General features: G+C 46.0%; 2 protein-coding genes across 3 annotated transcripts; one reads left to right on the plus strand and one right to left on the minus strand.

The window, feature by feature from the left end:
• Positions 1–18,535: 18,535 nt before the first annotated feature.
• Positions 18,536–173,850, plus strand: LOC119437483 (nuclear factor NF-kappa-B p100 subunit-like). Of its 2 annotated transcripts, none has more exons than XM_037704495.2 (20): positions 18,536–19,392; positions 56,539–56,752; positions 62,187–62,320; positions 62,793–62,947; positions 65,761–65,852; positions 68,809–68,958; positions 78,693–78,788; positions 91,617–91,714; positions 98,785–98,926; positions 105,059–105,226; positions 130,509–130,538; positions 132,691–132,810; positions 136,235–136,616; positions 140,180–140,294; positions 144,313–144,511; positions 155,782–155,951; positions 166,267–166,383; positions 168,339–168,402; positions 170,604–170,791; positions 173,719–173,850. In XM_037704495.2, exons 1-20 carry the CDS (start codon positions 19,306–19,308, stop codon positions 173,779–173,781), a joined length of 2,784 nt encoding a protein of 927 aa, XP_037560423.1. In that variant the 5' UTR covers positions 18,536–19,305; the 3' UTR covers positions 173,782–173,850. The 2 variants fall into 2 exon arrangements, with proteins under 2 accessions (XP_037560423.1, XP_037560424.1); XM_037704496.2 differs by lacking the exon at positions 18,536–19,392 and adding an exon at positions 55,740–56,142.
• Positions 173,851–184,367: 10,517 nt separating this feature from the next.
• Positions 184,368–219,276, minus strand: LOC125942437 (uncharacterized). Its single transcript, XM_049660607.1, has 2 exons — positions 219,091–219,276; positions 184,368–184,834 (listed from the first exon to the last, which is right to left on the minus strand). Exons 1-2 carry the CDS (start codon positions 219,250–219,252, stop codon positions 184,400–184,402), a joined length of 597 nt encoding a protein of 198 aa, XP_049516564.1. The 5' UTR covers positions 219,253–219,276; the 3' UTR covers positions 184,368–184,399.
• Between the last annotated feature and the right edge of the window lie 69,082 nt (positions 219,277–288,358).

Genomic DNA, 288,358 nt, shown 5'->3' on the forward strand with positions numbered 1-288,358 from the left:
ACCGGCCGCTCTACTATCACAAATCTCGCAAGCTTCATGACACATATCTCCGCGCCGGTACTTCAAAGGGGGCAAGTAGACACCATATATTGCGACCTCAGTAAAGCTTTTGATGTGGTAAGCCACTCACTGCTTCTCATCAAGCTTACGCACTTTGGTGTTGACTCGTCAATTGTAAATCTATTGCGGAGTTATCTTCTTGATAGATCGTGTTTTGTTAACGTCAACGGCCAAACGTCTTCATCGTACATGGTAACCAGTGGCGTTCCTCAAGGATCAGTGTTAGGACCACTCCTTTTTTAATTTTTATTAATGACGTTGTTTCCGCCATTCGGCATTCTTCATTCCTCATATATGCCGATGACATAAAGATTTTTAAGGCAATTCACACTGTTGATGACTGTCGCATCCTGCAGTCTGACCTGCTTTCTTTTTCTAAATGGTGCACAGATAATAACCTCACCTTGAATGCGGCTAAGACCAAAGTCATGACTTTCACCCGCAAAACAGCAAGCATCTCTTTTTCTTATTCAGTAGATTCTGTACCATTGTGTAAGGTCCGTGAGATCAATGATCTTGGTGTACTTTTTGATACAGCCTTACACTTTTCAGCTCACACTAAACGCGTCGCAATGCGGGGCATGCGCACTCTTGGCTCTGTTGGCAGACTGTCGAGAGAATTCAATTCCCCTACACCGTTCCGCAAGTTGTACACAACAATCTGTCTTCCTCAACTCGTATACGCGTCGGTCGTCTGGAATGGCATTTCTAGATTCAACAGTGACATTATAGATCGGGTCCAGAAAAAGTTTCTAAGCATATATCATCACCGCTTTGCTAACACGGACTCTGGGCCCTGCTCTAGCACTGTTGGATTATTGCCATTGCCCTTACTTCGCTGCCGACGTAATCGTGCTGACCTGCTTTTCCTTTTCAAACTCGTTCACGGTATCCTCATGTGCCCCGAACTCCTCAGTTGTATCACATTTCGTATTCCGCGCAAAATCACCAGAGAACACAGACCTTTCCATGTTGCTGCCTGTCACCACCAACACTCAACCGTCCATAGAATACAGAGTCTCTATAACGCCCACTTTCATGACCTTGATATTTTTCACAACTCTTTGTCTTTGTTCTGCTCTCAGCTTTCCGTTGTTGTGTCTTAGTTTCACATATTGTTCAACTTCCCTTCTCCTCCTTTTTATTATGTATGCATTTTGCGCCTTCGGTTGCATGTATGTACACTTTTCTTTTCAAGATTGTTAATTTTTTATTCATTGTTTTTTTTTACTGATATTCCCCTGTTGTATTTGCTGATATTGTCCCCTGCTGATATTTTTCTCAACTCTATGTCTTTGTTCTGCTCTGAGCTTTCCGTTGTTGTTTCTTAGTTTCACATATTGTTCAACTTCCCTTCTCCATTTTATTTATGTATGCATTTTGCGCCTTCGGTTACATGTATGTACACTTTTCAAGATTGTTATTTTTTATTCATTGTTTTTTTTTTCACTGATACTCCCCTGCTATATTTCTTTTTCTATGTATACGTGCGCCAGCACCCAGACCTCACGGTTGTTCCTGGGCACGATAAATAAATGATTGATTGATTGATTCATTCATTTATTGATTGATTGATTGATTGATTGATTGATTGATTGATTGATTGATTGATTGATTGATTATTATTAGGCAGTCGGTGGCGAAGTAGTCACCGAATACTCATCGCCGCGTTTATTGTCTTGGCAGGTGAGCCATTAATTTAAAGAGCATAGTCGTTTGCCAGTGCTGCCGACTGCTGTCTAGTTATGTTGAACCTTGTGCTAATGTTATAAGTATATTGCGTTTTTTGTGTTGAACATTGTGCTGATGTGATAGGTAATTAGCGAACAGTATATTCAGCCTTGTCAATTTTTTTTCTGTGTGTGTGACCATGCCTCACCGAACCAAATGTCAATCGTGCTCGGAGAAGCTGGCTAGTGATGGCAGATTCCTGACGTGTTTGGATTGCAAGTTAGGCTGTCACCTTGGCAAAAACTGTTCGGGTGTGGCTGAAAATACGTTTGGATCAATGGGCGTGGCAAAAAGAGAGGCCTGGATATGCTAGCAATACAGAACACCTGCAAGTGATAACAGCCTATTGACAGCCCATAATCCTGAAGGAACGGCAGTGGCCGGGGATCCTGGCTCTTTCGCAAAGGAAATAAACGCTCTCAGAGAAAAACTCAGGGGTATTAAGGACATGATGGTTGTTCTTCTGCCTCTCCAAGAAAATCTCGACGAGCTCTTAGCTCTAAAACCAAAAATAGATCAAGTGCTATTTGTGAAAGAGACTGTAGTTGAACTGCAAAACTCTGTTCAGTTTCTGTCATCAGCCTTTGACACTGTTGTGATACAAACAAAAGAGTCTGACTCGGCCTTGAAAAGCTTAGAAACGCAAGTGGTGTCGCTGACGGAAACTGTGAATACCCAATCCACTGAGATTCTTCAGTTGCGGGCTGATATTAATGGTTGTGAGCAGTATAACAGACTGTCGAACCTGGAGCTACACGGGCTTCCATTTTCACCGGGAGAAAACTTGCGAATGGCTATCGCGGATCTGGCACAGAAACTAGAAATAATAGATTTTGAACCCCGTGACGTAGTTGTGATCCACCGTCTGCCTGCCAGGAATGATAAAACGCCTATCGTGCTCATTAGATTTTCGTCCCCGTTTTTGCGGGACTCTTGGCTGGCGGCACAGAAAGAAAACGTACCTGCTATGTATCTCAATGAAAACCTGACCCAAGCTACTTAAGAACTTTTTGGAAAACTTGATCTAAAGGCAAAGAATACAAATATAAGTTTGTCTGGGTAAGGAATGCAAAGATCTTTGCACAAAAGGAAGACGGAGGCCCTGTCATCAGGATTGCATCCGTCACTGACATCGATAAGATGCTTTAAACTCATGGCGATAAACTATGTTTCTCTATCGGACTTCGGTTCATTGCGATCTATTTTCAAAAACTGTGATAAGTCTTCTTTTTCAGTCGTTCACATAAACATAAGAAGCATAAGAAAATACTGGGATCAGTTCCTTGTCGATGTTGCTGACGTCTTGGCCTTAGTGGATGCATTTATTTTGTCGGAGATAAATGTTCAAGATGATATGTTGTTGCAGTTTCGTTTACCGAATTACCAAGAACACTTTTTTTACGAGAACGGCCAGGAGAGGTGGTGGAATAGCAGTATTCATCAAATCTAAATGGGTTACTACAATTACGACGTTTACTTTTACTGGGGTGGAAAGCCTCGCCTTCGGCTTGGAATATTCTAACGTGGTTTTGTTCTTAGCTGCGATTTATCGTCCCCCCTCCGAACATGTGCAAACATTTTTGAATGAACTAAAACAAAATCTCAGTTATCTACCTCCTAGTTCGAACGTTTTTCTCATTATAGACATTAACATAGACATTTTAAACGCAGAGAAAGCCATGGTTACCAATAACTTGAACATCTTTGCTGACTATGGCATTCAGTCAGTTGTTAACGAGGCTACACGAGAGGAGTTTCTTTAGTCTCGTGTTGTGACTTCCTGTATCGACCATGTGATGGTCCGTTCAATATATTTTTCAATTATCAATTCCGTCCGAGTGCCAAAAAATCTGGCTGACCACTATTTTATAGGATGCCAGCTGCCATTCCCAAGTTCCCAGCCATCCCAAAGTAAAGAATCCCAATACATTGAAATATTTCATTGCATTAAATTTGACCGACTAGTTTCCCACTATGACTGGAACGCAATGGTAACATATAGCTGTCCGAACAGTTTATATAGTAATTTTATAGCAGTGATATTCGATTTAAAGAAGGCATGAATGAAAACACTCTTGGTACAAAAACGAAGACCACACATATACTGGCTGAGCAATCGCATAATAAAAGCTACTGAAGAAAAGGAAAACTTGTGGAAACGCTGTTGACAGCACCCTGATGATGAAACATTAAAATGCCGCTATTGAGAAGCCCGGAACAAGGTTACAGCACTGGTGCGCTGTTCTAAGAGGAACTACTATCGCAATAATTTTTTTTCCTCGCGTTATAAGCCCGCTAAAATGTGGTCCCTGGTAAATGAGCTTAGAGGCTCTTATCCAGGTACGTATTTGGACCCGATAACAAAAAGTTTCGGATTTATCAATCAAAATGTGGCGGACAGTTTCAATGATTTCTTCGGTTTGCGCTGATAATGATGGACCCACTGATCCTGTTGGTCTCAACGGTGGTCTTGGTTCAATAATAGATTCGGCATTTCTTCCACCAATAACTAAAGAAGACTTATATCTATTGTTGCATCGATCTAGAAAATGCCGTGCTGTCGGACTTGATGGCATATCAGCAGAAGACATATGCCGCAACGTCAGAGTCCTGGCTGATCCGCTCCTTTTTATCTTTAATAGAATCCTCGATACTTGTATAATACCAGATACACTAAAGAGAGCACGCGTGATAGCAATATTTAAAGGCGGAGATGCATCGAAGCTAGAGAACTATAGCCCCATATCTGTTCTTCCTTTCTTAGCGCGATTGTTGGAAAGACACGTGCTTGAAACGATTGAGGGGTTCGTTTTAAAACATAACATCTTATCTTCTTTCAGTATGGTTCGTATCTGGTAGAAGCACGCATGCGCTTTTTGAAGAACTGTCAGATCTTCTATATCAAACATTTGAACTTAACCAATCTGAGGCTTTCGATTCGGTAAGCCGCAGTATTCTGCGTGCTAAACTACACAATTACGGGATTAGGGGACATTTCCATGCATTTATAGAAAACTACCTGGTAAATTGGTCTCAGATTGTGTGTTTTGGCGACCAAAAGATTTATTTGCGGTTTCTTAACGCAGGGATTCCACAAGGTTCTGTTTTGTCTCCGCTTCTTTTTAATTTGTACGTTTGTGACTTGGCACAGGCAACTACTTCATGTACGATTTTCCAGTATGCAGATGATACGTTGCTTGTTTCTAAGCACATGCAGTACGAAGCAGCTGTCGCTTTATTTCAAAGGAATATAAAAAAATGTGATGAACTGGTTTCGAAAAAACCATATAAAAGTCAGTGCTCTGAAAATTCAATTAGTATGCTTCAGAAATCCATTAAAGGCTTTTGTGACAAGTCAACATGTCTTCGTTCACGGTTCTGATTGTTTAGACTGTGTTTGTGCCCCACTACAATATGCGGATAGTGTCAAGTACCTTCGAGTATACTTTGAGACTGACTTGTCTTGGAATATTCAAATGGCTCGAATTTGTGCGCGATTACGTAATGTTGCATGTGTCCTTTACCGTATAAGGTGTTATGCACCTACCAAGATTTTAAAAAATGATAGTGCATGCTCTACGTTATTCACATATAAGGTACAGAATTTGCTGGTTTTTTTTTATTTCAGCGGATTTTGAAAACATAAAGTTGACAGCCTATTAAAAAGCATACTAAAAAGTGTTGCGTACAACCAAACCACAGATAACTTATTTCGATATTTAGAAATGCCTGATTTTGAGTCCTTGTTTCGTTCGACAATTGTGATGCGTTATTTCTGGAATAATGATTTCCGAGAACCTGTGCATAAAAGTGTTGCTTTGCGTCGACATCCCAGATATGTAGTTCCTCGGACAAGAAGTCGTTGTGGAAAAGGACAAAAAAGGTACTATATCCCCCACCTGTTTAATAACCTACCCAGTGCCGTACTGGATCAGATAAATGTGTCAGGATTAAAAAAGGCCCTCAAATCAATGATAGAATAGTTTTCACAAGTATAAAGTCTATTTTGTTGTAGTGTGATTTTTGCCTAAATGAATGTAAGACTGTTATTCACGCTGCTTTCACGATTTTTTTTCTCGATAGGTTGTAACGTTGTTTACATCTTGCGCCATGTTTACTCAGTTTTTATGGTTGTTGTGTGCTACGTGTTTTCATTTGAACATTAAGTATTGTTTACTTGGCATGTTTACCTGAGAAATCTGTGATACGTTTTCTCCTTTTTTTTAATTTGACATTTAGTTAGTAATAAGGTTACATAATAAGGTTACTCGCAAGTTTCATGACACAGATCTCCACGCCGGTACTTCAAAGGGGGCAAGTTGACACCATTTATTGTGATCTCAGCAAGGATTTTGATGTAGTCAGCCACTCGCTGCTTCTGATGAAGCTTACGCACTTTGATGTTGACTCGTCAGTTGTGAACCTCTTGCGCAGTTATCTTCTTGATAGATCGTGTTATGTTAACGTCAATGGTAAAACGTCTTCTTCTTACATGGCAACTAGCGGCGTCCCTCAAGGGTCAGTATTAGGACCACTCCTTTTTTTAATTTTTATTAATGACGTTCTTTCTGTTATTCGGAACTCTTCTTTCCTTCTATATGCCGATGACAGCAAGATTTTTAAGAAAATTCACACTGTTGATGCCTGTCGCGCCCTGCAGTCTGACCTGTTTTCCTTTTCTAAATGGTGCAAGGATAATAAGCTTACCTTGAATGCTGCTAAAACCAAAGTCATGACTTTCACACGCAAAACAGTAAGTATTTCTTTTTCTTATTCTGTAGTTCTGTGCCGTTGTGTAAGGTCAGCGAGATCAATGATTTGGTGTACTTTTTGATGCAACCTTACACTTTTCAGCTCACACTAAACGTGTTGCAATGCGGGGTATGCGCTCTCCTGGTTCTGTATGCAGACTATCGAGGGAATTCAAGTCTCCTACACCGTTCCGCAAATTATACACAACCATCTGCCTTCCTCAACTCGAATATGCGTCGGTCGTCTGGAATGGCTCTTCTAGATCCAACAGTGACATTAAAGATCGTGTCCAGAAAAAGTTTCTAAGCATATATAATCACCGCTTTGCAAACTTGGACATTGCACCCTGTACTAGCACTGTTGGATTGTCATTGCCTTCGCTTCGCGACCGACGTAATCGCGCTGACCTTCTGTTTCTCTTTAAACTCCTTCACGGTAACCTCACATGTCCCGAACTTCTCAGCTGTGTCATGTTCCGCATCCCACGCAAGATCACCAGAGAACATAGACCTTTCCATGTGCCTGCCTGTCATCACGAACACTCAACTGTCCACAGAATACAGAATCTTTATAACGCTTACTTTCGTGAACTTGATATCTTTCATAACTCCTTGTCATCGTTCTTGTCCGAGCTTTGCCTTGTATTATAATATCATGTATTGTTCAAGTGTCCTTCTCCTCCTTTTTCTTTTGTATTTACTTTGCGCTTTGTTGTCCGTACTCTCTTCTTTTCACAATTTTTATTTTTATTCATTTATTTTTTAATGATTTTTCCCTGAGTGTCTTGTTTTTGGCTTGTAATGTATGCGTGCGCCAGCACTCAGACCTTAGGGTTGTTCCTGGGCACGTTAAATAAACATGATTGATTGATTGATTGATTATTATTATTATTATTATTATTATTATTATTATTATTATTATTATTATTATTATTATTATTATTATTATTATTATTATTATTATTATTATTATTATTATTATTATCGATATAGAAAGTGTACGGGAGTCGATATGGCTAGATGTCAGCCTAGCCCGATGTGAAAAATTGTTGATTGGATCGTTCTATGTACAGCCGAATATTTCCCCTGTTTTGTATGATGAGGTCATCTCTTCCATTGAAAGTGTAATATCCTCCCATAGTAAGCACAAGGTAATTCTTCTTGGTGATTTTAATACTCCAGGTATTGATTGGAACACACTTAGATAATCTCATTACAATCGTTACACAGAGAAAAAATGCAGCCTGTTGTTGGACTTTCTGTCTTTCTGTTCCCTTCAACGGCATAACTTAATCGCCAGTTCCTGTGGCAACGTCTTAGATCTTTGCATCTCGAATGCTCAGGTTTTAGATGTCTTTCGTTCCGAAATTTTCCTTGTGCGTACCGATAAGTTTCATCCGCCACTAAAGATAACTGCCTCTGTGTCAGCACTGAGGCAGAGCTCCTCCAGCGGCGTAAATGAATCCCCACGCTTCGCTTTCAAGCGTGGTGATTATCTTGGTTTGGAATTATAATTCCTTGTCCACCACCGACTGGTCACTGGTTAAAGACAAAAGCAATGTTAATCACCAAGTAGATCAGTTTACAGAGCTTGTTTTGAGCAGTATGCGGAAATACATTCCCCAGTACAGGCCTACACGCTCTAGATATCCCCACTGGTTTTCGTCTGAACCTAAAGCATAAAGATCACACACACCGAAAATCCAGAATTCCGTTGCCTAATGAGTACAGAGAAGAATTCCGCTTTTTCGGGCTCTCTCTAAACGTCTCTATAAGCGGGATCAAGATTCATATATGGCATTCTTAGAAAATAGCGCCTCCGACCGGCCGGCGGAATCTTGGAAGTATATCCGTAAGCGCTCCAATAAACATGGAGAGGGTTTTCGCTTGCTTTGACTCTAGAGGGGCAGAAGTCCAAGCAGTCGCGAATTGTTTTGCAACCCATTTCTCTTCCTTATATAAAGATGCAGGTTTCAACGCTGGTGTCAGTCAGCAGCACACGACGGTTCCTACATCTAGTGCGGTGTTGTTCGATGAAAAGCTTGTCCACGAATGCCTTAAGCGCTTGAAGCCTTCCCTATCCTGCGGCCCTGATGGCATCCCCTCCGCAATTCTAAAAGCTTACGGCAGTATATTTGCTCCAGTATTGACATCTATATTGAATAACTCTTTGACTACTTCCACTTTCCCTGACATGTGGAAAACTGCTCGTGTTTTTTCCTGTATTTAAGTCTGGATGTAAATCAGATGTCTCGAATTATTGCCCAATTTCTCTTCTCTGTGCTACGTCCAAGATTTTTGAGCTTGCTCTTCACAACATATTGTCTTTTACTGTGAAGAACTCGCTCATTCCGAATCAGCATGGATTTCTCACCGGCCGCTCCACTATCACAAATCTCGCAAGTTTCATGACACAGATCTCCACGCCGGTACTTCAAAGGGGGCAAGTTGACACCAATTACTGTGATCTCAGCAAGGCTTTTGATGTAGTCAGCCACTCGCTGCTTCTGATCAAGCTTACGCACTTTGATGTTGACTCGTCAGTTGTGAATCTCTTGCGCAGTTATCTTCTTGATAGATCGTGTTATATTAACGTCACTGGCCAAACCTCTTCTTCTTACTTGGCAACTAGCGGCGTCCCTCAAGGATCAGCATTAGGACCACTCCTTTTCTTAATTTTTATTAATGGCGTTCTTTCTGTTATTCCGAACTCTTCTTTCCTTCTATATGCCGATGACATCAAGACTTTAAAGAAAATTCACACTTTTGATGACTGTCGCGCCCTGCAGTCTGACCTGTTTTCCTTTTCTAAAGGTGCAAAGATAATAACCTTACCTTGAATGCTGCTAAGACCAAAGTCATGACTTTCACACGCAAAACAGCAAGTATTTCTGTTTGTTATTCTGTAGATTCTGTGCCGTTGTGTAAGGTCTGCGAGATCAATGATTTTGGTGTACTTTTTGATGCAACCTTACACTTTTCGGCTCACACTAGACGTGTTGCAATGTGGGGTATGCGCTCTCTTGGTTCTGTATGCAGACTATCGAGGGAATTCAAGTCTCCTACACCGTTCCGCAAATTATACACAACCATCTGTCTTCCTCAACTCGAATATGCGTCGGTCGTCTGGAATGGCTCTTCTAGATCCAACAGTGACATTATAGATCGTGTCCAGAAAAAGTTTCTAAGCATATATAATCACCGCTTTTCAAACCTGGACATTTCACCCTGTACTAGCACTGTTGGGTTGTTGTCGTTGCCCTCACTTCGCGACCGACGTAATCGTGCAGACCTTCTGTTTCTCTTCAAACTCCTTCACGGTAACCTCACGTGTCCTGAACTTCTCAGCTGTGTCATGTTTCGTATCCCACGCAAGATCGCCAGAGAACATAGACCTTTCCTTGTTCCTGCCTGTCATTACGAACACTCAACTGTCCACAGAATACAGAGTCTTTATAACGCTTACTTTAGTGATCTTGATATCTTTCATAACTCCTTGTCATCGTTCTTTCCCGAGCTTTGCCTTGTGTTATAATTTCATGCATTGTTCAAGTGCCCTTCTCCTCTTTTTTCTTTTGTATTTGCTTTGCGCTCTGTTGTCGGTATTCTCTTCTTTTCACAATTTTAATTTTTATTCATTTATTTTTTAATGATTTTTCCCTGAGTGTTTTGTTTTTGGTTTGTATGTATGCGTGCGCCAGCACTCACACCTTAGGGTTGTTCCTGCGCACGTTAAATAAATATGATTGATTATTATTATTATTATTATTATTATTATTATTATTATTATTATTATTATTATAAGTATTATTATTATTCATTCAGAGCCAGTCTAATAAAGTAAGGAGGAAGATACGCTAGGAATACGTCCTTTTATAAAAGAACTTGTCGCAAATTTTTAACGGCGCGGTTGATAGCTTATTTCCCTCATTTAGATATACTTCAGTCATTTTCACATGAATACCCAAGCCTGCGCTTAGACGCAAGGAATGTAATTAAAGTCAGCCGAGTAAAGACATACTCCTTGTTCTAGATCTTGTCCCAATCCTAAGTCAATGTTTTCTCATGTGTGCGTAATTGTCCTCTTCAACAAACGAACTGGGCAGCCACTTAGAGCCCGATGTATTTTCGGCTACCGACGAGTGCCCTAGAAATCAGTTGGCAATATATTTCGAGGTATGGAGCAACTAAGTCCAAAACTGGCGCCTTGAGTCATCGGCGTATCCGGATTCTCACGGGCGATTGACCTGGATCCTTGACCGGGTTCAACGTTCCGAACGCGCTGAGTTCTTGGAAACTTAAATTTAGCTATTTTTGGTGCACCCACCACGTAACACGTGTGGTGCCCCGAGAATCCTGTGGAATATGAGAGCGTGGAGGTGATACGCTATTCCTCGCTGGTTAACCTTTGCTCCTTCGGTTAATAGAGAGTAGGTTGAAGGTATGTTATTTTTATATTGCTATTTTCTGCTTTCTGTGCCGCATACCGTTCACGCATCACGCCTTTGTAATATAACTGTACATGGCGTTGTCATGCTAGAAGCGCAACTCTGGCGCACCGTTATTGATTGGTTGGTTGATTGATTCTTTAACTTATGCGTCAGCGCCCCTAATTTGTTTATTTATTTCAGCGCAATACTTGTAAGCAAAGGATACAACAAGAATTTTAGCAGGGCTTTCAGCCTACCAGCTCCCATAGTTCTTTAATCATCTAATGTATTCCTAGGTATAGTTTCTCCAGCAGGGAAACCACCCCTCAAATACCGGTCTCTGGTTTCTAAAAGAACGGAATGTTTCTTGAAGCTTGTCTTTTCTTTTTTTTAACGAGCATGAAACAGACTAACGTCAAGTACGGTTTCGGAGAAAGTGAGGAGAAAGATGTGTCGGCAGCACGTATCGCTTGCTTACCTTTCGTGTATGACTATCGCCCCCCCCCCCCCTTCTTTTTTCATAATAAACCCTAGCGCAAACAGGACGACACAAGAAGGAGACAGGACAAGGTGCTAAAGGCACTCCTTCGTGTGTCGTCCTGTTTGCGCTAAGGTTTATTAGGGATACGCAAAAAAAAAAAAAAAAAACTCGCCTGTGAGTGCATCGTGCTGATGCACTGCTTGTTTTGTTTTTTCTGCTTTGAAATCTCTCCTTTTTTACAAAGCAGGTCCTAAATGCTTAGTAGCTGCGTGAGTGAAAACTATTAATGTATAGCATCTGTAATGAACATACACACGCACACGGGTCCAGATTGAAGGGTGCTGCGACCATAGTGATCACTTTAGAATAGCGTTCGCAAACAAACCTAAAAGCCTTATGTACGTAAAAAGAGATTCTGGCAGAACCCATATCACGATCAGTGTCGACGTCAATGCGATTCGCATTGAATCCATACAGCGACACACCGTATACTGCCAAATTCTTCGCTTCTGTGTAGCCGACTCCCTTCAGTGTTCTGTTACCGACATCTTCCACGTATTTGAACGCTCCTCGCTCAATGCACGCTCTGTAGTCCCACACTGTTCCCGCCACTTCTTTCTCCACACTCGGCTGCTTTTGATGCCGACATCTCCCCTTCTCTGTAGCTGACTTCTTCGAATTTTTTGCGGCCAGCTTGAACCGCAGGACATTAAAAAAAAAAAGAAAAGAAAACCTACCGTGACTGTGATTAATACCAAGACCAAGTTATGCACTATACTACAAAGACTAAGCTATACAGTGTGTTTTTTTCTTACTGCGAACCCTTTAAGTAAAAAACCCTCAAGTATTACTCCAATCACGTCATTTCAAATTAATTATGTGCCCAGGCGCAGACCATTCCCCCAAAAAAACCAAACCAATCAATTGACTACTTGCACTAATTATAATAATTAGCTTCATAGCTACAAATATTAAGGCACACGTTTATGTTGGAAAGTGGAATGGGTATGGTAAAGCTTTATTGAAAGAGGGGTGGCTCATCGGCCTATTAAGGGTCATGCAGTTGGGGGAATTTGGGGATGAGGACATGTGGAATGGTTCCCCGTATGGTTACACCGCGCGGAGAATGCCCGATTTTGCAGCAAATGCGAACAGCGCTCGCAGGGCACTGTCGGCCTCCGCTGAGGGACGGATCCACTCCTCGAAGCTGGCCACTTGCCCCCGGTGCTTTCGTTGCATAATTTGGGCACTCTCACAGCAAGTGCCTGATGGTTGGCGCAGCCGCCGTTTTTCACGCTGGGCAACTTGTCTGTATAGATGGCAGCTTTTCCGCCGTGTTGCCCGGAAGGCGTCTTCTTTCCTTGTTAGCATGCCAGCGTGCAGGTACACATCCGGCGTCAGTGCAGTACCGGTGCGGGCCTTGTGCACGAGGGCATGACACGCGCGCGACAAGCCTGCAGGCAGTTGATCTTGCTTCCGCATATGTTGTTGTAGCTTTCACGGAGCTGTCGTCGCCTCTGTCGTTGTTCTAGGAACGGTGTAGCTTCATTCCCGTCATTTTGCAGGGGCCCAATAGTTGCTACGTCGCTGCGGCGGTTTAGGGTTAGTATCGCGCTCGCAGCGGCATGAGCCCCTTGGTTCCCTGGTACTCCACTGTGGCCGGAAACCCACCACACCCGAGTTTCGACTGCGTGCACCGTGCGCAGCCTCCTGCTTGCATGTGCAATCTTCCTTGCGATGGGGTCAATGTGGGCACGCGCGTAATACGCGCACCGCCGCCTGACTGTCGGTATATTTTGTCATTTGTGAAGCAGCTGGAGGTTCTTCGATAGCTTCGTGCAGTGCATCACGGACAGCCAGCATTTCAACCATGAGTATGTCTGGTGGTTGTTGATTACCAAATACGTACTCTTGGGCGCGCGTGGTTCCAGCGTCGAGGTGGTGTATTCCAACTGCGGCTCGCGTACCGTCGAGCGCCGTGCGTCGTCTGTCAGGGAGCTTGAAAGTGGAATAAAATCATCATAAATGCATAGTGCCGTGTTTGTACATTTCAAAACTGTCATGTGAACTGAAATAATTGGCCTCGAATTATTTGTTTAATTTACCGGATCACGCACGCAGCACTGCGAAGCGCAACTCGCGGTGCAAGCCTACTTTGACGGAACAAGGTGGCGTAAAATGAAGATGGGTATTAGCCGCGAGATCGGGCGAGATATGTGGCAGCACCGTATCCGCGTTAGTGTGGATGGGCGGTCGGCGGCAAGCATTGAAATGCACATGGCGGCGCTTTGCTGGGAGCGATTTGGGTCGATTGTTTGCTAATGAAACACGTTGACTGCAGTGTAATGAGGATATATTGCCCTCCAATGCCACATTTCTGCACGAAATGCTCTGAATATTCCTACTATACGTGAAAGGAGCAGAAAGCCCAGCTTCTGTTCCGGTACTTGTATGGTGCTTTTTGTTCGTGTTCGGCTTGCGTTCAGCCTATCTTGTTGGAGCTGCTGTTGTTCCCCTCAACTTTCTGCTATTCTTGCACTGGTTATAAAAATGTCTGTATTCCTGCACAGCGAAGTTAAAGCAGCAGCTGGTTATTGTGACTCTACTGTACTGCTTGCCCGCATACGTCAGTACCTTTTACTTCTTTTTCGACTCTCTGTCAAATACAAGATAGTTAATAATCTCAGTTAAACAAGTTACGCCACTATGTGCGGCAGCGCAGGACAGGATCACTATGTGGCTTCACACACGTTTCTGTTTGTTTGTTTGTTTTTTGCTTGTTTGTTTGTTTTTTCGCGGTAACACTAAAAACGTAGCATTTTAGCACAAGGATATTTCTGCATGAATACCTGAATCACAATGGTGCGAATAATTTTCAAATATCTTAAGAGCCAGCCTTATTACGTTGTTGTCTTTATTTGTGAAAATAATGGCCTTCCGTTAAGCTAACAACACCACGCTGAATAGCGCATATATTAGCCGCCGGCAACTCAGCTTTACGACGTACTGTGGCGCCGACTGAAATGTTACACGTAATATTCTTGTAAAATTCTTGTAATATTCAATTCCCGCTTTGCTTTGGTAGCAGATAATCAAAGTACGAAAGTTCGAAAATTATTTCTGCGTAGTGAGATATCCACATAATGGCGGGCACCTCAGGATGGCCGCGTAACCACTAAGCGACCATTAAGCACTAAGTGCATTATGTCGCCATTTCATCATGGACCGAATGAACAATTATATAGTCACTGACATAAGACTTCATCACCAAGAAATAGAGAAATAACACTACATAGCGTATTAATATATACCTGGCCATTGCGATATCTACGGGAATGAGCGTGCACATGAGACCGCCCGATCTGCTCATGATGGTCTCCAGTGTGTAGCTATACCGTTTTCCAGAACAGACGCAGCTACAGGGCTTCATTCGCTCACACGTGAACTTACACTTGCACAGTGGTACTCGACGGAATTTACCAACGCTCGTCTCCACAACTTAGATCCGAATCTGCAGCTCCGTCTTCCGTCGGGCTTATCTAGAGCTGAGGAGACGCTTCTGTGCCGCTTGTGGCTTGGCGTGGCCTTCACAAATGCTTTCTCATTTCGGATCGGAATGGCCGACAGCACCACATGCAATATCTGAAGCTGCGAGGAAACAATCGCCCACCTCTGTGTGAGTGTCCCCGCTTCAGTGCGCCCAGGAAAGAACTTATATATTCTTATATTTTTCAAAAGCACAGTGAACAGCGGAGGCTGGATCAGCCTCACGTCATTGTGAGGCTTACAAGGAAAACTTGTGCGTGCGTGTGTGTGTGTGTGTGTGTGTGTGTGTGTGTGTGTGTGTGTGTGTGTGTGTGTGTGTGTGTGTGTGTGTGTGTGTGTGTGTGTGTGTGTGTGTGTGTGTGTGTGTGTGTGTGTGTGTGTGTGTGTGTGTGTGTGTGTGTGTGTGTGTGTGTGTGTGTGTGTGTGTGTGTGTGTGTGTGCGTGTGCGTGTGCGTGTGCGTGTGTTGCCTGAGTTTCAGACACCATTGTATGTGCTGTTTGCCATTAGACGGCCGCATTTGCTAATATGTCCATCAGGGTCACGAATTTTCTCTCACGCACAATTCTAGCGTAAGCACGTTTTTGTGAACACGGGCCCTGATTCGCAGCTAAAGACATGACAAAGGATAGTTTCCGAAATTTGTTCATTCGTTTTGTACATTGACAATGACTCACTTTTGCGTCTTTCGCAGCGATTCAGGCCATTAAACAACAGCCAAAATTCAATGTTTCAAGACCTCATATAAAGCTTTGTCGACGGTAACTGTGTGAAAGTCCTGAAGTTCGTAATATCTCCTTGTAATCTCATGCTCGGCAGACCCCCCTCAGGCACTATTCATCACATAGTCTGGTTCCCAGCACACATGGGACCAGACGTATTAACGGGTCACCTGAACCCCAATGAGATAGCCCACGACCGTGCGCGAGGTTTCATATGCCGCGACGTGACAGTGTCTCGGGTGAATTCGGGAGAGCTCTTCCACAGTGATCCTCTGGTTACTTTTCACGAAATCACATCACATTAGAGAGGGGATAGGCAGAGTTTTCCCTTCCCCCATCATAAGCTCCAGACGGGCTCCTACCCCTCTAGGGGCTTTCTGAACAAGCTTCACCCCGACATTGATCCATTCTGCCCAGATTGTGGCACTGAATTTTGCTCATTAGATCACATGCTCTGGCAGTGCCCTGTGTTACAGGATTTTAACCAAGAAGAAGACTGGACGAAGGCCATCACAGATCCCAGACAAGACGTCCAACTCCTGGCTGTCCAGAGGGCCCGTGAACGAGCGGTGAGGCACGGCCTCTCTGTTCCGACATGGACTAGCCAACGGCTAGCAGGCCCCCCTGCCTATCCCTTCAGGACCTAAATAAAGTGTTTACTACAACTACTACCTCATGCTCAAGACGCATATAGTGTCTCGGGTGAAACGAAGACAATCGCCTTATATTGCAGGGGCCAAACACCCGCCGTGGTTGTTCAGTGGCTATGGTGTTGGGCTGCTGAGCACGAGGTCGCGGGATCGAATCCCGGCCACGGCGGCCGCATTTCGACGGGGGCAAAATAAGAAAACACCCGTGTAATTAAATTTTAGGTGAACGTTAAAGAACCCCAGGTGGTCCAAATTTCTGGAGTCCCCCACTACGGCGTGTCTCACAATCAGGTCGTGGTTATGGAACGTAAAACCCCGTAATTTAATTTTATTCCAGGGGCCAAATTCACATTTGTTCGCAAGTGCTCTTGCCATTGGCGGGTCGACTTCACTAATATGTCCAGCATAAGGATTGGCTAGAATTTGGTCTTACAAACAATAATAGCGTAAGAGCTTTTTGTGAATACAGGCCCACTTCTGCAGTTCAGTATTATGAAGTCCTTCTGCATGCACGCCCCTTTTTCTATGCTGCTCGTCTTTGCCGCGTCCGACTTCGGAATCGGTGTGCGAGTCGTACGTGTGAACTGGCAGCCGTGCGCCGGAAATGTTTACTCTACCTGCAGGTGGTTACGGCACAAAATTAGAAAAAAGAAACCCCGCATATAAAAAGGGGCATTCTGGCCTGACCTCACTTTCGACATCCCGTTCTGCCTCGGTTTCTATTGCCAGGTCGGACGTCCCACGCTTTTGTTGTTATCGGTGAAGCGGTACGCTTTGCCAGAAGGAGAGCCACGCGCGCTCCGATCAGGATCTCTTCGGATTTCCCTTATCAAAGTGCTAACCTTCCCTCGGGAGGTTAGATGACGGAGACATTGGGCGAGGGGGGCCACACGGAGCTGCGATTAATGAGAAATCGCTGCCAAGATGACGGTGCCGCTAGCTGGAACAGAAAAAAACAAGCCTCCCACCGCCACCACCACCGCGTACACACCGACAGAAGGCGTCGCGTTGCTTCCGCTCTGGAAAAGCCTGTCCGTGTCCCCAAAAGGCTCGATGACACAGAGCCATCTAAGAGAGAGCGAGGTCCTAGAACGGCGGCACATTCGAAAGCGGGCCAACCAGATGGCGTGCCCGTTTCCGCGACGGGGCTTTCCACCAGAAGTCGTCCACGCGCCGCACGCGCGCCCGTCTTCTGTGCCAGACAGTATAGGTGCTGATCCAGAGCGAAGAAGGAACTATGCGAGCTTTAATTGGCGGCGAGGGGAGAGGCCCGCTTTGCCCCAAGCCGCGTCCCGGTTCGACACACTACACTGATTCCACGGGTCTCGTCAGTGAGCCACGTAGCGGCACCCCTCACCTCTCCGGCGTCCCACGCCTCGTTTCCCAACGCCGTCAATCGGACGCGCTGACCGCGGCGGGCGCGACGGCAACACACATAGGCGCGGCAGCTACGTAGCGCTGACATCACGCAGCGTCGACGTCGTCGACGCCACAACGGAGGAGGGAGATGGAAGCGGGCGTAACACTTTGGCAGCGCGTAAAAACCCCATTTCGTATCCGAGCCAAGTTCGAGGGCATATAGTGTGGAGGGGGGGGGGGGGGGATATTTAGCGCTACGTCACCGACGGAGCGCGAGAGGCAGCGGCGGCGCGCGCCGAGAGAGCGAACGCATGCCCAGAAGAGAGTCAACAGAAAGGGTGAAAACCTAGGATAAACCGGTTCCGGAGACGCCTGCTGGTGCACCGGTGCATTCGAAACCGTTGCGCGCCGCAGCGGCGAAGCCGACCTGCACGACTTTCGTTCGTTCGTTCGCGCGTGCGTGCCCTCCCGAGAAAGAACTCTCACCGCGTTAGCGGCCAACGGAGAGAGAAGGTGCAAGGAGCGCCGGCGGCAAATTGCATCCGATTAAAGAAAGAAGGGAGGCGAGGGCTTCGCGAGTGTGACTCAATCGGACCCAAGAAGCGGTGGCGAGAGAACAGGCAACTCTGGTTCATTCACGGATATTCCTGCGTCGACGCGGTTTCTGGAAAAAACAGACACGCGCGGGGGCTCGGTTCACACGCGGCGAGAAAGAGGCGGTGGAGGGGGGGAGTGCAGTGTCCAGGCGATGTCCACTGCTCGATCCCCTTTCCTGGCCAGTCTCTGCGTAAAGGTCCGACGATAACGCGTTGACACAAGCACACACACACACAGAGAGAGAGAGAACGCTCGTAACCACGTGCGACGCGGCGCGTCCAACAATCCCCCGCAGCGGGACGGCGATCGACGGCGCGGCATTGCGCGTCATGACCTCAGCGTCGTCGACGACGCGTCGTCTTCCAGGACTGGCCCAGCATCCTCGCCGCCGGCTTCCGCAAAGACTTCGAGGCAGGCGTCGGCGCCTCGCGGCTCTTCAGAGTTACTCGGTCGATCGCGCTCACACGACGTCGGCGCGACTCCCGTTCCCAGCGCTTTGACCTGTCGTGTCCCATCTCGTACAGCACCGGCCACCCGCTTTGGGCCCAGGAAGACGGCTCTTTTCGTCTGACCCCACCCCCTTCCGAACTTCTCGGCGCCAAGAGAGAAGAAGCTGGCGCCGGTCGCCACCGCCTCTTCGACGCCAGGTCTGGACTCGCGTGGTGCAATCGCGCCGACGACCTCTTCCTCGGGAATCTCGGCGCCGGCCCGTCGGCGGCCGCTGCTAGTTCGTGCCTCGTCGTCGTCATCGTCGGCGCCACTAGGAGGGCTCGCCGGGGCAGGTGACCCTCGTGTCCGCGTGGGTGTCTCGCAGGAGGACCGCGCCAAACCGATCCGCGGACCCGGAGGACGTCGCCGTGCGAAACCCACCTCGCAAAGTCTTGACAGCTCACGCGCGCAGCGCTACCGCTACTCGAGTCAGACGTGGTCGTCGGTTCCGGACCGCAGGTGCGCCTTCGGATCTGCCCGTCGAGCCTGGAATGTCTCTTCTGGTGGATTACGGCTGGATCTCATCCTCACTCTGCGGAGCGGCGACGGCAGCGATGGACGACTGGTCGTACTACGAGGTAGGCACGCGCGATACCGGCGACGGCGCGCGCTGGGTTGTGCGTCGCGCACGCTCAAGCACTCGCCCGCTGGGCACGCGCGCACTGCTGGCCGTTAAGCTGCTCGCTCCCTGGCGCTGGCGAATATATCCTGTTTCTAAAAGATGGACACGGTTCCCCGCTGCCCACCCTATACCGAGGGGAATTTCGGGCCAGCAAGAGAAACGTGGCTCCCTTGGTTGACGGATTGCCTGCGCGCATCGCGCACTGTGCATCTCTCGGGTGAGCTTTCTGATCGCGCTGACGTCTCTCCGGAAGTCCCCTTCCTTTACGAAACGCGGGGGCTCTCTTTTGTGCGCGCGGGAATTCGTGGAACTTACGCTGGAAACGGCGACAGAGTGGTTCTCGCGCGCTGAGCGCCCTTCAGCTGTCAAATGGCTATCCGCACGTATATATGCACGCGCACGAGCACGATCGAACGCCTGCACTCAGAGTACGCATTCGGGGACGTGGCTGGCGTATTATTTATGTCCTTAAGCACGTTACGGCGAGCGGATGGTTTGGAGTAAGAGGCATGCTGCAATCACGCTTCTTGCTTCAACGTCGAGCTGTTTGATCATCCACAACGAAACACTGCATGATCCCATTTTAATTCAGAAGTGTTTTCTCCTTGGTTTTTAATGTTCACGAATTACAGTTTCGCTTTGCAAAATTACGTAACGTTGTCCGTTCGCGGAGTGTCAAAATTTTGCTCATCCATGTTTACGAACCCCGCAAATGCGCACACATATGCGTCGTATACCCACGGTTTGGTAGCTAGGCCTCGTTCGTAGTCCAACCTGCTCGTATAGACTTAGGCCTTTTCCGAGTAAATTCCAGTGGTCGCCAGCAAAGAAAAAAAAAGTCAGAGGTACAGAAGACGTTAATGCAAAGCAGTTGGCACGTTACAATGAAATCGGAGGAGTGGAAATCATACGCGTCGGCCATCAAATGATTTGAAATCAAATTGGCTAGCTATCGACGAGCTCGACAAGCGAAGCGTCGTTCTTGCTAGTGCATTTCGCGAGTTGGAAATTCCCGTACGATTATGAATGCGTCTACACATTTATAGCACAACTCAAAATTAATTAAGATTAGAATATGGGGTTTCACGTGCCGCAAACTACGATATATTTATGCGGTGCGCCGTAGTGGGGGACTCCAGATTAATGTTGACCGGGCACCTGGGGTTCTTTAACGTGTACCAAATGCACGGTTTACGGGCGTTTTTGCATTTCACCCCCATTGAAATGCGGCCACCGTGGCCTATACCTAAAAATTCAAACACGAGCATCGGCACGGTGTATGCTTATATGTTGCCCGGCTTTCTTTTTTCTTTCCTTTCCTTTTCTTTTACTTTTTCTTTTTTTTTTCTTTTGCCTGAGAACAGTAAGTAAATTCACATCTTATTGTTATAATTTCTGTGGCGACAATTAATTTAGTAAATGTAGAAATTTTATCACAATCCGAAATGTTTTCACCTGTGTAGAATTTTTCCTTGCTGTTGTACCGACCTCGAATTCGATAGTGATACGTGTTATTCGACTTAGCACGTGCATATACTTTAGAGAGAGAAAATTAAAAAGAACGTTGAGACCGGTATGGGCGTAGATTTATTTCATTATTGAGAAGGAATACAATGGAACACCCCTTTTTCCATTGGTATAATGAAGAAAATTGTATATGTTGTTAGAGGCTAGACGAGATTTATGATGTGTACATTTCGAACGAACAGAAATATTGGATATAACGCTCAAGGTATTTGAAGCATATGCTTGTAACAAAAGGTGCCACGGTGACAAAGCTAAGTTCCTTGTTTTTCATTCAGGAAAAACAAAACTTGTTTTGTGAAGTTCATAACCAGGCATGCCATGATTTGCAGCTATGAACCTACACCAAGGTGGCACAAGTACAGTGTTTGAAAATAATCGCCGGAATAAACTCGCAACATAAATAGGGTATACCCCAGCAGAGCCTCAGGTCTGATAACATTTGGTGCCCTGAATCATGCACGAATTCCACAGGTCGGCGTTTCATTTCTTTTTTTTTATTATTATTACATCAAGACTAGAATGCAAAGTTTTTTTTTTTTTTTCAGAAAACCGCAGGTCGATGCACGGAAACTAAAATACAACGTCCTATTTGCACTAGAATCAGTAAAAACAAAATATACACTGTCCTTAGCAAGATAAATAAAAAACGACAAAACTGCTGACTAAGTGGAACAAACTAGAGATAATTCAGCACGGCCTGAAAGTTGTACTACTCGCTGGAAAAGGTTCCGACACCCGGCTGGTTGTTATTGCATCTTATAGTGCATGGGACCACGCTAGAAACAAGGACTCGCTCTATCTCCAATACAAGACGTCTCTCTGCTTCACACGGAATTAAATTGAATATGGCTGTAGCGGATGTTTAGCATGCTTAGGTCAACTGTAGATACTCTATTGCAATAATGAAGAGATGCGCCTGTCCAAGGAAATCTTATTGATGTTAGTCTCCGTGTTTTTCGAGCGATGAGGACTCAACATTGATGTTGATGAACTAAAACAGAGTAACGCTTTAACGACATTTACGCTGCTCGAGCATTCCTACATACACTCGAACATAACGGCGCCTATACGCAAAGATTGGGTATACATCACGACAAAGTTTAAATCGACAACCCGTCACATACCTCGAGCCCAATAACTCTGGGTGCCGAATTCACAAAGCGTTTGTTTCATCAGTGTCTTTTTTGCCATTTATCGACCGCATTCGCTAATAGTATGTCCAACGTCACCACTGGCTGGCGTATTCTGTTACAAACAGTTTCAGTGTAAGAGAACATTTCAGCCAGTCCTAATGCTGGGAATATCATTAGCGACGTCTGGTGACTAATGGCGAAGAGCACTTACGAAAGAAAAGCTTTGCGAATTCAGCCTCTATACGTATTTCTGTCCCGATTTGAATCTCAACGTTCGGTTTTCATCATTTCTAAGTTTTCAGGATATTTTTTTTAATCACCTGTTGCAGGTAACATAGTTCTATACTCCTTGAGCTGGATTATTTAGAGAGGTGGACATTGTACTATAAATCAAAACACATATTCGACTAATTAAAAATTAATAAGTAACTTCTAAATAATTAATTTATGGCACATAATGAAATTTACGAATTGCAGCCGGTGAGTTTTCAAGGCGTATCCACTCGAAACGAATTTCCAGAATGACACCAGCTTGGAGATATGCGCCATGAAACACGCCATAAAAATGCGCTGTCGTTCCACTTACTTTTTTTTAACAAAACGCTCTTTCATGCATTGAAGCACAAAAGTAACTGGAACGCGCATGTATCCCACACTTTCGGAAATAATATCTCGAAAGTGGTGTCATCCTGGAGATTCATTTCAAGTGGATACGTCTTGCAAACTCATTGGCTACAATTCGTAAGTTACAATATGTGCCGTAAATTAATTAATTAAGAAATTACTTTGTGAATTTTGGTTAATAAGTTTAATATGTGCCTCGATTTTTCGTACCAGCAGTGTCCGCCTCTTTGAATAATCCAGCTCAAGGCAAATGCTATCTGCCGCAGGCGATTTTTCCAAATTCTGGAAAACTTAAAAATTATATCACCCCATTGCATGCGTTGAAATCGAACCAAATTATCTTTGAGGCGACCTATAGGAATTTCAGAAAGGGTAACAATAAAAACAACATTCTTGTTTGCCGCGCCGCGGTCGGAAAACCAAAAGCCGCAAATGCGGTATCAAACCCGACAAATTTTCCCATGACGTCCTCGCGAATCCCCGACCCGCGATGCAAAACGCTGCAGCCCACTCTCGCACGTGCGGGACTTATCTCGATACACGCTCTGACGTCACGGAGACAGCTGGATGGCTCGGCATATCCTACTGCTTTTTCCTTTCACACTTTGTAAACCGTTCCAAGACGCATCGCCGAGAGCGCTCGTCTTTCAATAAGCACACACTGGACGTGAAAAAGAAGTAAAGCAACGAAGGCGGGAAAGGTATTGGCAACTTGCAGTGGGGTGGCAGCGATCCGTTTGTTTGTTGGAGCAATTCTGGGACCGTGGCCACAAAAATACAGTGCGGGCAGCGTTGGCGGTGCCCATCTCTGTTTTATCGTGTTTCGTCTTACTCTAGATAGTTTTATATGCGTGGCTTTGGCATGCCTAAGGACTTGGTCACGCTAAATTGTTTTTTTTTTCAACTCCTCTTAGCTGAGCGGATAATACACTGTGGCGCAGAGTACGTCTATCTGCACGCTAGCTTTATTTATTTATTTATTTATTTATTTATTTATTTATTTATTTATTTATTTATTTATTTATTTATTTATTTATTTATTTATTTATTTATTTATTTATTTATTTATTTATTTATTATGCCAGAAATTCGAGCATGAGGCACAGTCACGGCGAAGGCTACAGGGGCTCTGGCTGAGTGCAAAATTTTGTCGTGAAGTAGTTCAAATTTCGCAAGAATACATGAAGAGAGCAGTGATAAAATGATATTCACCCGCTGCGATGTGGCTCAAGACATGGCCATATCGCGTCCTGGTGCTGAGACCGCTGGTTCGATCCCCGACTGCGGCGATTTGCATTGCGACTGGCGCCGAATGCAACAATTAGCGCTCGTGTACCAAGCTTCGGGTGCACTTTAATGAAGTTTCCAATTTAAATACGGACCCCTTCGCCATATACGGCGTCTCTCGTGGCCGGGTCGTGAAGCTCCACGACTGCAATGATTTAGTCACACCAAAGGAGCCGTATACGTACAGAGCTTGCCCTGATTGACGCGTGTTGATTGAAGTATTGCTCGAAGTTCGCTCGAGCGTCAGTTGATCAGATGGGTGCAGCAATGCGTGCGTCGAGAGAGTGCCACTTTCCTGAGCGTTTCTCAATCTGCGTGCTGGACCGCGCAGATAGTGTGTTTGTGCCTCATGCGCTGCATGTCCCTTGTTCCAAAGAAAAGCATGCTCGTTTAGCGCTAGCGTTGGTCCTATAGTAACTGCACGAGCTCGTGAATGGTGACGACTGCTGCGCGTTCACTATTACAACTGCATGAACAAACTATTTCTTGGCTTTCTGAAAAAGAAAAAAAAAGCGGCCTCCAAATAATGTTTATATCGGGTGAGAAGTTTCTTTCATTAATGTACCGTTTCAGTGTTAGTAAATTGGTGGTATATAGGTATACCAATCGTAGTTAATCCTCTTAACATGTCGCAGATGACGCATGACGTCGTATATATACACATGCAAATAAAGTAGGGCTCCTCTTTGTCAAAGCATTCGTGACGCGAACGCTCAAGAATGCGGTCGAGCGCGCCGCGCATTTTCTCGGGCATTGCACTTAATCGCGCTCGTTGAAAACGGGAGCGTTCCGCTCCATCCTGGAAAACGAAGCCAACGAAATGTAACTGCCAGTGATCGCAACCATCCCTGAGGCGAATTCTACGAACGCGACGTCATTTATGCACGACTAACATGACCCGCCGATGAGGCTGAGAGGCGTTGTGGTACGCTTTGTTGCTGAACGCGAGGGAGCGAATATGTGCAAAGCGCTTCGTTTCGTAAGTGATATTTGCCAATCGTCGGCCGCGTTCGCTTATATTATGTCCAGTATCAGGATTTGGTGTGATTTGATCTAACGAACAATGAATACGGGCCAAGGAATATCTGGGATTCGTTTCGCGGCCGCACCAATGTACTACATCGTACTTGAGCGAAATGCGAAAGCACGAAATGAAACAATAACGCAATTTGCGTTTCGCTGTATGCTCGACTACCGAACGTGGCATCGATGCGTAACCAGCTACTCATTGAACGTCGTCAGGCGCACGATCTTCCACGTCGAAACACAAACCGCACCATTTGTTCGCTTGGGCGGACGTTGCTCCGCATGAAGTATTTACCTTTTCCGGTCTGGTTGTACCGTCTGTGCAGCGGGGCGTGCAGAACTAAAAGATGGTCTAGTATTATATATATATATATATATATATATATATATATATATATATAATGAGCTCCGGATGCTATGAGCTGGGGGTATCTTACTCCTTTCGCTCGAAGTTACATGCACAGCATGAGGCAAACAGCTTCTCGGCCAGGCAAATTATCTAGTTTTACCACAGAGGGAAGGCACACCGTGCGCAATGTTTTCGCATTTGTATACTACAGGGCTCCGGACATTTTCGCCGCAGGTATCCTATAGCCCAATGTACCGGCAACGACAAAAATTGATGGGCTTGCTCAAGCGGTTGTATTTTAAGTGTGTGCTGCCTCGTAGACCAGTGTGACTCGATGGCTGCAGTTCTCATGGCGTTATCGTGTTGTCCTCACCGCTCAAAAGATGGGTCTATGTTCACACACAAAAAAAAGCTCTCCCGTTATATAGAATTGTTCGTAAGAGAAAACTTCAGCCAATTCCGATGCTCGAGATATTATTAGCGAAGACGGCTAGCGAATGCCAAAGGGCACTTATACGAACGAAAAACTTTGTGAATTCGGCCCCTCTGGTTAGTATACAGGATTCTTCCAAAAGGTCATGTAACAAAGGGCGCGACAGACAGCTATGCAGGAGCTCGGCACTCGGAAAGCGCCAGGCACCCGAGGGAAAGCTCATCTCACCGTGTACATAGATAGTGAGCATTTATGAGCCCATGGCGCTGCAGGGGCTCTCCGAAGATCCGCCAATGTCCCTGGGTATATAGTGCTACATGGCGCGCTCTTTCTCGTTCACGCTTACCAAACCAAACCGTCAAAATCATGCGAGCAGCGATCGCGGCTGCAGGCTTATCAACCTTTAACTGATTTGGTGAGCGAAAAGCGTCCAACCGCGCCATTATGTGGCATGCATACTACGCAACACCCGTCAGTGCTGTCTGGAGCGCAGGAGCTGCATGTGTACGTCTGTATATACCGCAGGCGCCGTTGCATCTATATAGGCAGAGTAATTCTGCTGATTATGAGAATGAGGTACCAATTAAGCCCTATACCGCTACTCGCGCGTGGCGCTTTTCTTTACCTTTGCGTAGATCATAGAGACTTATAGCTCTTTTTTGAGCCCACCCTGCACCAACGTCAATCGCCTTATCGTGAAAGGAAGACCCTCTTATCGGAGCGCGTGCCCTTTCGTTCAAGTCTTTATGGTTGCATGGCGATAAGCCCAAGTATCGATAGGGTGCTCATTCGGTCGCGCAATCTCGAGAGAGAAGCTGTGTCGAAAGCAGCCAGAAGACGCGAACACACCAAGCCGCTCTCGCGTTCAAGACATCAGGGACTGGGAGCGGGCTATCGTATCCGAAAGTTTACGGGCCGTTGAACAACGGCCGTCTCCTCACGCCGCATCGATCTCCTCGGGTGACAAAAGGTTGGTGCACAGGATTTCGCCTGTTACAAAAGAGGTGTATGGGATCGTCGGACGTCTTCTGTGTGGGATGTTAAGGCATTTCGAGCAGCTATGTCAGAGGCTTCACTTCCAGTTACACCACCGCAAGAAGGCACCAGTTGCTATACTATACATTAGGTTGCATCGATCTTTCAGTGAACTGAAAAAGATGCCACAAGAGCCTTGCACCGTTCGGCATGTAGACCAAACAGAAGCTTCTGCGGGGCCTGACTGGAATTTCTCAACACCGGGACCTCCAATGTAACAACCTTCCTCGACAAATTGCTCCGTCATTTGATTCTCAAACGCCGGCAGTAAGCTGCAAGCTCTGCTACACAGCTGGCGAACACTGCTGCGAGGCTGATCCCAGCTGTTAGATAGTGCCCAGCCATCCGACGATACAATTACGCGTAGCGCGTGATGACAAAAGAAGAAAAGAAGGCTGGTTCCTTTCACTCGATTCCATATCATGCACTGACTGGCCGATATGGGTGATAGCGCAGACGAGACGGCGCTCGGACCATTGACTAAGCGCGATAAGGAAAAGAATTGGAATAGAGACAGTACATTATGCCGGCCCTGATCTGCCTCTGTGCTTCCTGAAGTTCTCCTAACCGGCGATACAGCAAGTGCGTGCGCGTTAATCCAATCGGCAAACATCGTTGACCTGCCGTTGTGGTTTAGTGGCTATAGTGTTACGCTGCTAAGCACGAGGTCGCGGGCTCTAATCCTGGCCGCGGCGGCCGCATTTCGATGGGGGAGAAATGCAAGAACACCCTCTACTGTGCAATGGGTGCATGTTAAAGAACCCCAGGTGGTCAAAATTAATCCGGAGCCCCCCAGTACGGCGTACCTCATAAACAGGTCGTAGTTTTGGCACGTGAAACCCCAGAATTAAGTTTTTTAGACATTGTCGCGCGCAGTCAATTTCTTCCCGAACGGAAGTCTACACGGCCGGCGGTTGCCGCAGGACCACTGGAACTCATGGGCCGTATTCTCAGTCAATCAATTTCGAAGATACTTTGACTTTTTGCGTGACATGACGTCTGACACGAGGCCTCAACGGAGAAACGGGCTTTCTGGCCTCTGGCTTAGCCAATCAGCTTTCACTGAAAGTGATAAGTCGCGAAAGTGATCGACCATACTATAGCGATGCCATTTCATAGCTTTTTCCCTTTCTCTGTTCCTCATTGGTCCGAGTGGCGCTCCGCCTATGCACGTTAGCACCAGGCTCACGCGGTCGTGAATGGTTGGTGACGGGAAAGGAATAGAATCTACCGAAAGCAACCGTTGCATTATTCCGTCCCTGTCTTGTCCTCGGTTGCCGACTTCCGCAGCTGCCTAAAGGCAGGCAGAACCACAGGGCTGCTTTTCTGGTTGCTGCAACTACTAAGATATGTACTTCTAAGATATTTAACCCTTCCTCATCTAATAAGAGAATCACGATGCTTCACCATAAACTTCTGACGCAGACAAACGCAAAAGTGAAATACGCAATGTAAGAATTTCACAGTTTTAACAACTATATTTGCATAATTGAACATGGTGCCACGTATAATAGGTTCTCTCTCTCTCTCCCAATTGCCTACACGTTGCATGCAGCTCGTTAAGATCAGATTTATATGCGGGTGCTTCCTAATTCGTGCTACATGCTCTAACAGCAAACAAATGCTATTCGAATAGCTTGTGGTCGTTCTTTACACTCCTGTGATGGTGAGTTTAGAAACTTGAAATGCCATAAGCTCCCTGCAATCTGAAGAATTCATGACAGAAGGCTCTGATGTATCGCTAAGAACTTCAGTGGTATTTTTTTTTCTTGTTCAATGGCCCAAATCTCAGCTGTTTTTTATTCCGAAGTTAAAATCCAGATCATAAATTGCTAAAGAAGTGGCTGATGTTAAAGAGAGAGAGAGAAGATGCATAGAAAGGCAGGGAGGTTGTAGAGGGCGCGAGTGCTAAGCCGATTATGAGGCGCCCTCTATAGGATGTAGCATATAAAGGCTGTGCTGTGAATAAACGGGGGCACTTCTGCTGGGGACTCGGAGCGTGTGTCTTTACTCCGCGGCCCTCGGGCTTCAGCCTGCCTCCTCGGCCGCCTCGGCTCGAACCCTCCCACCACATGGTGTCAGAAGTGGGATCCGTGGTTCCCGCGACTTGCCATGGCTAACAAAGACGCTCCAGTTCCTGCTCTCGCTGCCGCCAGTCTCCGGAGTCCCGCTCCGTTCCCCTTCGACGATGTCGGCGAGTGGCTGCCCTGGTTACGGCAATTTGAGGACTATGCCTTCGCCACCGGCATGCACGCAGCCCCGGACGAGACGAGGGTTAGGACTCTCCTCTACTGTATGGGCCCCCGTGCACGCATTGTCCTCAGTTCTCTCATGTCCGATGAAGAAGCGTACAAGTCCTACGCGGAAGTCACCCGGCGGCTCACAAGCTACTTCGTGCACCCCGTAAACGAGGTGTACGAGAGCTCTCGGTTCCACAAGCGGACGCAAGAGCCAGGCGAAACCGTCGACAGTTTCTTCACGGCCCTTCGGAACATGGTACGCAAGTGTAACTACCCGTCACCTGCCGTTGAAGAGCGTCTTGTTCGCGACCGTTTCGTCGTGGGTTTGGCGGATTCTCGCCTTTCAGACAAGCTGTGCCGCACTCCGAGCCTTTCCCTGGACGACGCACTCGTGCAAGCTCGTCAGCACGAAGACGCCGAACGCGAAAGACAACGCCTGTCCCTCACCGCTGGGCAACCGCTTACGGCAGCTCACGTGGACGCGGCGACTTCGCGTAAACCCGCGCAGCGCGCACGCGGACGACGCAATAGACGGGACTCTGGCAACTTTGCTGACTTTGCGTCACGTGACCGACCCGACGGTTCGCACTCGAGCAACAGAGCTGGCGAGGCTTTGAAATGCGGCCTAGGCCTAAGTAGGCAATGCGGATTTTGCGGTCACGAGTTTCACCGACGGTCTGACTGTCCAGCGGCCAAAGCGGTCTGTAACCACTGCAAGAAGCGAGGCCACTTCGCGGCGGTATGTCGCTCAGGGAAGCGCCTCGGATCCGTCGAGCTCCACTCCGTCGCGGCGGTGGCCCGCAACGGGCGGTACGTTGAGGTGCGTGTCAACGGGAACCCTCTCGTCTTCAAAGTGGACTCTGGAGCCGACGTCTCGGTGGTTCCGCGCACGTTTCCCGGCTGCCCAGCCGTCCTCGATAAGCCGCGAGGCGAAGAACTTTTCGGACCCGGGAAACAAGCCCTGAAGCTTCTCGGCACCTTCGACGCGGCGCTGTCTTGGAGAGGCAGGCAAGTCAACGAGCGCCTCTACGTCGTTGCGGGACAAGAGCAGCCACTTCTCGGCTATCCCGCTATCGTTGCCCTTGGGGTCGTCAAGTTTGTCGGCGCCGTCGCACCAGCTCTGCCGGACGCACCACCTCGTGAAGTCCCTCCAGCCCTTTTCACCGGCCTGGGCACGTTTCCGGAAGAGTACACGATACGTATCAAGCCTGACGCGGTACCGTATGCCCTCAGCACAGCCCGGCGTATCCCGATACCGCTACGAGACGTAGTCAAAAAGGAGCTCGACAAGATGGAGCAGGAGGGCGTGATCCGGTGCGTCGACGAACCGACGGACTGGTGCGCGGGACTTGTTGTCGTCCCGAAGCCAGCGGGGGGTTACCGCCTGTGCGTTGATTTGACCAAACTCAACCAAGTCGTTCTGCGTGAACGCCACGTACTCCCGACCGTCGACCAAACCCTCGGACTTCTCGGTGACGCACGCGTTTTTCTCGAAGTTGGACGCAACTTCAGGCTTCCACCAAGTACGCCTGGCGCGCGACTCCCAGAAGTACACGACTTTCATCACTCCGTTTGGCAGGTATTGCTACTGCCGCCTCCCATTCGGCATAACATCGGCCCCGGAATACTTCCAGCGTCAGATGTCTCGCCTGCTGGAAGGGTTGGCTGGTGTTGTTAACCTTATGGACGACATCCTTGTGTTTGGCCGCACCACAGAAGAACACGACCAACGCCTCCAGGCAGTCCTTGGTCGCCTCCAACAAGCGGGGGTCACCCTCAACGCTGCCAAGTGCACTTTCGGCGTGTCCAGCGTGCGGTTCCTTGGCGTTGTCGTCGGTGCCAATGGCATCACTCCGGATCCAGAGAAAGTGGCCGCCATTCAGCGCATGCCAGCTCCTCAGGACGTTCATGGTGTCCAACGTTTTCTCGGTATGCTCAACCATGTCGGTCGCTTCCTCCCGGGCCTCTCTCAAACGACTGCGCCAATCAGAAGTCTCCTGAACAAGCTTGCAGCCTGGACATGGGGACCAGCGCAGGCTTCAGCATTTGAAAAGCTCAAGAGCATGCTGTCGTCGGACATCTGCCTCGCAAGGTACAACCCTGCACTGTTGACGACAGTCTCCGCAGATGCCAGTTCCTTCGGGTTGGGTGCTGTCCTCCTTCAAGACCAGCCATCAGGGGAGCGCCGACCAGTTGCATACGCCTCTCGAGCGCTGACTGAAACGGAACGGAGGTACAGCCAGATCGAAAAGGAGGCACTGGCTGCCACCTGGGCCATCAACCGATTCGACGAGTTTCTTCGGGGTCTTCGTTTCACCCTCGAGACCGACCATAAGCCGTTAGTACAGCTCCTAGGAACCGCGGATCTCGATCTCATGCCACCACGAATCCAGCGCTTCCGCATCCGCCTTCTCCAGTACCAGTTTGATGTCAAGTACGTTCCTGGGAAACAGCTGGCCACCGCAGATGCACTCTCAAGGGACCCAGTCGTCCAGCTGCCAGCGACTCCAGCTGTTGACAAGGTGGAGCTGTACGTTCAAGAAGCACTCCGTGCTATCCCTCCTACATTTGCAGTCCTCCTCGACGACTTCCGAGCTCACCAGGCTGCAGATGGGGAGTGCGCGCAGCTCAAGTTGTACTGTGAGCAAGGGTGGCCTAGGAAAGAGAATCTGCCTCTCAGCATGGCTCAGTTCTGGGCTCATCGGGCCGAGTTCAGTATTGGTGACGGCCTTCTCCTCTGCGGTGGACGCCTGCTGGTGCCCGCTTCTCTGCGGAAGCACGTCCTCTCCCTCATCCATGACGGACACCTCGGAGTGAACCGTTGCCGCGCCATCGCCAGGGGAGCTGTCTGGTGGCCGACCATGGGGAGTCAGATCAAGACAATGGTGGAGAACTGTCCCAACTGTGCTACCACGCGGGTCCAGCGAGCAGAGCCACTGCTGCCTACCGTGACGCCTAGCCGTCCCTGGGAGCGAGTCGGGGTGGACATATTCATCACGAAGAAGCCGACTACCTTCTCCTCGTAGATTACTACTCGAGGTACCCTGAAGTGCTGTCCCTTCGCTCGACGACGTCTACAGCGGTGATCTCCATCATCAAAAGTGTCTTCGCAAGGCATGGGATCCCAGAGACCCTCGTCAGCGATAATGGGCCTCAATTTTCGTCGGCAGAATTCCGCGTCTTCGCCCAGAGCTACGGATTCTCCCACGTCACCAGCAGTCCCAGGTACCCGCAGTCTAATGGGGAAGTCGAGCGTATGGTGCGGACGGTTAAGGAACTCTTCAAGAAGTCTCCGGACTGGCCTTTGGCCCTCTTGGCATACCGCAACGCACCTGGCGTGACCGGGTACAGCCCTGCTCAGCTGCTCATGGGGCGCAGCCTCAGGACTCGCCTTCCGGTCCCCATGGCCGCGTTGCTTCCAGAACCACCTAACGCTGCCGACTTCCACCGGCGTGACACTACCCAACGACGTCGCCAGCGTCAAGATTTTGACCGTCGACATGCTGCACAAGATTTGCGGCCCCTGGAGGAGGGAGAGAGAGTGTGGATTCGCGACACAGATTGTGCTGGCACTGTTCTTAGCCCAGCGCAGCGTCCACGCTCCTACGTGGTCCAGACGGATGCAGGTGCTCTCGTCCGCAACCGGAGACATCTGGTTCCGCAGCAGTCTCCGTCATCAGGTGGTCTAGACCTCGGCAGCTCCAGTCCACGGACACGAGGATCTGAAAGCCTGCCACAGACTCCAACTCGCCCAGAGCCTGTGTGCAGCAGTCCAACTCCCAGGGCACTTACTCCTCTACCAGTTGCATCGCCACCGGTTGCCCCGGCTACTCCCTCAAGACCGCCTGGGTCAGTTGTACGCACTCGGTCTGGACGTTGTGTTAGGCCGCCGGTGCGGCTGAACTTGTAGAACGTGCCATGAGACATTTGTCATTACGTTGTATACCTGAGAGCAAGGGGTTGCTTTCTGTTACTTTCCCAAAAGGGGGGATGTAGAGGGCGCGAGTGCTAAGCCGATTATGAGGCGCCCTCTATAGGATGTAGCATATAAAGGCTGTGCTGTGAATAAACGGGGGCACTTCTGCTGGGGACTCGGAGCGTGTGTCTTTACTCCGCGGCCCTCGGGCTTCAGCCTGCCTCCTCGGCCGCCTCGGCTCGAACCCTCCCACCACACTTCTAAGATATTTAACCCTTCCTCATCTAATAAGAGAATCACGATGCTTCACCATAAACTTCTGACGCAGACAAACGCAAAAGTGAAATACGCAATGTAAGAATTTCACAGTTTTAACAACTATATTTGCATAATTGAACATGGTGCCACGTATAATAGGTTCTCTCTCTCTCTCCCAATTGCCTACACGTTGCATGCAGCTCGTTAAGATCAGATTTATATGCGGGTGCTTCCTAATTCGTGCTACATGCTCTAACAGCAAACAAATGCTATTCGAATAGCTTGTGGTCGTTCTTTACACTCCTGTGATGGTGAGTTTAGAAACTTGAAATGCCATAAGCTCCCTGCAATCTGAAGAATTCATGACAGAAGGCTCTGATGTATCGCTAAGAACTTCAGTGGTATTTTTTTTTCTTGTTCAATGGCCCAAATCTCAGCTGTTTTTTATTCCGAAGTTAAAATCCAGATCATAAATTGCTAAAGAAGTGGCTGATGTTAAAGAGAGAGAGAGAAGATGCATAGAAAGGCAGGGAGGTTAATCACAGGTAGTTCCAGTTGGCTACACTGCACGGGGGGAAGGGGCTATAGGGAGATAACAAAAGAGCAGAAGAAGAGAGAGAGAAAGACGAGCACAAACAAAGCATTAAGACCCATAGACCGCAGGAACCTGAGTAGCGCGAATAAAGCCTTCTGCGTTGAGTTGCTTTGGGAGCACTGGCTTTTACAGCTTCCAGTTCTGATAGTAGACGATTGTCCAATTGGTCCATCACTCTGCACCTCACTTGCCTCTCAGCACTAATAGCGCGGGCACACACAGATGGTGTTTGCGAGCGTCTCATCACAGCTGCATGTGTTGCACGTGGTGCGGTTGTTCGTTCCAATAAGGAAGGCATAAGAGTTTGTAAATGCGACGCCTAGCCACGAATGCTACAACATGATCGGTTCACGTCACGGTCACTCAGGCGGTACATGTATCTGTATATATACGGAAACAATGAACGTGAGCGACACATGGGGAAAATGTTCGAGTCCCACAGTGGCAATGTACACATTCACGGGACATTGATAGCAGCCCCAACGTCAGTTCGCGAAAGCGGAATCAAAACACGTGGACCGCTTTCATGTGCAGACCGTGCTGCTTCATCGGCGGGGTCATTCCCGTTGATATTGCAGTATCCCGGAAGCCATTGAAAGATTATGTCATGTCCTGTGTCATGGCGGCGATGACGGGTCTGTCGAACTTCCGAGGCCAGTAGTTCATTGGGTCCGTGGCGCGTTGCGTTTTGTATGCTTTGAATGGCTGCCTCCGAATCATAGAAAACTGTCCATTGTTTCGGTGGCTCATGAATCAGATGCAGGGCAATCAGATACAGGGCAATCAGGGCAATCAGATGCAGCACGTAGTGTAGCAAGCTCTGCAGCCGTCGATGGGTTCATACAAGATGTTTTAAACTCGATTTCTTCAGATTTTGCCGAGATTAGTACTGCAGCCGCCGAGCCGTTGAGTTTTACTGAACCACCTATGTTGACATGTTGCCTGATTCTGTGCATGCTGTATAGGGTTCCAAGGTTTTTGCTTTACCTTGCGGCCGGTGCAGAAACCATAATGGTGCTGAGAGTCACGTAGCAGGCGTGAATTGTGTCGGCAAGTAGTACTGATGTCTTGCAATAATTTTGGCAAATGTTGAAAGCGACCTCTCTGCTGGCAGGCAAGCAAGATTGTGTGAAGGAAACCGAGTCAGGTGCCGAATATGTGCTCTGAGGACATTGTATCATTGTGGACCTGTATCAATATGGACTGCAGTAGGATAACCTTTGGCAATGGCCACTGTCGCAATTGAAGATGCGTCTCTTGAGAAACGAAGACAGAATTCGAGTGCTTGAGCTTACATACTCTGAAGACTCCGAATATTTGTCGCGCAAGTATTTCCCAGATAAGCCGGCGTGCGGCGGCGTGCTCGGTATGATCCATACCTGCCAACTCTCCCGAATTTTTCGTAAAGCTTCCAAATTCGGTTTGTTTTACCGTGTTTACGAATAGTTGCTCGTCAATCTTGGAACCTTCCGTTGGAAGTCTTCTGATGTTAAATAAAACAATAGGGGTACCTGATTTGAGCAAGCTCATTGAGCCATGTTGCGGAAGCAGGCAAAATAAGCAACAGATGAAAAGTCATTGTGCACTAAGAATAACGTGTTGCTTGTCAGACTTTGCTGTTTTAAGTCTGCTGCGGCCTGTAAGTCCCGGGCTAGCTTTAAAGGAATGCATGCTATCTCGTTCCCCTCCCTCCTTCCTGCCGCTTTCGCGTCCGCCTCGTACAGCCTCCCCTCACGGTGTTGGGTCCGCGGGATTTTACTGATTTTAAAGTTCAAAGGTTTGCAGGTATGGGTATCAGCCATGCAGCAACGCAACCTGCGTCAAAGTCCCAAATTTGTTGCTTTGAAAGGTAATTATCAATGCTCATAAAAATGAGAGTTACCTTGTGTATACGTTACTCGAATGGACAGCAAATTTCTGTGCGTTTTCTTTTTTTCTTTCTTTTTAGGGAGTAATCCGTGGTTTTCGTTTCTCGCGTTACTTTTTACCGGCTCCCGCTCAGCCGCTGTGCATGTCAATTGTCTGAGCGGAACGGGTAGCAGACGTCGAGCTAACGTTATGTAATATCACTCGACACTGGCACCATTTTGAGACGCCTGATATAGCTGCCGGGACGCTGTTCCTTCTGCCCGAATAGTTACAACACCGTCCGATCGAGGAGTTGGAGCGCAACGCCGAACCTTGCTATCGCTGCCAATGCTTCACCACCCAAATTCTTTTTTTTAATCACATCAAATGCGAACGCATACGACCTCGTTTTTTGCTCCCAACTGATTAGTGCTAAAGAATGCCGAAAGATTTAGACCAGTCGAAAACTTCAGCCTCCGCGGGTTGCAGTATTTGCCTTTCGCTGATCAAAACCGCCAAAAAATCAAATAGTGCGAAGCCCGCGAGAAGAAATGTCACCAACACCTGGGCTTTTTCGCTCGCTTGCTTCTTTGTTTCCTTGGTTGCGTCTTATTCGTAGCGTTAACTGGGGAGACATGCGCTTCTTTACCGGCGAGGGCGAGCTTACGTCTTGCAAGCGGCGACGTCGACATGCTTGTCACTCATTTCGCAGCATTACATACATCGCATAGAACTCGCATAACGTTAACTTTATCACGTACCTGAGCCCGTGTATTCACACAAAAGACTTACACTAGAGATAGAGAGAAAATGATAAATGAAAGGCAGGGAGGTTAACCAGGACTGTGCCCGGTTTGCTATCCTACACTGGGGGAAGGGAAAAGGGGAGGGAAAGATTAGGAGAAGAATAGAAAGTCCACTGTGGATATTGTTGACGTTGAACAGTTTTCTGCTCTATATCACTCACGATCACTCAGTCCGGATCATAGGCGGTCACTCAGTCCTGTAGTTTTCAAAAATCGCAGCAGCGCTTTTGTGGCCTTTTGTAGCTGCGATATTCGATGCCATGGTCCCAAGATCTTGCTCAAGGTGAACGGTCTTCTATCCAGATTATTGAGAGCGGTGCAGCGGTCATGTCTCTCGTTTTGAAAGGATGGGCAGTAGCACAGTAGGTGTTCTATAGTCTCATCGACACCGCAGGCATTACACTGGGCGCCATCAGCCATTCCAATCCCACACGTATATGCATTGGAAACTAGAAATGTTCGAAAAATTAAGAGCAGATGCTAGCCAATCGTCATATTGGACATAATGTTATCATGAGCTTGGCCCTGCCAACTGCAGAAAACCACCTGCGAACGAATAGCTTGGTGAATTCTGCCTATATATGCTTTCCCACAAGCTGTGCGAGAATGGAATGAACTGAACCCGTGTGTCACCGCGCAAACAACGTTTTCCAAATTTATTGAGCTTGCCGAGAAGGCAGTCCTCTCTTTTACTTATTGATATTATTTGCGTCTCTGTATGTGTTCCCACCTATCCTGTATTTTCATATATATGTCAAATTGTTCACCCACTCCTGTAATAACCCCCATGGGGTTGACAGTATGTTGAAATAAATAAATAAATAAATAAATAAATAAATAAATAAATAAATAAATAAATAAATAAATAAATAAATAAATAAATAAATAAATAAATAAATAAATAAATAAATAAATAGTCATACGCAAAACATGTTCGTTTTGTAGAGAACCAGAAACATCACGTCGAGTGTTACCTATTCGTCCTTCGATCATCGCGGTAGCGCACTATTCTATAGTGACCTAGTAGTGACGTGCTTTCATTCTATGGCGCAAGTATCGCTAAGGGAGCTTAGGTCATCGCTATGCATGAATCACACCAGCGCTGTAACGATCTACATTTCCGAGTGATGCGGATGGTGGGATCGGCAGCGCACGCGCCCCGCCATTGAGTTTGCGTTTCGGTTTGTGCCGACAGCACAATGTATGCCTTTGCCCCATGACCTTGCTGAGTTCATGTTGCCAGCGTGTTAGAAGCGAACTCATAGAATTCCTGGCAAGCGTGACAGTGAATAGCTGAAAGTTTGTACGGAGGCAGTATCGGTGGAAAACAACCGGGGACGAATACACAAATATTTCCCTTCATAACTGTTCATTGCAATTAGCCGGCCTACTTTGCTCAATCCGGCATCTGGATTGGCCGAAATTTTTTTCTTACCAAGAATCCTACCAGAAAAAAGTTTTGTGAATGCGTTCCTTGGTTTTATTCGCCGGGTTTCAACGCAACATATTTACATGTTCACACCGGGAAGAGCGACTTGCCCATCGCTGCATCGAAATGTATCGCGATTGCCGCCGTTCACGTCTGCTCGCACAGCCATCGCCACGTAAAATAAGCGTCAGCGTAAACCGCCATCATGCTCATGCGCCATCGATTGGTTCAGCAGATTTGTGACACTGGTCGCGGAGCTGAAAAAATTGAACAGTAAGCGACATGGTCTCAATACGGTCGCTTTTCGACCGAAGCGACCATATGTGGCATTTGTGACCGTCGCTTAGCGTCTAACTTGGTCGCGCGACTTCCGCAATTAGCCACGGTGTGAACGCTGTCTTACCGTGAACGGAGACTTCAGCCAGAAAGAGCGAAAAAGCGAAATGCTGGTGGAGACGCCATCTCGAGGTTCCCGCACCAGTTCACCACGACACCGTGGATTTTCACAGCCACTCCTCGGAACTTTGGTTAATTGTTTACCCACAGAGAAGGATTACGGTGCATTCCAAGGGAACCAGGGAAGCAAGTTCTGATAACTTCTTTTTCCCCGATGAACTTCCCAAGTATACGAGATGATATATAGATGACACACTAATTTACTACGCTCTAGTGCGGGCGCGATTTACATCGGCAAGAACGGCACTGATTTTCTCCTTTGGTAATTAGAGAAAGAGAGAGAAAAAGGTAAAGGAAAGACAGGGAGGTTAACCAGAGGTTATCTCCGGTTGGCTATCCTGTACCGGGGGAGGGGTAAGGGGACGCGAAAGCAGAGAGAGAAAAATAAGTGAAAATAAAGAATAAACAAAAAAGGAAGGAAAGAAAAGAAAATCACACACGCACACAAAACAGAACTGTTTCTGTGGGCACTGTAATGAAGTCCGCGAAGGCGTTCTCGTGTTGCATAGTGTGAACGTTCCGTCCTACGTAACACAATGGTAATTAATCTTCTCTATGCATAGTATAGACTTTTTAAAGAATACTTTACCAGACTAAACTGACAAGCAAGAAAGCTGCACCCTTAACGTAGACTCTCTAGCTTCGTATCAATCCTAGGGTTCGCGCCGTCGTTCGTCGTCGTAGCCGTCTTGTTGTTTACGATATATGCGCGTAATCTCTACGTGCACGGTGCGTGGAGTTTTTATTCCAAGAAACGTTTACATATACGCAGTAAAATCTACGTCCTTGGAAGAGTCAGCTTTAATTTAGAATTATCACGAATTTTACAATTACGAATTCTCATGGTTAAATGCTGTAGCCCTTTTCAAGGAAACTCAGGTATAACGCCACATTGCTCTATTAAGAATACGAAGACATGGTAGACATGCACGAGTGTCGGGTGGCACAATGTCCAGCTGCTTCACATGCCGTGGAAAAACAAAAAACAAAGAATTATCTGCGCCTTCAAATTAAGCCTCGTGAGCCAACGAACAGCGCTGCCCGTGTTTCACAAATACATACGGAGTGTCTTGTAAATGGTCCCGGATACTGAAGGGGGCTGCATTCATGTTTGGAGTTGGTCTGCACTCACCTAGGTGTCCCGCAAATTTCGCATGTGTCATGTGCTCTGCTCTTTGCTCTTTTTTTTTTATTGACCCTGCAAAAAGTCATCATTCTGCATTTGAAATATTAAGGTTGTAGAAGACAATAGTGTCAGAACGCCTCCTTCCATGATATGACCGATCTCTGACACCGCGCAAATGTCGAGTATTTTGATGGAAGATACCTCTTCCGGACAAAAACCGGCGAAATCAACGAGGTAACTCAAAAGATCTTGTTGTTTGTGAAGTTGGCTGCAGCTTGGTGATATCACTTGTATCGTAAATTAGACGCACACACACAAAAGAAGGTGCAGCACGTCGCGTTCGTGCGGCACTGTCTTCTAGGCCAGCATTCGCAAAACATTCTTACGCTATAGAATGATTCGTAACAGGGGGAACCAGCCAATCGTGATGGCGGACATACCATTGGCTAAGGCTGCCATCCAATATTACAAACAACGCTTACGAACGAAAAGTTGTGTGTTCTTGACTTCCGTCTCATTTGCTACACTTATGATGGTTTCCACGAGGAACCAACGAGGTTCGGCGGCCGTTCCCATAAAACCATGCGAGCGTCGCAGGAATCGCTCGAAATATGAAAGTTAACTTTTCCTATCTGATGTTTGGCGACCGCCGCTTGTGTCGCTCGAGGCCGCCACCACACCGCAGTGTCGAGGACCCTAAATTTAGACTATAGATACTCGGGGACAACTTTCTGATCTTTCTCTATCTTTACTTTCTTCTCACTTTATCTCCCCCTCCCCTCTTTCCCCAGCGTAGGGTAGCAAACCGGACCTTTCCCTCTGGTTAACCTCCCTGCCTTTCCCCTTTCTTCTCTCTCTCTCTCTCTGCGGCAATGAAGGAAAAGCTATACGGAGGCAAAGCGCGTACAAGCGAGATGCACGCTTCTGAGAAAAGTCCCACATTCTCTTTTTTTTTTTATTGCGATAAAGACTTGCCGTTAAGGCATAATTCTTGATGTGTATCGGTGTATTATATGTGTGCTGTGAGGCCTGTGTTGTGTATGAATTGAATCAGCTGTTTTGTGGAATCTGTTATCATGTATCCAGCGGTCATAGCTCGTTGTCACACTCTAGCGGAGGCCGGCTTGCAGTAGGAGGCGCGAGCGTTCCGATTGTAAACTAGTACATGTCCATATTAGGTGGTATATACATCTGCTTCCATCACAGGGACGGAGCAGTATGAACACGCAGCAGCACATTCTCATCCGCATTATTTTATAAGCTGGGGAAGACGTAAACCTGCCATCTTCGACAGCGAAGAAAGACAAAATGCACCACTTACTGTTAAATTTGACTTATCTCCGTGCTTTTTCTCTTCCGCGTTTGGGCAAATGCGAAACCGTCGCGCGTGCAAGCTTCAGTATCTGTTCCAAAAAAGAAACGAAAAGCGCTGTGAACGCTGCCAGGCTACTTGGCGCAGTAAGACGTGCGCAGAAGCACCGTGGCTTTTCCTTCATTGCCACAGAAAGTTGTCTACGAGCTATAAGGTCATGCAGAGCCTGCGTAAAGCTTCACTGTGAACGTTTCTGCATCGGTTGGTTTCATTACTTGGCATAGTTGTTCTTTTTCTTTTCTTTCTTCTGATCAAAACGAGGTAATGATTTAGTGGGACACCAAAAAAGGCTTGCCACACCCTCAAACTTCTATACTTCACCACATAAGAACTGTCCAGATGCGTCCCCTTACGCAAAAGTGGGAGCAGTCTGACGCCCACGCATATATCAATGCGCGAGTTGCTGTCGAAGTAAAGCCATATAAGTGCTCATCGGAGAAAATGAGAAAGAACGCATGCCGGTCATGACTCTCAACTGGCGTTTTATTGTTTGTGCCAGCAGAATTTATATGTATAGAAAGTAAACAGCAAAACAGGACCATTCAATGGTTGCGATAACGCTCTCGTTTCGATACATAATAACCGACCCATGTCAGGGACGAGAAATCAAGTTATTCTTCGCTCAGTGACATGGATACTAACGCAGTCATCGCCAACTCCTGCAATATCGTGAGCCCCGCAGTAACCTATACCGCGTCTGCCTATCCTCACCTTTGCGCATGCGGTACTTTATAACAGAAAGTTTTATAAAACGGGGTATCCAAATGGGTCAGTTTTCATTCAGAAATTTAAACTCGTCTGCTTATATTCTTGTGTACTCTTTTTGCGCATTTTTTCTTATACGCCCGGCTTATAGCGTCCCGAGAATGTGGGTCGCCTATTTCTACAACACCCTAGTGACCGAACAGTGGCTTGCATTCGCAATCATTGTAGTGCATGGCTAGATGCCCTATCGGTAATTGTTCGTAAGAGCAAATTCCAGCCAAACCTGGTGCTGGACACATCATTAGCTAAGGGCACCCGACCAATGGTATATATGGAGCCCTTACGAACGACAGTCGGGTGGGAGTTTAATCTGAGCCCGACCCCCGTTAACCTGCGGCACTATTTGTTGAAAAGTTATCCTGTCGGTCAGCAAGAACTAGAGCCGGCACTTGGGCATCAATTTATGGTTCACTATTGAGCGACAATCGGAACCTCTGTTTTTCGGCGTCCAGCTAGGGGCCGTATTCTGGAACGATCCACATCGGCGATACCAGAGTGTACTAGATTCTAGTACACTCTAGCGATACTATCGCCTCAGCGATAGTCATGTTCAGTAAATCAACCTTCTGCTTACGCGTGACGTCAACACGCACTATCAAGCCGCGCTCTCGAACGCTTCACAACATACGAAAGAACGCACCGGCCGAGTGCAGAGTGGCTCGAGTATGTTGTTTTCGAGTGTACCGGCCACAGTACGACGCAGCGGTGTTCGTTTATTCACGGGAGCACCCAACGACACCGTGACGTCAAATTGATGTAGACGGGAACGGCAAGATGGCGCTATTTATTTTCCGGTTTCGCTAAAACAGCCAATCAACGCGCCGTTGGCGGAGGCGTGGCCAAGGCGATAGTATCGCCGAAGAGGATCGTTTCAGAATACGGTGCTCAAGGCTTCTTCGACCGCATTTAAATCGATTGCGCCATTTCACAAGATTTTCACGTGAAATCGTGAGGCATCGTTACCGTACTCCGCCACCAGCTCAGCATGAATCTCCTTTGCCTTTATTCCCTCCAAATCCGGAAAGCGGATCACTGCTCGTGCTTCAGCCAACTTTCCCGGTGGACGCAGCCATTTGTGTTTTTGACGTCCTTGAGGTGTTTCGCGGGGAAAAAAATTATAATCCGTTGACCACAGAAAAACGCCCGCTAAATTTTATGCTTATCATGTATGCCTCTTCCAAGCTTAAGGTACCAATAATACTATGAATTGTATAGACACCCTTCGTACCTTTTAATGTGTTGTTTTTTTGTTTTGCAATTTTTTTTTTTTTTCGTGAGTAAATTCCGACTCGCCGTGGTTGCTCTGTGGCAATGGTGTTGGACTGCTGAGCATCCCGGCCACGGCGGCCGCATTTCGATGAGGGCGCCGTGGCCGGGGTTGCACGTCAAAGTGGCCAGGTGCACGTTAAAGAACCCCAGGTGGTCCAAATTATTCCGCGGTCTCCCACTACGGCGTGCCTCATAATCAGATCGTGGTCCTGGCACGTAAAACTCTATATTTTTTTTATAAATTCCGCCAGTATACAAAGACAGCTGTGGACAGCTAGGCGAGTTGTTTAACAGCGCGCTTATTGTCCTGTGTGTTTCCCTCTCTTGTGTCCCGCCCATCGCACTGCAAGTAAGGTGAAACAAGAAAACATCAATTTAAAGTCAGCGCCTTGTGCCGCCCACAAGAGGAAGCTCGAGATCAACTCCGATTTCGCTAATAAAATACTTGTAAAACGCAACAATGCTCTCACGAGACAGCCACTGGGACGATTTCAATTATTTTTTCCGAGAAATAATTAATTTCTTGCAAATGTAGCATGCAGAAATTTTACTTGCGACATGATACGTTTTACTAAAATTCGCGAAAATCGGTAGGCTTAAAAAAAGTTGAAGTACGAAGTTTACAAATCCGTAACACCGCACCAAAGACAGATATTGCAGTTCTCTAAACTGCATATATGTTAGATCATCTAAAGCGGACAAATTTTACCTATAGGAGTTTACATGTTACCTGAAATGTTTACTGTGCTTACAAGGTTTTAGCAAAAGTCCTTCTCACAAATTATTGGTATATTTGAGAGGTATATTGGTATTTTTGTCCGCTTTGGATATTTTAATAGTGTAGTTTGCAGAATTGTGATATCCCTATTTATTACTGAGTCACAGAGTTAAAAACTTGGCACTTTAATTTTTGAAAGCGAAGCTTCCTTGGCCTCTTCTACCCACGTTTGTGACCATTTCTAACCGCTATCGACTTGCACATGTGTACATTGACACCGAGATGGAAGCTGTCGCTTAATAACAACAACAAAGAAAGAAAGAAAGAAAGAAAGAAAGAAAGAAAGAAAGAAAATAAACGTCTGATTATTGGTCTCGCACCCGCGGTTCCCCCAGCAAAGACGCCCTATGCTCTAAGCATTATAGTCACAGACGCATGCCTCAAAAGGCGGAATAAAACACCTTTGCGAACTTCCCTCGTGTAAAACAACGCTTTGAGATGCTTGGCGCGTCGGCGATTTATAAAAAAAATGTGCGCGTGCAAAGTGTGCATCTTTTAGCTGACGATGAAGATAGAAGTTACGGGAAGGCGTTCGTCGACACGATATTCGCTGCGCATGGTATACTGTGACGCTGTGGCGTGCTTCTACAAGGTCAAGCACGTTGCGCGTTGTGATTCAACACGTTTCAATGCTGAATAAAAGTTCCACTTTTCCTGCAATGTCCACCATGGTGGCTGAGGGACGCGTTGGTCACTGAAATCGGCAGCGCGTCCCTTGACGCAATGCGCCATTTTGCCTTGCTGCAGGTCATGAAATCTTTCGTGCACTGTCGCGCTCCGTGTGAACAACGCAAAGGCGTGGGGAAAAGTGCTCGCGCGTTGTGGCTCATACTGAGTGCGGTAGTGCACTGATTCCCACAGTGCGTGAGATCGGCTTAATTGTGTGTTATTGTTTTTCAATTTTCCCATTTTCAACAACTTGCGTAGAAAATTTACAGCCTAAATAAAAAAAAAAAAAACAATCTGTTTCCTACAGTCACTACATTTTAACCTCCTTTAATGTAACAAACCTCATTATATTCGGTTCAGCGGATGCGGAGAAAAACTACTTCTGCGCTCTCGTGTATTTAGATAGGAACTTCCGGAGCTGGTGCCTAACTTTAAAAAGAATGATTTCTTCGTGCCTTCATGATGCTGCACTATATACACGTGTAAAGGTGGGTGCGTCGACCGTTCAGTGGAATGCGTTGTGAACCTCTGTGTGTTGTTCCACGTCCGCGCAGACGGTCTGTTTTCCAGCTCAGCGTAGCAGTTCACCAAGACTTTAATATAAACCGCATGCAAGCGATCTTGCGCGCGACAGCGACAAGCGACGCGATGGATCGAGATGGCTGTCGCGTTCGTTCGTCGCCTATACAAGTCGTACCGCACGCGAACGACGACTTTGAGCGACGTCTCCCTGGTGTTGCCGGTATGATGGCAGCAAATATGCGCCAAAACTGGCACGACGCGCGGTTTATTAATTTAAGTTTGTGTGTTTTACTGTAAAGAGCAGCATAAATATTTCTAAAGGTCTTGCACTAAGTTCTTATCCTTGCACCTACCAAAACTAAGTCGTTTGCTCGTTCCGTGCGACAATCGGTAGTACTTGACTGATGTACATACATCCTTTCCGGCTTCACGCTATTGGCTAGTCGCTCATAGCACTTCCGGGCGACGAGCGACGAATTCTAGATTTCCAGAGCCGAGCGATCGAGCGACAAGAACGAGCGATCTGTTCGCGCGACGGCTCGTTTCGTCGCTCAACGCCGTCGCTCGTTGATCGTCGCCGTCGCACACAAAATCGCTATCATGCGGTTTGGGCTTTAAGCTAGCCACCTCACTTCGGAAAGAGAATAAGGGCAGGTTTGCCCCCTGATACTCGCACACTATCTCACGCAATGGTCCTTCAATATTCTTTTGAACGACTCCAGCGTTAAAAAAAAATTAAAAAGGATCCCGGTTGCACGCACTCCTTTGGAATGAAAATCCAGCGATAACCTTTCACCTCCTTCCCATCGTACAGGCTCCAAACTCACGAATATCTTCGTTCGTGAGTGCTCTTTTTACAATTGGTCCGCCGCGTTGGCTAATAATATGTCCAGCATATGGATTACTGCGCAGAACAATTCTACTCTAAGATCTTTTTGAAAATATGGAACCAGATAACCAAATTACTCGCGTTTTCTTTCATTTTTTTAACCAAACCGCGCCAATATCCAGCGCCTCATTTATGTACGCCTGAAGTCATTTTTAACTATTTTTCTCTTCAACGTTTTTCCACAGTATGAGCCGCACTTGCGGCAAATCTGGGCGGATTTCTTGGACTGAAATGCCATACCCGTGTCGGAATAATTACTGCAGTGGCGATGCCATCGCTATCCCCCCAACCGAACAGCGGGTGCCCGAACGCTGTCAAATGATAAACAAAAATGCCCGAAATGCGTGAGAGAAGCTTTATTAGGCCTGTGAACTACACCGTCAAAGGGCCCTTCGTTGCCACACGTGCTTTGCATGCGCACATCGAGAGATCACCGTTTGCTGCTATATCAAAGCGTTTCACTTATACTGTTTGCACCTGTGCCGCTGTAGTATACTGCGAGTGCCGCGTTAGTATCATCACGTACATTCTACTCCGCCTTTCTGTGCCCTCTCTTATCATCGCTCGTCGTGCATTAGCGCATGGTTTCGGCAGTCGCCTATCAAACTCACCTATCTCCCAGAGTGGGAATCACGTTTGAAATTATCATCATCGTCGTCGTCGTAAAATGTCACTCACCCGGCCATGGCGTATATCCATCGTACAAGCAGTTAGAAATCCTTGATTTCTGCACCAAACGTCCTTATTTCTGCACCAAAAAGTATGTCATTTAAATAACTTAACAGGCTAGCTTAAAACTGCCTCCAGATGGCAAAATGTTTCCCTTTTTTTTCTCTCTTCATAAGCCACGGAATTTTCTTAACACGGAAAACAAATGAGGCGATTTTCCAACCCTGGTTCCCGAGATCGATCTTGGCCTAGCGACCTTGGCCTTTCTTTTAAAGCAAAGCTTTCTTCGGCTCTGCGAGTCCATATGAGATCCACTGCCAGCGTGCGTACTCTGCCATATTCTTACCTCCCCCCTCCTCTATCGTTCAGCGCAGGTTGCCTCGTACAGATCGACATATAAACTCAGCTATAAGTGGAGCAACAAACGTCTCTGACACCAATCGCCGACGCTCTCTGTGGAATATACAACACCCTTCTTTACATTTTGTCCAGCCCCCTCTCGTGTCTCTATCTTTTTCTTTAACGTAGCTTCGTTGACATTGTGCTCAGTCAGCACCGGGAATTACGGACTGCGGTGGGAGAATGCGCGTTGCATTTCTTCAGCATTATGAGCTTTTGCTCGTTGCAGTCCCTCACGTCGTTCCTCATTTTCATTCAGTCAGCGTGACTACTGGAAATACGGTGCAAACGTATCGGCTTTACGCAAGCCTGTGGTTGCGCAAGAGCTTCGGGCTCCTGGCACTGAGCACTGAGAGACCTCGCAATCGATACGCATACATTACACCACAGACCAATCGCGAAGGCACGCGCAATATCCGGACGGTATATACAAGGCTCGGGAGAATCCCTGGTAACTCTCGCCTATATGAGTGCTGCGCAGTTTATCCTCAATAAGGACGTGGCAGTCTGGGGCAGCGACATACGTCCACCACGTCCGTCGGAGAACGTGCGTATACGGACGCTCGGATGCAGTTGCTCTGTATACATGCTTATTACGCGGTGATGTTCGCGGTTGTAACAAATACCCGTCTCGGTGGCTCAGGGACTATGGCCTGATCTATTTCGGAGCATGTGGTGGCTGGCTCCATTCCGGGACGTGGCAGCAGAATTTAATTCGAAGCGAAATGCAAACATGCTCATGCATGCATACTCTAAGTATGCATGTCGCCTGGGAGCGCTGAAATAGTGGTGCTATCACCCCCTTGTTTTTGTATTTCGCGGGCTTTCTTTAAAGGCAATGACAAGACGCTCCATCAATGGTACTTAATTGCAAACACTTCAGTCAGCCTTTTTTAAATGTGGTCTACAACTTTCTTATTGGCACTTTCTTAGTGAAGCCAATATTTAAAAAGTTATGCAATTAGTTTATGCTAATTAATTGACCTTGCAAAACGAAAAAAAAAAATACCGCAGACAAGGACACGCGATCCTCAACACCACTGAGTTGGTTTGAGCCTCCTAGCACACTCCGTCGTTTTTAAAACATTGTCTACTTTTAGCTGGGACACGCTGTAAGGCTGTCCAAACAAACAACTCAACAACTCAATATAACGACAAAGCATTGCTTATACTTTGTCCTTAGCGTGAGATGTAGGGTTGCCACGTGGTCTGTTTTCCACCGGCACGGCCAGTTTTTCCATCACGGTGCCGGCTGCCGATTCGACCCCCACGCCTGCACGCCATTTGCAGGTTTTCCGGTTCTTCCTAAATACGGGTGGCAAACACACCCGCGTATACCGGGGATTGGGTGCACATTAACGAACCCCAGGTGCTCAAAATTATACCGAAGTCTCCCCGCTACGGCGTGCCTCATAATCAAATCGTAGTTTTGGCACGTAAAACCCCAGAATTAAGTTAATTAGTTTATATTCCTGGGATATGGAAACGACGCTCAGTTGGCTGTTGGCTTTACCCGCTGGTCTCTTTTCAAAGCTTTAAACGCGTACCAAATTTTATATAGAGACTTTAAAGAGATCCGGATACACCCCTAGGGCTTGGTAAATAAACATAGTCCGCGGATAGCATACGCTGCTGTGAATATCTCAGACAATTTTTGCACTCGTGGTCGGCGCGTGGATCTGACAAGCGGAGCGCGAAGTCACCTTTCTCTCAAACGCTCTTTTTTCAACAGAAGCCTGCTCCTCACTCTTTTATGGACGCTTTATTTCGTAATATAACAGATTCACATACGCGGACGCTGTTGGCCAATAGCTGACATAATTCAAGAAGGGTGTTTGGATCAGTGCGCTTCGTCCTACTGTTACTGTGCATATTTATTGACGCAGTTTAATAAACAGGCTGAAGTAAACGAAAATCTGCTTTCGAATTTCGCTATAATAATTACGCACTTCCGGAAGAAACCGAACATCGTCTGCTCACACTCGGCCGCCCGCGTAGCAATTAAAATTTGACATCGGTGTCGTAGGCGTCGGGTCTCGCTAATTTCGATTAGTTTTGAACACTCGGCTAGCCTCGAACCTCGCGACACTTAAGGTCAGACCACACGCACGCCTGACAGCGCGCGCTCACTCCTGGCCGCTCCTGGTTAGACGCCTTGGCAGACTTCGCTTCGTAATGAGCTAATGATAACGCTTCAAAATGCGCAAGTTGGATGTGGCTACTATCCGTCGGTCAAGCTGGTGCAGCACAAAGCCGGTCCACATCACGTAACAGCCAGACTGTAGCATATGAGCGCGTGCGTGCGTGCGTGTGCGCGCGTGTGTGTGCGTGTGTGTGTGTTCTCATGCGCCGTTTAATCATGGAAGACTTTGCAGACGGAGCTTACGGAACCATTTGAACAGTCGAAATGAGGGCTTAATTGTTGGTTCATAATGATGGGATTGTATCGGCAACTCCAGAATCCGCTATACTTCAGCTGGCAACACTGTCCAAATAAACAAAGATGCCTATGACATCCAGGTTCATGCGTTCACGGCGGCTCTTTCGCTCGGTGCTTGGGTCACGTTTCTTTCTGCGTCGTCGAATCGAGATGTTTCGTGGAAGTCGAAAGAGTCCTTGCTGCCGACCACCTTATTTAGATCGGTCTCAATGATTATAGTGACGAAACCGCGGAAATGGTTGCGCTGTGCGTGCAAACGTCTGGCCTGCCCAGCGAGCCGCATCAAATTTTTTTCAACGACAAAGAGCCTTTCAAGCGAGCCAGAGATTAAGAAAGGGAAGTCCTTGCGCGTAGCAGGCCACCGAAAGGTGCAAGCACTTGTTCGCGGCGTTGCTCCACTGCTACAGGTACGATGCTTCACTGTTTTCGACCTTCGTAGACAACTCCACAATGCGACTTGTGTTGGAGTATATCATATATAACACCTCACAATATACAGGCAGTATACGTCTCTCGCGCGTTTAGAGGCTATATACGGATATCCTGCACTGATAGAAGGCGGCTTAAGCTGTAAGTTACCTGGTCAGTGGGTCTTGGTATGAAAACAAATGAGAGTTCCATTTGTGAATCAGGGTTCACCTTCTTTTTATAGTTAGCTGATACATGTGATAAGGTCGTCTGCGTCCGATGACTGGCACTTGTTCGTTCTCGCAGTATGCAGTATTCGAGGTAGGGTCCGGGCTTGGGAACACAGCAGACACCTGCCGCCCGTAGAAATTCTAAAACACAGTGAAAGGTGAAAAGTGAATAGCAACCAATCGGGTCAAGTTGAGTTTCTTCCTACAGGTTTCCAAAATTTAGCGAGGGCTTTCTTTTGGCAAAGTCAGTTGTGTTAGTGTAAATGCATGACTCGGAAACGAATTGAACCCGTTGTAATGGAATTTAACTGTGTGTACAGTGTCGGAAAGCAAGCTAGCGGCGCTACATGTGCGCAGATCGAACGCTCCAACGCTGGAACGAGCGGTGTTTGCAGTTGCTTCTAAATTTCTTGCAAGCAAATAAACTGGCAACTCACCCGTGTTTAGTGAGAAAACAGCATCTTCTGCTTGTACCGCCAAACTAAAGCATGCAATGAAAACGATATGTCACTTCGCGGCATAACATGCATGTGTCATGATCAACTTCAGACCTTCCGAGGCAGTTATCAATCCTGCTACCGTGCCTATTACTCATACAAACGTACAGTAGCGAGAATATTCCTGCTGCTTAAAGAATTAGTAACACTAATGATGCATGGGGCAGAAAACTATAAACGAACAAAAATCAAATAAAGCTTAAGCGTGCATCACTATAATTTATCGAAGCGCCTGCCTGAACAAAGTGGACTCCGCGATTTGAAACGCTAGCGACATATTCAAATAAATATTAAGAAAACAATGGTCTACTCGCTGGTAATAAAGAAGTCGATCCGAGTCAAGTCAACTTTTCCCAATGCGGAAGTTTCTTATCCAAGTCGCTCTCCGATGCGCGTCGTCTGCTTCTTTCAAGAAACGATGAAATCATAAATTGCTGTCTTTCCATCGCGATGACACGCGTAATAGTACTCAACAAAAGTCTTTCAACATCCGTATTTTCTTATTTTCGGGCTTGTGCGCGGCGGCATCAAGACGATTTGAGAACTACGAGGCATTAAGCGCATGCCGAGATAGGACACCCTTTCTCGCTTGAAACCTGAACCTGGATCGGATATTTCTCGGTGCGACCGATAGGTAGCGAGCATTTACTTGGAGTCACGAAAGCGCAGAGCTTATGGCTCTGTGTGTCGTCTTGCCCTTCTTTTTATTTCGATTGAACACTCCAAGCGCATTTCTGCCGTCGCCGGGATGTTCCGTATAAAGCCCAAACACGATAACAACGTCGCCGCGTGCCGTACGCTGTATGTATACGAGTGAAAGCTTGCAAGGGTCAGCCTACGACCGCGGCTCAATCTAGCGCGCGCGCGAGGCACGGGGGGGGATCGAGGAAGAGAGGGGGGTTCTACTTCGGCGGCTGCTGCTTACGGCGCGGTCGCACGGGTGCCGTACGGGCCGTACCTTACAGGCGATGTGGTCGAAGTGCGCCGAATGCCGGTAGCTCCGCATGCGCTGTTCTTTCGACGTTTAGTTCGCGTGGAAGCGAGAGACAGCACGAAGGTCAATTCGCTCACTGCTGCTGCCGCGCTTCCCCACTCCAGCGTTTTGACAGTGAGCTTCCGCTGTCATCGAGTGAGGCGTGTTCATGTTTGCTTGTGCGCGCGTGACACCATGCTTGTTAATTTAGTTTGTAAGCGAATGTTTACAAGTTTATACGGTCGATAAAAGTATTATCCTTACTTCGTATTGCTGTCTACTAATTTGCTATCGCAATCGATGCTTCGCCTTTCGCGCGAAACTGCGGCAGTTTTTTGTGATCGTTTCCTCTGCGCTATACAACCCGATTACGGAACAAGCTTCGCAACGACGTTCAAGCGTGAACATGGGCTTGTGGTTGCATCTTGGTCATCATCTTACTTTTTATTACCTATACCGATTTATTACTCGCCAGACACCGGACAACCACCAACTGATCTCGCGTGCCAACGGCGTTGGGGATGCGCACGAGGTGGGTCCCGGAGATTTGGGCACTCGACTAAGTCGTAACCGCGGGTGGCAGCAACCTCGGGATCGCAGCCCGTCCCCAGCGTGATCCTGCTGAGAAAGCAGGGACCTTCTCCTCCTCCAACATAAAAGCAATGTGCTAGCACAAGTAACTCTTTCCGCGTCTTCGTCTTGAGTACACCTTGCTTCTGCGCAGTGTAAATTGACGTATTTACGAGACACGGATTAATCTACGAACGAAGCTGCAAACTAAATGCAGACGCCTGCTCACGTCGACAAAGCCGAGGCCGGTGTGAGGCTTGCTCTCTCGCCTCGCAACCTCCCAACCGCAGAAGACACCTCCGCGAAGCAACGAATTCGGTATACATCACGATTCACAGTCGTCAACGAAAAAAGAAAAAAAAAAATAAAGAAGAAAAGAAAACAGAAAGAATTAAAAAAAAAAAAAAAAAACAAAAAAAACACGCTGCATCTGTTCCCGGAAGAGCAGTCGGAGGCAGGGTCGAGTTTCGTGGCTCCATGCAACGGAATCGTTCGCGTAAACGCGACGCGCGAGTTTCCACGTGCGCGCCTGTCTGTCCGCACACAAACAACATTTCGGGTTCTCGCGCGCACACACAAACAAGGACGCGCACGAGCGCATCGGCGGCGCCGATCCACCGGTGACGTCTGTGCTCGCGGTGTCCTGCTGGAAAATACACGGCGGAAGCCTAGACGGCAGCTCCCTTGCTGCGCTGTGGAGGGTGAGCGCTGACTCATGACACGCACACCGGAGCTATACAGCACCTTTGGTGCGCGCGTTGTGCTTTAGCGATCCGAGAGGGGAGCGCGTGGTTGTTTTTCTCACTAGTGAAAAGAAAGAAAAAAGAAAAGCGCGAGGGACAACATTACTTAATCAATCGCTCTTTATCATCCGGATTTTACCTCTCGGCCTTGCGCATTTGTGCGCGCGTGCGAGTGGAGGGGTTCATTTGTCTGCTTGCGTGTTCTGCTATACTACAGCCAAAAAAGTAAGCCTCAGGTATGTTGTGCCAATCCATCGCTGCGACGCACATAGCCGCTGAGACAGGAAGACTTGTGCGCTATTTAACACGCTGTACACACATCTTGTCTTATTTATGTGCGTGGGCTCTTTCTTTTTTTTTTCTTTTTTTTTCTTTCTTGCTTTCATTCAGTCACCGTGCCCTCAAAGTTTTCGTTCGCAAGACCTATTTGCGATCGACTGGTGTCAGTTCTTGCGAAACGGAGTGGGCTGTGTGAAGCAGGAATCCCGGGCCCGTATTTTCAAAAAAACATCTTACCGTTAGAATTGTTCGTAAGAAAATAAGGAAATGAGCCACTCCGCATGATGTTGGTCATGTGACTAGCGAATGTGGCCGGCCACTGGCAAAGCGCACTTGCGAACGAAAAGCTTCGTAAATTCAGCCACTGGTTCCTTGGAACGTCCCGTCGCTCGTCTTCCGCATGAGTCAAACTGTCCCTCTCTTCGGCGGCGCTATCTGTAAACGGGAAGTCCCTCGTGCTTTTCTCAGTTTTTTATCCTCCCTTATCGCGGCCGTCCTCCTGTCTGGGCAAGTCGGCGCGCTTTCAGCTTTTGTCCTGCTCGTACGGCGTATACCATGCCAGCTGCTCTTCGTTTTTTTTTTTTCTCTCTCTCTGCTACTTTTATCATTTTTGCACTATATGACGTCTTATCACTCCTTCTCTCCAATCGTTATCGTCTCGAGAATATCTAAGAACGGGCACCAGAAAACGGTGCGCGTCCAGGCCCAGAACTATAAAACACACAGCGTGGAGCCCAGTACGAATTGTGAGGACCAAATGCAAAAGTAATTTTGCGAGTGGCTCCTAACTTTTCTTGTTCCTGTAGCGCCGGGGAAAATATCCGGACCATATGGTCGGTGCCCACTCCATCGAGGTTCAGACCAAGTCACCAAGCGGACTGACTGCACACGGCAATAAGGAACGAAGGTTGCAAAGCGGCATATTTCGTGACTGTCTTGTCACGTCTGCCCACAGCCGGACTGGTGCTCACAGGCGCTTGCGTATTCCAGTCCGACTGTGGTTTGCCTTATCTTGATACAGAGATATACTGCGACTGCATGTGATCGCCTGTTTGTCTGTTGGTTTTTGTTTGTTTTGCGCGTGCGTGCGTGTGCGAGTAGCTACGTATTTGCCTGCGAAAGATAAGATACCGGCTGTCGCGGCCTCTCTGTAGTTCACCCCCCTTTTCCTTCCCTTCACGTAATGCTTAAACCGGTGCATATGTGGCAGTAGCGCACCCAGGATATCTGCCAGGGGGGGGGGGGGGGGGGGGGTTGACAGTTTGCCAGTACCATCTAAACAGCACTAATTTCGATTTATTCACGGGAAATTGTCAAAAAAATGCGCTTTTTGCGAGTGTGCAGACGATTTCGCGTCTTACATCTTAGTTTCAGCACTCAAATGCGTAAGGAAAGAAAAGGGGTTAAACAAAAGGGGGGGTTAAGTCGGCCTCGGGGGGGAGGGGGGGTTACAACCCCCGAATAAATAAATAAATAAATATGCTCTCCGTGGGAAATGTATCTTGCCTTTGCTCCCGTCTTCTTGCGAGAGTGCGGTGCGTGCTGAAACAGTTATGAAGAGCGAAGCACTGCCTGCGTTTACGTGCTTTGTGGGCGTGGGATAGCAAAACTACACTGCCGCTCGCATGTAAACATACGTTTATTACTGAAAGCCCATGCAAGCGATTATTGCTGACAGCGCGTACGCAAAGGGCTTGCTATCTCACAACTTTCCGCGTTTGAAACGCGCGCGCTAATTTCATCACTGGCTCCCTTCAACATGCTACAAAAGTGATTAAGCCGCTCACTAATTTTTTTAGAGCCAATGTCGGATATCATGCTTTTGCTAATTGTACGCGGTGAAAGCAATAAGTGGTGTCCAAATGCACGACTCGTAGGGTAGCGTCCTCTAGAGTTAAAACGCGGATCTTAAAGGCTGTGCTCTTGCTGGTTGAATGTGCCGGACGCGATTTTGGTAGCTGAAAACATGTCATAGACGTCGGGTTTTGAACATCCGACCAGAAAATACGTCACAGGCACACCGTCGGCGACAACGTTTATAGATACTTAAACTTGAAAGTTGTGTTTTGGGTCAGTGAGTGTGAGTGTCGGCCAGCAACAGATACACTCAAGCAATCACGGCGCGAGTCTTCGTTGTCTTCTTCAACGTGCCACGGAAAAACACAGGAGCGCGTCTGCTTCACTAAAACTGCTACATAAGTTTTGTAGGCTTTGTTTTGACGCGCGTCAGGAGCACACACTTCCGGCGGCTCGTAACAATGCAAGTTCAAAGTTCGCGCCCATCTGCTCCGGCGATTGCAGAACCCCTGATTGGAGGCGCAAAGAGAGGTGGCACACCAACATGGCTGCACTTCCGGCTTCAAAAAAGTGACGTCAGGGCCTCTCCTGTTTTGTTTCCTTCCTCCATGGTCGGCGACAACGTTTATAGATACTTAAAATGTATCTACAAACGTTGGTCGGCGACGGCTTCCTTAGAGTTAGAAAAGCCAATCTCAAAGGCCATCTTTCGTTTACTGCAAGCACCTAAGATGATTGTAAAAGCATGTCGTAAAAAAAATCCTAATAAACGTCACTACCGCCATTTTTTTATTTAAATTTCGAGACAGTGACGTATTTATGGCTTTTCTCATAGAATTCTAAGGCTTTTCTGGCTTTATTTAGTGCTTTGGGTAAAAGAAAACATAGCCTTTGAGATCAGCATTTTTTTATTGTGAGGGAGTCGTAAGCAGTACCGTATCATCATCATTAAATTGGCGTCCCCGCTGTCTCCGCGTTTCGCCTAGCAACGAAATCAGCTAAAATGAGTGCCGAGAGAATAGAAACGCTGCTTAAAGTTTCGGATTGTTACGAGTATTGAGGTAGTTTAGAGCGTAAGGTGCACATGCATATCGTTGTGAGCGTATCGCAAACCCACCGCACTCGGCTTCACGTGCAACGAACGTCGCGAAGTACGACAGGTTGATCAGCGGATGCCCCGTATCTGGAAGAAGTTGATCCCAAAATTTCGGGTTGTAGATTGTGGGACAGCTGCTTGTGCGCCTGCCAGTTCTGTCGGTTCTTCTTGAAACTGCATGAGAGCTGACGGCTTTGCAGTTTTGTGTTGAGTTGGTGCCTCTACGGATTATTCGCGTGTTTACTTTCGCAGCGTAAGTAGTTTGTGAACACCTATTTTTCATGTGATCGCGACATTTACCGTTGCTTCGGTAGTCAACCTGCAGATTTCAAGGTGCACGTTGACTCCCGATGACGAATTTGTCTGAAATCGCTCACCGAGTATTAGCGGATTTGCTCAAAATCCAGATTACCCATGTTCACTTGAAATAGTTAACTGCGATCGCTACTTTTGCTCGTCGTATGTTGTGTCCGTTGATCGGGTTTATTTAAGACAAATCAGTGTGCATTGTTGCATTGGCATGATGTCAAGATTAGCTCTGCAGCAGCCTCGCAAGCTGTTAGACGCTACAATTGAAGCACCTGTGTGCGCGTGTTTGAACACTTGTGGTCGCTGGCATTGCTCAACCATTTGCTTCCTTTGATTGCAGGACGACCCATACAGCACGCCCCTAGGCAATGTTGCCTATCCTGTGAGTGGAGAGGAAGTTGCAGCAGCTTCATCCTCCTCTTCTGCTGAGCAGGAGCAACTTCGCTCTTTCCAAGACTTGTTGCTGCGCACTTTCCAGCCAAATCAGCCCCAGCATCAAGACATAGGCATGCCCATCTGCACTAACTATGAAGAACAAGGTCTGCACATGGCTGGTATGTTGTGACTACCCCAGTGGCGGTGTTGCATTTGCCCATAACTTCTTGGCTGCTGGGCTTTTGAGGGATTGTGGCGGTTGTCTTGAAGTTAGTTGGATCGGAAGATAGCAGCTCCTTGACACTGTTTGAGGCACATTCAAGCACTCTTCACAAACTGTATCAATTTTAATCACAGCTAACCAGATCACAACACTACTCTCTCTGTTGTTGGTAAACTATACATTTTAATCACTGCTAACCAGATCACAGCAACACTACTCTCTCTGTTGTCAGCTGCCTCTCCTTACAGACATGAATGCAGTGACTGATTCATGTGTCTGGTGTTACTTCATGACTTTGTTTTGCTGTAGTCGAACCTACAGAGTTCGACCTTGGCAAGTGTTCTGTGGAAAGTCCCGTTGTGGTGGCCTTTATCCACACTTGTGAGCATGCACTATACAACCTTGCAAGGCTAATGCAATCTGCAAAGCCTGATTGGCATTATCTGCATTTGTAGAAAACTGTCTTACGACTACTGTTTTGCTTTTTAGCATTGTTAAGTTGCAGCTGCCAAACCTCTTCAGCACCACAGTTGTTGTCCATAAGCTTTAAGTATGGTGTGGCATGGATGAAATTTGTGCACTACTCATTGGTCTGCAGCTTGCACATCTCCTTAGGTGCCAGTGCTCACATATTCTCGCATGACATTGCCTAGAACAAGCTTGATTTCAGCTGGCGAGAACTAGTCTTAACAGCTAGTTAGACTGTTGGCACTGTCATACAATGCTGTGAGCAGCTATTTCTGATAGTTTGGGGCTTGACAGCGTTTCTGTGCCATGACAATGTCTCCATGCTTGTGTGGCAGGAAGTGCTTGTCATACAACCACTGTAGGTTAAATTGCCTGATGTTTGACTTCTTTTATATTTAGTGACCTGTCCTTTTTCTTTCATACTAAAGAGTGAGTTCTTTTCAGCACTTTAAACCCTGTCAGATGAAAAAAATGTTAAATCAACCACTGTAAAATTTTTGCGAATCACCTACGCATCAAAATTTTTTACATAAATGACTTCCTCTTTTTTAACCGCGCTTTATGTCCAGAAACAGAATAAGAATTTAAGCAGCAAGGTTGATTCTTCACAGAAAGAACAACTCTTCATTTGAGAATGAATCGCATTTGCTCATACATGCATGTGTACATGTAATGTGTGATTCTGCACTTCTGCATCGATTTGCAGCATTGCCTTTTTTTGCATGCAAGGCAAATTATCACCATGTGGTTCAACCAGTTCCAATCAGCTGCTCTGAATTAGTTGCACTTTATCTGTGCTGCAAGGCCAGGGAATATAATTTGCGAAGCCTGATATTTTGCTCAACTGTTTTTTGAAACTCGGAATTATCTGCTCAAGAGTTTTTCACATATGTAGATGGCACTGTGAAAACACCAGTTATTGTGCATTTCGTATTATGGCATATTTTGGACAAGAGTAATAAGCCACCTTATAATGCAACTGAAGGAAGTACAAGAGAAACAAATTGGTTAATTGAGACGTTACTTGCATGTGTGTGTCGGTGGGAAACACCTTAGAAGAAAACAAAAAGGTGACAGAACAATGTCCTTCCTGTCCAGTCATCTTTCTGTCTTCCTCTAAGGTGTTTTCTTCTTTTTTCCTAAGCACTGGAAATGTCTCAAACATGCATGTAATTTCCAACTGGCCCAACTTTCTGCTTTCAGAAATTTAACCGGTTTTTGTAAACTGTATAACTAAATAAATATAGATTAGGGTTAATTTGTTGCGATAAACATCACATTTATTTTTTTAAAAAAAAGGAAGTGAAAGTGTGAATGACAACTTTGCCGCCGTTGGGAGCTGAACCCACAACGTCTGCATGGCACCATGTAAACTTTTCTCACTAGGCTTGTACTCTGGACATGCTTATGTCATATTCATCAAGCAGCATAAGTATATTCAGTAAAACCTCATTATAACGAAGCCAAAATGGAAGATGCACTTACTTCGTTATATTCATTACTTCATTAAAACGATTGTTTGCCCTGAAGGCCGATATTGGCCATTAGGAAAAGGTGGGGAGGTACTGTTAGTAACCGAGTAACTAACTGCTGCGTAAGCCGATGCAAAAGCCGATGCAAAAACCTGCTGTGCACTGCCGAAGGACCGCAAAGCACTTTCAGCGGCGTCTTCATTAGCGAGATGGCTGCATGCAGTAAGCCCCTTTGCAGCTCACATACAGCAGCCACGGCTGCAGTTGTGGTGCAACAGGTACCAAGACGTCCTTCTTCCACAGGGCACACCTCAGGCTCCGCTGTTTGTGTTTCATTTCGGCGTAAAATAGTGCTACACCACCTTTGACCAACACAGCATGCTGTGTTACAGATGAGTGTGGAAGTTGACGGGCACTGGTAAAGTGCGGTACGAGGCGGCAGCGGTAGAGTGCGTGCATGAATGCCAGCTTAGACGCCTACTTGGCAGCACAAATGGTAAGGCACAGCCAAATGGGCACAAAATAATCAGTAAGTTTTTATTCTGAAATAAAAAAAAGTTTGTCATATTCATTTAAGGAAATTTTTGCTTCATCAAAAAGATTGTTCTTTCGTGACACAGAGATAAGAACGTGCATGAAATTATAGAAGCACAAGCTATCAGGCAGAATGGTGAAACATGCTATAGCAGGTCTGTCAAGCAGTTCTGTCAGCCTGCTTGATAAAGAGACGGCAGTGGTGGCCACATTTTAATGGAGACTTAGGTTTAAGTGCACATTAGCCCTTTTAACCCCCAAAATAATTTAGGAAAGACATACCAAAAACATACCAAATTTCCCAATTTTTTTTATGCAGGCATGAATGTTTCTATGTCAGTCTGATTCTGAAAACATATTATTTGATCCTCAATACTTGATTACATGTTCTTGCAGACTTCTAGAGCCCTTAATGTTGAAAATTGAGCTGTAAGCCAATTATCGACTGTAATCGTCTTTGGCGTTGGGAGCAGCACAACTTCGGGCTGAACGAGCGTGACTCGTCATTGGCTATATTGGTCCAACCTCCCATGACAAGTACAGCTCTGCTCGGGATTGGTAGTTAAAGGGCAACTCCGGCGATTTTTCAAAGTCAACGGATGTCGATGAAATTCGCTGGGTCTGTTCCTCTGAATACCTCCGTCATGTCCTAAAAAAAGCAGGCTTGAGAGTTGCACAGATTTTTTACAAATGAATTTAATTTATTGCCTCCAGCACCCTACCTTACCCCCTCCTCAGTTATAGGCCACATTGTGTATGACGTCAGGAATGGTCCACGCAGAGCATGCCGGGATCATGCAGACGACAGCGACGAGAGCGTGCAGGAGTCGACGATCGTGAGCGAGCGCTTGGCGTGAGATGTTGCTGTCCCGAGAAGTTGCATTCCCTTTGGACGGGCAAGTGATGCGGGGTGGCAAGCGGTGTTGCGTTGTTGGCTGCACGAACTTCAGCCCTCGCCATCCGCAAACACAGTTTGAGCCGATGCCGATCGCGTTGAGCCGAGGTTAAGCCTATCACAGTGGCCAAGTTCGTGCGTCTGCTGCTGGCGGACCAGACCCACTGATATGAAGCTAATTAAGCTATTAGGATGAGGAAAGCTGCTTCTGTAGTTCAGTTTTGACCATACGGATTTGAAATAAACCATTCCTCATTTCGTACAGTGCACACGCAAAAAGCTAAAAGCGACAACACGACGCGCAATCAACATCCGTATACGTTGCCGTTCTCGAATGCGGCCAGTCGCACTCGCCGGCGCCTCCCTAAATCCATGGGTATTATTAATCCAATTGCGCTTCCCACACATATCCATGGGTGTATTATTACCCCTTGTTATGCTGACTCATTATTTAGCTTACGAGGTGCACTGTTTGCCTCGTAGGCAGCAAGCGGAGGCCCCTTCGATACAGCATGCGTAAACAACCGTCTCGTTCAGCTGCCAACGATGTCATACTTCATGACATCGGCGTTTCCGCGAGAAAACTATACATTCTCTAAATGAACGATCATACGCGCAATGTCCCAATCTATGTCTACTTTACGGAACACTAATTGTGTGCATGAAGAGAATACGAAGAATGATAAGCAGGCTGCACAACGCTTCCCTACTACGGTCTCCCGCTCGCTGTTTCCGAAGGTGCGTGGTCGCACGTATCAGCGCGACCCAGAGTGATGTAACGGTGCTTACATGCACAAAATCGACGTGTTTTGATATGTTCTGACATTAATTGATGTCACCGATGAGCGGCTATCTCAAGCAAACGACGTACGAGTGGTCGCTGCACCTGCCGATGTAAACAAATGCACCGGTCGGTGCTTTGGACTCAGCGGCGTTCTTGTGGGATACAAATGCGGAAAGTCGTGCTCCACATCTTACAGTGAGCATGCGAAGCGGTTCCCTGAGAGGGGTAAAACACCTAAAATAGCGAGCAGCACGTATATCAGTGGTTAGGGCTACCCTTGGTCTTCATGTCGCAGCGCGATATGTTGCGCATGGGTGCTGGCTCTAGTGGTGGAGGACGACGATTCGTGGCTGTTGAATTCTTCTGAATCATAACTGTCACTGTTTGACAGATCCGAATAGGTGGTGCAGCTTACATGCAATGTCACCCGAAGGTCCCCGAAGGTCCTGGCGCGGTCACGAATAAGCTGAGCGTCTGCTCTTCGCCGGTTTCGTTCACCCCGCGGGCGAGACCGGCATGCATTGCGCGCCTTCCACGCCTGGGATACATTCGTGACGTCACACGCAGAGGTTCGCTCGGCTGCTTGCTCAGGTTTCGGCTTCGTTTTTGCGCTTTTTTGCTTATTTAAAATTATTTTCGAATTTGCGGAACAATTCTCCTATCAGGTGCGTCACAGGAGGGTCTCGGGAACCTAAATATTTTATTAGCTCGACATGGTCAAAAAATCGCCGGAGTTGCCCTTTAAAGGGTTACTCAAGGTGCTCAAACTTAAACTGGAGTCCCCCGTTATGGTGTGCTTCATTATATTGTGGTTTTGGCCCGTATAACCCCATAATGAATTATTAAATTATGATTACTTTGTTATATTCATTAGTTCATTATTATGAGGTCTGACTGCATTGCAAGTAAAGGGTACAGGTGAAGTATAAATAGATTCTACTAGCAGCAGATGCATACTTCAGTACCTAAGGAAAAAAAAATATTAAAAATGTAAGTTACTGAAGGGGCGTGTAAACATGGTGCCGAGCAGTGGAACGGCATAGCTGGTGAGCCATCATAGCAGCACCATAGCAGGTGCTTTTACTCTTTTGTCTGTCTCACCCAGTCGTCTTCGCTATTTGCCATGGTTGTCTGTACACCAACTGGCACAAATCTGTGCTGTCATAGACTGCTTACAGATTCCGCATGCCGTGCAGCGCTTGCTTGTTTAATTGTGTGCTTTTCTGACTGAGTGCAGGCGGTGCCCGGCTAGTGATCCTGGAGCAGCCCATGAAGGAGACACGCTATCGCTACAAGAGTGAAAGTGGCTCCCATGGGCCCCTCATCGGGGAGTCAAGCACTCAGCAGCGAAAGACCTTTCCCACCGTCAAGGTGAGGCTGCAAGCATGCGTGCTGCAGGTTGAGTTGCGGGAGTGAGCGTCAGCAGTTGCTCCCTCGCTTCTGTGCGGTCACTTCATGAAGGACCTGAACCCTGACCGCGCACTTCTTTAGTGGCTTTTTAGACGGATGCTGAAATCAGTTTAATCAAAATCAGTTCAAGGCTGGTAGTGTTCTTCAAAACCTATCTTTGCATCTTGTTGGCAGAAATGGAGTCCAATCAAGGTCGAGTTCTCGTTTCTTTATTTGATGCCCAAACTTGCACAAATCGAAGTCACTATTAGTACTTTGCAAATGTCACCGCTTTTTCGTGTATTTGGGCAAGAAAACCTTTCAGAGAGCTTGCATGCTTTAGAGCTATAGCCTATTTATAGAAAACCAGAAAGGAAGCACGGAATGCACAGACAATGCTGTAGTGTCATGCTTTGCCATTTGCTTTACTGTCACGTGTTGCCTTCATTTTCAGCTGGAAAACTACGACGCGCAGTTACCCCATCGCATCAAGGCAAGTCTGGTCACTGCCGAGGACACATCCCGGGCACACGTGCATCGTATCACCATGCGAGGGCGCGACGATGAGGACTGCTGCTATGTCACTGTCCGTGAAAATGGCACAGCCATGTGAGTGCATTCCTTGTGTCACGTTGGTGGCTTTGTCACTAGAGGGTTCATGTTTAGGCACTTTTGAAAACGGCATTTCAGGCTCTGGACGTGCAAAATAGCAAAACTCAATTACAGCCTGGGAACAGGCAGACGTAGGCACTGGGACATTTTTCTGTAATGGCAACAAAAGTGTAAATGTGCAGGACTTGTACCTGCTGCCCCGTAAAATAAGAGACAGAGACAGATTATTGTTGGTTGTTGTGAAAGGAGCAGTGCTCCATAAGGGAGCCATTGATAAGGTGTGTCACTTATGGCTGGCAACATGGACTACAGTTTGGTGGTCTATTTTGTGTTTCAGCCCAACAGATGTTTATGCCAAGGTGGGCTGAGGTGAACACGAGTTGATAGTCTATGCTTAATAGCCACATGAAATGCTCATTGGAGAGAAAGCAGTTTTGTATCCAGCGGAAGTAAATAGCAGTGTCACGAGAGCCATGTGCACCAGAAATGACAGTGATGCATTTGCAAATTGTAACATTGTCACCGCAAGAGCTCGGGCCTGTCACTTCCATGAGGTATTTACAGGTGCAAGCTCATTGATGTGGATGCGCGCGTAGTGACAAACATTGAGCACTCATTTTCAGATGTGCCCAGCTAGATTATGGAACCCAAAATTTTAGATCCGGTAATCTTTAAATGCTGTTTGTGAAGAAGAAACTGGTTTGCGCTGCTGTACAATTTTTGTTCCTAGCCAATTGATGGGGAAGCAGTGAACTTGTTAAAATTCCTCTTGAGTTGGTTTCTCCATGGGCAAACGGGTTTTAATAAGTGCGCATGTAAAATAGTGACATCCTTCTAGTAAATATCAGAATTCCCTGCTTAAATGACCAGGAAAGAGAAGCGTCAAATCAGTTGCATGTATTCTCTCCAAGCTATATTTACATGCCATTGGTGTGAAAAATGTTGATTATGGCCTGGTAAGATGGGAGTCCGAACTTCGCATATAGAATTTCGCACGACAATAGCCATGGCCCGTGGCATGACTGCAACGTCACAGATTCCATTGTATGTTCAGGTATATTGTAAAAGTTTGCAATGTTGTGCTAGTTCATGTTGGAAAGCGGGAGAACAGCGCAAGACATGAGGATGAAGACCCAACACAAGCGCTGGCAAACAACTTTCTCTGCTTTTGTTTCACGCAATAAATAAGTTCCATGACAACACGCAGTTCACCGCATGACGTCAAGTTATCAAAACACTAGGACACTTCTCTAATCTGGGAAAGCAGTAGAACACTAGGACACTAGTGTCCTACATTAGGAAACACTGGAAACTTTCTTGAGTGCGTGTGTTCATATCAATAATTATTACTGCGTTGTTAGCACTGCTTGTTCTAGAAAATATTTCTGTATATCGTTTAAATTTAACTTCAAAGTTGTACTGTGGCAAATTCTCTGCAGACATTGTCAGTAGATGTCAAGTAATGTTATTCATGCATCACGGCAAAATACTAAGTAAATAGGAGAGTCAATGGTGTTATCATTTTAGTAAACACTAATTGGTAAAAAGATTTGTACTGGTGAAAAGCACTTGTATGTAGCTTCAACTTCTTCTAAGTGGGACAGCTGTTACAGCATAAAAACCATTGTTACTGCATGAAAAGGGGTCCTGGACCAGCCCACGAGCTAGGTGAAAAAAACACATTCCGCAGATAGCATACGCTGCTGTGAACATCTCAGCCAAATTTTGCACTCGTGTGCATCCCGTGGGGCTCACAAGTGTAGTGCGAAGTTCCCTTTTTTCACACACTCTCTTTCAACAGCAGCCTTCTCCTCACCCTTTTTGGGGCTCCCATATTTCGTCATATAACAGATTCCCATACATGGCTACTGTTGGCCAATAGCTGACATCAATCAAGAAGCATGAGCTGACTATCGTCTGATCACACTCGGCCGCACCCGTGCACATAGGAATGAAACTTTGCCCACAGTGGTTATCGGGGTGTCGTAGCTGTCGGATTTTGCTAATTTTGATCAGTCTGGAACACTCAACTAGCCTCGAACTACGCGAAACTTCCCAGATCACACGTACGCTATGCCTGCCGCACCTCATGATGAATAGAGGCTAGCAGACATACTTCATATTGCGCTTCATATTGAGCGCTACAAAGTGCGCAATCTGGATTTACCTACTGTACGTGCAGGACAAAGCTGGCCAGCACCACAGAGCACGACCAGGCTGGAGAATCTGAGCACGCACTCCCAGTTGCGCGTAGCCACACATAGCTGCGTCTGCTGCTTAGTGTAAATACCACGGCTGCCCGCGATGAGCCTGCTCACTGTAATGCTGTAGGTTAGGTATCACCACCAACGCTCTTTTAGAATGAAGGACATTAAGGGCAAAAATGTGAAAGGTAAATACCACACTGAAGTAGTATCTACGCTTACTAGGTCTTTTTGAAAAACATTTTTGGTAATATATTCTTGGAAGGCAGCATACTCATTCAAACGCATTTTTGAGGCTTCAAAGAAATGTGGTTCAGGGCCCCTTTAACTTTGTTTTGCTCAAGCTGTGTTTTAACGGGGACAGCTATTTTTGACAAACTTTGCCAATCATCTTTTTGTTTTTTGTCTATAGCAAACCAGTGGCTAAAACTGCTGCAATGCCTTTTTGATAATGCAGGTTCGCCACCATGTCTTTAACTGTGTTTGGCTCAAGCTGTGTTTTTATATGGGCAGACAATTTTGATGAACTTTGCCAATCATCTCTTTGTCTTTTGTCTCTAGCAAACCAGTGGCTAAAACTGCTGCTATGCCTTTTTGATAATGCAGGTTCACAACCATGTCAATCGTGTTTCAACAGAAAAAGACAGTTGCTGATATCCTGTACAGAAGAAAGATTGAGAGCTTGCAGCCCTCTCAAGGTGCGGAATTGCATTTGACCATTGCTTCGGGGTGTTGTAGGTCATGAAGAAAAAGTTGAATGTTTGGAGTCATCTTTTGATCTGATATTGCCATAGCAACAGCACCAACTAGTGCCTAGAACAACAAAATATGCCAGAATACGACTCTTGATTCATGCATTTAAGCACATCTGGCTAATCACTACACAGCTGTCCAGCGCAGCTGTCCAACTCAAGAAGAATTTGTGTAGATGTGCCAGCCAATTACATGAGCTCATTTCCATGGCATCATGATGGAGGTGAACTTCTTTTAATATCGGTGTTCCTGGGGAACTTTCTGGCACATGGAGGCACAGAACACAGGTGCAGTGCTGCTTTGTGGTTGCAGTTTATACTGTACTCTTAGGTTGTCACTTAGTATAGGTTGGGAAAGAACCGTCTGCTATTGTTAAAGTATTATTATGCAATGTTTTCAATGTGCCAGTCACACCATTAGAAAATGTCAGTGCCTTGCGATTGGGACAATTTGGAGAGCCACACTGTTTGTTGCTCAAGTGGGCGCATGCCACGTTTGCTCATTTCTGGCACACCCTCGATGCGACATGCGTGTGATTTTCACGGTCAGAAAAAAACATAAATGCAACTCTCGCAACTCTTAAACTCTTGACTTCTCTGGAAATCCATTTCATGTCATGCTCACATGTGTCTGCACAAATGTGTGCATGTTTTCGCACCCATATTGTTTGTGTTGGCATCAACTGAGAGTTCTTCGTGCGGGATGACCCAATTTACTTGTGAATGCTGTTTTTCTAGCCGAGTCAAAAAAAAAAGTAGTGCAATACCTTAACATCAGAATTCACCCACAATTCGGAGGGGCTAGTGCAACCCTGGTTTCATACTTGTATTTTTCCAGAAAAAAAGTGCATGTTTCCGTCAAGTAAATTTGGTATACTCCATTTTGGCAGAAATAGCCACCAGCATTGGTGGCCCAAGTTTTAGCGTGTTATATATCTGTGCCAGTGGCATATCAGTGTTGCCAGGTGTATTCACAAGTCAGGCTAGTTTAAAGTTCTTTGCCAATGCAATATCATCATGCCAAACTGAAATCTCACTTGCTTGCCATTGCTGGTCCTTTGCATGCCAATGCATGAGGTCTAATGAAAGAGAGAGGAGAATGTGAAGGTTGTAACGAAAACTGCCGATAAATGGCTTCACAGGTTGTAATTGGGAGCACCTTCTGAACACAGCACAAGTTTGAAGCTTGAATTGCGGACCTTCAAAATAGGTGTTAAGAAATTGTCATTGGCATAGAAAGTATTACTTTGGTAGGTTTATGCAGTGAATTTGCAAAGCTCTCAAATATATATATAAATGAAGTACTCCATAAATGTTGTGTCATATTAAACGGTGCAAATGGTCTTTGATGATTGTTCATATAAAAAAAAAGCGAACATATAAGTGCAAAGCTGTGTAATTCATCCATTCATCCTGCCAAGCTATGTGTCAAGTTGTCCTGGGACTTCTGAGAAACTTCTAGGTCCCCAGGGATCCGCTGGGGGATACAGCTCTCTGAACGGCTACCGTGCTGTCTATTTCATGTTGTGTTGCGTCTTTAACACTGTAATTAAAGCAGCCAACTATTCAAGCTTTCTGGCTTAACTGCTGTGTTAGGTTTTCTTACTCCGTTGAACCTTGACACCGCCCAGCAAAAGCTCTTGTTGCTGATGCCGTGGATTTGAAACTTGCAGAAAGATCTTTTTCTAACAACTTCCTCTTCTAGCCCAGGAGTTCCCAGACTTTACGGCCTCAACAAACCCTACCAGCCTTTACAATGTTCAGACAAACCCCCACCCTCCACCATGTTTATGCATGGCCTTTCACTGAATGTCACATTGTATCAATCTAACGGCTACACGAAATTAAAACAAGAACAGTGCATGTGTTACTGAATCATTTGAACAAAGAGCGGAGGTATGGCTCAGAGCCATCTAGAGGCAATCTCGGGTTGCCTGCTACACAGGTGAACTAGATTTCTGCACAAACGATATGTTTAGACTCACTTTGTGTCACCACGTGGGCTCTACAAGAATAGAACAACACAAGCTTGACTAGTCACAAAAGCCTTCTGTGCACGGAGGAAGGAGAAAAATCCTTCGCAGATGTATGCCAATCTAAGCAACTGATAGACAGTGAAGCCAGATAAGCGAGTTCTCAAAACCTTCGGAAGTACTAGGGGGTATGTTTGCTGGCTGTTCTTAGTAACGGCTCCCACCTAGGTCGTGTTGCAGCTTTCAACTCTGCAGCCATACGAACTCTTTTCTCACCTCCAACTTGGAGCCGATAAAGTACAATGTGAGATACACAGATTGTGGATGACATGCTAAAAAACCTGCGCAAATAAGTTGTTGTCTATTGGAATGAGGTATATGTGCAAGGCAACTTTTACTTTCTAATCATAGATGATTATGTTTCAAAGCAAAATTTCTGGACTCTGGTTGTTCTTTGATTGATATTTAATTCCAAGCATGCCGCCACATGCCAGCATTCACCGCTGAATGAAAACAGCTGTGTAACTCTCCTTAACTGCTTCACCGCAAAACTAGGAGGGAGCTTGACATCAAACAGCTAGCCTTGGCAAGCCAGCCTTCTCTGATGCTGACACTCTTTTTCTCTGGGGCATTGACTTCTTGGAAGTAGGCCCTTCGTGGTTGCTGGACTTTCGAAGACATTGTTTTGCGGTAGCTCTTAGTGACGCCCTCGTCACGATCGACTCTCACCACCCGTTCTCTGCTCTACTCTCTCCTGTACTCTTCACGTGCTCAGTGGCTGAAAATACGGCCTATTTTCCATGAGCCCATAATTTGTATTTTGTATGACTAAGCTTCAAGGTTGTGACATGACGCTCCCTCCTGGTGTTTTTCCTTCCTCCATGCACCTGTGTCTGTCTGGTGATCGAGTGCCATCCATACTATTGCAGAGGAACAGCGGCAGCTTCAAACCGAAGCCAAGAGAGAAGCAGCCGAGCTTAATTTGAACCTGGTTCGCATCTGCTTCACAGCCGAGTGCTGTGAGGAGGGTGTCTGGAAACCACTGTGTGTTGCCTACTCCAATCCAGTCGCAAACTCAAGTAAGTCACCTGTCTGCCACTTGTGCGCTTATGGCCTGCTAATCTTATTATTTTTTGGGGTACTTGCAACACAGGAATGTAACACTGCATGCTACCTTTTAGCCAGCTTTGCAAAATTAGCCATCATGGTACACAATTTAAGAGGGCCACAGTTAATCCCATTCTATAGGATGTGTGCTACCTTGACAGAAGACAAACCTTTTATCTGGTTTTACGTGTTCATGTATGTCCATGTGTGTTTTTATGTATTTATTTACTGTAACACCTCGCTGTAATGGAGCTCAAAGAAGGTTGAAATTACTTCGTTATAACCATTACTTTGTTATAACAATTATCTGCCCTCACAACCAACATTGCCTGCCTGCCTATTGAAGGACCATGAAAGAATATAAAAAAAGTGCACGTTTCAATTTATAATTTATTATTCCAGCTTGTGGTACGTGTTATGCCGTCTGATTATGGCTGCACTGAACTGTTACTTATGTCCAGTCAACAAGTTAACAGATTCGCGGCTTCACGTTTTCCTCTCATGTTCCTGGTGAGAGCTCGGTCTGTCGGCATTTCATGAGTGTACCAGTGGAGTGCTGCACAACTCTGATCTTGCAGACACTTGTCATTACTGGACGTGAATGGACACAACTCAACAGCAACAAAAAAGCTGTTTCATTACACCGGCATTTAGCAGTGAGCATTACATGAAATCGAAGGCTTGTAGCCAGCCCCCAGCATGTTCACAAATTGCTGATAAACTGAGCAATCTCGAAGAACATAAGAGCAGAACATGAAGCTGCAAAACTCTTAACTTTGCATGTGCAGCAGTTTATTGTGAACTTTGGTTAGGGGTTAAATGGCGCAGCACATGATGCAAGCCATGCACTGTGTTCATGTTTGATCCCAACATGACACTTAACCAAGGTGCAGCGTGCCGCTTGCACTGAGTGCGGGGGAGTCACTTGTGGTGGCAGTGTGGGGCGCCGAGGAGACAGCGTAAAAGTGCAGGAGTGGCCTTTGACCTGGCAGCACCACCAGTGTTGTGTCTTGCCAGTTGGCCAACAGTTCACTGGAGTGCATTGGCTAAATTGCTGACACCATCGTAATACCATATTTCGCTTTAATCAGTTTGAAAGGATCAGTTAATCCTTGTACTGAAAGAAAAAGGCTTTGTTTACCCTTTATACGAAGCGTTTGCTTTGTTAAAGCAAGATTTTAAGTGCATGGTTCTCTGAGAGGATTTTAAGAGGAATTGCAATTACTTAGTTATTCAGAAGTTTGTTATAAACCATCTAACTACAGTCAAACCTTTTTGTGACAAAGTCACATGAGGCACGAAAATACCTTCATTATGTCCAATATTCGTTGTAAACATACACGCAGATATTGTTTGAAAAAAAAAATCACAATCAGGTCTATGCAAAAGAAATGTGAGTGGGGGGTACCTCCGATGGGCCAACAAAGGGTCTTCTGCAGATTTTGATGACCCGTCGACATCCTGCCATGCTGATATATGGCACAGGAACAACAGTAAATTACATACACGCGCTCTGTGCTACCGTGAATACGCAATAGTGTGATCAGTGTTCTCATGCGGAATCAGCACATTGGCGTGCTGACTACGGTCCAACCAAGCTGCTGGGAAAAATGTTCACGGCCACCGACAGAATTTTCGTACATGGCAGGGGCGTAGCCAAGGGGGGGGTTGGGGGGGTTCAAACCCCCCCCCGAAATTTTTTCCGCAACCCCCCCCCCCCCCCAACCCCACTTACCCGCCCTTTGTTTTCGTCGCTTCGCGCTGACATAATTCATGAAACCGGTGCTACTATCACAATTTCATTCCTGGGCGCTTCCGTTTGGGTTGGTAATTTACAGCGAATCATGTCTGCATATGGAAAAAACTGTCACGGTTTTTGTCAAGGCTTTGACACTCTGTGAAGTTTTGGGCGAGAATGTGGCGGCCGCATTCTGAAGCAACAAATGCGCAACAAATGAAGCAACAAATGCGGCAGCCGCATTGTAGATGATGGCAAAAACGCTCAAGGCCCGTTTACTTGATTTAGGTGCACGTTAAAGACCTCAGGTGGTCGAAATCTCCGGTATACATTTCCGCCGCTTCCCTTCAGGTGCCGATTAGCCGCGCTCGCGCAGGATCTTAGGCTACGTTCACACTTGGTCTCGAAGCTGTAGGAAGAGGCAAAATCTTGCAAAACTCCGCCCGCCTAGGCGGCAAAACAGGCAGAAAAACAGGCTGCGAGCCAAATCGGTCTCGGGCCGATTTTTTCGCCATGGCGAAGCGGACACGCGGCGGAAAGTCGTTCTGCTTCACTGGAAGCTACACTAGCATGTAAACAACCGGTCGTAAAATTGAACATGGCACCAAAAGTGTAGGCTGTAATGCTGATCGACGCGATCAAGAACCAGCCCTTCCTCTACGACAAGAGTGGCACTAAAACGTACTGTCAGCAATACTCGCGATAGTATTCAACGTCGCGCGACCGAAGGTGCGGCAACGAAGCCTTGGCGTGACCCAACTTCTCGCGCTTTTGCAAAGCCAGGCGAACCCACCACCGCCGTTTCCGAGGTGTCCGCGTCTTCCATTTATTGATTGTCCATTTCTAGAAAACAAGTAGGTAGAAGTATAAAAGCCATTTCTTCTTTCACTTCCATGGCAGACAATAGTTAGGCAGATTCCTCGTTGGCGCTCCATAATTCTCCTCGCACGTGTACGGTATGTTGCAGAAGTCACGGGGTGCTTTTCTCGTCGCGACGATAGATTGGGAGCGTAGGTCTCACGTAGGACGCGCAGGCTTTGGCGAGCCCCAACACAAGGGCCAGCCCGGGTTTTAGCTGTGGTGTTCCCGTTGCCCCTTTGGTGTCCTGGAGGCGCCGACAATACGAAATGATGAAATGTTATTACAACTTGTAAATAAAAGCTATTAAAGAAATATTATCACGCCTAGGCACCAACCTGTGACTCAGCGCTACCGCGCCCGTGTGCGGAGAATTACGGAACGCCAACGAGGAATTTACCGAAGGTCGCAGATGACACGCGAAGTTGCGCAAAATGATCACTTTTGATGACAGTACGTGGGTGAAACAATGAACATACCACTCGAAATAATGCGATAATGAGCGCCACCACGCCGACAAACGTACGCAGACTAGATGGATCTGGACGAAAAGGGCAGCGGCGGCCGCGGCGGTAGCAAAACAAATGTGAACAATTTGGACAGGCGCGGAAAAAATTTTCCGGCCGCTTTGGCCTTTCCGGCCGCTTTGGCCTTTCCGGCCGCTTTGGCCTTTCCGCCCGCTTGCCGCTTCCCAAGTGTGAACGTAGGCTTAGCCTGCGAGAGAAACGTCTCTTGTTTGCGATTGCGCCCCTGCGGAAGGCTGGTAATTACTCTTGTGTTGTTGAATCCCAAACCAGCAATTACGGAAGGCTGGTAGTTGCTGTTTTGTTGTGGAATCCCAAACCAGCAATGTACACACGAAGGGGTTGATGACAGTAGTGAAATTCCACCGACTCGCAATAGAATGCACGAAACAGACAGCCGACAAGCATGAATTACTGCTGGGCGCAGTACAGCGTAAGTAAACTCTTGTTGCAGGCGCTGACAGTTCTCGTCGAAGTTCACGCGTCGTGGGAAATTAATTATGTGCACTATGCACTGAACAATACCGGAGTTCATTCCTGCATCACTAGTACACCAATCAGTCGAGATTCTGTGAGGTACAAGGCCGCTTCCTGTTTGCACCGGCGTAAGTGAAGCAGAAATGAGTTGCACGCACTACTTAAGGGGGGACATGGGTTGTGGAGATTATGTCCTGCATCTTATGGCCAATTCTGATGAAAATAATCAGGCTTGCTTAGTTTTTCGTGCTGATTTCAAATATGCAATAATTTTTCTTGTAGGTCCATTTGTTCAGAAGATACACAAATCTGTCGCTCTATTGTTTCCGGAGACAATGAAAAAAAAAACTGCTCAGTAGAACGTGAATATTATTTCATAGCTAGATACTATAATATGCAATAAATGCAATGCTGCAAAAAAGTTTTCAAATTAAATAATAATTAGCCATTCTGCAGGTGATCAAATTTATTTCCTTGTCCTATGGCTACCACAACAAAAGAAAATTAATAAAATAAAAATATACATGTGCAGAAATTTGAAATTCTGCGCTCAGCACTTTGTAATATGCAGATTAGGCTTTCTGCTAAGGAAAGAATTATTGCTCTAGCTGTTCTAGATCATGAGATATCACTCCGACAATCTGGTGAAGTCACCCAAAAACAAGTTTTGAGAAAAGTGAGAAAACATGCAAAACCTTTTTATTTGCAAATTTACAGCTGGAACAGCTCAGTAGGCACCAGACATGTAGTCCTGCTGACTTCCAGCCCCTGTGTGCCGCTTTTTCGGGGACTGGCGCAAGTTTTCTGTTGCTTTGCCCACGTTCAGTTCGGCGTAAAGTTCGCGAATCGACCGCGCGCAGTCGCTCGTCAGATTACATGCCGCGCGATCGGCCGCGGGCGTCAGCTTCGCCTTCACGTAGCTCTGCCACGGTTTCGTGTGAAGAGCCCGACGGCTGATGTCCATCAACGAGAAAATGTCATTGAACGCGGTCTGTCGGTTGCCCGTTGCCTGCATGGCACGCGTAGCCAAAACGTTCACAGCAAAGGGGTTCATTCGCTCGGCACTATCAACGCGCGGCGAGCTCCACACCGAGTCTCTCCACAGTTTGCTCACATAAAACGCAGCTTCACAGCGAGTTCGTATTCCCGCTCGTCTCGGACGATTTCGAAAGCACCACTGCAGTTTTTGCACGTCGCAAACGTTAATAAAGTGTTCACTGCACTCAAATCCACAATCGTAAACGTAGTCCCATCAGCCGGGCGAAGTGCATCGTCGGTACTGTCACCCACGAACTCGCGTTTCCTCTCCGTCGCTGGAGCGGAAGATAACGCCGATAGATTCGCTTTGGCTTTCGCCGCTTCCTCCTTCAGCTCGGAGGGTTGCCGGTAGATCGTATCTTGCCGCGAGTGAAGGTCGAAGGCTTGGCGGCAGACGGACTCTGAATCGCAGCAGCCGCTGCGGCCGTTAGGCCTACCTTTGCTGCATCGACGATTTGGGCATCAAACGCTGAGGTTGTGGCGTCCTGGTCGTTTTGCGGCGTCGAGCAGCGCACTTTGCAGTTTTCGATGAGCGTCCGTCGCACTTTTTTAGCACCAAACTTGTGCCGCGTGCGAAATTTGCGCACCGTTTTCGACAACGCGGCACGCTTTCTCGCTGACACTGGGGCAAGATGGCGCGTCTCAATGCGCGTCTCCAAGCGCGCAGCAGACGATGACCATGCCGTTCCGCCAATTGGGAGGCAAGCTCAAGTCACGTGCGCCAAGTGCCGAATAGGAGAGCGTTTTAGTACCTTTTTTTGGCGCGCAGTTTTAAAGTGGCCAATAGCTGAATGGGGCCCGTTCTGGCGGGAATTTGAAGGCAAAAAGCGGCTCTTTCAAATGAGACCAAGATGTCCGCGCTAGCACACGTGGAAGAGCAGGCGCGCGTTTCGGAAAATGTGCCGTTTCAGCGTCAGTTTAGCCTGAAATTCAGCTAGTACATGTCGTGTAAGGCATCATTGCGGCTAAAATATTGACATTATCGGTATGAAATTAACAATATAGGTGCAATAATAGCTGTACATTCCAACAATGCAATTAAAAAAAATCGAGTTTTTTCGCGATTTTTGGTCGCCACAACCCGTGTCCCCCCTTAAAATGCGTACTCATGCCATATCTATGCTGTACGGTGAAATATTCTGTACAATTCTGAATCTGTTGACGTAAAGGCAAATGACGGCTGCACGCTCGCACACAGCGGAAGACACAGCGGCCCATGCACTTGCCGCAGGAAATGCAACCCACTCGTATGAGGGAGCAGGGCGACGAAAGCTTCGAAAAAAAAAAAATTCTTACGCGTTTTTGCGCGCATTTAGGTTTTCTAGCGCAAAGACGCAGCGAACAAGCTATTGCTATGGGAGTAGGTATAGCCTGGTCACACGTGCATTTTCACGCGTATAGCCGTCCTTGACTTGTGAAACGCACTTCGCCCCGACGAGGACGACGCCATCTACGCTTAACGGAAATTAACAATTAATGATGTCTTCTCCGATCGCACGGGTCGTCTCAATGATGCGTTTTCGAAGACTGGTCCATTCAGTGGCGCGATGAGAGACTGTTGCTCCAAACGCCCACTGTGCCTGTTGTACTTACTGTATTTACTGAGCTTGCTTTACTTTTTACTTAATTTCTTCACAAGCACATGCACATGCGAGGGGGTCCTATGTCTTTGATATACATGTATAGAGCCTGCTTAAACTATCGATATTTATTATCGATCACGTGACCTAGAGGAAAGCAAAAGCTTGCCCCCCCCCCCCCTCCTCCCGGTCGGGCCGGTGAACCCCCCCCGAAAAAAATTTCTGGCTACGCCCCTGGTACATGGAGAGGACCACACGTACATCCGTACTTCACTACCATGGGCATCAGTATATATCCTGTGCATCTGATCTCACATTCGATCGCCGAGAAGGTCTACGAGTGCCAACGTCAAAATGAGCACACCACCAGCAGACTTTTCAGGCACGGAGGGTACCACATGTGGATCCCTGCTGCTACGGCCATCAGTCTAGCCGATGTGTCTGATCTCATGCTCGATTGCCAATATGGTCTACGAATGCAAACATAAACACGCACACGCTGCCTGCAGACTTTTTTTACATGGAGGAGACTGCACGTTGGCCTGTACAGTGCTACTATGGCCATCAGTTTAGCCCGTGCATTTGATCTCACGCTAGATCACCGATAAAGCGTACGAGTGAGAACATATTCGTGGCGAGATTCCCACAAATACCATGCGGGGCTCAAAATTTTGGTTATTGATGGTATACATTGGTACTAGGAGTAAGGGGCACTGCCACAGGAATCATGGAGGTTTGAAAAATGGGACATCTGAAAAATGAGTTGGTGATTGTATTTGGAATTTTTGCTGCCAGAATATACATCTTGAGGCACTTGCAAACAAAAATTTGCATCGCTATAACCTATACCATGTCAAATCCTGCATTTTCGATTTCCCAGTGCTCGCACTCCTGCGCCAAATTGCGCCATACAATATTTCTTCCGCCATCCTGATAAAAATGCACGATTTTGCGCCGAAGTGCGCCGAAATTAGCGACTGCACTTTACGTGTGTGGCCGCAGTGGCCCGCAGACGTGCATAGCGTGCATTACTAAAGCAGCTTCATAAATCGAACTTCACGTTATCTAAATGTCGGCGACCGATAATTCAGGCTCAATGGAGACCGCTTGAGTCGGAAATATCCATATTCGCCAGAAAAGAACTGAATTTATTCTGCCAGTGGATAAAAAATACCTTATTCTCGGTTGACCACTTTTGGGGATATGTTCACTTTCGCGGGATTTCGCGTCACTAGCATCAGCGTCGGCATACTTGGTAGTGTCCCAGGAACGCTATCATCCATCGATGTATCCAGTGCTAGTCGCACGAAATGTCGTGAAAGTGAAAGTATCCCGGGAAGGGATCGTCCAAAAATAAAGCCAAAGTTTGTCAACGCGGTCCTGCGCGCACGTGCGCTTGCCTGCTATCTGGTCAGTCCGTATCTCTATCATTGTTATGCTGTCGCCACAAAGAGACGAAAGTACAATTAATGCATGCACCGAATCTTCAACCTTTGGCAACAGGACTGCGATTTTGTAGCGATGACTTTTCCGCTGCCACTCCTTGCGCTTCGGCAGTGGTATAATAGCGGCGCTCCACCTGCGTTATATGGTATCAGCCGATAGAGAATGGTGGATAAGGGCCGCATATAGAATCGAGTGGACTGCATCGCTACAAGATCGCCGCGCAGGAGTCGACCGCGCTATCATGGCCAAATGACGGTTTTTTTTTTTTAGACGAGGCAGTCATTGTCCTCGTCGGCGGAGACATTGAGGGTGTAGTCGGCGCCGCTTAAACAACTTAAGTCGCCGCGACGGTGTCGCTAGTTAACACGTCAATGAATAAATGCTGGACGCACGGAGCCAACCCGAATGCACTCCCGCATGTCTTGCCGGAGTTCGCTTGCCCAGCGGTTGCGCTGTGGTCGCGGCTGGATTAACTGGGCTTCGCTAGTTTCGGTTTCCAGGATGTGTCGGCAACATGGCTGACCACCATGCTGCGGCGATGCCAGTGACGTATCAATGCCAAAATATTGCTATTTCCGCTCAACTCAGCAGTCAAATTAGCACGCAGTCGTGCAGGCGGAGTCCGAATTATATAGGATGGCGTACCTTAAGGTGTCTGAAATTTCGGTCGTATTTATACTTTTAATTTATGGGCCAGTCTTCAAAGTAGTTCGAATAATCGAGCTTGTTTGAATTGCTGGTGTCGAAATAATCGGTCGACGCCAGTTGTGAATCGGCCAGTTGCTGAACAGATAGAGGCTTCAGCTTTATGAGGAAAAACAGACCGTTGAAAAGTACCTGGTGTCGTCTGAAGCAATGACTGAGCGTTACGAGGGGCTCATCAAGGCTGGCCTGGCTCAGAAAAGCATTGATGACATTGAGTCTGGCGAGGCGTTTCAGACTGATGCTAGAGCCCTGCTGAAAACATAACAAAGTGTCAGCTGTCAATGAGCAAATCATACGATGTAAAAGGCAACAGCTTCACTCAACTTGAAATAAACTAATTACAGCACGCTGTGTGAACAGGTTTGTTGTCTTCATTTAAATTAGAGGGAAACTCATGTATTTAGAGGCAGAGCAACATTGTTTTACAGCAAGCAAATACTTTCTGGAATAATGCTTATCAATTTTAAGTGTTTGAAATAGCTTAGGACATGTCCAGCAGCTGGCATTTATTAGCTCCAAAGTGCTCCGAAATCTGTATCTGAATGCTCCAAACTGCTCCAAATTTAAGATTTTGCTGCTCCAAAAATTGCTCCAAATCTCAGTTCGTGAGTGGCACCACCGATTTCATTATAACAGTCAAATACTGCATTGAAATTAAGCATAACCAAGCAATTTTTTTTATTTACTTTGTTGTATCCAATAATTTGTTATATCCAATAAGTTGTTATATCTGTGTTGATTATATCAAGGTTCGACTGTGTGACAAGGTTTGACTGTAAATGAAGTCGGGCCATATTTTCATTTAGTCATTATTTTTTTTCTCTCATTGAACTGAACTGGCTTTTACTTTTTTGTACACACTTGTAATGAAATTTCATAACACAAATGTTACTGTGACCGGTTACATGTAAAGAATGGAGCAGCATATTCTCCTCAACAGGAGCTTGCCAGCCACAGATTTACTGATTCTCTTCTCTCACCTTATGAACTACCTCCCCTAGTCTCAGTTGCCCCAAAAAAATTTTCATGAAGGTCCACAAAATCAGGCTACAATGCAACCGATCTGTTGCGTTCTATCTGCTTTAGTCTGTTGCGTGTGTTCAGTTTCCTTTATGTACACGCATAGCACCTTTCCATCATGCCCATTCTTGTTGGGCTGCAAGCTCGACTTATCCCTTGGACACTGGTGCCCAAATAATTTCCCTCCGAGTAGTCCCTGTAGGAAACTAATTTTTAGGTCTGCTCAATGAGTTTTGCTTGAGTTGCTCGTCAATGAGTGCGCCAACTTGCTTACAGACTTATGTCCAGATGGTGCGTATTTCTTCTCTCCCATTGACCAGAGGCTGGAAAGCTGAGAATAACCAAAGCAAATCGCAAGTCAGGATCATGCAAGGGTGGCGATGAGGTCTGGATTCTCTGTGAGAAGATCAACAAGAGTGAGTGTTCCACGTGGTCTTTGGTCTTCAACGTTTGCAGCCCACTTCTGATGCATCGTGACTTTAGTACCATATGGCCTTTAGCTTTTGGCTTATGGCAGTTCGCTGTGGTGTGTTTGGTGAGGCACTGAGTTAATTAATGGTTCTATGGCACTGCGCCAAGTTCAATCACGCTGCCCCACTTTACTGCTTATCGAGTTTAAAAATTAATTTTAAGTAATCAGTGTTGCTATGCTGAAAAACAAAGATGTCTAAAAGTTTATGCAGCCAATGAGTATCTCTTCGGTAACCCACACTAGTACCATTCATTTGAGAGCCAGTGGGACAAAACTTGGGGCTGTTTAGCAGTGTGCAAAAGTAAACAGACCATAGTGCAGAAAAATTATAATTTCTCGGAAACCTACAGACATGCAGTTCTAAAGTTGGATGCATTGCGGACCTTCTCATTTCCAAATGCAGGCTGCAGTTCTCAATTTCAGGATGCACATCTAGATATGTAACTTCACATTTTTGTGGAAACCGTCGTACATACACTTATGGTTATGGCTGTGCATTTCATACTTATAATCTATCTGTAATTTTCGTGGCTATTCAAGGGCCCCTCACCAGGTTTGGCCAAACAAGCGCAGTGCATACTCCACACGCTGGCAATCGTGTCTGCAAAGTATTGCAGCGCTGCACGCAGCAAAAACAGCTGAAATTTCAAAACCAATGTCATGCTTCCTCCCTCTCGAGGAAGTGTTGCTCCCAGCCAGAGAGTTGAGTTCTGGCTGCTCCTTACTGACAGATGCACAGACGCCATGACGTAAAGCACAGTCCTAGCAACGTCACTCACCATGGCACGGCGTTTTAGAACGTCTAGCATCTAAAATTTACAATGGGGCCTGGTGAGTGGCTCTATAAAAACTTCATCATTCATTTAAAATATCCTAGACTCACAATTAGGGTAAAGTTTAAATGTGCATATGCAGACAATTCCACTGTGCACTTTTTATTCATTGCAGATTTTACAGGAAGATAGATAGCCGGGTACAAAACTGACCTGGTGCTGGTTATGTGTTATTATTGCCATCAGAAATTTGTGGCTGGATGCATTTCTGCTTGTTTCTTGCAGGTTGTGTGTTTTGTTGTTACCCATTTTCTTCAGTGGGTATATGGGCCTCATAGCAGCTTGTGCTTATGCATTAGAAATGTGCAAAGAGTGCAAGGGTTCCTTGAAAAAGAATGCTTGACTTGCTCAGTAAGGAGCAGCAAGCCTGAACCCCACTTTTAGCTTAGCAAGAACTGGTCTTCATGACTGGTGCAAACAAATGACATATTCTGGAGTTCCATGAGTTGCATAGTGTGTGTGTGTCGAGGAGACATTTTGAAGTCATGAAGATGACCTTTACCACCTTTACTTGGGAGTGCGGAGAGCTGCGAGCATGCGCTACTCTCGATGGAGGAGAGAGACGACTGGCGGCACGGCAAACGAAGATTTAATATATACAGGAGTGGTGAACGCACGCGACACACAACACTAAAACCGAAAGTCAAAACTAAAGGCACGCGAAACTAAAATTGATTCAACAAAAGTCTTCACTGAAACTCAAACAGCAAACTCAGATTAACTACAAACTACTTAAACAAAACTATCTCAGTTTCGGAGCCTCGCTCCGCCTTAAAGTCTCTCGGTCAGTCTTAGCTTTTGCTCGCCAGAGTCTGGCCACCTTGGCCCCGGCCTAACTGCGTCGTAAACAAAAACATGGGCTCTTACGGACCGCCGACTTGAAGCTCCTCTCGTCGGGTCCAAGTCGCATTCATTCGGGGCGTCGTTACTGCCGTAGATGCCGACGACTCGCGTTGCCTCCTTTGTCGGTGGTGAGCTCGTCGGTATCTCGTCGGTGATGCGCTCGTCAGCGATGGCGCTCGGCGCTGCTTAGGCCCACCTGCCTAGGCCTACCGTCGGGATGCGTCGCAACTTCTTCAGGAGTGCCGACGTGTCGTCCCGAGGAGAATCGAACGTGCCGGTCTGCCGCAGAAGGGGGATCCTCTCTGGGGTGCCTGGTCCTGCCGTGAGAAGCTGCAGCCCGTCCAGGAGCCTCGCCCGAACTTGCCGAGGTCGACGGCCACACCTTGGACGGCCAGCGTCGCGGACTCAACCAGACGCCCAAGTCTCCCGTCGCCAGAACATAGCTGGAGATGCGACCTTCCTGACCCGGTGCCACGTTGAAACTCAACGGACAGCGCCGTTCATCTCTCGACTATGCCTCGGTTCGTGCGCCTCGCGCGCTCGCGCCGTTCCGAACACCAGGCATCGCGTGCTCCTCTTCTTTTTCGCGCCACCGGCGGCCTCTTACATGTGACATTTCAAGAGTTTTTTCTCAAAAAACTGCTCACTCTTGGCGTTCAGGTGATGACTGTGACTCCTCGTAGTGACATTGGTGCTGGTTCATTGAAGACTCGATGCACTACACAACACCACACTGTTGCGCACAATTCACCAGACGCACTGTTCACCGCGTTTAAGCGTTCACTTTATGCACTTTTCACCACCTAATGCACTTCACTCAGCTGTTCACAATGTCCACTACTTCAATGTTTCGAAACACTCTACATGAATAAACTTTGCATCATAGCATGTTTTACAATACTCTACCTACTCTATATCTACATAGGTACTGTTTCACTTCTTTCCTCTCTATACACATTTACAAGTTCTGCAATCTTCCGCGTGCCAGCCCTACATGGTTTTCCTTTTCGTTCTTGCCATTGCACCTGCCCTATTTCTTTTCCATCTTCCGCGCTTGCGCGTTACATGTTTAGGGCGATTTGGGTATCTATCTCCTTCGCCCTTTTCCTCGGAGTCCCAATGTTCCATCGTGTCTGGTGCATGATGCTCCCTGGACTCAACTGCACCTATCAACTTCCTATCTTTCTGAGGTGGAACTACTTCTTTCTTTACTCTCTTCTGCTCTTCGGGTATATGGACCTCGATAGGGATGTTGTCCATCCTCTTATCCCGGTTAACCTGAATCAAGGGCTCTCTAGTCGTGAGCTTCTTTACGGCGTCACAGGCATTATCTCGTATCTCTGTGTCCTTCCCTTCAGCAATCATCATGCAAACACTAGTCTTCTTCTTGTTTTTCCCCTTAGCCATAGTCTTTTGACATACATCGCATGCCCTGACGTATCTCCTCACGTCGCTCTGTACCCCGATCCAAAAGAAATCGTCTGTTATTTTTTCCAAAGAGTCTTTTATTCCCTGGTGGCCTGCCATTGCATTATCATGCCCTAACTTCAGTACTTTCTCTCTCAGTTCCTTTGGGACCATCAACTGCTGAACCTCTCTCCCGGAATTGAACACACACCTCCGGTATAATAAGTCGTTTTTCTTGAAAAACTCCACCACGTTTCGACTTCTTTTCCTTCGTACTACTTCTCCTATCTTCTGTACGCACTTCTGCAACGACTCGTCTTTCTCCTGTAATTCCTTTAATTCGGCCGCTGTTATGCTCAACCGCTTAATGTTCGTGACCGGTAATGGTGTTAAGGGTTTAGTACTCTTACTCATAGCTCGCGTTTGTACTTCCGCTGCTACCTCTACTTCAGGTCTCTCCTCTTCTGGCGCTTCTGGCTTATTCCTCTCCTCTAAATCCTCTGTCCTCCTCCAGTTAGGGTCTGGGTCTTCGGCCCTTCTCACCCATGGTACATTTCCCAAAATCAAGTCAAACAGAGGATCTTCTACACACCTAGCTGTGATTACTCCTGTGAAATATGGTGTTGATACTTGAACTCGCACCTCTGGTAAATACTTAACAGACCTGTCCGCCAAAATGACTGGTTTGAAATAGCCGGTCATGTTCTCTGACGGCACCAGACTTTCCCTAACCAATACTGTGTTCGCCCCCGTGTCTCTCAAAACTGTGGCCCTGCGTCCTTGAACTTCTCCCTCCACCACGGGCATGTTCTTTTCTCTCGGCCCATCCTCTTTACCTTTCATCATACATGCAGCTTTGTCCACGTATCCTGATCTGCATTTGTGCGCCCCATGACCTCTCTTTTGACATAGCTGGCAAACCACTGGTGGACCACGTCGACTATCCTTCACCCGACAGTTCATTGCTATATGTCCCAGCCGGTTACAAAGAAAACATCTTTGGGGCGTCCCTTGCCTGTTCATTGGACCCTGATTCCTCGTCTCACCTGCGGCTGCCATCGGCGCATCCTTGCCACTCTTTCCTAAATTTCTTAGACCCTGCGCCTCTACGAACTGATCTGAGTGCGCTGCCATCTCCTCCACTGTTTTTAATTTCCTCTCTTTGAGGAATACCGCCAGACTGTCGCTGCACCTAGTGAGAAATTGCTCTCCTACGACCTTGTCCCGCACCCCTTCATATGTCTTGTTGGTCTCTGACAACTCCATCCATCTCTCAAAGTAGTTTGTTAATCTACATGCAAACTGTTTTCCAGTTTCAGCGTCTTCCGGCTTGCATGACCTGAACTTTTCGTGGAAACCCTCAGCAGTTAGTCGGAATCTTTGTAATAAAGTGTTTTTCACCTTGTCATAGTCTAAGCTCTCTTCGGCGGGCATCCGTCTAAACACACTCAAAGCCTCACCAACTAGACACAGGCTTAAGGCGCTAGCCCACTCATTCCTTGCCCAGCCTTGCCCGACCGCTATTCTTTCGAAGCGATGCAAGTACGCATCTAAATCGTCCCTACGCTCATCAAAAGGAGCCATTAATTTCCTAGGGCAAATTTGCTTTGCTCTGGGCGAAGTTGAGTTGGATGACGCCAATCCGGGTGCACTTGTGCCGTCACGAGAACCTGCGCCCATCTCCGCTAGTCTAATCTTTAATTCTAAAATTTCTTTTTCATTTTTGTGCTGTTCGCGCACTTGTTCATGTTCCTCGCGTGCTCGTTCGTGCCTCTGACGTTCTCGTTGGTGTTCTTTTTCTTTTTCTTGCTGCGTGTATTCAAAAAACGCCATCGTCTCCTCCTTCGACATATTTAAATCCTTCGCTACCGCCGCCAAACGTTCCCATTCCATCTTTACAACTCCCGAGTATCGGTGACTGGGCCGTATCAATCCTGGCACGCTCGCCAATATTTGTCACCTTTACTTGGGAGTGCGGAGAGCTGCGAGCATGCGCTACTCTCGATGGAGGAGAGAGACGACTGGCGGCACGGCAAACGAAGATTTAATATATACAGGAGTGGTGAACGCACGCGACACACAACACTAAAACCGAAAGTCAAAACTAAAGGCACGTGAAACTAAAATTGATTCAACAAAAGTCTTCACTGGAACTCAAACAGCAAACTCAGATTAACTACAAACTACTTAAACAAAACTATCTCAGTTTCGGAGCCTCGCTCCGCCTTAAAGTCTCTCGGTCAGTCTTAGCTTTTGCTCGCCAGAGTCTGGCCACCTTGGCCCCGGCCTAACTGCGTCGTAAACAAAAACATGGGCTCTTACGGACTGCCGACTTGAAGCTCCTCTCGTCGGGTCCAAGTCGCATTCATTCGGGGCGTCGTTACTGCCGTAGATGCCGACGACTCGCGTTGCCTCCTTTGTCGGTGGTGAGCTCGTCGGTATCTCGTCGGTGATGCGCTCGTCAGCGATGGCGCTCGGCGCTGCTTAGGCCCACCTGCCTAGGCCTAGCGTCGGGATGCGTCGCAACTTCTTCAGGAGTGCTGACGTGTCGTCCCGAGGAGAATCGAACGTGCCGGTCTGCCGCAGAAGGGGGATCCTCTCTGGGGTGCCTTGTCCTGCCGTGAGAAGCTGCAGCCCGTCCAGGAGCCTCGCCCGAACTTGCCGAGGTCGACGGCCACACCTTGGATGGCCAGCGTCGTGGACTCAACCAGACCCCCAAGTCTCCCGTCGCCAGGAACATAGCTGGAGATGCGACCTTCCTGACCCGGTGCCACGTTGAAACTCAACGGACAGCGCCGTTCATCTCTCGACTATGCCTCGGTTCGTGCGCCTCGCGCGCTCGCACGGTTCCAAACACCAGGCATCGCGTGCTCCTCTTTTTTTTCGTGCCACCGGCGGCCTCTTACATGTGACACTGACTCAGAAAAACAGCTCAGAGCAGATCTCAAGCTTGTCATAATTGGGTTTGTAAAGGTTCTGCAGTACAATCTCCTTAGTTTGAACTCCAAGGGGGCCGTAAATTTATTCGTATAAAATGAAGTTAGAACTAAGGAGAGCCCTTGAATATAACGGCCGATCATTTGTGCGGCACAAGGGTGCCGCACTGAGTGCGCGGTAATGTGATCAAGTACATGCGACGGGACTCCTTCCTGCTCCTTTAGAGCTGGCTGGGAAAGAAGCCACTCTGCTTGCTCCGGTTCGCTCTTGGCTTCCTGCCCGCCTTCTCTTGTAATTTTTACAGCACACAACATTATGGTAGTTAGCGATGCATTGAGCCTCCGCCTGTGACTTTGGTTTGTCTGGAAAGCAGTTCATGGGAGCGAAAAATTTCGTTCGAAATAAACGTGCCATTTTTGGAGTTCGAATTCGCGGGAGTTTTTCTCTAGTCAAATAAATAAGACTTTGCCGGCACCAACCTAGCAGTTCAAATTATCCGTTAATTTGAATGAAGAGACTTTAGAATTTCCGGGGATTTCACTGTAGCCCTTAACCCAGCTGGCACAGCAGTGAGGCCTTTGGAAAACAGTGCTAAGCTACAGGTCGTAGAGCATCCTTTCACAGTTCTCTCGAACATGTTAATTCTCAACCCGGGAAGTTCAGAAATTCAACTAAAAACCTATGCCCACTCTCTGGGGTAGGGGGGGGTACCAACCTTGGTTGTGGGATCCAAAGCTCAGAAAGTTGCCTTGGAACTCTCGAAGGTAGCCAACCTCCTAGGCCACGGATGAGAAAAGTAGCCAAGCTGTGACCAGGTGGCTGGAAGTGTGAGCAGTGCCCAAGGATGCTACTCGGATTGCACCGAGGTTTGTTTCCAAGGTGCACCATATGACGAGATATGGATCACAGGCAGTGCTAGTTTTCGACAAAAATTATCCATAGTTGACAAAATACTTATATGTGTGTGATTAGTTGCGGCTTGTGTGTCTTGAAGTTCAGCTATGATGGAGATGACTTGCAACAAATTATACAGGACCTTAGCCTAGCTAAAGTGTATGAGTAGGGTTGAAGATTAATATGCAGAAGGCAAAAGTGATGTTCACTAACCTAGCGCAAAAATGAGAATTCGTGATTGGCAGTCAGCCTTTAGATTCTGTGCAAGAATGTGTCCGACAAATGTCGTTAAATGTGCACCAAATCAGTCTTTATGTTGATAACTAGAAAGACATAGTCTTATCTTTGACCATCATATAAACGGTAACCTACTTTCAAATTTTCAAGAGCATAAATGCTTGGACTTTGCTTTTACTACAGATTTAAGTTGGAATGCCCACATAGATCATGTGTGCTCCAAGTCCTTAAAAGCATTGTGGTTTCCTTAAGCAGAAACCTTCGAGGCACAAATCCAGACATCAAATGTCTTATTTACGTAACAATAGTCAGGCCTATCTTTGAGTATGTGAAAATCATATGGAATCCATACACCATTACCAGTTGTTGCAAACTTGAAAAAGTACAGTGCCCGCATTTCGACGGGGGCGAAATGCGAAAACACTCGTGTACTTAGATTTAGGTGCACGTTAAAGAACCCCAGGTGGTCCAAATTTCCGGAGTCCCCCACTACGGCGTGCCTCATAATCAGAACTGGTTTTGGCACGTAAAACCCCATAACTTAAAAAGTACAGTGCCTTGTTGCCAGATTTATATTTAATAAATACCGTGTAGACCACTTATAACGTAAATCGCCGAAGTCGCGAATATCCGCACTATAACCAAAACAACGATTTTCCAGGCCTGTACATATGCAAAACATGTAGACCAAGCAGCTGTGCCTATCTGAGAATCGAAGCGTGCGACCGGGAGTTTTGCATCCGTTTAAATTTACGAACTTTGAAAGGTTTATGTCCAGGTACCTGCGGTCTTCGCCTGAAGCAGACAAAGTAATAATTTTTTTTAAACGATGGCGATCGAAACTGATCGGCATATGCACGGTTTCGAAAACATGGCGACCGCGGACCAAGTTGCCGTCATTCGAGTGTTGCTCATGCCCTCACTTTCATTATCAAGTAGGTTTCTCCGCTTTCCATGTGCTGTACAGCCATTGCAATGCATTTCGTTGACTCGGTACTGAACTAAAACGTTGGTCGCTGGCAGGCTGGTTAGGCCTAGTCGGCAGGAGTGTCAGGCAGCATGCCGTCCTAGGAGGCTCGCCCTTGATATGTTCGTACCCGTAGACAATTACATAGAGACTACGGATGTGAGCACGGGCTGAACTGACAGCAACACGTACCGAGTTTGGTTCCTTAGGCGATCAGCTGCGGCAACTACTACCAAGTTTGTATGTGCGCGCAGTAGTACGAACGGCGGAACCTCATAAGTGCACACAAAGCCTAATACAGTAAAACTCTGGTGATACGAACCCGGCTGGTATGAATTTCGGTGTGATACGAATTCGTAACATTCCCCGGCCGAAATACATTGCTAACAATTTTTTAAAATCGGCTGTTCCGAACGTGTTGCCGTGCCGCTGCGGATTATACGAGCACGTGAGCAACAGCAGCGGCAGCCGAGCCAGCGGGGTGACAGGCACAGACAAGCCGGTGCAGCGGTATCTGGGCAGGATCTATAGTCGCCAAACAACCAACTACGTCACGCGGCCGCGCAAGCTCTCATTGGTCCCCACGTCGAGCGGACCGAACCACATCACAGCCTAGCCGATGCTTAGCGAGAAAGTAGATGAGGACCACTGCTGCAACGACGACTGAGGCGCAGCCCTGACAGTCAAAACGCTGTGGTGGCGTGCAAAACATTCGTAAGATCACGTGCGTGTATACGCCTTTCAGAAGGCGGTCGTTGACGATTTGTGCAAAAAGAAAACGTCCCGTTGATACGTTTTTCAAGGGACCGCGAAAAAAGAGAAAAAAAAGTCCCAGTTTCACCCGAAAGGTGAAGCAATGGAAGCGCAGTAGCAGCAGCGAGCGAATTGACCTTTGCGCTGTCTCTCGCTTCAACGCGAACTAAACGTCGAAGGTACAGCGCATACGAAGCTACTGGCACTAGGCACACTTTGTCAACATCGCAGATCATTTCGACCATAAGGTCCGCGTGGGCGCGCACTTTGCGCACGTCGCAGATTGCTTTCAGGATACGGCACCCGCGCGGGTGCGTCGTATCTGCAACGTTCCGGTCGCTTGTTGCAACACATCGGTCGCTTGTTGCAATCTGCAAGCTGGCTGCACCGCTAAATTTATGTGACTGCCACATTCAAACGCAACATAACATCCAGGAACATTATAGATTGGCAAAGTATCACCGGGAACGCCTGGTTTGTCGAACGCGAAAGCATTTGCGATGGTTAATTCAAACATACTGCGCACCGACAATGCTCTCAGCAGCGCGCGAAATAACGTGGAGGCGCCTCCGACCGGCATTGCTCCAACACCGTCATAGAGCAAAAGCTAAGGCGAGACCCCTCAACGCCGCGCGGAGAAAAAAAAAGAACTGTGCCGTCACAGCAAGGTCACTGTTTCTGCGTGTCGCCGGAACACGCGTGTACGTGCCGACGTCTCAGCCAATGCTGCGGCTGCAGCGCAGAGGGAACCAACAGCGAAGGCCCAGTCCGGCTGACAGTCCGGCCAACACTCGCTTCAATGGAAGAAAACGAAACTTCAGGGAGCGGGCTAAGCCGGCGCCGGGCCGGCGGGAGCGGCGGACTTGCACGGAGACAGTCGAAGGTGAGGGGACTACGAGGGTGTTGAGAGGGAGGGCAAGGGGAGCCACCAAAGCGACAGAGTTGCCGAGGCCAAATCTGCTTACCTGCCGCCCTCCTCCCTCGCCTGCGACGGTCCCCGCGCGGGGCGCGCCCGTCGCCGTGTCGCCTCTTCCTCTCATCAACCACAATCTCTCTCTCTCGCCGTGCCTGCGCTGCCCGCTCCCTGAAGTTTCATTTTCTGCCGTTATCGCGAAGCGAGCATTGGTCAACGCGGGCAGTTTCGTGGCCCTCGCTCGATATGCGCTTGCGCGCCACAATATTTCACGAATCGCACTGTTCGTACGTCGTGCTATGGTGCATGAATATTTCAAAAATAAGTCCTTCTTTTAATTTGAACAAATTTTTGGGCCCTTCGAGTTCGAATTATCGAGATTCGACTATACATGGGAGTCAATGAGATTTAGGTCGGGACCGCGAAAATGTGACATAGCAGCCGGGAAAACACAGCAGCGACGAAGGTATCAATGGGGTTCCACTATTAGAAATCTTTTCTGGTAAAAATAAATTCATTTTTCTTGATATTGTGTATGTTTTGATGATACGAATTTCGGGTGATACGAATATTTCACGCGACCCCACGAGATTCATATCACTGAGATTTTACTGTAGCTCAAAACTAAATTTGCGGAACACTGCTTAAACTGACAGCATCACACGTGCGATACCTGCACTTCACAACGCACATCACGACGGGTGCATAGAAACTCAAGCCGCATTTAGTGCAAAGCACCGCTGATAAGCAGCCGTGCAAAAGGTTTCTCCGGTGCCTAGGCAACCACCACGTGCCCATGTCGCGCTGCCACCACTTTTTAGTTCGTTTGCTCCATGTCTCATGCTCCTCCTCCGCATATCTCCTATCAGTGGGCGCACCTTGTTGAAAAGTGTCTTCGCTACTGCGCTTATCAACGAGATTTTTCCACAGAAGCCGCATTGTAACCGGTATTTCGTCTTGTGTGGCTGCACTGTAAGCGGTATGCGTATACATGGTGTTCTATGGAAGGGTAAACGTGAGTCAGAAAAGGCCGTGTCATAGCCAGTTCTGCACTCTAAACGGTTACGTTATAAGTGGCTGAGCTGTATTGCACCTTTTATTCCTCAACCGTGGTAATCCTCCATTGCTGGAGTTACGAATCAAGCAGAAAAGACTAAAGTTTTTTTACCAAATTATTCATAAGCCCTTTAACACTTTCGTGATCGCGGGAAAATCGGTAGTTTTCGGGTAGTCTGGCTACTATTTTTTTTGCTGCCATAGGAAATGATTCATGTTGAAGTGTATGGTATCAAATTGTAGAAGAAGAAATTATCTTTCCAACGGTATTAATTTCAAAAAGCATATTTATTAAAAATACTACGAAAAAATTATCAAAACAAAAAAATCTCATCAAGAACAAGAAAGATCGATAAAAACATCAATGCTGCTTTGCACAAAAAAAATATTTAGAAAAATCGAAATATACATTTTCAAGAAGAGGGATATATGAAATCAGCCTGCAAATATAAGCTCTGTATCTACAAAAGTTCTTGAGATACACAGGTACACGCAGCACTCCGGAGCGCAATTCCAAGGTGCACTCCCGGCCGTCTTCGTGGACAAAACTTGACTCTCTGCGCGACCGCCGGCAAATGATCCCGTCCGAACGACATTTACACCTTGCAGATAAGAACTGTGACCTTTAGAACATGCCGGAAATCCTTACATCGATGCGCGGCAGTGATAACACGGTCGGAGAAGAAAGCAAAACTCAACGGCGGATACCCATCTATGTTCTGGGGCGGTTTGCCGCACTTTCGTCGTCCGTACTGAAGTCCGACAAATCGAAGTCGTGTTCCGAGTCTGTGCTGCTACGATCATCCGCAAATTCAAGCCCAGATGCGTCGGAATCCGTCTAAACTCGCTGTTTCCGTGGAGCGGACGCGCGCGATGTAGATGCCAAATGACGAGCGCTCGTCACCCCGACTATGCAGGCGCTTTAAAAATCCCCGCGCGGTGAAAAACAGAAACACAAAGCCGAAACTGATAAAATAGTCTCTCTTTAACCCGCTCGATGGCTCTAGCTGTCCAAAGCACTCGGAGAGGCGCCAAAATTCGAACTTGTACTATCGAGAAAATACTGTCGACGGGAATAGGCGCGGTCACGAAAGTGTTAAAAGAAATGCTGGTGATTACTTAGAAATCCGTACCGATGAACAGTCAAGGCACCATAGCAGCATGCGTATACCAATTCAAGAATACGTAACGACTATTTAAATTTAGTTTCTTCCCTTGTGCGATTGCAAAATGAATTCACAGGCTGCCTGATGCTGATGTACAGGCCACGACACTGAGTGCTTCTTTGGATGGCGTTGTTGGTGTTGTGTTCCGTGATTATATAGGTCTCCCGCCACCAGAGAGGTATGTGATGGCCACCAACTCGAAACACTGGCGAGTGTAGAGCTTACATGCCTGCCTCTCGATGAGCCACATTGAAAACCGCAATAACAGTGCTGCTACTGGCAGCAAGTCTGTGTGCTTAGGTATATCAGGTATCATGATTGCGCCACAAGTGCACGCAATGCACGGATGAAAACCTCCAGTGTAGTAATCTACCGAACCAAAAACTTTTTTTTTCTACCGGGTTTCATTTCAGAGTGAAAAAAATCCCAGAATGGTTCAGCACTGGTTCGCACAAACATTTTTTTTTTTCTGGTTTGCGGTACACTATGGGTTTGGTATCCTGCTAGACACTTCTCCAAAATCAGAACTCAGCTGGTCTAAACTATTCCAAAATCGAATTTTACCTGCTCCAAGAATTACTCCTAGTTGACTTTAGGCTGTCCCACCCCTGGATAAGTTGTTAAACCCTTTTGCCCCGGATTGACAGCTGTGCAAGTGCCAGAAATGTTTGACGGGAAACACATGTCAAATCTGCGTGTTTCTAGGCACATTACATTTCATGTTGTCATCCTACTTTTCTCTCGCTCACTTTACTCCAATGTGCAGAGGACATCCAGATCAAGTTCTTTGAAGAAAACGAGGAGACAAAGGAGAGGACCTGGGAGGAGGCAGCCACATTCCAGGAATCAGATGTGCACTATCAGGTGAGAGTGAGAGCACCCCTTCTCTTTCTCTCTCTCTCTCTCACACACACACACGCACACATATATTTGGCTTTGTGAGACTTCTCATAGGCACTTATGGTTCAACATGGTTGGCTTTTCTGCCCTGATTCATGGTCTCAAACTTCTGTAGGAAAACAATAGCAGAAGCAACAGTGTTGAAATCTTTGTAAGAGACCCAGCACAACTTTTGTTACAAGTGAAAATATAAGCATGCCTGTGTTGTATGGTTAATTGTCACTTTTTTCAATGCTGCTCTCTGCTTAAGCATACTGTTGCAATGCAGTCCTTGTGTACAGTCAAACCTTATTATAATGAACTCATGTAACGAAGCAATTTTAATTTTCCTTGAAATCCTCATGTGGACCCCTGCATTTAATTAAAATTACGTTTTAGCAGAGCAAAAATTTTCTATTAATGAATATAAGTAACTGTTTTCTTAGTTCGTAATGAAGATTTACCGTTCATTTCCTGCTGATTAGGCCGAAATCTGGCGATGTGCAGCAATGCTAGTAACTGATCCGATGCAGCAGTTCAAAACCATCGCAAGCTGTTGGATACCTGGCAATGTGCCAAACTGGGCCATGCCCACATTCTACCAGTGCAGCCAACTCCCACATTCTCTTGCACTCTATGAACACAACATGCTGGCCCTTGGTCGAAGGTTGTGTATTACACCATAATTAAACGCAAACAGCAGAATGCATGGCTTGCAGTACGTGGAGCAAGGATACTTCAGTAGACCCTGTGCTGTCTTAAAGGGGTCCTGAACCACCTCAGTGTCACGTGTCACCGATCTCGGGGGTGTGCGGGTGTCATAAGAGATGGAGGAGGAAGACGCATGTCGACACAGCAAACAGATTTTTAATTACACTCGAACTTAAAACTCAAAATAAAACGCACTCAAACTAAGACTAACTCATACTAAAACAAAAAGTATGCACTCTAAGATTTGTACAACCTACTCAATAAACACGTACTTCATTCCGCCTGCATTCGTCTTTGACGTTCGTTACGCGAAAGTCAGGCAACACTAGCCTACCGCTGAGACGCTACAAAGAAGAGTCGTCTTACTGCGCTCGTCGTGGCACGTATTTTCCAGTCTGAAGCTCGTCGCTCTTTTCCCAAGAATTCGGTACTCTTGTCGATGCTGTAATCGTTGCCTTGCCGTCGTCGCGTCGCCTCGCTTGTCTTAGATTTGGATGTCTCGTACTTCGTCGGTGACGTGGCGCGGCATTGCCTAGGCCCACCTTGATAGGCCTAACATCGGGATGCATCACAACTTCTTCGTGAGTGCCGATGTGGCGTCCCAAGGAATATTGAACGTGCCGGTCTGCCGCAGAAGAGGGATCCTCTCTGGGGTGCCCGGTCCCGCCGTGAGAGGCTGCAGCCAGTCCAGGAGCCTCGCTCGAACTTCGCCAAGGTCGACGGACACACCTTGGACTGCCAACCTCACGGACTCAGCCAGACCCCCAAGTCTCCCGTCGCCAGAGCGTAGCTGACAATGCGACCTTCCTGGCCCGGAGCCACGTCGATAATCACCGGACAGCGCAGTTCATCCCTCGATTACGCCTCGGGTCACGCGCCTCGAAGGCTCGTGCCATTCGGAAAGCCGTGCTTCTCGTGCTCCTCTTCCTCTTTTGCGCCTCAGGCGGCCTCTTACATATGACATTCAGGCTTAGTAAAATAGCAGTCCGCAGATAGCATATGCTGCTGTGAACATCTTAGCCAAATTTTGCAGTCGTGCACAGCATGTGGAGCTCACAAGCAAAACGCAAATTTAACTTTGCGTTTTGCATAGATCACTCTTTGTATTTCAACAGAAGCCTTCTCCTCACTCTTTTCAGGGCTGCCATATTTTGTGATATAGCAGATTCTCATATGCGACTGCTATTAGCTAATAGCTGACATCAATCAGGAAGGGTGTTTGGATCAGTACGCTTCTTCCTACTGTTACTGTGTATATTTATTGATGCAGTAAAATAAACAGGCTGAGTGTAGCAAAAATCTATGTTTCGAATTTCAATAAGTTCTGGAAGTATGACTATCGTAATATTGTCTGCTAATGCTCGGCTGCACCCGTCTGTGTAGGAATTAAACTTTGGCCACACTGCTTATCAGTATCGTAGCCATTGGGTCTCGTTAATTTCGATTAGTTTTGAACTCTCAACTAGCCTTGAACTGAGCGAAACTTAAGGCAGACCACGCGCACGCCTGCTAGTGTGAGCTTACTCCTGGTCACTACTGGCTCGACGCCTTGGCAGACTTTGCTTCGTATTGAGCTATTGCTCAAAATGCGCACTTTGAATCTGGCTGCTACCCGTCGGTCAAGCTGGTGCAGGACAAAGCTGGTGCGCACCACATAGCATGGCCAGACTGGAGGACATGAGTGCCAGCGCGCACTCCAGCCCTGTCGTGCAAATAGTTAGAAACTACAGCTGAACGTAGCTGTGTCTACAGGGTAGGGTAGATACCGTGGCCTCCACGAGTTGCTGCAACGAGCCTGCTCCCTGGGGTTACTATGGCTTGCTGAGGGCAACAGCGGGCTCTGATTGGTATCTGCGGATGACGTGACTCAAGGCCCGAGCAAGCGTAAACGTCTGACATCCTAAGGCTCACGAGAGAGAGTGTGTCAGCGCACGCACGGAACGTCTGCGCTGCTCGCCGATCCCAAGCCAAGGAAACAGCCTTCTCCCTTTTGCCCCCGTGTAACGCCTCCGTTAGGTGGCGTTAGCAGCGCAACACTCGCGTCATCTCTTGCAATATGCCACACCGACTGCCACTGCCATAGAGCCACACGGTGAAGCCAGATTACAGGAGATGGGAGCCATGCAGGGAAAACAACATCAGGGGACGCATGAGTCGCGCATCTCCACCCACTCAGTGCGAGGATAGCCATGCGTAGCTATCTAGTACACTGTAGCACAGCAAATAGATGAGACACCGGTAATTCATAGACACCATAAGTGTAGGGATAGCCTCTGAGTTTGGCACATCGTAGGTGCCAAAATCGAAAGTAGTGGCGTTTGTGTCAACATCCAAAATCACTGACTTGGATAGAGGCTTGGCCGTGTTGGAAGATTGGAAGCCAGCACTGTCTGTGTCTTTCTATCTTGTCCCCATCTTTTGCGCTGTGCTTGTGTTACGATCCAAAATCTCATTTGAATGGCACGCCACGGTGGTGTTCAGTAGGCGGAGCGTTGTGGGCACCCCACTTGTGGCCTCCAAGACTGCATCGGTGCCAATGCAGTATCAGAGGCCACGCCCAGCTGCCAGCTCGTGCGGCGCACCACAGGGAGAGGGAGAAGTGAATGCACGACCTGGGCGTGATCCCCGGGATTGCGCCGGGGAGGACTCTGAGGCTAGGCCCAGCTACGGCTGCCCGTGTGGCACACCGTAGAGAAAGAGAGAAGTGAATGCACTAATTTTTCGCATTGCTGCGCGTAGCCGTGCAGCATGGCGCAACTGCGCGTCCAGGCATGTGCAAGAGAGAGGTCAGTGGAGAAGTGTGATAGTGAGCTGATGCTTGCATGCAGGTGTGCAGCTACATGCGGCGATGAAAGAGGCCAGTGTTGCTCGATGACGTATGCAATGCGTGGATGCGGGATTTTAGAACTGCTGCAGTGAACGAGTGCCGAACGGTCGGGTATTTTTTGGTTTCGGAGATGAATCTAGTTCATTGTATCTATTGGCAGGACATTATCACTTTGTTAAGACGAGGTTTTAAATGCATGGATATCTATGGGAATTTCAATGGGAATTTCATTTACTTCGTTATATCCGTTATTTTGTTATACAGTTGAACCCACTTATAACAATACAGGTTTTAACAATATATCGGTTATAACAATGAGAAGCTGCTGCACCGTCAACTTTTGTACGTTTTCTGTGGTAAAAGAACCCACTTACTACAATGCCCCCATGCCGCAATATCGGTTATAACGATGAAGTCTGGCTACTGGGTGTCTGTGCCGAAAGAGAATGGAATGCGAAATCCTTAAAAAGAAAAAGAAAATAAGAAATTCGAGCCGCTGCACGTCACCGCGCGCTGTTTTTCAGCCTTCTCCGTATCGCCAGCCTCGCGTGCCTCTCTCCTGTCGCCCTTCCACCCCTGCGAATACGAATGGGCTGCGCCCATATCTTTATGCTGCGACACCCTCCGAAACACGAATGGACTGCGCCAACTGCACTGATAGCAGATAGTGCTGGCCACTGTTCTTGCTGCGCATTTCTGTCGACGAATGAAGTCGCATGTGCTCGTCTTTGTTGGTTGCGTCGAAATCCTTTTGGACCACAGGGTTTCGCCCATTTCGCAGCCTCGTTTGACTCGCCACTGAAACGGAAGATGGCTGATCTGCCCACTGATCATTGGCAATGCACGACATTGCCGGTGAAAAGAAAGAGCACTGCTATAGCTTTGGAAACGAAGTGCTTCTAACCGATGAGTTGATCGTCGCAAACGGCGACACGGACGACGTGGTAGGCAGCGATGATGCAGTAGGACAGGCTGCCTCAATGTTGTCCTCGCAGGAGTCCCTGCAGATGATTCAGTATCTCCGTGGCTTTGTTTTCGCGAGGGACCTTCGCGAGATAAGGATGTTGGCAAGCTTCGCATAAAGCAAGCAAGGTTGATGCACATGGGATTTTCTCGGGCAAGCCCGTGAGAAGTACGTGGCGAGATGCTTGTGCCAATCTCGCCCCTGCGTTTCTTCTGATTGTCTGAAGCTGAGAGATTGCCGCGGCAATCTTCTCACATTTTTTAAAGACCCCTTTTGAGGCCACCAAAGTGATGCCTCGATGGAGCTCGCATGTCACTTGATGCCCGTGACCCTGCTTTGCAGTTATTATAGCAGTGCCATTCTTGAATGCCGACAGCCGTGGCTTGTTACACGCAATCGGAGTGTGCAGGAAGCAAAGTTAAACAGTTAAACGAGTCAACTCAATCAGCAGCTGGATGGAGGAAGGTGGAGGGGAGGGGCACTGGGCCTCTCCACTTTTTATAATTTTCTCAGAACAGCTCTGCCATCCCCCTATTTTGATTTTTTTTCATGCAGCCCGGTTATAACAATGGAATTTTCGTGGTACTTGAATATTGTTATAAGTGGGTTTGACTGTATCCTGTTTCGTTGCAATGAGGTTCGACCGTATAGATATAAGGCTTTCCTCACTTTTTAATAGCCCTCCTTGTCTGTAGAAATAGATAATGGTTTTAAAATAAGCTGCTACCTTCCTAGTGCACCTCGATTGAGGTGAGTGAGGTGCCGTTGAATTAGCAGGGTGCGTACAGGTCCTTGAAATCCTTGAAAACCCTTGAAATTCAAAAGTGCGTTTTCAAGGCCCTTGAAAATCCTGGAATTTTTTTTCCTTCCTTGAAAATCCTTGAATTTCGTGAGCAATGCACTCTGATATCGACATTGCCACCTCCTTTCTTTGGTATATAGGCGTCTATCTGACAAACTCCCCATTTCAGAAACAATATACCGGCGCGAGCACACGTGGTTCCGTTTTAGAGAACTGCGCGGAAAAATTATAAGGCTCCACCGCCTCAAACCGCGTGCGGAGCGAGAGACCCGTGCCGCGCTTCGGTGCTGGCTCGGCGGGCAGTGTTTACGGTGCTTTCGTCACCCTGTCGTTCGTTTCACTCCTCGCCCGTCGGTCTGGTGAAGCTACTGAAGCTAAAGAGAGCAACTTTACCACTGATGCTCAGTGCCTTTGGGTGGAGGTTTGTTATAATATCATTTATGATTATGTAGTATAAGTGCAATAACATTATGCTGAATGTTTTGGAAATGTTTGATGGACCAATCCAATTAATACTGCAGAAGCCTGAGCAGCTGTTGTGAGTGGTAACTCGTTGTGTTAACTTTTAATATTGCGGACTTGAGAAATGATTGACATGTTTTATAAAATTGCAATATACATCTATTTGTTATAGTATATAATGGATGTGTAGCAAGACTAGACTGAATGGTTTGGAAATGTTGGGTAAGCTTGCCCAGTTTATACTGGAGAAATCAGAGTAGCTGTTGGGAGCATTCATTCTGTTTTGTGAACTTTTTTTCGGTATTGTTGTGAACTTGCAAGGCTAGAAATTAGTAACGTCATTGGGATATACATCTATTTCTTTTTATTTTAGTGCAATAACCCTATGCTGAATGTTTTGAATACTTTTGGTAAACATTACCCAGGTCTATACTGAAGAAATCTCAGCCGCTGTTGTAAGCGTTCATTTTGTGTTGTGATCTTGAAACGTTATCAAGGCTAGACATTTTTATAATAATTGTGATATACATTTATTATTAGGTACAGTCGAACACCTTTATAATGAAGTGCTTGGGGCCTCCGAAAGCATTCGTTATACGGGTCACTTCGTTGTAAAGGTTGCATACAGCACAGCTCACAATAGAACCAGGACAGAATTATTCCTTCTTTATACAGGTCATTTCGTTGTAGAGGCATTTGTTGTACATGCACTCGACTATAAAATGTTTTGAGGCGAGGAGCATTTCATAATACAGGTACCAGCACTGTAGGAAACCATTTGATCATACTTTCAGGGGTACCATTTTTCATGCTTCTTTTTGCAGAATAATTTGCTTCTCCATGGTGAAGTCAACAAACTATGTGACAATCCAAACTTTAGCATTTTGTGCATAATTTTTTTATAGCTAGTGCAGTATATGGAAAGCAGCTGCTGCCTTCTTTGAGTGCCACTGCCCTGTACACAAGGGCTGTTCCATGCTCACTATTGGTAATGTAGTTGAATATGTCGAGGCAACAGTGTGAACAAAAATGTGAGAAGTACGATTGCTTAGGACAAGCACTGTTCTACAGACAAGTTCTACCACAATCAGCTCTACTTCAAGCGTTTTTGTTTGCGCTGTTGTTGCAATGGCCTGATCGCCAAACTTTCTCTCTTTAACAGGCATAATTTCTAGTGCAGTGGGCTCTTTCATTTGTTCTAACCATAACAGCACATCTTTGATGACATTATGTTTGTATTGTTTCTACTTCACATTGGTTGTTTCCCGTCTTGCTTGTTGCCTTCCCAGGTGGCCATAGTCTTCAAGACGCCTCCATACCGTGACACCAACTTACAGCAGCAGGTGACAGTCAAGTTTCAGCTGATTCGCAAGTCGGACAATGACTGCAGCGAACCCTTTGAGTTCACCTATCTGCCTTGTGGGCCTTCTGGTCAGTAAAGCAGTACTCCACAGGCTTCTTGCTTTTAAGGGGCCCTGCAACACTCTTTTATCAGAGTTGTGAAAAGCATTTCACATAAATGGACGCAATTTTAGAAATAATCTTACAGCAAAAAGTATTTCAATGCAATTAGTAGAACCGGAGTTACCGGCAATCAAAAATCGCCCTTCATCCTGTTCGCAATACTTCGGCTTCTTCAGCGGCTTGTACTGTGGACGCTATGGCAAAGCGAGGGAGTGCCCACAACGCTCCGCCCACTGAACATCTTGGTGACGCGCAGTGTTAAATTTGGTTTTAAAGGTTCGCGTGGAGACCACTACTTCCTTTTTTGGCTCTTACAACACGTTAAACTCAGGCTGTCCATAAACTTACGTTTGAGTTGATATATAGAGTTTACATGGCTGTAACGCTGAGCCCTGAGGCTCTAGTTTAAAGGAATTGAGTGGACTTTTCTCCGTGGCCGACACATACTGCCCTGTGCCAGTGGCCACGGGGCTCGGATGTGTTATGTTAGGCTATGATGGACCCTGCTTCACGGCGGCAGCTACAGTGGGTGACTGCTGACATGGGCTTCGACCCACACACCGAGGCAACTGTAAACACGACGAACATCACATTTACGCTGCGCATCTGCTTCTTATCAAGGAATATTTGCCCATAGCTTGCGCATATTTTTCGGGAAAAGAAGTGCATTCATTATGCGAGTAAATACGGTAATAGGCAGGAACCGTGCGTTTTCTTTCGTTCATGGAATCAAACAGCTGGCGAGCAATGGCTCACCGAGTTGCAACATTTCTATCCACACAAATACATTTCAATCTGCGCTGTAAGTAATCAGAAAACTGTTTCCATGTTATCTCATCAGCGCTGGCGACAAGAATGGTGCAGTCCAAATCGAACCAAACACCATGGTCGGAGCAGGTCGTAAACATGCATTTTCTGCATGCACACAGACGCCTATTCCCGAACGAAATTTTTGCACTTACAGTTAATACAGTTAAGGACTACAACAGGTGCACAGCCGTAACGGCCCTACAAATCTACTGCCGTAAAGAAAAGCTCGTTAATTCGAAGTTCACGGGGACACTTAACGAGTTCGAATTAACCGAAATTCGAACTAACGAAAGTGATTAAAGAAAGCCACATCTGATGACAAAAAAAAGGTAGAGCACCTCTAGGTACATTTATTTGCAAAAAAAGTCCGTAATGGTTTTCTGCTTTTTGCCTCTGAAAGCGATTGCTGCTGCTTTATCTTCCAGAGCTCGAATGAGCCGGAAAGCATCTTCTTCGCCTTCTTCGAAACTGAAGAAAAGCCGGGCGTGATTTAGTCCGTCCATAACCTGTGCCAATGAAGGTCGTACCGGTGTTTCACCAACATCATCATCATCATCTTCATCATTCGCGTCGTCATCGTCCACGGCTGGGTTTTCGTCTTCGCCGACGACTTGGGCGATGATTTCATCATCGGTCACGGCACCGCACACCGCCGCGCAGCTGTCGACATTCACGTAGTCGCCGAAGTCCACATCGCCGAGCACCTCCTGTACATGAACCGGAGCGCGGACGTCCTCTTCAACTTCATTTGCGTCTGCGTTAAGGGCTCCGAAACCACAGTGCCGGAAACAATTCGCAATTGTTTCTGTGGTTACCTGATTCCAGGCACGCACAAGCATGTGCAGGGCTGTGAGCAGAGTGACGGTGTAGCTCTTCTCATTATCGGAGCACAGGAGCAACTTCTCGAGAATGTGGCGTCTATAAAAGCTTTTCAAAACTTTTATAACGCCCTGATCCATAGGCTGAAGAGCCGCAGTGGTGTTAGCCGGAAGAAAAACCAGCTCAATGGCTCTCAACTCGACTTCCACCTTGTGCGCCGAGCAGTTGTCGACAAGGAGAAGAATCTGCCTCTTGCCGAGCTCAAATTTTCGGTCGAGTTTCCTCAGCCACTGCTTGAAAAGCTCGCCCGTCATCCAGGCCTTCTTATTTGCTGCATAGTCGGCCGGCAGCGTGCGGATGTTCTTAAAACATTGAGGCTTTTGCGACTTCCTTATCACAAATAGGGGGAGCTTCTCGGTTCCAGTCATATTGGCCCCGAGCAACACCGTCACCCGCTCTTTGCAACGTTTGCCGCCTGCACACACGTCCCCCTTGTAGGTGATCGTTTTGTCCGGCAAGAGTTTAAAAAACAAGGCGGTCTCGTCGGCATTAAAAATATCGGATGGTGCGTACCTGTTCAGGTGGTCTAGTAGCGCACCATTCCGCCACACGGTGCAGGTTTCCGCGCCTACGGCTTTGGCTTCGCCGTACACACTGCGGAAAACGAGGTCGTGTCTGTCCCTGAAGCGGTGAAACCACCCGTCCGAAGCGGCGAAGTCGGAGACGTTCAGACGTAGCGTGAAATCAGCCGCCTTCGCTACAATGATGGGGCCACTCAATGGGATATCCTGGCTCCGTTTTTCCTTAATCCATGCGAGCAACGCTGCCTCCAGGTCCGGGTGCTTTGCTGTACGAATTCTCTTCCGATCCTTGGCGAAAGTTTCAGCCGCGTATGAGTCCTCAATAGTCTTCTTATTGCGGATGTAGGTCGACAGCGTGCTTCTCGGTATATCGTGCTTTTTGGCAATTTCATTCTTACTCTGCTTCCCTGCATCCACTTCCCGCAGAATTTCCACTTTTTCCTTCAACATTTTGGCACGGTATTTTCCACGCGACGACATAGCGGCACGCGAGCAGTGTCGGTCTGCGACTGGACGCGTGCAGAACAAAAGAGAGGCTTAGAAGTTAGACGTTGCGATTGCACTGGCGACGGAGAGAATGGCCGATTTCGGGGTTGCCACCGAACGCACTGCGTATCCCGCTGTCCATGACGATGCGGCAGAGCATTTGCGAATAAACGCAAGTGCTGCCCCCTAAAAACACGCGATGATGATAGTGTATGTCGCGCCATCTGTCGCTTAACAGCAGAGACTGCGAGCTGGCTACGGCGGCGCAAAGTTCGAATTATCCGTGGCGGGCCGGATTAGCATTCGAAATAACGAGCTTTTCAATACATGGGGCTCTATGGAGCATGGCCGGACTGTGCCACTTAGTTCGAATTATTCGAAAATTCGAATTAACGAGGTGCGAATTAACGATCTTTTACTGTATAAAGGATAAGAGCAAACATCAGGCTGCTACACTTGTCGCCTTCAGCCGGTAAACTTGCACACTATTAAGATTGCAGTGCAGACAATGTATAAATGAAAGTATAGTTACACTGCCTCTGCAGCTTGGGCCAAAGTCTTGTGTTGTCTACCCACTCACGCTCACCATGCTGGCTGAAATAGCTGCCGTCTGAGCCGTGCATGTGGCTGCGACGGTGATTGTAAACGAGTGAGCAAACGCCGATCAGAAGGTGCTCAATGGTGGGCGCTGTCACGTGAGCAAATATGGCAGTGCACGTGGGTATATGGAGCTGTAAAAGATCTATTCGGTGCGAGATCGAGCTACAGGTGGCAGCACCGTCCCCGCCTTAGTCTAGATAGGCAGTTGGCAGCACGCATCGATAGTACATGGTGGTGCTTCGCTGTGAACGATTTGGCTGGATTTTATCATAATAAAACATGCTGATTCCAGTGAATTGATTATACATTGCCCTCCAATGGCACATTTTTGCATGAAATGCACCACGAGTTTCTTTTTACTTAAAAGAAGCGCAAAACTTCCAGTCAACTGGGGACTGGCACTCAGCTAAACAATGTGTGTTTCGGCACTTCCTTGTGCTTTTTGTGCATGTTTCGCTGGTGTTCCGTCTGCTTTGCTGAAATTGTTGTGCAACTTAATTATTACCGCATTCTGTGCAAATCTTGCACTGGTTGTAAAGAAGTCAGCATTCCTGTACAACTAAGGTAAAGTAGCAAGGTAATGCGCACTTTACATCACCAATATTTCTGGCATACACCTCCATTTCTCTGTTTTTTTTGTGTGTGTGGTAATTTTTTTATTCACTGCAAAATGCAAACAGTTGACGAGTTCATTACACAAGCTAGGCCACTGTGAGTGACAACACATTAGCAGGATCGCCAGGTTGCCTTAGACAAGAACATTTTTATCGCAGTAACACTAAATACACGTAACTTAAGTGCAAAGCTGCCCTTGCATGATTACACGCAAAGTTGTAATTATTTGAGAGGCTAAAATCATTAGGTTGTTTTATCTCAGCTAATAATGACCGCTGTTTTCCAGCCAGCTAACAGTTCCACACTGAAGAGTGAAAGGAAGTTATATAGCTACTTTTGAAATCAGTTTTATGATGTGCTGCTTCTAGAGACTCCTGTCACACATGTTCCTCACTAATACCCTATTTTAGCTTTCCTTTGTAGCAGCGAGTCAAAACACGAAAGCCCACCATTTACTTGCAACACAGAATAAACTCACCCTCGTGGCATCAGAAACGCATATTAAAAGAACACCTCAGGCCGAGTTATGCGAGAGTTATGCAGTTATTGTAATATAAAGTGTAGATGCGATAATGAGTGCTCGCTAACAAATACCTTTTTTTCGCTGCTGAGTGACATTTGCGCCACCTCATTCATGTTGTGTGGTATCACAGATTGCGCAATGATCAACACATCACGACAAGTCGCTAAAGTGCAGAATTTACGTATTGTTGCAACCACTTCATTTATTTAAAATGAGAGAAAATGGTTTCTGTAGTTTACTCGAAACACAAAGCGACTATAAAATTGGTATTATTGTGGCGAACGGAGGGTGCAACAGTCACATATCACACACTCGACATGTGCAATCACTGATCTTACTGTAGCGCAAGGACGTCAGTGCAAGGCTTAAATGCTTCTGTGCATCGTCAAAAAATGTAGACAGGCTTTGACGGCCGTGCTACAACTACAAAATAAATGGTTTTCAAAGATATGCACACCGTACACGTACATGTAAACGTGGAGGGCATAGCAGACGACACGCGCCGCAGTCCACACTATCTGGGGTTGAGCCAGTGCCCGCCAGGCGGCGACTCTGCTCAGTCCCGCAGCCATTAGCAATTTGGGTGAGTTGGTTGCATTTCGTGATTGAAAAGCAGTTCCAAACATGGTGTTTAGATAAAAAGTATACAGTTAAATGCAAGAACAACAGAGAGAAATGCTTTCTACATACTGAAATTTTATTTGTCAGGGAATACAAGAATACAGGTAAGTTAATGAACACTCTACTGCCGACACATGGCAACATCAGCAGTTGAAAAAAAACAAAAAAACAGAAGCAGCTGGAGTATGTTTTGTTCTTTCTTCCTTTTGCTAATAAGTCTATTGAAGTTATTCTGTTTTATTATTTCTCTTTAACTTTTTAAGTTCAGAAGAGAATTGGCTGCTTGTTGTAGGCCACATACCAGCTATGCCATTCCTGATACGATGTAGTATCAACATTAGCTTATGACATCATAGTAGGTTAACCCTATGGAGCATGTGACAGGGCTGCAGCAGATTCCGAATGATGGAGCCAGTCTGGAAAATAAGTTCTGGAAACTCGATTGGCTACTGTATTGTATAGTAAGGAATTCGCCTGATAACTTAATATAATGTTTGACGTAAACAAAACCATGAATAAAAGTGCGCAGGTATGCAATCTGTAGTTTTTGCATGCTGCAACTGATGTGTCTGAATGGGATGGGCTGTGGTAAAAGCCTCACTGTGGTGATGCAGTGTGCAGCATGTGTTTCATAGCCTTGAGTGGTCAGCATAAAAAACTCTGCCGATCCTTGCTGTGGTCCTTCAACCATTATTCCACGGAGATTTCGGTGTATACAGTCGGAACCTAGATATAACACGGATATAACAAATTATTGTGTATAATGAAGTAAATCTGAAATGTTTCTTGTCAATATCAGCACATAATAAATATATGCTTTGAACAAATATTGAATATAACGAGGGTATTTTTGTGTTGGGTGTGACTCAGTTATTACAAGGTTTTACTGTAGTTGTTTACTTAAACATCCAAGCAGTTTTCATTCAGCAAATCATGTAAAATTTGTGTCAAGTGTATGCGCCAGTATCTTTCTGGCAATGGGGCAAAGGCAAACCGAGCCACGGCACCTAAGTACTGCGTTGTGCTCCCTCTTTCTATTTGCAGAAGAAGAGCTATTGGCACACAAGCGGCGCAAGCTTAGTCATCACTCCCCTGAAGAAACGTCCCACTACTCGGGCATCATGGGTCCCCCTTCCAGCAGCAGCAGCAGCAGCACGGGTGCCCAGACATTCCCAAGTGAACCACCATTCGGCATGTCTACCTCTTACCCAGGTGACCCTACTGTGCAGAGAAGGAAGCAATATTTGAGCAGCATGACTGTTCCCTATTCAAGTCAGCACATTGACTGTGCCCAGACAATGCTGAGCCTCATAGAGGAGAGCTGAGGCTAGTTTTGTAGACTAGGAATTGAATGACCGGCCTGCCTTGTTGAGGCCACTTACATTGAATGCATGCCAGCCTCTCATGCCACTAAAAAAATCCTGGCAACACCTTTTCACCAGGCTTTCTCAGGTACAAAGCTGTCTCTGCTGCGAATGCAGGTGCTAACCGCGGACTGTGATAAATCTTGTTAAGTGGTGAAATCCGATGCCTTCACGCGTACAAGCAGGACAATGGAGGGTGATGTATGAACCATATGAGGCCATTGTTTCAATGCTCGGGAGTCCTATGTCTCACATTTCTCAGTTTGCCCAGGTCTGGCACACGCTGCTGCGTCACTTTTGCAGTACCTGTCAAACTGCCATCTGCACAAAGCATTGTTTTTCAAATTTACCGATAGTGCCGACTACAAGTAAATCATATGCTGTCTGAAATCTGTTACTTCACCATCAGTTCAGTGCCAAGCTATTGCAGTTGCATTCAGCGCAAGTGGCTTTCACTTCTTCATTGTGATCAAAATGAACTGCTGGTGTGTAGGGCAGGCACACACATACGTGCACAGTGATCCCATTTGTTTCGAGACTTGTCCAGTTGCTCCTTTAAGTTCAAAGATAATGTTTCACGATCTTGTTGAACGCATAGCAAGGAGAGCATTGGCAGCTCAACAAGCACGTCAAAGTGTCATTCCTTGGAATGCATGTTAACTTGTAAGCAGTATTGTCTCTACAACTTTGGCATCTGCCATGCCTCACACAAGCTTACAGGCAGGCACTGTTTCCCCTGCTAGAGATTGTATATGTGACCTTATTCTCTACAGCTGGTCATTTCTCACGTGTTGGAGTTATTTCAGTGACCAAGATTTCTCGATAGGTATCTCTTCAGGCAGGGTATTGTCACATGCTTCCAGCTATGTGGCCTAGCTGCATTGCTGAGGGATTGTACATATCTACATTCCTGCGTTTTGTCCTGCAGATGCAGTAGATGTATTGTGTACATTGTGTTACAATCTTGAAACACTGTCAAGGCTAGGCAATGGGGCTTATCCTTAGTTACTGCAGAAATATCTGCCGAAGCATCTGCAGAAATGCTACTTCATTTCCACAGATGCTTCCACTTTACAACAAGTTATTCGACTTGCAAGAATAAATCAAAATTATCATAATCGTAGTTATACGGGAGGGACAGTTTGTATGTTTCTTGTGGCATATGCTCTGCTACACCAAAAAAATCCATTTAATTGAATTCCTGTTCATTCAAATGAGACCTGTCATCCTTGCTTAAGGATAAGCTGGAAGGACTGTACCCGCATTTATCTGTCACTGGGTCTTTAGCAGTCTTATATAGCTTGAATGTTTTGTAGAGCTTAATGTAAAATTTTGTTAAGAGAACTTGGCCAGTGTAAGACCACAGTGAAGAGGACAGGTCATGTGTGCACTGGCCTAGCTTTTAATTACGGGTGACTTCCATCGTCTCCACACACTTGATCTCCAGTATGTTTACACAGGCTCTCGTGTAGGGGCCTGTGTTGTGGTTTGTCTATTTATTGCTGCTTTACTGTGAAGCCTCATGGTTTTGTTATTTGAGGTTCTAGTATGTCTTATATGCTCGGCTACTGGGGACTGGTACGTGAAACAAAAGTGTATACTATAGTATGTTTACAAATGAACTAGATCAGCGTCGAACACACGCTGTGATAAGAGAGCAATGCACATACAAGGCGCAGCTCATTTGTTTTGTGATCTTTTGAAGGTTGGCTTGAAACAGATCTGAGTTAGTTGCTGTTAATGCAGCCTTTCCATTCGTGTGTTTTGCTTGACAAGGCTTGTTTTAATTATGGGGAAATTGTCATTGGGGGGGGGGGGGGCACTTGAAGTTCGGTTCTGTAATAAGAAATGACAAAGCAAGCTTTTTGCAGCTTGGGAGCAAATCCCAGTGTAGAGAGCATCGAGTTTCACAGTTCATAATAATGAAGTAAGAAACACTCTTGTTTTTTATCATTTTATGTAATATTAGAAATTTTAATGAAAATTTTAAATGAGTGTGCACTGCACTCACATCTGAGTTAAAGATTAGTCATGGTTGGGGTTCTGCATTTTTGGATGTATACAGTCAGATCTGAAGAAACACTCAGTACCAAACTGCGTGAAAATTCAGATTTATACATGAATGCCAAATTTTGGGAGTTGCATGATCTCCCCCTCCCCCACTTTATTTTTTGTTGTCTGCCTTCTCATCCTCAGCTTTTCAGAGTTTTGTCAATTGTCTTTCTGAGTAGAGGTGAGATTACATACACAATAAATAAAACAAAAATACTGTTACACTGGTGGAAGGGGCTTGCTTGAAAGACACAGTAGCAAGCACAAGATGGTGTGGGGTCGCCGAAAAGTAACTCGTCGTTCTCTTCTTCTACACACAAGGTCCCACTTCTTTAACAAACGTGCCGCGACATTATGATGCTTCACATTATTTCATGTCTGCACAACCTGCTTGTTCATCACGTGTACAATGAATATTTTCGCAGGTTTCTCTAGGAAGTGTTCATTTCAGAACTGTGCTGATAATTGAGAATTCAGTCCTGTTTATGGTAAATGATTTTACCATAAACAGGACTGAATTCTCAATTATCAGCACAGTTCTGGTTCCTCAGTAAAGACAAGTGATACTTTGGCCGTCGCGGTTAAAGCTTGCCTATTTTAGGCAGACCACTTAGCAACAGTGACACTATTCAGTTTTCTGTCTGTGTGTATTGAAGCAGTATAAACAGCTGAGAAGCATAGATGCATCATATGCTGCGAAGGAAAGCTCTGAAAATGCATAAATTTTATAATGCTTCTCACCAGATTTGGGCTTTGCAAAGACACAAGCATGGTGCGTAGCTCACACGGTGACAATCGTGTCTACAAAGTACAGTCGACCCTCACTATAACAGAGTCGCATCGGCCACAAAATATGTTCATTATATGGGGTATTCGTTATAACCGTATATGCAATATCGGTGGGACAAAAAAATCACGATCATGTCTATGGGAAACCAGCGCTGCCAAGGGGGTGTTTAAATAGCCCTCAGTGTCGTAAGTGAGAAAGCGCCGCAGCTTTTAGTCTTCCAAACGAATGCGGAGCTGCAGGGGTCACGTTGCTTGACGTTTTACTAAACTGTAACCTTATCGAGTTTGGCCTGTTTTTATATTCATTCATTTCTCTCAGTGTGAATATTGAAAATGGTGAAGAGGCTACGATCATCGACGATGAATCCACTTGTGAAAAACGCCCTAGAAGTGTCTTGCACAGAAAACTGCATGAGAGCCGTGCACCAGCAGTTGCAAGCATATGCCGCCGATCGTGTTGCGGTACAGTTTCAAAAGGATTGGCTCACTGTGAGATCTTTGATCTAAAATAACTCGAGAAGGGCGATGCTTGCATACAGTAAATTGTTTTCTAGGTTGAGAAAACGATACCTGACAATGGCGGTTCAGGGTATGATACAGTGAAATACAATTTACAAGTGAAAAAGATATATAAACGCTGTCGGAATTCAAGTAAGCGATCACTTGTTTTATTTCTCCATATTCCAGACGCAAGTAGAGACAGTTCTTTCTTAATCAGAGTGACGATTTAGTTGGAGCCAATCAGTGCCGGAATTGAAGGCGCGTCCACGTTAGCTAGTGACATGGCAGCTCATCGCACGCCGTTTGCAGTTTGCGGACCGCCTTCTGACGGCGGTCTTGCTGGCAAACATTTAGATCTCCCTGCCACACAGAGGATCTCCCTGCGAGATCTCTCTGCAACACAGTGACGTGGCCATTCAGCGAGAGAGGAATGGTCACGGCTACGCTCTGGCGTGGCCAGCAGCCTCACCACCACTCATTGCTTGCTACTGATATCATTGCTAGGCCTTTTCCAGTTAACTTCGAATCTATAGCAGACGGTGCGTCAGAATGAACCGCCTACACTGCCAAGCAGCAATGTTTTGTTACCGTTGTTGTCACGTTACCCTCTCCTAGCAATAATTTCACATTTGTGGCACCGCAGCTGCGATGTGAGCATGGCAGAGCCGGTTTGCGGTACACTGTTGGTAGCGATGCATTGCAGCTGAACTTGACTCGTATTGGAACTCTCGTTGATACTAAACGTTTGACCGTGGACATGTTTTTTTAGTAAAATGAGCATTACGCATCACTTTACTCTAGCGGACATCATTTTGCCTGGAATAAAAACTGCATAAGCAATGTTTATGTCGCCAGGGCAGCGTTGATGCGCCGTTTCTGCAGTAAACACTAAGTGTTCACCGTTTATGTTCGCTGTGAGACTGTATCATTAGCATTCTCATTTTCTTCCTTTTCATTTTGTCACCAGGCACTGTCAAAGGCACCACGCACCGCTGGAAACCCAGTGGGAATTTATACACCGGCTGGCACTAATATTACTCTTAGCGCCCCCGAAAAAATGCCAGCTGTATATATTCTTGTACTAAAGACATGTATATATTTTTGTACTAGAAGCATTGCCATTTTCGCTTTCAATAAAATCAAATGCACACGGATATTTTGCAGGAGAAGCTGTAGAAATAGTTGAAACGGCTTGCGATCACACCTGCCTGAATCCAACGTTGCCATCACTCATGCTCGTAGTTTTCACGAAAAATGGCTCTATTACGGCTTTTCTAGTTGTGGCAATTAACCAGGCAGGAATAATGGCCTTCAAGCTTTCTTTTTTTCATGACTTTTACATGTCCTTCATCGTACCGCCGCCGGCCATTTTCTTCTGTTTTTATGAATAAACAATGCGTGCGATGTCTGCAAGGGGGTGCTGTGTGTCAGCTTGAAACCCCAGCGCTGGTTCCCCATGCAAAAGAAATTCAAGCGGGTTGTCTTCGACAGGCTAGGGAAATCTCTTATGTGGTCTTTTACGGCCGGTCAGCATCTTGTCGTGCTGATATGGAACACAGAAGCAACAATGGATATTGTATTTTTTCGCAAATAACCCATGTCTTCATCTTCGTATAACAAGCATGCCCAATTACAACAGCCCAGAAAGAAAAAGAAAAAATCTGCATGTATAACCCACAGAAATAACTGCACACAGCAACGATCAGACCTTTATAAAAACAGTCTCGCAGATGCATGGCTCTTCCATGTCCTACCTTCAGCCAACGACTCTGTTCCTCACCTCTTCGACAATGCTGATAATCTTCTGCTGCGCTTTAACGGACTGCCATCGAGCGCAGCCCTCATGATCAGAGTTTTGATTTGCCAGTGCCACAGCGAAAACGCAAAGTGGCGATCTGAAAAGAGAAGAATGGATGACCATGAAAGAGAGGAAAGGGAGCTTCAACACACTGGAGTGGGGTTCGCTAAGAAATAACGAAACTTTAGATTCTGGAGAACTTTGCCTTAAGTTGTGGCTTCATGGCAGTGCGCACGGCGACAACGTGAAGCCATACCTCAAGGCAAAATTTGCATAATCTCTTACGACTTTACTACTAAATTTTTCAAATGTTTGGTGTGGGTTACACGCACAAAAATATAGTAGATGTTCATGCTTTGCACCACCACGAATACGCAACCGTGTGATCAGTGTGAACCAGCCAGGTCGCTGGCTAAAAATGTGCACACACATTCAGTATGTGTAATTTCAAGTTGCTATTGCTGAGTTTCGCCGCCAGCAGACTTCTGTCTGGAGGGGATGACTCGGGGATCCATACTCCACTGCTATGGCCGTCAGTCTAGCCTGTGCAGCTGACCTCGTGCTCGATCACTGATATGGTCCATGAGTGTGAGCATATTGACTGCAAGCATCCCATGATGGCTTGTCACCAGCCACTTTGCCAGCTGTACTGCTTAGGCCGCGTGGCCTAACAAGTGCCCTTTTGTCGGGAGTTGGCAACCAATGTTGCGGTTCCATGCCAGTCGACACGACGGTAACTTTGTTCTTGGCTGCAGCGATTGCGGTATCGCACACGCAATCATGCCCGAAACATCTGTGGTGTCCAGAATTTCGGTTACTATTATTCTAGTGCTTGGGGCAGGTGGCGGTGCTGCAGGGAAGTCCAAATAATCCCACAAGTCCAAAAAATCAGTCTGGGACTGTCTTTGACATTTTTGTTACCAGAATATATACTTTGAGGCACCTGCAAACATGAATTTGCTTCTCTATAACCAATATTGAGTTAGATACCACATTTTATTTTTCATTATAGCAACAGAATATTCCATTGAAATAAAGCGTGGCCAATGAAATTTTATATTTGCTGCGTTATATCTGTGTTCGTTATACCGAGGTTTGACTTTGTCAATTGGTTGCACGGCACGAGAACAACTGACATTTCAAGCAGAAGCCTGTGCACCCTTTCTCTCGAGGGAGCATCGCTTCCGGCTCAAGTGTCAAGTTAACACACACAAATTCCTCTACGTAAGACACTCTGCCTGCAATGTCGCCTATCATAAGATGTGACCTCAGTAAATCGTACAATGCAGAATGCGTAATACCGGCACTAGGAGTGTGCCACATAACGGCAAGAGGAAGACAAGAAAAAGAAAACGAGGCAGAGTTTATGACATAAACGTAACACAGTCCTTCAGCTCTGGTATGGGAGAAGGCAGGGAAGACAAATTGCTTGCAGACCCTAGTCGAGGCAGAAGGAGAGAGTGTTTACTTTGGCACTGAAGCTCACCTTCTAGCAGCATGGTAACGAGACATTCAATTTCTCCTATCTCCACTAATAACGAGCCAATTCGAAAAAATGTTCTGGTAAGATGCTTTCTAGACAGTGCCCTACAACTTCCAGTGTCTAACCAAAATTAGCAATGAAGCCTGGTGAGGAGCTGTTTAACTCTTTTCTTACTGTGGGGAAAATAGGTGTTTTTTGTAGGTTACGGCAGATTTTTTTTCTGAAAGAGCTACTGCACTCAATATTTTATGTAATACATAAACAAAAAGCAGAATGAATGCACTTTTCATGCATAAAAGTGAGATATAACGAGATATATATATATATAATAAAAAAAGATATAAATTGCAAAAATTTAGATTGTAGCATAAGATGATCAAAGTTTGTAAAGATGTGCTTGTATCTACTAAGAAAAAATATTACCAAAATTATGAGATATACAAAATGTATTGCTGCCAATGGGCACTATCACCTAAAAAATCAAAATTTGTCATTTAACAGGTATTCCGCTACAAAAATTTAACTGCAAGCACTACGGTTGGGCGTACCGGGCTACAGATGCCAATTTTCCGAGCTGGTTTGCGTCATTGTTGCTTTCAGACTCAAAGTCCAACGGAAAGTCAGCGTCCTCCGACTCAGTGCGATTCGATGCATCGATAAAGTTAGCTGCTGAGGCAGGGGAATCGTGATATCTGCGATCTCCCGAAGTGCGCGCGCTGCTTCCGAAGCCGGACATTTTTGTGTTCTGCTTTGACGATCGTAAAACTTCAGAGCACATTTAGAAATCACTGCCTGGGGGGAAAAAAGTGAACTGTTCAGAAAACATAAATATAGTTTCTCCTCCTTCATGTCCAATGGCTCAGTGTGTCCGTGAGCGGTGCGGAAGGTCTCAAAAGCGGTGTTTCAAACCATCGATAGCGGGCTAGCGATGCCCAATGGGCGCGGTACAGAAAGAGTTTAGGAAAGTTTTTCCGATATTGCTCTAAAATAAACCCAGAAAATGCAGGCCCCTAGTAATACTTCACTGCCCAGCATTCACATAATGAGGCAACTTTTCTTTGCTCATGGGTTGCACCGCTTGCTCATTAGGAAGGATGTAGGTAGGTGGGGAAATGTAGTGGTCATGGGATTTTTTCTAAAGCCAACTTTTGAAAGCAGCTTTTGCAAAGTTGTTATTGATCACTTCTCAAGCTGGATGTGTCTGAAGAATGTTCTTGTTCAGTAGCATTTTGTTTTTCATTTCACTACCATATATGTTTGTCTCACTGTTACTGCTGGCCTATCTTATAAGCGGTCTTCTTTGATGTGAAAATGAGAGCAGCATGTTGGCAATGTGCAGCAAGATGTGCAGCACACAAGTCATGTCTGAGTCTAAGTACATTTGGTTCAAAGTCATTTGAAGCATCCATGTTGCAAGAATGTCACTGCTTTTGTCGGATTTTTTTTGTATTACTTGGTGCTATTGAAATAAGGTGCTTGAAGTAAAGTCCAGCTGTAGATCAGGGAGTCCCACGGGATCGAATCCTGACCACTGTGGCCGCATTTCAATGGGGGTGAAATGCAAAAACACCTATGTACTTAGATTTAGGTGCACGTTAAAGAACCTCAGGTGGTGAAAATTATTCCGTAGCTCCCACTACGGCATGCCTCATAATCAGATCATGGTTTTGGCACGTAAAACCCCGTAATTTAATTTTTTTTAGATAAGGGAGTACCTTTGCTTTAACCCCTTCAGACTTCAATTAAATCTGTCCATTGAAAATTTAGTTTAATCACATTTCTTGTGCCTTCAGAATCATTAAAACCGTACAGCTGCAGAACAAATTCTTCAGCGAGTTTTGTCAAGCTTACAGAATGTGGACTTCATGCGAGAACTCTTTATAGGAACGTCAAATATGAGTCTCAACTATTTCTTGTCTAGCATACTTGGAAAGCACCTATCCAGACACTTGAAATATATGCTTGATGTAAGACATTGTGAAAACAATGAAAGAAACAAGCCTGTTAAATGAAGACAAACTGGCACTGCGAGGGCAAACATCCAGCTTTCCAACCATTTTACTTGACACTTCAAACTTATTATTCAAACTTGCAGCACAGGTCCAATCAGAAGTGGTTAAAGATCTTTGCAAAATATTTTAAATAATGCAGTTTTAATCAGTACTTTAATCTCTAAACACTATCTTCACATGCACAATTGTACACATAGTGCCTCAAGGGATTAAAGCCACGCTGCGGTTCATGAGTTACCACATCACAACTGCGTTAAAAGTGCTTGCAGCATGCTAGTAGAGGTCCTGCGGCAAATATTTTGGGCACGCAGTGCCCCCAATTTCAATATCATTAAGGTATAAAAAAATTTCATGTTGAACATGAAAACGCTACAGAAAGGAGCGAAGTACATGGGCATGTTTGTGCCAATTGAGGCTGACATGTGCAAAACAACTCGCACTGGAAGCCTGATGGGGTTGATAACGTACAGCAAATGACCATTCATCGCATGAATGCCAAAGTGCTCTGCGTCAGCCACATTCATGGGGCAAGAGCGCATTTGTAATTTCAAGAAATTTAATCACCAAAAATTAGTTCACAAAGCATTTTTAGACAAATTATGGTCTGAATTATTGGAAGAATACCTGCAGCGTGCAAAGCAACCATCTAGCTATGCGAACGGATCTGCAGGTCCACTGCCACGCCAGCATCAGGTCGTCCTCACCGATATATGGCATGCAAAATCTCCTCTAGCATGTGCCGGAGTAGCCCGAGCATGACACAAGAAGAAAAAAAATTACGCAGCTGTGTTCAACCAGAATTTCATTTCGTGTTCGGGCATCATACTTATGCGATAGGTGGTAGGCAGGAAGGAGAATATTGCTTGAAATAATTGTCCCATGCCTTTATGTGTTTAAGTATCAAGTTTTACTCCATTTAAATGTCTGGCACTGTGACTGGACCCAAAATGCGGTTTTGATTTATCCGTTGATTTGAATTATGGCACATGGAATTATCGGGACTTCAGTAACAACTATAAATTGGAACACCGCAGTTTTTTGCATCCTCCTAGGTCAGATTTATGAAAACTGCAAAGCACTTTTAAAAAACGCAGCAGGACTTAATTCAGAAAAGAAAGCACTAGTATAAAGATTACCATGACGTTTGTGATAAGGTCACTTTTGGTGAGCGTGAAAGCACTTAAGGGGTTAACTTAAGTATGTGTTGGATAATTCAAATAATTTTTCATCCGAATATTAGCCACTTTAAAGTTGTATCAAATATATTTCAGCCAGTTGGTATTCAGTTTGTCAAGTTTGTGACACACCACCTTATAAGTTCACTACAACACTTTCACCTAGGAATTGCTTATCCTCCTCCTTGCATGGTGTTTTATTTAGAACACCGTATTTATTTATTTCAAAACAACATGCTGTCATGTGACAGAAAATATTCATATTTGGATAAAACAGAACATCACTTCTCTTGCTTTGTTTGTCACCTTTGATACAGCAGGTGCCATTTTGCTGATCAGTTTAAAATTTCAAAGCAATTTTCAGGCTGTCACATCGCCATGGTGTATCTTGAAATAAATCCAGACGAATAACACTGGCTCTGAAAAAAAAGAAAGAAAAATGTCATTAAAGGGAAGCTGAAGAGGTTTTACAATTCGAAGACTTATGGGGGTTTGGAAGCCCGACACAGTATAATTCAAGTCCTGCAGTTATTTTCTCTATTATGCGCATAGCAGTGCCTCAATTGTGGTTTAAATTTTCATTGAAGCTCCACCCCCTTTGCGCACCGAGGGCAGTGGCGAAATACCGGGCGCGAGGATAACGTCAATACAGGGGTCACGTGAGCGCTTTATTGGATCACGTTCCTCGCCGATACCTATGATGACGTCACGATCGCCTTCGCCATCAGAGCCCGCTAAACGACCCACGGCGTCTCCTGCAGATGCTGCGGCTTGTTTTTGCTGAAATAAAGCCACTAGCGGTGACTTCTGGCCCATTAAACTATGATTTTCGTATTTAGGGGGTGAAAAACTATAATAATTCGTTGAAAGCTGACTTTTTTTAAGTGCTTCAGCTGCCATTTAAGAAACTAGAAGACTTTAAAGGAACTGTATAGGCAAATATTGAATCAATGTAGAAATGTTAGATAACTTTTTTAGCAAACTCATAATGGTATTTTTACACCAAGAGGTGACTTAATTGCATGGACAATTGTGACTGAAGGAACTGCGCAATCCTTCTGCAGTTTGAACTGCTTGCGACAAATGGGGCCACTTAGTATCTGAGTGTTCAACTACACAGTGCCAGCTATTCTTGGAAGCTGTGCACTGGCTGGGTGCAACTGCTTACTTTGAGTAGCCATTTGGGCAAGTTGGTAATGCATGATTCACTCTAGGTGTAGTGCACAAAAATTATTCGCAGATGTATGTGCCAATTCGAGCAACTCGTGTATCAAGGACAGCAAAGCTGTATAAGGCAGTTCCCACACCGTTCGAATGTAAAACAGTGCTCCTTGGGGGCACAGGTCTCGACACCATCCTCGCAGGTCCCCCGGGAGGGCCAGCGATGATGGGCAGAGGCCCTCTAGATTAGCAGCAGGCAGAATGCCCGGGAAGCCCGCGGATGCTGAAGCCGACGACAATGAGACACCGGTTGTGCGGGAACACGAACACTGAGGTACTTGGTATGCCACCCAAACTAAAATTTACCTTAACCAAAAAGCCCAGAGGCAATACCTGCAAAATGCTTGTCAATTTGGACCCCTCCTAGCTCACCTCCAAAGTGGAGCTGATTAAATGCGACAGGAGAAACAGAAATTGTGAATTACTGGCTGGCCAGCAGTGATGGGAGGAGGCCCCCTAAATTAGCACGCCAACAGGCGTAATCCCCAGATGCCCGTGGATGCCACATCCAATGCCAATGAGACGCTGGCTGATGTGCTTGGTATGCTGCCCAAGCTAAAATTTCCTTTAGTCAGAAGGCCCAGATGTGATACCTGCAAAATGCTTGTCGATTTGGGCCTCTTCTAGCTGACCTTCAAAGTGGAGCGGCTGATATGCGACGTGAGGAACAAAAATGAACTACTGGCTAAGATAAGCACCCAAAGAAGTTGTCTATTTGAGTGAGGTATTGCGCAAGGCAACTCTTACTTTTTGTAATCATTGATAATTATGTTTCAAAGCAAATACTCGAGACTCCACAGGTTGCATTGATGGTGGTTTTGATACCGTGCTCGAGCACGCTGCAGCACGAAAACATCTGCGAAACTCTCCTTATCAGCTTCACTGTAAAAAACAAGGACAAAGGGAGCAATGTAACGCACACAACACTACGTGTTTTGTTGTCTCTCCCTTTGTCCTTGTTTTATGTCCACAGCATACCCTGAAACTCAGTTTGAGCCAGAGCAGCCCTGTACAGAGAGGGTGCCACAATCCTTAGAAATAGCATGGACAGAGTGATGTGTAGCATTAGTGAGTTTTTGTGTAAAAAATCATATTGGCTTAACTGCACATACATGTTTTTTCCATGTTGAAGTGCAATCTACCAATTAGACAAATGGGGCCTTTTAAATCATGGCAGCTGGTACCATATTTTCATTGCTGGCACAAATCCTGATCACCTTTATGCCATTTTATTGTGATAACAACTATATGGACACACTAGGCGAACTTTCGCCGTCAGCGTCGCCATAAGGTTCTGTATAAAGTCCCAGTGTGAGGGTAAGCCGAGGGTGAGCTTGATGTGTGCCCAGTGTTGAAGGTGATGTGATAATGCACAAGCAAAACAAGGGGGGGGGGGGGGAACGAGCGCAATGCCCTGATCAGGTGTGCACTGAGGAGGTGGAGGGGGGCGGGTGAGCACACGTCTTCTCCTCTAGCCCGGTGCACCCTCTGCGCCCTCTCTTAGAGGTAATTTCCAGCGGGTGCAAAGCTGAGACAAGCCGAGATGGCCAGTAGCTTTATGTGCACTGTCTTCGCATATTCCTAGTGCCTGGAGGTCGCCTAATCTCAAGTTTTGGGCAGGCATGGAAGGGAGAGGTAAGAGAAGCATTTGCTCCTCTCTGTTCGCGCTCTTCATCACGCCATCATTGTGACAGCGAGTGTTCGTGGTCAAGTGAGATCCATTCATGTTTGCCTGTGCGCGTGTGATACCATGGTTGCTAATTTAATAAGTAAACAAATGTTTACTGCGATTTATGCGACCGATAAAACTATAACCTTACTTTGTGCAGTTGTGTAGTACTTCGCTATCGCTATCAATGCTTTGCCTTTTGGGTGAAATTGCGATTTCTTTAGCTTACTGAAACTTCTGTAAAAGTGAGACTTTAGTCATCTGTGCATTGCTCTCTCACTTTAGCTCAGTTTGGTTGTTTGCCTTCTAAGTGTCCCTATTTAATGCCATTAACTTTGCCTGTGTGGCACGGGTCTCAATGTGAGCAAATTTGTATAGCTGTGATTTATGGCAATGTTGTGGCAAACATGTCTTTCATAACTACTGCTTTTGTTATCTCTGTTGTGATGACATCTGTCCATCTTCCAGTCTTTTGTCTCAATTTTGGAACAGGCAATAGGGGACCATTTTAGAAGAAGAAATATGGCATTTATTTATATTTAAAGGGTTACTGAAAGCAAACACTGTTTGGAGATTATCTGGTACATATATCTTTTGGAAATGCCTTCATACTTTGTGTGCATTCTGTGTTGGCAGGGGTTCACTCATTACATCACATGCCAACTAGAATGGTGGCTAGCTCATCTTCTGCCCTGTACAGTTTGCATGTGTTGCTGCCCCTTACTACCCCAAGGAATGCAGAGCCCCTTTCAACAAACACCCCCAGGTTCCCCAGAGGTTTACCTTTGATCTTACGCAATGTTGTGTCAGCACCTTTCTTCATTACCTGCTGTTGTGATCCCTTTCTAGACTTCAGTAAAGTCCTTGTATGTCATTACACCTTCAGTGAAGCATGTGTGCTATCGACATTCATGGTCATGATTCCTGGTTGCAATTGCTGATTTTCATTTGGCAGATCAATGTAACTGGTTAGGTTGCTGTAGCTTGCACTTAAGCTGCATGTTTAATTTCTCCAAAAGGGAAGTTAATGTGTGGTGTTTAGCTTTTATTGTACAAGTGGCCATGAGATTAGCAAGTATTTATGTTTGGTCCTCTCTCACTTGTTGTGGAAATAGCATGGGACAAGAAGCAGCATTCATTTGGAAGATGTGAATCAGTGTCGACATATCAATTGCAGTGTGGTAGCAAGTCAGAGCGACAATGCAGATATTCCATTAAAAAAATTGCAGTCATGTGCACTGTACAGTGTATTGTTTGACAGGGGACATTTGCGAAAGTTCTTCTTAATGTGTTATGTCTTTTTTTTTTAATCATGTGTGATAATGACGACCTCATCCAGTGTCAAAAACACTTGTTCGAGGCTTTTAGTTGGTGCAATAACTCTCTCATGATCCTACCATCAGAAAATGTTGATTTTGCACTCTGTGCTGTACATGGTGTTACCTGTATATCATCACGTCATGGTTAAAAAGAGTTTCTTTCCTTTCTACAAGATGCATGGTTGGCCTTTTTTTTCCCTCTCTCTCTCAAATTAGTTCTCTTTTCAACCACATTACTTCAAGCAAAACACTGTTTGCTTAAAGCACAGAGGAGCTTGTATTTAGGATTTAGTCTGGATGCATTCCTGTTTGGATCCAATCCATATCTATGCCTGATTGGCTAGGAAGTGTACAGGCATTGTGTAGCAGTGTCTCATGATTTCAGCAGTAACACCTTGTACCCATCATACTTGTTCATTTTGTTGGGCAGATGTTTTGATACCTGTGCATATTTCACAGGCACCATTTTATATGAGCAGACACTGTTCGAAATGATTGCTCATGTGTGTCAGGCAAAGTGTAGAGTGTTGTTGCAGACTCCATTTGTCATCTCTACCACATTTAAAACAAACTAATAAAATCGTTGTTCTATATTAGAGCATGTGTGCATGATATGCAGTCTGCAGTATTTACAAGTGTCTCCCTCGTCATCACATTGTCTTTCCTTTACCTTTATCTTCATCTCATTTCATACTATGTGATTCTTGGCAAACAGTAAGCGGGTTGCAAGTTGTCCAGAGAAAGCCGTCCACTCGATTTGTTATTTGTCATGGCAGGATTGCTGCCTGCAACAACTATATTGAAAATGCAATGCATTTTGAAAATAAATAATTTTCTCTTTCTCAAAGCTTTCTTTCTGCTGGTCCTTGTGTAAGGCAAATGTTTGTTTCTGCCTACGTCTTGGTGCTGTTTCTAATGCATTCACTGTGTGACTTCAGCACTGGAAGTAACTTCGCAAAAGAGCCCTGATGCTGGTCTTCTCAGAGAATGCAGCAGCTCATAATGAGCCCAACATACTCCTAGCTTAACAACCCTCCAGGGTTCATCTAAATGGAGTGTAAAGAAACTTTGGAGCAGTGATCACTGTGTATGTCATAGAAGGCGACACACTAAAAATGTGCAGTATTTTCTACATTATGGCATAGCCAAGTGGGGATGCTTTCATAAGCTCAAAAAAATATGAGCTGACCGAGCTGGACTACCCACTCCCCAGCACAGCCACTTTGCTAAAGCAATGCCATTTCTGTGGCATTTGCACACCGCTAGGCAATAGAACCTGTCTTATGTTACGAGACCCACAAGTTCTTAGAAGCACACCTTCTAGCTTGTTAGAAGGTGGAATGTTACTACCGATGCATGGTTAATGTTCATGCAGCAGTGAACGAAAGGCAGAAAAACACTGCTAGATTCTACATCTCTATTGCCATTGATGAGAGGAGAGTGAGAGGATGCGGCCCACCTGGCAAACAGGTGGTTTTGGCGGCGTCATTTCCAGAAGGAGACCTATCGTGTGGTGCTATCACTGTCCTGGCCACAAGAAGCAGCCGAATGCTTTACTACAGACTTGACACCACCCACTTTCAGCGTGTTTGTGCTGTGAACTAGTACATGCCTCCCATCAGCAGCCACATGCACCTTTCACAGCGTTTTGCATCCGCCCACAAACATGCACCTGCTGTGTTTCGCACACACAGGCTTGCTGTCCTTGATGTTCAGACAACACATAAGCATTTGTACAATAAAAAGTAAACCTAGAATACTGCATTTGTTTCACGGTGCACCGACATTGTCGCCTGACACGCTATCCTTTCGTAGTAGGTTAAATTGGGTCCATGTGCTCATGTGACTAGATGGGCACTTCAACGTGTTTTTAACAATAGCAAAACACTTGAGAATGTTAAGCCTTTGAGAGCAAAATGTCTGGTACTTTAAGCTATTGAGTGAAACTTTAAGGAAACGGCGCAAAATAGGATGAAAGACGAGAATTAACAAGTACAGCACTGCTTCTCATCTTTGTCCCATTCGTGCACTGCTTCATTCAGGTTCCAGAATGTTTAATCTTTAGGCTAGAACTATTATGTGCATTTTAACTATTTAACTATTATGTGCATTAAGAAAGTTAGTGAGTCTCCTTCATACCAGCCTGTTGAGGCACCAGCCTGGTTGCTAGAGGCGCATGGAGTTTTAAAGAAGGCCAATGCTTTCTTTCACTCTATATACCTTTCGGTGTGTCTGAGAGTGTCTTTTGCAGAATAAGATTTGAGCCACAAAAAAAAAAAATAAATAAGGAAGAAAAATGCTGGAGCTTTGCCTTTGCTGAGTGCATACATGTGTTGCATGCATCACACATCTGTGGTCCTCCTCCATCTCTGTGCATTTAGCACATCATGAGCATGCACTGAATATAAATAAAATGACTCTAAAAGGGGCAAGGAGTGTATCATCTATGTGTGTGCTTATTTAGGTGGCTCAGGGGCAATGGGATTCTGCTGTTGTACATAAGGTCATACATTTGACTGCTGACCACTACAGCCATGTCCTGATGCAGGCAAAGTTCATGTACTGTGCTTTTGGTGCACTTTGTGGAATATAATTTGAAAACTTAAAATAAATGCTGCAGTGTTGCATGCCAAAACCATCATCTGGTTATGAGGTTCGCCGTAGTGGGGGACTCGGGATTTATTTTGAACACCTGGGTTTCTTTGACATGCACCTAAATCTAAGTTCACACAAGGATTTTTTTTTCTTCCCCCCTGCGCTTCCATAAAATGTGGCTGCAGCGGCCAGGATTGAACCCGCAACCTCAAACTAAGCAGTGCAATGCCATAGCCACTGCGCTACTGGGGTGGGTCTGGAAATTCAGTCTGACCTCTCCTCTGCAGTGACCTTATAGTGCAGATTCACAATGTCATTTTTTTTAATCGATGGTGGGTTGTGCAGGGCTTTAAGCTTGAACAGCTATCAATAAAAGGTGTTTCATTTACGAAAGGCTGTCCAGCCTGAGCCTGCATCAACACTGAATGGTGTGTTGCGCCTTGTATGTGCTTGTTTTACAATTTAGACACAGTGAATTTTATCTCTGCCTGATGAGCAGCCATGGACCTCGTGCCTGAATGGTGTATTCTGTGCATGGGTTCTCAGGACAATTGCAAAGAACATCTTGCTGCATCTTGTTTCACATTGCCAAGGTGTTGTTCTTGCTCTTGTTGATGCGGTAGCATTGCGGTGAAAACAAAGTTCGCAAGGAATCAGTTCGATGTGCCAACAGTAAAGCTTTGTCATTGTTTTGACAGCACTAAGTGCACACAGCTGCTGATGCCGACAGTTGGGCACTTCACATTCCCAGCAGCACATGCAGGCCCTCTTTTGAGCATGTCTAGCCTCCTGGTGATTTCCTGGTGCTCAAGGAGGCAACGTGAGGCACAACCTCATTAGAACCATATTGAATGAAAACATTCAAATTTAGTGCATTGCAACTTTTAAGCTGTGGGAAAAGGATGGGGAGGAGAAGGAAGCACTGAGCTTAGAAACAGGAACTTTTCATATTTCACTATTTGTGCAGCTGCAAGTTTTGAATAATCTGTCACGGGAGTGTCAACCAAAACAACAACCATCACTGTGTCACAGAGCACAGCTGTGAAAGTAGCAAGGGTAAACGCATGTGGTGTGCAGCATCCTCCTGTCACAACGTTTCTAGGCTGTTCCATTCAGCCGGACATGGCCCCTGCTTCTTATCAACTCTTGTCGCTTTACAACCACTTATTGTAGCTATTGCACACCTACAAGGGACATGGGAAATGATGGTTAAATGCAGCAGATGGAAGTTCATGCGGCACTTTCTCAAAAGCATATGTGCTCATTTCTGCTTGTGTTGGAAGCAGATTAGCACATGTTCGAGCTAGCAGGCAATGTTCAGTCAAGAGGGTGCACTGCCCACATGTGCCCATCTTTTCTACTTTCGCATATGTGCTCTGTGACATGGCGCTGTCATGTTAGTCAGTACTTCCATGATATTATCAAAAACTTTGAGCTGTACATATAAGGATGCATTGGGGTCTGGTGCAAGAGATATTTCATGAGTTAAATATGACACCGAAATAAAAATATTGGCATGACCATTTGATTCACTGGTAGCAGTGCTCATCTTTGCCTTGCATCTAGTAAAAGGACTTGCACTATGACTGACCTGGTGATGGAAGCAATGGCCATCATTGAGGCGAGGGCAGTGTACTTGGCACACAAACCATGCTGCTTCATAGGGGAAGCTCACGAGCATGGTCACTGCCAGGACTTTGTGATCCCATCACATCTGCTTTGGTTCCACATCCACTATGTTGGCATCCTTTTGTCTGAGGAAGCTAAACTTTGTCTCATACATAGGAGCAATGCTACAAAAGCTTGCAAGACTTCTCTCACTGCTCGCACTGGCGACCACAAAATAGTGTGTCACTTATGAAAGAAAAATGTAGCTATGCGTCCATGTAATTCAATCCAGATAAGAACGAACAGGTGGTCCTGGTCATCATTCCCGATTTTGATGAAATTTACTTTAGGCCCAGGTTTCGGGCCCAGAACAATGATTCTGAACTTAGTTTTGTTAAAAAAAATTTTGCTCGCCTGAAAAATGCACAAATTTTGGCCGTCGAAAACACTCTTCCGCCCGTTTTGCGATTTCTGAACTTTGAGCGTGCATAGAGAAACAATGGTACACTTCTCGATCACAATATTTTTTTTCCCACAAAGAACAAGTAAAATGCTACCTTATGAGTATTTTATTGCACTTGGCTACAGAAGGAACTTTGAGAAAAAAATCACAAACATGGTAAACAGACCAAAATACCTGTAATTCAGGAATTTTTTGCTCTAGGCTAATTAAAGTGAGGATAATAAAACTTTGTGCACGTGAACTTTTATGTTTTCACATTCTTTAGAAATAATTTTCGTTGCTTTGTCAAGCATCATTATAATTAAAAATTGCACTGAAACTTAAGTGGTTTGCCAAAAACATCGAAATTTGAAAATAGTATTCTGAAAAAGGCCATTTCTAATTTTTTTGAAAATCACTGGTTGAAGTCAAGGACGTTGTCTACCACTGTGCATAAAAAAACGGCCTCTCGAGAAGACCCCCGAACCGAACGAGACAGACTGACCACATACAACGCCATTACAAAGATGTACGAACAAGCCAGAAGAGCATTCCCACCACCACAGAGAGACCTAAACAGGGCACAAGCAGTAGCCCCATGTCAACTGCAAACAAAAACCTTCCCGAACCCGTTTCACCTCAAACGGATATTCCCCGCAGTACACAAAGAAGACACATGCAAGATATGCAAACAGGAAACAGCTACACTCAAACACATGCTGTGGAAATGTAACGCCCAACACAAAAACGAATTAAACTCCGAGACCCTATCACTGAGGTGGGCCGCCGCTCTGCACAGCTCCGACCTCGGCGACCAACTCTGGGCGGTCCAGCAGGCCCGCAAGGCAGTGCTGAGACAAGATCTCGACGTCCCGTCGTGGGAGACCTGAGCCCGGGTTGTCAAAACTGCAGGGCAATTCAATAAAGTTATTACCATCCATCCATTATTTGAGTACCGAACAAGTTACAATGCGTCAAATGTGACCACACTCAGCCTAGCGGCCGCAACTTTGATTTCGTGCGTTCTGATTTGATGAGCTATGCAAGAACTCATTCAACGTAATATTCATTGTTCAAATATAACGCTGCCAACAAGCGATGCTGTCCTGTGTGGGGGTAACAACCTTTTTTAACCGCACAATTACGCATGTTGTATGCCAATGTGGCCGAGGAAGAAGGCTGACAGTACTGTTGCCATGGGGTTGTATTTTATTAATCTTGTCTTGCACCTTTTTAACATGTTACATTTGATTTCACTGCTAAAGAAGTTGCTTATCCAAAGCAACTGTTCTTGCCACGAACAACTGCACTTCCGAGTTATGGGTCTGCTTGCACTCCCACATATGCCACGACTGAATACCAGGCCTTGCAAGAACCGCAACCCATTCTCTTGCCTTCAGTTGCCTGAAAGATTCTATGGCAGCTTTTGGAGCGTAAATTTATGTAACCTTTGGTAACTTAGGAGTCAAAACTTGTACCATATCGGAAGCAGAGTTGATGGCACATACTGCCAATTTTATGTTGGCACAATACACACAGACACATACTTCCTGTGTCGGCGTGGGTGTGATACATTTCGGTCGCAAAGAGTAGAACTTAGTCCAACCGATTGCAGTGTCAGGATGAGCTTCCTTAAACACGCAGTAAGTTTCATGTATAGAGCGTGTCATTACACGTTTCGCTATAAATTCTTTCTTGCCATCCAATACACTGTGAACCACATCCTTCTTATTTCGGCTTGGTTGGCTACAATAAAATCATCTTCAGTGCAATAGTGCAATGATTCTTCGAGATCTTTCTGGTTTACCTTTTTTCTTGTTTAAGGGTCAGGGCCGGACCACACACCATGATTTTCTTTGTACTTTCTGGATTTACGGATCATGTAGCGTGTCGCTGCTGGAATAGCATGATGTATCTAACTTTGCTGTAATAACTTTGCTGTATAGCAAAGTTAAAAGACGAAAACGCTCACTGAATGACTCCGAAGCTTCGAAGGCTTGCTTTAAGTTATTCAGCCAGTCTGAACAGGTATTGCAGCTTTCTACGAATGTCACAGGCTGGCTTTCTGTGTCATATGCTGCGATAAACTGGACCTACATGTCTTTTTGAGACCATGCTTAATTTCTCCTTCCTTTCGCTTGGCATGTGAGCTTCGATGTTTTCTTTTAATAAAATGTGGAGGTTTTAGTGGCGAAACATCTGGGCACTGCACATACCTATCGAGCTCTTCAACGGCCGCTTGTTTTGGAGCGAACACTTCCTGTGATGTAGATGCCTCCTCAGACTCAGATGAAGCATCATTTCCAGTTGTTTCAACCAGTGTCGATGCATTCTCATGTGTCAGCATGTGCTCAGGAGCCGGGGAAGTTGAAGAATCTGCAGTCAGTGCCTTGAAGCAATTGACATAGTTCCCGGGAGCAGAGAAAATCTGTTTCTCGAACAGGAACACACTTTTGTCAGGCAGGTGTTGCCTTATTTGAACAATGTCCAAATCCTCTACGCTACGAAACTTCCGCTGATACAAAATTTTTTTCTTGTGTCTCTGCAGATAGTCAGCACAAACCACGCGTTTAAGGCTAAACTTTGCAGCTTCAGCTACCACAGCAGAGGAAGAAACATTCGTCGTGCACTGGAGGGCGTCCTCAGAAAAACTTCCGGCAGACCTAATGTAATATACCATGTTGACGCACTGACAGCTTTCGCCTTTCACTTTCTACGTTCCTTATCTCATTCACTCTCCGAACTTCGGTGTCACGCGCAAGCGGACTCCGAAGCGGCACTGATGAAACGTGAGCGCTGCCACGGATCGCCTGCTAAAGATTGCTAAGCACCGGATCGGAAGACAAAGCTTGAGGCACCATGCAACCTGGCAGCAAATTTCTTTTTTATTTTCTTATTTTTATTTTTTGAGGGCTTATTTATGAGTATGTCGGGTACAATTATTTTTGAACGACCTGCGTCCGACTTGCAGCACACTACCAGTGGCACGGCCGCTAGGCTGAGTGTGGTCACATTTGACGCATTGTAACTTGTTCGGTGCTCAAATAATGCAACGTTTTTTTATGCACAGTGGTAGGAGATGTTCTTGACTTCAACCAGAGCGATTTTCAAAAAAAATTAAAAATGGCCTTTTTCAGAAAACTATTTTCAAATTTTGATGTTTTTGGCAAACCACTCATGTTTAAGTGCAATTTTTAAATAGAACGGTGCTTGACAAAGTAATGAAAATTAATTCGAAAGAATGTGAAGACTTAAATGTTTATGTGCACAGAGTTTCATTACCCTCACTTTAATTAGTCTAGAGCAATAAATTCCTGAATTACAGTTATTTTGGTCTGTTTACCATGTTTGTGATGTTTTTTCTCAAAGTTCCTTCCGTAGCCAAGTGCAATAAAATACTCAAAAGGTATCATTTCACTTGCTCTTTAGGGGGAAAAATATATGCTGATTGAGAAGTGTACCATTGTTTCTCTATGCGCGCTCAAAATTCAGACATCGCAAAACAGGTGGAAAAGTGTTTTCAATGGCCGAAGTTTGTGCATTTTTTTTAGGTGAACAAAATTTTTTTTCTTAAAGCTGAGTTCAGAATCACTGTTCTGGGCCCAATACCTGAGCCTAAAGTAAATTTCATCAAAATCGGGAATAGTGACCAGGACCATCTGTTCGTTCTTATCTGGATTCATCCAGTGTACTCCTTGAATTCCTTGAAAACTAGGATTGAGGGCAACGTTTCAACATTCAAGGTAACAAACTTTGCCTAAGGCTTATGCCTTTTAAACTTTCTATTTGGAAACAATCCTAGCTATTTGCTTTTAAGAGTGTCTCTAAACAGTTAAAATGCGGTGTGTCACAGCCACCTAAGTTAGGCTTGTTTTAATCAGTGTTGCCATCATGGCGCTAGACAAAGCCAGATCAAGTGACCAAGCCATGCCACCAGTTTATTTTTCTAGTTGGTTCATACCGCAGCCATCACAACTCCATTTTAAAGCGCTGGGCTCTATAAAGGCCTGGTGGAAAGTAAGTTTCAGCCATTGTGCTTTAACACGAGTATCTTAATTTGGCTTAAGTCGAACACTAGTAACCATCATTCCAGAAGGCGAGTGACATCATTACAATTAGAAAGTCAACTTGGAAAATCGGCCTGACCAGCTTGATGCGTTAGTCCAATTTGGCAGCTGCTTAGCTGCAAGAAATCGCAGCTAAGTAGATTTCAGTATTTTTCTGCGTATGTGTATGAACAAGGTTGGCTTCCCTTTCCTTGAATTTTGGCCTTCAGCATCCTTGAAATCCTTGAATTGTCCTCGAGTTTTGAGTCAAATGGTCTGTACGAACCCTGTGTGTGTGGATGAAGGCGATGGAATACACAACGAGATTTTGAATATTGGTAACTCCGTTCTAATGACTTTGGTCAACAGATGGGCTTTTGTTTCACTGAGGCTGTGGCACACATTTCAGGGAGAGAGTCAATGTTTTCATGAAGTATGAAGTTCCCTAAATTTTGTCCACTTAAAAACATGTTACACAGAAACACAATTTCACAGCTGGAGCAGCAGTGTGGCTTGCGCCAAACTTCACTGAGAAGTGAATTCATCTGTAACAAATCAAAATGTTCATCATTGCTACTATCTGCTCCAAATGGTACCACTGTGTAGGTAAGTGTATGGGATTGAATCTAAAATGCAAAAGTGTCAAGGAAGTTGTTGGTCGTGTTGGTACATTGGTTATTTTGATAACAGACCGACCACTGTGTGGGTTGCAAGCAGGTAGTTTTAGCTAATACGGTAATGGGCAGGCTATAGGTCAGCCTCGTCTATGGCACAGTTATTTGGCTGACACCTGGCGACATCTTGCCACCAAATTCTAACATATACCCAGGTTTCCGCACAATTCTCTTGCAGAGCAAAGTGGATATAAAATGGCGCCAAAGTTGCCATTACCACTACAGGATGCTGATTTATTAACAGCGAAGCTGTTCTAGCTAACCGTAAAAAGTGGCGCCTGCTGTCACAAAACCTTGCCGAGCTATGACATCACTGTGTCGCCTAGCAACCACCTTGCGGAGCGGCATGTGCCTCGTCTCCTCTCCGTGCCGTGCACATGTTGCCTTGACATGGGACGTTAAGGAGAGGGAAGGAGAGCATGTGCGCGACGCGAGCAATGCTCGGGAGAGGGAAAGAGAAAATGAGAGTGAGATAGAGAGAAAGAAATTGTAGCAGCACCAACGAGGCAACACGCAGAGCTGCTGTCGACGCTGCCCGCATTGCCTAGCCGCGCATGTGCCGAAGCAGTAGCGATGACGTCACCTCACGTTGCCTAGTAACCGCCGGCGCAGGTGTGTGCTCGCTTCGCCCGACACAGACACGGCTCCTGCCTGCGTTTGTGGCATGCCAGGAATGCTGTCGCTCGTAGGCGCCGACACGTCCAGCGCTAGTCACGCGAAATGTCGCGAAAGGGAAGGTACCTTCGAAAATGATCTCTCGAGAATACCTTCCCTACATGCGTAGTTAAGTTAAACCAAGTTAAGACCTAGCAGCATACCTAGCTGTAGCAGCCAGTAAGACTTGAGGATTGACACTTTCGCTGTGCCTAAGCTTTGCACGACCGAGTGCAAACTTGCCCACTTTTTTTTAATCTATATTATGCTAATAATAAGTGCAGTTTCTACTGGATGTTAACCGCCCATTAACTATGCACTATTGTGACATCATTGGCATGACTACTGGTTGTGTCCGACACGTGGCGTTGCTTCTAGCCACCATATCCGAGGGTGCTAGTCTGTGCCCAGATATTTGTACAATTCTTTGCCCATTCGTTTCGTCTGCTATCGTTGACTTGCCACATAGGTGTTACCGCGAGATTTGTCCACTCAGCACAACAAAATGATAAGAAAACGTAATTGAAGGAAAAGTTGCTGCAGTTGCTTGCAGAGCAACTGCATCAGCAAGGTTCCACTTCAAACTTTCATGCCCCATTTTCCTGTTGCAAGAATTAACGATTCTGCATACGTGTATGGTTCAATGAGCCTGTGGTCTTGCTACGCTCATTCATTGATGCACACAACACCAAACACTGGTCTCATGTGGAAGCGTCTTCCCATGGTATGACAGCATGGGGAGATGCCATGGGCTGGTTGTTCTTGCCAAAGATAGTTGCGAGAAAGCAGTTGAGAAACAGATAAGATGAAAAATGAGAAAAATGTTAGCATGCTGATAAGGTTTCATAGTAGAGTATTTATCTAAAGAGTGTTAATGCTGACATTTAGTAAATAATCAGATGCAGCATACATGTACACAATTACATCAAGGTTGCATTTAGTTGCGTAGGCCTGTAGCTAAATACACTAAGCACTTTGTTAGCGAAATATTTTTTTTAGCCTCTGGTCATTTAATAGCACATTGCGGAGCTGCAGGTCTTCTGGCAGAAACAAACTTTTGCTGTAAGACTGTATTCTTCCCTCTATTTACAGGAGCTTCAGCACAACTGGGTGCTGTGCCAGGTACGTACATGCACTGACTTGAAAATGAAAATGTTTGGCATGTTACATGTACTGCAAAGTTTTTCAAATGTTGTACCAGGGTTTTTTTTTTTCATTTGTGCAGAATTTCGAAAAAACATCATGCAAAATAATGTCTGCCTCTCAAGTGATCTAACTCAGAGAGTATAATTGTGCTAATTTAAAAAAAAATATATGTTCAGATTTGAAAAGAAACGTCTGGTATAGTATAAGTGGTCTATGCCATATTCACGCGCCCTTACATTGTTTATGGAATGTTGACATGCTTACACATGTTTAAAAAAAATAGAGCTCATGAGAAGTGCTCAAAACACCAGTACATCATCAGATGCACACTGTATGTGCCATCTTACATTTCACACAACAGGGATGTGTAAAAGTTCGCATAGAAATATCCTTGTGCCCTACCTAGAATGGTCGTGTTTTCAAAGACTGGGATGCGAGTAGGGCCCAAAGGAGAATGACACGGGAGGTGATTGAAGCATATGAAATCGATAAAATGAAAGAAAAATGTGTGACCTTTCCATCGTTGGCCTTATCGGAGAAAGAAAAGAGGTTTCTAGAATCATCGCCTTGAAATAACCAGGTGCGATGTGATTACAGTGATGACTCGTGTGAGTTCTGTACTGTATCTTTATAGGTTTGTCTCCTCAGTTTTATTATCAATCCATTGCCATTGTATAAATAACACAGGCGACCAAATAAATCGTTTAGTTGAAAGTTAGTGCTGTGTATATTTCTTCTTATTCTTGGTCTCTGTCATGTTGTGCTGCTTCATGTCCATTATGAATGGCTATTTTTGCTAGCTTTTCGTGACACTTCTGCTCGTACTTCAAATGTCCAATTTTGCACAGAGGCTCCTTTACATCTACACTATCACTACTAGGCTTTGTGCGTCGTACAAAATTTTGTTGCAGTAGACCTTTAAGATGTTCATTGAGTTGCATAGCTAGTATGTGGTGGTTGCATATGTGTCATGATGGCATTATCTCGATGTCATTATTGTTTCATTACCTGCCGCTACAGAAATTTTTAATTTACAGAGAGTGTAAGCAAGGTTAAGGGTCACGGCATATCACTATAACTAGAAATACTGTACTGTTTGCCCTACAAACAAGATAGCGTTCATGTAAATACGTCATCAAAAGACGGCGTTGTGTAAAAAAAAAAAGGTCACAGAAAAACAACAGGTAATCTTTCACTCAAGTTCAATCAGTTAATATAAATTTAGACCTTGAAAATTAACCGAAAGGGATGAATCTATAATCTACCAGTCTAGTCCTATTTAATCTTTTTTTCTCAGTGTAAGATCTACTGTGGTGTGCCAGGTGCAGACATTTGTGTGATGGCTGCCTACAGGGTCACGCCATGTAGCTGCAATGCAACAGCCAGGCAAGAGGTTTAGTGCTAAATACATTCCCTTGGAGCATGTTTATGAGCTGTGCCATGTTCAAGTTGGTCCACGTTGAGAGAGACAGTTGAAATACCAGCCTTCCTTATCGAATCCTGCCTTAATTTAAAAATGTTTTTTTCTCACTTATTTTTTTCCTCAAAATGCTACCTTGGTGCTCAAGGTAGTCCTTGTGTGCTTCCAAAGTAAGTGAAAATGTCAAGTTAAATTCTCTACATCATATTCTGCCTTCTGTTATATTATAATGTTGCGTTCCATTTGAAAGAAAAGCCACAAAACATAGGAAGCACACAAGGGCTACCTTGAGCACCATGGCAGCATTTTGAAGAAAATGCGTGCTGCCCACTAAGCTTTGCCATTTGAGCATTTTGAAGAATGTAGAGAATTTAATTTGACATTGTCACCTACTGTGGAAAGCATTTTGGTAAGCGTTTGAGCCAGAAACCTAAAATGATGAAGTCTGAGCCTGCCAAGTGAAGTGCAGGATGTCATTTACGTGCCCAGACTGACTATCATTGGTAGTCATTAGTAGTAGCACCAGGGCTGGGTAGATTTCTATACCAGTTGCGTGTCCCTGGTGTTCATTGCCATGTGTTTTTATTGACTTGCACATGGTACGTCTGCAGCCAGGACTAGTTCATTGAGCCACCACACTGCTGATGCCATTTTGCCTTTTGCATCAGCACTGTACCTAACTGAGCATCTGCTTCCTCATGTGCACAGGGGAGAACCTGTGGCTGCCAGAGAGTGAGGAAGCCTGGGATTTCGTGATCAAAGACATGTGCAATAGTTTCAATGCTGACACAATACAGCAACTGCTCCAGGACGTTGATTTTGACCAAGGTAAATGAACCTATTCCCGTATTTTCTTACATAGTGCAAGAAGTAAGTATAAGTGAACTGGCTGGTTTGGTTAGACCTTGCCAAAGAGTTTTATAATTCATCGCTATCAACAGCCCAAGCAACTGTTGCAGGATGACAATATACAGCACTCATGGAACAGCACATTTTGCCATTGACACATGAAAGCAAAACGCTTATATTGCAAACTGAAACATTATCTCGGAATTATGCATAGTCACTCAGACACAAACCTTATCTGAGATCGCTTGCATCAGGACATAGGCGAGGTTTCAGGGGAGGTTGAAGTTGATGCCAAGCGTGCTGCGCACTAAGCTTTGCCAATTGATGCATTGACACATTTACACCTGGTTGCTACAGCATGCAAACAAACAATTCCTTGCAGAGGACTTTTCATCTGAATGGAGCTCCATCAGTAATTTTCACCTTAAATGGCACCGTACACTGATTACACCTCATAGAAGACTAAAAATTTACATATAGCACGTGTTAGCTGTGATAGTGGGAATGCAGTGTTGTGTGAACTCACTCACAGTTGCGCTATTTTTCACAATTTGTAATTCCCTCACCCTCCTCTTCACAGAAAGAAACCTTCACAATGGCTGCTGCTATACTGGCTGCAGTTAACTGTCATATACAGTCAAACACCTTTATAACAAAGTTCTCGGGACCTCAAAAATCCTTCACTATGCAGGTCACTTAGTTGTAAAGGTCGCTCACTGTACTGCTCACAATAGAGCAGGCTAAGTACGTACGTAAAATAAAAGAAAACATTTACCCAACATGAAATCAAGAGAGTTGGTGAAATAAGTCGCTAATTTTTTGTGCACAGTTCATCTGACATAATGTACAAGCGCAGCCAACCTTATTACATCGAGCTTCACAGCATGCTAAGCGGCAAAACACAGGAGCTAAATTAAGTAAAGCTGCAGATCATCAAGTAATGTTATTGCTTACCGTGCTGTCAAAATTTATGGCTCATTTACAGGATCATCACTGTTGCCTTTGTAAACATTCACACCCTTTCCTACCCTAGATGACTTTGAAGACATCGTCGGTTGTCAGTTACAAATACATCATGGCATCATCATCAAATACGATGTATTCGTCAGCCATTGGCACCCGTTGGTGCATTATAACAAGCAGTATACGAGTCAAGCAATTCCTGAAGCAGTGCAGCAAGACTTCTGATATCAGCACATTCGTCAAGTGCGTAGCTAGCGCTGCTGTTAGCATTAGCACAGAGCACACCTCGATGACTTCTATGGAGAGAAGTGGTGGCAGCACTACGTGGCGTTCGTTGTAAAGCAAAAAATCAGCCGCTGGGAACACCGAATTCTTTCGTTTCACAGACAACTTCGTTGTTGTGGTCTTCATTGTAGAAGTGTTCGCAATACTTGTGAAACATAGGAATTCAGCCGGGACATAGTCAGTCTTTTATTATACAGGTCATTTTGCTGTAGAGGCATTTGTTGTAAAGGCGTTCGACTTTAAATTGTTCCACACAGCTTGCACAAAGTGTTTATTTGTACATTGTAGGCTGCTGGAACCAGCAGCACATTCTGTATGTTCGGGTTAAACAGGAGCATAATTATATTGGCTGACTGCTGAGTTGGTGTGAATTCATAGTGAAAAAAACAAAAGAAATTCCAACAGGACCCATCTCACGATGAATGTCAATCTTAATGTGATTAGCGTTAAAGCAATGTAGCGACACATTGCATTGCCACCACAGATACACAAAGTGACAATCTCACTGCCATATGATACCATGACACCGTATATCATGTAGTCACTGCACCCCTCTTGAAACTCCATATTATCCCCAGTATCCTGGCTACAATATAGTTGCAATGGCTCTCTATCAAGCGGCCATGCTCAAAGCAGAGGTGGCTGTTGTGGATCGGGCGCTATCGCCTTAATGTATTTAAGGCTACATACCCCTTGTGTCACCTTGGCACCCCATTCCCTTTTGCAGAGTAGCCAACCAGACACTTCACCTGGTTAAGCTCTCTGTCTTTCACCTCTTATTTTCCTTCCTTCCTTCCTTGACACGTCCATTTTGGTGGATTGGCCAAGAATGGGCGCATACTATCAATATCACATACGCTGTCTTTAAATTGTCTGTTCGGGCACAGACCCCGTGGCCCATGTTGTCTGCTTGGCAAGACAGCAGCCAGCACATGCCAGGTGGTCCAAGCTAGTAGACAACTTGGATCACTGGGTGAAAGAGGTTAGATGCAAACAGAAAAACCGGAAAGTAGGTGGTCAGGCTCCCATAATATGCTAATCACATTAAAACATCGTGAAAGTTAGGACACAGATACAAGCGACTGAACGACACAAGCGCTGACAATCAACTGATTTACTGAAGAAATGCAAGGGCGTAGAAAATTTTCAGGGGACAAGTGGTCATGCACAAGTGACAGCTAATCAAATAATGTCCCCTGTGTCGTCTGCCGAACAAGCCATTGTTAAACACTATCACAAAACACTGTCAAGGATCAGTGGAAAACTAGTGCTTGTGTTTTTCAGCCACCTCTAGTGTCCGTCTCCCAAATTTCACACTGATTTTTACACCACGAATATATATGTTGTGTAATGCATCCACTCAGCTTATGAGTTGAATCAGCTCTTATTTATTGTTATCTGCTTATCCACTTTATCAACCAAAGTCAGTTGCACTAATTTTTAATTATTGGAATAATACCTAAAAAATCATAGAGCATGCTTGAAAATGTTTAATGCATTTATTAGAAACAAGTTGGCTCTTGTATACCTTCTTTTGATCTTCATGTGTAGACTTAAGACAGGCCCCCAAAATGTATTTTGAAAATGCATTGTTAATGCATCTGGTCCTGCAATGTACCACTGTTAAACAATGTCCGTTAAATGGACCTCACAAACTTGTCACAAAAAAAAAATAACTGGCTGCTAGTACCACTAGTTTATCAATATACAGTCTACATTAGCATTGTCATTCTTAAGGTAGGATTATTGCTGCATGTGATGAATAGTGTGAAGCTGGTGACAAAAGGCAGTTAAAAATCTGGCACAGTCTGGTAGTCATATGCCTAAGAGCCACTGGTTTTTGGTAAAAATAAATGTTGAAAAGGTAATTTATAGATTTTTGTTAATTAGCAACTAATTACCACATATCACCCCATGGTCACCACCACTGAAGGCATGTTTCCGAAGAAACTGTCCTTTTATTTCAAAACGGCTACTTTTCAATATTTCTTAGTCTTTGTACAAACACCCAGCTATAAAGGAAATCCGTAGAGGGTTCTCAGAAAGCTTTCTGCAAGAGGGATTTGCCACTTCAGAGGTATAATCGGTCAGCTAGCTCATTTTAAGGGTTTCCTTTCATTTTTCCTAACATTGCACCACTTTGCCACTTTGTCAGTGCCTACCCATACCCTGGAACCTATGATCATGGCCACCGATGGAGATGGGCTTGAGGCCTCCATGGGCAGACTCTCCCTGGGTGGCGAAGCAAGCCGCGGTGAAACAGAAGCTGGAAGTCAACGCAATAGCCCGGCCTGTCCCTGCCAGAGCTCTGAAGAGGCTGTCATCAAGGTTGAAGACAAGTCAGCCCACTGTTCAAAGCGTGACTCATTTGATGGCTCAACAAGTGTTTACAGCAGTAAGACAAGCGACCGGCTTGGCACGGCGATGTATGCACTGATCTGCTGGCTGACAAAAGAGCTCGTGAGCAAGTGCTCCACAAAAACCCTGACCAGGCTGGTTGCTGAAATTATTCCAATCTGTGACCTGCATGGCAACAAGTGAGTGATGCTCACAGAATCTAGCTACTGTGGTCGGTTTGACACTCATAGAAAGGCTAAAGCCCTTGGGCGGTGGTCAGCGCTTGTGTTTGTCTTTTCCCTTTTGTCCCATTTTCACATGCTGTTATTTCATTCTATGAATATAGCTACCATGCATGACAGAGACGGGCGTGTAAAATGAGCAAAATGAGTGTAAAATGCAGACTAGATCAAAATCAGTCAAGCTGTACCAAATCACTCCTTCAGTCCGAGACTTCAGCATGCCAGCACTGTTCCCGTTCATTAGAGGTAGACGATATGCACTCTAGTAATGGAGGTTTATCTCCACTGCTGCACTTGTGCCTTATGTACCAACATGTCAACTTGCTGAAGCCCTGAGATATAGATGGCATGTTGTCTCAAATGCTAGCCCTGACCCCAAATGCACGTGTACAGAAATTTACGAGATAAACTGATGCAGACTGGGCCACACTGGAATATGTAAGAATAGAATTGAAACCATTTGCTTGCGTTTAAAATGATCCCTGCAAGCTCTCTTGCCTTTGCAAAAAATATAGGCACCAGTGGCAACTTGTCACTGAACACTTATTTTTCATTTTTTCACTGTGTCGTTCAAGGGACTGACAACTGATTTTCAAAAATGTGTAGATATTTTTTAGGAAAAAATACAGTTAAACCCACTTATAGCACTATGCAAGTGCCAAGAAAATTCTGTTGCTATAACTGATAATAGTTATAACCAGGTTAAACACAAAAAAAATGGCGGACCGACATCCAACATTGTAATTAGACAGAACGAAGTACAGTCGGGAACCAACTTCTAACCGCGTGTGAACTTCTGTGCGTGTTCTATAGTAAAATAAAACACTTACTGCAATGTTTCCATAAATCTGGCTACTGAGTGCCTACGCTCGAAGGAAAAAGAACACCAGTTGCTGGGGGGAAAAAAAACACGAGCTGCCACACCCGCCTGCGTGCCGCGCACATGCCGCCTGGCACATCTTCGACACATTGCGAGCTTCGTATGCATTTCTCCCGTCACCCCCTGACCCTTCCGACTGGTGTTTTAAATGTGTGGAAGGTTGCCGCAGCTTGCACTTTTTCTTTTCCAGGATTTTGCCTTTTTCTTGTGGCACAGGCAGCCATAGTCAGATTTAATTGCTACTATAACCAATAACGCAGCATGGGAACATTGTAGTAGGCTGTTTGTTTTACCATAGAACACACAAAAGTTCACGGTCCTGTTATATCCAACATTTTGTTAAAACCGATATTGTTATAAGTGGGTTTGACTGTATTTTGATCTAAAAACTCAGCTGTGTATGGATGATGGCAACAGTGGCAATAGATAGTGATGGCAAAAACAGTGATAACAAATATTAATGAGCAACTGAAAACTTCACATGTGGCTTTGGTGGCAAGGAAATAAATTTTTATGGAATAATGTAATTGCAGTTCTGGCATGCTGCAGAGGCCATGAGAGATTTCAACAAAAGCTATTTGCAAATTACAGATGGTAGAGGCACATTTTTTGCATAAGGTATTTGCAGATCGTAGAGGCACATTTTGTTGTAAATATGCTTCTGCACTCACTGTATTTTAGTGGCCCCACTGCAGTTTTCAGTGAATGTGATCACGGGTGCACGTTATTCAAGTAGTGCGCGCTAGTAGTGTGCGGGTCACTCTTATGCCATCAACAAGCTATATAAACAGGCACAGTTGAAGCCGAGAGTGAAAGGCATGATTCAAGTAATGTTTGGTGGGGACACGTACCAAGAGATGTCGGAGCTACAGTGAATGAAATACAGGTAAAACAGGCTACCATGCCAGCCAGTCCCCTTAGTGTAACACTGGCAGCTTGCGTGTTTGTCCTGCCCTTCTGTACATTGAGTGTTTGTCCTGCCCCCCATAGTACATCTTTGTTGCTCCACTCTCCTCTTGTCAGTCTTGAGGGCACCACTGTAAACTTTGCAATTCCACAGGCATTGTGGAACACCAGTGGCACGTGTGAAAAAGCATGAGGCTTCCCTGATGACGCACAGTTCAACTGCATAAAAACTTAGCTCGCATGCCTGCTGGCATCGGTGGTCCATAAAACTTCATATAAGGCCCCCGCATAATGCCAATATTTACCCCATATTTCTTTTTTTTTCTATTTTGTTACGATCATTGTGATAGCTATGCTAGCAAATGTGTAGTTTTTATATTTAAGAGCTGCAGCATTAGTATAGCTTTGCTCACATCAATGCCATCTTGACAGAGCCTCAATTTGATGGCAGTTGATATGTGAATGACACAAGGACAAAGCAGAAGGGTATGCTGGATGTAATAGTACCATACTTTCCGGATTATAAGTCGCACGGGTATGTAAGATGTGCATATTTTAAGGCAGTCGGCATAATGAAATGATGCACGCATGTACACTCACCGCAAGATGCTAAACTTACCCATTTCAAGGCATTAAATTTCAGTAAACAAAACTTTCATGAGCCACAAATTCTAGCAGAGAAAATTCTTCAACCAACACTCTTCTTGGCATAGTAGAACAATATTTATGGCACTTCATTCGAAGGCTTTGAAGGCCTTGTCCTCCAACGCACTGTCAAGAAACTTTAGCTACTTCAGCCGGCAGCTTCACTCGGTAACCATCATCGTCCTCCGAAAAAAGTTTACTAGGCACATCCCTGGCATTGCGTCTGTGGCATGTCGTACTCAGAACGAACACAAAAATGATCAAAACATGCCTGAACCTTCCTGACGACACGCTTACAAAAAGTGAAATGGCGATTGAAAGCTGGAAGAAATATAGTGAGGATATAGTGCATATAGTGACTATGCTGAAAGCACTACGACTTCTCGCGTGGGCAACTGATGATGATAGCCAAGTGCGGCTTTTGTAACTGGTATATCTTGAGCACCGCAGCATAACACTAAATATTGTGCACCCTTTAGTTAAGTCGTCAGTTTAATGGGTTTAACCTTTTCTTTAAAAAAATTAAGCTATAACAGCAAACTATCGCATGACTTCCAATCACTCAGGCACGTAATCACGGAGGCTACGTTGGCGGCCTTCACTGCTGCTACCCGACTACTGCCGCCACACTGCCCACACAGTGAGCCCTAGGAGCTAACATCTGTACCGACGATCACTCCACTGTTAATACAAAATTTCTTTCAGATTGCTGTCGCGCACAGTTTCTTATACCACCCCTTCCCCCCCCCCCTTTCCAAAAAAGAAGGGGGTGGGGGAAGAAAGAAAAATTGCACATATTGGTCGCACTAGCATGCATGATTTCATGCATATATAAATTGCACCGTTGTATAAAGCGCACTGGTGAAAATTTTGGAGGAAAATCTCGACTTATATGCCAGAATATGCGGTACTTTGCAGTGGTGTATTGGGTGTTCATGGCTCAATGTGCCACCCTGCAGTGGGTAACTAAAACACATGCCTCATCTACCTCCGAATATTTGCTCCGGTATGTTTTGGTCCTTACATGTCTGTCTGCAACCTGTGTAACAGATTTTTTTTTGCTCACACTTTCTTTTCCCTTTCACAACAGCGCTCTGCACGTGGCTGTGAGGCACGCTCCACATTTACTTGATCTCCTTCTGAAGATCCTGGCAAACACGAAGAAGTACAGCATGTGTATCAACAGGCAGAATGATGGAGGCCAGGTGAGGCTTGGTTGGCCGTTGTACACACCACAGCTTGTAGACATCACAGCAGCATGCACATATGTACCGATACACGAGAGTCCAGTGTGGGCCACAAGAACAGGGTTGTCCTGAGAAGGGCACAGAGCATAACTTTCTTTGCCTGTCACTCTGGCAACCTCAGCCCCTTGATAGCCAAATTAAAGGAGTACCAACATATTCCCTACTTCTTTCTTTTTTTACAATAGATGAAGGTTCTGGACCTCAAAACTATGGAAGAAATACTGGCAAGCCTTGGAGCACCCTGTATAATTTACTGTGTAGATTTTCTACGAATCAGTTTTGGTTTAATTTCTCAGCACAGAGTTTCTCACTACATTACCTAGACGGAAAACTGACACCACGCCGCTGTTGTATGCACGGGAATGCTAAGATACGGGAATGCTAAGATTTCCCTGTAGGTAATATTGTGGGGAACTCTGTTTCCCAGGAGGCGTATGCACCCTCACGTCATAACACAAAAGGTGGACATGTGGAAGCAGAACATCACAACATTTTGGCACTCACTTTGGCTCACTCAATCATCTGCTGTACTCATTACTCAACCCGATATAGTCAAATACACTTTGATACACTGCCACTGTCATACACTGTCAAATACACTTTGATTTTGGCCATTTGCAAACCTCAATTTTTGTATTAACAAATAGCCTATAGATTCAACACAAACATGCTTTCATTGCTCCTACTTGCGCGACTGGCCGCTCGAGGCGGTTTGCGTGTATTTTCTGGCATCTTTCACACTCTGAAAAACTTTTATGTAGCACGTATTGAGCACCAGAAAGCTGTATCGGTAGTTTCTCATGTTGCTCTACAATTTTCTCATTGAAACTTTTCATCTAATTATAATATTTGAGAAATTGATTAATTAATTACGACTTTGAATTTAAATTTATTTGCCAAAGGGATACAAAATTGATGAAAATACATAAGCATGTGGATCCTTAGCATCAAGCTAGTTTGGATCCATACATAAATAATAACAGAGATTTATATTTACACAATATCAATTTCAACAGTTGTGTGTTTATGCAGGTAGCAGACATCTTGTATTGTAATTATAATTCAATGTTAATACAGGTCTTTGTAATGGTGTTTCAGCTTAACAAAAAAGTATTTACATTGTTTTCCGTGTACAGGAAGACTGTTCCACAAAGTACAACCAATGCTAGGTAGCCACCTTTTGCCATATACATTTTTTTACAAGTGGCTGCAAGAAGTTCCCGGCTTCGTACCCTCTTGTTGGAAACCGGGAAGACATGAATGATGATCAGTGAAGTGGACCATTGTTAGTTATGCAATTATGCACCATAATTGTAGTTTTCTAGTTTATTTATCTAATTAGGTGGAATGCAAAAAATACTCTATCTCGAAGTGACAGCAAACAGCATTACCTTGGTTCGGTCCAGCTACGTGGCATTTGCATATTTTTAAATCTTGCTGCATGATAGTTGGGACACCCTATTTATGAGCGTGTGTGAGTGTGTGCGGACTATACTGGTCGCCACCCTATGAGGGCCCCCCCTTTACTGAAGGGAGACTTTAAACCCTAACTTTCACTAAGCCAAAACTGTTATACAGTTAAACCTGCTTATAACGAACCTCCATATAACGAATTCCTGGATATAATGAAGTTTTTCTATTCCCCACCGTTACTCCATAGAAGCACATGTATTTGAGACCTCTACGTAACGAAGGGGCAGCGGGAGACCCCCTCGAAACAACAAATTTTCCCCGCCGACAACCTAGAGATTTCGCCCCAAATTTTATCATTTTTGCGCGAGCAGCAACCGGAAGCACCTTCTCCGCCGCGACGGAATGCGAAGCGAGCGCACGTGTGAGGCGGGCCTGCATCCCTCGACCCGGCAATCTTACCACGAGAGTGACCTTTCCCCCTCCCTTCATTCAAACCTGATCCTGCCGCTTGCTGCAGCTGGCCTAGCCCGCCAAGCCGGCACTCTCCGTTTCCAGTTGATGTTGCCGACGCGCTGGCAGACGCTGTGACACATCACACTCGATCAGCGCGGACACGCGCTGTCAAACGCTGGCGGCGTGTGGAAGTGCCGCTGCAGAAGTGAGAGAAGGGGCCTTCGTGCTGTTTTCTGTCGCTTCAATGCAAACTGAGCGCCGACAACACACAGCACACACAAAGCTATGAGCCGCCGACGCACCTACACTGCCTAGACTCTGCCACAATGCAGATCGCTTTCAAGATACGGCCCGCGTGCTGCCGCGCAGTACGCAGTTGGTGCCAGAGTACAGTACAATGCCGACCACTATCCCTCCTCCCTCGCTCTCTCACCGGTGCCTCGAGCGCAACCAAAGAAGGCGCACTTCCTCCCTGCTTTTCTTTCTTGCGCGCGCGAGATTTAGATGTTGTCGTTGGCTCCCCTCACACATTTTCACTCGCACATACAGCGTGCGGCGACTGCGTTATCGCTCTTGGACTTCATACGGAACATCGATGAGCCAAAACCAATTTTAGGGCCACAAGGCGTCATAGTCACCATCTTGAGATAGCAAATACGGATCTCAAGGGCCATACTTTTGCTGGCAGAAATCGCAAATACGTCATAGTTGTCGCCCCCGGCACTTTGGGCAGCCAATGCCATCGTCAAGCCACCAAGCCAAGCGACAGGAAAACTCAAAATGGCCACTCGGGCAGGCACGGGGTGGCAGTTCACAACGTATGATGTGGGAACGGTCCCACAGTTGCGACGCAACAGCGGGGTTACCAATGCATTGTGTTCTATGGGAGCTGTGCCGGGACCGGCCGAAAACGACCTAACAGCCGGGAAAATACAGCACCCGGGATACGACGCTACGACGCAATCGTGACGCTCGCTCTTCGTTTCCGATGCCTCGTGCTTATGCGAAACGACACGCGTCCATGCATCCAGTACCTGGTGTGACATTCCAAGGATGAGTGCTTTGACGAAAACGGAAAACGGGTGAGCGTTGCAATCGAGGGCGCGTTAGAATCGAGTAAATACGGTAAGCATTTTTCGAATTTTCGTGCCGAACCTGCATATAGCGAAATCCTCTTTATAACGAAGTTTTTTGGGCATTTGTCAATTTCGTTATGTCGAGGTTTAACTGTACAAATAGTTACTTTGGTAAATTGAGAAAAATGCATACCGGAGTGGCAACTCCAGCAATTTTTCGATGTCCACTGACTTTAATAAAATTCTGAATATACATTCTCTTTTGTACTCTGATTATCTGTGCCAGATGATATAGCTGCAACTCATTTAGTTTTCCTGAAAGTGAACTTTAAAGATTGGTTGCATGTTCCCAACTCATGCCCACTTATGGACGACTTTTTATGGGCCACCCTTTGTTTGTGACGTCAAGAGTCTACGCCACCATGTCGCCCAGAAATGCAAAAACTGGCTCCTTTTTCTACGAGGCGGCGGCCAACAATCATCGTTTTGACAGACGTGATAATCGGTGCTTCTCTTCATTTTGCCACACCATAATGCATTGAACTTAAGCACGTCAGCTGCCTTGGCGGCGACAGATGGTCAAATGCAAACGGCTATCTTTTAGCGCTCATACTGTCGTTGAAATTGTCGCTGAAATTGCCACTGTCTAGTTCGAAAGAGCTGTAAAAGCTCCCTGTGTCGTCAGGAGACATCATCAGATTCACTTTGCCATGTGTGCTGTGCGTTTAGCACGCGTTCTGCGAGTTTACATTACAGTAGTGTAGGATCTGACGTCATCGACTCGTCGTGACGTCACATGCAGCAGCTACCTGCTTTGGTTTAAGTACCTCGTTTATTGGTTATTTAAAATTATTGATGAGTTTCTAAGCAAATTGAACCATCCTACCAGTGACAGGACTGTCAATGCCATTTGAAAATGACAATATCCTAATATTGTTAAAAAACTCCAAAGATGCCCTTTAAGAGAAAGAAAAGAGCAAGTCTTGATTGAAAGTTAAACTTCAATGCATTTCGGTTCTTCATTTCTATTGCAGACTCCATTGCATGTGGCCGCACAGAGTGGGCGGCATGACCTAGTCATGATTCTCTTGGACTGTAGTGCTGACGCTGCACTTGTAGACCATAGAGGCCGCACCGCCTTGCACTGTGGGGTGCTGGGCTCCCTGCCTGGGGGGACTCTCAAAAGGATGCTGTCCCAGCCACAGCTGCAGCCCAATGCAGCCGACAAACAAGGTGCCTATAAACCATAATAAGTTGCTACAGTGGAATCTCATTGATACGATTCTGCGTAATACGTTTTTCAGGATAATACATTTTTTGTTTATTCTAGGCCAGTGTCTTATAGGAGCAATGTATTTTGGATAATACGATTTTGGGATGATACATTTTATTTTCTGGTTCCCGTGAAGATTGTATCAACGAGATTCTACTGTGCATTGTCAAGTTTGAGCAATGGAATTTGAACGGGAGAGTGATGGATGACACGAATGCTCATGCATGTTGTCTGCCTTTGCCCTGTTCAAAAGCACCATTTCTTTCATTACCCATGTATGCACCAATCGGCCCAAAATAAGGGGTCCTGAACCAACCATCAGGCTTGGTGAAAAAACAGTCCACAGATTGCATACGCTGCTGTGAACATCTCAGGCAAATTTTGCAATCATGCGCAGCACATGGAGCTCACAAGCGGAGCATGGAGTCACCTTTTTCTGAAATACAGTGGAATCTCATTGATACGATTCTGCATAATACGTTTGTTCGGAATAATACATTTCTATTTCTTTTCCCACTAATACGATTTGGTTGGGTAATACGTTGGATAATATGATTTTTGGATGATACACTTTATTTGCCGGGTCCTGTGAAGATTGTATCGACGAGATTCCACTGTATTCTCTTTTCAAACAGAGGCCCTCTCCTCACCCGTTTCTAAGCTGCTGGTGTCTTGCATATGTTGTCATATGCATGATTCCCATAGACAGCTGCTAATGGCCAATAGCTGATATCAATCAAGAAGTATGTTTGGATCAGTACGCTTCCTGCTACGGTTACTGTTTATATTTCTTGACGCAGTTTACAAACAGGCTGAAGTTAGTGAAAATCTCTGTTTGGAATTTCGGAAAGAATTATGTACTTCTGGAAGTAGCCTACTATCGTGTGCTCACACTCAGCCACGCCCGTCTGCATAGTAACGAAACATTGGCCACACTGCTTATCGGTGTCCTAGCAGTCGGGTCTCACTAATTTCTATTAGTTTGGAACACTCAATTAGCTTCGAACCACTCGTACCATGTATGCTTGCCAGCGGGTGCTAACTCCTGGCAGCTCCTGCCGGACGCCTTGGGAGACATCGCTTCGTAGTGAGCTAGTTATTGATGTATCGGGAAGCGTTGCACGTACAAACGGACAAACACAGGAAAATACGTGAATGGATAGAGCGCAAACTTTCAACTGGTTTTTTATTTGTGTAGAAGCCACATTATGTAGACTGCTTTGACACGTGCCCAAAAAAGGAAGGGGGGAGGAAGGGAGAAGGAGGGGGAGGGTTGCAAATCACGCCCACCTCAATTCAACAGCAGCTGCGCAGAAAATTATTTTCCGCTCGATACAGGGTAACAGAAGTGTCCCTTATGCAAGTATCGCCTTTTATCTTGATATAGAAGGCTTCTAAAAGTTCTCGGGGAAGTTTTGTCGTTACTCCTGCCTAAAACCTTAATGCTATGAAACATAGGCACACAACCTTTGCATGCAATGCAATGAGCAGGTAAGTGCGCTCCTTCTCTTAATTTTGATTGACAAGACATGCTCCCCCGCGCGTTCATTCACGCTGCGCCCTGTTTGGCCCACATATACCCGTCCGCATTTGAGCGGGATTTGGTAAACAACGCCCGTGGCACACTTCACGTACGGTTCGGCATGCTTCACTCCGCAACCGCTTCCCCAAAGTCCTCCATTGATCCTCGGGCATAACCCAGATAGCTTTTTTGGAGCGGAAAAAACCACCGGGACGCCACTGTTGGCCACTTTTTTTATGTTGTGGGCGACTTTGTGCATATATGGCACGACCGTGGTCTTCTTTCAGGTGCTCAGTGCTGCTGCCACGTTTTTCTTGTTTTACCTTCTCAAGAAGTTTCTCAGCCACAGCCGTGATGACCTCGCAGGGGAAGCCGGCTGAATTCAGCCTGTTAATCTGATTGTAGAAGCTGTCATGCATTGCATGCGGACAAGACTTTGTGAGAGCAGATTCCAGGCACGAGTTTGCAATCGCCCTCCTAACTATCTTCGAATGTGCAGAATCATATGGAAGAAGCTCTTTCTGTGATCGTGGAGCGTAATGCCAGCAGATATGATGCAAGCCTATCTGTAATTTAATATCTAAAAACTGTAACAAACCATTAGTTGGCAGTTCGTGAGTAAAAGTCAAACCATTGCCATATTGTCTAAAAAGCGTTAAAATGCTATTCACAGAATCTGTGTTGGTCAAGGTTGTTTGTTTGGATAAAACAATTAAAAAATCGTCGACATACCTAAAAGCCTTGAGTACCCCTTGGTTAGAAAATTCATGATTCAGGGTATTGTCAATAGCAGCTAAAAATATATCACATAGGATCGGGGCGACACAGGAACCGATACGAATACCTTTCCTTTGAATGTAAAAGTCATCGTTAAAAGATATAAAGGTGGCCTGCAAATAAAATTCGAGGATGGACATGAAGCTGTCTACTGCAACCCCAGCGGAGTTTTGAAATGCTATTTCGCCATTCCTTTCAATGCATTCTCTGACGGCAACAAACAATTTATCATGAGGTACCGAATAAAACAAGTCCTCCACATGAACAGAAAGTACGTAGTTAACAAGAGCATTGGACTTCAAGAAATGCACAACATCACCAGAGTTCTTTGTGGCGAATGGGTCTTCAACCTGTAACGCACTCAAATGTTTCTGCAAGTACTGGCTAATTAGGAATTGCCATGAACCGTTCTCACTGACAATTGTTCTGAATGGCACAGAGTCCTTGTGGGTTTTTGTAGTAAAGAAAACTGAAAGCGCTTTCTTTTTGCAGTTAGTTATCGAACATGCAAGCTTAGTCAATTCATTATCCCTGCAAAGAGCTGCAGCTCTGCTCTTGATTCTTGTGGCACTCGGTTTTACACGAACAAAGTTCTTAGCAATAGCTTGACCCGCCTTTTGGCTGAATTCTTCTCCTCGTAAGACGACGAATCCTCCATTCTTATCAGCCTGCAGTAATCGCAGATTGTTTTGCTTGAAGAACAAAACTACGCTTCTAGTCGGGTCTTTCGAGTGCTTGGTGGACGTCATGTTTACCGTTTTTGTAAGGGCTTCTACACCTTCTAGAAGGCATCTTTCACGTCCTTCTGTGTCAGCCTTGCTTGAAACTCGCCGGTTCAGGGCTAGTAAGTCATGGGCAGGAACCGAGGGTTCATAACTGTACTTTGGGCCCTTGTTAAGTATGCATGCAACTTCCTCGGGCAGCACAACGTCTCCCAGGACTATAAAGCCTTTTGGCTCCTCCTTCTTGCTCGTTGCTCTAGTATGGGCGAGGACCTGGTGAAGACACCGCGCCCACCAAAATTCAGTCATCTGGGCAGCAAATCGTCTGGCAGACCGTAGCTTGGTTTCCGCTAGCCAAGCCGGGTCAGAGGCATAGCAAAGCGATCGTAGAAGATCTTGGAACCTTCGCACCTGGCACCACAGTTCCGATCTTAAATATCTGCATATGCGCCTCAAAAGGCCCACTCGCGGTTTGAGGCAGCCGAACATTTCACTTACATCTTCTGGTATGATTCTCTTTCGCAGGCAGTTGGCGATGTACCTGGCGCGACATGTTGAGCTGATGATGAGATTGTGATGATGATGATGAGCTGATGATGAGTTGAGATAATCTCATCATCAGCTAGATCACTAGAGCAACGAGCAAGAAGGAGGAGCCAAAAGGCTTTATAGTCCTGGGAGACGTGCTGCCCGAGGAAGTTGCATGCATACTTAACAAGGGCCCAAAGTACAGTTATGAATCCTCGGTTCCTGCCCACGACTTACTAGCCCTGAACCGGCGAGTTTCAAGCAAGGCTGACACAGAAGGACGTGAAAGATGCCTTCTAGAAGGTGTAGAAGCCCTTACAAAAACGGTAAACACGAGGTCCACCAAGCACTCGAAAGACCCGACTAGAAGCGTAGTTTTGTTCTTCAAGCAAAACAATCTGCGATTACTGCAGGCTGATAAGAATGGAGGATTCGTCGTCTTACGAGAAGAAGAATTCAGCTAAAAGGCGGGTCAAGCTATTGCTAAGAACTTTGTTCGTGTAAAACCGAGTGCCACAAGAATCAAGAGCAGAGCTGCAGCTCTTTGCAGGGATAATGAATTGACTAAGCTTGCATGTTCGATAACTAACTGCAAAAAGAAAGCGCTTTCAGTTTTCTTTACTGCAAAAACCCACAAGGACTCTGTGCCATTCAGAACAATTGTTAGTGAGAAGGGTTCATGGCAATTCCTAATTAGCCAGTACTTGCAGAAACATTTGAGTGCGTTACAGGCTGAAGACCCATTTGCCACAAAGAACTCTGGTGATGTTGTGCATTTCTTGAAGTCCAATGCTCTTGTTAACTACGTATTTACTGTTGATGTGGAGGACTTGTTTTATTCGGTACCTCATGATAAATTGTTTGTTGCCGTCAGAGAATGCATTGAAAGGAATGGCGAAATAGCATTTCAAAACTCCGCTGGGGTTGCAGTAGACAGCTTCATGTCCATCCTCGAATTTTATTTGCAGGCCACCTTTATATCTTTTAACGATGACTTTTACATTCAAAGGAAAGGTATTTGTATCGGTTCCTGTGTCGCCCCGATCCTATGTGATATATTTTTAGCTGCTATTGACAATACCCTGAATCATGAATTTTCTAACCAAGGGGTACTCAAGGCTTTTAGGTATGTCGACGATTTTTTAATTGTTTTATCCAAACAAACAACCTTGACCAACACAGATTCTGTGAATAGCATTTTAACGCTTTTTAGACAATATGGCAATGGTTTGACTTTTACTCACGAACTGCCAACTAATGGTTTGTTGCAGTTTTTAGATATTAAATTACAGATAGGCTTGCATCATATCTGCTGGCATTACGCTCCACGAGCACAGAAAGAGCTTCTTCCATATGATTCTGCGCATTCGAAGATAGTTAAGAGGGCGATTGCAAACTCGTGCCTGGAATCTGCTCTCACAAAGTCTTGTCCGCATGCAATGCATGACAGCTTCTACAATCAGATTAACAGGCTGAATTCAGCCGGCTTCCCCTGCGAGGTCATCACGGCTGTGGCTGAGAAACTTCTTAAGAAGGTAAAACAAGAAAAACGTGGCAGCAGCACTGAGTGCCTGCTCAGAAAGAAGACCACGGTCGTGCCATATATGCACAAAGTCGCCCACAACATAAAAAAAGTGGCCAACAGACATGGCGTCCCGGTGGTTTTTTCCGCTCCAAAAAAGCGATCTGGGTTATGCCCGAGGATCAATGGAGGACTTCGGGGAAGCGGTTGCGAAGTGAAGCATGCCGAACCGTACGTGAAGTGTGCCACGGGCGTTGTTTACCAAATCCCGCTCAAATGTGGACGGGTATATGTGGGCCAAACAGGGCGCTGCGTGAATGAACGCGCGGGGGAGCATGCCTTGTCAATCAAAAAAAGAGAAGGAGCGCACTTACCCGCTCATTGCATTGCATGCAAAGGTTGTGTGCCTATGTTTCATAGCATTAAGGTTTTAGGCAGGAGTAACAACAAAACTTCCCGAGAACTTTCAGAAGCCTTCTATATCAAGATAAAAGGCGATACTTGCATAAGTGACACTTCTGTTACCCTGTATCGAGTGGAAAATAATTTTCTGCGCAGCTGCTGTTGAATTGAGGTGGGCGTGATTTGCAACCCTCCCCCTCCTTCTCCCTTCCCCCCCCTTCCTTTTTTGGGCACGTGTCAAAGCAGTCTACATAATGTGGCTTCTACACAAATCAAAAACCAGTTGAAAGTTTGCGCTCTATCCGTTCACGTCTTTTCCTGTGTTTGTCCGTTTGTACGCGCAACGCTTCCCGATACAGCTATGCACCAACTCGCCCAGCAAGAAGTTCTTCTAAACTAGTTATTGATAGCGCTTCAAAATGTGCAATTTGGATGTGGCTACTATCAGTTGGTAAAGCCTGGTGCAGGACAAAGCTGGTCTGCACCACATAGCACGGCCAGAATAGCGCCACATGAGCGTGCACTCTAGCCCTGTCGTGCACATAGCAAACTTCAGGAGACTATGGCATAGTGTTTGTTATTCTGAAAGGTCATTATAGTGAAAGCCCCAAAATTAACCATTCTCACCGTATGAGCTATCCACGAAAACGTTGCGGTTGGCTCTCGGCCCGCGCTGTTGCATGCGCAAAAGAGACGCTGACACCGAGAAAACCACTGACAAAGAGGAAGGTCCACATCCAAAATGCGATGTTTCTGTTTGTTTGTTTTTTTGTTTGTTTTTTGTTTGTTTTTCACATTCCTTGCTGTGGACACCACAAGTGTTTCGCCCGAGGCGGACATCTAAACTTTTTCAAAGCGCAAGCACGTGTAAATGATACCATCTAGAAAGTGCGACCGTGTGGCATCTCCAAGAGCACGGAGGCTTCATTTCTCCGCACGTATAGGTAGTAGGGCTGCAGAAAAAAGCGCAAAAGAGGCGTGCACAGAAAGAAGGGCAAAAGAAGGAAGAAACGCGCCTTCGTTGCTGGGCAACACCGTAAACTGAACTGTAAGTTCAGGGATAGCCTCTCAGGTTTGAGCGTTGTAGGCGCCAAAATTGGGAACCAGTGGCGTCTACGTGAACATCCAAAATCAAATTTGAACTGCGCACTATGATGATGTTCAGTAGGCGGAGCATTGTGGGCATCGACCTGCTCCGTCATTGCCTTTGCAGTGCAAGGCATTGAAGGAGTGGAGTACCATGGAAGGGTTCAAAGGCAATCTTTGATTGCCAATAATGCCGCTTCTTCTGAGCTCACTGAAGTACTTTTAGCTGCAAATTTCTGAAAAACTATATTTTAACGTCAAATGCATTTCTTGACTTCGACAAAAAGTGTTGCAGGGCCTCTTTAATACTCTGCTGTCAAGCTTGTCTTAGCAAGGTGCATGCAACAAGTGCTAAACAGTGCTCTTGTATGGCAGGAAACAGTGGAATGTGCTTGGGCTAGTGCCTGTTTATCATGTAAATGGGTGTTTAAGATCTGGTATTGATGAGGATGGCTAAGGAGATGCACCGCTTCCAAGCATTGTCTGTCAAAGATCAAGCAAGGTGCCTGTTGAACTTGCCATTACAGTGCAGCACCGAATAATGGACGGTTAGTCTTGCATGATGCTTCTAGGTACAGTTGCAGCGGAAAAAGATTAGCATAAGTGACTGGCAGCCGGAGCTGCAAAATCACAACACGCGGCACAAGTGACTGGTGGTTGGAGTGGCAAAACCACGACATGCTTTCTGACGGCCACCTCTGTTTTGGAAAATGGAATATGCCGCTGTGACCACCAGTCACCTGTGCTAATTTTTTTCCGCTGAGACTTTATGTGTTACTAGTTTCAGCACATGCAGCTGATAAATAATAAAAAGCACTTAAAAAGAAGTTTCATTTAGTCAATAGTCTACCATCTTTTGTGTGTGTGTGTTTCTTGTGGTATGGTGTGATAGCAAGACGGAAGCCTACAAACTTATCAGTTCTGTTATGCTTGGCCAAGGGGGAGAGATCGTAAGGTTCGTAATAGCGCAACACAAGACACGGACAATAGGAAGGAAAAACGACAACACAGCACCGTGTTGTCGTTTTTTCTTCCTATTGTCCTTGTGTTGTGCTGCTACGAACCTTACAGTGAATCCTAACCAACTGGCTTAACTTGCCGTCTTGATGCAAGAGGGAGAAAGCTGGAAATAGAGAAGGCAGGCGTGTTAACCAGAAAAATGTCTGGTTGGCTACCCTATGCTGGGGGATAGGAAAAGGGGGAATAGAAAGCAGAGAGAGAGGCAAGCAGTGAATGCATGCACATACAGGGACTGCACCATGCAGCCAAAAACATTTGCACAGGCCAGTTGTACCTAAATGTACGAAAATACCTTCACTGCCTTGTGGGTCGACTCAGTTACACTGCGGTATGGTCTTCGATATACTGATCACAGTGTTAAGCCTAAAAGCCCATACATCAACCTGCCACAGCATTGTATTCCAGGTAAGCTAGAAACAGACTCGGCGCAGTAGCCAACCAGCTTGTATCAAAACTGTGCTGACATCAATGCACCTGTACCATGAATCGCACGTGCACATGCCCCATGTGTCTGTTACAATATGCCATTTAAATATTCAGTCATCATTTATCAGCACTGAAAGTTGACCAAGCAGACGCTGCTGGATTCGGATGTGGCTCTCGGATTGCAAAACTTTCCGAGTCTATTCCCGCTCACATGTTGAAGACCACTCTTGCAAGCACGAATGAAATTTCAGATACTGTTCGCCTGCAGATCGTGCAGCGATATTACCCTAGTTTGCATATCGCTGCCTCATGAGTCTGTTCGCAAAGGCAGCTGAAGTGCACATGTGGTGTACAGTGGCCTACCTAAATCCAAATTGTGATGTAAATTTTCTTCTCTAAATTGAGAAATTATAGAAATGGATTGGAGAAAGTGGTAAAGGGTTGGTTTTGTTTTGGCTGCTTGTGGAACTCCTGGTTTCTGTGGAAACCAGTTTGAGAGCCCCTGATCTAGATGAAAGTGCAAACAAGTGAGATGGTTGCTGTTGAACTGGACTGATGTAGAGAATGGTGCCTTGGTTGGCAGACTGTGGGATAATTGCTATAGGCTAGAGTGGACTTATGAACTTTGCTGAAAGTATTATGGTTGGTGTGTGCTACCAACTGGCTTGTACAAACATCTATTAACTATAGGTACATTTTAGGGAGTTTACTGAAAGTATTATGGTTGGTGTGTGCTACTAACTGGCTTGTACAAACATCTATTGACTATAGGTACTCCCTGCATCAGCGAGAGGGCGTTGCAACTGTTTTATTTATCCTACCACTGTCACCGACGCCAGCCGCTAAGGCTGCAAAAAAATAAAACGACTTTCCAAGCACAAAGGCGTACTGTACAAAAGTGCGAAGTTGGGCAAGGCGGTGTAACAACCTTCCGAGAAAAACAGCGCAGCAACAGGACCACTGAAGGATGAGCATCTATGTTGTTTCATCTTTCTGTGGTCCTGCTGCAGCATTGTTTTTCTGAAAACCAAGAGATGCTTGCCTGGAGTATCGAACGCTGCGCTTTGCCAAGTCCAAAGCCCAAGCTTGGAAATGCTCGTGCAGCCACATCTGAACATGACCCTTGCCTAGCGATAAGAACTCTGAAGCATCATCGTTAATCTGAATCGTGTCCCTCCAATTTTAAGACTTCTGTTCATTAGGCTGTGTTTTCTGTTGCTGCTGTCAACTGTGGAAAGCTTCAGTGCAAGGTGCCTATAAAACCAGCCTGTGCTGTCTGATATTATATGCAATAGGTTCTCTTCTTTTGCTTTGCACAGATGTATACGAAAAGTTTGTGACAGGCAGTACAATTTTATCTTCGCATTCAAATAGGTGCTTAATGATTTAGGGGGATGTTACGTAAGAGCTGGGTCTTTCTCAACATGTTTTTGTTCTAGTCAAAAATGTTACTTGTACACGTGAAAAAAAAAATTACGGCAATGTTGTAATGCTGCTACAGGTGCTAGTGAGATTACCATACATACATTATCACCAATATTCATACATTCTATTATTCTCACTGACTGTGCCATCTATTTGTGCTCCTTAATCAGATGCCTACTTTTATATCCCTTCATTAGAAACAAGGTCCCAAAAGTCCCAATTTTGGAGCTTATATATATATATATATATATATATATATATATATATATATATATATACAGTAGAACCCTGCTGTTACGGGTGCCACATTTTCCCGGCTGTTACGTCGTTTTCGGCTGGTCCCAGCACAGCTCCCATAGAACCCAATGCATTGGTAACCCCGCTGTTACGTCGGAGCTGTGGGACCATTTCCGCATCATACGTTGCAAATTGCCACCCCACGCCGGCCCGAGCGGGCATTTTGACTTTTCAGGTCGCTTGGCTTGGTTGCTTAACGATGGCATTGGCCACCCAAAGTGCCAGGAGCGACACTTATGACGTATTTTCGGTTTCCGTCAGCAAAAGTATGGCCCTTGAGATCCGTATTTGCTATCTAAAGATGGTGTCTATGATGCGTTGTGGCCCTAAAATTGGTTTTGGCTCATAGATGTTCCGTATAAAATCCTAGGGCGATAACGCCGTCACCGCGCACCGTATGCTGTATGTGCAAGTGAAAGCGTGAGAGGGGAGCCGACTACCACGTCTAAATCTCGCGCACGAAAGAAAGAAAAGCAGGGAGGAAGCGCGCCTTCTTCCGTTGCGCTCGAGGCACCGGCGAGGAGGGAGGGATAGCGGGCAGCTTTGTGCTCTGGCATCAACTGCGTACTGCGCGGCGACGCCGTATCTTGAAAGCGATCTGCGTTGGGGACAGAGTCTACGCAGTGTAGGTGTGTCGGCAGCTCGTAGCTTTGTGCGTGCTGTGGGCTCTCAGCGCTCAGTTTGCGTTAAAGCGATACACAACAGCACGAAGGTCACTTCGCTCGTTTCTGCAGCGGCGCTTAAATTCCTCACGCCAGCGTTTCACAGCGCGTGTCTCCGCTCATCGAGTGTGATGTGTTCATGTTGCCTGTGGGCGCTGACACCATGCTTGTTAATATAGTTAATAAGCAAATGTTTACACGTTTATACGGACGATAAAACTACCATTCTTACTTTATATAGCTGTCTACTAATTTGCTATCGCAATCGATACTTCGGCTGTCGGGCGAAACTACGACTTTTTTTCATGCTAAGAATTAAAATATTGTGTGCAGTTCAGCACTACTCCCATTCCTAATTTTTCCTGTTTTCTGGCTCGTGAATTTTTTTTACGGTCCCGTGAAAAACGTATCAGCGGGGTTCTACTGTATATATATATTTTTTTTCCCCCTTGCTGTTTGTGGTGTCGAGCATCCATATGCTTACCTTTGACCATAATATATATTATGCTGCGTGATGGAGGACAAATGATACACCAAAGTAAACATTGCATTTCTTTGTGGTTTTGCAATATCCAACGTTTTATCTATTGCAAATGTATGCATTAAACTCCAAAATGGGGTATGTATGGTATCTTCTGTTTTTACAAATCAACTGTCACCCATTTCTCTTCCATCACCAAGAACTGTTGGGATCGCACGTGCACACTACGCAAGTTCTGAGTTAGCAGCTGAGTAACTTTGATGGATGCAGTAAGTTCAGCCTCAAAGCAAAACCTCTAGGTCTTTCTTTCTCTACAACTCGCTGTCGCTGACACAAATTTCTCATCACCTCATGCAACAGGCAAGACAGCCTTACACCTGGCTGTGGAGAAGAGAGACCCCGGAGCCCTTGAAACACTCTGCCAAGCAGGCCTCGATGCCAATGCTGCTACGGATGAAACGGGAGACAGGCCTCTCCACTTGGCTGTCATAGGAGACTTTGTCGAGGGCGTCAACATTCTGCTGAAACAGGTAACCGATGTTATTACTGCTGGCTGGGGCAGCTACAGTGTGTACACAGCCTGTGTCAATGGCATTTTATGTAGCAGTAGGTAGTCTCAAGCTTAATGCGGTCCATGTTTCTAATTTGACTTGGATTGAGAAATTGTGTCCGGTGTCTTCATAACAGTAACTATGTACTATATTAAACATAACGGAGTAGGGTATTGGTTTGGGCGAGTTGGTAGCTGTAATCCACGACTCTGTTTTTGTCCCCTAGTTTGTGCGCAAAAGCTCGACGTTGTAGTAAACATTTTATGTGAATGCATGCCTTGGCAATGCTATTATATTTAGCATGTAGGTCCGGTTGCAAGGGTGCCAATGGAAAAACATCCTTTTTTTGTTTCCCTACCAACACGAACCTACGGGACAAGTGTAAACGAGCCATTCTGCATCAAGAGACTCTCAGCTTCACTTTTGACTCGAAGCACATTCGCATATGTGAAAGAACATTTCGTGCAGAAGATGTTATTTGTGAAGACGTGTGCACAGCAAACAGAAATGTTGTGTCACTGGAACATGGGCAAACGAAGCTCAAAGCAGATGCCATTCCGAGGATTTTTGAAGACCTGCCAGCTTACTTTTGTCTAAGCCAAAGGAACATCCTCGTCTAGTGACACGGTATCGTCCACTGACACAATAGCTGTTCGCAGTTGCTGTGAAATAAGTACTTTATGATGGCAAGTGTTCTGCCCTTTTGTGAAGCAGACTGTCCGGCAAGCAGATGCGTTGCTAGCACACTACCCAAGGAGGTTTTAAAATAAACTTCTCCTACTGCACCTGAGTGGCCAACTCAAGAAAATGAGTCAACTAATAAGGTTTGTTTCCTCCTCCTAGTCGTCAGCTTCATCTGATTTACTACAGTGTTCTTATCCGCCGTGGTGGCTCAGTTGCTACAAATGGTTTTAGGCGGAAAAATAATACGTGGACAAGAGAAAGACACGGACAGGCGCATCACATCTTTCTCTTCTCTGTGTCTTATTTTTGCACCTAAAACCACTTCTAGCCATGTACCAACTAGCCCGACAACAGACATTACCAAGTAGCTCAGTGACTATGCCATTTTGTTTATGAGCACAAGGATGCAAGTTCCGAAGCCCTCCACTAAGGCAGTCTTTCATAGCCCTACTTTAGGACATCAAATACGATCAATGAATAGATGCACAAAATGAATTCTTCCAACTTTCAAAGCAAGAATTTCTATATGTAAGCCATGCATACTGCTTACAATGAGCACGCGCACTTTACGTGCTGCTTCAACTTCTGCAAAGGTAGCTCAATGTGAGGGGGTACTTGGCTTTCGCCTCTGTGAGAGGCCTGTGACATGTTATAATATAAATGGACAATTAGGAAGAAGGGATTGGCCAACCGCTATCGCGTGGCAGGACTGAGCGGAACTCTTTGTGCAAGCAATGTGACTTGGCGGGCCAGGTCCTTTTTATTTTATTCATTTCAACATACTGCATCCCCAAAGGGCTATCACAGGAGTGGGGAGAAGAAAATAGAGAGAATGCAAAGACCAAGCAGGAAAAGCAACATCAAAAAACAAACCAAGATCCAATAAAAATCGGTGGTTAACAATATGCAAGAGGACCAGATAATTGCATTGCACAGTTCTATAGTATGGACAAAAAAAAACTATTTAAACACATCAGTGCGCGGATGAAAAGGGGATATATTCGACTCATGATGGTGTCTGGTGGATGTAGGTCTAGTGCATGTGATGTAGCTGCTTAGTAGAGGAAATCGTGGAAAGTTAATCAGAGTATAGAAAAGCTTCAAATATTCAATGTGACGACTGGAAGAGAGAGTGCAAGTTGAAGATTGTGAAGATGGGAACTGGGTGAAAAATACCTGTTGTAGTGACGATAAATGAAGCGTACAGCTTTCTTCTGGAGGGACTCAATTTTGTCAATATCAGATTTTTTTTTGTGGTTTCAATATTGCCGAGCCATACTCGAGTACTGAACGAACTAATGTTTTATAGGTAAGAACTAGTGTTTTATAAGCATTGTGTTAAGAGGGGCCAACCATAGAGTACATTGCAGGTATCCTAGCTTTCTAAGCGCGCAGTTGCACATTTTTTCAATGTGATGAGACCAAGACAATCCCCCAAGAATGTAAGACCAAGATATTTATGCTACGACAGATTTTCTAGTGAAGAACAATTAGATGAAAAAGTGACAGACTGAAGATAGATGAAGACAGAAGTGAAATATGAAATTATACGCCACATAGCACTGTGGCATATAATTTAAACAAGATTGCATTACACGGTAAATTATTTTGCCTAAAACTTCCGTAGCATGTTCAGTCTGCAAACATGCTGAAATAAATGTGGGAGAGGCGCTTTTCCTGGTTAAAGATTCACACGATTGCATAGCCTCGACCATGCCAGCGTAGTTGATTGATGCCTTTCTACCTGTGCCAGTACCTTTGGTGGCACCCCTAGCAAAAATTCTAATACAAAAACTAATAGCCTATTAGGTTATTGACACTAATACAGTCTATTAGGTCTATTAGTGTATTAGTCTAGTAGGTCTATTAGTGTATTAGTCTAATAGGCCTATTAGTGTTAGTCTAATAAGTCTATTGCTGTGAAAGAAAATGTTGCAATGCACCAGATAACGAAAAACAGGTAAATTTTCTAGAAGCATTTATTAGCACAGCATATCTTTTTACAGATTCCTCTTTCGAGATCTTCGTCAGGTCAGCAATCTTGATTGAGAGAGCTTTTCGTTGACTTCGACCAGAGGACGTCCTTTTGATGAAGTGGTTAAAAAAACCTGGGTACAAAAATACACACATATAGAAACAGTTGAAAGCGGGGGTGCTAGTTCTACCACGAAACGTTTAAGCTGGCAATATTTGCTTCCAAATTAGAATAAATGCGGCTCGGCAATATTTTAGGACAGTTGATATATGCTAGCTCAAAATATTTATAACAAACAATGACGTTACCTGACGTGACAGGACAATTACAAAGCACACAAAATCAACATAAGATGTATGTTCCATCGAAACTGTAGGCAGATATAAGGAACTCTAGACAGAAATCTTGCACAGCGTTGTCGGAAACAGGCATGTTATTGCTGCAACGCACACAGCTATCGGCCCGACAGCACTGTACTTACGTCCACCGTCAGGATTTTAAAAAAAAGAAGAAAACGCTTCATACTGTACTACAGCGGCATAAATAAGAAGTATAATTACCTCGAAATGGCAAATCGGCGCCGGGGAAAACGCTGCACATCGATGCACGCTGATAGATCCATAAAGCCGCGAAGGACAGGGGTAAAACAGTTGCCTTGCGTTGTTTTGAAGTATTAACAGCATCCATAGATAAAACTATCCAATTATATTACTGCACGAATGAGATTGCGCAGGCGCTAACACCACGGGTTCCTTAAAAACACATCGTTCATTCACAAAACACGCACGCCTCGCGTGACGCCTCGCCTTGACATGGCGGCCGCCATTGCACACGTGCTGTGTGCAACTACGGCTGACTACGGTCGCAGTTTTATATCCTTCTCAACCGCCGTGTTCCCTTCTCTGCGATACTGCTCTTTGATGTCAATAAATATTACGGCCTTTTATATGCGGTGTCAAGTCAGTAATTTAGGTTAAAAGTTTTTACATGTACTTTTTGCGCACTTCAACAGAAAATACGACACTAACGAAACTTCAGCCGCAAACAAATATGGTTGCTGCATGGGTTGCTGCTGCTATTGCCATGGGTGTTGTCGTTCGTAAGCTGACCGGGCAGCGCGATTCTGCCTTGCAGATTACAGCTGGTAATTCGTTTTTTTTTTTTTTTTCATGGGGAAGTATTCGCTGTGCTGTAAACACTAGCTGTTTCCTCAACGACTCATCGCGACGAGGTTCAGTGAAGCAAAATTGGCAAGACCATGTTGGCGCACGTCGGTTTTGTGTATGTCGCCGAGAGATGGCCAGTTTCACTAGCTTAGTGCGCTGAAACTAATGCAAACGTGCGAACGCAGTCTGCTGCACATTTATACAGCAGGCCTGATTTTTAATTATTCAGTGATTAAATAGAAACACCTCTCCATGCAAGCAAGGGGTCCGCTAGTCTATTTTTTTTCATCAACTTTCACCAGCAAACACGAGCTGTGCAATCCAGCAATACATGTTGTATCAGACCAGCAACAATCTGCATAAGACTAACAGGACCTATTAGTCTAACAGAGATACTAGTAGACACGCAACTGTGTTTGCATAAGACTAATACAGGGCCTATTGGTCTTATAGGTAAATCAGTACGACTAATAGAAATTTCTATTGGTCTAATACAAAACTGATACAACTAATACAAAACTGTATTAGACCAATACAAACTTCTAATAAATTTCTATTAGTCTAATACAAAACTAATACAACTAATACAAAACTGTATTAGACTAATACAAACTTCTATTAGAATTTTTGCTAGGGACCATCTATACCAATATGAACTTTTGCAGAAAGACCAGAAGAAAAGTATTGAAGGACACTGGTGTTATCACGATGCCTGCACCCATCGCACTATGCAGCAAGGCACTAGTATTCTAAACAAATGACTATGGGTGCATTACACATCCTTAGTTGGCGTTATAACCATTTTCTTTTTTTTTTATCAGGACATTGCAGATGCCCTCCTTCCCCTTCACATCCAACATTATAGTCATGGTTGCAGTATATTCTTGCAAGCGCAGAATTTTCAACAACATTGAGTCGGTCATATGTCTCACACTGAAGAAAAATAATAGGAGGGGCTTGCCACAGGTGTGCTTTAGAAGTCCTGCATACATGTCATGCAAAATGCAGGGAAAAGAATAGGCACTATGCTTCTGTGGTTCTTTTCCAAAAAGTGGCCATAATAAACAGTACACCACTAGTATGTTTTTGTTTAGTGCTAGCATGGCTTTTACTTCACTCATTTGTCATTACTCTTGAAATGCTACCCTCAATTCTGAGCTTATCAGCTCACAACAAATGTGTTGAGTGACAACTAGCATAGGGCTAAATGCCTCGGAGTTAATGCACATTTGATGCAATGTAATTATGCATGGGTTGGGGAGCCCAGAGAGACAATGTAAATACCTCAATTTTAAAGGCCAACTGCAATGAAATTTTTGACCACGTAAAAAGGCCAGTTTCAGATAATTTAGACATAAGAGTAGTCAGTGAAAAATTTTACGCTTGAAATACCAGTGGGTGCGTCACAAAACGTTTACAAACATCAATGTTTTTCATGACGAAACTGAAAAATACACCACCATTACTACTCGCTGGAAGTGACGTACAACTTAGACTGTTGAGAACTAGCGGCCATGACGTCTACTTCCCTTGCTTGTACCATTCCCATGTAGCAGTGAACATGTCCTGTATGTCTACTATCCACAGAGTTAGTGTACTCTGCTAGCTGCTTTGTGTACTGTGCCCACACTTTTACACACCTGCGATGTTCTTAATGGGAACAATTCTACTCTGAGTCAAGCCGGTTTTTGGTATTTGGTTTTCTTCGTTTAATGAGCAGAGTCTCGATGAGTTCCGTCTCTGCTTGGAGATGAAGAGTGCATTGGGGTGGCCAAGCTAAAGGCACAGATAGAGTCTGGAGTAATGAAGATCCAATCCACATGCGGTGCAGTTACGCTACATTGGCAAAAATTCGATGCTCCAAGTCTAGTGTAACTGGCACAGAAATAGAACATGTCGTATCTCAAGCCGGTGCTGCTGGAGCAGAGTGCATCACGCACTAGCTTGGCTGATGCTGGCCTACAGTTTGAGTTCAGTGAAGTGAGTGTGTTGTGGCGCACGCTTGCGCCCTGAAAGCTGGGATAGAAAGATGTGTTCTGCCTTCCTCTGCGCAGTGTTCTGTACTGCACAGCCATCGTTCATGTTCGAGTACATGTTCGAGCACGCGACGGCCACGCAATGCATCGGCATTCTCAGCAACAGCTCAGATCACGGGCACAACGTAAAGGCATGCCGAGAGAGACACCCATCAACTTGCAAATGTTGAACAAGCAATGCGCCTGGGCGCCTAGGCGCAACTGAGAGATCAGCAGTAGTGTATGGCTCTGGGACTTTCGCCATATCCACATCACTACCGCTCACCGACATGTGCACGCTTCGTCTGCTTAGATGCTATATAAACGCTGCTAATAAGAAATTTAGACAAGCACCAGCCTTGCCAATGTTACATTGATAATACGGTATAGACCACTTATAACGTAACCGCTTATAGTGCAGGACCGGATATAGTGCGGTCTTTTCAGACTCCCGTTAATTTTCCCATGGCACTCCATGTATACACAGATCGCTTATAGTGCAGTTGTGGGAAACGAAATACCGGTTCCAGTGCGGCTGCCTGGGAGTACGGAAGTCAGCAGAGACGGCGATCGCTCCCCTCAAACGGGCACCCCAAGGAGTGCTCGAGGAAGCAAGAGAGACGAAGTGGAGGAGAAGGGCACGTGGTGCGAATGAACAGCCAGTGAGGCTGAAACAAGAATCTTGAGTGCGAGTCGTGAAATATCACGGCGCACATAGTGAGCGAGGGTCACGAAACTGCCAACGCCGGCCAACACTCGCTTCATCATAACGGCAGTACACGAAACTTCAGGGAGTGGGCAGCGCTGGGATGCCACGGCGAAGGGCGCATGCGGATACCGTGGAATGAGAGGGAGGAGGGCGGCAGGGAAGCGTATTTCACCTCGGCAACTCCGCCGCTTCGGTGGCTCCCCTCGCCCTCCCTCGTAGCTTCCTCACTTTCGACTGTCACCGTGCGCGCCCGCCGCCGTGCAGGCGCCGCTGCTCCAGCCGGCCCGGCGCCAGCTCCCCGAAGTTTCATTTTCTGCCGTTATCGGGAAGCGAGCGTTTGCCGGCGTGGGCAGTTTCGCTGGCCAGCCTGGGACAACGCCGCTGCTTCCGTCTGCGCCGTAGCCGCAGCGTGCAAGGTCAACACTTGACTAGAAAGTAGAGGAAGCATAAAGGAGAAAGAAGGTTTCACTGCCATTTTCTACGTGTGGCTACGGTAGTGTGGCTGAGACGTCGGCACGTACACACATGTTCCGGCGCAACGCAGAATCGGCGACCTTGCCATTTCAGAGAGGGTGAAGTTTCCGTGGCATTTTTTTTTTCTTTCTTTTTTTTTTGTTTTGTTCGCTCGCAACATTGAGGGGTCTCTCCTAAGCTTTTACTCTATGGCGGTCGGAGGCGGAGCAATGCCGATTGGAGGCACCGCCGCTTATTTGGTTCGAATTAATGAGATTCGACTGTAAATTGAATGCAAATGTTCTAGCCGCATTTCTCGACTGTCGCATACGCGTGGCGGCTCGGTGCACGTTTTGCATATGTGCGGGCCTTGAAAATTGTTGCTTTGGTTATAATGTGGTACCGCTTATAGTGCGGATATTCGCGATTGCGGCGCCTTACATTATAAGCGGTCTACACTGTATATGCTAAGCATTTATAGCCAATTTAGCACAAGTGAAATTTTGTTGCAGTTGGCCTTTAATGTGTTCACATTCTTTGCGTACTTCACACACATTCTGGGGGCTATGTATCCATGTGTGTTTGTATTTAACTGTTTTCCCACCTGCCTGGGTCACTGGGTAGTCTGTGGTCAAACGGGTAGCACATTGGGCTGCTGTGCTGAGGGAACAGCGTTTGAAACCAACCATCAGACCAACTTGGGTCACGGAGTATGTGGCAATGTGTACATATGTGCCGCTCTTGAATGAACGTCTTTCACGTCGACTTGGAGCACTAGGTATGTGCCACTTGATTCGTTCTGGTCTTCAATCAACGTCTTTGACGCCAACTTGGGTAGCTAGGTATGTGCCGCTTTACAATGATGAAAAAGACCCCTTAAGTTTCTTCGAGGCTGAGTGGAATCGAATCCATGTCAGGGTTCGATTCCTCAAGGGCAGCAACCCAACGCATTAGCAGGCTTATGTGCTGCTTTTGGGTATGTGCTGGGTATGTGGCGCTTTCAGTGGATGCCTTTCATGCCAACGCTTTAGCGAGCTGCGCCATGAATGCGTTGGTTGGGTATGAGCCGCTCTTCAACATGAAGCTCTCGCCAGCTTGGGTCACTGAGTCTGTGCCACTAAGTGTGCAGCAAGCGAAGGCACATTTTACAGCTTTTTCAGGCACCGGCACGCCACGCTTCTCGTCTTGAAGGCCACTTGCGGAATTCTTGGCAGTGCCAGTAGATGGCACAGCATGTCCAGAAAGAAGCACGTGAAAGGAGCCCGGTTGCCACGTGACGCGTTTCTAAGCGTTGGCACGCACCGGCGCGCCATGCATTTCGGAGACCACGCGCAGGCTTCACAGCGGCAGCTCTAGGTGGTGCCGAGTGTTCCTAGGGAAGTGCGCAATAGGAATCCCACTGCAGTACACGCCTCATACATAACTCTTCTTGACGATGTGAATACCTGGTATCGCTATATTGATTCAATGCTAAACGCATCACTGTCGACAGTCATCGCGAGATGGGTTGTACTGAATGTTTTCAAATTAACGAGGATCAAACAAACAAGCTTTTACTGTAATAGCTTATGAATGTTTTTTTTTTACTATTGGCAACATAATTGCAATGTTCCAACATGTTAAAAGGGCCCTGAAACACTTTTTCGGCATAGTAAGAAAATATTGCCGATCTGTAGATAATGCTCTTGTGAACATGGGAGCCAAATATTATTGCACTGCATGCTGCAGAGAATTTGCAACCTCGTGTCAAAAACTGTGAAAAATCGCCTGCTCTCGCCTTAGCACTGTTGTCATTGCAAGCAGCGAAGCTTACCAATAAGAGAGACACCCATTGGCTGATTTTGTGATCATGAGAACATTCTCAGTAATACTATTATCATTAAGTTTGAGTTAAATAAATGAAATATATATATATACGTATGCAATCTCAAAAAGACAGAAAAAGCATTTCATCTTTGCAGCGCCGGTCTACACACGACAGTTGCGCATAGCTGCGTCTGTTGCACGTGGCCTCCGCGGCGTGCTGTATAGCGTCGATACAGATGTCGCCACGGGGTGCCGCGACTAGCCCTCTCACCGGGCGAGACGCTCAGCTTTTGGGTGAGGCTTAGCCCCATTGAAATAACCCCTGTGTAACTTCCAATGCTCTAGTAAAGACAAAAGAAGAGAGAAAGCCACTCATTGATGTGATAACTACATCTAACTCCACTTGTACTTGAATTATTCTGAAAACATTTTGCGGTAGAAGATTCATGAGGCTACATTCTTCGGTAGTGAGACCATTCTACGATTATTCAGAAAAGTGCTTCAGGGCCGCTTTAAAGAAACTTGCTAATAAATGCATCTGCATATCATTACTAAATATTTGATACAATAATCAAAGTTTAGTATTGGATTCGCATTCAAAAACTGATTTCTGCACACCCCTATTTGGAACACGGGAAGGAAGACTATAATGTGTGCACCTTTATTGGGAATGATGTTGCTGACTGCTGCTGTAGGCAGAATTTTACTTGTCCTCTTAAGTGAAGCACATTATGCTGCTTAAAGGAATGGCAGTATCCTAACAAAACCATTTCCGTCTTTCCTATGTGATGTGAATGGGGAAAGCAACCTTGTCGATTTTGTTAGGCTAGTTGGTGCCTTTGATCTACTGTATGTAATCCCTGACAAGAAAGGGCAACACATACAAGGAACATGTGCTTATCCTTTGTATTTGTCTACCGATTTTTGGCCTTTCGTTTTTTGTGACACTTGGCAAATTATAGAGTAGAGCAGGTTCTTTCTGCTCAGGCAGAGAATAGTAGTGCAGTATGTGAATGTGAGTTCAACTATTTATTTTTACTGAGTGACATGGAGAGAGAGAGAGATAAGCATTATTTTACTAACAGCTTTTTCTCCAAGTGAATGACAGAAGGCAACACAAATAAACATAATCTGGCACAGTGAATGCAACCAGGGGACACATTCTGCAACGATCACTGTCAGCGACAGTATTGCCTCGGCCGTCAGGTGCACGCTGATTGGCTGGTTGAGCCACTCGATGGTATCGATTGATGGTATCGCCGAAGTGATCGTCACAGAAAATGTCCCTAGAGGAGGCACAAAAGGAACTTTAAAAAGAAGCACACAAACATAAAGAGTGGCTCTGAGCAAAACGGCAGCCGCACATGTACAACAAACAGTGTGACGATAAATATGCGTGATAGCTAGCCCTGTTCTTAAATAGTCCACTTACAGCAGCAGAGGCATTCCTGTAAAAAATGTTCCTCCTAATCCACTGTTTTTGCAGGAAACGATCCAAGTGGCATCCATCAACAGCTACGGAATGAATGCTTTGGAACTTGCCCTGGACATGAAACGAGAGGACATCGTGGAAATACTCTGTGCACAAAGAGAGTCATTAAAAGTGAGAAGTCTGTGTCAGTGCATTGGCTTACAATGTTGGGTCGGCTTCTTTAGAAAGCAAGCATTCTTGCAAATGCGATGTGTCAAAATCTAAAGGCATTTTATTTGCTTTGCAGCAAGCACATTAAGTGAGGAAGTTTTTTTGCTGTTCACAAAACAATTTGCTGGTTTTATGGTCAGCTGGTTTCTGTCAGTTTTCCTGCTTCGGGAACTTTTTTTCTTCTTCCTTGCCTTAAGAGCGTCAGTTCTAAATAGTGTACAGACAGTTATCAAGTGTGTATATTAAGGACTGCAGACTAGCCTCTCATAGTTGCCTGCTTAATGTCACCTCTCAGCCTCATTTGTCTCTGCCCTTTACTTCAAAATATTGCACATTTGCAACATAGCAAAAGACATCAACAAAAACAAGTCCTCGTGATATTTCAATCCTTCTGTGCACATTATTGCATTTCTACAAAATTGCCTTCCAATATTGCACCATCATGTGCTCGCATCTACACTACAGCAGCAAAAGATAAGCACAGACAAGCATGAAAGATGCCTTACAAATGCACCCTCAGTAATTCAGGCAAGGTTGGCTGTTGCAGGTTAATTTCTGGGCATAATGAAGTAAAATAAACTATATTCAGTTGCTGCCTACATATTTTTTTTTATTGAGTAAACACTAAGAACCTTTACTGTACGAGTAATTTGTTTGCATGGTAGAAAGTTGCTATGTTGAAATAATGTGCCCTAAGATGTCTTTTTGTCATGGAACTGGTGAAAGAGATCCTAAGCTCTTCTATGGCCACAGAATACCATCTGACAGTAAAGACAATGACTTGTACAGGAGTGATGATGAGCCTGACTTGATCATGTTCCCTGTTTTGGAACTCGGGCTTGTAGAGTCATGGAGTTCAAGATGTTTGTGAAAGGTGCTTTGAGTGAATTTTGAGATTGAGTTGGGCCTTGCGACATCACACTGTAATGCTTGAATGCAGCAACTAGGGGGGAAAAAAGGAAGAAGGCCAAGCAATGAACCAGCAAATTAAAGTTGGTAACTGGTTGCTTTGGGGCCAAAAGCAGCATTGATGCAAATTTTCCTAATTGCTAGGAATCTGCATGACCTGCTGTTCAAAGTTTGGAACCTACCTTTGCTCTAGGAACAAAAATAATCGCTTCCTCTTGGATTGCACTTACAAATAAGCATACATTTTTGCATGCGAAACTGGGCACTTAGAAAACAAAAAAGCTTCGATTAAAATTTTCTGTAATTCTACGAGTTATTGCTTGAAGTGTGGAGGCCGGCTTTGTTCAACAAGATCATTTGATTACTTTTGAATTACACTAACAGGTTATATATTTTCCTCATGAATCATCCTAAATAAAATTTTTATATAAACCGTATTTTCCTACTTTAGAAATACACGTAAATTGTATGCATATTGTTGCGAATTTTCAACAGACTTGTTTTTTGCAAAATACATTATGTGCAACCTCAAAATGAGTTTTCTAGCACAGTGTGATGATTGTTACGGTTGCCCACACCTGAAGGAATAATATTATTAATAAATAAAAATTCTGCTGTAAAGGGTTAAAGGTTTCTGGAAAAATCATAAGTTTAGATTCAGCATTTTCCTTTATTGTTGCTTTAAAAAAAACTGGCCATTTTCAATCATTACACCATCTGCAAATGAAGTGATGTGGAATTTCTTTTCGTGGGGTGCTTTCAGTTTTAAAAAATGCTTTTTTTAAATTTTGCTATTTTTTGTATGCACCCTGCCTGCTGTCATAAGTCTTTAAAAACTCTCCTGTTATCAATTTAGTATGTCACAATAGACGTCACATATGTACAAGTCTTGTAAAACTTAGTCTTTGACAGTCAGTAGTTCCAAATGAAGAATAGCAATTGTATCTGTATTGCATCCAGCTAAGCTATGTAGGTTTATAGAGTGTTGGCTTGTTTGCTTTTTGCAGAGTCAGCCTGGAGCGGACAGCAGCAATCCAGAAAAATTTTCGACCAATGCTGGCTCAGAACCAGGTATGAGCACAACTCAGATATGCTCGCTTGTAGATGAAAACTCTAAATTGCTTAATAATCTGGGAATTTTATACGAAATTTAGTGTGTTCATTGAGGTAGATGAGGCAACGCCAGCTTGTTCTCGTTAAGCCTAACGGCACAATCCACTGCACATCTGTTTACTCTAACTATTGGCAAACACTGTCATGGACTCACTGGCACATCCTATCATTCAGTTTAATCTAGTCTGCAGAGCATACGATAATGGCCATTGTTCAAATAAACCCACCTGTACCACATGGTGTTTGAGTGCATGTTATAAGGTCACCCACACTTAGGGGAAACATGGGAGTATGTGCCTGCATTCCACAAGATGCCACATGTGGCCACTGGAAGTACTTGCGCAGGTGCAGCTGTGGAGTGTCGTCTGCTACGCTACTGGCACGCACAATGCCTATCACCATGATCCTGGCACCACAGTCTTGCTTGCACTGCTGTGCATGAATGCCGCTTTTGCACCCCCTACTGCTAGAGAGCACGAGATCCGAGAAAAAAATTTTGACTTGGCCTATGCATCCACCATCACTGGGGCTCTAGAACCAGCAAAGGGAAGTTATGCACCCCACAAGTTCCATTGCAGTGCTCTTCCACAGCCCTGAAGTCCAAGTCCCCCTCTAATATAGTAAATTAAGCCTTGGTTCCATAATAAAAAAGAAATGATCCTTTTTGCACCTCCATTACTTTAGCTGCATTGCTTGAGGAAGCTGACAGTACGCTAGGCCAGAGCCAATCTTCTTTCTCGTCCACGGTCAAGGTGGGAGACATAGAATGCTTTTTGAACTAAGCGATGCTGGCTACCACTCGCGTCTTGTACACAGGTACCCAAAAAAGTGGCTGGAGGGATAGTGCCACAGTAGCTTTATAGGTAAAGCACAGCACGCGTAATGCGGAGATGTGGGTTTGCTCCACACATGCAGCAAGTTATCCTTTTATCCACTTTAATTTTCCTCTACCTTATTATTTCTACATTACAATTAAGTGTAACAATGAGTTTGCCCTGTACTTTCGCTGGCTTCATTTTTTATCTTTTTGTATAATTGTGACTAACAAAAATGGAGCCCCTTGGGTCCCCCCTATTCTTATTGCTTATTCCATAATTGCAATTTAAAATCTGGCTGGTGTATACAGGGTGTTTCAAACTTGGCAGTTTCTGTATTCGGCAGCCAGTGCCTGCAGTGTCAACAAGTACGACGTGCCTTCTAGATATTTTGAAATGTAAAACAGAATGTCCAAGCATTATTTTACTATAAAAATGAACATAAATGATGGAGAAAGATAAGTATTCTCAATGTATCTGAGGACCACTAATATTAGGTTAAAGTGCATTAGTTAATTATCTTTCAAGATTACCAAAAAGCTCACACTGTTATCAGAGGCTTGGAAAGCCAGAAAATAAGCAAAAATGAAAGACTGATTGCAACGTCTTGTTAAAGTTTCCCATGAAATGATTGATTTTGACAGTGTTCCCTCTTGTCTAATAAACTATTTGTCAGTAATGAATAATTAAATTGTTTTTGAAGGGAAATCAATATATAAAGTTTTGAGAATTGTGCTCTAAGAGGACCCGAATGCGAAAAATACTTTAAAATCCATGGCATCCATGACAGTCAAGTTTCTGTACTTTTGTTTTTGTATTGGTTGTGCCATTTGATGCTGTATTTTGCATTGATTACACCATTGATTATATAACCAAATTAAGCGTTTTGCTACCCCTGCAGTTCATTTGCCCAGCTACGTATCCAAACAACGTCGATTGTCCATGTACCCCTCCTCCTGCAGTAATGCCACTATGGTGGTGCCATTTTCCCATAAATATAAAATAAAATAATCTCTCTGACATACCGGCACTGCTGTATGGGCACAAAATTCAAGTAATGGAAGTTTGACCTTCCCCTTCGCTGCTAGCAATTAAAAATTTTGCACTGAAAGAATGAGAACGCAGTTTAGAAGAATGCTTCACCGTTTAATATTTTGTTGTGATGTCCCTTTAATGCTACCACCCCTGCCAGGTGCAACCTGTGCATATGTGACACAGATCAGCTAGTGTACATGCAGGTATACATACCTGGCAGAGGCAATACGAGCTGACTCATTTTATTAGGAGTGTTCATCGTGGCACAGAACTGTTGTCGACTGTATATTTGGCACACATCTCACACAGTCGCAGAACGAGCTGAAGGTGGCCGTATCAGTCTTCGTTCAAGAGTGGTGGCAGCGCTAGAGTCCGAGGAAAATGCTACCAGGGTCCTCAAGTTGCTGGAGGACAGCAAAGACACCGTTGTGAATAAGATGATAGCTTTCCTTCGAGTTTCTGGGCTCGGTGAAACGATCTATCTCAAGTATCTTCAGGTAAGTAGTTTTTTCAGCATTCTTTGCATGATTTCTTATTTGATTGATCAGATGAAGTCCTAATGAACGAATCACTGATAACTCTTGAAACGTGGCGTGATGAATTTCGCATGAAAATTAACCTAAAGACAGTGTGTGCCAAAAAACAAAAATGCACCTTTGCGTTATACTTGCGCACTACGAGATATTGAAATTAAACATACTACTCAATTAAAGTACCTCGGTGTAACAATTTCTAACAACCTAAATTGGACTAAGCACATAGAAAATATTACTGGATCCGCTCGGAAGAAACATTGTCTGTTAAAATGCAAATTAAAGGATGCCACACCTGATGTCAAGATAATGGCATATAATAGAGTTGTTAGACCGACTGTGGAGTATGCTGGTATAGTCTGGAACCCACATAGCCAAAAAACACATTAAAATACCTAAACAAAATCAAAAATTAGCCGTCAGGTTAATTTTCTCGTGTTACGTCTGGAATCGATCAGTAACAGCATTGATTCGAAGGGCTGGCCTTCAGTCATTTGCTACTCCAAGAAAGTTAGCACGTCTGAAGTTTTTTGTTTGCTTTACAATGGAAAACTTAACTGGAATCCCTGACGATATTTGCAATTCCCTGGTCAAGCTTCAGCAAGAGCCAACCATGTGAATGTTGTTTTGTCTTGCACACCCAGAGTTGATGTTTTTTTAAATACATATTTTTGCCGCAAACTATAGTTGACTGGAGCAGTTTTGATCCTCATGTGTTTGCCAACTGCAATTCTGTTGACACATTTCAAGAAAGACTGGAAATGCTGTTTGTATGAGTTAATGTTGTTTTTTGCCCACTCTGTAACATCCTAAAAAGGCTAAAAGCCAGACTACACGTACATATGCCGGCACGAGAAAGCTCACAACCACGTGCCTCATGCATGCGCAGATGGTGCAGAACAGATCGTACGCATCAAAGCGCGGCTTGAGCACAGTCATCTAATGTTTACGCACAATAAAAAATAGTGTTGTCCAACATGACGGCACCCATGACGGCAACTCTAAACGCTTCAGCATGAATTCATGTGATGGCTACTTTCTCACTCGTGTTGATCGCCAGTAATTATTGAAATCAGCATTCACTTTCTCTAAACTCACCCAAAACGTTAGTTATCAGCTCACAGCACATCTAATTTCTCATATCATTCTGCGATTCCGGCCCCCATAGGCCTAATGAGAGGCATCCGCATAGCAACAACAGAATGGTTGCTAATGGATTGTCTTGGCTTGGCCATGTTTGGCATGAGGCACCAGACAAAACAATGTCTACCAAAACGAAAATGTGAGCCAAGTGCACCGCGTCTTGTAGGTTCAAACTGCCATTATTCTCGAGGCGTGGCCAACGCAAGGTGCGTGGGCGCGAGCATTCGTGCACTGGCACACGTCTGTGTAGTTTGGCCTTAACAGTGTTGTAAATTTTTAAAAATGTAAAAAATTCATTGGAGCGACATCATCAACTAGAGCAATATGACATCATGGATTTCTATCTGTATTCTCATATTTGGGTCATTTTGGCGTAGAAAAAGTTTTCGAACTTGCTCAGTTGAGTTGTTTATTCATTAGTTCTTATAAACTATCGACTATGCCCAATTAGACACCGTTGCAGTCTATGACACCATGGCTAGTGAAAACTTCAGGGCGGCATCGCTACCAGTCTTTCATATTTGAGTCCCCTTTTTCTTGCCTCCCCTCACGGCAAGAGGGACAGAAAGATTTTACTAGTGTAAGTTGGCTTAATATCCCTTTCAATTGCAAATTATAATACAGTCAATAAATGTGCCACATTTACATAATAATCACTACACCAAATACACAACTGCACCATAAGCTGTGCTGTCACATGTTTAAAAAAGTCAGCGCAAGGCCGATAGTTGCGTTTTTACTGCGATAGCAATTATATGGACACTCCAAAACAGATTTCTGCCGTCGGCGTCGCCGTCATCGTCGCCGTCGCCGTGAGGTTCCGTATGACGTCAATGGAGATGAAATCGTCGCCGCGCGCCGCCGAACGCTGTATGTGCGAGTGAAAGGGCGCGAGGGACGCGCGCTTTCACGGGGAGTGAACCCACGGCGGAGAACAAACGCGCGTTCTGCGCCGTGCTCCCTTAAGGGAACTCCGGCTGGTGACCTGGGCAGAGGACGTCGCGACTAGGCACGGCCTGGACGCCACAACCGGCAGCCTGAAGGCCGCCCACAACGCTGCTTTTTAATTTTCATTACTTCGGGCCTTCTCAATAAAAGTTTTCCACCACCAACACCCTTAAGGGCTGCAGAAGTAGGCGTCTCTTTCCTCCTTTACAATCACCATATATGTAGAGCAAACGCGCCTTCTTCCGACGCGCGAAAGGCCATGGGGGGGAGGGAAGGGAGGCGAGGTTTAGCTGCAGCACCAAGTGCCTATTTATATCAGATGCTCTGGCAACAGTCACCAACGCCGCACGCATTTTGTGCGAACGCGGGCAAAACGCTGACGGCGTCGACAGCAGTTCTGCGTGTTGCCGGTGCTGCTGCATGTCCAAGTTTATACAGCTGATAAAGCTACTATCATTACTCCGTGTAGCTCTCTACAATTTGCTCTACAAAATTATAAAGGAGGAAAGAGACGCCTACTTCTGCAGCCCTTAAGGGAGCACGGCGCAGAACGCGCGCTTGTTCTCCGCCGTGGGTTCACTCCCCGTGAAAGCGCGCGTCCCTCGCGCCCTTTCACTCGCACATACAACGTTCGGCGGCGCGCGGCGACGATTTCATCTCCATTGACGTCACATGGAACCTCACGGCGACGCCGACGGCAGAAATCCGCTTTGCAGTGTCCATATAACTGCTATCGCAATAAAAGTTTGGCTTGCACAAAAAAGTAAATCTTGTGTTGGCCTCATTTCTTCTTTTTTTAGGACTATGATGATGATGCCCTTCGAAGACTTTTCGTTAATGTCCTGGAAATCCCTCTTGACTAAGATGGCACAGTGCCACTCTATTGCTATTAGCATTTCTGCTTGTATATTTTGAATAAACGACTGCTTTGTTCTTAAAACGAAATGTCTTTTCCACACCTTGTTCCTAGCCACGCACTAGGCCACAAACACAATTAGCGAGAAACCTGGAACTGCCTTGACAGGCGATTAGTATAGCTATTGCAAATTCTTAGTTATAAATTTACAACTGCATTAAAGTACCAACTGTCAACTATGAGCAAGTTGTAGCAGCGTTAATGAAAATGCATCCACATGTCTCTCTATACTGCAGTATGTCACTGGAAGTCAGGTTTAAACCGCCCATGCCATTTGCAGTGGTGGGAATCCTGGCGCACCATTATCTGCTACAGCCTTTATCCTAAAACCACAGCAGTAATGAAATGGTAGAGCGTCCGCCTCGTATGCGGGGGGAGGTACTGGGTTCGCATCCTGGTGCCACCAGAAACTCGCAGGATTTTTTCTAATGGGTAGAGATGTACCACAAACTCGTTCTCGGTTGTTTATTTGAGTTCTCATCTCGAAAAGGAGCCCTATAGAGATTTCCAGAGGTCTCTGGGCGCCACTTCTTTCACCACAGCTTCGGTGAAATAGTCAAGCATCCGCCACTGCTGTGGAAGGCAGACGAGTGCTGACGACAGGTACCTACCAGTAAAATAGGTACAAGAGTGCTCCCGGCCAGGTGCTCGATAACCACAGAAGTTCCAGTCGCTTGGAAGGGCACCCAACTATTGGGAAATTGGCGGCATGAGACCTCCAGAGCCATATCTATTGTGCCGTTCTAACAGTGGTGGCGCACCCTAGAGACCGTCTCTGCATGCCAGTAGCCAGAACAACCCCATAAAGGGCACCATTTACCCAACTCCGGCGGCTCCATGGTCATCCGGAGATGAATCCCCCCCACTTTAATCTGCACCATTAAAGCTGCTGCAGCCATTCTACGAATTAAAGAAACTGCCAAGGACAGCTGCAGTAAACACAGATGACAGGTATGCTAAAGATGTGTCTCTTCTGATTGTAGAAGCAACTGACAGGAACTAAATATGATGAGCAGTAGTCGAACAAAGGAGTGTCGCTTGAAGGCCGACGTTTCGACAAGGGGACTTATCTTCATCAGGGCAGCAACTGCTTTCCTTAGCAGTGTTGATAGCAACTAAGTGACAGGTTGCAACTGATATGTTTATTAACGATGCACTTGTGTATATGCCAATTCATATTCTGTCATTTATCTGTTGTTTCAGAGATAAACGACTAGTATTGTTTATTATGGCAGCCAGCGAATTCATGCTTTATCACTACAGTCGTGACCTGAACGCCTCAACCTGCTCCATAGAACCATATTGTTACGCTGCGCAGTGGAGCCGAAGAGGAGATCGAAGAACTGCGCGTTTGTTAGAGAATGCCTGACGGCCTGCGATCCTGTCTCTATGCCCCCTCGATCATCTTGTAAATAACCCGTCTCATCCGTAACAACTTTGGTGGAGGTGCTGGGTGATTGCTCTGGACAACCTTCTTCTACGCACCCTCCGACGAAGCCGGCGCTCGCTCGGACTACCACCTGAAGACACGGACATGAACGAACCACAAGCAGCTGGCAGCAGCCATGACACAAGCATGCAAGATGATAGTGAGTGCCCAAGGCAAGTCATATGCTGGATTCCTCAAAAAGAACCACGCACCTTTTCCGGCAAAGCAGATGAGGATGTCAACAACTGGCTCAAGTATTATCACAGGGTAAGTGGTCACAATGTGTGGAACTCTTCGGCGCGACTTGCTAACTTCGTTTTCTTTCTTACCGGAACCGCACTTCTCTGGTTCGATAACAACGAGAGCACAATGACTACATGGGAAAAGTTCGTTGAGGAAATCAAGTGCTGCTTCGGGGACTCACTTTCCAAAAGAAAGAAGGCTGAACATACGCTTTCGCGAAGAGCACAGTTGCCCGCGGAAACATGCACAACTTACATTGAAGAAGTATTGAAACTGTGCAGAATTGTCAACACGGGCATGTCGAATGAAGATAAGGTTGGACATCTTCCGAAGGGCATCACTGAAGATGTATACAATTTTCTTATCTCAAAGGAAGACCTACGTACTCCTTCTGATCTTAGACGTCACTGTCGTGCTTTTGAGGCGCTGAAGACGCGACAAGTATTGCCAAAATTTGGTAGACTTGACAACGTCACCACGGTCGCAAGTGTGGACGTCTCCACCTCCCACCACATCGCATTGTTGGTATGTCAACTCGTTAAGGAAGAACTGGCGAACTTTCAAGCACCAGGTGGAGGAAGAGACACAGGATGGGAGTACCAGCAATGTACACTTGATGCACGCTGTCCTGAACAGCCGGTACTTTGCTAACTGCAAACTAACAGCGAAAATCGGCCCTTGCTTGATGAACGAGTCTGCATCGACACGACGGAGTTCCGGCATCCTTCGCGTAACTTCGAACGCCATCAGGCCGCACCACTCCAACGCCTTTCACCCCGATACAACCAGCCTCAGACCCCATTTTATGACAACCCTGTGTACCGCAAGCCACTTATTTGCTTTAGCTGCGGAATCCGTGGACATATCGCCAGGTATTGTCGCAGGCGGCAGCAGCACGTTTCGGCCATCCCCAAGTATCAATGTGGAGTGCACTGCAGTACGCCATGGCAGACTGCTGCGCCTCTTCCGACGACATCCGCGTGAACATGTATCCCGGCGCGAGTCTCCAGCTTCCGACCGCAGCCTTACTCCACCTACGACCGGCTAACACCGCTCGCCATCACCTCGCCGTCGCTCACTTTCACCACCACTCCAGCTGGGAAACTAGCTGGTGCGACCGATGGAGGTGAGGTCATGGGACGTTAATGTAGTCCTCCACCTGTCGCCGTGCTCAAAAACAAAGTGTGTGTCTGTGTTGATGGTTTAAGTACTCGTGCCTTAGTGGATACCAGTGCTACAGTTTCAGTGATGAGTGTTTTGTTTAAAAATCGTCTTGGACACAAGGTTATGTTCGCATGGGACTGAAAGACTACTTTTCGTGGAGTTGGGGGTGAAACCCTGCGGCCCGTTGGTGTTTGCTCTGCTCTAGTGAGTGTTGGTGGACAAGATTTTCCAACTGAATTTATTGTTTTTGAACACACCACTCTTAACATCATTCTTGGGATTGACTTTCTTGGTGAATGTGGTGCATTGTTAGATTGTGGGGCTGGTGAACTTTCTCTTCGAAGGGACGTGATATCAGCAATACCAGAAGTATCTGACGTGGACACGCTGGGAGTATTTTTCGTGTCCCACGACATCCTTTTACCGGCTCAAGCTGTGGCATTTGTTCCAGTGATTTCCACGCATGGCCCTCCGCATCGCTGTCATGGTTTAATTGAGCCGTACTCCCCTACCATGTTGAAGAAAAATATACTGGTTCCTCAATCCATTATAGAATGTGTAGATAGTCGTGCTCATGTGTGGACGGTGAACATGTCTATGGAGCAAGTTTTACTGCTGACTGGACTCAAGCTGGCCACCTTTGACTCAGAGGTGACTGTCTCAATTGATGCCGTTGATGCAGCGAATCGCGACTACACCTTGGAATTCTCCCGGATGACGAACAAGTCGCTATCCTCTTCTGAGCGAACAGAATTGCAAAAGGTGCTTGTCCGCTATGCGCCAGTATTCGATTTCACGCAAGACCAGCGTCCCATTTCGTCCTGATTCACGAACGTAACACCGCATAAACACGGACCAAGTGACGCCTATTCGCCAGAAGCCGTGCCGCGTCTCTCCTGCAGAATGAAAAATAATCGACGAGCAAGTTCAAGAAATGCTACGGAAAGGTGTTGTCCAGGAGTCTTGCAGTCCCTGGGCAGCTCCAGTGATACTAGTTAAGAAAAAGGACAATTCTTGGAGGTTCGGTGTTGATTATCGAGACTTAACGCCGCCACAAAGAAGGACGTATACCTTCTGCCACGCATCAACGATGCTCTAATCTTTTGCATCAACGAGCAGCGATCTTTGCATCATACCAAGTGAACAAGTACGCCGATCCGATCCCTTTCAGCGGTTGGAATCGATTTTGCTAGACCTCTATATGAAGACACTACGTCGAAAGTCTACATTGTGTTATTTACTTGTGCTGTCACAAGAGCATACACCTTGAATTAACCACCGGACTGTCGGCAGAAAGTTTACTGCTCACGTTTCGGCGATTTATATCACGCGGTGAATTGCCTGACGTAAGGAGAGAATATCTTCTTAGCCTGCGCTCACGCACTATGCCAATGTTCAAGCTTGGAACAGTGTAAAAGCTGGTGATCTCGTACTTCTTACGAAGAAAATGCCTCACGACAGCTATGGAAAACGGGACGAATCCAAGAAGTACAAGGACGTGATCAAAATATCAAACCTGTTCAGTGAAGCTTCCAAACCGGCTCTGTAATACGCTGCCTCCACCAGCTTCCGTACCCATTGAACGTTCTTCACTCTAACAGAGTCAAACTGCGCACCTTTCCGGGATGTGAGGACATTGAATAGTTCCCTTTCTTCGAAGAGAGAGAAAAAGAAAAGCAAGAAGAGAGAGCCCACCATGAACTGCATTCGATCCAATTACCGTGAACAATGTAAATACCGTTTTGTTTCATCATAGGCCGTGACTATTTATTCTATAGCAGAAATGGGAGAGAGCATCTGGCTATGGAGTTCCAGGTCTGTAAAGGGCCGCACACTTCCACCTTATGTCGAGAGGTGTTTTGGTTTAATGAAATCCTCATAGTACAGCACCGCGGCGAGAGGTTGCACAGCTCAGCAATGCTTGTTGTTTGCAGGCACAAGGCTTCAACTAACTCATCATCCTCTTTCTCGAGCAGTGAATACTGCTCGTTCTTCTCCAGTACAACTGGAACACCAATATATCCATAGCACACCTTAAGGTCGCAAATTTTTTTTTATAGATTGATCATGCTGGTGCTTTTGTCCTGGCAAAGATAATCCTTCAGTTCTGCTTGCAACAGGGATTTCAGCTGATAAGGCTACCATGGTCACAGCACTGCTGGCTTCAATAAATAAAATAGACGAAATAGGCATCATGGTAGCTTTTTTTCTTGTCAATACTGCAGGAAGTTCTGAGGGCATATCCCTTGCAGAACCAGCCCAGATTTCAGCAGCTGCCGACACACAACTAATGGCAGCCATTTCAGCTTCCAAATCAAGTACCATAAAATCACTGCTGGACTTATGTTAGGTGTCGTTAGACGGTCGACTTCAGAACTTAAGTGGTGTGAATGGCAATATGCAAAATCTGTTCATGTGAGCATGTTTCGTGTGGACGCAGTACTTTCACTTGTAGAGCCTCACCCTTAGCCCAGTGAGGAGTACCTAGTAGGCTAGATACGTGCTCTTCTGGCCAACCTCTCCCGCCTTTTCTTCATTAAAACATTAGTCGTCCCTTGTGCATGTCAAATCCAGTAACTACTATAATGCCTTTCCAAATATGCATCCACAAACACGGCATGCAGAGATCCCTCAAATGATTTATTGCTATATAAATTAACACAAGTTGCAATGCTTTGCCACTCTAGGATAGCATCGAGCAACATGTGCACAGTGATTATCAAGCTTGTTTCCTGTGCTTGCACGGTGAAGCCTTACAAATGAACATGCCGGTAGAATGTCAGAAGGACATTCACGTGCAGGGATCTTGAACACAGCTACCGAATGTAGCAACTACTAGAGATCCGGGGACTTGTTTGGCCAGCTGGTTCTCCGCTTAAGTTCAGTGAAACAAGCGAAAACAACTAGACCTCAGTCTTTTCAATGTTTCCTGCATAAAATCTGGTTTGACGTTTACGAAGTAAACATTGGAAGTGAGCACCTGCATACGCCGTACATATTAGAGTCCGTTTTCCTGTCCGTTCCTGCTGGAAATTTTTTTAGTTTTATTTATTATATGGACATGCTTTTTGAGAGCATCAGCTTGCAATTTTGTACAATTTTTTTCCGGCTCACCCTCCTACCACTATAGGAGGGGTTCGAATGCTGAACTTATTAAAATTTCTGTCACAACTAGCAAATGCAGATGCTCTTATTCTTGCATGCGTGTTTAGGCATATTTATACGCATATACAGGTCAAATGCCTTAGAACAAAACAACCTGTATAACAAAGGATTACATATGTTCTAACTGAATTGCTATCTTTCATAGACATAATGAACGCCTCTGCATCAAAGACCACTACAACGAATTTGCCTGCACAATGAAGAAATTTAGGCATCCCCTCGACAGGAGCAGCTAGAAGCCCCTCTCACCAAACCCAACAATGAAGGCTTGAACAGCCAAACCCTTTGATGAGAGGCATTAGTGTGTTTTTGGTAGTCTAATGGCAACATGTAAATAGCCTAATAAAAAGAAATAGTGTAATGATAATCATGCAAGCCAGCAAAAAAATTTATAAAACACCAATATCTACATGCTTTTGCTCGACACCTGTGCTAGAAGTAGAGCAAGATGTAGGTGCTGGCCATGGAAAGAAACACTGGCAAAACATGTTGCAGCCTTCTGCTAGTAACAACTGCTTGCTTTGACTGGGTGTAATGCGAGGTCTGTATTGCAAAGAAACTTTTCCTCAAGGAAAGGTTTGAAGAAGTACCGAAAATTTCTAAGTGGAAAACATCCCTCTAAATAAGCTTTCAAGAGTATCTAGGATCAGTATCAGCCCTTAAATCCTTGCACAGAAGAGAAAGATATTTGGCTAATAAGCTATTCAGCTCTTCGCAATTTGTTTTACAGACTTGATGGAGTGGTTACTTAATGAACACTGTTGAGAAGTACAGATATGCTTATAAAAAGGAGCCCAAGTAAGCTCCAAGACCAGACAAAAGTTCGAGGTTTACAGGAATTCTTTCACAAGCATGCAGCTTGTGCCCAAACTAGCTGTAGAAATGTACATCACTTGTCTTGCTTTATTAGTGATGCATTATCACTAATATGAATGTGCATTCACCTGCACTGAATTTGCCCTCATTGGAATGTCTTGTGGAACTGGAGAACTCAACATACTGTCACAAGACAGCAGTCCTTACTAGTGCAGCGACACTTGCCCAGGTAGCCAGCTAGTCTGCTGCCACAGGGAATCTGTCGTAGGCTATGAAAATTTGCAGCATGCATTATGAAAATCTTAACTGAAAAAATTGTACTAATGTTTCAGACATGTCAATGTTGAATGTTGCAGCCATACCATCTACTCTTAGCATAGGGCACAGGACATTGCTATATGCAGTGTTTGTTTCCTTCACAATGACACACGACCCTCTATGCACCCCCGCTTTATATTATATGCATTTACCCGCGAAAGCCCAGTGTAAAATTTGTTATGTTAAGTTCGATACATAAAAAGTCTGACTTAAGCCCAGGAAGGTTAACACAATGCCAGTAGAAGAGGATTTTTTTTATTTGCGAGAGAGTTTTCAGTTGCAGACAGTTCAATGAACCAATTACTCTATAACAATTTTTTTTTCATAGGAATACTCTTTATGGCCACAAATAAAGGGTGTGAACAAGTTCCAATTTTCCTTGATGTGGAATGGCATTTGAAATTTGATGGTTTGAACAAATCGAGAGGGACAATGCTTAGCTTGACCATCCATTTCAGCATGCAACACCATACTTTCTATGTCAATTCACAATCTATGCCTCCATGTCGGAACTTTGGTTGTACAATGCTACGACAACACCAGTCCAGAAAAGAGGTTCTCTTTGCACAAAAATCGAAGTTACAAGTGTCACAGGGTAAAAATACAAAGGTGGCACAACTTATTGCTTCAGCAAGAACATACGTTGCTTTAACACAACATTTATTGGCAAGGTACTCAGTCTCTAAAGGGTGCTGAAAAATGCTTGGCCATGATTGGAGGTGGCACACATGCATACCCGATTAGATAAGCCTTTTATCACAAAGCAGACCAGTTTTGCACAACACGTTATATTTTTTTTGTCAGATTTAAGCTGCCATTGCAATTGACTGCTTAAATTACATCACAGGTTAGCCTTACAGTTCATACCGCACAGTAGTCATTGTTTTGCAGTACATAATGCTGTACGACTTATTACAGACTACATTCTTAAGCACTGAAAGGTAAGTGGACAGCATTGTGGATAAAAATGCAAGAGCTGCGTAAATTGATGCACAAGAAAAGCTACTGCTTCTATATTAGGGCAAAATGAAGAGCAAGGCTACCTTAGTAGAAAGAACTGCCCAACCCAGTTGTAGCATACAGTCAAGCATTCCAGGGTCTACATAAGAATTCCAAATTGCGTATGACAGGACAGCACAAAAGCATGAAAATGAAAGCAGCAGCTACTGACTGGAACAAGGACTGACAAACACTAAAAGGTAAACACTGTATGGAAACATAAAAGCACTACTGGTGCAATGTATAGTTGAGCAATATAGTTCACTGCTGTTGATATGGTAGCTATATTCCCATTGCTTAATGCTTTTCAATGTCATGAAGTTCTCTTATTCTTGGTACCGAGCCTTCCCGTGGAAATGTCCAGTGCAGCTTCGCCAGTTTTCCGAAGCACACCTGTTGAACATTTCCATACCATACGCTTTCTTTCAACTGCAGCACGGACAATCTTTTTCATCTTTTCCATATAGGCTGGCTTTGCATTTGTGTGCTGCCCTTTTAAATACAATGTATACACTTGCTTCTTTGCAACCGGGTCTTTGCAAAAGTCTAGAAGACAAAGTGCTGTGTAACATTCAAGTTCAAACAAGACATCCTCTAAATACATGGCAAAACTAGCTGGTGGTGGGGGCCTTGAGGTATGTGTTGAGAAAAACCCAGACCCTGATGGCTTGCCAAGATCCTCGGATTTGCCGCATCACTGCATTGTTGGAATTCACATGGTTGATGGGTAAAGTTCTCGCACTTCACAATTACACAGTCCTCATCTTCAGATTCTGTTGATGCAAATGATGCAGTTTCTACATCACTATCAATCTTGCCAGCAGGGTCAGAAGCTGCAGACATTCCACAGTCAGTCATTTTATGCAGCATGATTAGACCAGTAGTTGACATTCCAGGCATTTGACAGTGATCAATGTTTTGCAACATGGCAGAAGCAGGTACTAAAGATACATTTTCCTGTTCGGGTTTTTCAAGCATACGCACTGTTTAAATGGACATTATGCTGGGGTTCTTCTGCAGGTTCTTCATCTCTTTGGCCCCGAATGTTGACGGGAATATTTTCAAAGTCAATGCTATTAGTACAAGGAGAAGTGGCTGCGAGCCACTTCTGAACTGCAGCAATGCCACTTCCCCCTGACTCAAGAAATGAGGCCAGTGGGTTGACTATAAAACTTCCTGCAACGTCAGTAGAAGGTTGCCGTGGTATGCCAGAATTGCCGATGCGAGCTTCTGTTTTCTCATCGATCCGATTGTCAGGTGCACTGGGGACTGGCACCACGACTGCACGCAAGTCATCCTGACAAGTAGAGAGAGTTCCCGAGCAGAGGCCAGCACTGCAGTGCAAAGACTCTTTATGGGCATCTTCACCAAGGCATTTAGTGCCAACATAATTTGTTGTTGCTGAGTGAAGCAAATTTGCAGTGACACTACTTGGTAACACTTCTTTGGCAGCAATGCCAGATGAAGTGGACACCAGTTGGGGCAAATATGGAGCAGCACCATCGCTACTGCTAATGTCTCCGGTACTTTCTTGGCAGTGCAGCTTAGAGCATGGTGTGTGGTACTATCTGGGCTTGCACCACGTATGCAAGAAGGAGCCAAGTTTGCAGTGCACTGCTGGGAATCAACTGAGTGGGTATGTAACTCAAGGTTTGAATTTTCTCCTCTATTATCACAATGCTGATCATGAAGGCTCGCTTTAACTGCTGTACTTCCATCATTTGAGTTCACTACATTGCCCTTTGAAGTTGGCAAAGACACCGTATCTGAAGAGGTAGAAAGGCACATTTCTTTTATACTTTTTCTTTCCTTCACTGTGCACTTGCCATCTATGGCCTGCAAACTGGGCACAGTTTGCTTTAGTGGTACATGCACGACAGACTTCAGCTTGTATGTGGAATTGGCCTTGCCATTTGTTTTGGCTGTTGCAGGTGGTCCTTTTGCTAGCTCCTTACTCCTGGGCTGAGTGTATGGAACAGATGGCTTGGCAACAGAGTTCATACAATAATTGGGCTTGCCATCAGCTTCACCACTACCTCTGGAACCAAGCTGTGTGTTAGCTGTATTGCGATCAAGGGATTTTGCCCTGCTTGTACAAGCATGTTGTCTGGAACTAAGATCACTGCACACATGCACTTTGGCCGCATTCTTCGTGTCTACACTTGATTCGTTTCGCGGGGCTTCCATTGCAGTTTGCATACTGCCCTGTAGGACTGGGCAACGTGTGCTTGAGCTTACACACGTCACTCTCTCTACATCTTCTGGGTAAATGCTTGTGCCGACTGCCGAAATCTCGTGCTCCGTAGGGGCAGTGCGGTAGTCTTTTATCCTGATGCAGCAGTTCGTCCCGTGTATCCGTCTGCGGAGAAGTCAGCTTGGAGCCACCGCCTTGAGGAGATGCACCGCGGTCTACCTGGCGCCGTTCGAGCGGTCAATCTGGCCTTGGTAGCATTGAGACGAATTGAATCCGCCACGGCTTCCCCAATAGCCTGCACGCCCGAAGTTCCGCGGCGATGGAGTCGGTAAAAGCTGAGGTCTGAAGGAGTACGGTGGACGACCACGAGGAGCACACGGTGAGGAGGCCTGCCTCGAAATGGTGCTCGGAACGATGACGGGCCACTGCCGCGAAAGGGCGCGCCGCACCCCCAGCTCCGAAATCGAACGGTGTCCTCGATCCACGGTAGGGCGCAGGGAATCGACCACTGTACGGCCTGTTCCACAGTCCTGCAGTTCTGCTGAAGCTATTGCTATGCCTTTCCTCGTAGCAGTCGTAGTTGTTGAAGTACTTGGCGCCTCGATGACCCTCGTGGCTGAAGTTCGGCGGCTGCATTTCCGTCGCACACGTGTTCGGGAAAGTGCGGTTGTCCTGCAAGCAGAGAAATATGTGCGAACGACTTAGTTAAAGCATAAACATCAGGTCAACAAGTCTGACCCGCAGAGTTTGGTAGACGTGGGACAAGCGTGGCTGAACATTTTGGTTGAATTAAATTGAATACTGGGTTTTACGCAACAAAACCGTGATTTGATTACGAGGCACGCTGTAGTGAGGGGCCCCGCATAATTTGACCACAGGATTTTGAACGAGCCGCATGCCTCAAGAAGCATCGTAAGTACGAAGCGACCAGGCGAGTGGATTCAGATGAGGATAGCACCCGAAACGTGTTCAAGTCACTGGACGACAACCATTATCCTCCTGCCTCACCGCGACCTCACCGCGGGCCGTCTTTGTGGCAATTCAGAAAGAAGATGAAGACTTTCAAAATAAATGTGATACACTTCAAAATGACTAGTCTAATGGAACCATAAACTTAACGAGAGGTAAAAACCAACCTAAACACTCAGACGTACGAAGCTAAACGATAAAGATGTAACCGTAGAGCAGTGTTGCCAGGTTGGCTATATATAGCCAAATTGGGTTACAGGAAAAATTTTTGGCATCGACTTGGATGAGTTGGCCATGTGGCAATACACCCGGCTACTGAAAATCTGCAACTTGGCTTTGTTTGGGCTATAACTGGCGCCCTAATTCACCCTCCAGAGGTGGCTCTGATAGGGTAGAAGGAAACCTCGAAGGCTACGTTTTAGCTGGCTGAGCCGGCCCACGTGGCTGTGCGTGTGGGCGTGCGCGAAGTGACCCCCCCTCTCTCCTTCCCTTCCTTCTCTGCGCCGTTGTTTGAGCCGGTGGCTTTGATCTTTGATGCACTGAAACTTGCACCCCGCTTGACCGCTATGCAAGCCGATCCCCAGCCATCGGGATGAACCTGGGAGTAGTGGGATTTTTCATAGTACACTGTATTAACATGGCTATGCTCAGGAAGGGAGAGCAATAACATAGGGTCGGGGCCGTATCGTGGCGCCAACATGAAAGAAGGGAAGCACGGTTGGATGACACGCTCCATTGTGTTCATGACCATGTCTTCTGGGTGAAGTATTGCGCCGGGCACAGCTTTCGACCTACTCCACGTTTCTCGCGCGAAGCTTTACTGACATTTTCCTTCTCCTGCTAGATGAATTTTTGTTCGTGCTTACGTTCGAGATTCATTTCCGTGCATTGAACGTAAGATCGGATCCTCCTCAGAGAGTAGAATCCAAACATGGGGAAGTGGGCCAAGTATGCGAGAACATATAAAAAATAATGGGAGCAAGACCCCGAGCCAAAGGTGGGTTCTGGTGCATTTACTTCTAGATGGTTTGCCCGTAACGTCACGGATGCAGATACCCATTCTGCTAATATCTAAACTTGTTTGCCACGATGACATCAGTGCACCACGTCACATGAACATCACCCACCGTGTTAGCTTAGCTTGCGAGGTGTCGCGCTGCAGGCTCGAGGACTCGGGTTTGATTCCCGGCCACGGCGGTCGCATTTCGACCAAGGCCAAATGCAGGAACACCCGTGTACTTAGATTTAGGTGTGCGTTAAAGAACCCAAGGTGGCCTAAATTAATCGGCAGTCCCCCACTGCATCATGCCTTCCCAATCATATCGTGGTTTTGGCACGTAAAACCCCAGCAATTATTAGAATAGGGGCATCAAGCATTTTGGGGCCTCAAAGAAATAGCGTCTAAGCCACTGCGCATGCGCAAGACGCTAACTGTGTTTGGGTTTTGCGTCGGGCCCCCTATTTAATTGATTTAGCGGGAGCCCCCAAAACTGCCCCAAAAGCTTTCGTCAACAAACATGGCGGCGCGCACCGAAGCGACGGCTCTATAACCTAGCACCAAACTGGGCTCGATTTGTGGTAACACGTGAAGTTCGTAAGCTAGGAGAAGTGATTGCTGTTATCGCTTTCTCTCAACTAACGAGTGTAATGAATATTCATTCATTAGACGCCGCTGATTCCGAATTCAATTGTCGATTTCACAACTCCTATGCCTAACAGGGATTGACTTGGGTGGATGAAGGTATGTAAAGTTGGTTACTCAAAACTAAACAACAAGTTGCTTGCTGCTACTAGAATAAGTTCTAAATTGTAATTAAACGCGAAAACACGAAAGTCCAAGTTACTCTTATCTATAAAATGGTATACTTTATTTTAATATTTGTAACAGATTTTATTTGGCACCATAGTGACGCTACAAGCGCAACACGCTCTCCGCAAACGCAAAACGCCTATTCTAAAACTCTTCACTCCTGCATGCCCCAATTAACGCTTGCACCCTCAAAGCTCTAATTAGGGCCCCAAACTTTGGGGGGGGGGGGGGCTATTCTAAAACTATTAGCACATCAACATGGTTTGCTTTTTGACAGTAACCGGTTTTAACAGCATAACCACTGTTATCAATTTTTTTTTGTTTACCTTTGCTCTTTGTGCGCCATCGCGGCTTTTACCATTTCGAGCAAGTTACGTTCGGGACCTGCTCGTCGCCGAAAACGACTGGGCGCTTCTTACATTGCCCTGTGCCGTTTTGCGCAGTAATCTTAAAGCTTCGCTTACACCGATTCAGACAGCGAGGGGCATCTGTTCTCTGACACTTTATTTTAACGCATGTTCTTGCCGTGCTAGAGACCTAAGATGGCGGCCAGGTTGATGTATATGGAGCATGTACCAGCTAACCCGGGCCAAGCTAACTACAAAAAAAAAAAAAAAAAAAAAAAACGAGAACACAAGATATGACGATGAGACAAATAACACGAGATATCATAGCGCGAAAGAATTGTTTTAGCTCAAAAAAAAAAAAAAAAGAAGCCGTGAGCACGTCACAGATCGCTGGACAGCTGAACTGCTACGCAGTAGGCAGAGATGACGCGAGAGATCGATGATGCTAAACATTATTTAGCATTCAGGACAGCTACAAAGCAGAATTCGTGGTTAAATAACTTCGTACTATCTGTCATAAAATAAAAGCACTGATTTCACCCTCTGCAGCGATTCGCTGGAACTTAATAGCTTCCGCGCCCACCCAAAAAGTGTTCTGTGCAAGCACGGCCCCTTGATAAAACGCACGTGGTGCAAGCATGACGTCGCTGTTGTTGATGTCAAGTACAGTGTACTAGAATAGCAATGTCAAGGGCCGACCGTCACGGCGGCACGGCCATTTTGTTACGACGGCTTGTGCAAAAAAGGATTGCCGTAGTCGAATGTGAAAATGTATACACAGATAAATCTGCAAGTAAAAATGGCTGTATTTGGCTACGAAATTTTTTGCACTTTTTTGTGTTTGGCCACATTTGGGCTACAACTTGCCTAGCTTTTGGCTACGCCACCTCGTCGGACCTGGCAACACTGCCGTAGAGAGAACCAAGCTTAGAGTCTACTTAGAGCTTAAAGTTTCTCACTGAAACTCTATGGTACTAGACAATGGTATGACCATTGTATTTCTATGTAATGAAATGAAAGGGTGCATATATATATATATATATATATATATATATATATATATATATATATATATATAATGTGTATGTGTGTGCGTGGACCCGCCGCGGTGGCTCCGTCAGCTAAGGCGTTGCGCTGCTGAGCACGACGAAGTCGCGGGATCGAATCCCGGCCTCGGCGGTCGCATTTCGATGGAGGCGAAATGCAAAAACGCCCGTGTGCTTGCGTTGTAGTGCACGTTAAGCAACCCCAGGTGGTCAAAATTAATCCAGAGCCCTTCACTGCGGCGTGCCTCATAATCAGAACTGGTTTGGCACGTAAAACCCCAGAAAGAAGAAAGATGTATGTGTGCGCGTGCGTGCGTGCAAGTGTTATTGATATACTGTACGACGCCGATAGTCATTTCCGTTCGAATGTAACACATAACAGCACTATTGAAATCTCAAAGGTGAGTGACTGCATACAAGTGAGGACTTATTCCGAATGATTTTTGCTGCCGGAGAGTCGTGGCTGTTTCGCAGTTCCTGAGAGAATTAACGGACAGGTGTTAAGTCCTGCTCAACAAATTGCTAGCTCTCATTCAATATAAGCGCCCCGTTTCAGGGCAGCCTGTAAATCTGCTAACTTGATTCAGAAAAGAATTTTTGACAGTCTCACCATGTTCGCAACCCATTAAAACTGAGTGCCCCATGTGGTACCACACTTCTTCAACGAACACAACAGATCTGCACATATCTCTACGTGTATGTGGGACATGCCGTTCCTTCAATTGTTTCATTATGGTCGTTATGATAGTGCACCGAATAACTGAAAGCAGCCGTTTATAATATACAAGTTGCTGAGTTGAGCGGTCATACATTTGGGAACTGCATTACATTTATGCATGAAATGTAGGATAAGCGTAACATGTTTTTCTCGGAAATCAGACTCGAGAATAATTTATGTTGTTTACATCCCCAGAAATAAGCCGAAGAACGCAGCCACCTGCTTTTTCCTTTTTTTTAATATGAGCAAATTCTAGAGTTTTACATGGCAAAACCACGATATGTTTTTAGGCACCCGGTTTAGTTTTTGCCACCTGGGGTTCTTTAACGCGCACCTAAATAGAAGTACACGAGCCTTCTTCCATTTCGTTCCACCCGCATTCCGCGACCTGGATTGAACCCGCGAGCTCCAGTTTAGCAGCGCAACGCCATATCCACGATATAGGCACTAATTCACGTATGGCTAACTAAAACTGTTTTCGGGCGCTCGAGGTCCTACCGCAATAAATGACCCCGTACCAATTTCTCCGCATTCTGTTACGCGAGGAAGGCGGAAACTTGAACGGAATGTTGCGCTGCAGTTTGCTTTTTTTTATCTATAACAATGCTTCCCATAAATTTGAGTACAAGGCACCTGATGGGGCAGATCTGATTTACTTGTCTGAAGCGGCAAGCAGCAAGGTTACATGTGTTTCTCCGTCTACGTTTCGCAAGACCTACTGGTGGAAAATTATATGTGCAACAATACACACGAGAGATACATGCTGCTTGAAGAACGAGACAAATATTTTTCTCCAAAGGGAACCGTACAAGAACATAGCAGAATGAAAGCCGACACTGCGGCCGCAATGCACGCGCAATCACCGAGTGGCATTAGAAAATGATAAAAATAAATAAAGAAGAGAAAGGAAAGGAATTTATTCTTAAGGCATAAATACATGTCATATGCAATTATGAACCTCATTTGATCAGTCTGAACGCAAATACCAGCGCGCGAAGTAGTACGAATGACCCTGCCGAGCAGTATCGCCAGCAGTTTCCAACGGCGCGACCTTGATGCGGCCCAATCCACTTCGACCGCAGCGCCGCCCCAGTGTTTTTCCACGTCGGGCGCCTCACTGCAAAGCATGTGCCGCCCCAGCCGCTCGTCCCACTCGACCATATTCTAGTACACTCTAACCAAGCTAAAACTAGAGTGTACTAGAAAACGGTGGAGTGGGACGAGCGGCTGGGGCGGCGCATGCTTTGCAGTGAGGCGCCCGATGTGGGCGAAATGCGAAAACACCCGTGTACTTAGATTTAGGTGCACGTTAAAGAACCCCAGGTGGTCCAAATTTCCGGAGTCCCCCACTACGGCGTGCCTCATAATCAGAACTGGTTTTGGCACGTAAAACCCCATAATTTAATTTAATTGGAAAAATACTGTGGCGGCGCTGCGATCGAAGTGGATTGGGCCGCATCAAGGTCGCGCCGTTGGAAACTGCTGGCGATACAGCTCAGCAGGGTCATTCGTCAGTAGCGCACCCAGTATCTCTGCCAGGGGAGGGGGGGGGGTGCCAATACCATCTAAACAGCACTAATTTCAATTGCTTCACGGGAAATTGTCAAAAAATGCGCTATTTGAGAGTGTGCGGACGATTGCGCGTCTTACATCTTATTTGCAGTACTCAAATGTGCAAGGAAAGAAAAGGGGTTAAACAAAAGGGGGGGGGGGTTACAACCCCCGAACCCCCCCGTCGGTGCGCCACTGTCAGTCGTACTACTTCGCGCGCGCTAATATTTGCGTTCAGACCGCTCAAATGGTGTCCATAATTGCATATGACATGCATTTATGCCTTAATTCCTTGCTTTCTCTTTATTTTATTTTTTAATGCCGCTCAGTGATGCGTGTGCGTTGCGGCCACAGGGTCGGCTTTCATTCTACTATGTTATTGCACGGTTCCCTTTGGACAACAAATACTTTTCTCGTTCTTCAAGCAGCATGTATGTCTCGTGTGTGTTGTTGCGCATACAGTTTTCCATCAGTAGGTCTTGCGAAACGCAGACGGAGAAACACATGTAACCTTGCTGCTTGCCGCTTCAGACAAGTAAATCAGATCTGCCCCATCCGGCGCCTTGTACTCAAATTTATGGGAAGCATTGTTATAGATAAAAAAGCAAACTGCAGCGCAACATTCCGTTCAAGTTTCCGCCTTCCTCGCGTAACAGAATGCGGAGAAATTGGTACGGGGTCATTTATTGCGGTAGGACCTCGAGCGCCCGAAAACAGTTTTAGTTAGTCTTTCTATATGGTCATCTGTGGCCGTATAAGCCGTACGTGGAAAAATTTTTGCCCTGTCAATACTTGAAAAAAAGAAGCCTGCGTGGTAGCCTAATTAGTGCCTATATCGTGGATACGGCGTTGCGCTGCTAATTCGGGAGCTCGCTGCATGGTTCAGGTCGCGGAATTCGATGGGAACGAAATGGAAAAAGACTTGTGTACTTCTATTTAGCTAGGTGCGCGTTAAAGAACTCCAGGTGGCAAAAACTAAACCGGGTGCCTCATAATCATATCGTGGTTTCGCCACGTAAAACCCAAGAATTTGCTTATATTAAAAAAAGAAAAAAGCAGGTGGCTGCGTTCTTCGGCTTATTTCTGGCGGTGAAAACACCATAAATTATTCTCGAGTCTGATTTCCGAGAAAAACATGTTACGCTTATCCTATATTTCATGCGTAAATGTAATGCCGTTCCCAAATGTATGACCGCTCAACTCTGCAACAGTGCTTTCAAGACAGCACCTGAAAGCACTGTGATAGGTAGTGGCTGCCTTTGAAGGCGTCCGGCATGATAGGCTATTGCTCGGTACCGCAGTGCCGGACGCGTACGCAACGTAGCCCGGTGTCAGTCCAAGAAGCTGCGTGTGGCTTGGATTGCGAAACTTAGAACCGGCAAGCAGGCATCGGCTACAACTCCGGTGTGTAGCAAGCACTTCCGCGAGGAAGATTTCTGTTACGGCGTTGGGGCTGCGATGTTCGGTGAGTAGCAGAAAGCGCGCACTGAGAAGCTCGCCCACGCGCGCTGCCCGGTTAATGTCATCAAGATTTGCCCTATGAACGTGTTGATGCTAGACACTGGCATTTTCACCAGAATGGAAAGGGAGTGGTAAGATGCACTTAAAAAAATCATGGCATATGGTCATGTTTGTGTTAGCGCCAAACAATGAATGTACTGGATTAACAAAAAGAAGAAAAAAAAGCAGCGGGAAATTCCTCGCTGAGAAGACCGACAAACATACAGTGCGACGCAACTTGAGAAATAACGATATTGAAACGTTCAAGAATTTAGAAGAAAAGAAAAAAATGATGGAATCGTCGCGATGGCACACCGCGAGTCGCCGTATAGCGTCGAAGTCCCTAGTTATAAAGAAATTATTTTGAACAGATTTGATAGCGTCCACGCAACAATGGTTGCTTGTGTACTGTCAAATATTCATATGCTGCGGCCTAAAGCTCACGGCACGGTGGGAAAACGCACCCGCAGCAAGAGCGAAACATTGTGCGCGGACATGCACGCAGACGCGAAGTCGGTGGCTGCGAACCCGCGCGATCGCTGCATTGAGGCTTCATTCTTTATGTTCGATTTGGTTATACGGACAGCACTCTATAAAAACACATTTAACATAGTTCTCAGCGATTGCCTACCTTTCACGCAAGAAACTGGTTCGGGGGACTCCATCGCCTCGACTGCGCGCAATGGGCGTTCACTGTACGTGTTCGGTAAATAGATATCGCCTGTAAACTATTCTGCGCTTTCTGTTTGCCCAGTATTATTACTTTGACAGTACGACAGTACAGTACTTACAAAAATGACCGGGAGAGCTCCCGCGTGGTGTTTTTTTATTGCGATAGCAATTATATGGACACTTGAACCGGATTTCTGCCGTCGGCGTCGCCGTGAGGTTCCCTATAGATAAAATCTTCGCCGCGCGCCGTATGCCCGAGAGGAAGCGTGCGGAGACGCGCGCTATCACGGAGAGCGAACGCACTCAATCTCCCACGCGCAAGCAAGGAAGCAGGAAGCCAGCGCCGGGGGGAGCAAGGGGGGGGGGGGGGGGGCGCACTTCTCTGCCAACAACCGCGCTCGTCGCTCGCTCGCACCGTCTATCCACCGGCTCTGACCTTTAAGTGCATTCGCCGCTCAGTTTCCGTTGAAGCGATAGACCGCACGTACCTTCGCCCGCTGCGGCGTATGCTTGCTGCCAGCGTTTTGACAGTCGTTGTCTGCTGTCATTCAGTGTGATCTCTTCGTGTTTGTGCGCGCTCACACCACGCTTGTTCATTAAGTTCGTAATAGTCGGGCCACATTTTCCAACGCACGCTACACACGCAATGCTGCCCGGATCGGCAGTGCAGCGCTACAGGTGTGTCCCTTCGCACGCGCTGCCCACGGGAAGCGCTTCTCATGAACACCACCGTTTCACACGCGCCTTCTCGTGGTCATCGAGTCTTTCTTCATGTCGGTCTACTTACGCCGCAGCACACCTGCTTACTTAATCAGCTCATGGTTACTACAATTCATATTGCTACCAAAGCCGCTCACCTTACTTCGTATGACATTGCTGTGTTGCTATCGCATTCATTGCTTCGCCCTTAGGCGAAACTGATATTTTATTGAGCGCCGACAGCCAAACCTATGAGGAGCGCGCCGCGTTATCCCTCGTATACGCAGCGAGGCGCTTCGGACAGATGGCGACTGCTTAACTCCTCGCGCCCAATATGAGACATAACGAAACATAGGCCTTTCTAGACGCGCGCAACACAGATAAACACGGGGCCGGCACGGCGGCGGCAGCAGTAGTAGCAGTAGCAGCAGCAGCTATATAAGGAAAGTACCGCCATCTACTCTTTCCTCCGCCGCCTCCTCTCCCAAAGCGCTTGCTTTTTTTTTACTTTACTTTTTGCTTGCGAAAGCCAAGTCGACGGTGGCGCACCTAGAAAGTCCACGTTGAAGCTTTCAGGCCGGGCGCGCGCCGCCACCGCCGGCGACTGCGGCTGCGCAGAAGACTTTCAGCATGGCTCTGAGGCGGAAAAAAAAAGACAATATAAAGAAGTGAAAAGCGCGCGCTATCATCGTCCAATCGGAGGTACAGGAGAGAGATAAGCGGCGTTTATCAAAGGATGGCGGTACTTTTCTTATATAGGGACTTTAGCAGCAGCGGGTAGCCGAGAAGCGCTAAGCAGATAAGCGATAAGTCCACGGCCGCGAGCATCGGAATAAAAAAAAGAAAGTGAACTTAAGTCATAGCCTCCTCGATGCTATGCTTAAGTTAACAGGCATTGATTTATTTTTTAAATTCTTTGCCGCGAAAACTAAAACGTTTTGCGTATAAATGAACTTAAGCTTTGCGACTTATTTTCCTTGCCTTACCTAGCCACAGGTCAATGATACGCCAGATACATGCGTCATCCGCCAGACACTCCCCCGAAGCCAGCGAGGATGGCTGCGCGCGCCCTGTCTGTCTCTCTCTCTCTCTCTTTTTTAATGTAACTTGGTTTATTGGGCTCTCGGCGTATTCATGCGTTCATTCTGCACTGGGACAAAACACCACTGCACTATTGGACTACGGCAAGGTGAGCAATCTTGTTTCACAGTCTACGACGCAATTAGGCTTACGGCACGGGACCGAGACTTAAGACGCACTTAGCGAAAAACAGCTCGGCCATCCTGGCGCAGTTAAATTGAGTTAATGAATCGTGCTGAGACATGCTTCCGACGCTTCCTATGGGACTATAGTAACTTATTTCGGTTTTTGAGCCACACTGGCCGCACAGGGCGCCGTGTCGCAGTTAGCGAGAACTCAGCCGCGGTGTGTAGTCTATAGTGCATCTTGCTAGAAGAAGTTTGTGCCGCTTTCTCTGACGCCAGACATTACTGAAAAGTAATTTCGTTACTTTCTGGGGTACTTTTGAGGCACGCTGGCCGCACAGCGCGCTGTGACGCAGTTAGCGATAAGCAGCTCGGCCGTGGTGATAAAGTTAGTTTGGCGTGTAATGAATCTTAGAGGGACAAATCTGTGACGTTTTTTGTGGCTCCGCAACAACTATACCTTCTTTCGGTACTCACGCCTGTTGAAAACGCGATGGGCGATTGCCAAGAGTGATAACATGGGGTGTGCTGCTGGCGCCGGCAGAACGCGCGAACGACGAACATATCAGAAACTTGTAATTCGAAAATTCCGTCTTCTAAAGGACTGAAAACGGGCATTGCACCCACGCATTTGTCTTGAGTGCCTGTTGCGTCCGTCTATGTATGTAGCGTACCGTCGCGTCGCCCGTGTATTTTTGCTGCCAAAGTGCAGGAAATAATGCCCGGAAATGGGGGAACGCTTGGAAATCAGATGCTTTCATATTTTATGGTATTGTTTGGGATGAGTCGGGTATTTTCTACGCCATGTATGTAAAAGCGAATTGTTTTGTTTGTAATGCCCCCCAATCACCGCTTTCGCACGTTTCGCCTCTACACGCAGTATTACTATGTCTAAATACCAAAACGGCAATGTTTGTAACAGGCAACAGTTACGTGCTTGTAAATGTAACATGTTTGTAATTTACTTTTTTTTTTTCAGCTGGTGCTGTCCGGTGGAGCTTCATACAGGAACTACTGCCTTACCTGCTGGGGTCACAACGTTGGATGAACACACAAAAAGCGCGGAACGAGCTTTTATATAGAGTAAAATAAATATTTCCTCATTGCACAAAAGGTCTTGCGTCTACTTTGTGAAATTGCACGTGGCACAGATTCGATGGGACTTTACGAGATCGTTCGCAAGCATTTTTACTAAATAATAAACCGATTCTGCACAAAGAGAAAAAAAAAAGGGGGGGGGGGGGTGGGGCGTGCAGCCGGCGTGCTAGCTTGCGTTCAAAATACGCGCGCCCACAACCGAAACCGGAAGTGATTGACGCCGACCGCTTGGCACGCTGCAGTCAATTCGGCCGCTGGGCCCTATGGGAGTGTCCCCTCTTGTTACATATGTTCTTTTGTTCTCTACGTTACCGGCACGGTAACTCGCCGCACGCCATTTTACATTCGCGGGCCGCCGTTCGACGGCGGTTTTGCTCGCGAACGGCAAGATTTCCTGCCGTAGCTAGGATGAAACCGGGACCTATTTGTGCGGCCGCCTCACCGCCGCCGATTGCTCGACGGCGCCGATATCGTCGCTAGGCATCCTCCGGTTCACTTCAAAGCTAAAGCGGACGGCGCTTCGGAATGAATCACCGACACTCACAAGCCGCAATATTTTCTTACCGTTGTTGTAGCTCTTCAGAATAATTGCACACAAAGAAAAAAAAATACGCGTATATTAGCGGCGCCGTCCACTGCGGTGCGAGCATAGCCGAGCCGGTCGATCGTATGCCGTCGGTAGCCGCGCATTGCAGCTGAGCTCGACAAGTACGGAGCTCTCATTCGTGCTTAACGTTTGACATTGGATGTCGTATTTCATAAGATGCACAATTTACGCATCGCTTTATCTAGCGGAAATTTTGCTTAGCACAGAAGCTGCAGCCGATCTCTGCGTCGCCGGTGGCGGAGCCGCGCAGCTTCGCTGTCGTCGATTGGCCCGTCGGTCGTGCAGTGGGCGGTATGTCGGCCGAACTGCCGTCTACTTTGGTCCCCTCTCGCGCGGCAGACGTTCTACGGCACTGGAGGCCAGTTCGCCGTCACATACCGTCGGCTTGTTTGCCGCTAGCGTGGATGTATGTTTTTAGTGGAGCTGTATGTTTGTGGATGTGCTTTAACCGGAAAAGGAGAGTGTTTTGAAAAGCGCGTTGGCGATGAGGCGTCACGTGACAAGCGTTTGGAGGAACACTCGGCGAGGACGAGAGATCAGGGCCGCGATTTTGTAGCGATGAGTTATGCTTTATTCTCTGCTAGTCTTATCATCCACCGCTCACGTTATCAACGGGATCAGCCGGCCGTGAGCGGTGGATGACAAGACTAGCATAGAATAATGCATAACTCATCGCTACAAAATACCGGCCCAGCCGACGAACGGAGCGTAGCGAAGGAAAGAGTGTAACTCCGCTATTACGGCACCATTCCGAAAAATTATTGCGATCTACGTGTTCGTCGTAGACTCGTGCACAGCTGCAACACCACAACTAACTTTCGCCCTTTGGGGGGTGAAGACAAAAAGCGAGAGTAATCTGGCCATCCACTATGCAAAGTGTGGCTGCCGTCCGGTTTTTCAAGAGACGGGTTCTGCACCGGTACAGAGACCAAACAACACGCGATATTTTTGAAGCTGTTGCCATGATGTGTAAAGGTGACTCATGCGTCAGCGCTCGATCGATCACTCTTAATTACTGAGAGTTTAGGTATCTCCGCCACTTATCTGATAGTGCATTTTAGAGAGCAGCTCTTAGGCGCCCGTTCCTGCGGCGAGCGTCGACGTCCCTCGTAACCGAGCAAACAAGCACAGCGAAGGATGAAAGAGGGAAGGCGGAGCGCTGCGGGGGATGAAAGACGTCGATAGCGAAGAGAGCGCGAGGAGGAAAGCGCAGGGTATGGCGAAAGCGTGACAAGCGCTGTTTTCCCCCCAATGGATTCGTACCAACTAGCTCGCATTCATACCCCTTTTAGATGTCGATGCCGACGTAACTGAGCCCATTCTGACGAGGAAAGTACTCTGATGATACGGGGTGGGTGTTTTGTGGCACAAGGGAGAAGTATGGCCAAAGAGCGCCAGGCTAGGGTTATGGAGTTTGAAATGCAGCGATGAATTACGAGAGTTCGATGTGACGTGGCTGCAAAGAAGTCGTAAAAGAGCAGTAGCTGTAAAGTGCGTAAAATGGAATTATAATAAGATAATGGCAATGACTAAAGAAGTGTACCGGCACAAAAAGCAACATTTGGCAAGGATGATATGATTTGCTAAAGTATGTCGAAGCACTACTGCCTTAAGAGAACCTTTGAACCCTAGAGTCTGGAGGCATGTGCTATACAAAACACAATCGCAGCAGCATCCTCTGGCGAGAGGATGTGTTACGAATTTCTTGGACTAATAACACATCATTCAAGAATTCTTTTTCGATTTTGTCGATTTTGCCTAGACATAAAGCTTCGCTTTAATTCATTCTATTCGACGTATAAACTTTCGATAGGGCTTGTTCAGAAGGTGACCCTGGCTAGATGGATACCTAGATGGTGGACAGAATCCAGCACCTTTAGCGCGCTCGGGGTGGCCAGAGTGATATACCACGGCACCATAATCCAATCGTGATCTAAGAAGGCTCTTGTAAATAGTCATTAAACGCTTCCTATCGCAGCTACATGTTGTGCGAAGTAAAATTTTCAGTAAGTTCATTGTTTTTGGGCATGTTGCCTTTAGATATTTTATGTGTGGAATGAAAGAGTTTTGCATTAAGTATAATGCGCAAAAACTTGTGCTCTTTGTTCACGGGTATTTGTTGCCCATATACTTCGATATAGGGATCTGCGACGAGCCCTTTCTGCCTTGTGAAAAGAACACAAGCCCTTTCATTGGGGTTTAACTTTAGACCCGTTTTCTTCTGCGCACTTGTATACCTCGTTCAAGCCCTGTTGTACATACTTTTCTCTCGCACACGCAAGGGGACAGGATTTGAAACCGATATGTACGTCGTCTACGAAGACAGAATAAAATGGCTGCTGGTAAGGAAGCGTGGAGCGTGTTCATCTTAACGATAAAGTGTGCAGCTGAGTACGCCTCCCGGAGGTACACCGTTTTCTTGCATAAATGGACACAATACATTGATTTTGATGCGGGAGGTACGATTAGACAAATACCTTTCTATTATATTTAGCGTGTGTCCACGTATGACCAGTCCCGACAAGTCTCGCAAGATTCTGTAACGCCACGTTGTGCTGCACGGTTTCTTCATATCAATACAGATAAGCAGAACTGTTTATGTACAGTCAACCACAAAAGTTTGCGGACCACGCGAGCGCGTGCCAGACTGCCTATCCGCGCCACCTAGCGGTACGCCACCTAGCGGCGACAGGGGCGCTCTCCCGGATATGAGCCCTCTTGGTACTCGCCTGCCTGTTAATTTTTTATTCCCGTGCATGACATTGTTAGTTCGTTGTGTTGACGCAGAGCGCTGTCTGCGATAAGACCGCCACATATCTGGCTTGATAGCAGTATCGGAGCAATCACTGCAACCTTTGTCGACTGGTGTGCCAGTCAGGGGCCGGACACTTCGACTAGTTTCGGTATCTGAAATAAAGCGTCCGCCATTGTTTTGGTAGGAAGCGAAAATTCAGCAACTTTTGCATGTGTGGCCCTACCTTTCCAACCTACGCATGAATAAAGTTAAGTTATGCAATTATGTGTTGAAAAAAATATGTCCTTTGCCATTTTCGTTTTTTTAACACCCGATATATTTATCCAGACTCGGCCTTCGTTGCGCCGAAGGGCGGCGCTCTCGCTCTTATCTCGTCTGCTGCCATTCCGTTCGTCTGCTCCAGCCCTTTTCGCTGTCCACGTGTGAAACTTTAGAATTGCAGGAAAGCGACAATTTTGGTGTTTGTGAGTGCGAACATCTGAAAATGTCGGCGAAACTAGGCACAGGACACAAGGCGTGTTGTGCTGCTCTTTGGTGCCGCAACTCGGGAAGGAACAGCGCAGCCAAATTTTTCCGCTTCCCAGCGGACGAAAGGTAAGCACACTTTTTTTCGGTACGAAGAATCATGTGCTGTGCTTATCAAAACGGCCACAGAGCGAAGCAAACATTTCTGCCCTTGCTTTACAGTCATTCTTTTTCCTGGCACTGCGCATTTTTCAGTAACGTTGTAAGCATGTAAAGCTACTTGTGGACAGTTTCTGGTGAGCCGGTTGATGCCAGCTGACGCTCAAACGGAAATTTCGCTTCGGTATTGGTTTTTTTAGCGGTGGACCTGCATTTTTTTTCTTCGCGAAGAAATCTTGCAAAGTATATATATGTTCGCCGAACGCGCTTATTCGACGAACTGGCTCGGCTTCAGAGCATTCCGACGAGCAGTTCCTTGGGGTGACATTACCACATTTGAATGTTTAAGAAAGAAGCCCCCAAAATAATTACGTACGAGCGACTGCTTACATTCCGTGTCACGAGAAGTTCATGTTACCTGCGCTAAGGGCGAGCTTCGCTTCACTTTTGAACTCGTGACATATTTTCTCGCTTTTTAGCACTGTATATATTAGTGTTGCTTTTATGTGTTGTTTATTGATATTCATGGTGGTACCTGTTTCATTTTCTAGGTGTGACGTATGGCGGAATTACGCCCAAAGAGCAGATCTTGAGGGACTCGCACGGGAGCAAATGTACAACGGCTACCGCCTCTGCTCGGACCACTTCGCTGAAAATGCCTACGCCGACCCTGCCAAAACACGACTCCTGTGGACGGCTGTTCCCACTGCTGCAGTGGAAGTGGGGTCCCCGATCGACGAGGGTAAGAAAAACAATTTATTAGCGGTTGCGAATGTGTGCGCATTTGTAGTTCGTTTTCACGCGCCTTATGGCTTGATACATAATTCACGTTCCATATTTAAGCATGAGTTCAAGGTGTGTCCTTTACATTGGATTTCATGCAACCAGCTTAATGTACAACTGCCTTCCTTCGCTACCTCCTTAACCGAGACCGATTTATACCCTATCTTCCAGGACCCTCCCGGGCAGAAGCCACAGAAGCCACGGCTGGTTCGGCTCAAGACCACCCTGCCGGCCAAAAGAGCGTCGTCCAGGTTGTAGGTATGCAAAGGCCGACTTGTTGATTTTGGGCATTAAGGCAGGCGGCGTGCATTCTTGCTTTGTGTAGAACTAGTATGCAAGATACGGCGCAAAAGTGAACAGCACGGAGCGCTTCTTTCTTTCTTTTTTTTCATGTCGTCTGCTACGGCTTCGTGTGACGTTACGCCGCGAAATTTGTTGCGCGTGCTCCAGGGAATTGCGTTCTTTTCGTTTTTACTTAATATTCGATGATCATGCGTGGTAAATGGTGTTCCAAACTGCTGGTGTAGCTAACGCTGCGAATATTTTCCAGCTTCCTGACGCAGCGAAAGATGCGAATATCTTCTTTTCACAACGACAGAATTCACGCTCGTAAGAAGACGCAGCCCACTTCGGCCGTGCTGTAAGCGGCATATCTGTCGCCCGCCGTTGTCGCTTATCGGACATGGCGTTACACTTTGAAACACGAGGTCGCAGAAATAAATTGAGTTTCGATAGGGCCGAAGTTAACGCACGCCGCCGATGGTCGAAATATTTCGCAGTCGGTTATTACGGCGTGTCTCACGCACGCATCGTGGTACGTAAAATCGCACAATTCAATACGACGAAGCTAAGTCTTGGGTACACGCTGCAACGATCTCCATAATTTTCGTTGTATAGTAGAAATTTTACAGGAGCAGGTGTGCGCGTGCCGGCGCAGAGCAGCTTTTAAATTATTTTGACTTAATTACCTCTTGTGGGCTGTGTAGGCAATGGTAAAGCGAAAGTAAATTAAAAAAAAGAAACTGCAATACTACAATGTTCCTAGCCAGCTAATGAGACAACACCAATGCTAAACATGTTACGTAATTGTACAATAGCAATGCAACTTTGAGCAAAGCTTAATGTCTCTTAGAGGAATATTTTTAGTTGAAGTCATGCAAAGATACACAATCGAAGCTGACCCGCATAAGTTGGAAGCGCCATTTTGCGAAAAAATTGCTGAGACTTGTTTAAAACATGTGACCTAAAATGCTGCTCATTTCCCCCTTATTTCCAGAAGATGGAAAAAGAAAAAGGAGCTGCAATGTTGGGCTCAACGTCCTCGTCACCTGCTCTGCATGATCAGTTCATTATTCACGAACGTGTTACTATGAACCTTCGTTTGTGGTGAATTGTACTGTGTACAGCCAATGAACGTGGTGACCCCTGCAGCGATAATCTATATACGATGAATTGTGTGAAGACTTCTCTTATGTTTGTGTAACCAATACAGATGCCAACATTTGTATTTACTGTACGAATTGCACAGCTCTGTGCTATTGTGGTATGTATTGAGTTGTATCGTTTGCAATACGTTGCTAATAAAATCAGTGAATACACCACATTTTCCGACTACTCAATTTTCTTGCTCAAACAAGATTGTCACGCTTCGAGCTTGCTAGCTCGCGTGCATTTTAACCGAGAAATATTTCCTAACAAATGTTTCGTGGACGTGCTCAACGTCCGAGAAAATTAGCGACCGAAAGCTGTAGAAAACAGTATATGCAGCAGCAACACAATCTAAAAAAGATGCAAGCGGTACTCTTTTCCGCTTGCGGCTCACAAAGCGGTCGCGCGCTCGTCGAGCGCATAGCAGACGACAAGCAGCTCGGCGTTTCCTCCTCTCTCATCAACAAAAGCGTTGCCATAGCAGCATCAGCAATTTTTTTATTGTTTATTGGTTTCACAGTTTGGCCTACCAAACACCAGGGGACAAATTGGCGCTAATGACGCAAACATCGTTTACTCGGGGGGTATACCAGCTGACCTAGCCCTGTGCCAGTGGGTAGATAAGTTTCACGAAGCGCTGCGACGATTTTTTTACGCGACGTTTACTGGCGCACTTTGGTTGGCAGCATCTTGGTCCAATGAGTGTTGCTGCTTCTGCGTCTTGAGAGAAAGGGTAGGGAGGTGTTTCACTCTCATCAAAAATAAAGAAAAAGCGGATGCATAGATGATGCGCATCTTCGCATCAGTCGCTGAAAACGTAGTAGACTTGCTTCAGGCCACGTGGTGATTGCCTATTTGGAAAGATGCCGCTGCGTGTTCCACTTGACGAAAGAAGGCACATTGTGCGTTTATTTATAAAGGGAATACCTCAGCGCGAAATCTGCCGCCGAACCAACAGGAGCCGGAATGCCGTGAATAGGATTATTCAAGCTTTCCGCGACGATGACAGATTCACAGATATGGAGCGCAGTGGGCGTCCAAGGGCCACGACTGAGGAAGAGGACCGCCTGATTACGGCCGCCATCGTGGCTGATCCTTTTCAAAGTGCAGAGGATATCCGAGAAGCGCTTTCGCTCACGGTATCGTCCGAGACTGTAAGAAGAAGGCTGAGTGAGCTTGGCCTGCAGTCTTTCGTAGCAGCACAGAAGCCCTGCCTCTCAGACAGCCAGCTACAAGAACGACTCATGTTCGCTACAGCAATGAAAGATTGGACAACAGAGAAATGGGGCGATGTCATCTTTAGCGACGAGTCAACTTTTTCCACGCGCTGGGACCAACGGAAGCGGGTTTGGCGTCCACTAAACTGCAGGTGTGTTTACAGTGTATTGGCAGTTAATTCACGAAGCTAATTCTGCATCACAACATGTTTCACGTAAAATGAGCTTTTGGACATTACGAGATTTTTCTGTAGTGGTATTATGTTGAAAACATAAACGATTGTTTCATAGTACTACTTACTCTGAAGCTAATTAAAAGCTGCCAGTGGGTCTTTCAGTACTATCTAATGATGTTTGCACGTTTTCTATTGCAACTCTATAACAGAATTATAAAGTTCATACGCAAGAGGAATCACAACATTTTTAGACGCGCCGCTGGAACCCAGTTGTATGCTATTTCTTGCAGATATCTGCCTAATTACACACAGAGTGTTCTATCCAGTGGACGGTGTTCCGTGAGCGTGTGGGGAGCAATCAGCAAAGATGGCCTTGGTCCCCTTGTGCGTCTGGAAGGGCCCTTCACTGCGTCACGGTACTGCGACGTCATCACTAGACACCTCGTTCCGTATGCGCTGGACGGTCCCTTCAGCGACGGCTGCTATTTTTTTCAACACGACCGCAGCCCGATCCATAAAGCACGTATCGTCCAGTCATTGCTAGAAGAACATGCTGTTTGCCAGCTTGAGTGGCCTCCATGTGGCGCCGACTTGAATCCCATAGAAAATGTCTGGGGCATGTTGAAGAAACGGCTGTCCACACGAGCCAACCGCGGCCGCACGGCCGATACGCTGTGGCAAGCGATCGCACAAGAATGGGAAAGCCTGCGCGGTCGACCGGAGATTACTGAATCTTTGTACGAGTCGATGCCCACACGCATCAATAAGGTGCTAGAAAACGGCGGACATTTCACTTCCTACTAGATCATTGAGAGACCTATGTTTCATGACACTTCTGTAAATGTCTTGTGAATAAATTCATCCCCTTCAGACACGAATTATGATGCACTGTCTGCAAATGCGTCAAATGCGCATGGCATCATTTCAAGACGCTCACTATTACATTCCAAGAAAGAAGACGAAGCAATGTGCTGTTTTGTGCGAGTTTCAGTAAAAAAAAATTAATTAGCGTATAACTCATTATCTAATTATTCTGAAATCCGTCAGCTTCAATGCTTGCATAAAAAGAATAAACTATTAGGCCCGAAACGCATGCACACTTGCTTTTTCGGTTGTATTCGTGTCGACCGGAGAAAAAAAAAATACTCTTGACGTTGGTCTTGGAACGCGGCACGTCGAACGATTGTCTAACATGGTAGTGTCTCCAGCAAAGTGATCATCTGCAGCAATACGCAGGACAATGAAGTTAACTGACCGCTAGTTGTCCCATCAGGAAGCGGACACGAATGTGCACACTGAGTTTTAGGTCATTTGAAGAAACACGTGGCGTGGGACGCGCCTCCGAAGTTCGAGTCCCCAAACGAGGACGCCGTGTCGCAAAGGGTTATAAAAAGAGTCATCGCACCCGATTATTTCTTATTTTTCTAAATGTAACCACTATAGCAGCGCGGTGGTTCGGGCTTTGCGCAGCAAAACCTGGGCGCAGGCGATCAAATCCCGGCCGCTACTGTCACTTAGCGATGGGGGAGGAACGGAAAAATTCTGCCTACTGACTAAGCATCTGTGTCCCATGGCTGCCTCACCGCTCACTCACGCACTCACGAAAAAAAAAAAACAAAAAAAAAACAGCGTGGCTACGCGAAAATAGAACTGATAAGAGCCGAAGAATACGCTGTCTGATTACTTGTACTGATATTCTGCTCTCAAAATATAAGCAAGTAGCCCTGGCTAACAAAGAGCGCGTCACGTTGAAAGAGATAGGTAGAAAATATTTGCGCACAGTGCGAAAATAGACAGGCCATAGATTTAAGGAGGGATGCGTCTTCAACGTAGCGCTGCTGTCGATCGCTGGTGACGTAGCGGAAGTGTCGCAAAGAGGCTCTTGGCCACGCGCTCGCGTGGTCCGCAAACTTTTGTGGTTGACTGTACAAATGCATCACGGATATTTCCCTCAATGCGCGCGCACGAGATGATTAGTTCGGGACCGCCCTTCTTTAAGATAGGGATCAAGCATTTTGTTCAGTTTAACTAAACGTACAAGTCTACGATTGATCATTTTTTTTTCACAAAGCTTAAGACGGCAACTTGTGAGAACCATTGGACGGCAATTTGCCGCCGAGGAAGAATCTTTACCCTGCTTCAAAACTTTGATAACTATAGCTTCCTTCCATGAACATAGCAGGTATCCGGCAGTCCAGGTAGTATATTGAAAAGTGCAAGAAGTGTATTTTGTGTTTCGTTGTAGGGGTATTTAAGCATATCGTACATTATTCTGTCCGTCCCCGGTGCAGAGCTCCGACATGCGGACAAAGAAGCTCTCAGCTCGGCAACGCTAAAAATACGGTTGAAGGGTTCACTCGGTATGCATTTACGTTTAAGCGCCTTACGTTCTCCTATTTGACGATATTTCTCAAATGCCTTTGAATAATGAATCAAGCTAGACATATATAGATTTTGCCTAGACATAAAGCTTCGCTTTAATTCATTCTATCGACGTATAAACTTTCGATAGGGCTTGTTCAGAAGGTGACCCTGGCTAGATGGATACCTAGATGGTGGACGGAATCCAGCATCTTTAGCGCGCTGACCGCCATTGGAGCGGCCCAGACATCACTTTTTTTCCGTGCTCACGTTGGTTTCGACGGGAATTCAGGGCGCAGGCTCCTTTCCCAAGCGTATCACCCCTGAAGGAAGCCGAACGCCAGCACGGTACGCTTGTACCCTTTTGAACCAGTGGGTGCCCGGCGGCGGTGGGAATCGAACCCACAGCCTCCCGCAGCCGAGGCGGGCGTTCTACCACTAGGCCACGGCTGCGGTTCACCAATAGGGTCAGCCTGGTCTTTCAGACTGTTTTCTTGTTCATTGACCAAGGGCAACAAGTGGATTTGCTGCCCCTTAAGCCTTCGGACCACAATCCATATTTTTGCTTCATGTGCGTATGAATTTATGTCAAAGAAACCTTTTCCAGCTTGCCCTTGCTTGCCGTCATGTCCGCTTTTCCTGTGATTTAATGTGCTTGAACTCAATCAGATGTTCTGCCGGTGGGTACCGACGCAGTGGGGAACACTGCGTCGGTAGGACTTTCTGCGCTCATCATTCCACCAGAGAACTCGGCCTGCTACTTGAACGTCCATTTGTTTGTGGAATGCATTTTTCTGCTGTGTCTATGATAAAATCAGTAAAATAGGCTACTATACTGGGTCACCTGCACCTGCAGCTACCAGTCAGCAAATGTTATCTTCTATCGAGGAGTATGTGGTGGATATGCATCTTGATCTACTAGGTTAATCATTATGGAGAAATCGTCACTCCCGAATTGATTTCTGATTATCTCTCATTCCAGTCAGGAATTCGTGAGGCAGAGGCAAGGCCGGGACGTCCCGACGCGGGAGACCTGAGCCCGGGTCATCAATATGCAGGACACTTAATAAAAGTTTTTACCAACCAACCAAGTCAAAAGTTCAAAAGGGTGACATGCTACGCATTTATCAACTATGAAGGCTACACTACCGTACGAGGCGTCAGTATCGTCACAATGTTCTAAAAAATTGTATATTTCAGGAGAAAGTTTGTATGTGTAGGCTTCAAGTGCATCTTGAACACAGCACTTATGGATTGTATTGATGGAGGAGTCCTCTGATATTGTCGAGGTTATGGAGAAGTCCTCTGACATTCCTTTGTAGTATTTGTGTTTGCATAATAAGAAAAGTGTTTGAGCTGTGTGCTGAAGAAATAAAAAAAAGTCGCAGTTTCGCCAAACCATCAATTGCGATAACAAATTAGTACACAGCTATACGAATGAGGATAGTAGTTTTATCGGCCATATAAACTTTTAAACATTGGCTTGCTAACTAAATTAACAAGCATGTCGTCACGCGCACACAAGCTAGCATGAGCACATCTATCTCGATGGCCATGGGAACTCGCGGCCAAACGATGGAGTGAGAAAGCGCGGCGGCAGCAGTGAGCGAATTGACCTTGGTGCTGCCTCTCGCTTATACGCGAACTATAATCTGAGAAAACACAGCGCACGGCGGATTCTGGCCCCGTCGCAGAACGCTTTCAAGATAGGCGCATATGGCGCGGCCGCACCATACGCAGTAGCCTATAAGCCCCCTCCCCGTGCCTTGCGCGCGAAACACGGCGCTTTTCTCCCCGCTTTCCTCCCTGGCGCGCGCGAGACTGAGCCGCCATCGTCCGCTCACCCTCGCCCGCTGTCCCTCGCACAGACAGCATATACGGCGCGTGGCGACGATGTCATCATCCTTGGACGCTATATGGAACAGCACAGTGACGGCAGAAATGCGCCTGGAGTGTCCATATACTTGTAATCGCAATAAAATGAGATCGCATTGCCCTTTCCGGCCGCAATCACGCGAGGTCTGTCTTTGTTTTTTTTCTTTTTTAGAGCGGTAGATTGAATCGCGCCGCTCCCTAGGCGCTGGCCGCGCTCGTGCGAGTGGTGTACCGCCTGACGGGAAGGCCTCGTCTGGACCACGGTGTAAGATATACAGGGTGTTTCAGCGAACACTTTCAAAATTTATTTAAGGTTGCCTGTGGCAGATAGCCCAATTCTAGTTAATGAGCTGGTCTACTCGAAAAGGCGGACATTACTTGGACAAAAAAAAATGAAATGCATAATCGACTAAATAACAAAAATTAAGTTTTTACCTAATTACCTGATGGCCCATATTACAATTTACAAATTGTAGCCGTGGAGTTCGCAAGGCGGATCCACTTAGAATTAATTCTCAGGATGACACCAGTTTCCAGATAATAATTCCCGAACTTTGCGGAGAAATGCATTGCCGTTCCAGTTAGGTTTTTAACAAAACGTCGCTTTATGCATTGAAGCACAAAATTAACTGGAACGCCAACGCATTTCTCCGCAAAGTTCGGGAATTAATATCGAGAAGCTGGTGTCATCCCGAGAATTCGTTCCAAGTGGATCCGCCTTGCGAACTCCAGGGCTACAATTTGTAAATTGCAATATGGGCCATCACGTAATTAGTTAGAAACTTAATTAGTGCATTTCTGTTAATTATTCGATAATGCATGTCAATTTCTTGCGCAAGTAATGTCCGCCTCTTCGAGTAGACCAGCTCATGAACTAGAATTGTGCTATCTGCCACAGGCAACCTTTAAGAATTTTTGAAAGTGTTTGCTGAAACACCCTGTATACTCTTTAGGTGGGGACACTTCTCGGCTTGCTTGCGAGGCGAGATCGACCAGATAAAGTAGCAAAGGCGCGCGCCGATCGGCCCGGGGCCGGCAGCGGATACCTATCGGCGGTACGATGCAACTTCAAGACAGAAGGTTTTATCTAATGTTGCTATAGCAACCAGCGCTTCGCGGGAAATCTGAATTCAATGAGGGGTGCTCTTACTGCTACGGATGCGGCATGCATCGATCTGAGGCATGCGGCAGGCGCGGTCTCTCTGCTTCCTTATGGGAAACATGTTGGCATTAGAAGCTGGTTCTCGTGCTTCCTGCCAACTTACTATTTGTTCGCGTGTTGCAGACACGTGCTTGATCCGAAGCTCTTTTTCATAATGTCCTGTTTTGCGACTCCATTTCTTAAGGAGTTTGGTTTACGCGCGCTCGCTGACGGTACTCGGTGCTCTCGCATCGGCGATCTCGCTTCGGGGTCTCCGAGCGCACTAACAGGGAGGGGGACCCGCGTGCTTTTGATTGGCAGCAGAGCAGAACTTTGAACGAAAGCGCTTGACTGTTCGTAAACCAGACGCATTGCTCCTCTGTTGCGAAGCAACCGCTTACGGTACCGGGACCAATTGCTGTGCGTACGCCCGTGAGCAAAAGTATACGGACCAGGGGTTGCGCAATAAAGCCCATTTTTTCCTCTGCCTGTGAACGGAACTTGGAATTGAGGACCAGAGGCGTAGCCAGGGGGGGGGGGGGGGTTCAACCCCCCCGAATTTTTTTTGCGCAACCCCCCCCCCCCCCTTACCCACCCTTTGTTATCGTCGCTTCGCGCTGACATAATTCAAGAAACCGGTGCTACTATCACAATTTCATTCCTGGGCGCTTCCGTTTGGGTTGGTAGTTTACAGCGAATTATGTCTGCATATGGAAAAACTGTCACGGTGTATGTCAAGGCTTTGACACTCTGAGGTTTTGGGCGAGAGTGTGGCGGCCGTATTGCGGCGTTCGAATTCTGAATGAACAAATGCGGCAGCCGCATTTTAAATGAAGGCGAAAACGCTCGAGGCCCGTTTAGATTTAGGTGCACGTTAAAGACCCTAGGTGGTCTAAATTTCCGGTATACATTTCCGCCGCTTCCCTTAAGGTGCCGGTTAGGCCGCGCTCGCGCAGGTTAGTCTGCGCTCGAAACGTCTCTTGTATGCGATTGCGCCCCTACGGAAGGCTGGTAGTTACTGTTGTGGTGTTTAATCCCAAACCAGCAATGTACACACGAAGGGGTTGATGCCAGCAGTGAAATTCCACTGACTCGCAACAGAATGCACAAAACAGACAGCCGACAAGCATGGATTACTGCTGTGCGCAGCACAGCGTAAGTGAACTCTTGTTGCAGGCGCTGACAGTTCTCGTCGGAGTTCACGCGTCCTGAGAAATTGATTATGTGCACTATGCACTGAAGAAGACCGGAGTTCACTCCTGCATCACTAGTACACCAATCAGTCGAGATTCTGTGAGGTACAAGGCCGCTTCCTGTTTGCACCGGCGTAAGTGCATATGAAGCAGAAATGAGTTGCACGCACTACTTAAAATGCGTATACACATGCCATACCTATGCTGTGCGGTGAAATATTCTGTACAATTCTGAATCTGTTAACGTAAAGGCAAATGACGGCTGCATGCTCGCACACAGCGGAAGACACAGCGGCCCATGCACTTGCCGCAGGAAATGCAACCCTCTCGTATAAGGGAGTAGGGCGACGAAAGCTTCGAAAAAAAAAAAAAAAGCATTACGCGTTCTTGCGCGTATTTAAGTTTTGTAGCGCAAAGACGCAGCGAACAAACTATTGCATTGGGAGTAGGTATAACCTGGTCACACGTGCATTTTCACGTGTATAGCCGTCCTAGACTTGTGAAACGCACTTTGCCCCGACGAGGACGACGCCATCGACGCTTAACGGAGATTAACAATTAATGATGTATTCTCTGATCGGGCGGGTCGTCTCAATGATGCGTTTTCGAAGACTGGTCCATTCAATGGCGCGATGAGACCGTTGCTCCAAACGCCCACTCTACCTGTCGTACTTACTGTATTTTACTGAGCTTACTTCACTTTTTACTTAATGTCTTCACAAGCACACGCGAGGGGGGGGGGGGAGGGTGTCCCATGTCTTTGATATACATGTATAGAGTCTGCTTAAACTACCGATATTTATAATCGAACACGTCACGTAGAGGAAAGCAGACGCTTGCCGCACGCAAGCAACTAACAATGTGACAAAAGGTGAGCGAAGAACAGCTACAAAGATTTCAACAGCACAAAATCCGAGGGCCTCGAAGCATTTTTTTAAGGCGGATTCACACGACGGTTTAGGGTACGGCCACGCTAGCGGCAAGAACGAGCGCGTCATGCCGCGAGCGGCAGAAGCGGCAGGAATCAGTGGTTTTGCGGCGTGCCGCGCGAAATGGGTTCGAGACCCATTTCTGCGGCAAGTGCCGCGTGCCACGAGATGAATGACCAATCAAGAGCGTCGAGGCTGACGTCACGGAGCCCTGGCAACCGGACCACCGCCGCTTCGCTCCGGCTTTCCAATCGACGATCGTCGATTGGAAATGGTTTCCGTTTGAAAAAGGATAGTTTGCCTTCGGCTTTTTGACACATGGCCGAGATATGAGGCTCCCAGTTAAGGTTAGGTGCGAGTTTAATGCCTAGGTATGTCACCTTTTCGCTTTTGTTGATTATTGAGTTTCCGATCGAATCTGTAAAGTTACGCGGGAGTTTCTTAATTGTGAAAGAAATGTAACGTGTTTTTGATGTGTTCAGTTTCATGCACCAAGAGTAAATTATTACCAGTGAATTGTGAAGTTCTATCTGGTCGTCTGAGTTGTGGACCACTGTGCACACGACACAGTCGTCAGCCAACAGGCACACTTGAATTAGTTTCATCGACACCTGAGGCGTTCAAGAAAAATATGTTCTGATGGATGGGGAGGCGGTGGAGTGGAGGGCTGCAATAACGTGCGTCGCCCCCCCCCCCCCTCTCATTTTTTTCTTTTTCATGGAACGTTGCATGTTAATGGGCTAGCGTTAAGAGTGTCAAAGTGGAAAGAAGTGGCCACTTTTGGTGTGGGAAGCCGTTCACGAGGTAGCGGTATACATAATAAATACAGAGGATGTTTTTTTATTAGCTGCACCAAATTTTTAAAATTCGAAATATATATATCTTGGTCACGTTATGTTTAGCATTCGAGTGTACGGATTGGCGGCCTCTAGATACAGAGCAATTTCTGCACTGATGTGCGTAATTAGCGAAGTTACGGTAATCAACTTTCTAATTATCAATAGGCTACAGTAAATGAGTACTTTGGGGCCCGTCCTCGACGCTACCTATCTCAACGAACAAATTTTGAATACGAAGTTCATGTGGGAGCTACGCGAACAATTATTTCCCCTTGGTAGGCTCCTTGAAACCGAAACTGGCCGCAAAAAGAGCGTCTGTGTCGTCGATGTCGCCCCCCCCCCCCCCCCCCCCTCTTGTCACGGCTCCGAGGTCACCGCCAGTCTGGCCGCGCGAGCAGCTTGCGTTATCTCCTTGCTGTCTGCGGCGTTGGCCTAGCGCTTCAATGCCGGCAGGCCGCCAAATTTACTTCGTCATTCCGTCGGGCGCCACGTAGCGCTGTAGCGCCAACCCCGCTCCTTGGGCTTTTATTATGCAGGCACGGCGTCAGATAAGTCTGTAGGGTCGACTGCGAACGCCGCAGATAGCAAGGAGATAACGCCTCCTTAGAGTAGATGAGGCGCTGCAGGGAGATAACGCAAGCTGCTCGTGGGGCCGGACTGGCGGGGACCTCGAAGACGCTACGAAAGGCGGGGGGGGGGGGGGGGGGCGACATCGACCACACACACGCTCTTTTTTGCGGCCAGTTTCGGTTTCAAGGAGCCACAAAGGGGAACAAATTTGTTCGCGTAGCTCCCACATGAACTCCGCTATTCAAAATTTGATCGTGGGGATAGGTAGTGTCGAGGACGGGCCCCTAAGAACTCATGTGGTGTAGCTACCTATTGTTGATAATTAGAAAGTTAATTACCGTAACTTCGCTAATTACGCACGTCAGTGCGGAAATTGCTTTGTATCTAGAGGCCGCCAATCCGCACACTGGAATGGTAAAGATAACGTGACCAAGATTTATATTTTTCCAATTTTAAAAATTTGGTGCACCTAAAAGATGTCGCAGTTTTGCCCGAAAGGCGAAGCATCAATTGCGATAGCAAATTAGTGGAGACCTATTCGGAGTAGGAATAGTAGTTTTATCGGCTGCATAAAGTTGGACACATTTGGACTAACTGAATTAACAAGCGTGGTGTCAGCGCGCACAAGCAAACAAGAATAGATCACACCGAATGACCGCAGACAACGACTCTCAAAAAGCTGGCAGCAAGCGCAGCCGCCGCAGCGGGCGAATTATTCGCGCGGTCGATCGCTTCAACGGAAACTGAGCGGCGAATGCACAGCGCATACAAAGGTCGGAGCCGTGTGGAGATAAGAGACGGTGCGGGCGACCGCCAGCGCCGGGCAAAGTGCAGAGGAGTTGTGCAGAGGAGAAGTTGTTGGCAGAGGAGAAGCTGCCCCCCCTCCTTCCCGCGCTGCCTTCCCGCTTTCTTGCTTTCGCGTGGGAGATTGAGTGGCCAGTTCCCCTTGCGCCCGGTTGCAAGATAAGCATTTGGTGAAGCAGCACAGCGTCCCCCCGCCTCCCTCCCTCCCATACCCCCACGGCCTTTTGCGCGACGGTCGCGTTTGTTTCCCGCCGTGCGTTCGCTCTCCGTGATAGCGTGCGTCCTCCGCGCGCTTTCACTCGCGCATAACGCGCGCCGACGGTTTTATCGCCCTTGGAATCTATACAGAACCTCACGGCGATGGTAGAAATCCGGTTGAAGTGTCCATGCAATTGCAATAAAAAAAAAAAACCCTGTATAGCGCAGCAGGCGGTGGTTTGCTCCGCATCGCCGTCAGTTGCACTTGGCTCCTCGAAGAGGCAGGTCATGTATCGAGGAAGCTCCTGACCAACACTGTGCAATGTGGTGAACGCCGTTTAAATCACGGATACGGGATCTCATTTACCGCTAAATCGCCACCGATTTTCTTGCGCTCCCGTTTTTGTGCCTTAAGTCGAAGTTCATCGCACGGTACGCGATGATGATAGGCGAAAACGTTAATCTATCTGCATGCTTACTGTGGTGGCGCAGGATGCGGCGCTTGTGCAGAGGGTCTAATGTATCACGTATTGCGAACTGTGTTGTTGGTAGTGTTACGTTGCTACGATAATATTTATTATCTGTATTAGACTTCAAGTAGTCGGTTAAGAGCAGTTTTCAGTGTTCCATGGTCGACAATCGAGGGTCTCATTTACGGACTCGGTGCGATATCGTAGCTTTCATTGGTTTCTTCACAACGGCCCACGTCCGCAACAACTCAGTGTCCTTAATCCGTGTGGAAGGCAGAAAGGTGAAGAGTCATCTAAGCGTATCGCACTGCGACGCAAGTTTGACTTAGTTGAAATATCGCTGTGTAGCTCGCTCGTTCGGCGCGCAACGGAAATTGTCGATATGGGTCGCTGTTAATATTAAAAAGTGAAATGATTGATATGTTATGCCAATATTGGATAGCAGGGATAACGGCACGTTATCAAGGAAAGCCGAATCCATCCTGAACAGCGATTCTGACTTGACTAGCGTTTTGGTAGTTTAATAGCAAGAAAGAGCGGAATAACTTTTTCCTTTTTTTTTTTACTGCGCTACATGCAGAGCTACGTGCCAGAAAAAAAATTTGCTCATGTACTCAAAGTGTACAGATAGAATCACACTTGTCTAGAGCAGTCGAGCGGCCGGCTGCGGGCTGCAACAGCGCCGCGTACCGGCAGTCGCTGGGTTCGAGATATGTTGGATGCAAGCGCCAAAAGCCTGCACGCGGCATGTGCACTTGCGGCCTATCTGCGATGTGAGCCTGTAAATTTGATCATAAGAGATAGTCAGTTATCTTACTTTTTTTTTCTTCTCCTTTTTTTTTTTGTTTTTTGCTTGCTGTCGCTTGTGGAACGACCGCTGTCCATGATAAGCGTAGATGTGCAACGGAATGCATGCACTTGCTCTGAGAACTACACATGATTCAAGATAAAAAATGGCAATGATTCATCGGCGTCTCGGTGAATGGTGACGTCAACGCCAATTGGCACATGAAGTGATAGACGCAAACGACGACTAACGCGAAGTAAAACGCTTTTTTTTTTGCTATGTTATCAGCTGCGGCGCCGGCTGCATGCGACGAAGCAGGCAGCGAATAAGCGCGGACCTCGCCCACCCACGTTCGTGAAAAAATCTACAGGCCGATAACATAAATGGCCGCGAGAAGCCATGCCGCATGCAGGCTTTTGGCGCTTGAATCCAACATATCTCGAACCCAGCGACTGCCGGTAAGCGGCGCTTCTGCAGTCCGCAGCCGGCCGCTCGACTGCTCTAGACAAGTGTGATTCTATCTGTACTCATGTGGTCTCACTCACCCTTGCTATATATATATATATATATAGTAGTAACTGGATTTTTCAATGGGCCAAGCGTATTTAGGAAAGTCAGAAGCACAACTTCGCGGTTATCTTAGGTTTAATATTTTCCCAACAGTTTCGGTCGGTGGACCGACCGAAACTGTTGGGAAAATATTAAACCTAAGATAACCGCGAAGTTGTGCTTCTGACTTTCCTATATATATATATATATATATATATATATACACGCAAGGTGACACATGCGGTGATAATCTTGGAAAGCTAGCTGGCGTCGGGACGGTAAGAGTATACATGACTCTGTGGCAAAACCACGCACCTCGTTAGATATCAGATGATCCGTCATTTTTTTAACGGATAAAAAGACCGCGCGATGACTGCCCTTGCAACTATGTATCAATTGTCTACTGTGCCTGGCGCAAGCATTGTTTGAGAAAATTTTTTAGCTGTTTGCTTAGGGTAGTGGAGTACGATGCCATCTAATTACGCTAGGATTCAATGGAAGGATGATCTGCGGTATTTAGGAGTACCGCTCTCACACTACCGAAACAACAACCCCCATAGGCCGAGAGAGGTTGCAAAAGTACAACGGAAAGCAAATGCATGGCACGGGTGGAAGACGTCGGTATTCGCGCTAATGCCCGACACATTCCTAGTTGCCCGTTTGATGTACTATCGGCGTCAAATAAACAGCGGAGCGCGTGGCTCAAGCCTAAGTGAAGGTATACAGTGCTGGCCGTCCAGTCATCACCATTGGCAGGCGCGCACATACGGTTTTGGAGCTGCGCGATCACCCTCGAGATCTACCGAGATATTTTCGCTTCTAGGCCGGCATTTTATAGCGATGCCTTTAAAGTAATAATGCCTTTTCGCGCTTTGTCAGTGGTCAGAGCGACGGTCCGCTCGCGTTATCAACGGGATCAGCCGGCCGTGAGCAGTGGATGATAAGACTATTCTAAAATAAGTCATAAGGCATCGCTACAATATCGCGGCCCTGGTTTGGAAAGGGAGAAGATAATATTGCTCTTTACGGCGCATACTGTGGCACTGTCCGCCAAAACAGTAAGTTACATCGGCGTCAAATGAAACACGCATAGCGGTGCCTGTGGTGCAGTTTGCCATGCGAAATACTGTTGCAAGTTGCGCAGCGCGGTATCGCTGGCAGCTGCGACGGTGGCCGGCGTGTGTGTGTGTGTGTGTGTGTGTGTGTGTGTGTGTCTGCAGCACTTCGCTTTTACTCTAGCGTTGCAGCGCTTTCGGCGTATACCGCCGTGCGAGGTTCATTTGACGCCGACAGCACTCACGGTTTCGGCGCACAGTGAGAGTGCGCCGTAAAGAGCAATATTATTTTTACCCTTTCCAGACCAGAAGCGAACTCAGTAAACGGGGATCACGCAGCGCCGGAACCGGACGTGCGCGCCTGTCAATGGTGATGACTGCACGGCGCGCACTATACCTTCACTTAGGCTTGCGCCACGCGCTCCGCAGTTCAAGTTCCATTTGACGCCGATAGTACGTTATGCAGTTATTGCATTATTGCTTGGTAGCTCTGCAAGCACTGCACCGTGTTTTCGTCCCAGTCCATGCGACGAGGCTACATCTCCTCGAACGGGGTGCTTGGTTTAGGTCACCTTTTCGTCAGACAGCTTGTTTCCCCGATTATCTTCTTTCCGTAATGGTACACATCCGTTAATTTGTGAAATGTTGCAGCCACGTTTAGTAAATTACATTCCAAGCATAGTTGTATCATTCACTTTCAATGCAATACTGGAGAGACGTTAAGGTTTTCGCAGTGTTATCGTCCAGGCTTTCCTTTTACGAACCGTACTTTTCCGCATGCAGTATGGGCACCGTTCACTGTTCAGATGGCGCTACGACATTTCACGTTTCGCCCAAGTATTGCCGACGCCGACCGCTTGAGAGGCGATGACAATAACACGCCATTCCGAACGACAACGGCTTCCTATATCGTCACTCGTTTGAGAGGTATGCCCTGCGCTTTGACGATATCAAGCTCACAATTGTTCCCGCTGCTCATATCCATTGCGAACGCGTGCTATCATATGCAGAGCATGCGCACTATGATATTTTCACAACTCGGACAGTCTTCTTTCGTGATAAACGATCGAAAGTATCACGGCGAATATATACAGCGGCTCTCCAGTTTTGCTGGTTTTGACACTGGCCGTCCCAAAGCATCACTTGTAGTGGCTCATAGATCGCGCGCAAACTGCAATGCACGGTGCCTATAGATCAAGTGCTGCCCGAAAGACACTTTCAGCTGCACTGATTTATCGCCTGTTCCCAGGTTCCGTATATCGTGTCCCTTATTTGGAATGTAATAATAAAGATGTGCTAAGAAATATACGTCGAATGCGAGTTACGCCTGGTGTAAAAAAAACACCTCGTTACTTTATATTGCAGTCAGCAGTCCTTAATTCACGTTAAAACGTGGCTGGAGGATAGAGGTTGTATATCATGCTCGGTCAACCAAATGTCTTCTATGTCCGAAAGCTCCAACTATTTACAATTGATTTGTAGATTGCAAAGACGCGGTGTTCTTTCGGCATATTCTACAAAGGACATTGAAAAAAAAGGACAGAAATTATACCAAATACGTAAGGCCCTGCCCGCCCTCCGTTGACATTTTGTTTGGATCACATAGTCTTTTGGCAAAGTCGAATGTGTGACAGACACCCTGAAAGTGTCACGTGTAGGAATTGGTATTTCCGTGAAAGTGCATCGTATATGTGCGTAGTGTGTGTGCGGCGCAAGATCGGCCGCCAGAGCGTATGTCTTTATTGGATGCATGTGTTTGTTTGCCTGAATATGGAGCGCCTGTTGGCCTAGAGCTTTGCACACCTCTGCGTTTTATTTCCATGGAATGAAGAAAAAAAGCGCGATTGCAGCCTAACGGTTAGAGCATCCGAGTGCTGCGCAGGGGGACCAAGTTTCGATCCTACTATATCGGGCACGTAATTATCTTTTACTTCGATGAGCTATTTGGCCTGACAGCAGCAGCACCCACGGTCAGGGGACTCGGGGAGGGTTCGCAAAGGAAGCTTCGCTTTGAAGAGACACCGCAAGCGTCAGAGCGGCCAAAACAAGTCGCTACAGTTTTTGACGTCAAGTCTTTACAATCGGTCAGGGGGTTGCTTGGTAAAGCCGCGTGTAATGAAAACATGGTATAGCATTATCGCTTATATCGTGGCAACCCTTCATATGTAGCGCGCACAGATTGCGTCGTTGACGCGCCGCGCATTCCGCAATCGGAGGTAAATTTAGCCTCTTTCGGCGTTCAGAGGGGCACAGCCAAGGAAACGGCGTGTGAATATTCTATGTAGCAGATCGAAAGCGAAGTATACCTTTTTGCTCGCAAAGCATTCGTTGGGGACGCGTGACCAACGCCGCCTTGCGTATTCATGAGTTGCGTCGACGTCAGAGCGTTGTCTGCGTGAAGAGGGCCACGTCGCACGTGCACTCCGCATGCTTAAGCCACGCTAATCCATCTAGCCATCATTATAATTTGGGCGCACTGACACTAAGCACTAGCCACGAAAATCATCAATTGGAAACATACGTTCTAGACGTATCACATACAGGGCCCTCCTGAAAGAACTATCCAAATGTATGAAGGGGAACAGAAAGCTTGAATCGGCAATTTCTCTATGGTGCGCTAAACGCAATGTAGCTTACCAGCAATACGCATGTTTCGTTCAATACCAAGTAACAGCAAGACACATATTTTCGGAATACTGCACCAGAGGAGCGATATTATCAGTTAACCACACACGCCCCCAAAAATACAAAAGACTCCTTTCTACAGCCAAGCATAGCGGTAGCTCGTGAAAAAAGAATGAAAAATCTGAAAAGGGAATCGCTTATAAATGTCGGCGAATTGCGCGGCGCTAAAGAGAAGCGAACAGGGCTTTCCCCGCAGTGCAAATGGCTGATGTTCCCAGTGGGCCGCGGAACAAGAAAACTAAGCAAAATGGTTATTTACCGACGTACCGCTCTCGGCGAAGTCCGTCTTTCAAGCGGAGCGACTCCCGTGCACAAATGGTGAACGAGATTCGAGCACACGCGGACAATGATGGCTCGTACAGCGGAGCCACCATCCATTCCGCATTTGAGGCGAGGCACGGCAGAGCTGGTGCTAATATAGGGCAACATCGCGATCACACGGAAGCTCCAGAAGCGCCGTTCACCGGGTGATTGGCAAAAAGCAAGAAAAAAGATAAGAAAAAAAAAACTGCAGTGAGCGCCCTCTCCAAGAATCGTAATGCGCGTAGTTACGACGAATACCGCTGAAGCCGGCGCAAAAGGGCGTAGCAGTTCCAACTCGCTCTTATCTCGGATGCTGCTAGCCTAAGCTTTGGACAGCATTTGTGCATCGTTTGAAGACAGCATGCGCGCCAAGTGCGCGCCGTGTGAGCTACGCGCCGCGTCATGCATCCAAATGGCAGAGCGACGCTTTGTTATGGAATCTTCGACTGATGGCATCCATCCCCCGAAGCAGAGTCGTGTAGATCCGGCGTTCCCCGAACTCAGAGGTAGAGGACAAGCGCGCAAGCCGAACGTGTGACTCGCTCTCAGAGGAGGAAGTGGCAGTTGCGAAACCACGTGACTACTGCTAACGACCGATGTTTCGCCTATCCAAAGCTAAACCGGCGGACGCGCCGGTAAGACGACCGTTCGTTGAGACACCAGCATGCTGTGGCCTAGGTTGCCTATAGGCTTAAGGTGGACCGTCGCCAAGAACGGCGACGCTGTACTGTGATGACGTTGCTGGAAACGCTCTCATCTCGACGACTGCTCCGACGACATATAGGGATTTTACGACGACAGGGCGCGGAGCGCCTCAGAGCACTCGAAGATGGAGGAGAGCGATCGAAAAAAACCAGCCGAACGCAAGGCGCGCACCCTCTTTCAAACAGCCGAAGACAAAGCCGCTCGCGAGGGCGGTCTAGAGCGCTCCGAAACGGCCAGCCGAAGATGCCATTAGTTTGTTGCTTTGTTTGTTTAAGCTGTCTTCGTTGTGCGATAATTATTAGTGGCACGAGCATCGAGTGACGCTCTTGTTTCTTGCGCAGCACTTCCGGTTCACCTCCTGAGACGATCGGGGACGAGATTCAATATAAAAGAGAAAAGATTAAAACAAAAATAGCACCGTACAAAATTCACGGTGCCATTATAGATGTGATATCAGAGCATAAGTTAATTTACAAGCTGAGTTACTGAAGTCTCTGCAATAATTAGAATTCATTGGGAACCACTGATTACCGCACACCAAAACGTAGAATCGTAGACTTTAGGGACCCGCCACGTGAGCACGACTTTGACGAAATTCCTGGAAACCCGTAAGTAGAAAGCGGAAGTGGTGATGTCACTGATGACGGCACACACAAGAACGTGGCATGATATTTAACCGGCTAATTAATGGAAAACTAAATAGACTAAACATCTGCCTAGCAGAGTGGATGTAACGCCACTTCTTTCGCTTCTCCTCTCCCGGCTCGCACCTGCTCGCTCACTCGCTCGCTCGCTTAAGCGCAACAGCTGCGCTCGTTACATGCTCTGACGTCAGCACCGGAGAGGGCACGTAAGATGCGCTTCGTGCGCCGCTCGCTAGGAGGCTACGCCCCGCCAAGTGGCGTGCGCTGGTGGCTCGCCCGCATATCGTGCCAGGGTAAAGGCGTTCGCTTGCTTGCTCATCTGAGTCCGGTTCGCGCGTTGCGTTCGCCATGGAGTTGGTCGACTAGGAAGCCGCCGGGCCAAGCACAGCCTACCCACGAGAAGAAGACCTACAGACGGTGGTTATCTACGTCTGTGTCGTTCTTTCAAAACAACCACACACAAAGTAACCTGAAGAACACCAACGCCGAGGTGCGAGTGCCACTAAGAGACGTCTAAGTGAAAGATTAGGGTCACAGTGTTATTAGGGTCGCCTACGGTTTTTCGAGTAAACTGTAGCCTACATACCACCAGTGATGAATTACTGTTGTTTCCATTAATTTCAATATACAATTGGGAGCAAAAGTCTAAAGACCCCGGCATCAACAAAAATGAAATTTAGACAGCGATTCAACCTTTATGTATAGTTGACACAGATAACGTGTTCCAGGGCTATTTATGGTTGAGAATGGGGTGTATGAACCATGATATGTTTTCTGAGGCCCACAGCGTCTCATACGACAGCGTCTCCGTCTCAATGACGGCGCCTCAAAACGCTAGCTGACATGTAAAGCTTATTTCGTTTACAGGAAACTACGAAAAGAAAGTTGCGCTGCATAGTCTTAACAAAGCAGATAACTAGTATAAGACGATCACGTGCGCGTCATACAGAATCCAGCGTTATCTACTAATTTGTACTTGATATGAAAAATATCTTTGAAAACGTAGCCATATTTAGACGTTTTATGGCTTCATGTGACGTGCACTGGGATGACCAAAATTTGAACTGCTAGAGGGTGGAGGATTGAAGCAGGTAAAGAATCTTCATGAATTAAAGCCCCACCAACCTGCCTGACCAGCGGCTGTCTGCGGTTATCACATTTCACGTCGTTCCACAGCATCTTAACAGGGGACCTCGAAAGTTTTGTATATGCACTGCACGTTGTAAAGCCCCGTCCATGGAAACCTTTATCGCTGAAAAATTTAGAAAGCCTTTAGTGTGAGCGGATATTAAAGGGTCCCTGAAACGGTTTGGACAAATTTTGTAGACGCGTAGGGTACGGCTACAGTAAAACATTAGCGCCACAATTTAAGTGGTCTAATACTAAGAGAGCTACGGACTATTACAAGTTATATCCTCCTCCTTAGCCATGTTGTTCCTCCTTAACTCGTTCGCCGAGTGATCGGGGCTAAGCTCCGCCTTCACTGGCTCTGTGTCATGATGTGACTTCATGTCGCCTACTTCCCGTCGACTTGGAGCCAGCGCACGAAGCCTCTGCAACATCTCCGCTAGCCGCCTGGCCGTCGATCCCCCGCGAGAGCTATCCAAGCAGCGTGCGTTGCGAGCGTTCTGTCGCAGCGCTGAGCGTGTCCGGTGTTCCGTTAACCGCAGGTGAGCCGGGCGTTTTGGCCGATGGGCGGACGCCTTAACCAAAGCCCCACCACACTACTACCACAGCTGTTATGAAGGGGCTTTAGCTATAGCGTAAACGTGAGCGGCCTGTGCAGCCTGCTGTTGCTGTAACCAAGTGTAAAACATTTAAAGCATTTAAAAAGAGAACGTGTTCACGATTGCGCTCGTGCCGAAAATTTGCACCAGCAAAGTTGAATGCACTTGGTTACTGCTATATTAGCTTTGTGTTTGTCTGCTTGTGCTCTGTGCCAACAGGTGGATGCTCCGTGCAGGACATTCACGTTTCCGCCTCCGCTCATCCGGTAAAACGCCCAGTCTGCTTGCACATGCGTTTACCCGAATAGCGGACAAGCTAAAACTCTCTATTATTGTGGTAGTAATCCTCCTGCGTGAAGTGACGGCCACAAACGCATAGATCCTGGCGCCGATCGGATACCGACAGTCAGATGCGCTGCAGCCACTCCGCTCGTCTGCTGCCTTGCAGAGGGACACGATATCGCAGCTTGACATGTCGCCAATCGCTACGTTTGTAGCCCACAATGCAACAAGGGCGAACAATGGGCGAAGCAGCTCGAGAACAACACTGACCGCGCAGCTCGCGTCAACACGGGGCACGTTGTAAAACAAGAAGACAACACTTGCTGTGTGCCGGAAGCGCTTGAGCGTAGTGATAAACTGTCGTGCATCCTCTTTCTGATACTTCTTTTTTATAAAAACAAATGAACAAACATTCCAACTATTACGAACAACATCTATTCACCACTAAGTTGGAAAAATTATCGATGAGGCGACCTGGGTAGCCAATCGGATAGCTCTCCAATCTGACGTCAGTTGCGCAAACGCGTCAGTTGAGATGGGGCGGCTGAAAATTCAGGGGAGCGGCGCCGCTGAGATCGGTAGCGATGCACATATTAGAGCGCAGCTCTTAGGCGCCCGTTCCTGCGTTGAGCGTCGGCGTGCCTCATCGGCGTAACAGAGCGAACGAGCGCAGCGAAAGATGAAAGAGCGAATGCGAAGCGCAGCGGGAGATGAAATACGGCGATAAAGAAGAGAGCGCAAAGAGGAAAGCGGAGGAGGAGGGTGCAGGAGTAGGAAAGCGGAGGAAGCCACCTTGAAGCACCACCAGATGGCGCTCACGTCAGATGGAGCGGCCATGCGGGGGAAAGAAAAAAAAGAACCAGAAAGCTCGCCTTCGCGCATATATAGTGTTCGCCGCAAGCGCTTCCCGGTAAAGAACGAAGAATGTCGTCGACTACTTTAGACAGGAAGCAGCGGCCGCGGTCCGTGATTAACTGACGAGGAGCACCGTGGCGCAGGATGACGTCGTGAAGAAGCAAATCGGCTACATCAGTAGCACAGCTGGTGGGAAGTGCTCGTGTAACAGCGTACCGCGTTGCGTAGTCAGTAGCGACTGCAACCCATTGATTGCCAGTGGTTGACATGGAAAAAAGGCCCTAGAAGATAGAGTCCCAACCGGAAAAATGGTTCATCAGGGATGTCGAGGGGCTGAAGGCTGCCAGCAGGCAGTAGGGCAGGAGTCTTGCGTCGCTGGCAGAGGTCACAAGCCGCAACGTACTGTCGCACAGAACGGTAGAGACCAGGCCAAAAGAAGCGCCTACGGATGCGATCATACGTGCGTGACACGCCTAGGTGTCCGGCCGTCGGTGCATCGTGAAGCTGGCGCAAAACAGTAGAGCGAAGATGCGCGGGAACAACAAGCAAGAGCTCAGCGCCGTTAGGCCGGGCGTTGTAGCGGTGTAAGGTGTCATTGTGGAGCACAAACATCCGTAGGGAAGGGTCAGGGTGTGGATAGTTGAGACCGTCTACAATAGGCCGCAAAGATGAGTCGCGGCGCTGTTCGTCAGCTATGTGGACGAAGTCTGTAATGGCCAGAACAAAGGTGTCAGGTTCATCTTCCAGGGTATCAGGGGAATCGACCCGGTATCGTGACAAGCAGTCAGCGTCTTGGTGAAGCCGTCCAGATTTGTAGAAAACAGAAAATGAGTACTCTTCCAAGCGGAGTGCCCAACGGCCAAGGAGACCAGTGGGATCCTTGAGCGAGGAAAGCCAGCAAAGCGCATGGTGGTCTGTAATAACTGAAAGGTGCCTGCCATACAGGTACGGACGGAATTTTGCGATGGCCCAGACGAGTGCTAAGCACTCGCGTTCTGTGATAGAGTAATTTTGCTCCGATGGCGACCGAAGGCGGCTTGCATAGGCGACCACGCGATGGAGGCCGTGCTGCTGTTGTGCAAGGATGGCTCCTATACCGTGGCCACTGGCGTCGGTACGAACGTCCGTGCTGGCTGACGGGTCGAAATGTGCTAGAACAGGTTGGTTCGTTAGGATGGCAACGAGCGATGAAAAGGCGTCCGCTTGGTCACGACCCCAAGTGAAAACGACGTCCTTCTTGAGTAGGCCAGTTAGAGGGCGGGCCACTTCCGCGAAGTTCTGGACAAAACGACGGGAGTACGAGCACAGGCCAAGAAAACTGCGGACATCCTTGGCCGACCGTGGAGTAGAGAACTGACTAACCGCGCGGACTTTGTCAGGGTCTGGCTGCACGCCTGCAGCGTCAACAAGGTGGCCGAGTACGCAGATTTGACGGTGCCCAAAGCGACATTTCGACGAGTTAAGCTGAAGACGAGCATGGCGAAAAACATCAAGGACGGTGGACAGGCGAGTGAGATGGTTTTCAAACGTAGTCGAAAAAACGATAACATCGTCCAGGTAGCAAAGGCATATGGACCACTTGATGCCTCGAAGAAGAGAGTCCATCATGCGCTCGAAAGTAGCAGGGGCGTTACATAGGCCAAAAGGCATCACTTTAAACTGATAGAGGCCATCAGGAGTCACGAAGGCGGTCTTCTCGCGGTCTTGGTCGTCCACAGCGATTTGCCAGTATCCTGAGCGCAGGTCGATGGAAGAGAAGTATCTGGCGCCGTGCAAGCAGTCCAGTGCCTCATCAATACGTGGGAGAGGATACACATCCTTCTTGGTAATCTGGTTGAGGTGGCGGTAGTCTACACACAATCTCCAGCTATTGTCCTTATTTTTCACAAGTACGATGGGAGAGGCCCAAGGACTGCATGAGGGTTCAATTATGCCTTTGCCCAGCATTTTCTCCACTTCCTGTTGGATGACAGCACGCTCCGGAGCTGACACACGGTAAGGCCGTCGGTGAATAGGACTCGCATCGCCGGTATGAATGCGATGGGTGACGACGGAAGTCTGGCCCAAAGGACGGTCGCCAAAGCCAAAAATATCCTGGTAGGAAACCAGCACGCGGCGAAGGGCAGCGGACTGTGCCGGAGCGAGGTCTCCTGATATCATGCGGGCGAAGTGGTCGCAGGACGAACCTGACTGCGATGACGGCGGTGAAAAATCCGGTGGAGGTTCTGTGGTCAGGGCAGAAACCGCGTGGCCGGCCAATGGGGTCAGATGAGCGAGTGATATGCCGCGAGGAAGAACTTGCGTCGAGTAGCCAAAATTGAGGATGGGAAAGGCGGTGCCGTTGTTTGTAACTGCATGTCACCACCGTATAGGGGAGCGCGACGTTGCGTGTCATGGCGACCCCAGGAATAGGGCAGGCAACGTAGTCACCGTCGGGTAGGGGCGAAAAGGCTGAAAGCTGGAAGTATATTGCGGGTTGCGGAGGCAGTCGAAGAAACTCGACGGAGCGTAGGCGGCGTGGGCCGGCATCGACGTTGTCGGGGCACGAAGGAAGTTCTAGCCGGAGAAGGCCCGCGGAGCAGTCGATAAGGGCAGCGTGTGTGGACAGAAAGTCGATTCCCAAGATGAGGTCATGGGGGCACTGTTCTAGAACATCAAAAAGAACAGATGTGTGATGACCAGAAATAGTGATGCGTGCAGTGCACATTCCAAGAACGGCAGGTGTACTCCCGTCGGCTACTCGGATGGTAGGTGAAGTCGCGGGCGTCAGGACTTTCTGGAGGCGGCGCCGGAGGCTCGAGCTCATTACAGAAATTTGTGCGCCGGTATCAACAAGAGCGGTAACTGCCACACCATCAACCAGAACTTCAAGTAGGTTGCATCGGGTATAAGGGACAATCAGAGGATTTTCAGGCCGGGTCGTAAATGCAGCGTCACCTCCGGGGGCTGCACTGGCTAGTTTTCGGAGAGGCGGCCAAAGGGAGACCGAGAGCGGCGAGGTAGGCGCGAGCGGGACTGACGGCGCTGGGGCGATGGTGAGCGGCTGATCCGGTTTTCCCTAGGAAGACGTTCAGCACTTGAGGCCTCAGGACGGAACGACGGGGCATATGGTGCACGGTCCGGGCGATTGTAAGTGTTTGGTCGATAGGACGTGGGCCAGCGGCTGCGGCAATGGCGGGCGATGTGTCCAATCCTAGAGCACGTGAAGCAGATGGGCCGGTCATCAGGTGTGCGCCAATCGGCTGGATTCGGTCATGTTCGGTCTTGCAGCAGCGACGACAGGGGCGACCGGGTTGGTAGCAGTATGACCGTTATCAAAGGTGGGTAAAATGTCCATACTCGCGACCTCTTGGCGAACAACGGCCTGAATTAGCGAAATCGGAGCCAGGTTGTTGCTTTGCATACCGTCATAAGGGGTAACGGGTAGCATGGCCTCGAGTTCTCGACGGACGATCCTGGTGACGTTTTCTGGAGCTTGCGCTTGCCGAAGCGTGGCTAAATCTTCGCAGGAGGACGTGGCAGCCGTATTGGGAAGTCGGTCGAAGCGGTGAGTGATACGATGACTTTTGGCCAGCTCAAAACGACGACATTCAGCGATGACCGACTCCACCGTTGAGCAGTTCTTACACAGTAGCAGATTGAATGCGTCATTGGCTATTCCTTTCAGTACGTGGCCCACTTTGTCCACTTCAGGCATGTCCTTGTCGACCTTGTTGCACAGAGACAACACGTCCTGAATATACGAGATACGGCTCCGTGGACGTCTGAGCACGAATTGCGAGCTCCTGCTTGGCCGCTAGTTGTGCGATAGGTCTCCCAAATAGATCGCGTAATTTCTTCTTACAGACGTCCCAACTCGTCAGATCTGCCTCATGCGTCTCGAACCAGAGTAGCGCAGTGCCCCGCAAATAGAAAATGAGATTCGCCAGCATTATGGTCGGGTCCCACTTGTTAGTGCGGCTGACGCGCTCATACATTGCCAGCGATGCATCGACGTCCAGCCGCTTGTGCCGTTGAATGTCCCGGGATCACGAGGATGCAAGAGAATGACCGGTGACGGGTCTTGCGCACACTGGGTCACTTGGTCGGTCATTGTGGTGGCAGCAACGCGCCGTCCGCTGCGAAGATCCAGTTCCCGGTGATGTAGCGAGCGTACCCCGCACGTCCACCAAAGATGTTACGGGGAGAATATATATACAATTGATATATTTACAGGGTAAGGCGCACAACGCTGCAGCAATCGTTCAGGAGAGCGCGTGCACACCAGAAAACCACCCGTCGTCGTCGTCATCGTCCAAGCACCGACCACAGGATCGCCGCTCGTGACAATATATATATATATATATATATATATATATATATATATATAGAAGAGAAACACAGAGACAGCATATATATAGGAGAAACACAGAGACAGCACCCGTTCCTGGGCCGGCTGTTCTATATTCTGCCAACTTCCTCTTTTTTTTTCTTGTTCGCGCCCTAGCGCCCGGTGTCCGAGCGCCCGAGCCCAAGTGCACGTCTTCATCTTTACAATATGTATATATATATATATATATATATATGTATATATATATATACTGTTACGGCGAGATGTGTTTATTAATAGAAAATGATGGATGCGAGAGGCCTAGGGACCGATGATGTCACAATCCGAACTAACGTCGTCTTCCTTCACTTTCAAGCGTCCTCCCGTAGCGTAGCAATTCCCCCCTTTGCAGACGATGCCCACCGGGCGAGTCAGTTGGAGTTCCGGTGGTGAAAACGTTTAAAACGGGCGACATGGACGACGTTGGTCTTGCTTGAGCGGCGGCCAGTAGACAAGAGTCGACAAATCACGTACGTGACATCACTGAGACGTGCCATAACGACAATGGGGCCGGTGTAACGGGCCAAGAACTTTTGGTATAGGCCGCGTTTCCGAAGTGGCGTCCATAGCCACACCAAATCGCCTTTCTCGTACGATACGTGCTGATGGCGCTCGTCATAACGGGTTTTAGAGCGTTCTTGGGAGGCAAAAGTACGAAGGCGGGCGATGCGCCGGGCCTCTTCTGCGCGGCAAAGTGTTTCGGCCAGAGAAGTTGCGGCGGTTTCGGAGAACGGAAGGATAGAACCGAGAGCTGTACGCGGTTGGCGGACGTATAGGAGATAAAATGGGCTGTATCCGGTGGTCTCGTGTTTTGCGGTATTGTAGGCGAAAGTTATGAAAGGCAACACAGTGTCCCAAGTTTTGTGAGCGGAATCAACATACATCGCAAGCATGTTGATGAGAGTTCTGTTGGTCCGTTCAGTTAAACCGTTAGTCTGTGGGTGGTACGGGGTGGCCTGACGAAAATGAGACGTAGAAAGCCGGAGAAGTTCTTCAACCACATCGGCAACAAATTGCCGGCCACGATCACTGATAACACGAGGGGATCCATGGCGTAAAATGACTTATGAGAGCATGAAGTGTGAAACTTCAGCGGCCGTTGCTGCACGAATCGCCGCACTTTCTGCACAGCGTGTCAGGTGATCGACGCATACTATAATACACCGGTTGCCTGTCGTTGATCGCGGCAGAGGGCCGAGCAGGTCAACACCAACTACCTCAAACGGTGAAGCAGGGGGCGTGATGGGATGCAGAAGTCCGGGAGGGCCGCTAGTTGGGCGCTTGTAGCGTTGACACAGTTCACAGCTCGCAACGTACGCTGCTACACTTTGGCGCATCTTTGGCCAGAGGAAACGTTCTTGTGTGCGCTGAAACGTCCTGGAATATCCCATATGTCCAGATGTAGGGTCATCGTGCATTACTTGGAGCACATCACGTCGCAAGCTTGTCGGCACACTAGACGCAAACGGGCACCCATGCCAGAATAATTTTGCTTGTAAAGAATGCCATCCTTTACAACGTAACGGTGTTGACCATTCGCTTCGCAGATAAATAGAGGAGCCAGACTGGTGTCGCTGCATTGCTCCGTGCGAAAGGTGGTAAGGTCAGGAAATAGAGGGTCAACAACTGCTAGGTATTCATCGAAATTGTCTGCGTCACACTCGGTCATCGAAAGGGGAAGCCTTGCTAAACAATCAGCGTCAGCGTGACGACGACCGCTCTTGTAACACACTTCAAAGTCATATTCTTGTAATCGTATGGCCCAACGAGCAAGACGGCCGGATGGGTTGCGTAGTTCGGTGAGCCAACATAACGAGTGATGGTCGGTGACAATTGAGAATCGGCGTCCGTAGATATACGGGCGAAACTTGTGGACAGCGAAGACGACCGCGAGACATTCTTGCTCCGTCACCGTATAGTTGCGCTCAGGTTTACTTAAACAACGACTGGCATAGGCAAACACATGTTCTATGGTGTCATGCCGTTGAACCAAGACGGCCCCGAGGCCTATACCACTGGCGTCGGTGTGAAGTTCGGTTGCAGAAGATGGGTCATAGTGGCGAAGTAATGGCCCTGAAGTCAGTACAAACTTGAGCTGCTTAAACGATGACTCGCATTCTGCTGACCACTGAAAAGGCACGTCCTTGTTGAGTAGACATGTCAGGGGGTAAGCCAGGTCCGCAAACTTAGGCACGAAGTGACGGAAGTACGAGCACAAGCCCAAGAAACTTCACAACTCTCGTAGTGACTGCGGTTGTTTGAAGCTGCTAACTGCAGCGACCTTTTGAGGGTCATGCCGAACGCCGTGCTTATCGACAAGATGACCAAGAACCAGAGTCTCACGGTTGCCGAAGTGACACTTCTTAGAATTCAAGGTGAGCGAAGCTCTCTCAAGAGATGTAAGAACGATGTCAAGACGGCGATTGTGCTCGTCAAATGTACGGCCAAAAATTACAACGTCATCAAGATAACACAGACAAATTTCCCACTTCAGTCCACGCAGAATAGTATCCATGAAGCGCTCAAACGTGGCTGGGGCATTACACAAGACAAACGGCATTACATTGAATTCAAACAGACCATCTGGGGTTACAAAGGCCGTTTTCTCCTTGTCATCCGAATGCATGGGAATTTGCCAATAACCGGACCTTAGATCCACGGAGAAGTACGAGGCAGAATGCAAGCAATCAATTACGTCATCAATCCTGGGAAGCGGGTATACATCCTTTTTGTGATAGAGTTGAGACGTCGGTAATCCACACAGAACCTTCAAGAACCGTCTTTCTTCCTTACAAGGATCACAGGTGCAGCCCAAGGGCTGCATGACTCCTGAATGACCTTCTTCTTGAGCATTTCTTCCACCTGTTGAGCAATGATTTTGCGCTCTGCAGGTGAGACACGGTACGGTTTCTGCCGGATTGGATGAGCGGATCCCGTGTCAATCACGTGACGAGTACGTGACTCTGGCGCATTAAATTGTTCCTCGCTCTGCGCAAAATCAAAGACTAGGCATGCTTGGCCAGGACGTGGACCAAGGCTCGGCGCTTCTCTGACGGCAACGACTTGTTGACCATACCCAGAAACTTGTCCTCTGTTGGGTGAGTGACAGCCACGTGGTCTACTGTTTCGTTGCGTAAAGCTGCAATGCAACAACTGCTCGCATTTTGTTGGAAGAGGGCAAGCCGCATTCTACTGGGTAGCACGACAGGCTCACTAGAACAATTCAGCACCCATAATGAGGATCGCCCATCGGTAATAGAAATTGCGCAACGCGGCACGAGCACATTTTTCTTGACGCAGATGAGGGGGACCGGCTCCACAAGGACATCAAACGTTCCAGCGTCTACAGCAGGGGTATCAACGGGCACTCTCTTCATCGACTGGGGCGGCAAGCAAATATCGTCAGTGACGGCGAGGGTACCATGACAGCGCGGAGACCCCTCAGTAAAAGCGGACAACAAAATTTCACCAGCGCCACAATCTACAGTGGCGCCGCACTCTCGTAGAAAATCGATCCCCAAGATTACGTCATGCGTGGAGCTAGCCAGAACAGCAAATTCCACCTTGAACACTCTGTGGCCTAAAGCTACACTCGCAACACACATCCCGACAGGGTACAGCGACTCCCCACTCACTGCACGGAATGTGGCACAGTTGTCCCAGCAAAACATCACTTTGGGTCCTAGCCGTGATTTAAAATTTAAACTCATAACCGAAACAGCTGCTCCAGTGTCTGTCAAAGCCATCGTCGGAAGTCCGTCTACGAGGACGTGAACCTTGTTCTGCATCATCGGAACTGGTGGAGGCATGCGTGTGTGTTGTGACAAATGTTCGGCGACCTCACCTCCATCGGCCGCACCACATAGTTTCCCGGCGGTGGGGAAGTGACACGGCGACCAGGCGATGGAGAACGGCGCCGACGTGCAGTTGGGGGCGTCAAGCTTCGTACGGAGGCGGGAGAGTCGCTGCGGGTGTTCTGTCGGTAGTTGTTGCCCATGAACGTGTCACCGCGGGAGTTCTGCTGGAAACTGTTTCCGAAGTACGTGTCCCTTGTCCAGCGAGCACTACCGGGCCGATTGTTCCGTCGAAGAGACGCCGGCGAATTCTTGTAAAACCGTGGTTGTCCGCGACGGCGCTCAGGGCAGAATCGAGCCACGTGTCCACGGACACCGCACTGGAAGCACACAGGTGCCTCACGCACATCACGAAACCTTCCACTAGGCTCCGTGTGTTCGTGATGACCGTCCCACGATGACGCCATGGTATGTGGTTGGTTGAAGGCGTTCTGCGGGCCATCGCAGCGATGTAAGTCGTAGGTTGGTCGTTCCGGTGCTCGTGATCGAGGCGCATCGTCATACCCCGTGGCGTGAACGGACGCACAAGTTGCGTCGTAAGGCAAATAAGCATCGCTGACACGTGCTCTTGTCGCAGCGACAGCTTCACGTCGATCAAGTTCTTCGCGTACGATTTGTCGTATAGTTGACGCGAGATCGCAGGGTGGTATAGGACCGACGTCAACACTCGCAACGGTGGTGACGTTGGCGAGTCTACCAAACTTAGGTGTAATGCGCCTAGCCTTCAGAGTCTCAAACGTGCGACAATGTTTGATCACGTCGGCTACAGACTCCAAGGTGTTCTTTCCTATGAGGAAGTTGTAGACGTCCTCGGCAATCCCTTTCAGAAGATGTCCGACCTTGTCTTCTTCTTTCATATGAGGGTCTACAGACTTGCACAGTTTCAAGATTTCTTCAATGTAAATTGTGCAAGTCTCGCCTGGCACTTGGGCACGCTGCATCAAAGTCTGCTCAGAGCGCTTCTTCTTCAAAGATGGGTCCCCAAAGCAGCTCTTTACTTCATCCACGAAGTCTTCCCATGTGGCTAGCGTTTCTTCGTGATTTTCAAACCACACGAGCGCCGTGCCTTCTAGAAACAATGGCACGTTGGTCAGCCGGGTGTCCGAATTCCAACGGTTGTATCGACTCACCCGACTGTAGTGGTTCAGCCACTCTTCAACGTCTTCTCCGACCTTTCCGGCGAAGGTCCGTGGCGCCATGTGATGTTGCCACGTTGCGCCAGACGAAGTCAGCGCGTTGTCACCGTTAGAAACCGTGTTCATTGGAAGTGGTGGTAGTCCGGCCAGGCGGCGGCTTCGGCGTAGTTTCAGTTGTTGCGCTTCCGTGGTCGTTCGTCCTGGACTCCTCTTCGTTACCCAGCACCTTGACCAATACTGTTAGGGCGAGATGTGTTTATTAATAGAAAATGATGGATGCGAGAGTCCTAGTGACCGATGAAGTCACAGGTATGGTATGGTATGGTATGGTATGCCTTATCTGATGGCGCATACCCACTGCGGGGGATTGGCCAAGATTTGGATGGAATTAGGCAATCTTTTTAATACTAAAATCGGTAAAGCTAACTGGAGAAAATGAACAAAAATAAAATATTTAAGAATTCAAGAAAATCTATTTGAAGCACTTATAAATTCCTCCACGGCTGAGCAAATATCTCTGTGGCACTTTCCGAGAGAGGAGGCCCCTAAAGAAAGGATGTTTAGAATAGAAAAGCTTAAACCAAGCTGTGTAAATTTTGATTCTAGAATATTTTTCCTTAAAGAAGAAAAACGGCGGCAGAATATGAAAAAATTATCTATTGTTTCATCTTCTCCACAGAATGGGCACAGATGGGAGGGCACCAGACCAGCCCTGTGACGATAGAAGTTTAATATTGGTACCCGACAACGTAATCGGGTAAAGATGACTTCAGTTTTTCTGGTGTGAAAGGAATTTTTGGGCCAAGGGAATAGGAGGTGTCGATATTCTGAGAAATTAGCTACAGCTGGGTTCAAGAAGTCTTGAATAATTGAATATCTCCTGAATCTAGTAGTCGTTAGGTAAGCTATTGTAGGAAGTAATCGTAATACAGGGCCACTGAGGGCCGCTCTCGCGAGACTGTCAGCCATTTCGTTCATGACTAATCCTTTATGTCCAGGCACCCAAAGCAATCTAATTAAATTTATGTGGGCAGGCACTAGAAAATGAAATGTACGTAAAAGGTTAGTGACACTATTTGCTGTGAGGGAGGAACATAAAGATAAAGAATCTGTTATTATTACTACCGCCGATATTGATGAATTTAGTTTGCGTAGGGCTAGAACTACAGCTAGAAATTCAGCCAGAAATACAGAAAAGAAGTCCGGAATCCTGATTGCGAATGACCAATCTAGAGCAGGAGAGAAAATGCCAATTCCAGATTTTTCTTCACACTGTGAGGCGTCTGTCGCAATGACCGTACTCATAGATAAACTTAATAAATTGTCTTGCAATAGGCCGTTTAATATATTATAAGAAAGGAGTTTTGCGTTGTTTGGGTAGATGTCATCATATGATTTGTAGGTTCTCTCGCACATCACAAATAGGCGGCACCTCCCAGATACGTACATTTAAGGGATTGATTAATGTTTGTACGAAGACCACCTGGGGTGTATGAAAACGAGGCCAGTGTATTCCGAAGAATAGTGCAGGCTGGGAAATGAATATGTATTCTAATCTTGTAATAGGGGATTCATACAATTTTAAGACTGTTTGCACCGTCAGTAAACGAAATCTACACAATATTGACGGCAACCTGACTTCTTGGTGTAGCATGTTATTGGCAACACATTTCGGTAATCCACAACACATTCGTAGGACTTCCCGCTCAAGCAGAAGAAGGGGACGTAATTTATAAGCTGGCGCACCAGAAAATAATACACATCCAAATTCTAAAATGGGCCGCACATACATTTTATATATCATTAAAAGTGGATATCTCCGCATTCCTGACCGACTGTTGCACAGCTTACGAAGCATACCAACGGCTCTCACTCCATTTTTAACTATATGGTCAATATGGCCGAGCCAGCTGAGGGAACCGTCATATACTACACCTAAATATTTCACAGATTCCACTTGAGGTATAGTCTCGAGGTGATAAGATGGCGATATGTTAACGGGATTGTTAAGAGGGAAAACCAATATCGAGCATTTTCTAACGTTAAGTGAAAGGCGAATTTTGTTTAACCAGGTTTCTATGGCATACAGGTAGTTCTGTAGTCGATAATATAGAGAGTGGATATCACTGTCTGACGCGAAGAAAGCAATGTCATCTGCGTATACGTATGTTTGTACACCTTGATGAAGAGGAATGGAACACATCAGAATGTTAAAAAGTAATGGTGAGGTGACAGCTCCTTGAGGAACACCACGTGATTGATTATAAATACTCGAGGAAAAGCCTCTTAGAGAGCAGTAAAATGTTGTTCCATTTAAAAACTCATCAATCCAGTTTGAAAAATAATTTGGAATCTCTAGACTTCGCAATATATCTAATACGATTAAGTGTTCTACGCTGTCGTATGCTTTGGAAATGTCCAACGTCACGAGAGCACATATTTGCCTCTGTCGCCGTGCTAATTCTATTCTACTTTCTAAGTCCACGTGAGCATGCCAAATGGAACATGATGGTCGGAATCCAATTTGGCAGCGGCTAAGCAAGTCTTTGTTCTGTATAAATTTAATCATACGGGCATATAGAATTCTTTCGATTAATTTAACCAAATTTGAAGTTAGGGCAATTGGTCTAATATTATGTATTGTATAGCCTTCCCCGTGATTTTTAAGAATTGGGATGATTTTAGCAATTTTCCACGCAGACGGAATCTATGAAAACCGAATTGAGTAATTTACAACAGCTAAAAGGTCATCAGAAGGTTCCTTAAATAAGATTCTGATCATAGCAGATGTTACCCCATCCACACCGGGAGCTGAATCTGGAAGCCGCTCCACAATTTCAGCCAATTCCAACCTAGAGATTTCTGTAAAATCATCTGATGCCCTTCGTAAGCGAGAAAAACTTGGCAATACGGAAGAAAATCTAATCTCTAATCCCTTCGCAATTTCTTCTAGTGATTGTTTTATTTCATCGCTACTTAAGATTATAGAGTCAATATTAATTTGACGCGGAAGAACTTTTTTACTGCGGAGAAAACGGAACAGTGCGCGCTTATTTTTATTGTTAGACAAGAAATCAAAATGCTTACAGTCGAATTCATCTTTGGCTTTAGAAACTGTATGTTTAAAGACTGCTCGAAAAAATTTATAGTCACTCCAATTTTGGCGACTCTGGTTATGTAATATTTTTTTCCAAGCAGCTTTCCTCTTGCTGTAGTCTCGGGTGCATTCTTCATTCCACCAAGGGCTGTAAGAATTTCTTTTATTCAATCTAATCTCAAATTGAGCCTTTTTTCGAGAGTTTTCCAAAGCGGAACAGATAATCGTGGTTTTTTGTTCTGTAGGCGCACCAGACAGAGGTGAAAGGACATTTCGTAAGCATTTTTTAAAAATGTCGTAGTTTATGAAAGTTCGAACCTGGTCACTCATAAATGTTACAGGACGGGCAACTTCAAATACTATTGGAAGGTGATCACTGCTTGTCGAACACTCAACAGTCGACCAAGAAGTTACGGAAAGACTCGGGCAACAGAATGTAAGATCTATTGAAGAGTAAGATCGACCTCGCACAAACGTAATAGATCCGGAGTTATCACACGTTAGCCGATTGTCCAACGACCAGTTCCATAATCGGGTGCCGCACAAGTCTGTTCTTAAACCCCATGAGATATGGTGAGAATTGAAATCACCTGCGATTAGAATTTCACGTCCACAAGAGTTAATAACTCCATCCAGTGTGCTAATGTCCTGTACGCCAGATGGAAAATATGCATTAACTACGGTGAAGGGACAACATCCAGGAAGAACTAGCTCTATCGCTAGGATTTCACACTCTGGAGTAGAAACTTGAAATGAAATTTTAGCCTTATGGCAAATTCTAGATGAAATGAGTGTAATTAATCCGCCACCTCTTGTAGAACGGTCTAAACGAAATGATCTGTAAAATTTTATTTGAAAAGATTTCGCAGGATTTAGCCACGTTTCTTGTAACATAATTAAATCAGGATTAAGTTGAGAAGTTAGACAAGATAAATCTACTGAAGCAGAGTATAAAGAGCGGCAGTTCCACTGAAGCACTTTTAGCGATCCTATGTTTTGGAAAGTGCAGCAGCCGAAACTGCCTTCTGTAGAATGCTTTGCTTTAGCACAGCACTGGACTGACTTTTATTAGCTTTTGAGTGAGGACCGGGGGAAGAGTCTTCATTGATAGAAGACATGGTTCTTTTATATGCTCGAGAATTTTGTTCCACCTCTGTCATTTCCAAATCTGTGTTAATCAGATTGCCAGTTGTAGGGCCCGCGGAAGAGGAAGTCGAAGGTTCAATATCATCATTGGAAGGAATCGTATCTGAGCTTTTATGACTAGCTTGGAGCTCAGGATCAACTGTTTGCGTTGTCACAGGAGTTGGGCAGGTAGTTTGCATCAAATGAGACAAATGACTAGAGATGGCCTGTGAGATACATTCACCCAGGCTCATTGCCAACCGTTCCATAGCTTTGGTAACTGCCTTTCCCACAACGGCCTCTATAGTTGCAGTAAGTGAGAGGTCCGTGGTAAGATTTTGTCTGCCTATAATCCCCGCATAGCCAGATGCCCTTTCTTTCACAATGTTTATTGCCTCCATCCTAGAGCAGCGTCGTCGGTCTATTATTTCAATCACTTGTAATTCTTGAGTCCTAACAGAACAGTTAGAATAATCGGCTGGGTGATTTCCGTCACAGAGACAGCATCGCTCTTCTTGGGCACTACAATCACTTTGAGCGTGGTCTTCCCCACATGCGCAACAACGTTGTCTAGACTTACACCCTGCCATACTATGGCCGTACCGCCAGCAATTACGGCATTGAAGCGGACGCGATGCCAGGGGTTCAAATCTGAACACAAGGGTCCACACCTTTAGTTCTGATGGGCAGGAAGTTCCAGCAAAAGTTGCAATCACCGATTCTGTTGGGACCCGCTTATTGTCTACCATTCGATTGCATCGGTAAACAGCAATTACTCCAGTCCCAGACAACCTCTCTAGTGTTTCAGCGGGAGAAAGATCAGCATCGACACCTCTGACTATTCCCTCAGTGCAGGCGAGGTGAGCAGGGATGTAGGCACTCACCGGTAATGGCGCGAAAGATGAACACTAAAGCAAATCCGCGACACAGGTCTGGTCTGGCGATCGACACACGATACCTCCGCGGCCGAACTGCCTCACTTCCGTGAGGGTCTGGTATGAAGATGTAGCAGACTGCAGAGCTTTCTGGATCGCCTGGGGGTTGGTCAGACGTATAGAGCCTCCATTTGAAGGAACCAGAGCCACCGGGATGCTGCTCACACCCCTGCGGATGAACAAATCTAGAGGTAATTTATCCGTTGGAGTAGAGGCCGTCCAAGGGGAAAAACCCCCGCAGGGGAGTTCTTGGACATTAGCCTAGGATGAAGCTGATGTTAGAGTAAGTGATAACTCAATAAATAAGATTAGTAAAGCCTAATATCACCCAAAACCTGGCCAAGAGACAGGAGCCACAGCGAACGCTTCCGAGCGCCCGAACGTAGCACAACGTTCCTTTTTCTTTCTTTCGTCCTGCTAATGTAATTTGGCAAGTTTGGAAATATTGTGGGCACGGCATCTTCTGAGACGGCAGGAATGCGACGAGGTATCAAGACTGCAGTTCCATTAATAAAGTAACGAACGATAAATCTACACGCAACAGAAAAAAAACACACGGTGGTGATCAGATTGAGCTAGCGTGAAAGGCCTCGTGAATGGTACTAGGAATGCATGCCGCGACGATGCTGTGCAACACGCTATGTATCGCGAGAAACACCCGAAAACAGGCGACGAGACCAACTGATAGCGAGGAGGCACGAGGCCAGCCCGGCACGGCTAAGCTTAACGCGCCGCAAGCGGCAGTGCCACATTTGCCCTGGTGGCATCGGTGCGCAAGGGGGTAAGGCACGCCCGAAGGAAAGCGCCGCCGGTATTCACACCTCCCTATTCTAGCCACCCTAATCGTGGTGCGTAGGAGAAACGTTTTCGCTGAAGTGGGTGAGTAACAGATTGGAGCAATGACTCACGCTCTCCTAGAGGGATATTAACCCCTTCAGGCGCCGTGCCAGAAACGTGGACACCAATTTGCATTCGCGTAGTTCCAAACAGATTGAAAAATGGGATTTGAAAAGCGCGGGCGAATGCGTCTTTCCTTTCTCTATTGACCGGCGCTGGTGACACACGCGTGGCACCAGCGAAGTCCAAGTGGAGAGCGCTGCTGCCACGCAATGACGTCACCAAAAAGAAAGCAGTTTAACAGAAGACATGAAATGCTAGTATTATCGTTTTGTTGTTAAATATACTTCGTCTAAATATATAGAGCATTTGATTTAATGCCGCGTTTTAAAATCGAAAATGACTGTGGGCGCCTACACATGCGTGCACGCAGCGGGGGAGGGGATCGCACGAGACGGTCTTTTCGTCGCTGTGGCTACTTGTGGCCGTGTGGTGTGTACTGTGTAGTATCAGTGAGTGCGAATAACGTTTCCCTTACGAAGATAATAGTGAAGCTTCGAAGGAACTGCATTGCATCCACAAAACGGCACCACATGTCGCCTGCTATGGATTGGCGGTTTCGAAGAGTCGTGTGGTGACACTGCGCCGCCGACTGCATGGTGCCGACAGAGATAATTCGTGTGTTGTAGCATGTGTCGTAGACTGTTGCTAGTTTTAGTTGTGACTGCGTCTTCCAATATAGCCGGATGCCTGTTTAACCTTCGACACCACGTTACGGTGGCTAGATGGGTAACCACGTCGAGACACTGCTCACGAGCTCGAAAACGCAGAATTGATGCGCGCCGCCGTTGGACGATCGATGTAGGGTGCATAGATATTTCCAATTATCACTTTGCAAGATAGGAGCGCCTTTTGTCGCTAAACAAATTGCATTCACGCATTTCGCATCCCTTTTCGCACGCAGAAGCCTCGTCAGTCTGGCTATAGTCATGTCTAATGACGCGAAAGTCTGAACGTGAAACGTGAATCTAACAGAAAGGCATGTCCCCGCCTGAAGGCAGTCAGCAAGTGTCTGTGACGAGTTTTGTGACTTACACGAGGCTGGGCATTGAACAGTGTGTGTAATGCCTCTGCTTCAGTCTGGCGAGTGCCCAACCCGCTTTCATGAACCAATTGAAATGTCCAATGTATTGGTTGCTGTAGTGAGACAGCAATTCCATAGCAGCAGTGAAAATTATCTGTGGAAGTAATAGTAATGCGATGGGGTTTTGTGGTGATTGTCATTATGTAGCGTATGCATGGGAATGCAGTCATTTCCACCCTGTGCATGTGTGTAGATAAATGGTTTATCTTCCGAGATTATGGGACAGCAGCTAGCTGGTGTTGTAATTATCTTCAGTGGATCTCTTACTGTACAGGCTATAACAAAACCTCTCTACCTTTATGTGCCTTCTTTTTGCAATTGTCTTTGCTCTGCAAGGAAAGCCAAGCTTCTCTAACTAAGGTGTAGAAGGCTTGTGCGACTTCAGCTGAACTTGAAGCAATCAGCAGGAGTCAAGCACATGTGTAGAGTTTTACTGGTGCATGCACCCTTAGGGGCTCATTTCTTATTGAAAACACTACCATAGCATTTTTTCTTTCTGTTTTTAATGTTTTATGTCTTAATAACATGGTTAGAATATAGAAGTACTTCTGCAAATTTAGGAAATGTTGTTCAATGAAGGCACATCTAAGAAATGTGGGGTCCCTGACGTAATTCCTAATGCATTTTCGTACATTATTCCCAGTGGACTCATCAGCATTGCTATTATTTTTCAGTGTTCTCTCACAACAGGTATTGTTACTTCATCTTGAAAACAAACGAAAGTGCTCCCCCTTTTTAAATCTGGTAAAAACGTGCTTTTGCAACTATATATAGATTGATGTTCTTTACACCTTAGTCTAGTAAAATGTTAGAATACATAGTTTATAAGCATATTGTTGAATTTGTTGGATCACATAATGCCTATTTAAGTTTTAACAGGTACGTTCCATTCGCCTGCACCATCTGAACCAGTTCACGAGGTGCTGCACCCTGCCATTCGTTTCAGCGGTGAAGCAATGGCGACCGCTGAACCACGCCGTTCGTTTCAAAAGGTGCAGGGCTGGTTCACGATTTTGCTGCACCCACTCCATTGTCGGTGCCGCCTTGGTGCAGGCGTACAGGCGCGCGTCAGCAGCGCAGCAGACCACACAGCACATGGGCATGAGCGCCATTAAAACCCCGCTTATGCACACCTGATGTATCTATGCAAATGTGGTGTGTGTATTTATGCCCAAGAATTCGATCATATCTGCAGTTCAGGACCTCTCAAACTTACGCACTCTGTGCACATTATTCGGACATAACATAACGCCTGCACCGCCTCTGCACCTTGGCATTTGTTTCGAGTGTCGCGCTGTGCCTGCACCACAATTTCTGAACTTTGCGTGAACCGCTGTGAACTGGTTCACAGTGGTGCAGGCGAATCGAACAGACCTAACATGGCATTTTGCATGGATTTAGTACCATCTTTCCGTTTATGGAAATCACTCACGGCCTCACTTGTGCTTTTGACATTAGAATCCAGTTAGATGCCATTTTTGTTAATTTTGTTCCGTTATTTGTTCTAACTGCTGAACAAGCTGAGCATTATCCTTAAAACTCTATATTTCTTGACTGCATTTCTAACTTTCTCTTGAATTGTTTGCAGTTTGTTAGTTTCAACTCATTTGATTCTGCCACACTAGGCGCCATCAGGTGTTTTTTAGGCGTCTGTGCTTGCCAACTTACTATTTTTACTTTACATAAGTCACCTTCCCAGTAACACAGAAAGTAGTGTTTGATTGTATGCTGGTGATTGTTTTCTATGTCACGAAATTAATTCTGCTTTTGACTTTCAATGCCTGAATTATTCATTTTCCCAATTTTGTGCATTGTGTGAGGCTTGGCAGGCAGTGAATTATTTCAACAATATTGTGATGTAGTCCTTCATAAAACATACATCACCAATTATTTCTATCTATTCAAATAACATACCAACTTTAGACAGGGTTTTTCAATACAAGTGCTTAGGCTTCATCTTGTCTTATCATTTATCCTTGTCCAAGCATGTTGATATTATTTGCGTTAAAGATTTTTAAGAACTTCTATAGCTGCAGAAAATGCTAAAATAATCTACCAATAATGTTAAAGTTCTCATATAAATTGAGCTAATATGACCTTTTCTTAGGTTGCTTAGGTACAGCAGACATGTGTAAGCATGGTTTCAGTGGTGCTTACGTCCGTGTGCTTCATTGTCTGCTGCTTTGCACCAGCACGCCTGCACTGTTTTGCCACCGTCTGTAGGGAACGTGCAAAAAAATTGTGAACCAGCCCTGCACCTTTTGTGATTGTTTTGAAATTAATGGCATGGTTCATAAGGCACCATTACTGCACCTCGGAACTGGTTCAGATGGTGCGAATTGAACAGACCTAGTGTAATGGCTACTTGGGACAGTGCATGCACATTGGATACAAAGTTTGGGTTATTGCACACCAGCAAACATTGATTGATATCTGTGATACTATTATGTAACACATTTTAATTATACTTCAAGAATGTGTAATCACTAGTAAAGTACAAAAAAGAAAAGTATAAGGTACACATGGCCCTTCTAGTCATCTTAAATGACCACTCAATTTGTTCCACGTTCAGCATTGTTTACCAGCGACCACCAGTGCAAATACAAATACACAGTGCAAATGCAGCACCGTGTTTATACCAGATTTACATGAGCATTAAGACGTTGCTTAGTGAAAACGTCCCTTTACACTTCTTGCCTGCAATGTGGTCAGTGTGGGTGCAGGCCTATCTTCGAAAAAACAGAGTCTGCACTGGAGTAAGCGTGTAGGCATGCATGGCACTCCATTGAAGCGTACCTTATAAAAAATAATGCAGACATGAGGATCAGTAGAATGTCAATCATGATTAATAGCCTTCACTTCATTTGCTTGATTTTTTTTCACATTGCTTGATGCGTGCGTATTGTTCTTGGATATATAATTGAATAAAAAATTCAGTTGCAAGTCAATGCTCATTTTGTGTTTTCACTGACCTTCATACTTTGTGCACTGTTTCTAGTCTTTAAAAAATGCAAGAACTCGCCCCGCTCTCAATTCTCCTGGCCTCAGTATGGAAGTTTAAAGTCACGCAATAGAGAAAAAACACAATGTAGCGTATCATTGGATACAGGGCCATTGCGCTATCTACGGAAATGACTGTGCAGATAAGGCCGCCCGATCTGCTCATGATGGTCTCCACTGTGCTGCTATACCTTTATCCAGAACTCACGCAGCTGCAAGGCTTCGTTCACACGCACGTGAACTTGCACTTGCACAGTGGAATTCGACAGAATTTACTAACGTTCGCCTCCACAGCTTGGATCAGACTCTACTGCTCCATCTTCCGTCAGGAATATCTGGAGCTGAGGAGACGCTTCTGTGCCACTTGTGGCTTGGCAGGGCCTTCACGAAGGCTTACTCATTTCGGATCGGAATGGCCAACAGCACTACATGCGATAACTGTAGCTGCGAGGAAGCTATCGCCCACCTTCTCTGTGAGTGTCCTCGCTTCAGTCCGCCCAGGAAAGATCTTTCAAGAGCGTTAGATAGACCTGACAAACGCCCTTTGTCGGAGGAAAGGATCCTGAGACACTGGCCGAGCCCGTCCTCAGCACAAAAGGCTTTGAAAGCATTGTGCTTCTTACGGCCTTAGAGACAGACTTTAAGCAGTGCCATATTCTTTTTATTGCGATAGCAATTATATGGACACTCCAAAGCAGATTTCTGCCGTCGCCGTCGCCGTCGCCGTGAGGTTCCGTATGACGTCAAAGGAGATGAAATTGTCGCCGCGCGCCAAACGCTGTATGTGCGAGTGAAAGGGCACGTGGGACGCGCGCTTTCACGGGGAGTGAACGCACGGCGGAGAACAGACGCGCGTTCTGCGCCGTGCTCCCTTAAGGGCTGCAGAATTAAGCGTCTCTTTCCTCCTTTACAATCACCATATATGTAGAGCAAACGCAACTTCTTCAGACACGCGAAAGGCTGTTGGTGGGGGGGGGGGGGGGGGAGGGAGGCGACCTTTAGCTGCTGCACAAAATGCCTATTTATACAAAAAAAGTCGCAGTTTCACCTAAAAGGCGAAGCATCAATTGCGATAGTAAATTTGTAGAGGGCTATACAGAGTAATGATATTAGCTTTATCAGCTGTATAAACTTGGACATGCAGCAGCACCGGCAACACGCAGAACTGTTGTCGACGCCGTCGGCGTTTTGCCCGCGTTCGCTCAAAATGCGTGCGGCGTTGGTGACTGTTGCCGGAGCCCCTGATATAAATAGGCACTTGGTGCCGCAGCTAAACGTCGCCTCCCTTCCCTCCCCCTCCCCCCCTCCCCCACGACCTCTCGCACGTCGGAAGAAGGCGCGTTTGCTCTACATATATGGGGATTGTAAAGGAGGAAAGAGACGCCTACTTCTGTAGCCCTTAAGGGAGCACGGCGCAGAACGCGCGTTTGTTCTCCGCCGTGCGTTCACTCCCCGTGAAAGCGCGCGCCCCTCGCGCCCTTTCACTCGCACATACAGCGTTCGGCGCGCGGCAACGATTTCATCTCCATTGACGTCATACGGAACCTCACGGCGACGGCGACGGCGACGCCGACGGCAAAAATCTGCTTTTGAGTGTCCATATAATTGCGCAATAAAACAGACTTCCGACGCTGCTCGACGAGTGTCCCGTTCTGATCTCGTTGAAAACCTCTGAACCGCCCCCAGACGCTCCGGCAACAGTCACCAACGTCGCGCGCGTTTTGTGAGATCGCGGGCAAAACGCCGACGGCGTCGACAACAGTTCTGTGTGTTGCCGGGGCTGCTGCATGTCCAAGTTTGTACAGCTGATAACACTATTATCCTTACTCCGTATAGCTCTCTACAAATTTGCTATCACAATTGATGCTTCGCCTTTCGGGTGAAACTGCGACAACTTTTTTTTGTGTGCTTTTCTTCCCCCCTCCTTTTTTTGTAACATCTCTTTTCTATTACCTTTTATTCTCCTTACCCCCTTTTCCCAGCACAGAGTAGCCAGCCGGTCAGAACTGGCTAACCTACCGGTCTTTCCACCTATTCTTCCTTCCTTTCTTCCTTTTTTTAAAGTCATTTGTTAAAATGTGAATCCAATAAACATGAAAACTGTTTGTATTACAATAACTACGCTTTTACTGTTTGAAGCATGCAGTTTACACCTGTTGGCACAGGAAGATTTGAAAGAGATGCACAGAGTGTTACAGTGTACATTGCAACGTTGAACGGTCCTGTCTCACCCATGAATACTGCAATATCATCATAGGCATGTAGGGGTCTTGCACTGCAAGTCAGAGACACCTTCTCCAGGGCTTTCTTATTCTATTAACTGTCAGCCTCTTGCATTCATAACATGGTTATAAATTTCTTACCTGATTTCCCATCTAAGTTCCTGCATTTCATTCTGCTGTTTATACCGAATTTTTAAGCTCCTTTCTTTGAATGAAAAGTGTTACATTCATTTTTGTCTCAAGGTGTTTTCTAATGTGCCAAGATTAAAGATTCTGCCTTATCAAAGCTGATCTAATGGCAAAAATATTCTCAGCCATAAAGGGTGCTCATTGAGACATGAGGCACCATGTCCCACGAAACATCAATCAGTTTTATTTTTAAATAAAAGCTCATCAGTTCTTGCTTGCCAAGCTACATCTTTACACCACTAAGCACCACATGGTCTTCCAGAGAAGAAGGTTCCACAACTATTTAAATACACACATTAAACATTTTTTTCTCAAGACCTATGTTTCTTTTTTCTTTTCAGTTGCAAAATGCAAAGTAGATAACGTGCAGCTTTAGTGCATCTGCTGTTGACAGAGCTGAGCTGACATGAAGGTGAAAAGACATACCTACACATATCAACACAATGTAAAGATATGGCTTTTTAAAGACATGTTGCACTGGAAAGGTGAATTAAAGGTCGGCAGGATTCTCTGGTAATGTGGCACACACAATACAGCTTGGATACAATTCAGATTACTTTGCATTTACTCGTATGCTTTTTTGGTGTTTCGTGGCATAAAATAAAGCTGCAGCATAAGTCTGCATGCCCTAGTGTCATTTGTATAATATCATCAAAACTGATTTAATTACAATTCAGTGTTCCACCAAAGGCACCATCAGCCAGCTAAGCCATTCTTGTGAGATAAGGCTTCCGGCTTGGTCTGTGCATATGTTAGCTTTGGAAATGTCCTTTCACACAAACTTGTTACAGGAACTGTGGTCAAGAAGGCAACAGAAATTTTTGGAAACTGATTTGTCCACCCCAGTATTTTTTTATGGTGCTGGCTTTCTTGATGCTAGTTTGAGACTTAAGAAGTTACATCACAGCATGCAAGCTGTCAAATTACATGTATTTCAGAGCTAGACAGAAACAGCCATTTCATTATTCCCCACATATCCAAAAGGCTCTACATGAAAACTATGAGATAAAATTGTGTAAATCCCATGCAGTGTGGGAATTGATGTTATACAAGGTGCTTTGCAAGCTATGCACGCTACTCTGCAGGCTACTTTGCAGGCTACTTTGCAGGCTATGCAAAGGTGGAGCATTGCTGTCGGGTGTTTCGAAATCAACACTCGTGTGAAACTTGCTTTTGAATCGCTGTTCATACGGAGGCGACCAAAAACCGGTGGGTGTGCTGCTGTTGGGACACAAGGATCTTTTCATGTGAACCACCTGGTTTTAGCGCAAATAGTGTGAGATTTGGATGACAATGCAACGACCACGATGGCATCACGGACACAACCACATGTCTAGTGGTATAAGCTAGGTAATATAAAACTTGGGCCACTGGTTTGGCATAAAAACATGACAAGAGTAACAACCCGCATTATTCAAATCTTTTAATACTAACTATAACAAAAAATTTAATGCTTTGTTGCACCTATAAAACGACGTAAAAAATCACGTACTAACATAAGCATGCAAATATACACAATAAAAAGCACATCGCAGCATAAGCAAAATTGTATTACTTACATTCATTTTTTCTTGCGCTAAGTATAGTAGGACGCCACAGGGATGGAACAGACACTGAAATGAAGCGGACACGAAGTGACACGCGGGAGCGCAAACTACCAGTTGGTAGTTTGCGCTCCCGTGTGTCACTTCGTGCCCGCTTCATTTCAGTGTCTGCTCCATCCCTGTGGCGTCCTACTATACTTAGCGCAAGAAAAAATGAATGCACACCAACTAGCCCAAATCATAGCTCTTCTTATTGTATTACTTATGCGATCATATTTTATTGCGGAAGCCATGAAAGCAGAAATGCCTGATAACACTTTGTTAAAGCTGAAGCAGATGTCTCGTTTAGTCCATTTCCTTCTTGGTGTAGTTTAATTTGCTGGTCATTGACGCTTGTACATATTCACATATAATTCCTGCCAGTCACGGCAAAGCTGATGTCATTATGATTATGGCATGCAGTTTTTCAGCTCCAAGTCTAGCTGCTCTTTTTAAAGACAATAGTCTTTCTTCGGGAACTTAAACGCTGAAAATTTGGTCTGTCTGTCTGTCTGTCTGTCTGTCTGTCTGTTTGTCTGTCTGTCACCCGATTCAGCCACCCGGCCAAAGTTGGACCACTTGCTTACCGCCCACACTACTTAAACTGGTACGGCTGTTCATACTTGTGAACGTTATCGATCACAAAGTAAATATTACGCATATCTGAGGCGCAACATCACTAGGTAAGTATTAGGAGGTGTGTTCCTTTAATAGAAAATACATAGATACGTAACTCGAAAGACCCTAGTTTCTTAAGCTGCGCTGAAAATGCCATGCTATGCGCGCCGACGAACGACGTTCCCCGACTGCGCGCCGACGAGCGCCCTCTGCCATGGTGGAAGGAAACCCACTGCACAAGCTCATGTTTCCCGATGTATTGCCAGATGGCGTCCATGTCTCACGCAGCGCCTCCTCAATTTTATCAATGCCAGCCAGATGCGGCCGATTCAACATAAAGGAAGCGCTGTCTGAGGCAGGGCAAAACATAAATGGCCGCTTGATGAAATAATGCGGTAAAATGAAATCTGTTCAAACAAACCTTCATGCCAGGACGGAAATGGTACGAGAACAGCATCACGGGTGGCCGCGGATCAGACCAGCACTCATGTAGTACGGCCGGCAGAAGACTATCGTCTTTCGACGACATTTGCAGCGAAGCACGCAGATACGCGGCAAATTTTTTTTGGCATAGCTTCCTTCAGTTGCAGCAATAATATAAAGTTAATACGTGCTGGGCCAATGTGTAGACATTTCTGAACTCTTGCACGTCATCTATATGTTTAGTTCTCCCCTTTCTGCCCAGAATGATGCAGTTGATTTGATTTCCAAGGTTGCTTTTACATTGCTTGGAATTAAGCTTGGAAGGCAGCATTCTTTGCTCTTTCTCTGTCCTTCCCTGATTAGGCAACAAGTGAGAATACTGCTTCAGGTGGCGCATTGTTTGCTTTATTTTGTTCTCCAAAGTAATAGCAGTTGCTGGTGCTACGAACTTAGCAAGAACCTGGTCCAGATGCCAGCAGTCCTTTCTTGGCCCTTTCTTCACCTTGGTCACAGATGTTTGACAAAGCAAATAATTGGCAGAGAATTTGCAGCTCATGCACCAGCTTCAATGCATGCAGTTTTACAATGCTTGCAGCAGTTTGCCCAGGTAACGTATTCCAGTGCCAACAAAACTTGTGTGTCCATATCAGCATCACTCTTTTCTCTGGCGTTTGGTCGGATGAAGTTCTGCAAGAGAATAATCTGCCTAATCATTGCTCGGATAGAAGACATTCAAAGGGTGTCTATAAGTGTCTTTTCAGATTGATTTATTTTAGAGTCGTTAGAGCACGTATAGCTTTCTTGGTTGATATGGCCAAGCACCCAGGATCTTAGCCTCTGTAAAAGGTCAACTTCTGGTACACTCCAGAAGGGCTGACACTGGACGTCAGAGTGGGTGCACTGCCAGAGGAGCTGCTGGATGGTCTTTTCGCGTTTACAGTGGTCACATTTAATAAAGAAGGACTGTGAATTTGTGAAGGCTACACCGAGTCGTAGGTGGCACAGCAGTGTATTGTAACACCAGGAGAGGTTTGACATCGTAATCGCAGCTGCAGTGATAGATCAAGCCTGCACAAATGATGGTTGAATACTCTGGAGTCTTCCAAAGAGCCAGCATGATGTCATTAGAAATTCATTGAAGTTCTCTGACTGTGTCCATTCTAGAAAGCGGGATCGTGTGGGATGATATGGCAGCTTCATCAGTAAGATGCTTGCCAAAAACGCTGCAATGACCAGGCATCCACTGGATAATAACATCACATCCTTTTCCAATTATTGTGATCCTAGATCTCTGGTTTGTTTGAGATAAACTGTTCACAATTCCCATGGTGCAGTGTCACCTTGCAGGCTTTCAACAGCCGTTTTGGAATTACTGAACTCTGTCCATTTACATGGGGGGTTTCCGTTCAATATATGCAATAGTGGCATGAAGGGCGGGATGTTCCGACCTTGTAGACGTGGTCATATGCAACATTTGGAATTTAGCTTTGATCGAGCCACAACAATGACAGTGACCGTTAAATCAGTGGACGCGACCAAACCATCCATGTAAATGTGAACGAGAGGTTTGCATACACTTTGTGTAAAAGGGGTAGAGGAAGCTCCATTAAAACTGTTGATGACAGCTGGGCCTGATGACATCTGAGGCTTTTGCATACACCACGGAAGGGAGATGGTGATCTTGCAGCAGGTGCAAACATCTTTTTGAAGGGACGGCTAGGGAGTAACAATGGTTCTTGAAAATGTAGCCTGAGAGCTCTTCACTTGCAAGCAAATGAGATGGTGGACAAGCGAGATGGTAGAATGTCGAATATGTCCTCTAAGCACTTTAGTATACATAGCTACGTAGGTCGCGATAAGGTCTCTCTGAAGATGGCAATTGTGACGATTTATCTGTCAACAATTGTGATTGCGTTCCACACACAGTAGATTCAAGAAAAGGCTACCTCGACCTGGCTATATCGCCAATTTAACCAGTTCAGAGTTAAAGCTTTGCTTGCAGCTGCCTCCGTGCACGTACATATATATGGTGTTTCCCCTCCCCCGGTACAGGGTAGCCAACCGGAGATAATGTCTGGTTAACCTCCGTGTCTTTCCTTTACCTTTTTTTCTCTATGGTGTTTCAATTCTTGTGATTTCACTGAAAGCAAAACCACATTGATATTGCAGTAAAACACACTTTTCAAAATGCTAAATGTCTCGTTAATGGCCATGTGCTCAAGAGGGTTTTATTTAGAATTTTTTGTCCAGCATGCCATATATGTATCCCCCTGTTGTATTGACCAGGACAAAGACCATTTATTTGCATTTGCAGATGCTTTGTAATAGGGAGGCCTGTCCTTGGAAATTTAGTAGCCACACCACACATGACTTGTGTTGCAATTAAAAAAGACGTATTCTCGGACCAAATACCTGAGCTGTGCGCACCCCACGAAGGAATGAGAAAATAACTTTTGTGGTAGTGCATTTCGCACGCGTGTATGTGTATGTTTGTGTGTTGTTTCTTTGTTTTTTCACTTCCTTGCCATCTCACACTGAGCAGCAAATTTGTGAAGCCTGTGGCTGGGACTTCTCCAGATGCAATTAAACTTCCTCTCTCGAGAAAGAGGGACTGGAGCTAAATGTCAAATATGTCACAGCCACGGGCAATCCACTGTAGTCATAGCTCATATACATCCACACGTGGGCAAGGGTCTTGTACGTGTTTCATAATGGTCGACAAATTTTCTTTAATTAGCTTCACCGCAATACAGACCTGTTATGCGGTGAAACATACTTGCCGTGCAGTGAAGCATACCGATTGAGATTGAAAGGGTGCACTGTTCAACTGTCACGGGGCCTATAGTAAGAGTTCCTTCATTACACACGCGTGTACACGTTGTCTCCGGTCATAGTACGCGCACTGAGCCATCCAATAAGTGTACCGGCATCCATTGAGAGGTGTTTCTTGCGTGGTTGTGGTGTTTTAAGCCGTACGTTGTTTCGCCCTAATGATTTCTCTCTGTTCGCGCCCTCTTTACACTCCCAGGCCTTTTTACACACCCACTCGCTGACAACAATAAAACCGACTAATAAACCCGGCTATTTGCTGTAATCCATAATTGTTGCCTGCAAATTGGCTTTACTGTGTTCAAAATGCGCGATAAACATGCAGTTTGAATGTGGCTTCGGTTATATGTGAAAAAGGCAGGAACTGCTTTCTGGTTATGTTCTTGGTCGGAGCGAAGGCTGCATAAATATAGCCGATTTTGTAATAGCTTCACGATATCTCTGTGCCGCAGTTCTTTGATAGCGCAGTACCAAACATACAAAATGCACTATATAGGCACGTCTTTTCCGAACTCAACATCTACCATTTTGACGGGGTGTTTACACCCGCGAAATTCAGCTGAGAGTTGTGTTTTGTGGCTGCTTATTTTACATGTCGACACAATTAAGGCATGTTCGCTAGTATAGGAAATAAAGGTGGCAGTCAAGAACTATTCTGCTTTCTTTTTCCGCGATCATGTCAGTGTTCTGATGGTCTAGCTATGTTTTAGGTATACTCAGAGTTGTCAGTTTATAGTTCTTTGCCTAGCTGTCATCGAAAGCTTCATAGTTCGCCTTTGTGGAATATGAAATCGACGATTTATTTAATTGCAGCGTGAAACAATGACTCAATACAAACGAGTGATTCATGCATATGGAACGAAAAATGTTAGGCCTAACGTTGAGACAGGAAGAGAGCGGTGCGGATCAGAGAACAAACGGGAATAGCCGATATTCTAGTTGTCATTTAAGCGGGAAAAAAGGAGCTGGGCAGGCCATGTAATGCGTAGGATGGATAACCGGTGGACCATTAGAGTTACAGAATGGATACCAAGAGAAGGGAAGCGCAGTCGAGGACGGCAGAAAACTAGGTGGGGTGATGAAGTTAGGAAATTTGCAGGCGCAAGTTGGAGTCAGCTAGCGCAAGACAGGGTTAATTGGAGTTCACATGGAGAGGCCTTCATCTTGCAGTGGACATAAATATAGGCTGATGATGATGATTCATGCATCTCCGCTTTTCCAACCCAGCGAGCCCACAAAGGCAGCCCTGTCGGAATAACTTATTCTTAGTTGAGAATGAACCAATGTAATTGGTGAAATGTTTTCTTTCATACTCATTTTAACGACTCTGAGATGCCCCTTCTACTTATGGCTTAACCAGTGATATAGCTATTCGGTCAGCACAATTGGTCAGGCCATTTATAACGTATTACCACTTAGCCAGAAATCAATTGTGGTTTTAAATTACACCTTACTGTACAAGATTTTGTGTAGAGCAAGTTATTACAAACCTAGAAAGACTTGTAAATGCATCCCTTTAACAATTTTGTAATTTTTTAAATCAGTACAATACTTCAACGAAATACAACACCGCACAATTAAGTGATCGACAGTGACTGAACAAGAGAAGCCTTTGCCTGGAGTCAATGTTTGGGCAAAGGGACTTGCATTCATTAGGCCAACAACTGATTTCCACATAGCTCATCACTCCCAAGGGTCGAGGAGGATAAGCTGGTATGTAAGAGTAAAATGAAGGATATAGGTAGAGGAATAAGAAGTGCTTGAAGGCAAGGATTAGCTTGGGATAATAAAAGGGGTATGCTAAAGGTTCTCCCAAGTAGAGCAAAAAAAAACAGAACTGGAAATGAACCATTGGATGCAAGTAGGCATCAACCTATTGTGGCAGCCCTTTAGGAAAACCTTCTAAGGTAAGGCTTGCCCTGTCACCTCTGTGGATAGCTGAAAGTATGTCATAATTGTTGCCCGTAATGTCCTGGCCATAAACAAATATAATCTGGAGGTTCTACTGTTCCACTTGCCTTTTGTATTTACTATGATATAATGTTACCTGAAAACACATCTGCCTTGATGGACAGCTTTTACACTCACAAAGCCTTTGCTCACCTTAACATACTCAGGCTTTTTAAGCACTATGTCAATTTTATGAGCTTTTTGTCGATGAGTAACTGTTCTAAGATTTGTTATGTGCAAAATTCACTTATCTCTTGATCGTGTTTACTTGTGCAACATCTCCCGATATTACACAGCATCTAATATTTAAGACAATAGCAGTTATAGTGGACTAAGGATGACTGTAGCAACTGACGAAACTAGCCACATGAAGATATTTCACTTTTTCCATTCATACTTTCATTTCAAATTTAAGTGCTCAACGAGAGAGTTCAACATTTGAATTGGTGAAACATTAAAATATGGTCAAATACACTGGGTTACACTTATTATTGGATTGTGCCTGCATTGGAAAGAAAAGAATGAAACTGCTGCAGTATAGTAGATGGAACACCTGGCTCATAAACGAAGTCATGAACTCAAACCCTTCCTTTTTTTTTCTACAACAAAGGTTCTTTTGTAAGATCATTTCTGATGTCTTAACTCTGCCACGCTAGCACCTATGAGTGATATATATGACGGCTAAATTAGTTTGTGGTACGTTTTGATATTTTAAGCTTGTGGTTTTTTAAATATATGCATTTGAACAGACTTAAAAAAACTTATGGTTGTGCAGCTTTGCTAATGTTCACTTTAAAAAGTTATTCCGTTTCAAGGGTTCATGGCAACTCTATTTTTAATAATCAGTATGTTGTGGCAAGATAAGTGTATCAACGACCATCATCTTGCACTCATTTCTCTCCTTCCAAGTTGAAAAAGACAAAAAAAAGAAAGAACTATGCTCACTAATAAAAATGTGTTGCTTTTAGTGTATATTTATAACTAAACACGTCTTCTAAACATACTAATATGACTAAAGACATTACATCATGGAGCCCTTCTGGTTGCCTGAAATTTTCGAGAACTATATCAATATGAGTGCCCTTTCCTTTGTATATGTTCGAAGTAGTACTTAATGAACAGAATTGTGGAAATTAATAGGCCAGTGCTGATGCTAGTAAGCTAATAAATTTATCAAGAAGACATTGTTACCTGATTTGTGTGAAGCCAGTCTGCAACTCCTTTTTATAAATTTAGATGTATAAAAAAGGGTAACATTATGAACCTGATGATAAAGGAGTCATTCTAGAGAGAACCTGGTTCATATTTGTTTGATGGTCTGAACAGGAGCCAGAAATTTCAACGATGTCACTTGCCAATTCTTAATGATGTGTGGGCATGTCCTACATACATTATTCTTAATCTGCAACTGGCACCATTAAATCTATCTTCAAACATTAAAGATAAAACATGCAGGTACGTGGCTGTGTTAAGACTTGTTCATTATTGCCTTTCATTGAAAGCTATGACCTAAACTCTTAACAGTATTTTGTCTAAGCATGTGACTTTGCGTTGAGTTGAATTATTAAATGAACTAGTCTACCAAAGGCTTTTTTTATTATATTCTACTAAATTATTCATTGTTTCTTTGCAAAAGCTACCCAAGATTTTTCACTGCATGCCTTGCATTCTTAGACTTTTGTCCTTGCTGTCTAGTTTTGGAATTGCTGGCATACATTATTTCAGGGGTGCTTTCTAGCAAGATTGGTAGACTTGGTTTTCCCTCAATTGTACAAACAATACTTACCAGACGTGCAGCTTGTGTTCTCCTACTTAATTCTGAAATGAAATCCTTGTACACTTTGTGTGGGGTGTTTAACCCTTACGTGCCTTCAACGAGCTGAGTTCATCCATGGCTTTTTGGTAAAAATGGCCAAAGACGAGCTCAGCTTATAAGCAGTACTTTGCATTTTCTAGCAATGCCATGGATAAGCCAAGATTTGTCTCAGTGCTTAATCAGGCTTTTGATTGATGGCAACGCATAATCCATGGGACAGCGGAAGCAGAAGCAAATTCTTTCCGAGGAGGTAAAACATGTTGGCAACTGGGGTTCTAAAAATACTTTGGTCACCCTTTTGGTCAGAATAAAAAAAATTCTGGGGTTTTATGTGCCAAAACCAGGTTACAATTATGAGGCCCACCAAAGTAGGGTACTCCGGGTTAATTTTGACCATCTGGGTTTCTTCAGTGTGCACCAAATGCGCAGTACACTGGTGTTTTTGCATTTCACCCCCATCGAAGGTCAGAATTTGGGGTAATAGCGTGGCATGGAAGGGGTTAAAAAGGTGCTAGGTAGCACATACTGCACGAGTGTGCTGAACTGGGCTAGTTAGTGCATGTTTAAAAGGGAATCGAACAGCGCTGAAGATGGGTGGAGAGAAGACAGACAGCACTGTGTTTACTGCTTTGACTTCACCCCATCTTTAGAGGGGCAAAGCCTCAGAATGCCATAAATAATGTAATATAATAGCTTTTCTAGAGCCAGTTTCATCTTCCAGGAGGATACTATCTCCTGATGTCACGACACAGTATATGGTCACGTGGGAGCAGCACATTGCGATGTTACGACACTCATTCCAGCTCATTCGGTCATCCGCTATACTCTTAAATTGGCCTTCACGAGTAGCAGCACACGAGTCGACCGAGCTAGCTGGAGGCCCCGAGAGCATGTCAAAACATTGAAATGTCCCGCTCCCATGTGACCACATACTGTGTTATGACATCACGACACAGTGTCCTTCTAGAAAACAAAACCAAACCGGCTCCAGAAAAGCTATTATAGTAAATTACTTACGGCACTCCGAGGCTTGTCATTTCTTCTAGAGCTTTCACAAAAAAAAGAATAGTTCAAAAAATCATGCCAGTACCTCGTTAATAGGAACTTTGCAGAAGATGTCCTACCTGAAATGTATTGGGTGCTTTGAATATGCATGTATAGTCTGAGGAAGTGTTGTAAATGCCAAAGAAAAGTGGAAGAGGGATAGCCCCGGGACACAGTTTTGTTGGTAAAGTACTTTATTTGAAAAATCTGAGGGAGCTAAGTAACATTTTCTCGGTGCAAATATTAGCTTACATAGCTGTAAATGGCAGAGGAGTTGTTGAAGCTTGAAGCAGCATCGACTCTATCATGGGCACTCAAGCAGTAGGCCTTCCTTCTCTGGACAAAGACCTAGAGGGGTAAATATTGTCGCTGTCCAGCATGAACGAAAGGACATACTATACATTATGCACAACATATGGCACCTGTAAACAATAAATTTGCACACCATCATGACATATAGGAATGCCTGCTGGTGCATAGACATACATGGCTGCCTTATATATATGATACTTATCACATAAGCGTATGGAACCACCTGAAAATACACTCTGCAGCCATCTGGCCTTGCTGAGGTATGCACTATTGCAACAGCAATGCACATGTTGGCAAACTGTATGACAAAATCTAAGCAAATAAAAGGGGAGGCTATTGCTTTCTGTCAAAATAACCTGACTCGGTGCAACGCCAGTGGAATTTATATCTTGGTGTTTCAACCCAAAATACACCCCGTTTACACACTGCACTTCTGCCCACATTAACTATCACACTACTGCACTAAACATTTTTCCCCCCCATTGTTGGGTCACCGCTATAGAAGTTTAACTAATTAACAACCTTTTTGCAAAGCCAAAACTGCACACGTTCAGCTTATCCAAGCCACACATCCCGATTTGCTCACGAGGAACAAATTTTGTTCCACTTATTTCAGGCTTTAAGGTCGAGATTGCACAGTTATGCAATTTTGGAGCTGTTTATAATGGTTTGAGTAATGTGCGGTTAGGCAGTTTTATTTTAACCTTGTGTTAAAAAGAAATCCTTCTTTTTTGGCACAAAATATAATTTTCACTCTTTTCTTGCATTCAGGGGTGGGTGGGTGGGTAAACTTTACTGATTCATGAGAGAATCATGTGAGGGGGGGGAGGGGAGAAAAGGAAGCAGGACGACGATGGGCCCTCGGGCCACTTTAGATGGCCGGGCACATTTGTGCTTTGGCGACCCCTCTGGCCCAGCCCAGTGTCCGAAGCTGTAACTCCGGTTGCGAGCTGCGCAGAGCAGGCTCCCATCGCTCCTGGTGTTCTGACCCTCGCCACAGGGGCTTGGGCTTGTTCGGGCAATTTAGAAAGATGTGGTCAAAGTGCTAGGACACAAGTGGCAGTGAGGAGAGGTTTCACCGTGGGTAATAATGGACAGAAGAAAAGGGGTCGTAACTGTGGCCGTTTGAAGTCTGCGCCACAAAGCCTGGTCACTTCTGGGAAGAGATTTATGCGGTGGGGGGTAGATTAGGCGGGAATTTCTGTAAAACAGGGTGAGGTCATGGTAGCTGAGGAGTCGATCTCTGGCACTGCGAGACGAAGGCGGGTCGCTCTCAGCCCGGTTGACGAGTGCTCGGGCCTGGATGTGAGCGGCCATGTTGCCTGGGTGTTCGCTGTGTGCAGGGACCCTAAGGAGGGTGATAAGGCGATTAGGAGGGGGAGTTCATTCGAGTTGCATTCAGGGGGTTTGAGTTATTTCCCGCAATATTTCTGCATTCGAGTGCATGATTCTGCCTTTCCAAGCTGCCAGGTGACTTCGCTTCATCCTTGTGCCCTTCTTGACGCATTCGGTATGATGTCTGTCCGTTTGATTGCACACTAAAATGCAAACTCTCCTTTGACTTTATCATTCTGCTTCTGGTGGCTGATCCTGAATGCTGCACCTTATCTCAAACAATCCTTGTCTCGTTTTTCCGCGAACTTCATTTTTTCCACCTTCGTTTCGCTTTTTTGTCTTCGTGACACATGTGTAACACCTCTTTAGCAGTGGTGTCCGATAGATGGATTATCAGTCCCAGTTAAAGGACAGCTGTGGGTGTCTTCAGGGCAGAGACAGTACCCACTGATCGACACAGCACAGCAGACCAACTGACAGAGAACAAAATTCCACATTGTAAAAGGGCTCTTGTAGCACAATTATTCAGATTTGTCTCTGGATTTCAGGGCTTTTGGAGCTAGGAGTGTTGCCTCTGCCATGCATCTGTTTGCTGTGACAATATCACTACTCAAGTAAGAATTTCTTGCAGCGTTTTTTAGACTGAGTTTCTTAGCTTCGTCATTATCAATGGGCATCCACTCATCATGTGAATAAACCCAGCTCAGTGACCTACTTATTAAAGTCCCTGTTGGCATAGCACATATATACAGTGGTTTCTTGTCTAATTTGGCCAATCAAACCTCAAGCTTCGCTTAAGCGCAGCAGATGTCCAATTCAAGGTATTCACAAGCCTCTACGTCACTCCAGTTGACTAAATAAATAGTGTTATGAATCTGGTGGTCTAGTTCGTTCAACTCCTGTCGCATTAATTCCATATGTAAGCCAACTCATTTAAACTTACCAACAATTAGTGACATAGATGAAAGTTCTTTATCACTTTTCTTCGTGACTTCTTTGATGTCAGCATGCAAGAACATTCACATAACTCTCAGCTGCTCAATGTCCTGCATTTCAGTCTTTTCTGTCCCTAGGGCACCCGTGAGTCCACAGCCAAGGATGCTACATAGTTCATTTGCAAAAATCAGTAATCGTCATGGTTCCTCTCATCTGTAATACTGCTGTGACAGCACTGGCTGCTCAAAGGGCAAAGCTTCCGAAATTCAGATGGGAACAGCTCAGCGCAGCCTTCCAGCCTCGCAAACCTTGGAGTGGCCGTCAGGCTGAAGGACTAGAATATCGGCAGGCACACAGACGGCGATTTCAAGGGCTAGGCCTACACGATCAGGCTTCGGACGAGACTCACTATCCCTGCCTTGCAAGCTATGGAGCAGTCATCATTGTGATGGCAAGATAAGTCTGCATTATATGTGCTGTTCACTTTGAGGGCTAGGCCAACAGGATGGATGTCAATGAAGGAATTCATCGTCCAAGCCTTGCAAGCTTCGAAGTGGTCATTGCAGTTGTCCTTCACATCGATAGGCAGGCCATCAGGGCTGGGCCGACAGGTTGTGTCATTCATCTCCGGGGGCATCCCAGCCTTGCGAGCTCGTCATGCTGAAGGGCAAGGTCAGACAGTAGCTGAAGCAAGCAGAATGTGCTCCCGCCTCCTCGAACCTGAGGATGACGCCTGCCGCTGTAGTAGGAGTCCTGGGTATTACGGCACCAAATGTAAGGAACCAAGACAGATGCTATGGCTATCCCAATCTTCCTCCTTTAATGGAACTCTAATGAGAACCATGATGATAGGCGAGAGATGTTACCTTCTTTTGCAACAGGCACAAGGGCATGCAAGGCAAGAAAACAGGAAAATTAAGGAACCTAGCTATTATGTACCTTTTAAGTAAGGGACCTATCACTGTGGACCATTGACCTCAGAAGAGACTGATCGCTGGGGACCACGAAGTCCCGGAAAAGATTAAGGGAACAGTTGGAACATGGAGGAAAGCCACGTAGGAAGGAGGTCGCCCAGTGACATGTGCTGAAGACATTTCGCCAGTTTTTGGAACCAAGCTGCCGAGACTTCACTGGACCATGGCAACCAGTCAAGGCCTGGCCAACACATAGCTACAAGAGTACGCTTTGCAACTTCACCAGGCCACAGAGTTCTAACACAATGTCTGTAAGCACCTGTTTCTGTGGCCAGAACACAAGCTAGCTTAGGGTCTGAACTTACAGACAGCTGCCGGGCCAGGACACCTCCTCCGGCTGTTCCTGTTTAAGGTTCCAGATATGACCCCCGTTTCTTTGGCCAAGTGTGGACATTACATTTGTGATGTCTTGGACCCTTCGGTCAAGCCTGTAGCTGCTGGGTTGAGCACATCGCTGCTTTCCTCATCTCACCTTGCCAGTCATGCAACGGTGAACTACTTTCTTTGGCTGAACTATGTTTTTCTAATTTGCTTTGTCTTGTACTACCACTTTATTTGTTGTAGTCTGCTGTTAATTTACGTCAAGTCAAGATGCCATCTTACTCTCAGCTGCTTAAGTCTATACTATGTACTTTCCCTTCTATGTGTGCATTAAATGTTTTGTTGGACGTATGCAAATGGCTTTATGTTGTTTTGGGTGCTCTGAGGTTTTGCTTAAGTAACCCATTCCAAATATAAAGAACCTGCATCACAGCTACTGATTATGGGTAGCCATGTGAAAAGCAGATAAAAGCAGTGAACATGTGCTTGGTTAAAAAATCCCTCCACATGGTTAGATGGTCTGTTGAGATTTTTAGGCCTGCCAACCTTTAAATTAAGAAAACACGACAGTGGAAGCTAAAAAATACTTAAATTTAGTGAAAATACTATACATTATTCGATTACTCAATATGCTCACTGTTTATTAAGACTTGCAGATTTTGTTCTGTAATGGTGCTGTGAACAGCCATGCAGCCCAATATTGTCGCAGCAGCAATGGGTCTCTGCCGTAGACAGGCAGAAATGTTGAAGTTTATTAATGAAATATTCGTGTAACATTCGTCAAGGACTCAGTTGCCATATACAATGGTTCTATCAGCTGATGTCGCAGCAGTGCGGGAAGGTCCGCATAATCAATGGGTTAAAAAAATTGGGTTATAAAAGTCACTTAGCGACTCGTGCGCTCTTGTCTTCTTTAAAATTGATTTTGTCCGAACAACACACGAATGAAAAATCATCAAATATTTCTGTCAATATGACAAACATAAATGAAAGGCAAAGTGACAAGACGATGAGGAGATAACAAAGCAAGAAAGCGATTGCGCTTGGTTCAAAACCTGACAGCAGCTTCAAAGCATAACCAGAAGGTTGGCCCAGGAAGCTAGACAGTAGATGTATGTTGGAAAGAGTTTGAGAGCATTGTGGTCAGCTCCATGCTTGATGTATAATACTATCTGCAATGTGTTTGCCAACTATTGGCCTCCTGAAAGCCGTTTCCTGTGTAAGCATGGTTGTATATGTTGCAGCTGAAGAACTGAAGTTTAGTTAACCGCTTCTGTGCCTGACTTGACAGATGAGCACGCTTATGTATTCGTACAAGTAAATCAGGATGTGTCGATAGTGTACTGAGTAGGTGTATGTTAACAGGCTAGGATTTTCTTTGTTTTCAGTTATTATTCAATTCTTTATTTTACTTGTTGCACAATGTAGACCAATAAAAGGACAAGCACAAAAGGTGAAAACATAAATGCATACATGACTGTATTTCATTACAAAATTAATGTTTTCTGCTTTGATGTCATAATACTGTTACGCGCTGTGCCGAGCATCGAAGAATGCGCCAGAAAGACGGTGAAGACGACGATCTGGGCAGTGCTCGTGTTGTTCTGCTATCTTGCCTGCAGCCGTCTCTCAGTATATATCTTGTAAATATAATTTCCCTATCCCTTTTTGCTACTCTCATCCCCATGGCAATACATACCTGCCAAATTTTGCAATTTTATTACAAAATGTCAGATTTATAGCGGTTGCCTACGATTCTTGTATTGACACCAATAATGTTAGGATTTTTTCATTGCATCCTATTAAGGGCAAAACTCAATAGAATGCAAATATAGCCATTGGGCAATTTTTAGAGCTGGACTATCCAGACCTGCTCAGTTATTTCGACTTACTGGCAGCAGTGCAACGGCTGGAGAAATTTTGTCTGACGTTACATGAATATTTTGCGAATAAATACCACAAATGTTTGTTTTTCTGTGACACAGCTTATGTTTGCTGCGAACATAGAGCAGCATGCCTTTTCATAGTGCCTCTAGACTGAATTCAGGTAAGCGTCCAAAAAGCATTGCATAATTCGGTTTCCTATAGTCAACTTCACTGCAATACAGTTGTGTTAAACTGTGAAGCATATTAAGAGTGGAAAGGGGCCACTGTCACACGACATATAATAGGTGTTCCTTAATTATGCACGTGCACACCCACCGTCACCTGCCAGTAAAAGCACCAGGACACCTATTAAGTGTAGTAGCAGGCCTTCTGAGCTACTTCGGACATGGCTGTGGCGATTTGAGCATTTGTTTCGACCACCTTGCAAGGATGTAGCTAATATTCCAGAAATAATTAACACATCAAAAAACATGAACAGCATGAACTTCAGCTTGATAAACAAAATATTACTTTCTTATAGCTAGGGCCGCACTTTTCACCCCCAGAACATGGAACTTAAATCGTCACAAAGACAGCTTTGAATGGCTGCCAGTACAGTTATTACATGTCTCGGTATTCGTAATGCGACAGGAGATGGCAGGTGCGCGCGTGTAAGGAACACACACGTCCTGTGACAAAGGCCCCTTTTCACTTTTCATATGCTTCACCGCGTAACACGACTGTAGCGTGGGGAAACTGACTTTAGTGAACAGAACTATGCAATACTTCTTGCCCAAAGCCAACTAATTGTTTTTAAATAAACAATGCAAGTCTTGCGCAAGAAACAATTTTCAGTATTTCTTACCAAATTTTAGTGTTTTCTGTCTTCAACAGTAGTATTTTATTGCATTTTAAGGTTGAAAATCTGTAATACACATAGTTGTATGGATTTGTGTGTAAATGTCCACTGGGGTATCTTAAGTGCCAAGTAGAACAAAAAAGCAAGAAGACATACAACATTAAAAACTGAAATTTGGCCTAGTCAGCACTAACTAGCACGAACTTTACTTCTTGTGTAAATATATTTTGACCACGAGATGAAAGAACTGGTGTACCTAATGTTGAAGATAAAACCTACAAGAAAAAAAATATTGACGAAGCTTTATAGAATGAGAAATGGACAGGATAAGCTAATCAGAAAGTATGTGCTTTGTCTTTTTTATTTGAACATACTGCTAGCCTCACATTTGAGGCTGTTGCAGGAAAGGGGCAGAATACATATTTAAGAGAACACAGTTCAAGTAGGCGCGGACATAGATAAGTTTAGGTGAACAAGGCAGTATATATGCACTGTATATTCCTTATACAGATGCTATAAAAGGAGGGCGGGAGAGTAGTAAACGCCATGTTGGAAGGTTTAGCACACAAAAGAAGAACAAAGAAAGAAAATGTAAATATATTGGATGTTCATTGAGCAAGAGACAAGAATCAGCAGGAACTGGGGAAGTCATAAGCAGCAATATATATATATATATATATATATATATATATATCAGGGCAGAAAACAAGACACTGCGAAGTAACTCAGAATGCCATTGTACGACACAGCGCAACTACATGCAGATCGTCGCTGCAAAGCATTGTTTGATAACTTGGCGATAAAAGTTTCGAGTGATGTGCAGGTGACGTCATCAGGCAACATGTTCCATTCAAGGATTGCATGTGGAAAAAATGACTACCTGAATATGTCGTTGTGAAATGTGTATTCTGTTAACTGCTTGGTGTGTTTTGTTCGAGAACTACGTGTATCTGTCTGTAGTAAGAAGTCACTCGCATTGATTTTTATACTGCCATTAAGAAGAAGGAAAAGAAACTTAAGATGAAGTAGTCGGGCTCGATTTTGTATAGGGGGAAGTTCAGCTTGCCTTTTTAGTTCTGTAGGGGAGTCAAGACGGCGATACTTATTAAAAATCAATCTAATCGCTTTTCTTTGTACGCTCTCCAATTTTGCTATGTACTGTTTACTGAAGGGTTCGGGTTCCGCGCAAGAGTTTAAATGTGGTTTGTAATGAGAGCCAATCCTGAATGCTGATAACCATAACAATGCTATCACATTACAGGCACTCAATGTTGATCTAGATTTACTTCTTCCTCTGAGTTTAGCGTCGGTGTCTCATCAAGTAGACGCAGCGGGGGTACTCTCATGCAGCTGTACAACGGACAGGGAAAACATGAGCATTTACAGGACAAAGGACTCCTGCCAGATAGACTTAGCGGAAGGCCTCTGCACTTGCGTGATGGGGGTATTTAATAGCTCATGCAATTCAGAGATGTTCAAGCATTAAACACGTTTAATACTTCTTTGTACATACGCCTGTGCTCATAATGCTTCCGTCACAAGTCACAAAACATTGCATTAGCCTGCAAGTCATTATTGCAGTCACGTAATTTACCATGAAGCCTTGTGAATTTGCATTTAAGCAGAAAGGTTAAACAATTATACAAGTTGGAAATCAAAATGAAGCAGCTCCCATGCATTGTTATGGTTAACGTGAAGCGTTACCAGGTGGACCAACATGTTTGTGTACGATGAACAACAATGTGTGTAACGACAGCGACAAGACGGCAGTGACCACTATCGTGTGACACTGATGGCATGATTCGACGTGAGCTTACGACATGCTGATGGTTTGGTTCTACACATGTACTGGACGAGCATACGCAAGAGAAGCCTGGATTGTGAAGTCCTCAGTGACTGTGTGTTACACTATCGTACGTACCTATGGCTTCATGGGTTTCTCAGCTAAGAGCAGTTCTTTAGAAACCCATATGGGTTTCTCGGAAAGAAAGCTTCGTAGTAGAAAAAAAATTTCTCCTGGTCTGGGGATCGAACCTGTGACATTGTGCTAAAGTCAGGTTGATGACAATATTCCTTTTGTGAACGCTCCTTCACCTTGCGGGATTCCACAGAAATGATTTGCGAACACCTGAGCTTAGGAGCAGGCAAATGGTAGACAGCCCTGACTTTGACAGCCTCGATGCAGTGGGATAGCGTACAAGAGTTTTATATTAAGACGAAAGCCTTATATGTCTCATGATGAGGTCTCCGTTTCAAGACAGTTTCAAAACCATGTCATCGACACGAAATGGTCCTCTTAGGACAAAAGGCGATAATGCGCACAAAACCGCGATTAAGGCTAGAAGAATTATTAAGCAAGTGAACTGAAGTGATAATGGGTATACAGAGGGGTGAATTAAAGGGGTTTAGTCGGGTGATAGGAGTCAAAGGAAAGGTGATGATGAGATAAAGGGGGCTAAGATAATGAGAGTAAATGAGAGTGAATTCAGAGTGAATGAAGGTGACTCAAGTGGTGATAGCGCGAATCAAGGGTGATGAAAATTGGAAATTTGGAGTAATAGAGCAAACCAAGTGTGATGGAAGTAAAACCGAGATGGACAGAATGAATGAAAGTGAACCAAGCAGTGATAGGGTGAATCAAAAGAATGAATCAAGCGTGAGTTAAGAGTGAATCAAGGGGTTATGAAGTGGAGGAGTGACTTGCAAAAAAATATATGTGACATTTTAGGGTGCAAGTGAGAGTGACTCCGCAAGAAAAGTGCCAAGTCGCGGTTCGAGTTTGGTGAATCATAGGAAGGGTGACTTGCAAAAAAATATTACTTGCATGAATGATGGTAAATTGTGGTTTCAGAGTGATGCTATCTCAGCGAAAAAAGTTCTGAGTCACGGTCCGAGTTTGCTGAATAAAGGATGACTTGCAAAAATGACTGCAAAATATAGGTTCAGAGTGACAATGACTCGGCAAAAAAAAAGGAAGTGCCGAGTCACAGTTTCAGTTTGGTGAAATAAGGACTTGAGTTAGCGGCGCAAGGGCTTTTGTCTTCAAGTCGTCTTAGTTGTAGCAGAAGGGACCCCTAGTAATTTTGGGCAACTTGACTGCTTCTAAGGCCACATGCTATCAAATAAAATAAAATCTGGGTTTTACATGCCAAAACCACAATCGGATTATGGGGCATGCAGTAGAGCATTTTTACATTTCACCCCCATCGAAATGCAGCTGGGATTATCCCTGCAGTTAAAAGGATGTTTCACATTTGCCAACATGGCTGTAAGCAGTCCTGGTTAACACTCCCAGGGCTAATCTTGTACACACATGCAAATATACAAGAAAGTTGACAGGACGGTTGCTAAGGTAGCTTAATGGTAAAGAACATGCACGCACAATGTGGAAGATGTGGGTCCGACTCCAAGCTGTGGCACTTCAATTTTACTTATTATTTATACATTAAAATTAAACACAATTACTTTCTCCTATGCTCTCTGGCTTCATTGTCCATTTTCTTTTCATGCGGTTGTAACTAATAAAGAATTGAGCTCGATGGATCCCCTTATTCTTCTCGCTTCTTTTGACTAGCATGGAAAGGGGCACAGTGCCCTACTGCTCACAATATCAGAAATGTTACACATTGTTTTGGGGCACAAACACAAACATACAAAGGAAGGACACATACAAAGTGTCAACTGCCAACTGATTTGTTGATTCAAAGGATGGAACATAGGGAGCAAATTTTGTGCACATGCAAGACACTGATATTATGACAGTGCTAGTTTGTCTCGTAATGCTACAAATTGGCCTTAAACAAGTGCGCCTCTGTGAAATATAAGGTAATTAAAGTATTACCAACACGTGTAGTATCTTTCTGATAAAATATGCCTCCGTGAGCTCACGCACTGCCCAAGATCATAGCACACTTTGCAAGGCCTGCTAATGTGAACCGTGCTTCTTGTGTGTTAAGACCTGCACCATCAAATTAATTTGATTTGTTTGAGGGCTCCCCTAATATGGCCTTTCAAACACTAGTCCCTCTGACACACATAGGACTTGCCACAGCTGAAAGGTATCATGTAGGTAACCTCCACAGCACAACACACAAAGTGCTTGGCATGGTTCTTCGTGCATCCTTGTCTCTCAGTACTTGTGGTACAAAGACACAATGAGGCTAATCTGTTGGGTGTGGGAGAAATGACTGGAGCGCCATATCTAGCAGCCAAGTTCTTCAATTTGTGGCTAATTCTGTGCACACATGGCACAAACTCAGGTATAGTGATGTATGTTCCTTTTACGTCTGAATGGCAAGTCCTAGTCAAGCTGCTCTTCACCTTTCAAACAACGGATTTGGTCACAGCATGCATGAAAAATTGAGTGAAGCTGACTTTTAAATGCCTAATTATTTGATGAAATCACATCATTACCCCCAACAAGGAAAATGGCCAATAAACCATTGTATGCTAATTTAGGGCATCAAGGCAGCTGAAGTTGGGGCCCTCGAGCAGTTGCCTGCTCATGTTTTACATGACACCTGCAGTTAAAAGAATCTTCTACGTCTACTGCCATGGCTGTGAGTGGTACTGGCTAACTCCCAGGGTTGCTATTCTACACACAAATACTTAAAGTGGATGGGAGGGCGAGGGCCACAGTAGCTGAATTGGTAAAGCACCCCATACCTAAAGATGTGGATTCAGCTCCCACCTACAGGAAGTTGTGTTTTCGTCCACTTTCATTTCCCTTTTTCGTATTATTTATAAATTCCAAATAATCACAATTAATTTACCCTATGCTTTCTCCGAGTTAATTGTCCGTTTTAATCATCTGGTCAAAAGAATGATGGCTCAGCTTGATACAGGCTACTTCAGCTTGGAAGATAAGAACGGCTGAGGAGGCCGAAGGAAGTGACCTGCTGGACAATTGTGCATACTGTTCAGAATCAGTTAAAAAAAATAGAAAGTTTTCAGCTAAATACATATCACAGACACTTGATTTGTTGTAAAGGTACCTAGGGTAAATACTCACTAGCAGGCGCGTAGCTAGGAGGGGGGGCTGATGGGGCTTCAGCCCCCCCCCCCCCCCCCCCCGAAATCTTTTCGTGCCGGCATGCACCGCCGACCACAACTACCACCGGCGCCGGGAATCATTCTGCATTCTGTCTACAATGTTTTTTCATGCTCAAATAACATTTCAGCACGAACATTGCGAACTCGGGCTGGATTTCGTGGCACCTTGGGCCACGTAATGCAAGGAGCCCCATCCGAGCACAAACTTTCAAGGGCTTTTCGATAGCGAGCGGGCGCGTTGCGGCACCTCGCAGCGGCCGCGGAATCTACGGAGCGCATGGATTTCAATTCCGAAATTTTACGGGTGTAAAGCTCTCATAAACTTTTGACGCGAAAGGTGCACTGACATTTCCAAAGGCGTGCTTTAAAAGATTTTAAATTATGGAACTTTATGGGGTTAATGCTAATGTTTATGGTTATAAACTTGGACCAACATGCGTGCACTGGAGCCCTCGTGTTCAAGCCGTTCCAGAAATGAAAGCACGCGCTCGCAATCTTCCACAACACACGAAAATACTAAATATTACCGTGACTGTGAGCTAGCAGGTGATAATTTTCTCCAAACATTTTCAGGATGCGTGCCCAATGTGATCGATCAGCTGGACCAGGGCAGGCAAAGTAAAATATGAGAAAACAGGAGAAAGTAAATGGCCTATTATTGAGGAAATTCTTTTTGCGGGCTACAAGGTCTGGTTCTCCGTGGCCACAGGGACAGTGGCCCTATGGATTTAAGCATCGGCCCCTAAGAAAATACAGGTATTTTCAGAGCGCTTTTTCGCATGCGAGCTGATTGTGGAGATACATATCTGAAGAACCATTTGGAAAGTTGCCCCAGTAATGCCTCGTATTTAAGCCCAGATGCACAAAACAAAATTATAGAAATTTGTGGCGAAATTATCAAAGAAAGCCTAGTTGCAAAATCAGGCTGCTTCTCCATATTTCCTGATGAAACGACGGACATCGCTGGAATCGAACAGCCTACTGTTTGTGCAAGGTACCTAAACAAGGATGCCAACGACATCGAGGGAGTGTTTTAGGTTTTAGCACCGGAATAGATGCCCTCTCCCTTTGCGACTGCAGGTTCTATGTAAATGTGTACAAACTGTTCCAGATTTTAGTCACCCTTCCAATGACCACTGCCAGCGCAGAGAGAATATCTTTTAACAAGAGTTTACTAAAAAAACTACTTGCGCTCTACAATGTCTGTGGAATGCATGGTTAGACTGGTGCTTATATACACCCACAGAGACGTCGGCATCAACGTGTCCGAAGTCATTGACCGCTTCGCTCAACTTCCCCGCCGAGAGAAGTTTGTCCTTTAGACAGCGAAGCAGCAAAAATCAATGCAAGTAAAAAGCTCTGTTCCTTCAGGTCCATAAGCTCGTAATTATGAAAACGCATGACTGTTCGTTAGCTTTTAAAACCGCAAAAATTTCAGCAGTTCATTCTAGCAGTTAGCATCATGATCAAAATTATCATGCGAATACGAAAATTACGAGGACATCAATAACCAATTTTGACTGACCTTGCTCATTGAAAGCCCGGCCCACGCGGCGTTTGCCAAAAACACACTCGGATACGGGGTAGTAACTCGCCGCATCATCTGTGGCTTTCGTTTGTCCTTTTCTTTCCTTTTTAGCTACCTGCTTTTATTTCTTTTTTGAAACGAAGCAAAACCTTCCTTTTATTTTGGGTGCAGAATAATTGTTGCCGCCGTGCAGGAAGTTAAATTACACATTTTCGTACTGATTTCTGCATTATTCCTCTATTATTATACCTGTATGGTGCTGTCGCGACCGCTGCATGGCCCGAGTACATATCACGATTTCTGCGATCACAGTTTTGTTCTTGCCTAGATCATCTGTCTTTGTGTGCGCAAAGTTTACTATCTCTGACTCCGCAACGTGTTTATTTGTCTTGTTTGACGCATAATATACATTGTACAGTGACGTTTGCTTAAATGCGTAGATTTATTGGAGACTTAGACGTATATTTAAATATCTTGTTGCGAGGTGTTGTGTATACAAGCAGTGAACTTTGTTTCCAGCGACTCTTTTTTGCCCTTTAGGGAGTTGTATCTTCGCATTTGTATATTCCATTCTATCTTCGCATTTCTAATGTATATTTTGCAGAAATCCTAATTTTATGCGACTGCCACAAATACGAAGATGAGAGGATTGCCCTTCGGACGGCTTTGAGGCACTGAGACGATAGGCCTTTTACGGAGGAGAAGATCTTGGGCGCGTGGCCTCGTGCGTCTGCTATGTGCAGGGCTACAAAGGCGCTGCTGTTTTTTTCGAAGTGCCCAAGACTGTATGAATGCCTGCGACGAAACTCAGCGATGAACGCTTAACTGTAAATGTGCAGCGTGTGAACTGTGAACTTCTCTCTTCCTTCTCTTTCAATCTCTTCTCCCCCTTCTCCAGTGCAGGATAGCCTACCGGGCTCAGCATGGTTAACCTCCCTGCCTTTCCCTTATAACTTCTCTCTCTCCTACTTTCTATTTGTACTCACTGTTGCGAGTATAATCTCGGTGTAATTACAATACACGACCGGTAACAGCTGCTCCTGAGCAATCTATTGCAATGAGGGACAGCGTGATAGAGATTTTTTCCTGGCTGTTGCATATGTGCAAAAACGTAAACAAGGTTCTTGAATGACGAAGATTCATCTTCATCAAGATATTTGTCCTCAACTTATTCATTTCATGGCCTTTACGTTTTTCATATCAGCTGTATACACTGCTTTACTGGTTTCGAACTGATATAGTTCTAATGCCCGTGTGATTTTTTCTTTCCTTATTAAATAGACAAAAAAAAACGCGGCCGCATAGATATGTTAATTCTGCCAGCATTTTTGGGACATACGAATGTATCCCTTTATGAAAAAAATACATATTTTACTTGACAGTGCATAGCGTTCAATAATTCGTTTGCAGCATCTAATATACAATAGCATTGGCAATGCAGTTATTATTCATGTATTTGATCCCTCGACAAATTCTATAAGGAGGAGGTCGCGCTGCAACCTGAGCCCCCCCCCCCCCCCCCCAGAACAAAATTTCTGGCTACGCCACTGCTCACTAGTGTACTAAACATGAACGTTATAGCTAAGTGTGCCCCAATTGCTGAAAATAATCGCAAGTATACATTCCTGACATGTCGCAGCAGAAGCGCAACTATGCGACAGATGGCAAATAGGCACCCTGTCGGACAGCGCAGTTCACGGCTTTGAAAACAGTCGGGGCACAGCATGGTATTGGCGTATTCAATAAAAGAATGAATCTTTTTGAAAGATGGGCGCTGACGCTTATGCTTCCCATTCTGCGTTGTGGTTCTTGTTAAGTCGTCGGTCCTCAAATCAACGGCGAGTATGTTTTAATCTTTCTTTGTAACTCATCGCTCACGGTCTCATTGCTCTTCGCCCGCGCTAGCAACGAACAGTGTCATTCTTGTGTCTGTCTGTATAGAGGCTTGGTTAAGATGTCCTCTTCGTCATGTTAGGGCGAAAAAATTGTGTAATAAATTGAGATTGACATGAAATACATGTCTTCTTTAGATAGTTGCTCCGTCCGATCTGATGCCTCGCTCGATTCCCCTGCCGATGCTTCATAGGCTTCATTGCCTCTCTGCTCTCACACTTGTGGCCAGGGCAGGCTCCTGTTATTTCAGCATCCGGTGAAGGTATGCGCCTTGGCGGTGTCTGGATAATTAGACTCATTCACTCTGATTTGGAACTCGAGACGAGTTAATTCCATTTGTATTTGTCAATTACGTTTGGATAGCGTGATTCCTGTCATGAACTTGCGATAGTGCGGCAATGCATAATACTAATGCCCCAGAAGTACACCGTGAGGCGGCGCTATCACAAAAATCTGGATTTATGTCTACCCTAACGCGCCCCTAAATCTTAGTTCTCCATTTTGCTTTTTTCAAACTGTGGCCGCAATAGCAGATCCAGCTTCATCATCACCTGTATGCATTAGCTCGAGAAGCGGCTAATCACTTTGAGCATGCTAATGTTAGCGAAAATTGAAGGCTCGCTAAAGCGTCAAAGCAGTGCCACGAATGATGTCTAGCGAGCTACTCGAACACCAAGCTGAGTCATGCTAGCAGACTATTGAATTGCTATGTCAAAGCATAACTTCATGTGCGGTGTGGCAACATCCTAAAAAAACACTTTTTGAGTGTTTCCATTGCTTCGAATGTGGCATTGTTCAGCAAAAAAAAAAGAAAAAAAAGAGACCTCTTCTTTCATGCCGAGAACGTGTGCAGCGGCATACAACATTTGTCATACGTGAAAGCGAATAATTTTGCTATTGGTTTTTCGCTCCATTTCTGTTCCTATAAGCAAGAGCGCGCATGCAGGTTCAATGCTAGCACAATGCTGGCAGAACAGTTCGTCCATGCCAGTGTTGACTCAACTTGCTGCGCGAGGCACTGATAGTTCTTGCTCCGATGCGCTGCCCTGGCAGTGTCAGGAACGTATATGCTATTATGAAGGCAAATTATTTTTGTGGGCTACTCTTAATGAATTGACACACGCTTATTTTTGTACAATCTCAAAACTAAGAAAAGTGAAGACATTTGTTCCCTCGGCCTAAGAAAATCCAAATTTCTGCAGGTAAAGTGACCAAAAAGGGATCACCTTGAACTATCTGTAGTAAGTGGGTGCTACAGTAACAGCTGTCAATTTATCACTGATGAACAAAATGAGGCAGATCAGATGGACAGCCTTTTAAAAGCAGGTTTACCCTATAGATCATGCATGCCATGGCCGGATCCATTCTTTGAAAGCTGAAGAGCAGCTTGACAAAGACTTGCCAATCAGATGTAACAGGAACAGACGTCACAAGACCTGAGGTTGCCATATTGCCACCAGCAGTAGTGGGTACAGTGCTAAAAGGCAGGCACGGACAAGAAGAAGTGCGCGTGCTTCTCCGCCCGCTCGATAGCCAGCTCCCAGCACCGTGTTTTTCAGGAGCCGCTACCCTCAATAAACGTCACGTCGCCCGTTCTCTCACAAGGCACGTGACAATATGTACACAAATTTGGCCACAGATTTCAGATCGTGCCTGCTAGGTACGATGTCCCAGTTGTTTTTTTTATGCCCGTCAAATTAGCCCAAATGTGTTCTCGTACCACGAGACAAGGATGTATGAAAAATCATGCCAACCATTTCGTGCACTGTGCTGTGGTCTATGAGATACCTCTCAGCTGTGGCAAGTTCTATGTGGGCTAAACGGGCCAATGCTTAAATGACTATCTGAGGGAGCATTCATTCAAACAATTTATTTGAAATAAACTGGGTGGTGCCACGTACGTTGCAAGGCCTGCTCACGTGAGCCGTGCTTTCGCACATTATGATCCTGGGCACAAGCAGCACCAAACCAGCACATGAGCACGAGACGCAAAGGTGGTAAACTTGATGTGACGCCTTGAACTGTTAGGTGGGTCTCAGAATCCAGGAGACGGCTAAGTGGTAGGTCTACCACAAGCTGTAATGCCAAAGAAAATATGCACCGATGATTGGTACACGCACGTCAGCGACTAAGAAAATCCATCGAAACGTGCGTCTCAAGCCAATGTCAAGTGTAACGGACCTGTGTCCGAAGGTCCTTATGGTTGAACCATTGACAGCAGTGACAGGCGGCGTGGTCTGACGTCGTCAGCGGTCCTCCAGCGTAGGAGGAACGACACAAACTTCGGCACCTGTGTCGATGAGGTACCGGACTTTCGTGACGCGATCAGTGACGTGGAATAGGCGGCTGTATGGCGGATCCAGGACTTCACGGCGTTGCTGTACGGTTGCACCGTATTCAGCAAGATCGACTTAGTGAAGGCATATCACCAAATACCTGTCGAGCCTTCCGACGTACCGAAGACTGCCATAATAACACCTTTTGGCATGTTTGAATACACACGTATGCCGCTTGGTCTACGAAACGCCGCACAAACCTTTCAACGGTTCCGGGACCAGGTTCTTCATGGTTTGACGTGCTGCTTCGCGTACATCGACGACATCCTCGTCTTCAGCGCCTCAGAAGCGGATCACGAACTTCACCTGCGTCAGGTTTTCACGCGGCTCTGCAAGTACGGACTAGTCGTCAACGGACCGAAGAGCGAGTTCGGAGTTTCTTCACTGGACTTCCTTGCTCATCGCGTGGATTCACGTGGCATCTCTGCACCAGCCGCGCGCGTAGAAGCTATATTACAGTTTCCACGACCAACAACTACGAAGAAACTGCGTGAACTCCTCGGGCTTGCCAACTATTACCGGCGGTTTATTTCCCACTGCGCTGCTATCTTGCAACCGCTCCATGCACTTCTGTCCGGTCAAACGAAGCCCAACGCTTCCATCTACTGGACAGGCGACGCCGAGACAGCTTTCAGTTCCATCAAGGAAGCGCTCGCCAACGCAACACTCCTCGCGCACCCAAAGTACGATGCCAGCACGTCCCTCACCGTGGATGCCTCGGACGTCGCCATTGGAGCAGTCCTGCAGCAGTTGGTCTATGGAGTTTGGCAGCCGATCGCTTTCTTCTCCCGGAAGCTCTCACAGACCGAGCGCCGTTACAGCACATTCGGTCGCGAACTGCTGGCGGCTTATTTGGCTGTCAAGCATTTTCGCCACTTCCTCGAAGGTCGGCAATTCCATATGCTCACCGACCACAAGCCGCTCATGTGTCTTTCGACCGCTACCACCTCTTCCCACACTCTATGTGAGATCCGCCTACTTGCCTACATATCAGAATTTACCAGCGATATCCGACACATCAGTGGCAAAGACAATGCTGTTGCTGACGCACTATCCCGAATAGAAATCAACGCGACGGTGGATGAGCGCCCGCCAGTCGATTTTGCAGCCATGACCACTGCACAACGCGAGGACAGTGACCTTCAAGTTCTACGACTCCAAGAGAATTCCCTCAAGTTCGAAGATGTCCAACTTCCAGGCTGCGCTATTCCACTCATTTGCCACACCTCTACCGGACGTCCTCGCCCGTATGTTCCAGCGCCATTTCGCCGCAGCATCTTCAACGCCTTGCATTCCTTGTCGCACCCCGGCATACGTGCGACTCAACGCCTCGTCACAGAGCGATATCTATGGCCACGAATGAACATCGACGTCCGCCGCTGGACACGTGCTTGCCTCAAATGCCAGCTAACCAAAGTCCAGCGCAACACAGTGAGCCCACTGGGTACCATTACCGTTTACGCCTCACGACTCGCAGTTTAGTCACGTGCACCGGGACCTCGTAGGCCCTTTGCCCCCATCGAACAACAGCCGCTATATGTTAGCGTGCGTTGATCGGTTCACGCGGTGGCCTGAGGCGCTACCGCTCACCGACATCACCGCAGAGTCAGTTGCCCTCGGACTTATCACCGTGTGGATAAGCCGTTACGGAGTTCCCAAGACCATCACAACAGATAGAGGTCGTCAATTTGACTCCGCGCTCTTCCGCACTTTGTCCCGGATGCTTGGTGTCAACCACATCAAGACGACGGCCTACCACCCGATGTCGAACGGCATGGTTGAGCGATTTCACCGCCAACTCAAAGCCTCACGCTTAGCCTCATCATCACTGATACCGTGGACGGAACGACTACCACTCGTCCTCCTCGCCCTTCGCAGCACGATACGTACGGACGCGTCCTGCTCCTCAGCTGAGCTCGTTTTTGGCACTACCTTAAGGCTTCCTGGCCAGTTTTTCGAGGCGTCACCGATACCACCACTGGACGCTGCCGATTATGCCGATCTCAGTTCGTTACAGTTAACAACCGCGCATCTAACCCTCTACCAGTGACTTCCGGTGTACCGCAAGGATCTGTTCTTGGACCTCTACTCTTCTTAATATACATCAATGATCTACCCCTGCACGTGTCTTGCAACGTTCGTTTGTTCGCAGACGACTGTGTCATTTATCGAACTATTACTAGCACATCTAATCAAGACTTACTTCAGGAGGACATTAACTGCTTACAGCAATGGTGCGACCGTTGGTTAATGGAACTTAATCCTAAGAAATGCAACTTGATGGTATTTTCTCGTCGGCGCGATACATTTTCTTACCAATACACAATTAATAATATTCCCGTGTGTTCTGCGCAGTCTTACAAGTACCTAGGTGTTACTATATCTGACTTATCCTGGCACACACACGTCAGTAATATCATTTCATCTGCTAACAAATCACTGGGTTTTCTCAAGCGTCATCTAAAACGTGCCCCCAAACCTGTTAAACTACTGGCCTACCAGTCAATAGTCCGACCAAAACTAGAATATGCATCCGCCATATGGAATCCACGCCAAACATACCTCATCAACGCACTCGAAGCCGTCCAAAACCGCGCCGCAAGGTTCATTCATTCTAATTATTCATATGACGTGAGCATATCTTACTTCAAGAAAGAATTGAATTTACTTCCCCTTTGTACGCGCCGGCGCACTGGAACCCTTTCACTTTTCCATAAGTTCTATCACACCTCGCTTAATCAACCACCCTATATCCTACCCGCAGCCCGAACATCTCATCGTACACGACACACTTTTCAAGTGGGCCGCCCTCGCATGCGCACTGTCACTTTTTCCGCCTCATTCTTTTGCCTTGCCGCTACAGATTGGAACAACCTGCCCCACCAAATCGCCGCCATCACTTGCCCTCGTACGTTTATGGAGAGTGTCACTGCGCACTTTTCACAATGAAAGTGACTTGTGTTAACTACTTATATGCTCGTGCAATTTAGTTTGTATTATTTAGGTCTATGTGTTTGCGCTGACGTATGTAACACTTTAACTCATGTAGTTTTCTTTTGTTCTTTTATTGTTTGCCTGTTCATTTCTGTATTATACAAATTATGTACTAATGTATTCCCACCCCTTATGTAATACCCCTGTCAAGGGGTCTTTAAGGTATTAAAATGAAATGAAATGAAATGAAATGCCCGCCGCCTCGGGAATGCCATGAGAGACGTGTCTCCTATTCTGCCGCGTCAACACTCACGCCCATCTTTCACCAGTCGTGCTCTCCGCGATTGTACACACGTATTCGTACGGCACGATGCAGTCAGACCACCACTGCAGCCGCCTTACGACGGGCCCTGTAAAGTCAAGCGTTGCCCAAAGCATTTTGTTCTGCTTCTTAATGGGTGTCTCCGTTGACCACATAAAGCCGGCCTTCCTCGACACCGACGCCGTTCCTGAAGACGAAAAGCCACGAAAAAACACCAGACGAACGCGCTTCGCAACAGCAGAACCTACTAGCTGCTCATAGAGATCGCTCCTTCGCCTACTGGCTACCTCGCTAGAAGGGGGGGGGGGGGGGAGCATATGGCGAGCCGTCAGCGTCTGTGTCAGCGTCTCGGCGACGACGACGATGTTGCCCCTCGGCTGCTCCGCACGTGCGAGCTGAGCGCGAGGTAGAATGCGACAAGATGCCAAGAACGGCGGCAAGAGCAACAGCGTCTGTGTGGGCCATATAATAAATGTGGGCAACCAAACGCGTCACGTCTTCCCATCCATCACGACTGACGGCGAGGAAATGCTATTGAAGTTCATGCAGCCTACCCAAACATCTCATTTTTGCATACATATTCGGCTTCCGCAATAAGTTTCTGGATGTTAGTATAAATGTGTACAACAGTTAACAAGCTTGTTACACCAGTTTACAGAAAACCAACCGATAAGCACCAATACTTACAGGTTCATGGTTGCCATGCAAAACATTGTAAAAGAGCGACCCCGTTCAGCCAAGTTCTTCCGTTCAAGCGGATATGCACTAAAAAAAGAGGACTTTGCATCGAACTGTGAACAACTCAGTAATGACTTACTACGCCAGCGCTATCATCCCTCTGTTATCAGTGACGCGATTCAAAAAAGCAGACAACCTTGATCGTCATGCGCTGATCAACAGCAAACCAGCTCCCCCAGATTCACCGACTAAAAAAAATTAAATTATAGGGTTTTACGTGCCAAAACCAGTTCTGATTATGAGGCACGCCGTAGTGGGGGACTCCGGAAATTTGGACCACCTGGGGTTCTTTAACGTGCACCTAAATCTAAGTACACGGGTGTTTTCGCATTTCGCCCCCATCGAAATGCGGCCGCCGTGGCCGGGATTCGATCCCGCGACCTCGTGCTCAGCAGCCCAACACCATAGCCACTCAGCAACCACGGCGGGTAAGATTCACCGACTAACCTCATCCTCGGGTATTCAGCATCAACTGCTAACATAAGTCGTATCCTCCGGAAGCATCCCATTATACTCTTACAGAGCGAGAAAATGCGCCAAGTTGTTCCCGAACCTCCGATGGCGGTATATATATACAGACGGGCCACCAACCTCAGAGATGTTGTCACGTCCTCCAAATTAACTCAGCATAGGTGGCGCACCATGAGGAAGAATGCGATGCAAACTCTGCCCCATGGTGAGTACCGCTAATGTTGCCAAGAGTACCGCGTCTTCCTTTTCATTCAAAATTCAAGGGGATTACAACTGCGACATTTTTAGCGTTGTATCTCCTCGAATGTACCATTTGCCGCGCGCAATACACCGGACAAACGGAAACCCCTTTTAGACTACGCTTTAATAAGCACACATTACATAACACATCTATACCGCAGCTTCCCCTCTCCAAATATGCGAACGCACTAGGTCACCCTTTCGAAACATTTAAGGCCACCATTTTGAAAGTGGGATTATCCGCACACTACGACAGAGAAGCTTGCGAGTCATTTCTAATACACAAGTTCAGCACACTTTCTAGAAGAATTAATGACTGAGACTGACGTGTATGCCCAACTATAGCAAGAAAAATGTTTCCAAGAGTGCCGACATGTTTGATGCACCAATCAATATTTTCCCTCTCGTACTGGTCCATTTACTGACGGTTATATGTGGTATAGAACGCATACTATATTTATGAAGCTAAACGTATATTTTCTACATCATTTATAAGATATTAATCTCGCTGTTGATGTTTATTATTTGACTTTGTCCTATAAAAATTTAATTAATTTATTTTATTTTTCACACACGTGTAAAAAGCAGTTTGCCCGCAACCACAAAAGATCCCACCGATGCAAAGAATGCAATGTAATGCAGTTGGCGGAACTCGAGAGTTGAGTATAGAGGTCACAGTACGGGTGTGATATAACCAAGTGGGGGTGTATGACTATCTTCTGGGCCTCACAAAAGTTGCAGCAACTGCAAAGAAACAGACAAACGTTCCTCTGGCACCTGCCACCCCTCGCCTGCCCCATACTAACATGTGCCTCCCTATCCTCTGCATTCCACTAGCTGCTCCTTTCGATCTTATATTCCTCACGCCTCTCTCTTGAGACGCGACTTAATGTACACGTGTTTGTGTTCATATGCGCCCAACGGCTTTTTTTTTTTCTTCTTTTTTTGCTCCACCCTTACAGAGAAAATGGAAACTGAACTCTGTATGCTTGCAATCGCACTCTTGATGAAGGCCGGACCGCGGCCGAAACGTCGAAATTGAGTGTTTGTTTTTGCTTCTCTACTTGCGCCTGCACTTCTTTATTTTTCAGATTTTATATCGTAAAATGAAATGTTCAATTAAATAATTAAAACATAGTTACGGAGCTTAGAGCGTTTGACATTTGAGGCTAGATGGAGGGCCCCAGGTTAATTCTGAATGCCTTATCTTTTTTTTTTATTCCGGCCCCGCGGTAGATATTAACCAGCTAGAACTCCGCGCACTGATGATGGTGTACGTGCAGGACGTTGCTCGGTAGCCTTTCGTGCTAAACCTTTCGTAACCTTTCGAGCTAAACTGGTCACACACCCTTGGAAGCGCGATGCTTCAATGACATAATCCAGTGGGAGTGCAGGAAGCGAATAATTGGGCACTCCGCGGTGGTAGAAAGGCGGAAATGCGAGGCTTCATGAGATTTTTTTTCTTTGTGCTCTCGTATATTTAACGTCACCAGTTTTCAATAAACCTTCAGGTGAAAGATAGCGCCTGTGTCTTCCCTTTTTTGTTTTCTACTCTCCGCCTTCTTGCGGTGTAAATCACGAATCTGTTCCAGGTCACCCACTACTCCATCCTTAATTATTAAAACGATTACAACACCGTAGTGGGGAACGAGAAAATTTATTACTGTTATAGGCAAAGGCGCCAAAAGTAAAGCACAGCGTCCTATAGCTGCACGTAAAAGACAAGAGGTAATAAAAACTAAGAAGGAGTATCTCAAAACACAAGACATGCCAACCTTGTTCACTACAGGGAGCTAGGGCTTAGCACTGAAGAGTATTGTAAATCCGTCATCCTCAATGTAGTCGCGTTCAAAGATGGCCCTGTTCACCTTACTAATAGTCAACCAACCCGAGACTAGAAGATCTTCAGTCGAAGCAGCAACATCGTTGTCAAAAAGGTCTTTCAGGGTGAACAGGCTGGTTACGTGAGAACCGTTCCCGGATTTGTCGAGGAGCGTGAACAGACACGCCCTCTGGAACTGCCGTGGATGCGGTTGGCCATCATCGTCCCCACAGTGGACCGTGACCGAGACACTCAGTTCAACCACCGTGATGCCGTCGATACAGACGGTGAACTGCACCCTGTGTCCTGGCGCAATGAGAAACTGCGGGCTCTCGACGTAGTGTATGCCGACGCGAAGCTTAGAATACCGGCATACCGTCCACGCGAACTCCTCGGGTTGATTTTCTTTCGGCCGATGCTCGACAACTGCAGGGGCAGCCGTGGCATTTTCGACGCTCGACGATGCGGTGGAGGAGACGCTAGCCGTTTGAGTGATTGCCGTCAGGCGCTCGTAGATCAGATTGACAGCGCCGAGAATATCGCGGAACTGGGTCCCGTTCAATTGGTTCGCGTCTTCCACCGCTAAGGAGGCGGTCCGCGACGCCGTGGCTTCGATTAACTCTTCGATGTGTTCGTAAGAGAGCTGAGTGACAGTCGTCGCAGCTTGCGTTGCCACTGGTTCCCCACTCTTCACGGTACCTTCAGGTTGCACCTTTCCGTCTCCCCCCTCGACCAAGGTGCTGGAGGAGACCTCAGTCGAAGGTACCATGGCCTCTTTGTGTCGTTTCGACTTAGTAGAGGTAGACTTCGCGGGTGCCGAATGGGCGGCCTCCACGTGGCCGACGAGGAGCGACCGCGGCAGCCTTCTAGAACAGAGGCCGCAGGTCACCTCGTAACAGTCTCGGACGTGAGCCTGCATGTCCTCCAGGGTGCCGATGTAGCTGCATCCGTAGTCCCTGTTACAACAGAATGCTACCAATGTGCGCAGCACGTCCGAATTGGCGGTGGCCATCGGCACCGCTTTACGCGGACGCCGAAGCTTCCTGTCCACGGGGCACCACAAGGTGGTAGGAGTCTTCATCACAATTTCAAGAAAGCATGGACCACAATAGATGTGCTTGCAGCTCAACGTATAGTGCTTTAACGTCAATACGGAGCACAGCGAGCAGACCGGTAAACCCGCTGGCGGCTGGCCTACAAACTGGATGAGACGGCCGTCGAGAACGTCGCCGAAGCCCTTGAGCAGAAACTTCGACTCGGGAGCGGAGGCCATGATCCAGCAGCACGAAATCGTTGACGAAGCTGCAAGTGTGAGCGTTCACGGTGGGCCTCGTCTTTTATGCGGGTGTAAAGTTCGTCATACGTTGATAAGCCCGAGCGCGCCAATCGAATGCCTTGACGGTGAAGATGATGATAATGATGATGAACCTCTGTCATGGCTTGAACCCACTAAGGGGGATAGGCCAAGAATCGGGCGGCAATGGTATGCTAAAGAAAATTCATCTTTGAAAACAAGAAACGCAAAGTAAAAGACAAAAAGGCAGATGTTGCAATAACTAGATTACCTTGCAAGCGAACAGTCAGACTACCTGAAAAGGTGAAAATGAAAAGCGGTTACAACCAAGAGGAGGTAATATTAACAAAACAATTTGAAGAAACCAATTTAGGTGATATGAATGCATCTGATCTGTAGAATACAAACACTAGCAGGGTAGTCGTTTTGTTTCAGTTAAAAAATGAAATACTGTGCTACACACGTCTCTGTGACTACAGTCTAGTGCTGAGGCCCCAAATGATAACAATACTGGTATGTTTAAACCTAATCCAATTTTGTAGAGTGGAGCTTCCAGTAATAACTTTCTCTGGTGTGAATATCGTCTGCATGATAAAAAGTAGTGATTTATTGATTCAATTTTCTTACAGTTGTGACATAGAAGGGACATCGTGAGACCAGCTCTATGTAAATTAAAATTCAATTGCGGTGAAGATGATGATGATGATGACGTTATCATCTTTGGCGCATACCAACTCACGGGGATCGGCCAAGAGTCGGGCAGATTTTATACATGTGCTAAGTGAATAAATTTAGCAAATGTCTAATTTTGGTAAATATACTAAAGCGAATAAATTCTAACACGATTCAGTTGACAATAAATATATAAAAAGTATAGATACAAGTACAAGAGGCAATAAGGGTGATTATAATTGCAGTGAAGAAATGCAAAGCTTTCTTGCTTGCTTCTTCCTTATAACATGACACTTGCCCACTGCGGGGGCTTCGCCAAGAAGCCTGTAGTTTAAGAAAGGAGGGGCGTTGAAACACAAAAGAAAACGTATAAAGCCTAGCAAGCTAAAAACTGAACAAAAATATTAAAGTAGGCTAACTAACTTTAGAGAACTCTAGAGATACTTGCTCTCTTACAGCGACGCTGATAAGGACTGTCTTCGATGGTCGTGTACACATGAGAAAAAAAAACTCTAATTGGCCGTATGCTGTATATGCGAGTGAAAGCGCGCGAGGGACGCGCGCTTTCACGGGGAGCGAACGCACGGCGGAGAGCAAACGCGACTTCTTCCGTCGCGCGAAAGGCCGAGGGGGGACGGGAGGGAGGGAGGGGAGGCGATGTTTAGCTGCAGCACTAAATGCGTATCTTGCGACCGGGCGCAAGGGGAAGTAGTGACTCTATCACCCATGCGAAAGGAGGAAAGCGAGAAGACAGCGCGGGAGGGAGGCAGTGCGGCTTTTGCTCTATGAGCAATTAACTGCGTACTTCTACTTTGCGCGGCGACGCGCGGTCGCGCGCACCATATCTTGAAAGCGATCTGCAACACGTCTCCTACCTTTGTATAAGCTGTGCTTTCGCCGCTCAGTTTCCGTTGAAGCGATAGACCGCATGAACCTTCGCTCGCTGGTGCTGGCAGGCTTGCTCACGCCAGCGTTTTCACAGCGGTTGTGTGCGGTCACACAAACAACGCGCAGAACTGCTGCTGACGGCGGTGGCCCATTGTCTCATAGAGTGTAACTATAACAAAAAATCGAGTTGCGTAGATCGCCTAATTAGAAGAATTCCGCCCCCATTCGCTTCTTACAAAAAGACACCACTCACTTCCTATCCGAAATCATTGTCCTTTGTACGCCCACAGGAAGCCTCTTAGTGACCCTGGATGTTTTATCCCTGCATACAAATATACCACACGCAGATGGAATTCGATCAGTTGTCCGTCATTTCAGAAACCCATTGATTATCACCCACTTCGAACCTTATTAATACTGGTATAAGAACTAAATAATTTTAAATTTAATGGAAACCACTTCGTGCAAGTCAACGGCGCATCAATGGGCACTAAAATTGCTCCCAATTACGCCAACATATTCATGGGCATACTGGAGTGATAGTTTCGTGAGAGTTGTATGCTAAAACAGATGTTTTACATAAGGTTCATAGACGACGTACTTCTAACCTGGTCTCACGGCGAGGAAGAGCTATTGAAGCTCATTTCTCAATTCAATGCAGCCTACCCAAACATCTCATTTTTGCATATTTATTCGGCTTACGCAATAAGTTTCTGGATGTTGGTATAAATGTGTACAACAAGCTTGTTACACCAGTTTACAGAAAACTAACCGATAAGCACCAATACTTACAGGTGCATGGTTGCGATGCAAAACATTGTAAAATAGAAACCCCGTGCAGCCAAGTTCTTCGTTTCTAGCGGATATGCTCTAAAGAAACAGAACTTTGCATCCCAGTCCCTCATTAAACAGCTGCAATATATTGGCATGTCAGCCAATTAAACACTTTGGTGGCGTTGAGGGTCTTCACCTGCTGTCTTTGAAACCTTGCAATCGTCTTCTGGTACTTGGATATTTTCACTTGAGTATGCATGTTGTCCTTTGGCTGTAGAGTGTACTTTGAGGAAGGAATAGTGGAGATTGCTGCAATACGTAGAATGACTGAGGTAGAGGGTATGCAATACTGGAGCCTTCAAAGCTTTTGAATGCAGATGCTACGTTCCTTCGTGCAATGCATATTTTTCTGATCTAACGCAGCGACTGTCTCTGCTATTAATGTATGTCATCGAAAAGAATGGTTGTCAAAGAAGCACTGTTATAAATGCTGCGAAACAGTAAACTTTCTACGGTAAGGACTCCATACAAAATTAAAAGATAAAACCTGTATCTTCAGCCCAACGCAAAAGAGCTAAAAACGCTCGAGCACACATAGCCTGGTACAGAAGTTGAGAAAACGCGCATTATTGCCATACTGCAGATATTGCACGGGCATGCCTTTAGAAATATGCGTATTTCTTTTGCAAAACTGGCGCACCATACTTTTTTTCAGAAGCAGCTGCGCCCAACCTTCTTTAATAAATCAAAATAAAGCCATCTGCACCGAACGGCATGTGTTCATAGGCCGCATTTCTGAACGCTCCATTTCACTAGTTTCACTTTACTTTCTTTTCGAATTTCGTCATTGTTTCGAATCTGCGCCGCAGCTCAGACGCTGCCACGCCGCGGTTATCGCTGGCATGACCACTCATTGCTGCGCATGATAAAAAAATAAGAATGAAAAGTGAAATTCAACGTTACAAATGGGCAGCAGCTGTTTATGGCTTCAAGGCCACCATACCGCCTCCCCCCCCCCCCCCCCCCTTACTTTGTCACTCGTTCCGTCCGACGCTCCGTCCGGTCACCGGTTTTCGTCAAGGGAGGGGGTTTCCGAGTCGTTTTCTACTCCAAAAGTCGCAGTTTCGCCCGAAAGGCGAAGCATCGATTGCGATAGCGAATTAGTAGACAGCTATACGAAGTAAGGATAGTAGTTTTATCGGCCGTATGAAGTTGTAAATATTCGCTTCCTAGCTAAATAAACAAGCACGGTGTCACGCGCGCACAGATAACCATGAACACATCTCACTCGATGACCGCGGAAACTCGTGAAAACGGTAGAGTGAGAAAGCGCGCCAGCGGCACCGAGCAAATTGACCTTCGCGTTGGCTCTCGCTTACGCGCACTAAACGTCGAAAGCACAGTGGGCACGAAGCTACCGGCACTCGGCGCATGCACTTTGTCGCCATCGTAGATCTCTTTGAAGATGAGGCCCTCGCGGGTGCCCATTTCGCCCACATCGAAGATCGCTTTCAAGACACGGCGCCCGCGCGGCAGCTCCGTGAGCAGCAGCCGCAAGAGCAGGACTTGTGTGCATGTACACAACGAAACCTCTCCTTTGTCCCCCCTCCGGCGTTACGCAGGTGCGTATCGTCTGGACTCCTGGACACGCATCTCTCCATTGTAATGAACTCGCTAATGCGGTCGCCCGAGGTCTGACTAGCCGGGCACCATCGGAAGGGCTGTCCAACCAAGACGACGCACCGGCAGAGCCCCTAGTAGCGCCACGCTCCAGTACTACTGACAGGGTCACCATAACTATCCCCCTCCTCATCCTTCGCTTAAAAGGGCAGATGCCGCTGCCTGGCGGCAACATGCAGACCAATTCATTTGCATGTTTCCACATACTACATCTCTTTCATCTCACCCTACACCTTTCCGACAGCCCCGACTGTGGGGCCAAACCCATGGTGTACCACTCTACATAGGAATGCCCTAACCCTTCGGCTGTTCCTCATATCGCTACATAAAGCATCGCTACAAATACCGGATCTGGACCGGTATTTTGTAGCGATGCGTTATGCTTTACTCTATACTAGTCTTATCATCCACCGCTCATGGCCGGCTGATGCCGTTGATAATGTGAGCGGAGCGTCGCTCTGACCACTAACCACGCGCGAAAAGGCATTAGCATCGCAAAGTCATCGCTACAAAATACCGGCCCCGAGGATCACCATCGAAGGCCCGGAACTGCCAGATGTCCCAGATGCCACTGACAATGACCTACGCGTTTTTAAAGATTTTATCGCGAAAGTGGTGGCGTGTTACAACAAGAAACCCAGTCGGATGCAACTGTTCGGAATGTGGTTGAGAATGCCTACATATATTTGTGGCGGTTCAGTTTTATTGGCACGAAGAACATTGACGCTGACTTCTTGGTTCCTAATTAGTTTATTAGTTTATTTATGCAGTGAATGGTAGGGATGTGCAATGTGCCTGTGCTTGCACATGTTCAACAACTTGTGTTTAGCAGCCGTAAATTCATATATTTATATGTCAATGTCATGCATATCGTCGTGGCCGATATCGAAGCTGCCAAATAGACCTTCCGCGTATGCCTACAGTGTTCAGCATAGATTCGAATTCCTCGTTTGTTTTGCTTAATTAAAGGAGTACTGACACAAAAATTCGAAGTCGAGATAACTCGTGAGATCGATTTAGGTGGACACACACACATCGTCTACAAAATATCAGCGGCGAATATAGCTTAGAACATATTTAAAATCAATTTTAAAAGTGCGTGTGCGCAGCCACCCGTAAAGCGCAGCACTTCGCGACATTGACATCAAAGAAGTATTGTAAATAACCGAGAAAACGCTACGTCACCGTAGCTACGTCCCGAGTTTGCGCTGCCTTCGGGGAGGAGCCGGCGAGCAAGTTTCTCGCCGCTCCGATAGTCCCGGAGCTTTCATTTTTTCTCCCTGGTCGAGACGCTGGCCTCGTTCGCCGCTGACGGCGGCACAAAAATCGGCTCATAACTCTTAGAGTAAGGTGACCTCGAAAGTGTGCATGTTATGAAACGTTGTGCGATATGGTTAATCGTTGGCGTGATTTTGGCTCGCAAGCGGTCAGCGCAGCCGCCGCAGCAATCGTCTCTACGAAGCGGCTCGCCTTGCTAACGTGTTTTCTCATCGCTACCAACGCCGTCGGCAAAACTGATTGTACTGTCAGTTATGAGCGTCACAAATGTGCAGACGTTGATTGTGTTGACGAATATAGGTGCTTTGTTACGAGCTGCGGACGGATCGCAAGGACCGTCGGCCCCGGATCAGACGGCCAGAGAGCTAGGCCCATACCGCTTCCCAGCGATCGCCAGCTCGCCTGTGGTAGATCGAATCAAAAGTGGTTGGCCACGTCTAATACGGTGGCGACTCCCGCCTGGAGGAAATAGTCGCCGCTGGATGACGAAAACGAGGACGGCGACGACATCGCAAAGCTCGTGCAGGCGTAGCAGACGAACTAGCAACACGAAGCTCGCTCGCCTGCGAGCGCGCTTGCTTGAACGCGTCACAGTTTTTTGTTCGATCACTTGCTTACTGTGTTTACAATCCCTCTTCTCCCATCTTGTTGCTCTCTGAAACCGAAACTTGGACTGGTCACTGCAAAGAAGACCACAAATAATTACCTGTAGCGCTCTGAAGCAAATGAGGTTTCGCGCCGTGATTACTGGGTTAAAGCAGAAAAAACAAGTTCGAAAATTTTTGTGTCAGTACTCCTTTAAGAGTTGATATGATATGCCTAGAGCACAAGAGCGCGTTTTTTACAGCATTTTCCACGTCTTTGTTCCACGAGTGGGGTATAGCAGCTAGATTTTGTAGGTTTTATTGCAATTAGTCTGAGCTGCCGCGTAGTTTCTCGACACGTTTTATGCAGTCGTTCTTGTTTAATTGTGTCTATTCAGAAACCAGACTTGCGTCCTTGTGTAAAGGGAAGTAACAGTTCGAAGTCTTTGTCAGGAGTGTTCGAGTCAAAGACACAAATACAAAATAAAGATGACTACCGCTCCTAGCTACTCTATTCTCAATGCCTCCCCCCCCCCCCTAAAAGTTTAGACCCCCACCCCTAATTTTAATTCCCAGGGGAAACGCCCGTTTGTTAATGTTAAGAAAATGTATAAGTTGCAACAAGCATCCACAGACCACCCAGCACATCCTAAAGGAATGCGAAGGGATTCACTCGCTGAGACCCGTATAGTAACATGCATCTTGCAGAAGCGCTTGGATTTAGAGTTGAATTAAAATATAATTCTGGGGTTTTACATGCCAAAACCACGATCTGATTATGAGGCATGCCGTAATGGAGGACTCCGGGTTAATTTTAACTACCTTGGGCTCTTTATATAACGTGCACCCAATGCACTTTACAAGGGCGTTCTTGCATTTCGCTGCCATCGAAATGCGGCCGGGATTTGATCCCGCGAACGCCGAAGCCACTAAGCAACCACGGTGGATGTGCATTTAAAGTGGACGGGTGAATCAATTAACCAGTCAGCAGTCGAGATATGCGGCGTTATATACAGCGTGTACCAGCTATCACGCAGCACGATTTAAAAAAAGAGAATCGGTGTTAATTACCCGAAGCAAACCTAGTGCGTATTGTTTCCAGTACAGTGGAGTAGCCGCCAGTAATTTTTTCGTTACTGATATTTAATGAGGTAATTGTAATTAATTATCTAAATCGAGAGGTAATGTCCTAATTATCAAAGTGTAAATAAGAAAGTTGTAGAGCAACATGAAAAACTCCCGATGCAGCTTTCTGTTGCGCAATACGTGCTACATAAATGTATTTTTCCGGGTGTGAAAGAAGCTCTCGAATACGCGCAGAATTGCCGCGCGACTGGCCGCTCGAGGCACTTTGCATGTATTCACGGGCTTCTTTCACACTCGGAAAAACACTTTTATGTAGCACGTATTGAGCAACAGAAAGCTGTATCGGGAGTTTTTCATGTTGCTCTACAACTTTTTCATTTACACTTCCATAATTAGGGCAGTACTTCTCGAGTTAGATAATTAATTACAATTACCTAAATAAATCTCAGTAACGAAAAAATTACTGGCGGCTACTCCGCTGTACTTTCCAATACAAGCTATAGGTTTGCTTCGCGTAACGCCATTCCTTTTTTTAAATCGTGCTGCGTGATAGCTGGGACACCCTGTATACTGCTTGCATTATTGCAAAAGTATACGTTGAGATTTAGAATTGAGGCTACGAGTTTAATCCCCAGCCTCATGGCTTTATAGTA

This window comes from Dermacentor silvarum, chromosome 1 (genome assembly GCF_013339745.2).
Source record: "Dermacentor silvarum isolate Dsil-2018 chromosome 1, BIME_Dsil_1.4, whole genome shotgun sequence".
In the NCBI taxonomy this organism is placed as follows: Eukaryota; Metazoa; Arthropoda; class Arachnida; order Ixodida; family Ixodidae; genus Dermacentor; species Dermacentor silvarum.

Coding starts and splice junctions, on each gene's coding strand:
- LOC119437483 (XM_037704495.2), top strand. CDS start 19,306: ATGTCTCTTCTGGTGGATTACGGCTGGATCTCATCCTCACTCTGCGGA. Junction 19,393..56,538: donor ACGACTGGTCGTACTACGAG/GTAGGCACGCGC, acceptor CTTTGATTGCAG/GACGACCCATACAGCACGCC. Junction 62,948..65,760: donor CGTGAAAATGGCACAGCCAT/GTGAGTGCATTC, acceptor TTGATAATGCAG/GTTCACAACCATGTCAATCG.
- LOC125942437 (XM_049660607.1), bottom strand. CDS start 219,252: ATGTTGCCCTATATTAGCACCAGCTCTGCCGTGCCTCGCCTCAAATGC. Junction 184,835..219,090: donor GACGGACTTCGCCGAGAGCG/GTACGTCGGTAA, acceptor CTCTGCTTGCAG/GACAACCGCACTTTCCCGAA.